Genomic DNA, 288,358 nt, shown 5'->3' on the forward strand with positions numbered 1-288,358 from the left:
AAAGAAGACAATCCTTTAAAAAGACATTATATCTTGATACATGGGTCTGGGGCACCTACACATGATCTTGATATTTTAAAACATTGTAATAAATAAAAAGATCAAATAATATGCATAAAAAATAGGAAAATGCAAATAATGAACAGAAATGACTTCTTACATCTTCATAAATGGTATTGAAAAGCATCAACATATTCCTAGGTGATAGAGATGCAGACATCCAATTATTGATAAAAAGGGCATAATATATGAGGAAAACACAAATACCTCAGAAGAAATATGGAAACAGCTGTTGCTGAATAGTCAAGGAATGTAAAATACTGAAAGTTAATTATATGCTTTTTATAGCAATTTAAAATGGACCCAGTGATCTGATGCCATAGTTTTAAAAACACTGATATATCTTTTTCCAGCTCTGCAGGGTTGGGCTGTTAGAATTTGACTAGGCCTGGGGTGAATCTGGCTTGTAACTCACTCACACATTTCACTTTACAGTTTGCAAATCATTTCCAAATACATGATTTTAATGCTTCATTCCAATCCTAAAGGTTATTCAAGGTAAATATGTTTGTTTCATTTTGGCAGATCAAGGACCGAAGTTTAGTTTGCTTAAATGACTAGCTCAAGAGCACATAGTTAGGAATTGTAGAGCTAGAACTCGAAAATATCCTGGCTCCTTGTCTAGTCTTTATTGCTCTAAATCAGGCTGTCTAACTACAATATTTCCTGTTTCATGGAGTCTGCAGAGAAGTCTGGTCTGCAGAAGCAGGCCGCCAGCATCCGAGGAACACATCCAATCATTCTTGCATTAAATCCCAATAGATTTCTCAAACACAATCTTCCTCTAATTGTGTCTTCTATGGGAGCAGTCATTTCTTTGGTGTGCAAGTGTGAGTGCGTATGTGTAATGACGTTATCTATATGCTATTAGGGCACCTGCACATTTGCATATTGGGAAAGAACTGAATAAAACATGAGGCGTTTTATTCCGATGGGATGCAAGATCCTCAAAGGATATTTACAAATGTACTCAAGTCCTTCAGAATCAATCAATGCCTGAATCAACAAATGTTTTTTGCTTCCCTGGTATCTGCCTAGCACTAGGATAGATGCTGTAGGGGACACAATGAAGCAAGGAGAGAAGAGCCCGCCGCACCCTCCACCTTGGAAATCTTCAGTTTAGATAAGATACAAGAATTAGATTTATGGCAGTCTCTAACCACTGTCTACAGAGCACACTTCACTGGGTTCCCTTCAAAGGGCTCCAGTTGGATGCAAAGAAGGAGCAGAAAAAGGTGCTGAAGTTCAGTTATCTACATCCTAGCAACCATTCATCAGAAGGATATTGGAGGAGGAGCTTTAGACTTCCCTTGTGTCTGATGAGATATGGAATATTGCCAGCATGGAGAGCTACAGTCATGTCTGTGGCTTTTGCCATGAATAATCCTAGTGCTTTTGCCCTGCTTCCTATCCTGCCTCTCTATAGTCTATTCCCTACCCAGCCAGCACAACATTTTAAAAAAGTAAATCAGAGTGTGTCATTCTTTCCCTTATAATCTTAAAATGACTGCCTCTCTTGTTCTCAGAATAAAATTCAAACTCTTTACCATGGCTGGCAAGATGGTTATCAGGCCCCAGATCCCTCACATACTCATCACCAACTCCTCTTCTCTCTCATGACCTCCAGACAATCTTCTTCCTGTCCCAAGCTCTTTCCCAGCTGTGGGCTTGCACACTTGCTATGCTTTCTCCCTGGAGTGTTTGGCCCTAGATCTTGCATTACTGGCTCTTTGTCATCATTCAGGTTTCATCTCAAATATTAACACTAACTGAGACTCTCCCTACCTAACCCACCTAAAGTAGCCGCCCCACCTCTTACCTTACTCTCTATATAGCAATGATGCGTTCTTTTCTTATAGTAGTTATCACTATGTGTAATTACCTTATACATTCATTTGCTTGTTCATTGTCTGTTTCTCCCAACTAGAATGCAAAAGCTTTATGAAAGCAGCAGCCTTGTCTGCCTTGTTTTTTGATGTTTATGCAGTTCCTAAGACAGTATGTAGCAAGAGTTTAACAAATATTTATTGAACGAATGAATGAGAAGCCTCAGAAATTGAGTGTTTATGGCTTTCACTATTATCTGCATCCCTTTATAGCCTGGTGACTATTTTGAGGTATTACCTAATAGTCTCCCCACCTCTTGCACCCTCCTCACCTTCACAAGGCACTCTGGGACCCTTCCTCTATTAAATCAGTGGCATTGTTTGCCCCAGGGAAGATTAGGATTATTAGAGCAGTAATACAAAGAGAAAAAATAATAGTGAGTTCTGGGCTTTTTGAGTTTCTCAATGGATTTTTAAAACCATAGCTGGTGCTTTGCAAGAGCCAGGCCCTTTTGAGTATCAGAGATAAAGCCCTGAAGGGGTCATGGCATAAAGTGCACGCCATAAGCAAGGGACTGGAAAAAGAAAAGAAGAGCCGTTTTATTCAATCATGAAGACGAGATAAAGATGGAAGTCGTGGGGGTTGGGGAGAGGAGGATGTAGGCAAGGATCAAGGGGGACATGACGAGATTTTAGATGTTAGTTGACAAGGGGCCCAGTGTTCTGCCAGCTCCCCGCTGGCCATGCCTTGAAAGACCTGGGGGTCTCAGACTAGAGAAGAGTTAGGCTTCATTACGCTGGTGAAGCCCAAGGAGTCAGAGGGAGAATTGCCACATGCCACATGGAGTAACAATAATAAAGGAGAAAATATGGTATGGCATGTCTAACAAAGTTGGATTTGAAATAGCCTAAGTTTCTTTAGAAGTAGCAAAATGGAGCATATAGAATTCTGAGCTCCCAGGAAAGGAGTAGAAATGCTCGAGAGATACCTGCTAGACTTAAATGGGCCCGACAGCCAGGACTAGGACACAGAGGTGCCCGTGAGTTCTGATAATGAGAGGTCACTGCAAGACCATGAACAACAGCGGTAGATGCACTGGGATCAAAGCCAAGGACCAAAGACCGAGTAGCATCATGTGCCAGCACAGGATGGCAGACAGGGAGTGGTCAATCTGATGTTTCTCCTTCATTCTTACCTCATTACCTTTTGGATGTTCATAACCCTGCCTCTCTTCCAAATACTAGATGGCATCTGAGTAGAAAGGGAGCTAGGGGATGAACTTTTAATATGACTGAGTTTATACTCAAAACATTTAATTCTTATTTTGTGACATCATACAAAAATGTCCAGATTGTGGTTTCTTTAATCAGAGAGAAATGGAACTTGATGTTCCATTTCAGTTCAAAGAAAGAAAGTTCCATTTTTTTCACACTTGAGTTTGTGATGTGATATTTTTATCCATTACGTATGTGGTACAACAAAAGATACAACGTCCTCACAGAGGTAACTGTGTTCACCTGACTGTAGGCCGAGGGTTCTGAGGCAGGTAGCAACACCACCTGAAAGCCAGGCTTCAGGTCTGGAGCCAGACAGACCTAGGCTCAAAGCTCTGCCTGTGAGTTTTATAAGATGGTAATTTGAGACAAGACATTTCAACTTTGGGGGCTTCAGTTACCTCATCTATGAAAATAATTCTGTCTTTTAAAAGCTATTTGGGAATTAAATAACATAATGTATATAATTATTTAGAACACTTGCTAATTGTTAATAGGAGCTCAAAATGGGAATTACTATTGTTCTCATAGGCTGGAATGAATTTTATTTTGACCGAACTTGATGTGTTCTTTTAACCATAAATATTTCATATATTGTTCATGAATTTCTGGTTGTATAAAGCAATATTTCTATTAAGTACAGCAATTCACTGAGGGGGAATTAACAACCAACACTGTAGACACATTGGTTCAGATTGTGAGTTAGCAGAATAGATAATAATTATCGTAAGCTATAAATTGTAGCATTTGTAGTCTCACACTTAATTTAACCTGCTCCTGGATGAAGAGCAAGTAGCAACTGTAAAGAAAAACTCATTCTCTGGTTCTGTTCTCCTCAGTAACCAATAGCATCCACTATGGGAGATTTTCCTAGGAATCCAGGGCATCCATTGCAGACGTGAAGTTCTAGAATTTGAAGAGAACTTGAAGAGACCCAAGAGATCATCTGGCTTAACTCTCACATTTTGCACAGGAGAAAACTGTGGCCTCAGGCAGAAGTGAGATTAGCTAGCTATTGATAGGGTTGGGATAAAGTCTGTATTAGTCAGTTTTGCTGTGTAACAAACCACTCCAAACCACTCCAATAGGAACTTATTTTTTACTTTCAGGCCTGTAGGTCAATTGTGGCTATGTTGATTTAGGCTGGGCTCTATTGGGCTTGCCTCTAAGCTTCTGGTTGGGTCCAGGTCTGCTCCACATTTTTCTCACCCTTAGATCAGCAGCTGCCAGGGGCATGTTCTTCTTATGATAGATCATAAGAGTGCAGAAGGGAAAACAGAAAAATGTGACGCTTCTTGAGACCTCAGCCCAGAACAGAAATACTCTTACTTCCTCTCACATTCCACTGGCTAAATCAAGTCACATGGGCTAAACTCTCAAAATTAGCGAGTCAGAGAAATATACTCCACCCATTCTAGTGGAAGTTACTTCCAAGTCATGTGGCCAAAGATGTGGATACGTAACTACAGTAAAGGGAGGGCATGATTGACTGCAGTGGCTCAATTTACCGTAGGGTCCCAGTCTTTAGATTCCCACATGAGCTTTACTTCCCCTCCATCATGTTCTAAGCAGGCTTCTAACCTAGTGAGAAACCTACCCAGTTGAAACTATTTAGTGCCAAACCACACAGGGCCAGCCTTCTCCATAAGTTACCAATACTACCTTTAGAGAAAACAACCATAAAATCTAGGAACAATTACATAGAGATGAAGGAATAAAAAAATAATTGTTCATCGACAGACAATATTTTCTACCTCCCTTCTACAAAACTGAAACTCTTAGTAAGTTTTCCCTTCAGCAAAAAGGGATTTATAGCTTCAGCCCTATCAATTGTTTTTTAATTAAAAATGTATTGAGGTCCTTATGACTGGAGCACCTAAACCAGACATGTCAATGCTTGGCACAGGCAGCCCAGTGTGTGTGTATAAATTATACTCAGGGTGACTTGGGTCTGGCTGGGAGACACTGCAGCAACTTTGAGTTACACTTTCTCTGAGTTAGAACTACCAAAACAGGCATGCCTAGAATATTTAAAACATCTATCATAGGCCTGCAAATGAATGACTTCTCCACCCCATCAGGGTTTGTTTCTTCAGCAGTTTCAGATGCTGACCTTACCTGCTATAAGGCGAGTTGACTCCCATCAACCTGGCAGGCACCAAGTTGGTCCAAGAAGAGATGACCTGGATGCCCTTCAGTATCTTCCACTAAAATCCAAATTAGCAGCCAAACCCTGGCTGCAAATGCCTTCATTGCCTTTGGTGATATTGAAGAGAGAGAGGCTAAGACCTGATACTGTGCTTCCAAGATGCACAGGTGGAGCCTAGTGACTTGTAATCCTCCATCATCCATTCATTGACATCAACAATTTTGATGTTGACTTTGTTATGTACAGCCAGTCACTGTGCAAGGAGCTGAAACTTGAGCCCAGCAAAGGAGTTGAGCTCCAGGCAAGGAAGGAGAGCAGAGAGCCCTGGCAGAGAGCTGAAGAGTGTGCAAGTCTGTTTTAAAAGCGCAAGGAAAAATTATGTCAATTTCTCCTTGTTCTTATTTGTAAAACATGATAAAGAAGTGAGGAATCTCTGCCCTTTGCCTGGGTCTAAATATAGGATTGATTTTGCTGAATCCTGGTGTACAAACTTTATAGACTATTATTTAAATGTTAAGGATTGTCAGTAGGTAAAGAGAGATTGCCTGTCGGGGTCCTCCAGAGGATGCTAGAGGTTGTTGGTTTCAATAAAGAAGAGAATAAAAGACCATCTTGAATGTGAGAGAGAAGCTCCAGGATACCGGATCAGAAAATGCGCTCCTATGGTAGAAAGTGCCCTCCATTGGGAGTCATAGCTACAAGACCTTAGGCAACTTTTATCCCCTTCCTGGGCATCTGCTTCCCAATCTGTAAAACGAGCGGGTTGGGTCTGATAACTGTAAGTTCTCTTCCAAATCTAATAAGCTATGGGTCCAATATTCTTCTTCACTGCCTACCAATACAGAGTGGTCTCTACATAAGAGCCTCATCCCAAGCTACATGGTATGATGGAAGGATCACAAAATCTGGAGAGAGGCCCTTTGAGTTTGAATCACAGCTTACATACGATCTTGGATAAAATATAATATCTCTGAAGCACACTTGGACTCAGAGGACTTAGATTTAAAAAGTGGAAGCTAAAGAAAATGTCTATCAGTTCACTTCACAGGTACTCAAGAACTGGTAAAGCAAAAACTAACCAGCTCACAGTTGTCATGCATTTGTAACACACTTGACTTTGTAGTGATCTTTGGGCACAGCATGGTTAACCACTTGAAGCAGGGAAATAGACCCAATGCCTTTTGGACATGAAACCTTGTCCCTCCTTGTTCCCCATAAGAGGTCTGAAGAACAAAAGACACGCACAGGGAACTGCAGTGGAAACGACATGAGTTTTGCCATCAGGTCCACCTGGTTTGAAACTTCAGCTCCAACACTACCTAAGAATGCACTTTGGCCAAGTTCATTCATTCATTCAGTCACCACTTACTGAGTGACTGCTATGTTCCAGACACTGCTAACTGGGCACTGGAGCTACAGTGGTAAATAACAATAGAGTTTCTGCCTTCTGTGGAATCCCCATTGAATGAAGAGGCAGGTACGTTCATAAGTACGTTACCATGTGATCAGTGCCAAGGCTGAAGTGACCCCAGGTGCTCTGAGACAATAGAGTGCTTTTCTCTTTGCTTAAAAACAATAACAACGAAACAAGAACTCCTTCGTTATGAAGTCATTCAGTAAATACTATATAGTTTTCTCTAGGATATTCAGCCATTAGAGGAAGAACTGGGATTTAAAGCCAGCTCGGTGTGGCTCCCATGTCATGGGTTACCTAATACCCATGACACAGATGTCACCAAAAGGCAGTTGTTCCCTTAAGAAAATAGGACCAAACCATGGGAAAAGGCAGTTTGGTTTGACTTCTTTGCCCAGATTATAGGCGAGGGAGGATCTGTAGGGAAAGAGGGTAAGGGGATTTGGCTGCAATTTAGTGAAGGTTTTAATGGCTGCATTTCCCACTCCAGGAGGCCCAAGTTCACATTTCTCAGTGATCTCCACTTTGCAAGACTGCTTCTCCATGTTACTGTGTCCAATGCACACATAGTTCTAGAGCAGCTGCATTTTATCCCTTTCCTTACACACAATCTCTAAAAAAATGAAACAGTATGTAGAGAAAGCCAAGTACAAAACATAACTCAGAAATGGTAATGTAACAAGGCCCACCACTGCTGCTGACTAGTTGCATTCGTAATGATTTTCTCCAAATAATGCAAACACTATTTTTTCCTGAGAAAATGAAATATGAGAGTGCCACGTTCTGCAGATGATGGGGGAGAACTCATAAAAGATTTTAATCTTTCCTTGTCAGACTTCAGAAATGCAAACGGCCCCGTCCTCATATTCTTTATGCCCTGGACTTCTAATTGAGGAAGCTGGCATCAATTATGTATGTGAGTACCACTGGGGAGGGAACTAGAATAAATATTTGGGGGGTATCGTTAGCCAGAACATCACTTCATCTTTGTGTCACCATAATTTCCCTTATTGTAGTGCTTTAGATTAGAACATATGGCAATAAGGTAGGTAATGAGAACAACAATTTTCTGAAACAACATTATAACTTTTTTCTCTTTATGGTCACATTTAGTTACAGTACATGCTGTCATTTAGGTATAGATCTTTATAAAAGCAAATCTCAGAGAGAAGGGAATTCAGAAGCAAGGGTCTAGGAAGTCTGAATGCCTGGGACCAGAGCCAGCCCTGCAGATGGGAATTTGAGGGTATGGATTAGTTGGCTTTTGCTGCAGTAAAAATCCCTGGTTTTGAAGGGGCTTAGAATAGCAACATTTCCTTCATTTTCATGTTACATGCAGACTGTCAGTTGCTATGAGTTGGCTGGGCTCATCTTCACCTATCTTCTTATTCAGAAGCCAGGCTGAAGGAGGCGCCACTGTCTGAGACACACTGCCACACTGTTGTTGTGGTGGAAGAGTACAAGACCAATTGCCCAATAGCATTTAATACTTCTGCTTAAGAGTACATATTTCATATCCACCCCCGGTCTACTATCCAAAGCATGGGATCGGATAGGCCAAGCCTGTCAATAAAGCAGGGAGGCATAGCAAAGATGGAGATGCATAATACACGGTCATGGAGAGAGAGCAGAAAGTGTGAACAATGATACAATCCACTACGGAGTGACCCCTGGGCTCTAACCCATCATCACTGGGAAAGCTGTTTTGGAGCAATTTAGTAAATCAGTAAACGGGAGCAGTGAAATCACCATCAATTGGCACTAAGGTGCATCTGAAGTTCGTATAAATACAAATTCAGCAAGCATCTCTCGAATACCAGTCTAAATGCCAGGTACGGTGCAACGCATTCTAGGGAAATAATGCTAAATAAGATGACCTCTGCCATTAGAAACTCTCAATTTTGTTCCGTTTGGTTTTTCATTTGTGATTCTTTATTTATGTTTGTCCTTGGAATCTCTGTATTTGGATAAAAGAAAAAGAAAAATGCCCAAGATTACCATAATTCTCCAAAATATAATGTGTGCAATCTGGAAGTATATTACTGCTACCAATCAAATCGGTTGCAGACTCAGAGTCTAGTCCCTCAGTTTGGAGATGGTTTTGAAGTGAGCCATCCATCAGATCTCAGATGTGACCCAGGCGCTGGCTCATGGGTCAAACCCTTCCATGTCCCGAGATGAACCAACCTGAATGATGCTGTGCCCAGTTTTTAGGTTGGACCTTGATCCTCGCTGATATCTGTACAGGAACTCTCAATTTTGAAGTGATGATAGGCAGGCCTAGTGTCAATCAAGCTAATGGCCAGAGTGAAAAGGTGCTGTAGAGGAACAGGAAAGGGGGAAAAAGGAAAGTTTAACTGCATTGTGTTAGGTAGGTTATCCATATTATCTCGTTTAATCTGTACAATATTCTGAGGCAGGAATAATGCAAATGAACATCATACAAGTTTAATGACCTGCCCACCTAAAAGCTAGTACGGGGTGAAACTAGGAGTCAAATAAAACAACACTAGTGGGAATGGAATGGTAGAACAAGTCATTCTGCCTAGGAGAACTCAGAAAAGGAAGCGTGCTGCAGAGGCAGCATTACAGACAGGTCTTGATAAATGAACAGCATTTCAATGGATGGAAGAAAAAAGACAAGCAGTACCTCGGCTCTAGGGAACAGCATGGGCAAAGCCTGGAGCTTCTGGTGAATGGCCAGGCAGTTCTTCTTTTTTTTTTTTTTTTTTTTTTTTTTATAATTTTATTTATTTATTTTCCCCCAAAGCCCCAGTAGATAGTTGTATGTCATAGCTGCATTTCCTTCTAGTTGCTGTATGTGGGACATGGCCTCAGCATGGCCGGAGAAGCGGTGCGTCGGTGCGCACCCGGGATCCGAACCCGGGCCGCCAGCAGCAGAGCGCGCGCACCCAACCGCTAAGCCACGGGGCCGGCCCTGGGCAGTTCTTCTGTGTGGTTGCAGCATAGGGTAGGATCAAGGAGCTGGTTATTCAAGGCATACAGTGTGTCATATTGAATATTTTGGACTCTACTCTGCAGGTAGTAGAACCATTAAAGATTTCTGAGAAAGAACTAACAGGATCTCACCTATGTCTTTAAAAAGATCATCCAGTAAAAAAGTTCTCCAGGGAACAGCTCAGGAACAGGCTGCCTGATCCTCTAGGATATTACACACTCCCCTAAATCTGTGTGCCTTTCTGTGAAATTTTTACCCCTTCAAGGCTTCAAGGAGGGACACAATTTAAAGAGAGAAAAGCTAGTGGGAAGAAGCTCCATGTGAAAACAAGCAGGATTCTAAGTTTTCTCCTTCTAATCCAGTCAACCACCCTCTTGCCAGGCCCTCAGGATCTTGTTCAGTACTTACTATCAGCACCCAGCCCAAAGGCAGACAAATCCTTTTCCCTTGACTCTCTTTAGTGGAAAGATGAGGCTGGCATTTAAAAGGTAATTATTTACAATTTAAGGAAAAAAAATGGGTGATGAAGCATAATCACTTTTCTAAGTCTGAGAATCGTATAAGATTCTGACTAGCTTTCCTCAGTCCTACACCCCTTATTCTAAGAAAAGTACCAAAACTCTTGATGGTGGACTCTAATCTTCCTTAGGTTCCTCCTCTCTGAGCTTCCTGACTTGTGACAGTGGGAGCCACCATTCTTCACCCCATAGGTATGGTCTCCTTCAACATCTTCCCTTTACCAGGACAAATGTCAAGAACCCTTGCTCGAATTTCTTGACCAGCTAGAGTCTTCTCACCTAGTTCCAATTTCAATATAGATGAATTTTCCTACTTCTCACTTGATAGTCAAAAAAGCAATTCTTTTTTTATTATTATTATTTTTTTTCATGAGGAGATCAGCCCTGTGCTAACATCTGCCAATGCTCCTCTTTTTTTTTGCTGTGGAAGACTGGCCTTGGGCTAACATCCCTGCCTATCTTCCTCCACTTTGTATGGGACGCCACCACAGCATGGCTTGCCAAGCCGTGCGTTGGTGCGCGCCTGGGATCAGAACCGGTGAACCCCTGGCCTCCGCAGCTAGCGCGCGCGCTTAACAGCTTGCGCCACTGGGCTGGCCCCAAAAAAGCAATTCTTGACACTCATTGGGCTTCAAAGAATGAGATAGGCCAGTGGTTCTCCAACTTTAGCCTACCTGGAAGACTTGATAAAATTGGCTCCACCCACTGGAGTTGCTGCTTCAGGTGGTCTGGGATGGGGCTCAAGAATTTGCATTTCTAGCAAGTCCCCAGGTGATGCTAATGGACTGGTCCCCCACATTTTGAGAACTATGAATGAGGCCAATGAGGCCCTGGTCCCCAGCCCCACTCTCTCCTGGGGTCTTCTATAAATCAATGTAGAATAAGGGTGGGGGGAGGGCAGGAGAGCCTCAATGCTTTTTTTTTCAGGATTCTGAATCCTGAGTCTTTTCCTAGTTAACCAAGTGATCTTGGACAAACTGCTTTACCTCACTGGGACTCAGTTTTCAGAGTTTAAAAATAGTAACCATAATATCATCTCAAGTTTTTTTGTGAAGACTAAAGAATATAGCAAATATCAAGTTCCTAGCACAGTACCTGATACATGATATACATTCAGTAAACGTTAGTTCTCTAATTCTCCTCCTGCTATGGGACCTCATACAGGTGAGAATCTTCCTACACTCTCACATGGGAGAGTAATTTTGTACTAGGTCTTCCACTAAGATGGGCAATAGAGCAGTGCAGTGACCCTAACATGTAAACAACATTGGTTTATGTGTTATGTTGACATGTTATCTTTGAATACAGCGTCTGCTAGTCTCCATTCTCTCACTCAGCCCAAAGGAAGGATATTTCCATATGGAAGTTGCAAGAAAGAAAGTCATAAACCATGCTAATGGAAGTCTAAATTCTACTTCAATGACGGCTCTATCTATCAACATTAAGTACAGAATGCCAAGGATGGATGGGTCTGTTTTAGAGAGCAGGGACGGGTTATTTCTTACTGGGTATGTCCTAGGTGAGTCGTGCACAGGGAGGGCTTGTGCAGGGCTGGGGCTCAGCATCGAGGATGAGGATAATCAATGGCTGCAGCACCAAAGGGGAAAAGCTGGAGTAAGATATGCAGGGCCATGAAATAAAAATCGGTAGCTTTTGGGAATTAAAGTGTCTCGGAAGCTGAAGTTTCTCAGGCTTATCTTTGGAGATAGAAGAGAATAAGAGAGATATGTTGGCAGTACATATCCAAGAGAGATATAAATATATACAGAGAAATGTATAATGAGAATTACAAAGAAATGTAAATACAGAGAAATGTATAAAATAACCAAGTGACTGTGAGTGGGGCATTTGATAGGAAGAATAAGTGTGAACCTCCTTGCATCTTCCCATTTTGGATGGGAGTTCTGGACTGAAGTCCTTAAAGAAGGGAGATAATGCGTGATTCATAGTGTTTTGTAAAGACTAATGAGACAACGCGTCAAATGTGCTCACCAAAATACCTGACGCTCAATAATCCCTCAATAAATGGTAAGTAGTAGTTGCTATTATCTTGAAAAGCATATTTGTATAATAACTAATTGTTTAATGAGCACCCCTCCACCCCAACAACTAGGTTGCAGGCTCTACAAAGGCAGGGACCAGATCTCCAGATCTATCTTTTTAATATTCTATGTCCAGTGCTACTACAGTGCCTGGTGCAAAGCAGAGTTGTGATCAATATTTTTTGATGGAAGAAAGGAAGGAAGGGAGAGCTCAAGAGGAGATGGAAGATTTGGGTATGGCTTCCACCATGGAGAACACAAAGAGAAGAATCGGAAAATATGAGGAACTGAGAATGGGAAAGGGGATAGACAACTTCCTTTGACTTGCGCATTAAAGAGCATTTCCTTTGTGACCAAGTCACTATTGCTGCTTGCCTCCTGTTTCCCGTCCATTACCCACTCTGAAATACCAAGTTGGGACCTTGATCCCTCTAGTCACTGGCAGTAGGTTTACCCTGAGGCTTCTCAACTGTCTGACACTCCATCAAGGCCACCATTAGCCTGTATCTTTGTACAAATTAGAAAAAGGTGCCCCATCTTCCAGGTGGACGTAGCCACAAGCTGGGAGGCTCTCCTTCGTGAGTGGCATGGAGGCTGGGTTTTAGCCTTCTCTCACTCTTTCCTCCTGTCACCCCCTCAGCCAGGTACAAGGTATAATCTAATATAATTTTACTCAGCAGGCCAGGGCTCCCTTGAACTTCAGCTGCAGCAGCACACACTTATTGAGTGTGTATTTACAATGTGTAGGCACTGGGGCGCATAAAACATGGCTCCCGTCTTCATGGAGCTTATTCTATAACTAAGGAAGTGGCAGCAGGCAAACTGGTTGAGCAAAAAACTTGGGAGTGAAGCACACGTCCTTTGAACACAGTGTCTGCCAGTCACCAGCTATGCTGCCTTGAGCAAGTGATTGGGCCTTTCAATGCCTCCATTTTCTCATCTTGAAAATGGAGATAATGACATTACCTTCCTCAGAGCCTTGATGTAAACATTAAATGAGATGCAGGTATGTGCTATGATCTGAATGTTTGTGTCCCCCTAAAATTCATATGTTGAAAACCTAATGCCTAATGTGATGGTCTCGGGAGGTGGGGCCTTTGGGAAGTGATTAGGTCATGAGGGTGGCACCCTCATGGATGGGATTAGTACTCTTATAAAAGAGACCCCACCGAGCTCTCTAGCCCCTTCCAGCATGTGAGGGCACAGAGAGAAGTCAGCAGTCTGCAACCTGAAAGAGGGCCTTTACCAGACACCAAATCTGCTAGCAGCATGGTCTTGGACTTCCCAGTATCCAGAACTGTGAGAAACAAATGTGTGTTGTTTATGAGCCACCCAGTTTATGGTACTTTGTTATCGCTGCCCAAACGGACTAAGACAGTATGTGTTTCATATATTTTAGCTATTATTATTATTCTATAGGTAATGAGTGAAATAATCATGAAGAAAATGGAGATATCCTTTTAAGCTAGGACACTCAAAAAAAGCATCACCAAAGCAGTGTAACTTAAGCAAGAATGGTGACATGAAATGCCTTCAGGGAAGAAGCAGGCACAAAAGTACTAAAACAAGGCAGATTTGAGGCAATAAGGGGGGGGTGCAGAATTTGGCAAACTAGAGAATACATTCAAAGCGTTCGACTTCAAGTGTTTGAAAACAAACAATATAGTCTGCAAGATAAATTCTGCCTCTGCGGGATGAGTAAAAGTATGCAAAAATTGAATAAGAAAATTACCAGTCCTCTCAGTAGGCTTGCTCTTTCTGACCCACTGTTGTCACTCTTTCTTCTTATTCTTCTAGGAGAGTTGGGGAGAGATCTTGGGCCCTTAAAATTCCTTATAACTATCTTCCTTGACAAGGGCACAGGCCCAAAGCTGCAAAAAGCAGAGGCACTCTGTCTTCAGACTCTAAACAGTGCCCCATGCCAAACTCCCAGAAATCCCAGGCCTTTCCTCCCTCTTTACTCCCGCCCCCTACTAAATCTCAGATGAATTGACTGCAGAGACTTCTCGCTCAGAGTACATTGTTTGAAAGTTTGTGTCATAAACGTATCGATCCTGCCCCGCGCTCCCAAACAGAATCTCGATGTTGAAGCACTCCTTTAATCAAAAGTAAATTATGTACAGGCCAGGGAGGTCAGCTCAGCCAGCCTCACAAAAAAGGCAATCCATCATTTATTCGTAAATGTCAGTGAAATCTGAGGATCAATATGTTCACCAATGTGGATTATGTTTATTATTTTTCTGTAAATATCAATGCCAAGGAATATTTCGAGGGAGGATGCAGGTGCCATGGGAAATCAGAACCTAACCTGGGGCAGGCAGTGGAGTGGTGGATTTGATCTGATTTTTGGAATTCCTTTGCAGGTGAGAGCTGGGCCATGCCTGGTCTCATGGGAAATAGACAGGAGAGAAACATTCTTATACAGGAGTCCCCCTTTATTTGTGTTTTTTTTTCCTGTGGTTTCACTTACCCATGGTCAATCATGGTCTGAAAATAATAAATGGAAAATTCCGGAAATAAACAATTCATAAGTTTTAAATTGTGTGCTGTTTTGAGTAGTGTGATGAAATCTTGTGCCATCCCGCTCCTTCCCACCCGGGACATGTACCATCTCTTTGTCCAGCGTATATGTGCTGTATATACTACCCACCTCTTAGTCACTTAGTAGCTGTCTCGGTTATCAGATCGAGTGTCACGGTATCGCAGTACTTGTGTTCAAGTAACACTTATTTTACTTAGTAATGGCCACAAAGCATAAGAGTAGTGATGCTGGTAATTTGGATATGCCAAAGAGAAGCCCTCAAGTGCTTCCTTTAGGTGAAAAGGTGAAAGTTCTCCACTTAAGAAGAAGAGAAAAAAAGTAGTATGCTGAGGTTGCTAAGATCTACAGCAATTTTTATTACAGTATATTGTTATAATCATTCTATTTTATTATTAGTTACTGTTGTTAATCTCCTATCGTGCCTAATTTATAAATTAAACTTTATCATAGGTATGTATGTATAAAAAAACATAGCATAGATAGGGTTCAGTACTATTCACAGTTTCAGGCCTCCTCTGAGGGTCTTGGAACGTACCCCCCATGGATAAGAGGGGACTACTGTAGTGGTCAACGTGTCTGAGAAAGTTCCAGAATTTATCTACCTTACAATGAGGTGGAAATGGCTTCTCCTGATACATTCTGAAGAGTGAGTTTGGGCATAGCAAATGAACATGATTCCCAAAGATCTCCTTCATCCCAGGATCCCTGGAGCCAGAAGACAAAGGAATCTACAGCCCTGTCCTATCCCTTTTCTTGGCTCATGCTGATTAGCACACTGTGCATGTGATGTCAGAGTCCTGGCAGTAGAAGCAGCAGCAAGCAGTTGTTTGAGAGGAAGAACCTTGTTTCGTTCTTCCTGTTATATTCTTCCATTAATTTCAGAGGCAAAAGAGAAGTTTTTGAATCACTAAAAACATGACCAAAGTGGTACCTAGGACACACACACAATAAACATTTAATAAACAATATTGGCAACATAAGAGATTGAAGGCAGAGAGGCTAATTGTGAGGCTCAGAGTGGATGGGTAGACATCCCTTTGTAGTGGAAAGATCACAAGCTTTGGAATCAGACACCAGGGCTTCAAGTTGAATCCTTGCTCTAATAACTACTAGATGCAAAAACTTGGGCAAATTATAACACCTTCCTGAGCCTCGGTGTCCTTCTTTGTAAAATAAGGTTAACAAGGGCACCTGTATCCGTCAGGATAGGCTAGGTTATGCTGCAGTAACAAAAAAAACCCTGAATCTCTGTTGCTTATAAAGGTTTCTTTTCCTTTCACGCTGCATACCCATCATGAGTCAAAGGGACAGGGGTGCTCTGTGAATCATGTGTTTACTCTTCTTCTCAAATCAGGCATGCTTTACTTCAAGGGGTTCAGGAAAGGACCATCTTACACAGTGTCCAGAAGGAGAAGAATGGGATATACTTGGCAAACAGCACTCACAGCTGCCGTACTGAACTTACATGGCTTGGGGGCAAATAGATGTAATGTAAATGTGAAGCACAGTGTCTGGTAATGACAAAAAGTCAGTAAACCGTGGCTACTGACATTGAGTCAGTCTTCTGATGTCAGATTCTAAAGGCTGGGTTTAATCTGAAAGACAACATAGTATCTTTATAGGTAAGAAGAAGGAGAATGACTAGATTGTGGGCTCTTGAAATTAATTTAGTCCAAGTATGGAGAGGCTGGATGCTCTGAGACCCTCCTGGTGGTAGTGCTAAAGGCCCTGGCATGTGGTAATGAAGACAGTGAATACCTACCGACGTATTTGGGGTCTCACAGTCCTGCTGGATGTGATGCAGAAACCTCTGGAAAGGGAGGCCATGAGCATACCAACTTTTCCTGGAGAGATCAATTTAAGCTGTAGCAAATCGTACAGTCAGCACCCTGCGTACTTGAGAACAGTGACACTGCTTTCTTTCCCTAAAGTTTCTTCCTGGTCTGTGCATCTCCACTGGGAGCCTTGCAATTGTGTCATCCTGGATTAGGTAATAGGAGAACTGAGATCTAGGCCTATTACTCAAATTGTCTCTGCGACCTTGATAAAGCAGTCCCACTCATTCTCTAGGCTTCGGTGGACACATTTGTAAAATAGAAAAGTTAAAATTCATCATCTCTAAGGTCTCTTTCAACATCAGGTTTACAGTTTTTTGACAAGTGTTGGCAATGAGCACATGATGACTCTCCTTGTGTGGAAGTTAACTAATAAAAGACAGTCTAAGAATATCTGATTTGGCTTGAGCATTTGTGCTTCTCGGGGTCTACTTTCTCCATCCTATGAAAGATTAGAAAAACAAAAAGGAAAAAGGTAAGATAAAATCAGGATGTATATAGTTTATGGGAGTTATTTTAATATACTGGAAATAATTAAAAGGGAGAACTTAATTCATGCTTTTTTGTTTTCAGGTTTGGGAAGATCCCTGCAAACCTTTGGTAGGACACCCTTGACCTTAGTTAGCAGGGCTGAGAGAAATGTGTGAGTTCGCTTGGAATCCATGGTGTCCCAGTAGCCCCCATGCTCCGTACAAAGGGCAGGGACATTGTCGTATTCACTGCTATATCCTCAGCACAGAGAACAGTGGATGACATAAGATAGGTGTTCAGCAAATATCTGTAGAACAAATACATGAATTGTAGAGAGAAAACTAATCACATCCAGGTCCACCCATTCATGGCCCATTTTCAATCCCTTTCTTGTTGGCCAAAGTTCTTTCTCTTATGTATGTTTCTAGTGTTACCCTCTCCATCCTTCAGCCAACATGTACAAAACACTTAATCCATGCTTAATCCTAGTACATGTCCTTGATGAGACATAAGCTAATCTGCTTTTCACCATCTAGTGTACAGACTTGCAAACTGACTCGTGCTGAGCCTTCCTTTCCAGAGAAATGGCAGTTTTGACCTCTTCACTATGTGGATTTGGGGGACCCAGGGGAGTATCTTTCCCTTCCCTTTTCTCTTGATTAAAAAAATCTATTAATAGATCATAAAAGAGCAGTATATATCCTTGCTTCCAATGACTTATCAAAGGAAATAATAAAGCGTTTTCAGAGAGTATTTAGCTTCACGTTTAAAGTAAATTTTGGAACCAGACAAGTTGGTATGAATCTGGTGCTGCCCATGCTAATTGTGAGAACTTGACAAGTTACTTATGCTTTCCTAGCTTCAGTTCTCCCATCCCTAATGTGGATGAAATAATAGTAACACCTCTCAAGACAATCTGTAAAATAAAGTCCATAGTAAGTATTCATTCATTTATTTATTAAACAAATATTTATAGAGTACTTTCTATGTCCCAAACATTATTCAATGCTCTGGGATATAGCAATTAGCAAGCAGACAAAAATCTCTGTCCTGTTTCGCTTACCTCCTAATGTTCAATAAATATTAGCTATTATTATTATTGTGATTGATGTTATGCTAAACATAATTATTTCAGAACTTTCATCTAAATGAAGTCTTTTTTTCCTAATTGATGTCAGTCAGTCAGTTGTATTTATTAGCTAACTACAGAGTACAGAGCCCTGAGTTGTGTCTATATGGATGCCAGGGGAGGATGGAGGATAGATGGAAGGCTTAGCCTTCAAGGAGTTTACAGGGCATGTGCAAAGACTAACAAGGATGAAAGGGCTCTTGTACTTAAGAAGCACACGCAACTTAAACACACAACCCATTCTTGCTTGTTTGTAATTACCTTTCAGTAATAATAAGAACTTGAGTGGATTTTCATCACTATCCATTGTAATCTGCCCAGAAAAAACACTGAACCATTGTAAGGGCTCCAGGAGGAGAAACCACCAACTGTATCTGAACTCCTTGGGAAAGAGCATGGTTTAGTAAACAAATGGATAATGTTTCTTAAATTAACAAGAGTCCTTGTTAAGTGCTCCGACAAGGCAACAAGCGGATGAATGTCAATGTCATGTATCTAACATGAAACCCACCCACATAACTATGTGATTTCAGAGAGTTTGGCCTCTGAAGGAGATATCAACAGTCCCCTTACTCAAATCCTTTCACTGATAGATAAGGACATAGATGCAAAGAGGCTAAGATTGTGCAGCTGCTGTGTGGACACCTGGACTCAACCCTCAGTGTCACCTTTCCCATCTCAGAGTTTCTCTAGCCCCTTGAAGTCTCCTTTTGTCTGACTTTGAGTGAAAACTCCTAGAGCCCAAAATGGCCTTTGTGCTAAATGGTTTGTTCTGGACTCAGGCTAGGGGCATGTTGTGAGGGAATCTGAGAAGGAGCTTCCTGACGCAGAGGGTGCTGGTGGGGAGATTAGACACATTTCCGGATAAAAGAAAGGAGGTCAGATAAAGCCACTGGTTTTTCCTCCCAGATCCCTCAGACTGGTTCAACAGGTTTTCTGGACAGATTACAATGGACGGGGATGAAAATCCACTCATGTTCTTCTTATTATTGAGAGGTAACTGGGAATAAGCAAGAAAGGGTGGCGTGCTTAATTTATGCATGTTTCTTCAATTGAAGGGTTCTTTTGAAGCCCTCAAAAAGGAATTCTGTCACCAGGGAAGGGACAGTACTCCAAACTCCTCCAGTGTTGACTAAATCCCTCTCTGATGTTTTCTGATTCCGAAAGAACCCAGATTCTACTGGGAAGGTGGGGAGAGATTTTAAGAGGAGGTGCCACCTAGTGGCCACAGTGATGATCAGCAGCCTATAGCCAAAAAGCTCAGTAGGAAAGCGGCAGCCGTTTTATCTCGACTCTGACCAAAGGGCTGGAAGAATCACAGAATGTTTATACTGGGAGCAACCTCCAGAGATTTTCTATCACGACATCTGCCTCCAGTCAGCACGAATAATATGTCTTACGCTTATAGTGTTGTATAGAACCCTTTTACAAATATCAGAATTAAAATTTCTCGCATCAGCCCTGTGGATTTTGATATAATCATTATCTCTATTTTAAAGACAAGGAGATGATCAGTCATAATTTAGGTTTCTTCAACAAAAGCACTCAACTAGTGAGAGATTAATGAGGAGCTTGAACCTAGGCTTTCCGCACATGCCTTCCCACTTGAAATCACCCGTCTACCAGCCCCAGAAAAATATATGGAAACCTAGAGAATTAAAAGAGACAGGGTCATCACCTGTCTTACACCCTAGCCCTTGCACAAGGATTGGGTCAGCATTTGGAGCTGGTTTTACACCAATATTTTTGATTTGGGAGAGAATTTCTTCCACCTCCGAAATCATCTCCAAATTCCTTCTCAACAAATAAACAAATTGAACAATCGAACAAGCAAGAATGAGGCAGGCTTGATGCGGACTGGTGGTGGCGGGGAGGAGGCTGCCGTGTCCGTGTGGCAGTGAACGATGGGGTCATCCTGAATACTACGGAAGAGGCTGCTGGTTGTGTCAGGAGAGGCCTTGTAAGAGGAAATTAAGCCGGAAATAACCCCACTATGAAATCTCTGGGCACAGCTCAGGCCCCTGGTTTAAATATTCAGTAGTCTTCAGGGAAAAAATGAATTAATGAATAGGGTCATCTGACAGTAGAATAAAAAAAAGTATTTGAAAAGTAAAAAAAGAGTTTTCTCCCATCTACTCGCTCAGGCCCGTAATCTCTACAGAGGAGACAATTTCTCACAGGTAGGGGAGTGTGTCTTGTCATTCCTACGCCCCCGCTACTCTTACCCTAGTCCGATCTGACTTCATCTCGCCCCCATGTCTCCTGTACTCAGACATTCAACGACAGCAGCCCTTAGCAGCTTGTGCATTCTCTGAAAGAGAAGCAATCTTGTGTGGTTTGGTTGTTTTAGAAAAGAGGCATTGTTAATGGAGGTCTTGACTTGTGGGCTGAAATAGCGAGCTAGGGATGCATTTGCTTTTTCTGGCTGTTACTTGTTAGAGAAAAAATATGTTTATGAGGGAAAAAGTCATCTCTGTGTTCCTCAGGGACAGGGCCAGACAGGAAGATTTCCAAGATTCAAGCCAGACAAGAGTGCCAACCTTTCAGCACCCACAGGGCCTCTCTCTGAGCACTGCGATGGATGTCCAGAGGTTCTCCACGGGAAGATTGGGAAGGAACATTCCTTCCCCTCCAGGAAGAGGCTGCCATTGTGTCGGATGAGTCCTTAAGAGGAAATTAAGCTGGATATAATCCCTGAAGGTACTGCCTTCTTTTCTGTTGTCAACTCCTAGCAAAAAACAAAAAAATCCAAACCACAGATGGAACCAGACTAGATCTGTCATGTTCGTTAGTATTAGGGTTATAAGGTAAACTGGCAGTAACGTGCAGCATATCCTCAACTGCGTTTTCCTATGCCTCAGCCTGCCTTGTAACCCATTAGGGCAGGCAGAGAACTTCCTCTGGAGCCCAATCACGAACCTAGAGCCTATGTGTCAAAGCTCACATGGGAAGTTCACCCCTCAGTCAATTCCCTGCACTTCTCAATTCTCAGTCTCTTCCTTTTCTTCTCAGAATGTGGGAAGTCTGGTGTAAATCTCCACTGTCTAGGCAAACAGACTGAGGTAGGATATACTAAGGGCTAACAAAAGACTAAAAGGTTTCTTCATCTCTTTCTTTGTACTGGTCTTACCGGCTCCTTAGTCTCAAAGACCCCACAGTAATAACAGGGCTGCTTCCTCTGCCGAATCTCTCCACTGCACTTCGGGGAGAGGTGTTCAGGGTTAGTTCACAGACAATGGTGTTGGTGGATAGACTAGACCCTCAGATTTTGAGATTCCCAGATCATGTGTCCCATGCTTTGCTAATGATAATAACAGCAAGGGCACCTCCAAAAACATCAACAATAATAATAATGTCCCACACTCATTCAATCCAAGATGTTTTAATAATTTTAAAGAATTTATTATGTGCCAGGCATCATTCTAGGTACTTGGAATTCATCAGGAAACAAAACGGGAAACATTTCTGCACTCATTATAGCTTTCATTATAGTTTACAAAGGCTTTTGCCCGCTTACCTTGTTGAAGCTTTGCAAGAACCTCTAAGAGTGCTGAGATCTGAACTTCATCTCTTTTTACAGATGAGGAAACTTATTTGTCCTGCTCCTTGTATCATTAAGCAGTTCTCCTCTCCACAAGTCAAATTTCTGTCTAACCGAACCTGTAATGTCTTTCTTGATCGTCTCTGCCAATATTTATGCCAACACATTGATTTTGTTTCCACCGTTGGCAGCTTGGTGTTGTTGGAAGAATAAAAGATCCAGCATGAACCTAAGCTCGAATCCATTCTCCTCCACGCACTAGCTGGGTAACCTTGGTCAAGTCTCTTTATTCCAATTTCCTCATAATACAATGGTACGATAAGAGTATAATAAGATGTCTATGACACCACACTTAGGGAAGTGCTATGTTGATGATATTGTGCTTTGTGCAAATGTGGCATTGAGAGCTTAGCAGCAAAAGCAATCCATGAGCTTAGCAGCAAAAACAATCTAGTAGAATTCTATCTGGGATATGAACTTATGAAAATAATAAATTATAAGCTCAGCTATTGAATAAAGTATATTTTTCTGCTCTGAATGGAAACAAGGTGGGAATGGTAGCCAATTCTCTCGTGGACAAGTGAAGGACAGCTTGATAAGTAAGCACATCAGTTTAGTCTTAGTGGAGAAAGAGAAAGTTCAGTGTCAGAGAAGTGATATCAGAACTTCCTTAGCAACTTTGAGAAACTCAGGTCTGGGAGAGAATTTGAGTGGCCATCTAATTCATCCTTCTGTCCCATGGCAGGATGGCGCGGGGTAGTGGCCAATGACAATTGGCATCACTGTTGGACTGTTCAGAGCACAAGGCAAAGAAGACACTAGAAACTTGGGTTTGACTTCTTCATTTCTTCAGTCAATGCCCTAGAATAGATGAAGATTAGGTACAACAGGTAACAGGCAACCTGCTCTTGGGAGGATATATTTAATCCAGAGCTTGGGGTTCCCTCATTTCAGAAATAGCCCAAGCCTGGGATCCCTTCTCAAGGAAGCCTGTTACACAAAAGCAGCCTCTGCCTTCTAACAAAGCTGCCCCTGTCAGGACGGGAGGCTGGAGAGCAGACGTCTCTTCCATAGAGGAGAAGAAAATGATATGAGAGCAGCTTGGATGGGAACAATATTTCAGGCATGGCTAGCTGTTAAAAATGAGCTAATTCAGAAGAGGCACATTTAAATAAATATAATGCAAAGGCATAATGGCACAAGATAATAGTTTTGAATGGGGAATTCTAATGACTTCAAGTGCATTTCACAGGGCAATTAATACACATGGCAATGCTGCAGCGTTCAGCAAAAGGGGAGGGGAGAAACAGGGTCGGGAGCAAAAAGGGGGAGATGGCGGCAACTGATAAAAATAGGATTTGATTTTCTTTGCAGAAGGAGTAATGCTTACAAATATAATAAAAGAGAAAAATAAGTGTGTCAGGTTTTATAATTCAGCTTGTAAAATTCAGAATGATTAGTTTTTGAAGAGGGCAATTAGTCCTCTTTTGCATATTCATGGTGCTTGAATGAAACGGGGCTGGGCTTCCTCCATTCTTCTCTGGTTACCCCCTTCATTACCCTTCCCCCACCACAAACTAAAAATATATCTGATTCCCATCAAACTGAGGCCTCATCCCCTTCAATTCATGGAGGAGCTTCTCTCTGCTGATTGGTACGTACAAATGCCCGGGATTACCTTTAAGAAATTACACATCTTTATTGCCTCTGCCGTAAGTTAACAGATGAGGTATGTGATTCTTTGGGGGCTGAAGAAGAGACTTTTGATGACAGCAAACTGGGAGATTACACAGGGCGTGAGGGTGGTCCCCTGGGACAGACAAAGGCCATCTTATTTGCTTGTTTCTTCCTTTTCATTATTGCTAGGATGTGTGTGTGTGTGTGTGTGTGTGTGTGTCTGTGTCTTTATGTGTAGGGAGAGAGAGAGAGAGAGATAAAGAAAGAGAGAGAGGAAGAAATAAAGAAAAAGAGAGAGAGAAAGAAAGAAAGAAGGGAGAGAGGGAGAAAGAAAAGAAAAAGATGGAGCCTGAAGAGATCAGAATTCTTTACCGTCTGGCTTGGTGGAGGCCTGGAGGATAATTTTCAGGCAGCCAGCAAGTATGGGATTTTTTTCCTTTTTGTTTATATTCTTTTCAAGTGTTGCCTAGAGCAAACAAAATGAGAAACCAATGGGCAAACAAACTGCAAAATACACATACACAGTCAAAAACCACCTCCCCTCTCCAAAGGGAGAGACCCTGATGGCCCATCTGGTTTGCTTCCATCTCCTCAGTGCACTGATTTCTGTTGTGTTTTGTTTTTGTATACCTGTGAGCATTTGTTTTCTTCCAAAAAACTCAGTCATTTTCCTAACGTTTTATACTAAGAATCTCTTTGGTCAGCTCCCAGATGTCTAGCTCAGGCATTCTCCTCATGCCCCATCCTGTTAAGGGATTCTGCTCTTCCTGACATTATATGGACTGTTTATGCCAGTCTTCTCCCTTTTCAAATGCTTTGTTTTTAAGTGCATCTCCTCCCACCCCCACCATCACTACCACACACACCAAAACTCACCTTGAATAGGGACAGAAGAAGATAAGTGACAATTTTGGTCCCTTCTACATAGAAAAATCTTTACAGATTTTGTCTGCAGAAGATTTTGCCCGTGAAGAAACCAAGGCTGGGAGAAGGTAATTATTCAAGGTCACAGTATTAAGAAGAAGTCGAGCCAGGGTCTGAGGTCAGGTCTGTCTGCCTCCAAATTCCACTCTCCTTCTAACATACTGACGGCTTCCCAGCTTGTTGGCCCTGAGTCCTTTTAAAGGAGAAGTTCCTAATCTTTTTCGAAGGAGAAACTGCTTTTGATTTCTTCTGAAATGGGAGGGAAATTGGAGAAAAGGACTGACTGTAGGAAGACAATACTTGCTCTCCATTCCTGATGTTCTTGTCCATTTAGAGTGACATTTATTAGCAAAACGTTCCTCAGCTGCCTTCTCCACCCCTTCTCTTTGGAATCTATCTGCCTGTAGAGTGTGCATTACAGGGGCCTGCCCTATGGGGAAGGCCAGTCTTTTTGCAGAGTAGTGTATGTCTGGAAGGAAAAGTGTGTTTAATTCTGGAGTTCAATCTTAGGAAGCCTAAGTAACATTTTCTAACACTTCTATAATAAAAATAAAGCTGATATTTTGGTCTCCATTTACCTGTCCCTACTCTATCCTTCAACTGGTTTAAAAATCAGGTGAAGAAAAAAGTATTACCCGTTGAACCCCCTCCACCTTCAATGCTAATCTTTATTGAGTGCCGCCTCTGACCCAGTCATGGTGCTAGATTTATATTTGCTAACTTTGTTTTGGGATATGTCATCTAGTGGCTACAAAAAAAAAAGGCACCGACCTTATCATTCAAGTACCTGTGGATACTGAATACACTCATGGGGATGACCCAGGAATCTGAACCTGGAATTTTCAAATCCTAGAATTGGGGTGTGGGCAAGTGGGCACGGGTAGTTAAATTTTGTGTGAATATGCACATATGTATTTTTCTAGGAAATGTCCACAGCTCTAATCAGATACTCAGAGGGTCTCTGATCCTCTAAAATAAGCACCTAGCAGAAAGTCATACTGACTGGTACCAGCTTGGAAATAAAAACTTCAAGATCAGCTGGTAGATTCTTACCCTAAGTGACTATTACTGCTTCCACATATTTTCAGTGTCTCCAAATTCTGGCCTGACAATCACAACTAGAGACTGGGACATTTACTCAGATTCAGGAAGAACAAATTCCTGTGGTTTGCAAATTACTGTTGAGAGTATATATTAAAGTGCAGAGTATAGGCAGAGTCAGCTCCCAGGCCTTGGATCCCTCTCCTCTCCTCTCCTCTCCTCTCCTCTCTATGTTTCCCTGTGCGTTGCCTACAACTGCTGTTTTCTCCTCTTGATACAAAAGCATACCTGCCTTAGAATGGAGAGTCATTTCTCTCTTTGGCTTCCCTCCTGCCTTTTTGGAAACCCATTAAGCAATCCCCTGTAGAGAACTTGCATTCTCCAAAGATGGCCCCCACGCTGTCCTTGAGAGGTAACTAGACTTCATAGAGCATGGCAGTTTAATTCATAAATAAATATTACATGTGCCACCAGATGGTTCATTAGCCAGTTGTTATGGCAATCAGCATTTCAGCCAATTAAAAACCTTTCCCAAGACTTTAAAATATGTTGATTGTGGAAACATGAAGTGCCTGAGACCTTGCAGATACACTTGAATGCAAGAGGCATCTCTGCTTTGGGATGAGAGGGAGCTGGCAGGGGAAAAGAAGGGAGAAAGGGGCAGGGCACCTCAGTGTGATATAGACACCAGAATGAAGATAAAGGATGTTGGGAAAAGAAGACATTTTCTTTAATCTCTACCCTGTATGAAGAGAACTCTTTCCATGCAGTCAGAAACTAAAGGAGCTATTCATCATATTTTCTTTGTAGATTCCTTGAAGGCAGTGACTGTGTCTTGTTGATTTTTGTGTTTTCACTGCCCATACACTGCTTGGCACATAGTAGATGGCAATCTATAGTAATAAAAAATATTTCAACAATTGTCATAATAATAAATTGTATTAAATAGTAAAAAAAAATAAAGTATTCTTGTTCTGTTATAGAAACCAGGGGCAAATCATGTTACTGGGTTAAGACAAGAGCCAGTGAAGGAGGCTGCTGCTGTGGTCCTGGGCAATTTGGCTGAGGAAGAGAATTTCGTTGGTTCTGATTCCATCTGTGACTAAGAGAAGGTGGTCGTGAACAAACCTGTGGCTGAGAGTGATGAAGCACAGGAATGAGCCCCACAGACTTCTGCCATGTGCTGTCCTGTCAGTTTTAATGATCTGTGCATGCATGTTGGGGCTCTGTCTCCCCACCTGAATCTATTCCCCTCTGGGGCTGATTTTCAAAGGCCCCACTCAAGAAGGCTAGGGCTGAGGCTGGCCTGGGGGGGCACTAACCAGGAGGCAGGCATCAGAGATTAGATTTGGAATAGCAAAATCTAAGATAACAAATTTTTACCCAAGGTGCTGGGAAGTAAGGAGAGCCAGAGGCGTGGGTCAAGACAAAGTTTACAGGGAAAGATATAGATCCACCAGGAGCATGTGAAGGACCCTAGATGGCAAGAGAGGCCTGGTTGCGGAGACAAGCGTTCCGAGTTAATAGAAACAGATGAGAGAGAAAGCAGTCAGATGTAGGAAAGGAGATAGAACCCACATTCCACTCACCTTTGTATCCTCATCACCTTATACACTGCCTGCCACATAGTGGGTGCGCTCAGCAAAAGTTGATTAAATGAACATTTAGGGCCGGCTCCGTGGCTTAGCGGTTAAGTGCGCGCGCTCTGATGCTGGCGGCCCGGGTTCGGATCCCGGGAGCGCCCCGAGGCACCACTTCTCCGTCCAACGTGAGGCCGAGTCCCACGTACAGCAACTGGAAGGATGTGAACCTATGACATACAACTATCTGCTGGGGCTTTGGGGGGAAAAAAAAAAACTGAATAAATAAAATCTTAAAAAAAAAAAAAAAAATGAACATTTAATGTTTTTATCACCTCATTGTGTGTTAAACCATGCCATGTATGGGTGACTGAGAGAATCAAAATTCTGAAATCTATTTTGGGCTTCTTCATTATTTCCCTGGAGAATTCTTTTCCAATTATAATACCCAGAATCAAGATTTCCGTTCATTTTTTATACTCTCTGTTCAAAGGAATTTCCCAGAGAAGTGGACTCGCTCAACACCAGGAATTGAATGCTTTTCAGGGACCCAGTCCAGGGGACAGTGGAGGGTCTGGGATTCCCACCTCACTGGCTGCCAAGAGGTCTGGCTCTGCTCCCAGCAATTTGCGAGCCCCTTCTTCCCTCCCCCATTTCTCCACAGAGCTGTCTGGACCCCTCCACACAGAAATCTGCTGCCTCTGAAATTGTACTGATACAGTGAAGGGAAAGGAAGCTCAAAAAATAACTTCCCTAGACAATCAGAGCAGATTATTTTAATGAGGCCTTGGAAATGGGAAACAAACGACACTAAATTAGCCTCGCTCCCATTCGTCAACGATGTTGGTGAAGGCACCAAGCCTCCAGCCTTTGCCTGAGTCAGCAGTAGGGGAGCAGACGGCTGTGTTTGGTTTCAGGAAGCTTCTCTTGCAGGAGCTCCCACTTGTCTTTCACAGAGCTGCTCTTTCCCACTTAGCTCAGTAGTCTCTATTCAAATTGTTTCAAGGCTGCCGGGGCCCATCATCACTAGTCCACGTCTGTTTTAAGTTTCCTCTGGGTAGAAATACAGATGACTCAAGGAAAAGAGGGTTCCAGAGCCTGCTTGTGACTCAGGAAAAGGTAAATGACAGAACCAAGCACCTCACATTGCCCAGATGCTGTCCCTAGACCACGGACTATCTGGGTAGGTCCTATTTAAACACGAGACAGTTTCTTGACTTCCCTCTCAGGCACATGTCTCTTTCCTCCATAGTGTCCAGTTTCGTCTCCTGGCAGCCCCTGGGTATTGTCAATGGGAGGTCATTGGCTGGGCTGGGATGAACTCTTTCTCCACAATTCACAAAGTAGAATAATACCGATAATAACACTTCCATGTGCGGCTGGGTGGGAGAGACAGAGCTCCTCTGACACTGGGCCTCGGGTCAGAGTGGTTAACAGAAAAGGATGACAATAGATTATTACATTAAGCAAAATGAAATTGTTTCCCCACTGGAAGGAAGGAAAGTCATTAACTCGGAGGGTCCAGTTATCAGAGAAAATGATATCACATCAGCAGTGTGTTTTGGATTGTAATTTAAGGGGAAAAATTGTAAGAGAATTTGATGTGAGGTGAAAGGTGTTGGATTGACAGCTTGAGGAATTGGAATATATTGTTTCTTTGCCGCCTCTTGGTCTCCATCTTTCTATCTCTTTGTCTCTGGGTCTCATCTTAGCTACTCTAACATTCCTTCCTCCCTCTCCAAAGGGACATTGTGGGGAAGACACTGCGTTGAATTCAATCTCTTTCTGTTTCTGAAAGCTTGGAGATTCTCAGTTCTCAAATCCATATCCATATTCTAGTTTGGCTCTTAGCTTACAGGGAAATTCCAGGGCTTCCTGCCTGCTGTTGCTACTTTTGGGGTCACCATGTAAAATAGTTTGGCTAGAACAGATGTGGGGTTAGCCCAGGAAGCAAGGGAGTCTTCGTAACAGAAGTAAATAACTTGGAGTTAATCATTCGATCAAAAATGTTTTGCTGAGCCCTTACCATGTGCAGAACACTGGATTCCGTGCCATGGAAGACAAATATGGACATAACCTAAATGCTTCCTTGAGAAATGCTTAATCTAGATGGGCAGATAACACACATTGCAGGGTAATCAAGAAATACCAGACGATGGTCAATGGTCACAGTCACTGAAGAAATTATCTTCTTTTTGCTATCTTTTCACACCCTCAGCCCAATCCCAATCCTTCCATATCCATCTAGGGATTGAATAATCAATTAGATGAATCAATTTTAGTTAGATATTTAGAGTATAAGAACCTACTGTGCAGAGGTGTGCTAGTTTGTAGCTCTGCTAATCACATCCCTTTAGTATAACTACATTGTCCAGTTTGATAGGTAAATTTAGAACGGAGTAAAGACTTCACTGACTTAATACCATGAGCTCAGTCCTTCCTAGCCCAGGACATTTGTTACTTGGTTCCTGAGAGGCACACTTTTCCATTCCAGTTGTACCTTGCTGCTTTAGTTATGTAATAGGATAACCTGCTCTAACCTTAAAATGCGTTGGATTTAATAAGGCAAAAATTAAGTGGGTGGTATAGGGTGGACAGGAAACTCTGCTCCATGAGTTCAGGCAGGGATCTAGGCTGGCTGCTCAGCACTTCTGTCCTCAACATGGAGCTTCTATGGTGGGGTCCAAGGTGGCTACTCCAGATGTCACCACATCCCAACAACAAGACAGGAGAAAGAGAGTGGAGGAAAAGTTGTTACATTATAAAGTCCTGGATCAGATGCTACACACATCACTTCCACTCACATTATATTGGCCAAAACTTAGTAACATGGGCATATCTATCAGCCAGGGAGGCAGGAAAATGTAGATTCTAACAGGAAATTCATATTTCTAAGTAAAACTTTGGGATTCTATTACTAAAAGGAAGAAAGGGAAAAGGAATATAGGATAAAATTAGCTCTTTCCTCCATGCCATTCCCTACCACACTCCCACTAACCAAAATCTTCCATCTCTATTACCCTGGATACTGAGGAATCAGTTACATTCTTTTTTCCTCTGGTTTTTCAGTCTCCTTAGTCCTTAACCAAGTAGAATGTCCGCTGACTTAATTTGAGTCTTTGAATCTTAAAACTATATTGGAACCCTCAAAACCCTCTATAACCTTCCACTCTTTAATAAACCACCTTTTCATTTGCCAAATTTGTATTGAGACTCATGAAGTGCTCTGTCTTGTGCTGACAAAAATAAAGAGAGAAATCTGGTTTCTGCCTTCAAGGATCTTCCATTCCCTCAATTATGCGCACTCCTTGCTAACTCCTTTGTTCTCACCCAGGTCCTATCTCAGTCTGCACTTGGTTCTTCCTGCTGGCCCATTTGTTTCCCAAAAACATCTGGGATTGTTCTGGTGTTGTCCTTGTGCCCTATTGTTTCCACCCAAAGAATCTCTTTATCACCACAAATGATCACTTAATATACACGTTTGCCCAATTATTCATTTGTCAAAAATCTAAAGTCTGTGTCTACTCTGTGCAGACTCTGTTCTAAGCGCTGGGTACGCAGTGGCCAACCACAGTCTTTGCTGTCACAGAGTTCAGTCTTGCCCGTGGAGACAGGCAGTAAACAAACAAACTCAAGTGCACTTATAATTATAAATCGTACAAAGTATCTTGAAAGAAAAGGCTGCCCCGAGAGAGAATAACAAGGAAGACCTCCTTAGGATGAGAGTTAGTCTGGGGACATAATGTGAAATCTAGAACCTAGAAGAAGAGCAGCGTTACCCAGGCAGCATATGGAGGACAGCATTTCAGATAGAGTACTGCGTACGGGAAGCCCTGAAGTAGAAAAGAAGTTGGGGTGTTTGGGGAACTGAAAGAAAGGCAATGAGGCAGAGACACAAATTGTATAGCCACAAGAGATGAAGATAGGAAATGGGGGGGTGGGAGAGTGTTGAGGTGACAGCAGAATACACAAGCTTTGTGAAATCGAAACCTATTAAAGCATTTTAACAGGGGAAGTGACATATTTTAACTAATGTTTTAAAGTTCCTTTTGCTGTAGGGAGAATGGATTAGAGGGTGGCAAGAACGAAAGAAGAAGGGGACTAATTAGAAAAGTACTGTCACATTCCCAAGGAATAAAGGTGGCCTGGACCTGGGTGGACACGGTGACAGAGAGGATCATAATGTCCTGCTAGACTAGAGCTTGGATAAAATTCACCCTCCAGGGGCCGGCCCGATGGCATAGTGGTTAAGTTTGCACACTCCGCTTCAGTGGCCCATGGTTCACTGGTTTGGATCCCAGGTGCAGACCTACACACCGCTCATTAAGCCATGCTGTGGCACCATCCCATGTACAAAATGGAGGAAGACTGGCACAGATGTTAGCTCAGTGACGATCTTCCTCAAGCAAAAAGAGGAGGATTGGCAACAGATGTTAGTTCAGGGCCAATCTTCCTCCCCTCCACCAAAAAAAACAAAAAAATTCACCATCCACCTATTTTTGTAAATAAAGGTTTATTGGACCACAGCTACTCGCATTCATTTCCATATTATCTATGGCTACCTTCTGTCTTCAATGGGAGAGATGAATAGTTGCAACAGAGACCTTATGGCCCTTGAAACCTAAATTATTTAATACTTTCTGGCCCTTTATAGGCTCTGCTGAGTCCTGTTCTAGATAGTAGCCTCAAAAGGTATACAATGTACAGTGGAAGCTAGTCAGCCTACCTACTCAATGACTTTTCTAGTTTTTTTTTTTAATCTTCTCTTTGATATACAGTGGAAATTTCTACCTTTCACCAGCTTGGGGCCAAATAAGGAAGCATTAAAGAAGAACATGCTATGAACCAAGAGAACGTTGAGGGAGTAGGAAGAAAACCCAGATAGCCACAGCCAGGCTTAATTTCTCCTAGTGTTTAAAGGAGCTACTGACTACGGAACGAAACCATGCCCACGGGTATTTTTCCATTGGAAATATCTGAAGTAACCCCCATACCTTCATATCTCCTTGTAGCTGCAATAGCTTGGGCCCTGCACACTGAACTAACTATCTGCCAAATCATTTCCTTGCTCAACAAACATCACTCACAGCCCTATTATGGCTGGAAAACTTCTTAATAAAACTGTCTATAAAGATTACGAAATAAACCTATGGAACAACCTCCTCATTACTTCCTTCTCTTTTCCAAGGTTTGTGAAGGCGCCTTGTTGGTGAAGGTTTGTGTTTCCAACCAGGTGCCTCTTCAGCAGCTCTCAGAGAACAGCTGAATGCAACAATCTCTGTCTACCTTCAACACAGCCGAACTTCAAGGAGCTGCTTTTCACGAGTGGTTTGACATTGAAGTACATGTGATTTTGGCTTCTTCCTCTAGTCAAGGCACCTGGTACTTTTCATTCAAGCTGGAAGTCAGGACTAATCTTAAGCCTTCTGCTTTAGTCTCTCCTGCAGACTGTATCCTCTGTATTAAGAGTAGAGGTAGCTTATCTATCTTTCAGGCAAATAACTATTGTTCCCACCCAAGGTGAAAGTCCATTTTTGTTCAGGAAAAATCACTTTAAATTGATTCAGAGGGAGATTGATGTGAGCAGTGAGGCAGAATTCTTTAGCTATGAGAGAGATTAACAAATCAAATGAGTGGAGACAAACAGCATGGTTCTGGCCAAAGGGAATGCTGGGAGCTCATGTGAGGGAGGGTAGTGAGCTGAGGGACTGGCCTAGAATCCAGAAAGCTGAATTCATGGGAGTATGGGCTCAATGTTTAAGGCATACAGATCTCCCAAGGGATCTTGTTAAATGCAGATTATGTTTCAATAGGTCTTGGGTGATGCCTAAGATTTTGCAATTCTAACAAGCTCCCAGGTGATGCCTATGCTACTGGTCCATGGACCACACATTGAGTACCAAGGGCATAAGTCTCTAACTTGGGTCCATATGTATGTGGGTTCAAGATTTTGAAGACAATGTAGATTATCTCTATCCATTTGGAGTCTAAATCATGCATCAGTGCTCACAGGGAATAATGACATGTGGGATTCCAGAGAGAGAGAGCAGACTCAGGAAAGGAGCTACAGAGAACTGAGCAAAAAGGTAGTAGGTTCCCTGTGAACATGCTAGGATTATCTGCTAAAAACTTGACAGGGGATCTCGGCCCCGAATACCCAGGTAGAGGGGCAGGTTAGCGAGATTGGCCACACCCAGGACTTGAGCCAGAAATGAGAGAGCACAAGGGGGCTCAACCCGGCACAGTGAGGGGCTAAGAGCCTGGACTCTACTATCAGGGAAACTGGACAGGAAATTTGGCTCCACCACCCTGAGACTTTTTTCTTGTCTGTAAGAAGTTACCTCATGGGTTTGTTGGGAGCATTAATTAAGGTAGTTCATATGTTTTAGATTCTGGTCCCTAGAAACAGACCCTAGATGATCATTTGTGTGAAAGTGATCTGTTACACAGTGCTCCGAGGCAAAACCCGTGAGGGAGGGGGCAAGAGGTCCTAGGAAGGGAAGGGAGCCAAGCAAAGCTGTGATGTTAAGTGAAGTTCCACTAGAGTAACTGTAGCTCAGTCCCACAACAGAGCACTGCAGATAGAGTAAGGTGCAAACCTAGAGTCCTCCCAAACCAGGAGCAGAGTAACTGAATTCTTTATATCCTCAAACCCTACTAGTCATTAAGGATTGCTGCCTGAGAGATGTAAATTCCCAAGCACTTCTGGTTGTCTACCCACATGAGAAAAGAAAGTTCTGGAGCCCGAGGGCAGTCCTTTGACAAAGAATCAGGGGCTAGTTGTTTTGAGTGGAAGCACACACAAAATTGTTTGTATAAAATTGGTAAAGGGCAAAGGGATCCAAGGGGATATGAGAGGCACTTTGCACTATCTGCTAAATCATGGGAAGACCTCAGCATGGTTTCTGGCAATCCTAAATCATCGGTAAAATCTCCCTTTATTGTATACAAAGTACAAATAAACGTTACCTGAGAAGACGAAAACAAAGAAGGATAACAGGGAGACGAGGTCCCACATTAGGCAGTGGGACCAAGGCAGACTCTGCAAATGCAACACGTCCTTAGAGAACCTGGAATGCAGTTAGTGAGTGACCTTACTGACCAGAAATCCTTAAGACTCACCTATTGATGTTGATGGAGAAGCAATCTCATGAACGTTCCTTTCATTCCACGGACTTACAGACTCAGATTCAGCATTGAAAGTGTGTTTCTAGAAGTGAGTGGCTGTACTTTATTGCTTGTGGCTTATAGAGAGGACGACCTCTCTGGTCTCTGTTTCTCATCTTTAAGGTAAAAGGTCCTGAGGCTCTAAAATTTTATGATTTGACATATCACTAAATACAAGATGAGCACCAAGTCACATTCTCCACAGTCACACATCCCCCATGTTCCTCACAATAACAGTGTCACAGATAGTAGTATCTTTGTTTCCTGTATCTGTCCTTTGCAGATATATATGGTACTGGCCCAGACTGGCTTCTTGTAGCTGTCCATGTCATATATTCCTCTTAACTGTGATTGAATAGTGTGTGTGTATGTGTGTGTGTTTCTCTCTCTCTCTCATTTTCTGTGCATTAAAAAACAACTGAAGTGCCTCCTTACTCTGATTTTGGAGATGATAGCTTTTAGGATGTATAGGTTAATGGGTGAGATGAGAGGTAAAAAAATGTACTCAGGCAGGATTCTGATGATACTAATTACTCACCAAGGCATGGATAAGACCATTTTTGTAAGCAAAAAATTGGCTCATTTAAAATTCCTCTGTTTTCGTTTTAGAAGAAAGAGGAAGAAAGAAGAAAGTCAAAAGGATGAAAGAACAAAAGAAGCTCCCCGTAGAAAGATAGACTCTTTTGCCAGCACATTTAAGAGACTACATGGTGCCAAGTGCCAAGCAGATAGAGGGGCTCTGCTTACTGCACAGTAAATAAAATAGAAGAGAGGAGGAAATATGAGTCAAACAATACTTTCTGAGCGAGGGACAGGTTTCATAGAATTCAAACCCTGACTTTCCTGCCTCATCTGGTAATACAGCCAGGCATAAAATGTTATCTAACTGAAATGGGGTGGAATAGACTGGAATCAGACCTACAACAAACCTCGTTCCCCCAACACAGGGGAGAGGGGTAGGCATTGTGATGATGGACCCTGCTGCAGCCAGGTGGGTGGCTGTTGGTGGCCAGAGGGCGTGATGTCAGGCAGCAGGTGGGAGTCCAGACTATCAGATGGTGCCGGTGAAGGGAACAAGAAGGTTTGACTACCTATTATGGAACATAACAGTGGGGTGTTCAGGGCAGGCATTATAATGAGATCCAGGCAGATGTGTCTTGTCAGCAGGGAAGACAGATGGTGAGGGGTGAGGGTTGGAGGGCCTTGGTCACATTGCTGGAGCAGTCACAGGGTGAGTTTGGGAATTAGCACTCCTGTCCTGGGTGCCTGCAGAGAGCAGAAGGGGAATTGATAAGAGAAATGTAGGTTGTTGAGCAGGTTACCATATTAGTTTCCTAGGGCTGCCGTAACAAAGTATCACAAACTGGGTGGCTTAAAGCAACTGAAATTTATTCTTTCACTGCTCTGGAGGCCAGAAGTCTGAAATCGAGGTATTAGTGAGCTTGGGTCCTTCTGCAGGCTTTGAGGGATAATCTGCCCCATGCTTCTCTCCTAACTTCTGGTGGTTGTTGGCAGTTCTTGGCATTCCTTGGCTTGTAGTTGCATCATTCCATTCTCTGCCTCCATCATCACATGGTGTTCTCTCTGTCTCTGTTTTCTCTTCTTTTTTTTTTTTTTCCTTCTGTGAGGAGGACCAGCCCCGAGCTAACATCCAATGCCAATCCTCCTCTTTTTTGCTGAGGAAGAATGGCCCTGGGCTAACATCCATGCCCATCTTCCTCTACTTTATATCCCATCTTCCTCTACTTTATATGGGACGCCGCCACAGCATGGCTTAACAAGCGGTGTGTTGGTGCGCGCATGGGACCTGAACCGCCCGGGACCCGAACCGGCGAACCCCAGGCCGCCGCAGCGGAGCGCGCGCACTTAACCGCTTGTGCCACCGGTCCGGCCCCCTGTTTTCTCTTCTTAAACAGACATAAGTCATTGGATTAGAGTCCACCCTAACCCTATATGACTTCATTTAATTTAACTTATTACATCTACAAAGACTGTATTTCCAAATAAGGTCCAAGGTTCTGGATAGACATGAACTTGGGAATGGGAATGGGAATTGGGGATGGGGGGTGAGGAGAGACACTATTCAACCCAGTACAGTTACCAAAAGATGTTGAGACTCTACAGAACAATACAGAAACATGTTATTAAACAAGGACACAAGTTTGTGCTCTGAGTTTTGGAACAAGTCTGAAGTCAAGTTATAACTATAAGATATAGCAAAATTATGGTTCCAGAGCTAATGATGGAAGCCATGGAATGGTGTCTTCAGTTCCATGTTTTAAGAAGTAACCCCAATGGTCAGTTCATGTGTTTGGCCTAGGCCCAGGTTGAACTCCCACTGAAGGATTCTATTCAAATTAGCACACCTGTCCTTTCTCCCCAAGATTTTGGTCCAACCCAAGAAAGGTATCAGCTTTTTCCCTTACCACTCGTCCTTTCTTTGTAAGAATCACTACCGTACTGAGTCATCTGGACTAATCTGAAAATGCCAGATTGCAGCAGAATTTGAAAGCTGCTGCTATCACGTAATCCCATCTTGGTATGTGAAGAAACTGGGGTTGGACATTCAGGGACTATTAGAAATTCTGATGATATACTTTCACACCAGCCTTGACTGGATTTTCTTAGATTAATTTATAAATGATAGGACACCTCTGAAACTCAGAAAGTTTGTACATTTGGAGAGAAATAAATAAAGACTCTCAGAGTCTGTCAAGGAAAGAAATGCAAGACTTTCCTGCTGAACAGCTCTGACAAGTTTAATGGTGTCAACACCACCAAATAAAGTCGAGAACAACCAAGAGGAAGGATTGATTTATTAGTGCAGGAGTAAATAGGTGAGATGAGGTTCTGGGGAGAAGCAGATACAACCGCTATGAGCAAAGAACTCTGAGAGACCAAACTCAGATTGTTCAGACAAATGCAGAAACTCAATTGGTTAAGTCCATTAACCAGTTAAGTCTAGTCCAAGCTAGAGCCAATAAAAGTCAGGGGTCGTAAGAGACACTCAAGAGTCCCTAAGAGGCTCAGACAAGGACAAACAGATCATTAGCGAAGAGGAGAGCACCTGAGGGCTTCATCCAGCAGAGTTTCCTTTTTCGTCCACTTGATGTAGACTTTCTAGTTAACCTACATGAACTCTGTGCAACTACTACTATGCAAAATCACAATTAAGAGAGTCTTCCCTTGTGATTTAATTTTCCTCTAGCAAGCTGGATAGGCTAATGTTAGAGGAAAAGAGTGAAAACAGAAAAGGTAATGAGACAAGAAAGAACAGGGACTTACTTTAGGATATTATGTGTAACCAGTGGATGAATGACATTAAAAATAAGAAAAAAGACTTCATCGTGTTATCATCAATTCACTCCCTTCCGTATAGACCTCTCCCCTTTTCTCATCAGTTTTAATCTGCCTTTCTCTGAAAGTTTTCAGCCCAGTTAGTAATAGTTATAGTGGAATGACAGAGCCTATTACAGTTTCTAAAACACACATATTTATGTCACTCGACCCTTTCAATAGCACTGTCATGTAAGAATTACTGTTAACCCATTTCATAGAGGGAGAAACAAGTTACAACTAGAACTAAGTTGAGCCAGTGCTGTATCTGGGACTAGTGATTCTAAATTTAGTGCTATTTCCACACATCATTCTTCACCAGAGGGGAAGAATCTTGAAAAACACTTCCTTCAGCTTTAGAGGCCGGTGAACCGGTGGTGATTACTTTTCACTCAGCCCCAAGGCAGAGCTCAGATATAGTCCTGAAATGGGGACTATATAGCCCTGAAGTGGGCTTTGATGACAAAGTTGTTGGGACCAGGAGGGCATGAACTCAAACTCTGCTTTCAAAGGCACCAGGGCAACTGAAGTCAGAAACAGCTCTGCTGTCTTCATCACTTAATTAGCTGAGTATCACACTCCATTTGCTGTTGTCTCCAAGACACTTGCAATTGTGTAGCTTTCTTGGCTTTTCATTCCATGAAAGGATCTTTCATACCAGCTTCTCCAGCCCCTCCGGGAGCTGGATAGGAAAGGAAGAAAGAGGTGTAATGGGGATTCTACGAACACGGCTCTGCATTGTCTTCCTCTGTGATCTCCCAGTTTCTGTTGCTTTCTCCCCTGGTGAGGTTCCTGGGGAGCTACCTGAATGGAACATACGAAGGACTTTTTAATCCTGTCATAATTCACCAAGGTACGGAAGCTGCAACTCTGACACCTCACTGCCTCACTCATTTACAATGCCTTTTGCGACGTATTTTTTTATTTAAGTGAAAGAAAAAAAGAAAAGGAAGAGAGAGAGAGAACAAACTCAGTAGATGAAGAAACAAAAGAGTGTCTCCGGGGCTAGAGAGCCTCCCAGACACTGACAAAGTGCGGCGGCAACACAAGTGCATCACACACAATCGCGGGGGAGCCAACAGGAGCCAAAGCTTCAAAAAACTTGCTCACAACTTCAGAGAAGCTCAATTCTCTTCTCAGAGGTGTCGAGAACTGGCTTCGGCTGCCTCCCAAGCTTTGGTAAGGGAAGCATGAAACGGCTGTCAGAGATGAAACGCCCATAAAAATTTGCTATGCTGGAAAGGGAGGAACTCACCTTTTTAGCTTTTACTCCATAGCATTGGACACAAAAATACATCTGGGTTGGGCCTTTGAGCAGGATAACATGGCAGTGAATTGGATCCAGGCTACCCAAGGATTGCGCTGACTTTCTAAACTATTGGGAAAAAAAGGGAAGTCAGCCACAGTGGCCTCCCATGCAGACATGTGGAATCACGGATGACAATGAACCCTGTGCTAGGGTGGAAATTCCTACCATGCCAGGCTCACTTGCCCTCACTGCTTCTCTGACTACCCCTCCCATATGCACTTCTCCCTCGCTCTCCCTGGCTGCAAGGGAGACACAAGAGCACTCAGTAGTACTCGAAGCCCTTACTTCAAATACCAATTATGATTCATTTCAACGATTCTAGACACTTGGGCCATCTTCTGATGTGGACAAGGACATAGGAGAAACAGGCTGAGAGGGAGGAAGAGAATTGAAACGTAGTTCATGTAAGGGACTCCTCCCAACCCCTCTCATTTTTTATTTAATTTCAACTGCCAAGAGGGAGAAAATGAATAGACTTCACTCCTTCAATTTTATCCTTCCCATCCAGCCAGTACATTTTCTCTCCCTCTCTTCACACCTTCCTCCCTCAGTCTCCATACTCCAGGAGTGACACTCGCATTAACATCTGCTGACCACGGAGTCTATTTTGGTACAAAAGGTCTTTTCAAATGTGGATACGCAACGGCTTAGCAAGGGTTCAAAGTTAAGGACTTTGAAGGAATTAATGGCTTTCTTTTTTAAAGCTCTGAGAATGTCTGTGCCTCTCCTGTGTCCTTGATTCTGGGAGAGAGAGAGGAGAAGGTAGAGGGAGTCATCTCCTTTCAATGGACCAACAGTAATAGCCAGCCTGTTTAAAAGTTCGTGAATAAGAGATTATATGATTATATATAACCTCTGTGCTATGAATTATGCACAGACTGTGGACAGAAAAGAGATAGGCAACTTCCCACCTGACTCAACTTTGCCGATTTCACCTTCACTTCCATCATCCCCGGGTGGCGGCATCTATCATATCTACTTCCATCTATTAAAAAGAAGTTGGTCCGGGATAAGAGGATTGCTAAGATCAAACATCCTTGACTTGGGTGAACTCATATAATTCTTAAAATTTCTTTCCCTTGAAACTAATTTCAAATCACCTAAACTAATTTCCACTTCAAAACTCCTGACAGGGACTTCAAATTGCAAATGCCAGTTGTTAACCAAGGGGAAACAAATATGAAAAATGGGAAAAGCAGCCAGTTAAGAAAAAATAGGCAGAGAAAGAGAGAGAAGTGGAAATATCTTATATGAGGACCAGTAAACATCTTTGATAAACATCTGGATTTGGAGTGAAATTCAGCTGCTACATCAAGAAGTAATATTAATAAATCGTTTGAATAAACAAGAGTGGTTATATCTCAGACATAACGCCACTTCTCTCTGAACCATATCTTCCACAAAATACTGTAATCTGGCCCCCTCTCCCACTTCAGCTCTGATATTAAGCTGAGTATCTCAGCAGCGGTTGGAAGTTGCATATAGTTCTGTATCTGCCCCCTCTTGCAGGAGCCTGATAAGTCCCAGACTGGGAAGCTGGTTCAGGCTAGTCACTACCACCACGACTCTGAACACGATTTATTCATATTCTCAGGGTCCTCGAGAAACCAGAGCTTCAGGTTATCATCTATGGGATTGAGCTTGTTATACTGTTTCCAGCAGATATGACTCGTTTCCTCTACTGCTTTTCTCTGTAGCCACTGTCAGAGTGGAGGCAGAAATGATGCCTGTTAATTTATTATAGCCTTATAATATTCCAGCACTAAAAATAATTTCAGGAATTTTATCCTCTGCTGCCTCTAAGTAGAGCTGCCCCTATATGATCTCAAACAAATAAGAGCTGTCTATATATTTTTTGTGTGTGTGTGAGGAAGATCAGCCCTGAGATAACATCTGTTGCCAATCCTCCTCTTTTTGCTGAGGAAGACTGGCCCTGGGCTAACATCAGTGCCCATCTTCCTCTACTTTATATGGGACACCGCCACAGCATGGCTTGACAAGTGTTGCGTCGGTGCGCGCCTGGGATCCGAACCTGCGAACCCCAGACCACCAAAACGGAGCACGCACACCTAACTGCTGGGCCACCTGGCTGTCCCCTGTCCATACTTTTTAAAAATAAGATAAGGGAAGAAGGATGCTAGAGGCTGAAGGTTTGTGTCCCCCCAAAATTCATATATTTAAACCTAGTCCACAATGTGATAGTATTTGGGGGTGAGGTTTTAGGAGGCAATTAGGTCATGAAGGTGGAGACCACATGGATGGGATCAGTGCCTCTATAAAGAGACTCCGGAGAACTTTTTCACCCTGTCTGCTGTGTGGGGACACAGCAAGAAGACAGCCAACTAGGAACTAGGAACCAAGATCTCACCAAGCACTGAATCTGCTGGTGCCATGATCTTGGCACTCACAGCCTCCAGAACTGTGAGAAATAAATCTCTGTTGCTTATAAGCCACCCAGGGTATGCCATTGTTGTTAAAGCAGACTGAACAGACTAAGACAAAGGACGTTAATATTTTTGAGCATCTAATATATGCCAAATACTATATAAAGTTTTCACCCTGACCAGTGAAATAAGAATGGTTGTAGAAGTGGAAACTGAATTTCTGGGAGCCAAATGATTTGCCCTGATCCCGCAGCTGAAAAGTCTCAGTGTTTGGAACCTGACTGGTCTCCTGTCAAAGTCCATGTGCTTTCTGAAATGCTGTGGCCTCTGCCCCAAGAGAGTTTGCAACCTTTCTTGGAAGCCTGTGCCAATGTGTGTCTTACCATCTAAAACCAAAACAGGGTGAGTACCGCCCACCTCTCTCTCTGCCCTGATTTATCTCCAATACATCTTTAAAAATTAAGTGGCATTTCAACCTTTCAGGAAAATACCATCTAATCCCTTTGGGACAATTGCTGCTATCATCTCCTCATTATAGGCATTGATTAGGGTTGCATGAGGGTTAGGACACTGATGTGTAAGGGCAAGGTTGAGAGGAGGAGGAACGCTGCCTCACTGCCAACAGTAGGATGCTTCCCAGCTGAAAATATCTTTTTTAAACTCAGGTACAATGAGCTATATTACCCATATCCCATGCTGTAATCCAATCCTATCTCCCAGTGGATCCCCTTTACACCTTGAATATTTTGGGGGTTCGCTTTAAAGCCTTTCATTATCAAATAGCGTTAGGGGAGCAAACATGTAATGAGGAAACTGGCAGGCATCCCAGAGTGATCTGAGGGGCTGAGATCCAGCATGCTAAGCCACCACTCAAAATGTAAGTAATTAAAATTAATTAGAAATCATTAGACAAACCTTCACTTTTGCAAATTCAAAACGCAACCCAAGTCACCAGAGCTCATAAAGGATGTGCATGCTCTCGTGTCTACATGAAGTATTTCCGTGATCTGAGCATGGACTGAGGGACTGAGCTGGAAGAAGCTGGATCAAGGTACCAGGGTGAGTCAAAACCTTTGTTTAAAAAAATTAATACCTAAATAAATCCATGCCCATGTGTGTGGATCCCAGACTGACGTGGCACTGCTTGATCCCTTCACTCTCTGATCATCGATCAGTAGTATTTATTCTGTTACTCTCCAGTGTTCAGCATTCCCTAAGGGCTTTGCTATGTCAGTAGTGTAGAGAGCATCAGACCTCACCTCAAGTTGCTTATGATCCAATTTGGAAGAAGGAGATAGACAGGAAGCCAAGAATAACACAAATGAAACAACGTAGAAGAAAGCATCACTCATTCATTCAACACACATTTTAGAGTACCTTCTTAGAGGTAAGCATTATGCTAAGGTATGTGGTTACAGAGTCCTTGCCTTCGATGCCTGCAACCTGCTAGATATAGTCAGGACTAATTGAGGGATACAGGGTGTTACACTCACGGATTTAAGAATGAGCATGAAGTGTTTCTGGGATAGGTTGACAAGAGTAGAGATGCATATTAGGGATCGTTGGAAAAGATTACTCCTAGCAACCCTATGATGGATGAGATGAGATAAGGATCAAATTAAAAAAGACCTTCATAACCAGGAAATACTTCCTTGCAATCACTTCTTAGACAATTAGGATTCAATATCATAGAACTTTTTAGGCAAGAAGTGACCTGAAGAGGTCATGCCCTCCATTTCAGAACTACAAGCAAATGAGAACATTAATTATATAATTTCTACACTACCTTCTTGTTAAAGTGTCATCACAATATTACATTGAAGACAAATGGTCCAGATGAACACGTTCGTTATACAAATCAGAATCTGAAGGATTGGGAAATCAAACTACAGTCCCACTTGAAGGAGTCAGGGAAACGTATTCTGAGGAAAAGAATAAGAGATTGGGAAATAGAAATAATGACTACTTTCAAACACTTGAAGAACCATTTTTTGAGCGGTCAAAGTAGTTCCTATATATTATTTTTTCTTTTCGATAGGAACCCCTAGCAAACAAAAAAATCTAACACTGAAGTATAAAGAAATGGGACAGGAAAAAGAGAGAGAGAGATGTGCAAATTGAATCAGGAAGGTTCCAGAAGAGAAGGCAAGCTCTCTCTTCCCCATTACAGATGTGAGAGACTCCTCAGAAACCCTAGAGCTGAATGGAACACTTTTGAAATATGTGTATTGGAAGCTAGAACTAGGATTAACCAAAAGGTTGCTGAAATCAGGGGTTAGAGTTTGGCTCAGCATAAGGAAGCATTTCCTAATAATTAAAGCTGATCTACAAGGAAATGGGATACTCTGTGAGGCAGTGATTTCTGTGTCTTTGAAGCGATCAAACAAGAGTTTAAAGACCACTGTGAGAAAGCAATAAAAGTACTTCCTGCACTGAGGAAGAAGAAAGATGACACTACCTCAAATTCCTTTTCAACTCTCAGATTCTATGAGTCTCTGGCATGCTCAAAGTTATATTTTGAGGTAGCAGAAGGCCCAAGAGTTGAACCCAAGTACTGCCCTCTAGATCTTGGAAATTTTGAGTGCAGGAGTGAGTTAGGAGTCAAGAAAAGTTTGAATGCAGAGTTTTTCCCAGAAGCAAAAGAATAAATGAAATGCCAGCACATCCCACTTTATGGTCCATTCTGGGGACACCTCACTATCATCAGATCCTTCCTATCATCACCCCAGGCACACCTCTCCTGCCTTGTGAGGAGGAGGCCCAGAAGATAGAACATCTGCTTCTTGATGCAAACATCATTAACATACATAAAGAGAGTTTTTCTTTCCATGTTTGCGGGTCCCCATGCCTTCTGGATCACCTCTCCTTCTCCTGACGGGGAATTCAACTTATTTTAACATGAGTGATTTTTATGGACTGAATTTTATCCCCCCTCTACAAAAGATATGTTGAAGTCCTAAGCCTTAATAAATCAAAATTGGCCTTATTAGGAAATGGGAACATTGCAGATGTAATTAGTTTAAGATGAGGTCATACTGGAGTGGTGTGGGCCCCCAACATAATACGACTGGTGTCCTTATAAGAAAACAGCCAGGTGAAGACAGAGACGCAGGGAGAACACTATGTGAAGACAGGGGATTGGAGTGATACATCTACAAGCCAAGGAACACCAAATATTGCAGGGAACACTAGAAGCTAGGAAGAGGCAAGCAAGGATTCCCCTACAGATTTCCAAGGGAACATGGTCTTGCTGACACTTTGATTTCAGACTTCTAGCCTGTAGAACTGTGAGACAACAAAATTCTATTGTTTTAAGCCACCCAGTTTATGATACTTTGTTACCACAGTCCTAGGAATCTAATACAGCGCCTCTCCCCACAATGGCCTCAATTACATAGAAACAGAATTGCTTCTTTTCCTTCCAGGTCATATCATAGGGCAATGATGGGCAGAAAGTTGGAAGGCATTTTCCTCTGCTTTGCATCTCACTTCCTGTATTATAGTAAGATTATCCTCCCAAATCTGGGGAATGTTGGCAACGAGAGACCAGGAATGAGTATCAGGGAAAGTCGGCACTGTCTTGAAGCTGGTCTTGATTTGATTGACCTAGGTGGCCCATCATTTTGGAATTTAGTCTAGCTATCTGCAAAATGGAGATAATACTCTTGCTACTCTCCAGCCCTCTTGTGGTCGCTTCTTACGGATAATGTGAGAACATAAAAAGATGACAAAAACTTTGAGCTTCTCAGACAGGAGTGCAGGGGCATCCAACACAGGCAACACTGATCTGTCACAGCAGGATTGCTGGGCTGCTCAGAAAGGGCCAGGAGCTGGAGCCAGGCCAGAAGAATGGACCTGGAGCATTACTGAGGTCAGAATCACTGAGGCAGTTAGTAAAGCAGAAAAGACACATGGGTACCATGAATCCAGGGAAGAAAGCCAACTTCAGACTTCGGCAGGTCAGGCCAGTCAAGAGGGAGCAGGCAAGATGTGGAATCCATGGCAATCAGTCCCGGTTAGTGGATAGGTAGCCAACTGGGCAAGGACATGGGCAAAAGCAGACAGACTGTACAAGCAGAAAAAATGGAACGTTCTGAGGCCTAAGGGGAGGGATTGGAGTATGGGGGGCATGGGGGTTCTGTAAGAGCAAACTGGGTTTAATCACTGCTCCTCAGATAGAACTTCTCACCTTCTACCCAGGTTTTAAGAAGCCTTCTCGGTCTGCATCGATAGGGGCCAGAACATCACGCAGATTTTGCTTCTAAAAGATGAAGTAGTTAAAGCCCTGCAATAGACAGGAACACAATAAAGACAGTTTTTGCAATTATAATTATTCTTCAGGGCAAGACAGGTTCTGTGGTTGCTGGTGGTTGGCACATGCATTCCACACCAGGGCTGGACCCTCCGGCTACTCTTATATTGAACTGCATTGTTTGTCTTAGAACGATAAACACACACCGCTTTCATAACTCGAAAAAAGCCAAAATCCACTGCAGTTTGAAAACAGCCTGAAATTCACTGTCTTTCTGTGTTATTTCCTCATTAGAGCTCTGATCTACTCATTTCTAACCTTGGAGCTTCAGGTTTTTCAATCTATAAAATAGAGGCATTGTGGTAAATACCAGCCCAATAAAGCCTGGGGTTAAAACATCTCAGGAGAAGTAAACACCTGCCATAAGCTACTTCTGTGTGTGGTTGGTACTGATGAAGAAGGGACTTAATAACTCAAAGTGAGTACCACACATGTGAAAGTGTGGTGTGATATCTCTCCAGAGAGTTCAGTAAGAAGCAACAAGCAAGCCAGAGAGAAGCTGTAGTATTATACTGCTAGTTGGTAGGAATGTTTTTCATTTCATCAAAAGAGGCAATAAAAGAGATTTTCAGGAATGGAGGCAGAGAAGCTGAATGCCCTCTCTAGCATCCTCCTCTGGGATGTGCACATCTTCTTTCCTTTATAGCTCACTTGTCAACATTTTGGATGAAGCAATTTATTTTTCCACTTCGTTAGTAAAAATTACATAAATTCTAGCCAATGTAATTGTTTTAGCAGTCACTCCCGCAACCTCTCTATCACCTAGATAGGTTTCAACAAGTAGTTTACCTTTGAGTAGTTTGCTGGTCTTGAGTAAGTAACGTGAGCTTTGCCTTATGTGTTTATCTGAAATCCATTCCCGGAACCCTGTAGTTACTTAAACAAAAATGGGCCTCGGGTGACTGCATTAGGTCGCCGATTGCCTCATAAGAGTTTACAAAGTAAAGAAGCTGTGCTGTTTCCCTTATGTGATAGAAACCCAGTCACTAACTGGGAGTATGAATCAGATGCAGGACAGAGAAATGCCCAGTAGGTAAGCTAATACGTGGTCCTGAGGTTGGAGGAGCCAGTGCAGCTGTTTCTCCTCCACTGGGGAGAAAAGAGATGTTTCTCTATCAGGCAGCTCCCTACTGCAACCACCTACCAAGGATACCATTTATTGAGTGCCACTGTATGCAAAGTACTCTCCATGTATTATCTCATATGATCATCCTAATAACCCTCTGGGTATAGATGTTAACATCTCCATTTCATTAGAAGAGGAATCTAAGCCTCCGTCTGGTTAAGTCACACACCCAAGGCCACATGTTTAATCAACAGTACAACTGGGATTGGAAACCAGGATGGTCACAGTTAAAAGAATAGATCTCTAATGGTGGAATTTGAGCCTAGTTATGAATGAATCGTGAAATAGTTTTGGACAGAAAGAGTTTCCAGTTGAGAAACAAGTCAGTGAGATGACAAGACGGAAGGAAGAGAAAAGATCCAACATACATTGTGTGTCCCCTCTGTGGGGAACTCTTGACATATCTTTCATTCCCGTAACATATCAGGCTTGTCTAGCACTCAACGTTGGCACTTTCTTTGCTACTTTACACTGCCTCTCAGCAAGAATTGCGTTCTCACTTGTCTTATTTTGACTTCTACCCTTTCATCCTCCTCTCCTTCCCTACATGCTCAACCGACTTCCCAGAAAGTTGGATCTAACAGCCAGAGCAGATAATAATTCGATGTAACATTTATTGTTCGCTTTCTAGGTGCCAGTCTATGTGTGGAGCTCTTTATGTGGATTTTCTCTTTTAATCTTCAAAAAACCCATGAAGAAGATGGTACTATCATCCCATCTTATGGATGAGAATATTGCCAACATATTTTTTTCTCTATCTTATTCCCCCCTTGCATTAAAGTATTTCCCCATGGATTCAGGGATCATGACCTGGGAAGGACCACAGTACTCCTAGAAGTAAACTGTGAATATAGACAACTCCCCTTTCCCTCAGCTGCCATCCGGTGCAAAGATGCTTCCTTTTGTCTGCAATTATCTTACCCATCATTCCTTCATTGAAGCCTCAGAGTCAGTGCTGAGATCATTTAGATTCTCTTAGCACAGCAGATAATGAGTAATGTAAGACCTGCCAGGGTACAGTGGGTACCACATTAGTGTCTTTATTAAGGTGAGCAGCCCCGCCTCAGCTCTGTCCTGTCCCACTTGGGTTTGTGTTTGAGAGGGGATCCTGACAGATCTACCTAAAGAAGATGAAAGAGGCAGCGGGGGCAGGGGACAATGGACAGGCTAATGTGCAGGAATAAACTTTACAGCTCCGGGGCAAGGCCACCATAAACCTCCTCCACACTGCGCAGCACAGGTTGTGATGGAGGCGATGCGCCTTGGATGGTGTTTTTGCTTGAGATCCTCAAGGGAACAATCATTTGCATACCTGTCTGTTCTCTGGTGTCTCCTCCCTGCCATGCAAGGGCCACAATTGCTGAGCTCTGCAGCAGCTGTAAACTTTGGGACAGGGAGGCAGAGACTGCAGATCTCAGGGGGAACCTCAGTGGACTCCAGCGGCCCAGGCAGCTCCATGAGGTTGGAACTTGAGCTCATGGAGGATGCCGCCTACAGATAAGACCAAGTGACGCATTTGAACAAATTTCAAACAACTTGTAAAGGTCATCTCATCCATACCCCATCTCTTCTTTGGGCCAATTCAAAACCATTTCAGACTGAAAACTTCTCCTGTTTTCAAAATGTCAACTGTTAAGACTATATGTGTGGCTTTATTTTAACAACTTAGATGACCCCAAAATAAGTTTCCTTAAGTCTAACCTTAATCACTCACGCTTCAGGAACACAGGTTATTTCCTCTTATTCTGCCTTCTAGAGTGGTGAAGTGTATTTCACTGACATCATGAATCATTTAGAGGGACTTAGGATTCAATTTAATACAACAAATATTTACTGAGTTCCTGTGTACCTGATACTGAAATGGGGCCAAGGGGGTCACAAAGTTGATAAGACTGGCTTTCTCCTACTCTTGAGAAGCTCTCAGTGTGGAGAACGGGAAGATTCTCACATCACTAATTGTTCAGAATGTGGTAAATGCCATAGTAAGGCCCCAAGAAGAGGGATGTGCAGCCATTGATTTTACCTGGAACCAGGTAATTCCATGGTGGAGACGTGGATAACCAGGAGAGCATCTGCATTCCATCAGGGCCCAACGGGACGGAAGCAAAAGCCTGGGCAAGCTGTGGCACAGATGTCTGCCAAGAGGAGGAAGCCAGCAGAAGAGGCCTCAGCTGGCTGTAGCTATAAATCTGGATTCTTGCCTCAGTGCTGGCACTAACTGAGTTCTCTCTGTACACCACGTTCTTCCTATGTAGGGTTCACCCCTCCCTTATTCCATTCATTTGTCTAATTAATCTTTATTAAACATATACCTACTGTGCTCCTGGCAGGCTATGAGTGGAAAATTCATCAGTGAACAAGACAGACAGACAGGAGGATCCCAACCTTTGTGGAAGGGGGCATAGCAATAAGAATAATTAATTAACAAATATACAAATATACATGGTACAAAATACTGCAGAGGGGAAGTGTTGGAAAAGGCCTTTGAGGACTGGCAACGTAGTGGAGGTAGTAACTGTGACCATCCGAAGTCATCTTAAAATGTTGCTCTACCCTGCTCCATCCCTTCACTATCTGTCACCATAGACTGCTTGAGCTTTCTTCATAGTACCTACACATACCTAACATTACATTACATTGTTTGTTGTCTGGATGGAAATACTATGAGAGTAGAGAGTTTGTCTTACTCAATGCTCTATTCTTAGTACCTAGAATCATGCCTGGCACATGATAGTCACTCAGATTTGTTCTATCTGTCTATGTGTCTATATACCCATCTATCTATCTATCTACCTACTTATCTATCATCTATCTATTTGTTTATTTATTTATGATAGCCTAGAAAAGCTAATGAATTCTCAGGGGCAGATAATTATTTCAAGACTTCAGAGAAAAAAGAAACCCATGAAAAGATGCTTAATTAACATCTTTAGTCATTACAAAACTGCAAATTAAAATCACAACGAGAAGGGGGCCGGCCTGGTGGCATAGTGGTTAAGTGGGCCCGGTGGCATAGTGGTTAAATTTGCGCATTTTGCTTCGGTAGCCCAGGGTTCACTGGTTCAGATCCTAGGTGCGGACCTACGCGCTGTTCATCAAGCCATGCTGAGGAGGTGTCCCACGTAAAGAGCTACCACTCTACAACTATCATATGCAACTATATACTAGGGCTTTGGGGAGAAAAAACAAAAAAAGAGGAAGATTGGCAACAGGTGTTAGTTCAGGGCCAATCTTCCTCAAAAAAAAAAAAATCACAATGAGAAATCATTACACACCTGTTCAAATGGCTAGACTGAAAAAGATTGACCATACCAAGTGCTGGAACAATTGGAACTCTCAAATCCTGCTTGTGGGAGTGTAAAATGATAGATCTACTTTGAGAAACAGTTTGGCAGTTACTTAAAAAGTTAACCATATACTAACCACAAGATCCAGCCATTCCACTTCTATATGTTTATCCAAGAGAAATGAAAGCGTATGTTCACACGAAGACTTGTATGAGAATGCTCATAGCAGGTCATCTTTAATAGTCAAAAACTAGAAACAACCTCAATGTCCAGCTACAGCTATGGATAAATAAACTATGGTATATTAATACAATGGAATACTACTCAGTAATTAAAAGGAATGGACTGTTGATACATACAACATCATGAATGAATCTCAAAATAATTGTGTTGAGTGAAAGAAGCCAGAACAATAAAACAACAACAGAAATACAAAATGTATGATTTCATTTATATAAAATTCCAGAAAATGCAAACCAATCTACAGTGGCTACCTGGGGACTAGGGTAGGGGGTGCAGGGAAGGGCAGGGTGGTGGCACCAAGGAACGTGAGAAAACTTTTGGAGATAGCGGATATGTTCATTGTCTTGATTGTGGCAGTGGTTTCATAAGTATAAACTTACATCAAAACTTAAATTAAAAAACAAAACAAATTATGAACTTTAAACATGTACAGTTTATTATGTATCAATTATACTTCAATTAAAAATGAGAAAAAAAATTAAAAGCTACATTTTTCAAAATTTCAAGAGTGGTCTATGAATATGCAACTCAGGCAAGACATTTCTGTGTATTGCAGATTGGACTACAGTCATACACCACATAACGGCATTGTGGTCAACAACGGACCACATATTTGATGGTGGTCACGTAAGATTAGTACCATATAGCCTGTTTGTGTAGTAGGCTATACCACCTAGATTTGTGTAAGTACAGTACGGGAGGAAGAAATTTTCCTCTACCCTTCTAGGTTCTTCTGGCTGGTCTAAGAATTAAATTGACATGAGAGAGATTTACAGGAGAAAAACAAATGTTTAATAACATGTTTACCTGAGAGAAACCAGGAAAACTGAGTAACTCACCAAAATAGCCAAAGCCCTCACCTTAAATACCATCCTCAGCTAAAGACAAAGGAAGATGTTGGAGGTGGGGAGAGTCAGGGACTTCAAAGGGAAGGAAGGCAATTCATAGGTAGGTGAAAAGGAGCAAATGTTTAGAAAACAAGTGTTTGGCCACACAGAAACAGAAGAACACAGAGGGGAGCCCAACAAACAGGCTTTTCTAGAGTCCTCTCTGTCTACCACTTAGTTCGTGTTGTGCTAAGGTGATAGCTCGCTTCCTGAAACAGGTTTTTTTATCTGAATTCTTTTAGGCAGTTAAGGGGGAGGTAACAGGAAAGACTTTCTGAGTCTTTTGTTTCTTAAAAATAATCAGCCTAAAGTAATCCTCATGTTAATAAAGAGAGACATTTTGGAGTAGCAAATTTTGTCCGTCTTTAGTATACTTTATGATGTTCTCACAACGACGAAATTGCCTAATGATTCATTTCTCAGAACCTATCCCCATTGCCAAGCAACACGTGACTATATAACAATGAGGCCTCTACCTCTACCTGGAAGAAATATGAAGAAAAATATTAGTTAACATGTATTGAGAACTTGTCATATGTCTGCAATCAGGCTCTGGGCATGCATCATCTCAGTTAAGACCCACAACAATTGTGAGGTCGATACTTTTATTATCCTCATTTTCAGTTAATAAAATTGAAGATCAGGAAATTTAATGATTTGCCAAATACCTCAGAACAGAACCAAAATTTGAAAACAGGCCCATTTGATTTTTGATTTTAAACTGTTAATCACTATGCTATCGTTAAAACATACCTTCTTGGGGCCAGCCCGGTTGCGCAAGCGGTTAAGTGCACACGCTCCGCTGTGGCGGCCAGGGGTTCGCCGGTTAGGATCCCGGGCGTGCACTGACGCACCGCTTGTTAAGCCATGCTGTGGTGGTGTCCCATATAAAGTGCAGGAAGATAGGCATGGATGTTAGCCCAGGGCCAGTCTTCCTCAGCAAAAAAAGAGGAGGATTGGCATCGGATGTTAGCTCAGGGCTGGTCTTCCTCACACACACACACACAAAATACCTTCTTTTTGGAATAATTGGGAATGGTTTTAGGGGGAATATTGATGAGATAGTTGAGTTTAATGCTAAGTATTCACGAATAGTAAACCACTTAGTTTGAATATGAATTTCCCAAATCAAAAGTATAAAGCAAGATGCTGGCCCCATGGCTTAGCACTCGGTTAAGTGCCTGTGCTCTGGTACTGGCGGCCCAGGTTCGGATCCCAGGCGCGCATCAACGCATTGCTTGTCCGGCCATGCTGAGGCGGCATCCCACATACAGCAACTAAAAAGGATGTGCAACTATGACATACAACTATCTACTGGGACTTTAGGGAGAAAAAGGGGGAATAAAAGGAGGAAGATTGGCAATAGATGTTAGCTTAGGGCCGGTCTTCCTCAGCAAAAAGAGGAGGATTAGCATGGATGTTAGCTCAGGGCTGATCTTCCTCACACACACACAAAAAAATGTATAAAGCAATAATAACTGTTGCAATTCTATACTTAGAAATCCTTAAAACCATCCTCTTAACCTCTCTCAAATGTGACATCCTCCACCTCTACCTTGACCCCATAGCCAATGCCACCATCATCTCAGCATCCTGGCTGCTTTACCTTGCTTTCCTGTTCCACATAGCAGCCTGAATGATCATCTTGAACTTGAAATAATATCTTGCCACTTTCTGAAAACCATCTAATGGTTTCCCAGGACACTTAAAATTCAAACTCCTAATCCTGATTTAATCTCATCTTTACCAGTGCCCCAGGCCCTTGCTCTTCATTCTCACCAACCTCCTTTCTGTTTCTCAAATGCATAACATAAATTCCTATCTAAGGGCCTTTGTACCTGTTGTCCCCTCTTCCTGGAATGTTGTTCCTGCAGGTTTCTATATGGTTCACCTTTTCTCATTCTGGTCTCAGCTCAAGTGTCAGGCCTTCCCTACCTACCCTAGGAAAAGAAGTCTCATACTTGACCCCACAGCTATTGTTACCATTGTATTACCAAGTTTTGCTATTTTCATAGCATTTACCACTATCTAAACTAACCTTACTCATTTATTTATTATCTTTCTGTCTTTCCTCAATAGGTTTCCTGTCCATTAGAATAGGAAATGTGTCAATCTTTATCTACTATGGTAACCCCAGTGCCTATAATAATGTTAGGGACATAACAGTTGCTTAATAAATATTGAATAAATATTGGCTACATGAAAGAATAAGTGGTCTGTGATGAGATACAATCCCAAACTTCCCCAGTAAGTGTTATAGTCCAACATCCGATAGTTGCAAAAAGGAATAGGCCAGCTCGGATGGTAGCTATGTCAGGTTCACACTAATAATTTATTTCCTAATTTTTTCAGTTTAAAATTTCATTTAGTGAGTGACACCAAATGGACAGTATCTAGTAATCTGATGCAACATCCAAATTATAAAATGTCCTCTGCTTTAATTGACCTAAACTCACCATCTAATGACACCCCTTTCTGCTCTCTTAGGGTTGTAGACTCAGCCTGGCCTCAGGGCTGGGGTAAACACTGTTTAGCAACACCCTTCCTTATTTCCCACTTTCTGTTCCTCTGAACCTTTCTTCTATGATGATTTGTTTGTGAAATAGCCTCAACCTAAACTCTAAACTAGTTGAATATTCACAACTGCTTCTGAGCATCACAAATCATTTGCTTCTTTGGTGCTATTCCGAGGATAGATCTACGTAGCACCTCTCTTTGGATTACTGAACCTGCCAACTCTCCCTTCTGGCTGCCAAGAATTAGCAACATCAATAAAAGCTCAGAAAACTCTGCTGTAAATAACCCAAGTTTCCACCCATTATAATCAATAAATAAATTATAGTGGTGCTGGGCAGCAGCCCACCTTATTAGGGGGTCTGTCTACGGTTTTACTAGAACCTAGGTTTTAGGTGGCTCTCCTTGGTGGTGGGTAAGATGCACTGGGAAGAAATCTAGACCATAAAGTTGATGGGCCAGAGATAAATGGACTGACCTCTCTCTGAATTATGTAGCATTTCTTTAAAAACCCTTCTTTGTGAGGACTGTTTCCTAGCTGCAGAGAACCAGACAGGAAACAAAAGAATCTCCCTTTTTTAAGAAAACTATTCCTTGTCTGTCTCTTTGTAGATGGGTGCTGTTGACAACACAGAGAGAAGAGAGAACCCAAACAATGAAGCAAGCCCCCTGCCCACGTGCTGTCAGATGTGTGAGAAAAGAACAAAACCAAAGCAAAGCCATTGAACAAACACAATGGCCTTGTCTTCTACTTTTCTTGAGGCACAAAGCAGGACTGGATAGCGCTGTTCTCCCCACTCCCACTCCACTCCTCCCTAGCGTTCCTGCTCCCTGGCTTCCCTTTCTCCCAAGGCACGGTGCTGACTAGCAGCTTGACAGTCCAGATTGTAGTTTTAATCCACCAACTAGTATTGTGGCCTCATAGAGCGGCTTTGAATTTATGAAACAGTTTGAGGAGGAAGTAAATTGCCCTTATTTGTAGATAATGAAAGCTAAAAGTGGTGCTCCCAGGGAGAGGTGAGGGGCGATGCTAGGGGTCCTTAGAAAGGCATTGGTACCACCCAGTCTCAGAGTCTCCTTTGAACTGATTTTAATCAGGGGTCTTGAAAGCCCTTCAAGCTACTTCCTGGTAGCCCTTGGCAGAGCACTCCTTGGGCAGTAACTTGGAAGGCTTTTATGACATTCAGTGTTCAGGGGCCTTGGCCATGACAGAGGCCTATGGGGGATGGAGAGAGAACATTGGCACACGTCTGGTTGCACACACAGATGTGTATGAGCGTATGTGGGTGTACACAATGACAACTGAAATGAGATCTTGAGCTCAACATAGATTTAAAAAATACCTGTTGAATGAATGAATAAATAAAGGAATACTTATGCTAGGTTGTGACCTATAGTTACCAATCGTAGTAGACTTCTTAGGATCACCAATCTCAAAGGAATACTAATACTTAGTCTAATAAATCCAATTACAATGTTTATCAGTCTCTCCTAAAGCTCACATTTCTCTATCACGGACATCATTTCCATACCATGGAAATTTCAGGACTCTGTAGGAGGCAAATATGGGCTTAAAGCCTGAATTCACCAGTCAATAACTAGGCAACCTTGGAAAAATATGTTAAATGCGCTGGGCTTCCATTTCCTCACCTCACAATGGAGATAGTATATACATCCTCACAAGGTGGGAGTGATGCCTCTCAGAGACAACCTGTGGGAAAGTGTTTTGCAAATTACAGAATGCTATGCAGATACTAGTTGCTTTTTTGTTCAGACAAGTAGGGCCAGATAAGTGCCCTCCTCTCCCATGCCATGGTGGCAGTGGTTATTCTTGGGTTTCTGGGCTCTGAACACTGGAGGGAGAGGAGAGGACTGTTTCAGAGGATGAAGGCAGAGGTAGGGCCCCTTCCAGAATGCACTGCGGAGCTGGGTCAGGAGGCATGGTGCAGGCTTAAGGCAACTCTCAGTTTTGAGTTGTGGGTTTACATCGGTACTTAAAACAAGCATAATGTGAATTGCTTGATGTTCGTGTGTGTGCGCTATATAAGACTTAAACAAACTATAGTCTTAAAACAGCACCGGATCACCAACTCAGAACATTATAAAACCAGACAGCATGCCTAATGAGAACTAGACTGAATCAAATGAGTGGCACTTGTTTTAGATTCATTTCCATGGAACTTGCGAGCCTGAGGGTTGAGAAAAAGAGAGGAGTGGAGTATGCTGGGGAGTAGGAAGGAGACGAGCTCGAGTGGGACCATGAAACAGGCATCCTCTGGACACAGCTACAAGGGCAAAAGTAGCAGACAGGGGGCGGTATTGGAGGGGCAGGAGCCAGTTTTCTAAACATGGTAAAAAAAATTTGCACCTTAAGGATTGTGAAACATTTTGATGTATGACTTCCATTTGACTCGTGGGCTTTCCAAATGGCTGCAAGTTGTCAGCACACAGTTAAGGCCACTCAGCATCGCTGAACTTGATACATGTGTATCAGATAAAACGTTTCTCTTTATAAAAAATCCATACTGCATTTCACCTCCGCCTGGGTCAAGGGGCAGTAGAGCCCTTCTCTGTGATCTGGAATATCTAGAGCCTGTGGGCTCCCCATGTGTCACCACGGGGCCAGACTCCGATGGAACACGCATGGCTGTGAGGACTTTAATGTTGCCTGCACTCATTCTTGCTTTGCAAGCCCAGCAGTGCATGGTCAGAAACCGTAGAAACACAAAGTGAAATATCTGGAGGGGATTTTAGAGATTATTCAGTCCAGTGCCTTCGCTTTACAGGTAAAGAAGATGAAGTCCAGGAGGAAGAAGAGGCGTGCTCAGCATAGGGCTACATACGAGCAGTTAGACTAGAACTTGACTGTCTTGGCTTCTAGTCCTGTGGTCTTTATAAAACGGGGATGGCTATCACATAATTCTCTATAGGAGAGCACAAAGTCATTATTTTCTATATGACACATTTTATTTAACAATCATTTCCTGTGGTCTTCCATCAGATCTATCTATGTGCATGTCCATCAGTCCAGCAAAGACACAGAAATATGCCATTAACAGCCAAACCCATCACGGAAAGAGCCAACATAAGTGATGAGTTCTGTGAGAGGCCAGATTTGAGTTTTCACCTGAGAAATGAACACCCCCAGCCCACTTCCACAATTCCAAGCTGGCGCTGACACAAGCTCATTCTCCAATTTCCTATAAGTGGATGCAGACAAAAATGGACTTGGCCACTAATCATCCATTTGAAGCCACTGCACCACTTCACAGATGTAGGACCCATACTTCTTAGGAAGGAACAGAGGATAAAAGGAGGAGAGAAAGAAGGAAAATGAAGGAGGAAATGGCAGAAGTAAAAAAAAGGAGGATGTAAATGAACTCTGCTCTACCCAGAATAAAAAAGATCCAATCCAGCCCACTACACAAAAGTTTCTCTGCACCAACACCCTGGTGCCTCTCTTACTTTTCAAGCCCTGGAAAAAGACGTTTTGCTTTCTCATTTCTCCACCCAAAATAAAACCCAAACCTCTCACTTCCTTGTCTTTTCACTTCCAGCTCAGATCTTAGAAGCAGCATCTTCCACACCTACCCTTGTGGTGTGTCTGGCCCACTCCCCTGCAGCCTTGAATGTCACAAGACGTTCTGAAATTTGCTCAGTTGCGAATATATCTTACCACTTACTTTGCAGCTCCCACACTTTCTTGGATTTCCAAAGCTACTCTAGCATCAACCAGGAGCTGTTCTGAGGTCCGGGCAGCTGTTGTGAGGTGGTGTCATATTGGCTCCCAAGCCCTGGCAATCTCACCTGTTAGGTACGTGTCACACTGACCATTCCTGATTTCAGAGTCAGACTCTCTTGCATATGTTACTAAGGTGCAAAAGCATTATTTGAGATGAGCCGTAAGTTTATACATACACATTTTTCTCAGTGCTTGTTATTTTTTAGCTTTGTGTCCTTTATCCTCAGCTGTGAACTCCCACCCAACATAGTGCTGTCAGCTTTAACCTGAGATGCCATGCAACATGGCTTTCCAAACTTGGCAATTGCCCACGCCTTGATGGCCCCAGTTCCAAGGCCTTATGCTTTCTCTGCCTAGCTGGGTCTCCCTTTAATTTCATATTTCACTAGGTCACAGCTTCTCCTTTGTTTCCGTCTCACTTCTCTCCAGACACCATTCCATCCCATTCAATTCATCAAGTGTTTATTGAGCACCCACTGAAGTCAGACACTGGGGAAGCACTTCAGGGTCTGCCTAGATGTGCAACACACAGTCTCAACCCTCAGAGAACATCCAATCTAGCACTAGGAATCAAATAAGCACAGAAATAATCGTGATGCAAGGAAGAACATTATCATTGCCTTCCAAAACGGGTATGAAGTCAGATAGGAGGGAGAATCATACTGGTTTGAGTGGAGAGAGATGACATTTGAGATAGTCTCATAGAGTGTGGGATTGCAACAGATGGAGTTGGTGGGAAGGCATCTAGGGTAGCAGGAAGTACAAGAGCTAAGGCAGTGAGGTAGGAGTAGGGGATGTATATATTCATTTCTCTCACCTGCTGCATCAAATAGGGCTTTATAGGTTGCAAGTAACAGAAAAACCAATTAAAGCTGTTTAATAATAAGGACTTTTATTATCTCTCATATCAAATAAGTGATTCCAGGGTTGGTATATTTAGCAGCTCAGTGATGTCAGGGCTCTGTCAGCTTCTCTACAATCTTCTTGGCCTCCCCTCTCATATCTGAAAGACAGCTATGGAAACTCTAAGCGTTACATCCTCACACAATAAAGTTCAAAAGCATAAAGGGGTGTATCTCTGTCTGCGATTCTTTTTACAGTGAGGAGAACATCCCCAGAAGCCCCAGCAGACTTCTCCTCCTTGGCCAGGACAGCATCACTTGTCCGTGCCTTGGCTGATCACAGGCAAAGGAGAAGGGAATTGACCTGAACACACCAACTTTCACCTCCGGGGCCTGGGGAGGGGTTCAGGAAGCAGGGGACTGCCAGATACTAGAATAAAATGGGCATTTTAAATAGCAAAGAACAGGGAGTCCCTGCCCCAATATGTTTGCTTTCTCACATCTTTGTAAGCCTTTGCACAGATAATTCCTTCTACCGAGGATGCCATCTAGACACTTTCACCTTCCTACCCGGAGGTTCCAAAGTGTTCTAAAAGTCCCTACCACACTGAAATATAGCAGTTATTTTATTGTTGGCCAGCTCCTCTCAACCATGAGCGTGTTGAGAGCAGGTACCATTTCTTATCACCTGTTTATGCCTACCACAGTGCCTGACTTGCATTAGATGTTCAACATACATTTGTTGAACATAATAAATGTTTGATGAATAAGTGAATGGGTGAGCAGGGAAATGAGGCTAGGTGATTTGGGTGGAGGGAGGTACCATTTGAGGTGGGTTGTGCAGAGTGTGTAGGTGGTTTTGCACCTCTTCCTTCACTTTTTTCTACGATGAACCATTGACCAAACTCCACAGCAGATTATGGTGGTGCCAGGCAGCTCAGTACCACCTTTAATAAGCTTATGTAACAGAGACAAGTAAGTGATTTCCAGACTGTAACTGGATAGAATGCGAGTAAGTGAAGCCAGGAGGGGGAGGTGAGGGAAAGAGAAGTCCTCCCTGGAGAAATTGGTGAAATGCTCTTGGCTATTTAGTGGAATCTCAAAAGTGCTATCCTGTATCTTTATCCTCATCCTCACTTTGATAATTTACAGTTTTTATTTCCAGGTGAAAGCTCATAATGAATTGATCACAACCACAGACCTGATGAGATTGAATATTTTTGTGTTGGTAAAAGCTTTTATTCTCATGATAAGCCATCACCAAGTATGTACAGCCAACGAAGCCACTTGAAGATGTAGGGGAGGAAAAGAAATCTTCTACCATCTCTAGGTCCTACTGGCTGAACTATGAATTAAATTGACATGAGACAGAATAACAAGATAAAATCAAACAAAGCTTTATAACATGTATACATGGGAGAAACCCAGGAAAACTGAGCAACTCGCCAGAATGGCCAAAGCTGCCACCTTAAATACCATCTTCAGCTAAAGACAAAGGAGGGTGTTGGGGGTAGTGGTTTGGGGCTTCAAAGGAGAGTAAGGCAATTCACGTGGAATTGGACAAGCAAATGTTTAGTAGATAAGAATGCGCTTAGCAAGAACTAGCACAGTCTACCAGTCTACTGATACCCAGAGTTATCTACGGTGATGTCCTGTCCTGGGGACAGGTCTTTTATCTTAAATTTCTTTAGGCAGTTAGGGGGAAAGTGAAAGTTTCTTTTACTGTCTTTTGTTCTTAAAGATAATCAAGCCAAAGAGACACATTTTGGGGTGGCCAATTCTGTTCTGCCACAAAGAGTTCATCAAAATCACATTTTTGTCTTAACTAGACAGACTGCAGACAGTGGGACTGTAACTATAACATGTCCCCCATTACCCCCCAAAAATAAATAAAACCCAAGCAGGAGGGATCCCTGGGTCTTTGGGGAAGGAGCATCAATATCTTCATCCTGAGCTGTGTGGTGTGCCCTCATCCCCATGTTAAATCATAATTCCCTCCTTCACTAATTCTGAGGAAAGCAAAGACATAAGTAGGCCGTAGGAACAGCTTCCTATCTGTCCTTTTCTGTGCCAGTATCCAGAGAATTGAGGAATATAATGTGAAATGAGATTTGAAAGCTGAGGTTGTGTCTGGACCATTAGTGTTACGTGTAGATAAGAACCCAGGCTCTGTAGCCAGAAGGACCTGAGTTCAAATCCTGACTCTGTCACTTATGAACTTATGACCTTGGGCAAGCTACTTCCTACACCTCTCTGCTGCATTTGTTTCTCTGTAATATAAGGATGACATTAGCACTTACCTCCTAGGGCTATTGTGATAAATAAAAACCATCACATATACAGGGCCAATTGGAAGATGCCTGTCACAGAGGTAGTATTCAATAAATATTATTTTTTACTTTTTTATTATTCTCATATTATTCTCTTTTTTATTATGAGAATAATAAAAAAAGAAGGTCTGGTTCTTTGGAAAGGAGTGGGGTGAAACAAGAGGCTTCTTGGAGAAAATGAGTGATCTTATTCTATACAGAGCTACATGAATTCAGTCCTCAAGAAATGTCTTCCCAGGAAAAGGGATGAAACAAAGGCGCCACCAGAGAGTGAGGCTGATTTGTTTTGAAAAGAATCTCATGATTGGAAAAGAAACCAAATCTGCTCCATGAAATTGAGCTACAGATAATAAAAGTGTCAACATGGGACAGTGGTCAGAAAGAAATTCATCATAGTTCAGAAAAATATATATTCAGACACCTTGTCAGCGCACATCTCGTCCCTCTCTGTGTCACCCTGGCAGCAGATCTGCTTCGTTTACTGATAACAAAAAAAAGAGAAGAAAAGAAAGTTTTTATTATCTCCAAGCTGAGCGCCTCGGGGCCAATATAGCAGTCCATGGAAGACTGCCCTAGCGCCCCGTTCCCAGCCTCATGCATCATCAGCTGAATCAACAGCTGCGTGCAAACTTCATTGCTCCTCTCAGCCCCTGGGATGAGGAGCAGAGTCAGGGAGAGGAGACTCTCCCTGTTCAGAGGCAGGGCTGGAGAGTCTCCCCAGAGCTTTCCTCTTCCCTGGGATTACAGTTGTCCCTGTGAGTCTGGTCACAGGAGAGCTGGCAGCCCTGGCAAAGGAGCAGGGCGGCATCTCAGCCACAGGGAAGCCAAGAGTCCACCTAGGCAACTATGGTTTAAAAAGTAGGCACATGGCCTCTTCTGTGAGTCACAGCCCTTGGGCAACTGCTGTCCGGCATGACATTACTCTGACAGCATGAGCCACTGGAGCCTGTACAGGGTGGGGGGTATACCTTATCTCCCCGACTCATCCCCACCTCAGACTATGGGTTCCTTGGAGGCAGGAGCAGGGTCTTATCTGCTTTGGTACCTACGTGACCTAGCACAGTGTCTAGCTTATAGTAAGTTCTTGATACTACACAATTAATGACCTAACTGGATAGAACTGAAGGACAGTACCAGAGGAAGAAAAGGGGCAGGGGGATGTTTCCTGTAACCCTTTTTGCGGTATAAACATTACTAATGGCACCTCTGCAGAAAGCAGTTCTCACTCTGATGCACATAAGCATCACCTGGGCAGCTTTTGAAAAGGCAAATGACTGATCTCCATGGGGGCTCGCAGAGACAGAATCTTTTGAGAGTGAGGTCTAGGCATCTGATATTTTTAAAGGGATCTCCAAATAAAAGTGTTGCATAGCCAGGATTGAGATCAACAGGAGTCGAATTGAACTGCACCCCAGCTACCGAAAGCTCGTTTCCTCCAGGGTGTCCAGTCAGAGAAGAGGTTGCATTTGGAGTTAGACAAAGATGGGGAAGATATATAGAGGGAAGCTGGTGGCCTTGTAATGACTATTTTCCATTTGAGTTTTGTTTCACTTATAAGAGCAAGTGGATCCTGAATATTTAACAGTTATCGGGAATGAATTAATCAATAGAGTCCTCTATCCAGACAAGCCACATTGCCATTGGCATATATAAGCCCCCTTGACAACCTGACCTAAAAGATGAGACATCTGATGCAACCACAGTCCCATGAATCAAACATCTTGAATTTTTTGTGGGGAAAAAATTGCATGTATCATGCGCATATCAACACTGCATTTCCAAAACCTATGTGCGGAAATCCCTGGGCTTATATCAATTCAAATCGCCAACTCTAGTCTGCAGTGAGATTCTCATTCCTAGTTTATTGCCCTCTGTGGGCTAGCCTAGCCTAGAAAACAAGCCTGTCAGGGTTCTTCCTCTATGACTTGGAGCTCAGTTAGCCCAGGGCTTGGCAAACTTCTTCCATACAAGGCCAGAGAGTAAATAATTTGGGCTTCATTGGCCATATCATCTCTGTTGCAACTGTTCCACTCTGCCAATAAAATCTGAATTTCATATAATTTTCATGTGTCATGAAATATTATTCTTCTTTTGGTTTTCATTCAACCATCTTAAAATGTAAAAACCATTCTTAGCTTGCCGGTCAGAGGAAAACAGGCGGCAGACCAGACTGGGCCCAAGGGCCACAGTTTGCCAACCCCGAAGTTAACCAAGGAGATATTGTCAAAGCTGGAGAAAAGCCCTGAGCCTGTGTCCTCAGATGCACAGGGACAGAAGGAATGCAAGGCAAACTTATCCCAGCTGATGACAGAGGCTAGCTCTGCTCAAAAAGGCTCTGAGGAAGGTTCTGGAGAGATTTCCAGAATCTGGATCCTGTGCTACGACTTATATTCCCATAGAAGAAAGGAGGCCTGCAGATGGGTGGGGGTGGAGGGGGATGAACCACAGCTTTAAATTTTTAACTGGTGCTCACAAGTGTGAGGTCTGTTACAAGCATCTGGCAAACCCCAGAAAAGGCTCCTGGTTGTGCTGCCTGAAACCTATTCACATGGTAATGCTTTTTTAGGGTATTAAAGAAGAGGCAGTATTCAGGAAGGAAAAATACTTGGAAGAAGAAAACAATTAGTTTCTATTCCTGCAGTAGAATCATCATTGAGAGAGAGAGGAGAAAGCATTCATTCTTCCGGTCTAAGTATAGATATACGTGTGTCTAGTATCTCTCTCAGATCCCCCAACAGATTTTTCCTGGCATTGTGATCATTGCCTGCCTCTGGAATTCCTCTCAATTGTTCAAGCCATTGGATGAAATAATTTTTCTGCCCACATCCTCCTCCCACACCCCTTTCAAGTCCTCGTGGCTGGGAACTGAGACATAAAAGAAGCACGTAACCTCAAAGAAAGGGAGAGTGTGACACGCAGACCCGGGGGTGTGCACTATTATCTGTGGGTGAGAGTGCAGCCTGACTCCATCTGTGATGAAGGTTGGAGGGATGTTATAGCTGTCTTTCTGAATATACGGCATCAGGAACCTCAGAGAAGGCTGGAGGTGCCAGCCCACAGGGAAAGATAAGTCTATGCTGATCAGGACATATATCTGGGAAGCAGAAATCATTTCTTTCCCTTGGCATCTCTTCCTTGTCTGTGGCTTCAGCTCCTCTAGTCTAAGAGCCCTATATTCCTAATTAACCAACATTTGTTTAGCTGAGCCCGGAGCCAGCAAAATCCTATAGACTCTGCAAAGAAAGTCCTACAAAAGTAAAGGGTCCGTCCTCCTCCACTTACAGCCTTGTGCCTTAAGGTATTCCACTCTGTTTCCTTGCTTCCTTGGTCACCAGGGCCTCTGCTTATGGCTGTATAGCTTGTGCCTTCCCCCAATGCACCCAGCTGAAGTGGGGAGAGATGGCTGAAATCCAGCCTGCATTCTGCTTATCAAGCTGTGTACCATCAGGGCTGTGTCTGATTCTCCCACCCCACCTTCACTACCATGAAGGGCCACTCTTTTCTTTGCACAAATGTTCTATCTGGTCGTCAAGCAGTAAGGAAAAGCAACTACACCCACCCAGAGGGGAGTCTTTTTCTGAATCACCCAAAGATACTCTATAGGCTTGCATTGCCTTGGGAGTCCTCATCAGGGCTACCAGCCAAGGGCAGTCATCATCCTCATTATTTACCTATCCTTCTTACTCATCTCAGGCTAATGAGAGCAAGATACAGAACTTTTCCAGGAACAAGAGAGATATAATGGAAGGCCTGAATCCAATGGGAAGACAAATGTAGTCAGGTGCTCATCACCAGCCAGAGGTTCCTAATGTCTTAAGAGAACAAAGGACTAAAACCATCTGTAGGCTGAAGGAGACCCTTCACTTCTCTTTCTGGTTCTGGCGTGCAGTAGAGTCTGAAGCACGTCCATTTAAGACCCCATCCTAGCAGATTTTGCCTTCAGTAATTCAAGTCAGACATCCAGCTCGCTGAGTCCAGGCACCAAAGGCACCGAGAGCACTCTCGCACCTTGAGAGCACAGTTACCCGAGTCTGGAGCCCCTAGAGAGTGTGGTTTCTGCTTGGCTTTCTTTCCCTTGAGGTCTTGGGTTTCCTTCATTTTAATCCAATTAAAGAAAAGAAAAATCAGTAAGTTTTTAGCACTAGTGGAAAAGGGCTCAATTGACAGCAGCTTAATCATTGTGCTAAGTGAGGTTAATTTCCACCTTGGTCTTTAATGGGCCTGGTACTGGATATGAATTTTTCAGGTGATGCAGCACTCTGGTCACCGGGCTGCCCATTTTAATCAGAAGGCTTCCCCAGTTCTAATTTATATGTTTCTAACCCCTCACCCAGCCTTCTTCTCTGGAGACTGACATCACGTGAATTGCAAGACAGATTCCTCCTGTGATGAGTTATCATGAGGAGATCCAGCCTGCTCTCAGCCTTCTCCTCCCTCTCCCTAACTGGTAACACACATAGCTTTTCCTCTTCCCAGACTCTGCCATCCAGTTGTAGAAGATTGTGTTTGAGTGTGAAGATATAGGCAGGCATCCTTTCTTCCCCCAGATCACCTGGGACCAGTGCTTCACTGCAGCCTCCTCTAACCTGAAGATGCTGGAAGATTGAGAAGCAGTGGGGGAGATCAATACAAATTAAAAGCAAATTAAAAACTATACCACAGGCCGAAGCTCGTAGACGAAAATCCATTAACTGGTGATTTATGGTTTGGTCATCCGTGATTGTTTGCTGGGTGATAGAAATGAGCACGAAATCTGTTAGCTTCTAGGTACGTTTGGAGAAGCCTACGCAGCTCTGAAAAGTATCTCATCTCTGTTAAATTAAGTAAAATCTCTCTGAAGCCTTTTCTGGACTGAAGAATATTCTGCAAAGCTTCTCCAAGACAGGTAGCGCCATTAACGGTGGAGCTAATGTAAACTGACACCGTGAAGTCATCAAGAGCCACTTCTGGGTGACATCCCTAGGCATGGTAGGAACATTGACCACATGTCAGGCCCAGATTTACTCTCGTGTATTCCTCAGGCAGGATTAAAGAACCAGGGTTCAGTTAGAGGCTGAGAATTGAGCACCGTGATGGGTCAGAAAGACTTACACTGTTAATCTCTCTGGGCTCGCTGCCTCCTCGGAGCTGCCACTACCAGAAATTCCTGGATTGGCCAAAACTAGAGGTCACAGTTCATCAATTCAAGCTAGATAGAGAACTAGGGGAAATAATCTGGCCCAGAAGCCAGAAGGAGCTTTGTGCTCTTCTGCTCTCCTGACTTTCTCCCTTTTAGTTATTTCAAAGTGGAGTAGGCTGTGGACCCAACTCAATCTCTAGGCTGGCAGGCAGGTATACAGATATTTCCACTGCCTTATCTGCATATGGGGCAGCCATCTTCTAGACTCTGCATCAAGTTTCTCACCTGGACCAAAGAAGAGATTAACCTTCATAGTGAGGGTGTCAGAGCAAATTAGGCCATGTCTGGAGAGCCACAAGGCCCTTGGCAGTGTTGTGCTCTAGTCTTCTATTTCCTAGTAACAGGAATATCTGCGGGCTGCCTTCTGCCAACTCAAACTTTCTCCCAAGCTATCCTAACCTGTCCCTCATCTTCTGCATGGCTGCTCAGGTTCTCTTTTTGGCACATGCCACCTCCTCCTCCTCCCCACCATAGGCAGAATGGACAGTTCTTGACTCTCCTCAGCTGATGTTTTCATTTGTACTTCTAGCTCTTGCTTATGTCATACACCCTCTAATTACACATTTTTTGTAAGCAGAGCTCATCCTAAGAGCCCTGTGAAGGCAAGGACTGCCTCTGACAGATCCTCATACCTTTACAGAGCCTAGTCCATGGCTTGATCATAGGAAGAGTCAAAAAAAGCAAGTTGGATTGAAATTAATAAACTGGATTGAATCCACTTAACTCTCTCAAATACCTTTGTGGTAGAAGGAGCTATTGTTGCCTTCAATCAAACAATGGGCATTTATTAAGCCTCTCCTTGCTAGACTCTGTAGGAACTACAAAGAAGGGCTCCACTAATATAGTCTTTCTGGTGTTTGGCTCTTTGCATATTTATTGTTTTTTTAAAACTATTTGGTGGTAACTTTCTAAAGAGCAAGGAATTACTTTTTTCTGAACACCCATTAGGTACTCGTCACAGGGATTATCTATATATCATTTGAACGAAACTCATCACAATTCTGCAAGATTGATGGTTTTAACCCATTTTACAGCTGAAAACATCAAGTTTGGAGTGTGTTAAATATTTTGTCTGTGGTCACAGCAGACAAACAGCAGAAATAGCTAGAAAACAGCAGCTCTAGGATTCAAGGCTACTTTTCTCTGGCTCTGAGAGCTGAGCCCTTCTCACTATACTGTTCTGTCCCTCAATGACCACACCTTATTTATCTTTGTGTATCAAGACCCTAGCACGCTGCCTTACACAAGCTGGGTACCAACTAAATGACAGATGAAAAAATGAAAATACAGTCCCTCAACCCAAAGAACTTATTTACAATCTAGTTGCAGAGTCAATACATAAATGGGCCAAAAAATAAATAGCAATTCAAAAGATATATCGCAGTTCAGTACAACAATACAAAAACTGTCATAAGACTGTATAAGATTAATTGCCAAATGAATGATACAGATAATAAGTGCTGTAGGGTTGGCATGATCTGGCAAAGCTTCATGGAGGACGAGGGATGTTTTTAAGTACAAATTTAATATTTATGAAGTGCATACACTGGGCAAAGCCTTATATGCAAAGATCGACAAAACTCAGTCCCTGCTCTCCAAGTGCTTTGAGTTGGAGGGGGGATGACAAGTAGGGAGGCAAATACGAAATGAGGTTTAAACAGAGAGGGCTGCAGATACACAGGGGATAAGAGGAGATGGCCGTCTAACCACTTTCGTGGGTTTTTCTTTGCCTGTGCCCTCCCAAACACTTTATTAGAGCCTTGCTGCTCAAAGTGTGATCCAATGACATGTAACAGCGGCCTCATTTGGAAAGTTGCTAGAAATACAAAATCTTGGGACCCACCCAGATCTACTGAACTAGAATCTGCATTTTAATAAGATCCAGAGGTGATTCATGTGTACATCAAAGTTTGAGAAGTGCTGATCTAGGATGCAGAGTATTTAAGCAGCTGCGACGACCATCACTCTCCCCATCTGCGCCACCTGGCCCACCCAAAAGCTGTACAATCCTCCTGGAGGCAGTTTAGTGTGGTCTTTAAGGAAGCTGGTGCAGGAGTCTTGCTCTCTGTCCTTCCACCACTGTTGGTGAATAACTTCTTCTTCTTTACCTGCGCTATATTCCATCCCCCAAATCCCTGACTCATCCTCACCCTGCAGTTCACTTGCTGCTCCCAATCTCTTCTGTTCCAATAGCCAGATAAATAAGAGTTACTCTCGCTACTCAGTCTCCTCAAATGTCAAATTCTCTCTGGAGCTGCTGGACATGTCAAGGAGAAGGAATTATCTTTGTGGTTAAATATAGACTCTGACTCTCTCTCACCCACGCCTACTCCCATCCCCTTGAGTCAGAATCAGCAGCAAGGGGAACAGAACAGAGAGAATGTTTTGCTTCTTCAGATGGGAAGGTATTGATCAGGCAGAGAAGAGAAACAAAACAAAAAAATAAAAACAGGAGAGAAAGCAAAGTCATTCAAGTCTCAGATGTATCCATCCTGGATACAAAAGAGCTGTTTTACTAGGCATGGATTTTACCTTCAAGTACAAAATGTGAGAGAGAAGATCTGAGAAACTGAAGCAAGCATTGAATACATAGCATTTGCAATAGGAGATATATTAGCTGTGATGACTAAAAGTCAACCTAATGGTTTTCCAAGACAATTTTAATACAAGGGGAAAATGTTCTAGCCAGGTTACAAGTTAGACCTCCTCACCATGGATGGTCTGGTGAAAAAATGAGACCGCCAGATAAAGAGAAAGGGGCATGAATGGGAAAGGGTGATGGCTTCCCTCCTCAGTGTATTATGTATTCTGCAGAGACTTTACATAAATTATTTCATTTCATCCTCACAATAACACTATAAGGAGGTATTTTTAATCTTATTTCATAGTTAGGGCTAACGAGATTAGAGAACTTGCCCAATATCAATATATATACACACATACATACATGTACAGTTGACCCTTATTATTCATGGATTCTGTATTTGTGAATTCGCCTATTAGCTAAGATTTATTTGTATCCCCAAAATCAGTACTCATGGTGCTTTTACAGTCATTCGAGGACATGTGCAGAGCAATGAAAAATTTGAGTCACCCAAGGTACACATTCTCAGACAAGGTTCAGTGAGGCAACCCTTTGCTGTCTTGTTTTAGATCTCCATAACGTAAACAAGTTTGCTTTTCATGGTCCATTTAGTGCCATATTCTTTTTCTTTGTGTTGATGATTTCACTGTTTAAAATGGCACCAAGCACAGTGCTGAAGTGCTGTATACTGTTCACAAGGAGGCTGTGATGTGCCTTATGGAGAAAACACGTGTGAGATGAGCTTTATTCAGGCACCAGTTATAGTGCTGTCGACTGTGAGTTCAGTGTTAATGAATCAACAATATATAGTAAACAAGGTGCCTTTAAACAGAAATGCATATAATAAATGTTATATATTGACCATTTGATGTAAATGTCATGACCAGAGGCTCACAGGAACCTAACCCTGTATTTTCCCTAGGAGCACTGGCTTAGTATTCACTAATTCAGGGTTCATGGCAGCTCTTTATAGAACATTACTATAAAAAATGAGAATCAATTGTGTTTTTTTCACTCTCATAAAATTATATATATACTCAAAGACACACACATGCATACATATAAGTATTTATCCTCAGGAAGACTACTGGAACAGAAGACTGTGAAAACTCATTTGAGATAGGAGGTAAGACCTTTAAGGAACCTGATATCCTGCCTTTTAAGAAGAGAAAGTCAGTAAATGTCAATCTCTGTGTTACTGGATGAGGCATGCAAGTGTGGGGTCAGAGTTGAGCCACGGCCTCTAGCAGTCCTTCTTCTTTGCCCTCCCTTTCATCAGCTTCTCCCCTAAATGAGTGTTGAACACCTGTTTTTTGAATATTAGATTGAAGAGGGGCTCAGTCATGAGTCTGCCATGGGTGCCCATAAGTCAGTCTCTGGCCAACACATGGCTATGGTTGGAAACTCAAGTCTCTAATACAATGCTCTTTTCCCTACATCTCTTCATATCTGCAATGTCTAGGAACTTTCTATTTCTTAAATTCTAGGACTTCAGGGAATAAGAAGAAAAACCCCGTATCTTTCTGTTGAGCACAATTCACTCTTCTCCCACTGCCATCAGCATTTTCTTCTCGCCAGCTCATTCTAAAATAAGAACTGAAACACTCAGGAATTCCATTTTCCATTCAAGACTAGTGGATATTTTCCTAGGAACAGAAAAGTATCTTACAAGCTGAATAGCATATGACCACTTCAATTGCTTTTACGTATCTTATAATGAGGTATGTTTCATATTTTTATTGCTTCTCTTTTCCCTAATTTTACCAGACTCATCTTAACTCTGGCTACTGTTTTGTGTCTTTTTCTCCTTTACAATCTGTTTCCACTTACTTTCAATTCATTCCTCAATTCAGCAACCATCCCATTCATCAAGTGCCAAAATCAGTGGACAACTTTTATTCTTCATTTGATCCTATCTATCTTTAGCCTTTGACATTATTGACTATGTCCTCATTTTTTGAGGCCTTGTGAAATGAGTAAATGAAATTTATGGTCATAGAATGTTGAAGAAAAGAGGACCCTAGAGACCATCAGACCAAATCACTCAGTTTGGGGGATGAGGGAGAATGACTTGCCAAAAATCCTGGCTCCAGCCAGTGGAGCAGTTCTGGTGCTGATTCCCTTATAGCATCTGGTCTCTCAGCCTCCAGCTCCTGCTTTTCCAAGCTGGTCTCCCATCCAAACATTATACAGGTCTGACCCTGGTCAACTCCATGATTGGCTAAGCTGGAGTATGTTCAAGGTGATAGATCTATCTTTTCTGTCACTTCTTCCTCCTCTGCCTCCTAGGGACCTCTACCCCTCAGGCTGGCCTTTTGCTGACCATGACACGAGAGAATCAATACTAAGATGAGAAGAAGATTGAAAGTGCCACGCAGAATCCTTGAAAATGCCATGCTGCATTGATAAAGGTAAACTGATCAGAATTTTACTGCCCGGAATTAAAGATCTTTGGACTTTTACTCTTCAGAGTAGAACAGTTGCTAAGCTGTAAAAGGATACGCATTTGGGGGTATCTTCTACTTAAGCCTGTGCATTAACATCTAAATAGCATCTGAATCAACTTCCTATGTCTGCTTCTAAGAGTATCACGGGTCCTTGTGCTTGGAATGGCCCACTCTATATACAGTACAGGTAAAAAGAAAAGACCTTTGGGAGAAAATAGGGAGGAAGAGGGGGATGGGTCAATTTCAGTAATCCCCCAAAATGGCTGCTTTTGTTGAGTTAGGGCATTCAATATAGAGAAAACTCCCTCTCCTTATAAGCAACACCAAGGAGTCCTGGATTCTAGCTTCTACTTGTGGAGACCCCTCTTTGTTCTTGAGCTTTGGGGAGAACTCTTCATGCTGATGGAAAACTGGGTGGAATCCATCATGTTGCATACTCTGGACCATTAGATCTAATCCATCTGATGAGCACCCAAAGTTCTGATGAGGCACAGAATCAAAGGACTTCAAAGTTGTGCCTTTGTTTCTGCCAACGTGCAAAGTGCCCTCAGGATTTGGAAGGAGCAACCACACTGAAGGGTTTTCCTTCTTTTTCTAACTCATCAATCTTTTACCAACGAACTTTAAACAACAGCCTAATCTCTGTTGTGCTTAAGCTTTTTATTTCTTTTTTTAATTTAATTTTTATAGGGCAGCCAAGGGCTAGATAGTCTTTATTAAACTGAAGAAGATAATGCATGTGGAAAATGTTCTGCAAATTGTAAAACACCATACAAATGTTAGTCATTATTATCGTCATTTATTAACTAACACTGATTCCCGTTAGGAAGAGCTTGGCGAACTTGTCTCCCACTTAGCCACCCTCAGTATCGTGTGCTGTTATTTTATGATGTGGAGTAAGTCGGGAAGAGAAAAAAAGGAATAAACCTTCCATATACTATATGCTATCAGAAAAAAGAAGGACCTCTCTTTAAAGATTCATTCATTTATTCAATAATGAATGAATAACTTATTTGTGGAGGCAATACAATAGTCTCTGCTCTCAAAGGCCATAGTGTATTGTAGGAAAAAGGACGTTTTTGAAAAATTAAAGAAATAAATTTATGATGACAAATTGTGTTAAGTACTGTGAAGAAAAAAGAACAAGGTGCAAGAAGAGAATGTACTAGGAGGCCTTAATTACATAGCAAGGGGAGTTCAAAGCTTAGTATAGCACCTAGCACTAGAGTATATGCTAGATTTATATTTATTGAATGAATGAATAAGTAGTAAATGAATGAATGAAGGGTCTCTCTACATAAGTGATATTTAAGCTGAGAACTGAAGAATGAATAGGAGTTAGCCAAGAAAAGAGCTTGAGGCATTTACAGAACTGAGAAAGGCCAGTAAACATGGCAAGCAAGGAATAAGGTGACATGAAGGACAGAGGCAGGCAGGCGATGGATCTCTGCAGGCCACTGGAGGGAGTTTGTTCTAGCTGGGATGGCTGGCCTGTGAAGCTTGAGCCCAGGAGTAATTTAATCTGATTTAATCTCTAAAAGGATCATTCTGACTGTTGCTTAAAGAATGAAGCAGCGGGTAGGAACACAGGGACGGAAGTGGGGAGACCACTTACCGAGCTGCTGTAGGAACCTAGATTAGTGATAACAGTGGCTTGGACTAGGGTGGAGGCAGTGCGAATGGAAGTGAGCAGACACACTCATGAGATACCTTGGATTGAGAATTAAGAGGCTTTTGATGATTGATTGGGTGGCAATGGAGATGACAAAGATCACCTTGAGGTTTCTGGCTTGGGCAACTGAGTGGATGAACTTGGGAACACTGAAGGAGTTTGGGATAGGTGGCGATCATAATTTTAATTTGAGAAGAAAAAGTATCTTAGAGGAGAGCATTGTGTCAGGTCTGGAAAGTGTGAGATGGTTAAGACACAGCACTACAACACCAAACTCTTTTTTCTCTGTGATTGGTATTTATTAATACGTCTTTCAAAAGTAGCTTGCATAGAATATGGTTCTATCAGCTCTCAATAGACAGTACAACGTGGCACAGAGCTCTTCTCCAGGATCAAGGAGACTGGAGAGGAAGAAGAATCCTTTTCATTCGTAGGGGTATGGTTTCAAGATTCCCCAAATAGGCAGCACTGTCATATTAACTAAGGTATGATCAGTTGTTTACATTTCTTACCATCCCTGCAAGGCATTCCCCTTTTCATTACTCTTTCACTTCTGATAACGTTTTGGAGACCACCTTAGTTATGTGAAAATATTCTTTGTAAAAATTGTGTTTACACACAGCATAAAATTTATCATTTTAACCATTTTTAAAGAGTACAGTTCAGTGGCATTAAATACATTCATTGTTGTACAACCATCATCACCATCATTCTCCAGTTCTGTTCCAAAGAGAACTCTTCATCGTGCAAAATGGAAACTCTGTACGCATTAATCAATAACACCCCATTTCCCCCTTTCCATGCTAATAGTGTTTTTAATTTAGATTTAACATCTTTAATTCCCTTATAAAGAAAGAGTTTCTTCCTTGGGCTGGGGCAAATTAGGCAGTAGGCAGCGGAGGGGAGAACCAGCCAGGACTCTGTCCTGAGTAAGCATCAGCTTTCCCTGGGGATCTGTCATCATAATGGCAGGTGGAAGAGAGTGACAGAACCCCGAATGGAAACTGAAACCTGAGGGTCAGAGCCCAGCTTCTTGTACAGTTCTCTCTCACCATCAAGAGACTACTTATTGTGCCTTCCCAGATAAAACCTTGGCATTTCTGTGTTTTTTGTTTTGTTTTCTTTTAATAGCTTTATTGAGATATAATTCACATAAAATACAATTCACCAAATTAAATTGTACAATTCGACTGTTTTAGTATAATTATAGAGTTTGCAGCCATCACCCCAATCAATTTTAGAACATTTTCTTCACCCCAGAAAGAAACCCTATACCCGTTAGCAGTGACTTCCCATCCTCTCCCACACCTCACTCCACTCCCTGCCCACCCCTAGGGAACCAGTAATCTACTTTCTTTCTTTATGGATTTGCCTATTCTGGACATTTCATATAAATGGAATCACACAATATGTGGTCCTATGTGACAAAATATTTTGTCTTAACAGAGGAATACATTGCTCTTATAAAGCGGTGAAAGAAAACAGCACTGACCCTGAATCACAGCCAGGTAAGCTGGGTGAACTGCAGTGTCAGGGAGGCTGCCAGAAATCCCCGCTGGCCTCAGGCTCCCCTGGAGCAAGGGGATCAGGATTTCAGAGTTCCCTACCTCATTACTTTCTAAATGCATAAATGCCATTCCTTCTAGCCCCGGGGGATTCCCTGGGGCTCAATGCTCCAGGTGATGGGAAAGCCTCAGGCCTACAAGCATTCAGGTCACAATTCTCCACCCTTTAAGATAGAGGGAGGTAATAACAGAGGGAGAGGGCCTCAGGTTGACCCTGAGAACCAGGGCCAAGGGACTGACAGGCTCCCAAATGTCTCATGTAGGAGCCACCAGGAAGATTTTCCCCTAAAAATATCCCCGTGCTGGCACAGGAATTCCTCAGATAGCAATTCTTTCCTTTGGGTGAATCACCAACTCTCCCCCCATGTGTTTAGTGCTTTAGTTTCCCAAGCACTCGGGCACATATTGCCTTTGCAATATCTTTCATTCTATTAGGTTTGATAGAGCACTATCCGTTTCCCTGTAACGAGGTTGTTAAGGATGAGGTGCTTTGCCTCATTGGTGCTCCCAGAACACTTTACACTTACCTCTATTAAAGTCTCAGGACTTTATTATCGCTATTTGTTTATACAGTCGATTTGCCCCTTTAGACTGAGCTACTTCAGAGCAGAAGCTTCTGGACCTAGCACACTGCAGGACACATAGTAGGCAGACAGTAAAAGATGCCAATGTTCAAAACCCCATTTTACAGGAAGTGCTCACAATCCCATTTACAGGAAGTGCTCACTACCCCATTTACAGGAATTGCACCACCTCATTTTACAGGAAGTGGTCACTACTCCATTTTAAAGGAAGAAAGCAAGGCTTAAGCCTGTAAAGACATAAAGTGATTGACTGAAGGACATTATTCAATAAGGCCCTTGAACTCAAGTCTGTAACTCCAGACCCAGGGTTTTTCACTTTGCACAGATGCTCATAGATATCTGTATAGTTATTTGCAGTTTACAAAGGGCATTCACACGTATTGTCTTAAGTGACCTCCATAATAGCCTTGTAAGGTAGGTACACCATCTGAGAACTTAATAAATGAGGAAACAGACTCAGAGATGTCAGGCAGCTTACTGGGCAAACTAGCCTAAAACAAGGGTTTTGCGAATGGAAGTGAGCAGACGTACTCGTAAGATACCTTGGATTGAGAATTAAGAGGCTTTTGATGATTGATTGGGTGGCAAGGGAAATGTCAAAGATCACCTTGAGGTTTCTGGCTTGGACAACTGGGTTGATGAACTTCAGAACACTGAAGGAGTTTGGGATGGGTGGTGGTCATAATTTTAATTTGAGAAGAAAAAGTATCTTAGAGGGTAGCATTGTGTCAGGTCTCGAAAGTGTGAGATGGTTAAGACACAGCACTACAACACCAATCTCCTTTTCCTCTGTGATTGGTATTTATTAATATGTCTTTCAAAAGTAGCTTGCATAGAATATGGTTCCATCAGCTCTCAATAAACAGTACAACATGGCACAGAGCTCAGAACTGTATTTAAATGCTTGTCCTGTCCCTTCTTGCTAGTAATATAACTGAGCCACAGTTACTTCATCTCTAAAATGAAAATTGTAACCCCTGCCTTGCAGAAGTTTCTGAGACTTATAGATAGTGTAAATATGTTGCTTGGCTCATAGTAAGTGCTGAATGGAAGATAACTATTATTATTGCCAGCTTGAAGTTCCAAGTTAAATCTGCATTTTCTAAAGAAACCCTCTGCTCTTGTATTACCTTCTTTTAAAATATAAATGCCTAAGGAGGGACAATACTTTAAGACTGGAACATTTCAGGGCAAACGGCATTAGAGTTGAGTATTGAGGAGATACTAAAATAGAGAGGATTACTGAAACTTGGGGGCTGGCGGTGACAAAGGTAAATTTTACTGACTTAACCATTGTTTTTGATGTGGTCTTAGAGGGTGCAGGGAATGGGGAGATGGGGCATAGAGTGCCTTGATGCTTTACTGTGCAGCCCACCACCCACTTTAGTTCTCCAGGGGAGTGAAGTAGAACCTTGACCCAAGGAACCCATGGCCACTGCACTCTGTGCCCCAGCGCCTTACTTTCTCTGTTCCCTCTTTCACTGTGTTCCTTGGTGGAGTACATTTAGCAAGCTCACATACTTCCTTGAGGCTGGGAGAGTGGGTTTCCAAAATGGTTATAAATCAGGGAAGCATATGCATTTGTTGGACTTTGATGTGTCAACACTCGTCTGCATATGTCTCCTTTTGCCATGTTCGGAAAGCGTGGGCCTGGAAGATGAAGTGTTACCTCTTGCCTTGGCCACACTTGGAATGAATAGCTCAGTCACTCTGAATTCATTTGGTGTTTATGGGAATATCGTGTGTAGTTCTGTCGACATTCCCTAACCATTATAATGCAGTTACCGCAGATAATGCTCTCCTAACACAATATGTTATCACCATTTTAACAACCTGACATACGATCGGCTCATATTATCACTTAAATGAATCCATTAAGCAGCTAGAGGCTTCCAGGAGTCGGATGCGAGAGCATCAAATGGGCAAACCTGTGCCACTTCCAACACGGCTGACCTCATCAGCTGAAGCGAATACTCAGTTCTGCCTGAGAGTCATCCAATCAGCTTGCCCAAGGACTTGTGAAACTGTTCCCTTCAGAAGCTAAGTTAGATCCCAGGCCGCAAGCTAGAAAGAAACTCCCACCTTATTACATCCTTCTTTAATATAGAAAAGATATGTTGGTATCTAAGAGCAAAGCAATGAGATGTAATCAAATTCACAACTCTGGCTACAGAGCTGAGTAGTTTAGGTCTGAGGGAAGCAGCCAACTACACAGAGACCTGAAATTATCACTTCCTGTGGGGTTTGATTTGAAGAATAATAATAGTGTCAACTAACATTTGTAAAATGCATAAGGTTTATAAACTCTTATCACATATACTATATTTTATTTGATCCTCAAAAGTACCCAGTAAGTACCCAATAATAATACTATTATTATTGCCATTTTACAGATGAGGGAAGGGAGATTTTCATCAAGTCATCTTCAGGAATTATAGAGGGAATAAACAAAATAATGCACGTGAAAAGCCTAGCATTTAGGAAACACTCTCCATATATTACTATTACACTGAGATATTCCTCAATGGGAAAGATCCTCTGTCCAAAATTATCTCTCCATCCTAATCCCTAAATCACCATCAAATCAGCAGTCTGATTGGTATCATATCCATGAGATGGGTACAGTGTAAGAGTCTGGACCCTTGAGTCCATTTTCATACACTGACCAGAGATGAGAGGAACCAATAACTTGGGGGTCAAAAGAATTAGATCTAATTACATAATTAAATTTTATGATTAGTGGAGTTTCACTTATTACAAACCAGCAAATGAATTTTACGGGAGGCGCCCCTTAGACCAGAAGACAGGGAGAAGCCCAGAACTCGGAGAGGTTTGGATTCAGGAGAGAGTTTGAATTTTAAAATTAAACAACGGAAAGTTTGTCCTCAGTTGGGACAGCATAGACTTTTTTTTTAAGACTTTATTTTTTTAGAGCAGTTTTAGGTTCACAGCAAAATGGAGAGGAGGGTACAGAGGTTTCCCTAAACTCCCTGCCCTGCACATGACATGGACTTTAAGAACCAGCTTCTAGGCCTCAGGAGGTAAGACAGAGCATGCAGAGCACATGGCTAAGAGGAAAAGAAGGAACCCGAAGACACGGAGCGGGTGCTGGCCTGCCAGGGCTGAGAGCAGGTCATCCTAAGCCAGGGGAGCTGCAGAGCCTGGAGGACACAGGGCTCGCATGGGAGCAGAAACCCACTCTCTGTAAACTGACAGAGTAACCCCAGTGCCAGCTGGGTCTTCAGGCTCCTCAAATCTTTGGATGAGTATGTCTTGAATCCTCCAGTTCTGAGGGTGAATTCCTTATGGCTGTCTGCATTCTGGGTAGCCATTCTTGGTTTTATCTCCTGCTTGGAGCTGCTTCACATTTATTTATTTATTTATTTTTTTACTGTCTGAAGATTTGTGGGCTTATAGGGGGAGTGGAGGTGGGGTCACACTTCAAAGTGGTTCCTACTGTGCTTCCTCTCTTTCTCTCACTGCTGACCCCTCACACCCTTGGCCCTACTTCCTTCAGAAATCCGCGGAATCAATATCTGACCCTTCCCATGGCACATGGACCCGTCTGCTTTCCTCCTGGGAGCACTCCTGTCAAGACAGTTTACCTTTCATAGCACCAAACTGTCTGCAACCTTGGTCACCCCTGTCTTGGGGAATCCCATAGATTTACATTCTCCATCTCATTTCAACCATTCTTATATGCCTTTTAATTTTCCTTCTGTATCTCCATATTTCTTACAGGGCCAGAGGGGAGAAAAGAGGATGACCAGAGGAAGTTAAAGGGCACTGCAGCAAACTGTATCTCCTTTACCATCGTGGCCTGGCACTAATAAGCTGTAAATGGCATTCACCTGCAGACAAATAACCTGGCAGAGCTAGACTAAAGAAGCTGACTTAGCATCCAGCAGGAGTGAGATGCAAATTACTTAAGAACCAGCACGGCAGAAAAGAGCTTGCCAACCGTAGGATCCTGGAGGTCTTGGGGTACAAGTTTCTCCCTCCAGACATTTCCAACCTATGTTCATTTTATAGTGGTCTGAACAAAGGAGTACAAGGCAGTATGACATGGGGAAAACAAATTCAGTGCTCAGCTCTGGATTCGGTGGAGACAGGAGGCGCTTTGGTGAGCCTCACCAAAGGAGGACCTTCCATGAAAGGGGAACAGTCCCTGTCCACCAGAGCAGATGTGCCGTAAAGAAGCCAGAAAAGGATGTTGCCCCCTCTGTGGTTAATGGGGTAAAAAAGGGCACTTCCTCAGCTCTGCAGCCTGGACCATCACATAAATTGAAACAGACAGAATTACCATTGATACAAATTAAAAACAAATAAAAAGGGTACACAGAGCTGATTCTGAGAGTTCAAACTCCATTACCAGCTGATTTACTGAGCAGTGACCTGTGATTGTTGGGGGGAGGGCAGGAGGAGCGAGAAGTCTCTGCGAATCCCATCAACCCCATTGCCATGTGGCACACCAGTCAATAAGCTATTTAATTTAATGGGAAACGGTATTGACGAGCCAGAGAATGCAAGTCACAAAAGATGCAGCTGCAAGGAGCAGATAAAGTCTTCAACCTGGCCTCACTCTCTGGGTATCCACCCCTCGGCATCTCCTCTGTCAGAATTAGAAGAGGGATCCATGGGATTTGGGGGTGTTGTTATCCCAAGGGGATGGTGCTTAGGAGGGATTACCAACACCAAGAGATGGAGTCAGTGTGAGGTGGATTGGGGGGGGGGATTGGTAAGAAAATGGGAAACAGATCTTCTGAACTGAGGACGATGCTATAAATAACCTTTCAGGGTGAAGGTAGCCAGAAAGGAGGAGGGCGGTAATTCCAGAGGAAAACCCGTCAGCCACATCCCAGGAGGAGAACAATCTATCTGTTTGTTTCACCCTTTTATGGGGTCAGATCAGGAGTGAAATGCTCCCAGAACCAGAAGTACTCCTTGCCCACCACAAAATTAAAGCTGAGAAAACCAAACAGGTCGCACGCACCATCAGGGCTTCAGTGGGGAAATCAGGGGAGGTTTTTAGAAAGGGCTCAGACGTGGAGAAAATAAGAACTGGAAAGGGCCTAGGAAAGAATCTAGTTCAATGTCCCCCCAATATCCCCCGCCATACACATTTGGGGAAAATGAGACCTAGAGAAGGGAAGCGACAAATATATGGTTACAAAGGCAGGTATGATGGAGCCAGACCAATCCACTCCAAATTCACTGCAATTCCCACTGCTCTAAAGAGTGTAACAGATACACGTGAATGTACACAAGTGGATGTATAGGACCTGGACCATTCCCAGCCTTAGCACACACCGAGTTTTAAAACATGAGTTTTAAGGAATAAATATAAAAGAGTTAGTTGGTAGAGTTGTCCCATAGACTATTAATTATTTATTAAACAAACATGGAGAGAGTGTATATTTGTGCACTAGGTATTGTACTAAGTGTTTTATAAACATCAGTTCGTTGAATCTTCAAAACAACCCTGTAAGAGAGGTACTATTTTTATCCCCATTTTTACAGATAAGGAAATTCAAGAATGGAGAAGTTAAGGAACTTTCCCAAGGCTCATTCAGCTGGTAAATAGAAGAGCTGGGATTTGAACACAGGCCCATGGAGTCCATACAAGGTGCTCTGCTACCTCCAATAATAATAATAACGTTAACTACCATGGGTTGAGAGCTTACCAAGTGCCAGGTATGCTGCAAAGCAGTGTGTTATTTAAATATCAAAACAATTCCGTGGGGTAGATGTTATTATCCCAACCTTACAAATGAGAACACTGAGGCTCCGAGAGGTGGAGAAAATTATGTAAGTCTCAGAAGTGAGAGAAGTGCCAGAGCCAGGACTTGAACTCCAAAGCCCGTTCTCTTAACTACTATTTGAGAGTGCCCTCCCCAGCCCCAATCAGAACTGGGTTCTAACCTCAGCTTTCACACTGATCTATGATGTGACCTCAGATGTCAGCTTCTCATTACCGAGTAAATTATTAACCTCTAGTGCCTCAATATCCTCACTTGTTAAATGGAGGAAACCTACCTAAGATTGTTATAAAGATTAAATGATATAAATGTACTCATTTATTAACAAGTATTTATTGAGCAACTAGTATGTACTAGGCACTGTTCTAGGCATTGGGGATATAGCAGCAGGGTCATGGGTACACGAACTGTGCAGTTGCACAGAGTCCTGTGTTCAGAAAGGCCTCGCACATGGGGTTTAATGCTCTGGGGTTGCTGACTTGAAATTCTCAATAATTGTGTCTTTGAATTTGTATTCTGTAGGAAAAATCTGATGAGACAATGAAGCATGCATGGGGGCTTAGAGCCTCAGCCTCATGTGTGGTCCTGCCTCCCTGAAAGAGGTGATGACCACCTGCTCCCCTGCTCCCTGGGGCTCTGACGGCACCTGGCCTCCCCCTCCCAGCCCGCACATCCAGTAACCAGTGCTGCCCTCTGTTCCCAGCAGGGGTCTGGGTGCAGACCTGGAGAGAGTTAGTTATACCTGCCCTGCAGCATCTTGGCTCAGAACATGACAGTGGCTGTTCCTGCTCTGGGCTGGCAGTGCCACCATGTGACTTGGCAGGTGGCCTGTCACCCACCCCCAATCCAGGTAACTAGAGCATCCTAGCACAAAGGTTGCAGTACACTTGGGGGTTGCCCATCCACCATGGATTGCGGGTAGTGGGCCCATGGGAAGGGGAGATATCTGGCTTGACTTCTCCGACCCCTGTGTGGCACAGTGCACTAGTCCAGCAGCTGGAACCCAGCAGTCCGTGGACCTCAAGTGCCCTGAATCATGGAGTGGGCACATGGGCACCTGTGAGGGTCTGCACTGGCCCAGCACCTATGCCTGTGCCCAATGGAGTGCAATGTTAAACAGCACATAAAACCCACCACGACAGGCCAAGGGAGACTGTGGAAGAAAGGAAACAGCTTTACATTTCAGTACCTCAAATGGCACCTTTTTCTGCTTCTTGAATAAGGGGCCTGCATTTCATTTTGTACCGGGCCCCTGTATTAATTTTTTAGGGCTGTCATAACAAAATACCGCAAACTGGTAGCTTAAATAACAAAAATTTATTTCTCACAGTTCTGGAGGCCAGCAGTCTAAGATCAAGATGTTGGCAGGTTTAATTTCCTCTGAGGCCTCTCTCCCTGATTTGCAGATGGCCACCTTCTCGCTGTGTCCTCACATGGACACATTTCTCTGTGTGTGCATGTCCCTGGTGTCCTTGTGTGTCTAAATATCCTCTTCTTAAAGGACACCAGTCAGATTGGATTAGGGCCCACCCTAATGGCCTCATTTTTTTTTTTTTTTATAATTTTATTTATTTTCCCTCAAAGCCCCAGTAGATAGTTGTATGTCATAGTCGCACATCCTTCTAGTTGCTGTATGTGGGACGCGGCCTCAGCATGGCCAGAGAAGCGGTGCGTCGGTGTGCACCCGGGATCGGAACCCCGGCCGCCAGCAGCGGAGCGCGCGCACTTAACCGCTAAGCCACAGGGCCGGCCTAATGGCCTCATTTTAACTTAATCACTTCTTTAAAGGCCCTATCTCCAAATGCAGCCACATTCTGAGGTACTGAGGGTTAGGGCTTCAGCGTATGATCTTTGAGGGGGACACAATGCAGCCCCTAATAGGCCCTCAAACTATATAGCTGGTGTTGGATAGAAATGGAAAAAAGATACAATTCTTACAGAGTTTACTTACATGATCAAGGAGATAGGTAATTAAAAAGTAAATGTGCAATGTGTCAGATGGTGGGAGGTGACACGGAGGACAAGAACACAGGCTAAAAGGAGTGAGAGGGAGAGGGAGGTCCTTGCCGTCTTATGTAATATGACCAGGGAGTAGGTGACATTTAAACAGAGACCTGGGGGAAGGCAGGAAATGAGCCAGAAGTCTATCTAGATGGAAAAAAAAAAAAAGCACAAGGTTATTAGAATAGTATCTGGCATGTAGTAAGTCTCATACAAATATTTGTCATCACCATCATCATCATCACCATAGTTTTTTTATTACTCTCCCTAAGTCTATTCTGCTGCAGGTAATGGAGACTTGCCTGCACTCCTCAGTCTTTGAATCATTCTGACCAAGACTGACCAAGTTCAAGAGTTCTCTATCCTGCCAGCAGGTGAAGTCTGGAATTAACCCTGTTGCTGTGGGCTCAGTACATAGCTACTGAGCCCTGCAAGCCCTACGTGTTAGCTGTGCCCCAAGCTAGTGTCCCCTGAATCCCTACTGAATGGATTATACTTATACAACTAAACTGCAAGTGCCCCAGGCTCCTCTTTGACGTTCCATTTCCCAGTCATGACTGGAGTGCAGCCCTCAAACCCAGGCTATTGCTTAGGACCTCGCTCTGGTCAGTTCCTTTCAACATCCCTGAAGTTCTTTTCTCTAGAGCAGTGGTTCTCAACTGAGGGGGAGGTCAGGGGGGAGGTGAGGAGGAGGAGGTAATTTTTCCCCCAGGGAACATTTGGCAATGTCTGGAGGAATTTTTTGGTTGACACAACTTTGGGGTGCTACTGGCATCTAGTGGGTAGAGTCCAGGGACGCTGCTAAACATCCTATGATGCAGAGGACAGCTCCTCCAACAAAGAATGACCCAGCCCAAAACATCAATAGTGCTGAAGTTGAGAAACTCTGCTCTAGAGGTTAAGTAATACAGAATGAAAATAATGCACCAAGTGCCAAGAACAAGGCAGAGCATGAGGAAGCAGGAAGGGAAACGTAAGGTGAAGTGTTTCCTTAGTGTGGAGTCTGTCTACCTTCCCTAATCACCCCAATCCCTTTCCCAATGACCCCCAGACAGTGCCTGGAGGGCTCCTGTTAACAGATGAACCTCCAAGAACTGCAACCCAGACCTTGGCTCTTGCTCACTGCCTCCAGTCCCACTGCCACTTCACTGGACACCCTTCAGACTAGCATGGCTCCAAATGGGCATGAATTCACAGACCCCTTTGGAGACTGATTTTGCAGTACTTGCTTCTTCCCACGGGGTGGACTGATAGCTGGGAATCTCGCCACCTGACATCAGGCTCAGATCCAGCTCCCTCTCCTTCCCCAAGATGGCTTCTTGCTGAATCCACCCCAGGGATGATGCTGAGGTTGCTACCAAGGTCAGCCATATCTTTCACATCATAGATCTGAGTTCCACCTCAGAAAGAGTGTAACTTCATACAGCAATTCCCACAGACTATCCTCACAACAAGTTCTGTTACATAAACTCCCCTTCCACTCCCCCAATGACTGAGAATCATCCTCCAGCACCCTAAATAATAGAGCACTAACAAATGTTCTTTGAGTCAACTCTCTCCTTACACATGTAGCGTCTGTCCCTCACCCTGCCTGTGAGCAGTGGCCCTCTGTGGGTGGTGGGCAGAGTGGTGGAGCATTTCCCCATTCATGGGTCAGGGGATAATGGTGCAGGGACTAGCCAGCCCCAACAGTGCCTGAGAGCTTTTGTGATCCCCACAAGGCATGTTCCAGCAACCCGAAGGCTCCCTTCATACAAATTTCTATTGCAACAGACAGCATCCGAGAGATGAAAGGTGTGTCTGAAGGTCACTAGCATCTCAGGAACTCATAAAGTAGAGTCTCTTAAATATGTGGGGTGAGTTTGAAGCCAGATTGTGTATAAAGCCTGTAGAGTTTCTCCCAAAAGAGCAGAGGTAAAGAAGAGGGGGAGAGCACAGCAACCACTACATACAGAACAAGAAGTGGAGGAGAGGAGGAGACAGGCAGCATGAGGCAGGGGGTTCTGGGTGTGGGGTGGCTCCCTACTCTCTGCTTTGTCCTTCTTCTCACCCTTTCCAGAAATGGATGTATTGCTTCTCAGAAAAGGCTAAAGAATTGCCTTGAATTCAATTGTGGTAGCAAAGAAAGAGAGAGGGAGAGGTTATGTAACATTCTTCCAACCTTGAGAAACATAGTGTCACGGAAACTTAATGCCAGGACTTAGAATCAAGAGGCATAGATGCAAGTTCTATCATTGTCTGTTTTGGCCACCTGATCCTGGCCAATGATGGGACCTCCATAAACCGTGGTTTCGCCACAATAAAACCATAATAACCATTCTGTCTCCACCAGAGCCTGTTTTGAGAATTAAATGAGATAATAACTGTGAATACGTTTTGTAAATGGTAAAACATTAAACTAGCATTTCCCATAATGTTCTCCGTAGAACATTAATTCCATGGGATGTTAGCGAGATTCTCAAGTCAAAAAGACAACAATAAAGTTGAGGGTTGTTGTTGTTTTTTTAATTGTAGGATTTGTGAGTATCTTTCCAGGACTAAATTGACTGTGGAATCTTTTATTGCAGGCTATCTTGCATGATTGAAGTTGCAGAGCACACTTTGGGAAATGTTTCCCTATAGAAATATAAGAAATTGTTCATACTGTTCTTGGCTGTTGTATGAAAAATAGTAACGCGTAGGAGAGAAAAGGATCAGACTGCCCCAGCAACAAGACAATAGGTTCCAAGAACCTGTGGTTCCTCTGGTGAGTCCAAGGCATGTCAAAGTTTGAGAACCCCTCACTTTCTTGGAAAGTGAAGACCACATGTTGTGGGCTGAATTGTGTCCCCCAAAAAAGATATGTTGAATCCCTAACTTCCAGTACTCAAATGGGACCTTGTTTGGAAATAGGGGCCTTTGCAGAGGTAATCAAGTTAAAATGAGGTCATTAGAATGGGCCCTAATCCAAAATGACTGGCATCCTTATAAAAGGGGAAATTTGAACACAGAGACAGACATGGGAAGAGACAGGAACTTGGTAACATGTCATGGGAAGATGGAGGCAGAGATCAGGGTGATGCATCTACAAGGCGAAAATTGCCAGCAAACCACCAGAAACTAGGGAAGAGGCATTGAACAGATTTTCCCTCACAGCCTGCAGAAGGAACCAACCCTGCTCACTCCTTAATCTATGACTTCTAGCCTCCAGAACTGTGAGACAATAAATCCTGTTATTTAAGCCACCCAGCTTGTGGTACTTTGTTATAGCATCCTCTGGAAACTAACATACTACACCTCCTGCAAAGAACCTGGCAGTCCCATACATCAGCTTTTGCAGGGGCCTCGTATGCAGCTGGAATTCATAAACAGATGATGTCAAAACTGGGCTCTATTTAATAAGGTCATAATAAAATTTGCTAAGATTCCTGATGCTTTTATTTGTTCTCTTGAGCTCAAAGCAAATCATGTTTTATAAACTAAGCATCTCCAAAAATGAGCTGCCTTCATTGAGGGAAACACTCATCCCTATCCTGAGGAGATAAAGGAGATGGCATACATTTGCAATAGTTGAAGTATTCAAATCTGTTCAACAAGTATACCCAACCAAGCCATGGTGGAGATATGGGCCAAGTGTTTCCTCAGCAGCAACACTATGCTGGGTGTGGACTTCAATTGTGACTATGGCGTCCACATTTGGCACAGAAGGGATGTCTGAAAAAGGAGAGGAGAATGCAGTAGTTAGACCTGAATGGCATCTCATTGGGTTCCAGATAAAACTCCAATTAGCTTGAACCAATCCATCTTCTGAGAATCACAAGGGTTATTCCAAGGGCTATTTGACAAGGCATTTTTTAAGAAATTGCTTTTTATCTAAGATAGCCAATCCTCACAAAGAAACAACATATTGATATGCTTCTCTACGACTTCTGACGGGGTCAAATATTTATTTGTCCTCTAATGGGAAATGTTTTCAGTGCCAGAAGTGTGAATGCAGAGTTCTTAAATTGTATTTCCCAGCGTTTTATTTCATGGAGTATCATTAGCACTCTGTGTTTCTCCAAATTTTCTGATATATTATATGGAGCAAACTTTTTCCATAAACTCTGACAAATGGAAACATAATGTGGATAGAATAACGGCTCCCATTTTGCTCAGACTTCCAGGAAGCTCCAAGCTAAATGAAATGTTCAACTTCAATAATTACTAGAAATTTTGCTTCCTCTGTTTTTTGTGAGTGTATGATTTTGTTTTCTACTTCTATGTTTAAAGCCTTATTTTATCATTAGCTCTCTGAAGTATGTCTTAGATATCTTTCCTGAGCTCCAAATTCCAAATATCCAGCTCTCTACTACATATCTCTGCCTGGATATCACACAGAAACTCAAGTTCAAGGCTATATTCAAAATCATGCTTTTACTTTTCCTTCTAAAACAGATCATCCTGTGTTTCTGTCTTGGTGACTGTCACCACCATTCACTCACTTTCCCAAGACATATTCAGGAGAACTTCAAACACTTCCTTATTTTTAGCCACCTACACTCAATCCATTACCATTCTGTTGACCTTGACTTGACTGTTTCTCAAATAAGTTTCCCACTATCTATGTGTTGCATCTATCTTTATTCAATTCTTCCTGGATCACTGCAATGCCTCATAATAAGTTTCCCTTCCTCTAATCTTTTCTTTCAAAAAAAATTAACCCAATGATGTTACTTGCTTTTTAAAATCCTTCCCAGGCTCATTCCTGTCGTGAGGATGGATTCAGGCCCCCTTAGCATGGTACACACGGTCACCTCTCCAGCTTTCAGCCCCTTAGTGTGGTACTCAAGCTAACCTGCTCAGACTCAGGACCCTCCGTGTGGGTCATATGCTCACCTCCACAGCATCAGGCCTCTTAGCAGAGGACACATGCTCACCTTTCCAGCTTCAGGCTCCAGCAAGGCACATGCATGCCTCTACAGGTGCAGTTTTCACTCTGCTTTTGATTGTAACTTATGTTCCAGACATTTTGAATTACACAATGAGAATCCGTCTTAAATATATACAATCTCTGACCCTCTTTCTTCTGGGTCAGTAGCAAGACTATTAAATATCTCAGCAGCTCTGACTCAAAAATAACAGAAATAACAATTGTCTCCCCAAAATAAATTGTCAGAGGAAAAATAAATGGCAAGCCTTTGAACGTGCTGTTTCTTTTCCTTGAATGGCATTTTCAAACCCAATTCACCTGGATAATTCCTCATCATTCTTTAAGAATTAGCTCAAGCATCACTTTTTCCTCTGGAAAGGTTTCGCTGTTTCTTGCCTCCCCTTAAGACTTACGTAGCTGTCTTGCTTGTGTGCTTCCAATGTATCTTATACACAGTTCTACCATATCTTACCACACCGTATTGTAATTATATGTTACTTTGTCTATACTCACCTCTACCAGAACCACTAAATCTTAAGTTCTTTGCAAGCAAAAACTGTTTTGTACCACTTCTATTCCCAGAATCTAGAACAGCGACTATCATATAATGTGAATTCAACAGAAAGTTTGTCCAGGAAATGAACAAATGAGAGACTTCCCGGAATTATATGAATTATAGTAGGTAAATAAAAAATAATAGCCTTTAAAATATAAGGCCATACCAAGTACAGCTGGTCACAATTAGCCCTGATTTACTTTATTGCAAAGTAGTTTCTGTCTATGAATATGCCTCCTACCAGTGTTATGATGTTCCCTGTGTAAATCACATGTAATTAACAGAACTTTACATTTTTACTTTCCGTAAAGCAAAGCCTTGGGATAAATCATGGGCTACAAAGACATGGTCTCTGCCTCTAAGAAGCTTATATCTAGATACAAGATGAGACTCTGTTTTACAGATAATAAAACTAAGGCCCTGAGAAAATAAATAACTTACACAAGGTCACTCAGGGAATAAGCGACAGGATCAAGATTCAAATTTGGGCACTCTGCCCTCAGACTCAGACTACTTTCCATTTCCACTGACTGTGAGATGTTAAAGGAAATCTAAAAAATAACATCCTTTTTAGCTCAAAATTTCGTTGTATGAAAGCTCCAGGATGTCAGAGAAATAGATGGAAAAGACGTCATGTAGGAGCTAGGATTTGAGCTGGTCTGAAAGAAAGGGCTGTCCACAAATAACAAAGAAAAAAGAAAAGCATTTCCAGAGAGGAAAATAGCACAAACTAAGGGTCATTGTTAGACAAGTCATGGAAAACATAAACAGAGTAGAAGGAAGAAAAGTATTAATTATTCAGAGACAATAATTGTTAAAATAGTCAGTCTATTTTTCTCCCTGGGTGTTTTTTTTTTCTTTCTAAATACATAGTTTTTTATTTGTTTTTCAAAATTGAGATCATATTGTATGCACAATTTTGAGTCCCATTTTTTTAACTTGTATACTAACATAAGCACTTTCTTGTTGTTATAAATTATTTGTAAACATTATTTTTAAAGGCTCCCTAATCATTAAACAGATGTGTGATAGTTTAATTAAACATTTCCCTATTGTTGAACACTTAAAGCTATGTACAATTTTTTTTAATTAGAAATAATGCTTCTAAGAACATTATTGTCCATGAAACTTTTACATATTCACTCTTAATTCCTTGAGATAAAACTACAAAAGTGGAATTCCTAGGTCTAAAGTTATTAATTTTTCTACTGTTTTTTCCCCCAGATAATTCAACTAATACTTGCTGGAACTAGGGCCTCAGTGGTAAATAAGTTAAAGTCTCTGTCCTCAGGAGTTTACTTTCTAGACAAAAAATAAATAAATAAGCATAAACAAATAAACGAAATACAGTAGGGAAACGTTTTTGTTTCTTTTTTCCAATCCTCCTCTTTTTGCTGAGGAAGATCGGCCCTGGGCTAACATTTGTGCCTGTCTTCCTCTACTTTATAAGGGATGCCGCCACATCATGGCTTGACAAACAGTGTGTAGGTCTGCGCCTGGGATCCGAACCCGTGAACCCCGGGTCCCCTGAAGTGGAGACCATGAACTTAACCACTATGCCACTGGGCTGGCCCCCTGGAAATATTTTAATTGAAAGGAGTCTGAGCAAAACCTGTGGGACTACAGTGAAGTAAATGACCATCTCAGAGAGTAAGGGACAATGTCTAAGAAGAAGTGACTTCTGAAATATGTTTTTGTCAGTTGAATTTGACACTTTACTTTGGGGAGACAGCTGTTATCTCTGATGGAGTCAGAGCTGTTGAGATATTTAAAGCTAGTGCCACTGACCCGGAAGAAGGAGGCTAGAGGTTATATATTTTTAAGATACATTTGCCTGTGCTCTTAGCTAATTTGGTCATCATTATTAACTCGTACAACTAAATGACTAAATACAAAACACTGAGTTACCTAACTCCAATTTGAGGAAGCTCTGTGCCTCTCTGGGCTCGCTCAGCTTTGTACCACTTTGGGCAAAGTTAGAGAAACTGGAAAGAAACTATTTCTATTTTGGAAGATTCTGGCAACAGAACCTTGTCATAAACTACAGAGAAAAGAGGAGAGAAAGCCTAGGACTCTCTCCTTCACACTCACCCTCTAGGCCAGAGGTTTCCAGACTTTCTCAGTTTGTGGTACACTTAGTGTCTCAATAATTGTTTTCGTGGTGTCCTTAAGCCAGAGGAGATACCTGACTGTTCCATTTACTAAATAGTTAGGTTAAATACATACCTAAGTAAAGTTAGGTTAAATACATAGTGATATTTATGTCCTAACAACAGAGTAGCCTTTTCAAAAATCATACACATTAATTGAAAGAAAAAAATTATTTGTATTTGATTCTTAAATAACTACAATTACTTACAAATGGGACATGTGCAGAACTCTCAAACCTTGGAATCAGATTAAATGCTGCCACTCTTATTTCCTGTTCCACATAGATTTTAATGTAATACTTTTTATCATAGTAATTACCGTAAACACTACTTCACAACGATACAACAGTGCATTGCTGGTGGGAATGTAAAATGACACAGCCACTGCAGAAACCAATATGGTGGTTTCTCAAAAAAATTAAACATAGAATTACCATATGATCCAGTAATTCCACTTCTGGGTATATACTCAAAAGAATTGAAAGCAGGGATTTGAGCAGATATTTGTACACCAAAGTTCATAGAAGCATTATGCACGCAAGCCGAAAGGTGGAAACAACCCAGGTGTCAGAGGAGTAAATAAACAAAAGGCGGTGTATACATATAATGGAATATTATTCACCCTTAAAAAGGAAAAGAATTCTGACACATGCTACAACATGGATAAACCTTGAAGATGTTATGCTAAGTGCAATAAACCAGACACAACAAGACAACTATTGCGTGAGTCCACTTACAGGAGGTACCTACAGTAGTCAAATTCGTAGAGACAGAAAGTGGAATGGTGGTGGCCAGGGGTTGAAGGGAGGGGAGAATGGGGAGTTACTATATAATGGGTACAGAGTTTCAGTCTGGGATGACGAGAATGTTCTTGAGATGAATAGTGATAACATTTGCACAAAAACCTGAATATACTTAATTCCACTGAACTGTACACTTAAAAATAGTTAAAATAGTAAATTTGTTATGTATATTTTACCATAATACAAAAAAAAGATACAATGACATTGAAAGCAATGTAGGACAATCTAAGGTTGAAGCATAAGCTACCTCAGCTGGTAGTTTGCCCGGTGTCTGTCAGATGTTGAGATCACTACATTCCCCTAAAAAATTTAAACTATCCAGTGGCACCCTGTGAGTTTGCTGTTGTACTCTGGGGTGCCTTGGCGGACAGTTTGGGAACCACAGCTAGAGGTCATGTTCTCTACCTTGAAGCTTACTCCTTCCCCTCCTGGATAGATATAGACAAAGGGGCTTGGAAGGAAGCTACACAGCCAAGTTCTGCTGCAACCAGCTCTGTGATCTTAGAAACTAACTTTACCTCCTTCACCCACAGCTCCCTCTTTCTGCCAAAGATAGTATATTCCAAAACTCTTTACAAACTCTAAAGCACCAAATAAAAGCTATGTTTTATATACCGCTCAAAGGACTCAGAAAAAGTAGGGGTTTCCCGCTGCTCTTGGGTTAAAATCCTCAAAATGGCAAGCTAGATCTTGCTCAACTGAATCAGGGTGACCTCCCCAGCACTGCTCACTGCCCTCCTCTCCCTCATTCTCTACTCCAGCTGTCCTTACCTTCTCTCTATTCCCAACCCATCCCCAACTGCCCATTTCAAGGCCTTTCTGCATGCTGCACCTTTTACCCAGAAAACTTTTCCCCATTGCACTCCCTTTACCTAAGAACTCCCTGCATACCCTTCAATCCCCAGCCTATCCCTGCACCTGTGAAACCCTCGCTGTTGTCCCAGTCTAACCAGCTGGGATCACTTCTTTGTGGCCATTGTACAATAAGCCTTCCTGTCTAGCCTGTAAGCTCTTTGAGGGCAGCAACTACACCTGTCCTTCCCACCCCTGTGTCCCCACTGCCTGACCCAGTTCCTGGAACATGATGACTGCTCAATAAATATCAGGAGCTCCTCATTCAGAGGACATGGGGACATTGGTCCCACTGAAGCTGAGAGGAAGGAAAGAGACTGCGTTGCTGTGAGCCCACTCCATCCCTCCTTCAGCTCAATTGTTGTTTTTTCTCTCCTTTCCTCTTTCTTAATATCTCCTTCTCTCTCCTTAGGGCACTTAGTGCTCTCATACTAGGGCCTGATAAGAAAGTGCTGTTCTGTTCTGGTGATCTGAAGGGGGCAAGGGAAGAGTTTTTCTAACTTTTTTCAGGTACAAAGAGATGAAAATTTGTATAATCAAAAAGTATAAAATGGACAAGTAAAAAATTCAGCCCTCACTCCCCTCTTAACCCAAAGTATAAACAAGCCTCTGCTTCCTCTCTGTGTTAATATCCAGGTAAAAAGATCTTCAGCAGCATTTGGAAGGGGAGGGTGGAGGCTCCTCTTAGATCTCCACCGATGATCATGGGCTGCCTAGGCAAATTCCTTTGCCCCCCATCCCTTATTATTGAGAGCCTCAGATGGGCAAGGATTGGAGAAATCACTTTACTCATATGATGTCTACTTCTTAACAAGAGTCCTGCAACAGAGATATCATCATCCCCATTTTACAGATAAGGAAATTGACTCTCAGAGTGGTTAAGTGATGTTCCTAAGGCTACACAGCTAACTTTGTCTTCAATGTAGCAGGACATCCCTTCTGGTTCTCCTTCTTCCCTGGTCCCACCCCATGCCCACTCTGTTTCAGCTTCTGGAAAAAGAAACACTGCAAGGATTTCCCCTTAGGAGCCCACTCATTTTCTTGGGTGCTGGGGCTTACGTAGAGCTGAGAGTGTCTATGATTTTGTCTGCCACTTAACCAAGATTAGCTGGAAGCAATCTGCTTAAAGTTTAAGCATCAACTTATCACTTTGTTAACTGTGCATTCATTTTCAAGGGGATGGTTAACTTTAATGGGAATGGGGGATTGAATCATGCTGCAACAGGTTCTGTGACATGTGGGAGCCAGAAGGGAAGTGAGAGGCCTTCTCTGTCAGATGTTGTACGGAGGGGGATCTGATGTAAAGATCTGGATTAATTTTCTGCCTGCAATTTCCCGCAGGGGACAGACAGGAAGACTCCCATTCTGTCACCCTGTGATTGACATCACGAGTTTACTCTGCTTACAAGGCATAATGGTGCCTGAAAGAATGAGTTAAGGGAGGAGATGGGGTCAGAATTTCTCACAGCCACAAGAAACACAGAGCAGGCACAGGCCATCAAAACTTGCCCCCTGGAAGAGACCTTCGTGCTCATTCAATCCCACCACTTCACTTTACAGAGGTGGAAACTGAGGCCCAGAGAGGGGCAGTAGCTTATCCTACAATACACAGCAGGTCAGAGCTCAACCAGAATACAGCAGACTTGTTTCCCCATCGCTCACCTTCCAAGAGTCTCTGGACTTCTCAGTGGCAATGAAGTACAGCTTGCTTAATTCCATTAACCAAAAGCCAGCTTTTCTGGGCTTTTAATAAAAACCATTCTTTGATTTCATGCCCATGTGGTTTCATGTTTTCTCCAAAAGAAGCAAAACTTGCCTTTGAGAAAATTTACAATCTCACAACTTTTGAATTCCCATGATTTTTTCTCCCAGCCATCTTTAAGCACTATAATGTACAACCTCCTTTTTGTCCTATGTCCTTATTAGATAGGGAAGGCGCAGGAGTTTTAACTTAGATAACAATGGATGAAGCAACCAGGGGGGAAAGGTAGTTATGAGAAGCCTTACAAATCCAGAGAAGCAGGCCTGACTGAGAATCTGGTAGCTTCAGTCTTCATCTTGATAGCTGGATTAGGAATGTTTCCTTGCTTGGCATTTTAGAGGTGCCGCACTCTGACACTACTTCAACTTCAACCAGCCAACCTTCTCTTACTGAGTGTCCATTCCAAGTCAGGCAAGCTTCTTTACCGGCACCTCCAGTTTCTCATGCCATTCATAAAATACATATTGAGCATCTACTATGCATATGACATTGTCCAATCTTCTGGAAATAAAAGAAAAAAAGGATGAATCCTATTGAATAGCTTGCAAAGGGTCTAGTATAAAGTAGTATCTTTCATTCAGCAGATAGTGATCCATTTGTAGGTCATGAGATAAATTTAGTAGGTCATGATCAGCATTTTCTTTTAATGAAATTATGGTAGATTGCTGCAGTCATGGCCCTCAATTTTTTCTTGCTTCCTTGTGACTCACTGGCCAAAGGAACAATAGCAAGCATCGTATAAGCAAGGACTTCAAAAATGCTTGGGCATTGGAACTTGTCCTCTCTTGCTGCTGCTGGGAACTCTGAGACCATCACCATGTGAAGGAACCTGGACCAGTCTGTGGAAAAAGAAAGACATGTATTTCTGTCATCTGTACCCTAGACTGCAAACCAACCACCTGATGTGCGAGTGAAACCCATCCAGAACAAACCAGCCTCTCCTACTCCCACAGCCAACCTACCAACTGACCACAGATGCATGAGTGAGCCCCACTGAGGTCAGATGAGCCTAGTCCAGTTCAGAATAGGGTTTTTCAACCTTGGTATTATTGACATTTGGGACTGGATAATTCTTTGTTTGGGGACTGTTCAATGCATTATAAGATGCTTAGTAGCATGCCTGGCCTCTATCCACTAGATGCCAGTAGCACCACTACCCCATTATAAAAAGCAAAAATATCTTCAGACATGGCCACACGTCCCCTAAGGGGCAAAATCACCCCAGTTGAGAACCACTGGTCTAGAAAAACCACCCAAGAAATCATGAGCAAAATAAATAGTAGTTGTTTTAAGCCATTAAGTTTTTGGGTGGTCTGTCATACAACCAAAACTATCTGATATAGAAATAGATTAGAATAGAATAAATCAGGAAACATGTCACTCAGTAAGGGTAAGTACTGTTTTATGAGACAATATCATGTGTGTACTGGGTCATGATGTAAAAAGTATTTCTTGCTCTGAGTTGTAGTCAAAAAGGCTTGCAAGTCCTCTGGATTGTAAAGGAAAAGATTTGGAGCTGGGTTCTTGCCCCAGCTCTGATACCTATTAACTGAGTAATATTAGGTATTTTTCTAAACTTTCTGAGCCTTAGACTTCCCTTCTAATCAAACAGCCTATCTCAAATTTAGTTATGAGGGCTAAATATGTAAAAGTGCATCATAAACTATGAAGAGCCATAGAAATATTTATTAATGTCATCATTGAGTTGGCTTCTGTTCATCTTCATCTTTGTCTTTCCCTCCCCTAAAAGCTCTCCGCCTCCCTGCTTCTAGTTTAACTTTATCCGTGATTCAAGGTGCACAGCTCAAAATCCATCTTGCCCAGGATGCGTTCCTTCCTTCATCATTCATTGAATCCTTTTGGCACTTATTAAATGTGCCAAATGTCTACTTATCAAATGTCACTTTGACACTTATTACTAATTCAATTTAGCACTCAGTTTCATTCTATTTTGTTTACACTGTTTTAGTTTGTAAACTAAACATGAAACTAAACATGTTTTAGTTTCTCTCTCTACCCACTCTTCAAGCTCCCTGGGAGCAAGGGCCATGTTACATCCTTATTTGCATTCCCCATAGTGTGTAGCATATTTTCCTGGACACATGATTGGTCTTCAGAAGGACTTAACTTACTGATTCTCATTCAAAAGACTTGGTGTTCACTTTTTTCCCACTGTATGGACTTTACCTCCAGAAGACCGCTATAAAATTAGTCTGCACCCTATTGGAACCCTGCAAGTCCCTTCTAGGTTGGAGCCATCACCCAGCTCCACATGCGTGATTAATATTGGAGACCAGGAGCAGAATAACAGCACCACGCTGACTGTTTGGGGTATCACCAGATAAACCATTTCCTAAGAGGAATATCACCCACCGGGAAAGCAGCAGCTGCCTGCGATAACTGTGCTTTTCAGCAAAAGAAGGCCTGGGGCACCTGACCTCCTCCTTGGCCACAAGCCCTGAGTCAGGCAATTACAGTGCGGCAGCTTTGCACCTAGCAGAGCTGGGATGGAGCTGCCCCTCCTCACCTAGGTAATTCATGCTCTTCCCACAGAAAGCACACCAGGCTGGAAGAGCGCCTTTGATGAGGAGGCATCCTTCTTGCTGCTGGGTTCTCTGAGGCTGTGCCTGACTTCCTTCTCAGGAACAATACTCACCGCTTCCCCATTTCCCCCCAGGAAACTAACTCTGCTGGGTGAGCACAGAGAGTCTAGGCTGAGAGGAGGATTTACTGTTTGTTGTCAGACTATTAACAAGCACAGTCTGTTAATGCTCTGTGATTGATTTCTGGATGCTGTTTTTCCTTCTGGACTGTTGGAACTCAGCTGCAGAGGCTGGTGTGAGGAGACAAAATGTTTACTTGGTTCCTCATCCCAAGGGCAGCTAGAAAAAGGCATAGCAATTTATTAGATGAGTGCCCAGGTAGGAAATGCAAAGCCAACTCTACCTTCTTTGGCAATCACATTCTCAAGGAGCAGCATGGTTGCAAAGAAAGCATACTTGTCTTGGGGCCTGAATTTCTGAGTTTGAAGCCTACCTCTTTCCAATAACTGGTTCTGTCTCCAGTTGCCAAGGTTCTGAGAACTTAGCCAACTCAAAGCCCTCTGCGTCTGCTTTCTCCCCCAGTAAATAAAGACAATACAGTCATGTGTCACTTAATGATGAGGATGTGTTCTGAGAAATGAATCATCAGGAAATTTTGTCGTTGTGAGAACGACTACACCATAGAGTGTACGTATACAAACCTAGATGGTATAGCCTACTACCCACCTAGTACTAATCTTATGGGACCACCGTCATATATGCAGTCTGTTGTTGATGGAAACATTGTTATGTGGTGCATGAGTGTAATAATCCCTCTCTCAGGGCTGTGAGAAGTTCACATAAAATACTCCCTGGAAAATTCTAAGTAAATGGGATCATTTGGTAATACACAAAGGGCATTAGATCATTTTCATGATTGGTAATTCTGGGACACAATGGAAAATGGGACATATTGTGTCTAACTGGTAATTAGACACAATGGAACTAGAACTTTTCTATCATTGGTAATTCTGAGAATGTTAGGAAAAATATGGCTCCTTTCTCCCTCTGTCTGTACTGAGGGGCATACTACCAAATATACCAACTCTCGTAAGAAAATGGAAGTGTGCTTTTGTTTTCTTTGAAGAAGGTGGCTAAAAGCCACTCTTGGTTGCCCTCAAGAAATAAGAAACCTAATTTGCAGTGAAAGATTTTAAGTTAAAGGAGAATAATTTTCAACAAAGAGGACTTGAAAATGGAGACTAATACATTAATAATAATATACCTCTATATGGCACTTTACAGTTTACAAAGGTAGGTTCTTTTTCTCTGGAGGCACCTAAGAGTAGAGTTGGCAGTGACAGCTCTAGAATTCATTCACTCAACAAATCTTTACTGTGCTCCCACCATGTGCAAATCACTGTTGAGACCCTCAGGATATAATATAGAACAAGGCAAGCAAACGTTGTCTTTATGGAACTTACATACTCCTAAGAGATAGCTCAGAAAGAACTAAAAAACAAAAACAGAATGGAATGTCAGGTGCTCTGAGGAAAATAAAACGAGATAATAGTATAGACATTATACTTTAGAGAGTCACTGTGGGGTGTCATTTTAGAAAGGATGATTAGGGAAGGACTTTCTGAGGCATTGACATTTGAACAGTGTTTAGTGAAGGAAGGGAGAAACATACATAGATTTCTAAGAAGAATGTTCCAAATAAGTGCAAAGACCCAGAGGCAAGAATACGCTTGGTATGTGCAAAGAACACCAAGACAATTCACACCCACCCCAGTTAAGAATAAATGCTTTCTCAAAATCCTTTCCAGCATTTTTTTGTCTTCCTCAAAGAGTTTTAGTCTTTTAATTATTATTTATTTACTCTTTATGGGTAATATAGTAGCAACATAAACTTTGCATTCAAGTGGAATGGAATTTCTAGTCAAAACTGGCTGAGTTCAGCATGTCAGCTGTTTCCAATAAGGCCCTTGAACTCAGAAAGAGCATTTGGGACTGTTTATCTCAGTTAGACCTCTTGAGGCCTCAACGCTCCCTGTTTATCTTCAGAGTTAAGTGAGAAGGCGTGGTTGGTCCTGTAAATGCTGTGGTGATAGGGGCCACAGAAGGCCTCATGACCACACTGCAGGACTCCTGAACAACTACCAGCAGAGAAAGCGTTGGCTGTAGAACTGAAAGAGTTGGAAGGGAACAAAATGGATAGGCTTTGCAGGATTAAGGGGAAAGCACATATACTTGCTTTATAGTTGTTTTCATAGGCAGACTCCAATCCAAACCAGACCATGGAAATCCACTTGCACAGCTCATTCCTCTCCGCATATGTGGGTAAGAGCTTCATAAACAGCCAACTTTGCTTCTCAGAGCAAATGTACATGAAGCTTGAGCTCTCCTTGCTTTTCCCTGCCACCCAAGTCACCAGCTCAGTGCCACTAGGCACCAGAGGAACTAAAACAGGCAGTTTCCTTGTGACTGTTTCAGTCTGAAACTAGTGAATGGGGACCCTCCTATTGTCTTCATGTTCCATTTTAGAGGGAAAGACCGTCGTGTGTGGGATTCTATTTAGTTTTCCTCTTGGGAACCCAGAAGGCAACTATCTGAATGTGCTTACTCAGGATCCCTGGGTTTGCCATGATTCCAACTGGTAGCGGGAAGGGGAAAACAGATCACAGTGATTCTGTCAGGGATACAGTCTCGCCTCTTGGCTGGCTTCTGTTGAATTGCTCTGGTTCTGTACTTACCCCTTTTCATCACTCCTAGCCAATCAGCCCAATTACCCAGATTTCCACATAGGAACATTTGAAAAGCAGACCAGCTTGTAATTTTCTTTACGTTATAATCTGTCCATCGTCGCGTTTCTGTCAATTACAGCAGTATGCTATGTGTATGTACACCTTCCGCTTCTTGGGCTCTGCCTTTTTCTTACAAACCCCTCTTGACTCTTCCTTTTAGTTACTCCTTTTACCATGGTCTCTGTCTATCTAGAGGTCAGAGTCATGGGTAGGCTGGACACACTCTTGAAACACACTGAATTCCCACTGCCAGGCCACTTGGAGAAGCTTTCAGAAACTCGGGCCCCAAATGCTCTTTCTTCCACCCAGTAAGTATGAAAGATACAGATTCTTCCTCCAGAGTGATGACCGTATGAATTTTCCCCTGGAAAGTACCTTCATCCACCATCACCAGTCAATTATCCATTATCTGCTAGATGTAGTAGCTGTTCTGGGAAAAAGGGAAATTTGGGCTCCGATCCTGCCTCTCCACACTTAAGTCCTGTCTTCCTCTGGGGTCTCATTTGCCTCATTTGTAAAATAAGGGCATTTGGAGCAAATCATGCTCCTCAGGGCCACGAGACTCTGCTGGGGAGCTCTTGGCCTTCTGCTTTCCTTTCGATCGTTTCAGAGCTGTGTATCACTCTTAATGTTCAACCTCCACATGGGATTTCATATGTAAGGAGTTTCATCAAAAGAGTTTGAAAACCACTGAGCTAGATGAACTCTAAGCTGAAAAATTGGGGGATGCCTAACACCTGAGAGCACACTGAGGGCATACTGGTTTCCTGAACAGTTGCTATCTTTGCTCAGGTGTGGGTGATAGTGATGTTCTCAAAGTGCGATCCCTGAACCAGCAGCATCACCATCACCTAAGAACTTGTTAGAAATGCAAATTCCTAAGCCCCACCCCAGATTTCCTGACGCAGAAACCCTGGAGGTGGGCCCCATCAATCTGTGTTTTCACAAGTCCTCCAGGTGATTCTGATAGATGCTAAAGTTTGAAGACTACTGCTGCAGAAGAATGGACTGACCTAGTTTTGCCAGATCCCTTACAACTCCTCTTCCCAACACTTTACCCTTGTGTTTTCCAGGCCACAAAAGACACACACTTCCAACTCCTGGGAGCATGCCAACTGGGCTTCCAAAGGTGAAGAGCTACCACCCGGAACACTCAACCTATAAGATAATAAGGCTGGGGGAAGGACTTTATAATTGCCTCAAAGCAAAGGGCTGGTTCCTTTCTGCAGCAGCCTCCAGGACACAAGAGCTCTCCCAAAGGAGGTGCCTCACTTATTAACATCATAACTCAAGCAAGTTGCTTGGAGTCGCCACACATGGAAAATTGCATTCTGCAAAGTGTTGAAGCTGCAGTCACCAGCTGAGTCGATAGACTTTTATTTTAACGATGTTTGTGATCAATATTTAAACAGGATTGACCGAGCCTGCTGCTAGTGCATCTCTCTCCTTCCAGCTGCTTGTGAAAGATAAAATATTTACTTGGGGTGGGGATGTTAGAATGATTTGAGGCCAAGTAGGGGCTTGGGGGTGTGGGACGGGGCAAGGGTACCATAGCATACATTAGCCTCAAGCCCTAATGGGCCTGGAGTCTCTTAGGACTAGGAGGGCTTTTGTTCAGACATTCTGGGCAGATTATGAGAGAATGAGGAGAGAATTTATGGAAAGATTTGGTCACTAGTAGTATAAATTTTAGAGTACTAAGAGATTTTCTTGAAAATAGTCACAGCATATTTAATCTCATTTTTATTGAAATGCAACAACAGTTAGTAGCTAAGAGCATGGTTCTGGATTTAGACAGCTGAAGTGTAACCCTACCTACCATGTTAGCACAAGCATGTTATTTCATATCTCTGAATCACATTTTCCTCTCTATAAAATGATCCCTCATGAATTTGTTAAGTATAAGTGAGACACAATGTAAAGCAGTTGCAATATTGGCTCCTCATAGTAAGTGCTTACTAAGTGTTAGGAAATTATTGGTAGACCTGGAACTCAAAACCCAGATCTATTTGTCTCTAGCACCATCATTTCAAAGACATGATCTAGGTACAAAATGAAATAACATTTTAGGATACAGTATGATTAAGTGCTAGAGTATATAATGCAGTCTTTATTAAACGAAGTCTGAGTAAAGAGAAACCAGAAATGGCTTGAGAAATCAGGTGAAGCTAGATGGAGAAGATCACACTCCAGCTAGACCTGAAAAGATAAAGAAGACAATTGAGAAAGGCCTTGAGAGAACAACATATGTGAAAATATCACATATAGATGTGACCCTGTGAGGGAACTGTTGAATCTGAGGTCCTTCTGCACATGTCGGTACAGAGGGAGAGTTAAACACCCAATGAGCAAGATACACCCAAAAACATGTTGTCAAAGGAGAGGAGCCTAGAACTCTGCTTCCAAAGGATGGGTAGCAGAGAGGATCCCATACTGGGGGCTGGGGAGACAAGATTAGTCGGATGTGATAGGGTGACCAACCTGTTCCAGTTTGTCTGGCACTTTCTCGTCTTAGCACTGAAAGCCCCAAGTGCCAGAAACCCCTCAGTCCTGGGCACACCAGGACAGCTGATCACTCTATAAAGAAGAGGACCGGCAGTGCGTGCTTTCCTAAAGCCAAGGAAGCCAAGTTTCACAGAGGAGAGAGTGATCGACAGCATCAAATGCAAGAGAGAGAAGACCTGAGAAGTGCCTATTGGATTTGGCAATTAGGAGGTCACTGGGGACAGATTAAGGAAAGTCGTGATGTCATGATGTAGGTTCTGGATTTGACTGTACGTGCGGTGGGAAGTCATTGCAGTCACTCTCTTCAGCAGGGCAATGATGAGAGGAAAGTCATCTCTTAAGAACCTGATTTGCTTTACGATGTTTTTAGAGCAGAAGAAAAATGACCTGATCCAAAACCAAGCACACACCCTGAAGGGCAGTTTGTGGAGCCTATTTATTCAGCATTCGTTACCTCTGGTGCAAACAGAGGAGTTCGATATGCTGGTCTCTGGCGTTTGGTTCATAATGATTCTGCTGTTGTGTGGATGGCCAAACGACTGACTCTCCCATTGATCGTGGGAGCCTGAGATGTGAATGATGGATTGGGCCACCCGAGCGGCTGCCTGTGGGAAGTCTGATTTTGTTCAGATGAGCTCCTCCAGACAACCTCTCCGCCCCCTTCCTCCAGGACCGTCTGTTTCAGGCTGTTTCTCTCTGTCTCTCTCATGAAATCCCTTACCTTCTCCTTGACTTCCTGCTTTCCCTCCTTCCTTCCTTCCTTCTCTTCCGGCCCTTTTTCTTTCCATCCCTCAGTTCTCTCTCTCTTCCTATTGTTCTCCTTTTTTTCCCTTGTCTCCCTTATCTCTTCCTCTTTTTCTTCTTCTGGCTTATTTCTTAAGATCTCTTTTTATTTCGTTGGGTCTTGGGAGGAATGGGGCACAAAAAGCATTAAGATTCTTTTAAAGCATGGGCTGGAATCCAAAAGCCCTCTTAGCATATCCCAGGGTCTCAGAATCATATCTACTCTGGTTTTGGCACAGGGAATTACCTAAATCAGTGAAAAGCAATGTGTCCCTTTAACTGGCCTCTTTGAGACAGGGCTTCTGGGACAGGCCACACTGGAGGAGGCAGGGAACTCAACCACTTTCTAACTGGATAATTTTTTCTGAGGTGCAGGGAACTGTATCTCATAGCTTTAACTTCACAGACTGTTCCATTGTAGGAGAATGAAGGACTGTATTTCAGGGATGCAAAACAGATGTATCTAGAAGATGGGCTGACTGTAGTTACTATATGAAGAGTTGAACTGAAGCCAGCATGGATTATTTTAAAAGCAAAGATATATTTTTAAAGTCAAATCAGTCTGGATCTTATTAAACTTGACTCTCTTTACGTGTGTATGAGTAGACAGTGGATGTGGATGTGTGTCTAGATGTTTTTATCCTTAAATTCTGTGAAGTCATCCCTCAACTAATATATAAGATCCACTTCTATGCTTTAGATCTCCCACCTTAGAAAGCGCAGGGCTAACTTTGAGGGTCTAAGCTCAGACACACTCTGCTTCTCCTTAGAAGTCTCAGTAGATGTCTTGGGGTGTGTTTGAGTGGGGAATCGCAGGTTTCTCAGTGTGTTTCTTGTAAGATCAGAGATAAGAAAGCTGACACAAAAATTTGATTTGGTTTGCAACACACATTGTGCTGCCAATGGCAACGAGCCACACGTGCTGTCATTTATGCAGAGTAATTCTGTCTGGATTGCTTTTATAGCATCGCTTTCCCTCCATTCACCACAGGGACCATTCAGACACCCTCCTAATGCATTTATGTCTGTGTGTCTATACATGTCTACAACCTATAAAATTATAAGTGTGTGTGTCTACATATATATGAGCTTATTGGGGGAAATGTATTTTAAGTGCAGTGCTCTGTACAATCAAACTGATTTTGGTTTCTTTTTTTGCCCATGTAAATTCCTTACTGCATAATGAGTGGCCCTTTTCCCAAGGAATAGCATTTTTCACGGTAAGTTAATCCCATCTCACAGATTTTACTCGCCCCCTTTCTCTCACGTGCATACATCCCTTTGGTGCACAATTACACTTTAGTCTCCTCTATCCTGACACAACCTTCACTGCAACTTTTAGAAATACTACAATACTTAATCTTCCTTCCTTGAGACACAAAGCTGGTCACCATTTCCTCTTTCTTCTTCTCAATCCTGCCTGTGTGTACCCCTGAGATTCAAGGCTTACTCTAGTTCCTTACTGCCTATAATCATTTACTTAGAGAACCTTCCCTTCTGAGGACTTTCCAAGGCACCATGACAGTGACGCTGAGGTTTCCATTTTGACTTTAACCCCAACCCTTCGCCTATGGTTTACTTCCCTGTTTCCAGCTACATGGTTTCATTGTCATATGGTTTCATTGTCAGAAGAAAGGAGAATTTCTTAACTGAAATTTGCCTCCAAATTACTAAAATCAAGCCTAATATGTTTTCCTTTCAAACTGATGTTTCATTCTTTACTTCTCACATCCCAAATTCATTAAAACCATGACATCACTATTTTATTCTTCGCTTCCAGCATTTCTCCTCAGTCTCAGAGGACTGCCAGTCTCACTCTAAAGCCTCACATTTTGCCTTGCTCACCAATCTCTCAGTCAACATGTCCTTATCAATACCTCCTCAGATTTGTGCAACAGGTTCTTTGTTTTTAACTCTGCCCAGTTGTCTCCCATCTTCAACTCTAATTTCTACATTACTGACAAAAAGCTCTGCAAAATATCATTTCAGAATCTGAATTCTTGTTTAAGAGCCTACAGCATCCTCATCACCAACTGGGTCACATCCAAATTCAAAACTCTCTCTTTTTTAGACCCAACTTTATCTCTCCAGTCATATTCATCTCCATATAATACGTTAGCCACTCACCACATCTTTCCACTTCTCAGGTATTGGCCAATGCTCTTTCTCTCACTTAAATGATCTTCTCTTACTTCCCACCGGTCCAAATTCCATATTTCCTTATGGGTCTAATTCAAACCCCATGACTCGAATGAAGCTTGCCCAGACCACTTCTACACTTCAATGTTCTTTGAGTTGGAGTTCTCTCAGCACATTTATTGGGACACAGACTCATATGTTTATGCATATTTTTCCATATATATTCCGGTTGTCTCACATCTTATTTCCCTAAATGCATATTAAACAATTTAATAAGCCAGACCTTGTTAAAATCCCCAAATGGTCAAGTATAATACCTTGAAAACAAAATATACAAAAATGAATGCTTGTTGAATGGATTAACCATATTTTGGAAGAAGGTGCTGTATTAATATCTGCAATGACAAAACTCAACTCAAACTGTTTTAGGTAAAAAGTGACTTTACTGACTAACGCTTCAGGAAGGTCCAGAGGTAAAACTGATCCATGACATAGTTGGACGAGGAGCTCATCAGAGCTAAGATTCCCACCTTCACCCTTGACTCTGCTTTCCTTCATGTTGGCTTTACTCTCAGGCAGGACCCCTCTGTGAATGGCCCCCAGCAGCTCCAGGCTTATGACTTTTCAGCTCCAAACCTATCAGAGAAATTCTCTTTCAAATGATTAGCCTGGAATTGATTTTTATTGAACTAACCTAGTTGTGTGCCCATCCTTAAACTATTCATCATGACATACAAAATGGGGATTGTGCTGACTGGTTGGGGTTGGTTCACACAGCCATCCTTGAGTCCATCAATAAGGTGAGGGCATTTGATGCTCTGTCCAAGCAGGCCTGGGTCTTTTGCCTATTCCTGATGCCATGACTCAAATACAGGAACTAAGGATGAGGAAGAGGTTTACCTCAAGTAAATTATGGTTTCATTGTCAGAAGAAAGGAGAATGGATGCTGGACAGGTAAAAGCAACAAATGCCCATTATAGCAGGTAATTCCCCATGTATTACTATCTGATAAAGCTGAGGACGCTGGAAAGAGGGAAGTGGGTCCAAGAATGGATAATTGAAGATGAAACATTGGTCAGTAAGTGGTTTTGCCTAGTCTCATATGCTGAAAGATAATACTGGGTCTGGGCAGAATTCCATTCTCTGCACGCACTCTGCTTCGCTATCAGATCTACCTTCATTTGTTGTCCATGGTAAAAAAAACAAAAAACAAAAAACAATTCAGTTAGATATTAAAATGTAGTCAAATTTTGTTGTAACCTCAGAATTAGAAAGAAAACACAAAATAAATTGAAAGCCAAGTCATACTACAGGATTTCTTATAAAAGAAAAATGGTCCTTTCTTTGCAGATTTAAAAAAGACTCAGGCGAATTAGATCTGTAAGATGAAATGGGACCAGCCTTAACAGGTAATTAATATTTATTAAGTTTTTAATACAACAGACATTGTTGAGGTGAAAGGCTGATTATTGGTTCAGATTTCCTTACATAAAACTTGACCTTTCCCTGCTGGCACACTTTCCACCTTTCTGGACAAAAGATAGTGTACATAATTCTCATGCCTATGAGGTGGAGGAATTGGTTTTGAAAGAAAGAAATAAAAACTGCACTTTTTTCTTTTTCTCCTTAATAGAGTGAACAAACACATTGATCTATTCTTTTCACCAAGCCCTGTAAGTCTCTTCTCGGTCTGTTTCTGCATCATACAAATTCAAGAGCGCTTAGCAGGAGGCAAAATGTCTGGGTTCCGAATTGGGTCACCAAATTGGCCCATTAACCACATTTCAGTTTCCTTTTCTCCAGTTGTCGGCGGCCTTCGCTCTCTAAGTGAAAACTAATATCGTTCCTTCACATCCTCCTTAATGACACTGGGAAGCAGAGTGGTGACTGCTCATATTAGAGCAATTTGTTCAAAGCCAGGAGGACCTCTGCAGCATCTCCATCAGGCCACGTCCTCCTTCCCCAGCCAAACAGGATAGGTGATGAGACTTGGACTAGCTGCCCAAGTTAGCCGTGTAGTTAGTCTATCTTCAAAACACTGACGATTAAAAAGTCATAAGGAAATAACTTTCCAAGAGGCCCAGTGGGAGGGAAATCATGGACAAACACATGTAAAATGAGAGAAGAGTTTATCCCTGATTTTGACAACTTATCCCAAAATGACATAGAAGAGCCTGTAGCCATGTAGCACTGGTTCTCCAGTAAAGAGAAACAGAATTAGTTCTCTATTCTGAGCAATAATTCCAGCTCAAACAAGCGGGGTTCCCCACCCTCCTTGCACTGACAACCACCAGATTTGAGAAAAATGTACTCCTCTGTTAGGTTTTGTTTTTCACCCCTGAGCTAACTAGAGACTTATATAGGCCCAGAATCACCTCAAGTAAGGCCTGGAACATTTGATTCCACAGACTGCGTTCTGTTGACACGCACTTCATTCAGTGCAGTGGTTAGACTCATGAGTGATGATGCATCATCCGCCTCTGGGACTGGTTCTCAGTGTGGGTGCCCATAGTGTTCTCCCAGGGCTCCACCTGCTCGCTGCTGGGCTTCATCCACTGCTGTGTTGGACTGTCCCACACTGAACGTCTCCACTGCAGAGATGGGAGCTGAAAGTCTTGGCCATGGCTTCTGGATTTGATGTTCCTTTTCTTACTCCATTTTTGGTTCTTTTTGGTGCTTTCACTCTTGGGTACCATCCTCAGTTCCTCCTCAACTCCAACCCTCAGCAATCCTTACCCTATGCCTATTTCCTTTTTTTTTTTTTTTTTTTTTTTTTGTGAGGAGATCAGCCCTGTGCTAACAGCTGCCAATCCTCCTCTTTTTTTGCTGAGGAAGACTGGCCCTGGGCTAACATCCATGCCCATCTTCCTCCACTTTATATGGGACATGGCCACAGCATGGCTTGCCAAGCAGTGCATCGGTGCACGCCCAGGATCCCAATCAGTGAACCCTGGGCCGCCACAGTGGAGTGCGCACATAACTGCTTTCGCCACCAGGCCGGCCCCTCCCTATGCCTATTTCCTGCCATCTCACCTGTAATTAGAGCCATGGGCCCCTTCTGGACTCAAGAGACGTATATGAACAAAAGTGAGCTCTAGGGCCTCTGTGCTTCATAATGCCAGAATATCAACATTTCCTCTCTGGTAAACTCTCCACCTCATAGGATTGGTATGAGGATTAAGGGAATAAAAACATGTAAAGTGCTTAGAACAGTGCGTGGCAAATAGTGAACACCCAATAAATCTTAAATGTTTTTGTTATTGTCACCTCATTATCCCAACCTGAGCTCTCCTGGATGTTCCTCTCTATTAGCTGTTAGAGACAAACTAATTCTTAAAAAAAAAAAAAAATTAAAAGACAAACTTCATCACTTCTGGGAAGGTACCACAACAGGCCAACTGGCAAACAAACTAGTGGATTTTTCTCAGCCAAAAAAAGTCCCTATCACATTCTGCCATGGCTGTGGACATAGGTTGTTTTTTTCAATGAAAATAAGTTAATTTTTATCCCTAAAGTACATCCACCATCTTCCTTTCTTCTCCCTTCCAATAATTCAATCCCAACCAAAACAGGAGAATAAAAGGCTCTGTTTGGCAAGTGTCTCTCTGGAGCAACCCTTGAGAAAAGGAGGCAGAAGGAAGTGGCTGCCATCTTTTAATTAGCAGTGTGCGCGCGGTCCAGCTGCTGGTCACTGCAGCGAAGGCAGGAAAGCAACAGGCTTCTCTTTCTCTACCCTCTTTGATTTTCTCTCAACTACCCCTCCCTCTCCACCGCATCCTTCTACAGCCTAACACCCAACCAAATGTGATTAGTTGCGTGAAATCAATACCATGATTCACACACAAAAGCCCAGAAAAACCTGCTATGCAATTGTGTGAGTAATTTTTTATGAACCAGACTCCTAAGTGCTTGCCAACAAGCTAAATTATCCTCTTGTTAAGTGTTATATATTTTTTCTTCTCTCTTTCTTCTTTTCCATGTACTTCTTAATATTGATAAGCTTCTCTTAGTTGAAGGGAACATTTGCATTTTTCTTTAGTTCTCTGTGTAGCAAGCACATCAAAGGACCTAACTCCCCTGCCTTTTTATTTTTCCTTCACAGTACCTGAACTGTCTTTAGCCCAAACTCTGATGGAAAAGATGGTACTATTTTAGAGGGGAGAAGGGAAAGCTGATGTTTAAGGATCTGGATTTTAGATCTAATACCAAAGTCACATCAAAGCTAGGTTTAATTTCTTATTATTCAATCAATTAATTAACCACTAAGCAGTGGGCACCATCTGGGTTTCCAGTCCTATGCTAAGTACTGTGGTAACTATAAGACTGAAAAGAATTAAAAAAAAAAAGAACAGTCTTTTAGCACAGATAAACTGAAAGTGATTTGTGAACACTAATATAACTATAAAATTGTATGGTGTGGGCGGCGGTAGGGCTACAGATAAGAGCAGGGACTGGAGTCACGTAGGCTAGACAAAGTACGAGCAGGTTCACAGAGGAGGAGTGGGGAGATATGCATCTGGAAATTGGGTAGAATTTGGATGGCAGTAGGTAAGGAAAATCATTCCAAGCAAAGAGAAGATCCGTTATTTATTAATGACGATTGTGATCATTCGACAGTGAGGACTTGGTTTCAAATGGCCTGGCTCTATCTTGGATGAACCATCTGCATTGCGACACTCTTACATATGCAGAGGCTTCACATCCTCTCAGTCAGTCATTCAAGTAAGTCAGGCTTGGTGGCCAGGGAGGTAACCTGTTAGAGATGGTCAGAGAAGGAACCCAGCTGAGAGTGGATTTCCTCTCAGCTAAGTAGAAGATGAGGCAGGAGACATTGCAAGATAAAGAGAAATGATATTTCTTGGGCTCAATCATTGTGTAATATAAAAGCAAACCAACTACACAAACACACACATGCACCGTAATAATTGGAATCATGATGTACATACAGTTTTCTAGTTTTATTCCCTTAATAAATCATGAGCTTTGGGCTATGCTGATAATTAAATATTATTTTAAAATATAATTTAATGGATGAATAATCTATCATATTGTTTGGCCACAATATATTTAAACACTCTCCTATTATTGCCTGTTTATATTATTTCCAATTTTTCTCCATTACAAACAGTACTGTAATAAATACCCTTTAATATTAATCTTTGATATCATTTCTAATGATTTTTTGATATATTCCTAGAAGTAGTAGTATTGAATCACCAAATATAAACAGTTTAAAACTTTTTATAAATAGTTCTAAATTGCTTTCCAGAAACACTGTACCCATTCTTACTGCCAGAAGCAGTGTAAAAAAAAAAAAAAGTATTGGTTTCACTAAAACCATTTCAGACGAGGAATGCTGCATGCACTTTTTTCCATTTAAAATTTTAAACTATTTTATTCATACAAAAGAATATCTTATTCTCCACAGGAATCAAATATGCATACAATTTTAAAATAATTTATGAAAGTTTTAAAGCATGAAGAAATGCTAACACCTGCCACACAGGTTAAGAAAGAGAGTATAATCAAGAGTTTTGAAGCTCCCTATATGCTTCTTCCCAACATACCCCATAGCTTCCTTACCTCTACAAAGTCAATGCAACGTTGAATTTTTTTGGAAGCCATTTATTTCCTTTATAGTTTTACCATATGTGTATATAACCTAAACAATCTGCAACTTAATTTAGCTTGGTTTTGAACTTTATAAATTTGATACTGGATATGTTTTTCAGCAACTTGCTTCATTTACTCATTTATTTCACTGCTGTATACTATTTCACTGTGCGAATGTATCAAGGTTTATCCTCTCTCCTGTTGATGAATATTTGGGTAGTTTCTAGTTTGGGTCTATTTATGGACAATGCTGCTGTAAGTTTCTTCTCTGTATCTCCTGGTATCATCCTTGGGTGAGAGTTTTCTCCTGAGCGATGATTTACAACCTGGAGTATTTGTGGCCCTGGGGAGACATGAGGCTTTCCAAAGGCACATGGGCATAGACAGCTTTCAGGGAATCCATTCACAAATCATCAATTTCTTTTTTTTTCTTTTCCTTTATTTTGCTGAGGAAGATTCACCCTGAGCTAATATCTGTGCCAGTCTTCCTCTATTCTGTATGTAGGTCACCGCCACAGCATGGCATGATGAGTGGTATAGGTCTGCGCCCAGGAACCAAACCCCGGGTTGCCAAAGCAGAGCACACCGAACTTAACCACTAGGCCACAGGGCCAGCCCCACAAATCATCAATTTCTGTTCATACATTTTCCTTCAACCAATCTTTTCTAACCACTCATATTTAATAGCTCTTTTCCCTCTTTACAAAAGAAAAGCATACCTCTCGCTCATCCAGATTCTTATTATGCTGCATTAAACTAGAGTATAAAAACCTCCAGGATGACAAACAAAGGGACATTTTAAAATTTTATGATGATGTTGAGAAAGCAAATGACTTTAATGAGTGGATAAGAAATTATTTCGCAAGTCAGATGCATTCCAATTCATTGTTGTCCTCAAAACCGAGCTTTCAGCTTCTAGATTATTAAAAATAATTTCCAATGATAAAATCATCAGTCATAAATCACTAGGTGATATTTGGCATATATTTGGGAATGAAATCAAAGAACTGAGTGATGCTGCTAAACAAAACTCCTTCTATTCCTCTGTTTACAAGAACAAAAATTCCTAGCACTTGTATCTAAAACAACAATGAATAGGAATAAATTGATGCTGTATTCTGTCTTATTCAAGCTGTAAATAATAGTTATCCTTAGAGATATGAAACCAATTGAGGAAACTTCATCCATTTCAATAAAATATACATTTCCAATAAAATTTTAGTTTCATAATTAGTAACTAACAAAATTTATAATTTATTCATATTATTTTAATCAATTGTGTATTACTCAAAACTATAATGATAACTCAAACTAGAAGAAATTCTTGATGCTTAGAACCTACAGTCATACAGCAAATCTTTGAAAAATTCAATATAGACACATATTTTTGCTCAAAGATGTATGGTTGGGTAATCAATTAGTCTTCCGATCATAAAACTATATTAAATTTGGATAAAATTATTTAGGGAGACATGAAATAAAAATACAGGTCTAAGGAGAAAAAGAAGTGATTAAAATCTTAAACCATTAAGAACTTGATCATGTATTTTTTTCTTTAATTTAAAGTCAGCACACAGGAAATTATATCTGTTGCCAGGGAAAAGTTTAGATGACAATTTAAAATTGTGCAAGCAGTGCATAGGTTTTCAGAATTCGTTTAGGGATCTGAAAACATTTGACAACTGCTAGTTGAAGGTATATACCCAGGAGTGGAATTGTTGTATCAAATGATGTGCACATCTTCAATACTTCTAGGTAATGTCACCATGTTTTTCAAGTTGTCCAACCCTACCAGAATTACAGAGTTCCTAATTACTGAACATCCTCCCAAACACTGGGATTGCTTGAGTTTTCCATTTTTGCCAAGCTAGTGGGTGTAAAATGGCATTTCATTGTGATTTTAATTTGCATTTTCCCTATTTAATGAGGTTGAGCATATTTTCATGTTTATTGGCGTTCCTGTTACTATTATTTATTTTTTAGCTTTGCTAATTTGATTTACAAAAAGTGATGCCTCATTTGCATTTCTTTGATAACTAACAGGGTTAATACTTTTTCATATGCTTATTAGCCATTTTTATTTTTTCTGTGAATTGTCCATTCATATCCTGCCCATTTTTCTATTGAGATTTTAGGAGCTTTCTTGTGAATTCAAATGAGTTCTATTAAGGCTTAAGCCCTTTCCTTGTATTTATTGTGTTGCAATCTTGGGATAAACTGTACTTTTTTATATGATACCAGCCGTTCTTTTAATATACTGATGACTGTGACTTGCTGATCTTTTGTTTTTGATTTCTTTGTCAATATTTATAACTCAGATTGCCCTGCCAGTGTTCTGCTCTGTTTTGTTTTGTGGGGGTGGTACTCTGTCAGGTTTGAGTATCACAGTAATACTTGCTTCTTAAAATGAATTCAGAAGATTTCTATTTTTTTCTAGGCAGACTAATCAGTTATACACTATGGAAACTGTTGCTTGAAAAACTGACAGAAGACAACTGTAAAATAATCAACAACTGATTTTTTGGGAAGAGGAGTAATTCTTAAGGTGAGTTATTAGGTTTTCTTTCTTTTCTTTTTTTTAAACCAGATTTAGTGTATATACTTTCTTCAGCATATCATCAGTTTCATTAAGAACTTCAAATTTATTACCATTGATAAGTATAGTTTGGCTTATGGATTTTAAAATGTCCTTTACACTGATCTTAATCCCACTTCTCATTGAAAATCTTGTATAATTGTACTTTTTATTTCTTATTTTGAAATGTCAAAAGATATTTAAATTTATTTTTCTCAAAGAACTATCTCTTAAATATATTTATAAATTTACTGTTTATTTTATTTTTTGATTATTTCTCCTTTTATCTTTCATTTTTCCTTTTAATTAAGTTTTTTTCTAATCTGTTGAGTTGACTGCTTAATTCATTTATTCTGTTTTGTTGACTTTCTATTTAATAATGAAAACATTTAAGGCTATTTCTTGATCTTATTATAACTTTAGTCAAGGAGCAATTTTCAATAGTCAACTAGTTACTGTCTATATCTTCCTCTTGTAGTTAATCCCCCAAAAATGCAACTTGCAGCCTTCCTCTCCTTAAAATACCTTAAATGGTTCCCCACCAGGTACTGAAATAAGTTTCAAGTTCTTACCTTCCATTCAAAGTCTTCCATACTCTGGCCATAATATACACTTCTAAAATCAACACCTGGTACTTTCTATATCTATATCCTATTCTAGAGACAAACTAACTGGACACTAATTTTTCCAAATGTTCTAACTACGTGCATTTGCCTATGTTCTTCCTCCAACTGGGCATTTCCTTTTCCCCACCCCTCGCCCCCGGAAGCATTACCATCTTTTGAGATCGCATCTAGCCCTTCAGGTGGCTATGGCTTTCTGGGTCACTGGTCACGAAGAGTTGGAGCCATCAAGTTATCTTCTGTTGGCCACTTGGCTTCACCTTGCCACAAGTGCTGCATACAGGCTTGACAGGGCCATGTGCACTCAGCAGCACCCTTTCTTGCTGATGTACCAAGCCTTCCCAGGCATATCCCATGACCACAGCACCAGCTAAATCAGTGGTAACAACATATCACCAAATCTGGACACCACTTGTTTTACTGAAAGGAGTCATTCTTAACAATTATACCAGGGCTACAGGTATAAACCAGGCCTATCTTGGGCAACCTAGGACATATGGTCTTCACCCAACTAGATCTCATGATCTCTGTCTATACACACTTAATATGTCTATGCTTTTCTTATTTCTCTGTAGAGAGGGGAGCGAGGGTATATAACAGTACTTTGTATAAAAGTACAGAAACCAAGAGTGTGTTGACACAGATATCCCCACCTAGGATTCTTCAATGTGCCTCCTATTTGGGTTTTGTAGATAATCTACATAGATTTTTTGCCATTACCAATAACAGCTTATCAGAATCCCTTGCCCTGACTATGGCCTCTTAGGGTCCAAGCTAACTAATGGGAGGCAGAGACCCATTTGGCTCAAATAATCCTAGGATATTATATTGACCTCATAATGTCTGAGACATGTCATGGAAGAGAGCGATGTGAAGTCCCAGGCTAATCACAAGATACACACTGTCACATAGATTTTATAGCTCCCCGTGTTACAATATTTTCTCAAGTCTTCTCCCAATTCCACTTGCTCTCCCATCACCATGACAACACACATTTCATTAATAATGGAGACCTGAGGGAAAACCTCTGGTGTTAGTCCCCTCTCAGGACTCACCTTCTGCTTTGGCATTACATGAAACCATTCTGATTCTAGACATTGTGTTTTGAAGATTCCAAGTTATGTCAATTTTGCATATCAGAGAGGAATCTGGTTAAATACTATAAATGCCAAAAATGCAGGATTTTGCCAAGATTTCCTAAAGCAATTAGCTGGTACAACAAATGGAACCAAAAATAAAAAACCATTATAAAAATATTAAGCCATTTAGATTTGGAGATCAGTGTCTGATTCCTGGTTCTGATACAGAGAAAAGGGGAGAGACAGATTCTAAAGTTTTCAGCCTGTTTTCATAGTGCCTCTCAATTCCAGGACTTACAAGTGGGACAGCAGAGAATAGCATTTGTGAGATGAACTGATCACAGATGCTTAGCTGAGTTAACAACATCCCGGTAATCCCTGTACTTTTTCCTATATAGACTTGGTCAACCTTAAACCTGTGATGTAATTAAAAAAAAAAAAAAAAAGCTGAGTGTCTGTTATCAGACAGATTTACCATTGAATCCCAGCTCTAACTCCTACCAGTTGTGTGACCTTGGATGAATATACATCACTTCCTTGAATCACTGTTTCCTTTCAGTAAAATGGAGAGAGTGATACTAACATGGAAGATGAAAATTAATGCATATAAGAGTCTGGAATGTAAACCATTCTCTGTAAAAGTTAGGAATAATAATACTAAAATTATCATCATCATCATTATTGTCATCATCATCATCAATGGGCTTTGGGAGGAAGAACAGGTTTGAGCTCTTGGGAGTGCTGCAGTCACATAAATTCTCCCTCGGCACAGTCCTGGTTCAGGAGTACCAGACGTGTTGTCTAGCAATGGGAGAAATTAGAAGTGATTCCAAGGCCCAGTAGACCCAAAAAAGTTAAGGTCGGAACATGAGCAGTCAGAGTCAACAAAAAAAATTGAGTTTCGACTTTCTGTGCTAAGAGCAGACAGGCAAGTGAGAATCGGAACGTGTGTGTCTAAGGATTTTAAATATCTGGCTGTCCCTGAGAGGGTCTGTTTTACCAGCACCTAACAGTGGCCTGCACAGCCATTCCATCTTCTCCCTCCCAGGGTCATGGAGCCTGCGAGATGTAGGGAAATCCAAACAGCAGAAAAGAGAGGCAAAGGAATGAGTCCTCTCGTCTCCTCCAACCAGCTCGGCTCTGTCCCATAGGCTCAACCCAATGGAACCTGTTTTAAGTTTCTTCCTTTCATTTCTCATTACCTAATGGGTCCTCTGCACATTGAGCCTTCTATTCTGCTAAAATGTTTTTCTTGCCTTCCCTTTCTATTTTAGTTCCACTGCCACCATTCTACATCCAACCCTTGTCAGCTCGTGCCTGATTTAATTCAGCACCTTCCACGCAGATGTCCCTGTCTCCAGGTTCTGCCGAATCCAATACATCCAGCCCAGCTGTCAGGATAATCTTCCTTAGGCAATGCTTTTGTCACATCATTGCCCATCTCAAGGGCCTACAGTGTGGTGGCTCTGGTTCCCTCCTGCCTCCCAACTCACCAGTCCCACTCCTCCTTATTCCTCCTGTCTCTGCTGTAGCCAAGTTTGTTAGTTTCTCAAGCCCTGCATACATTTTTTTTCACAAACCTTTACATATCATGTCCCGGTCTTAAATGTTCTACCTCTTCCTCTCTGCTAATCCATGTCCCTGATTGTCCTTCAAAGTTTAGCTTAAATCTACACCTTCCTATACATATATATTGTAGCAGTAAATGACACCTCAGCTTTTGCCAAACTTGGACATTTGTGGGATAAACGTGATCCCTGAAATCCTTCCTAGATGCCCAAGAGTTAGCCACTAATTTTGATCCTTCCCCAGGTGCCAGCTTTATAATATGGCTCCACAGCGCAGTAATTCTCACTTGATGATATGTTAGTTTATAAATGTTGTGACTTCATTTCAATCTCTCTCCTGAACTGGAAGAAAATTCCCCAAAGGCAGTGATTCTGCTTTCCATTTGCACCCCCTCTGATCGCATATGCATAACTATGTGCACGGAACCGGCTGCAGAGATGTTTGTGGCTGCCTGAAGTAGAACTCTCAGATGGCCCTGGGAAAAATGACCTTTCTGTAAGAAAAATAAATTGGAAATAACCTCAATACTCAACCTGATAAATACATTACGGGATATCCTTGTGATGTAATTTTATTCATATCTTAAAAACATTTTTGAAGCAATTTTTAATGACATGAGAAAACCTCACTATATAAAATTGCTTTATATATATGATTTTTATATAAATATAATATGTAATTTTAATGCAATAATATAAAAATAGAAAGATGATGAGAAAAAAGGAAGGAAGAAATGAAGGAAGGAAGGAAAGGACAGATGGATTAATGGGAAAAAAATGCAGCAACATGTAAATGGTGATCTTTAAATAGTTCTGAGTACTTTTTAAAATTATTTATTTTCTTCTATAGCATCTTGTTTCTTCAAGTTTTCTAAAATAATCCTGCATTGCTTAGAATATAAACAGAAAACATAAAACCCTACTAAAATCACAATTACTTATCAAAATGTCATATTTCCAAACAGAGTTTTTAAAAATATAACATCATAGAGGAAAAGAGTAGGCAAGTGATAGGGTGGAGAAACTGATAACAGGGAGAATAAAACTTCGATATTCAGGAAATTCTCAGCTGATATAGAAAGGACAGCTATTTTTATTGGGTAATATCCGATTCCTCAGACCAGGTAGAAGAAGATTTTTGGTACTTCCATTTTGAACATGTTGCCAATCCTATTTCTTGAATGACAAAATTACCATGTCTATCTTCATCACTACCTCCACCTCCACCACCACTATTAACTCCATCGCTTCCACTAACATCACCCCCACCACCATCACCTCCACCTCCACAACAACCAACAGCATCTCTACCACCACTTACAACACCTCCACCTCTACCACCACCACTTCCACCTCCACTTCCACCACCATCAACTCCACCACTTCCACCACCATCACCTCTACCACCATCTCCAACACCTCCACCTCCACCACCACTTCCACCTCCACTTCCACCACCATCAACTCCACCACTTCCACCACCATCACCTCTACCACCATCTCCAACACCTCCACCTCCACCACCATCACCTCCACCTCCACAACAACCAACAGCATCTCTACCACCACTTACAATACCTCCACCTCTACCACCACCACTTCCACCTCCACTTCCATCACCATCAACTCCACCACTTCCACCACCATCACCTCTACCACCATCTCCAACACCTCCACCTCCACCTCCACTTCCACCACCATCAACTCCACCACTTCCACCACCATCACCTCTACCATCATCTCCAACACCTCCATCTCTACCACCACCACTTCCACCTCCACTTCCACCACCATCAACTCCACCACTTCCACCACCATCACCTCTACCACCATCTCCAACACCTCCACCTCCACCACCACTTCCACCTCCACGTCCACCACCATCAACTCCACCATTTCCACCACCATCACCTCTACCACCATCTCCAACTCCTCCATCTCTACCACCACCACTTCCACCTCCACTTCCACCACCATCAACTCCACCACTTCCACCACCATCACCTCTACCACCATCTGCAACACCTCCACCACCATCACCACTTCCACCTCCACTTCCACCACCATCAACTCCACCACTTCCACCACCATCACCTCTACCACCATCTGCAACACTTCCACCACCATCACCACTTCCACCTCCACTTCCACCACCATCAACTCCACCACTTCCACCACCATCACCTCTACCACCATCTCCAACACCTCTACCACCATCACCTCCACAATAACCAACAGCATCTCTACCACCACCTATAACACCTCCACCTCTACCACCACTACTTCTACCTCCACTTCCACCATCATCAACTCCACCATTTCCACCACCATCACTTCTACCACCATTTCCAGCACCTCTACACTCATCACCATCACCTCCACCTCTACCACCACCAGCAGCCCACCACCACCTCCACTTCCATCTTCACCTCCACTACCACCTCCATCACCACCCCTACCTCATACCACATCTACCACTATCAATCGAAGAGTAAACAAGACTTCTATGGCAAATTAGATGGAGGAGAGTATAGAAATATAGGAAATTAGAACACACTCCCCAGGGAACTATACTTTAGATGCTAAAAATAAGCATAACTTTCTTGTTGAGTCCCCACATCCCTGGCTCAGATGAGATAGTATTTGGGCATAGCTGGCCAATAGGATGGGGAGGAAGCCCCCTCTGTTAGTTCTTCTGGGCTGCTATAAAAAGATACCACAGACTGGGTAGCTTATAAACAACAGAAATTTATTTCTCACAGTCTGGAGGCCGAGAAGTCCAAGATCAAGGCACCAGCACGGTTAGGCGAGGGTCCTTGTCCTGCTTCACAGCCATCACCTTTTTGCTGTATCCTCACATGGTAGGAGGGGCTAGGGATCTCTCTGGAACCTCTTTTATAAGGATACTAATGCCATTCATGAGGGTTCCACCCTCATGACCTAATCACTTCCCAAATGTGCCACGTCCGAATACAGTCATCTTTGGGGGGTAGGATTTCAACATATGACTTTTGGAGGGACACAAATATTCAGACAATAGCACCCTCTCAGCACCTGAGCTGAAAAGGGAAGACAGACATCAGTATGAATGCTGCCCCAGGTAGTGAGGAGTTCATATCAATTTTCTAAGAACCAGACCACCCCATGGATCCAGTGTCATATCACCCAACATCTCATGGAATAGTTTGCTTAAAAAAATATTGTATACTGACAGCAATAGAGGACAAGGGGAAAATGGTAGGTAAGGATGAGGGCAGTTGAAGTTGAGGACAGCTGAGTAGGTGTGTGTGTGTGTGTTTTCGTTTGGGCATGTGTGACCATGTGCAAGTGTACTGATATTCATATATTCACTAGAACGTACCTGTGAGAATCACTGAGCTCCAGGACGCCTGTAGCACCATTTGGTTCTGCTTAGGTTATTACATATTTTCATATACAAATTGAATAATAGCCACTTTTGCCCAGCAGCATGAAGGGATGTACTGTTTCATATTAACCTTGTCTCTAAAGGAAAACTTGTACACGTGATGCAGCAAGATGGAGAGTGGCTTCTATCTGTGGCACCTGTTATAATTCAACCAAACCTGCTGAAAAGCACTGTGGGTCTGTAGGAGCACAGGAAGGCAGGGGAGCGGAGGAAGTCTGGTTAGGGCAGGCTCTGGTGTGGGCGGTGGAGGATGAGTGCCTGTGGAGCTGGCCTCCTAGGGGCAAGAGACCATAGTCATTTGTCCACACGTTCATATCCAAAGGAGGATGAGGTGGTATGAGTACTTATTCATTCATTCATTTATTCATTCATGTAACAAACATTTGTTGGGCACTTACTATGCACCAGACATTGTTCTAAGGCATTAGACATGGAGCAGTGAACAAAACAGACAAAGTTCTTTTCTTTTTAGATCTTATATTCTAAAAGAAGATATAGGTAAGAAACAAATAAGTCACGTGTAATATAATGTCAGGAATAGCTCATGGTATGGGGAGCGTTGTAAAGAGACAGTGTAACCACAGCCTTAGGGGTGCTATTTTAGATGGGGAGGTCAGGGAAGGTCTCTCTCAGTGGGTGATACTTGAACAGAGCCTTGAATGAAGGGAAGGGGAAGCCATGAAAATATCTGAGGAAAGAATGTTAGAATAATAGAAAGAGGCAGAGGCAGTAGAAAGTGCAAAGGCCCTGAGGCTGAAACTAGCTCAGAGTGTTTTTAGTTTTAGAATGTGGCCAGTGGCATGTGGTCCAGCCTGCAGGGCGTAGCTGGAGAGGAATGAGGCAAGAGGATAGTGTAGGAAATGACGTCCGTGGGGTAGCCCAGGTTCAGGTCATGTGGCAACTTGATGGCCTCAGTCAAGGACTTTGAATATTCTTCTAATCTGATGTAAAGCAATGGACAGGTTTTGAGGAAGAAAGTGTTTATTATGTGGCTGAGGGAGTTTAACCTTTTATAAACATATTTCCTTATGTTTATAAACATATAACATTTATAACATATAACATTTATAAACATATAACGCGAAGTTACACCTCTGGGACAGAGGTGTGAGTATAGGGGGCATCTCCAGGCTCTACGTCTTACTCCAGCCACTTCTGCAGGGCCAGTGCCACCACGGCCTCCCCGGCTTTGCTCAGGCACAGCCTGACAGCACCGCATCTTAGCCTCACCATGCACCTCTCTCTTCTCGCCCTAGATCTTCTCTGATTCCCAGCTTGGCATTCACCAGTCTGATCCGGAAGTGCCAGCAGTTAACACCCAGAGGGGCTCGCCCTTGACCAAAGGGTAACAGAAAATGATGGACAAATGCTTCTCCTTTTGTCCACCGGGACGGCCAGTTCTGATTTGGATTTCGTAATGCTCCTTTGAAATTCCAGCGGGGTTGAGCGCCAGTCTTGCTCAGTATCCAGCTCTGTCGCTCCTCCTTGTACTGCCTCTCCTGCCCCTCTACCCTGCTTCACTCCCTGTGTCTGTGTGCCTTCTGCCCGGGATCACATTCCTAAATGAACTTCCTGTATGTTTAGCAGGCACTGCATTTAGGAGGATACATGATGAGGCAATATGCCCATCCCCATTTTACAGATGAGGAAGTAAGAGGTTGAATACATTGTCCAAGGTCACACTGGAGTCAGAAATGGCACTGGGGTTTATCTGATTCCAGCCACCACGGCCCTCACCGCTCTATTATGCTGCTTCATACTCAGAATTTGGCAGGTGGGAATGTATCATGTCTGGATGGTCCTTCCTGTTGGGAGCAAAGAAAACCCCAGGCCATCAATGAAGCAGCCCACTGGCAGGGATGAGAAGGGTTTCAAGGGAAGCCCATGTGATGAGGATTCAGAGAGGGTCCAGGTGCTAAAAAAAGGATCAGAGCTAATCTGGGACTGAAGAAGAAGCTTGAAACTGTGGCTTGGGAAACATGGGATAGGTACAGGCATGTTGCTCTCAGGGGACAATTGATACCGAGTCCTTACCCCGACTATCCCAGATATCAGGCCCACGGCAGCAGAGCAAATTTCAGAACCCACCCTGCAAGAGGCAAGCAAAGAGTCTGCTTGTTACGCACACAAGTAAGTGTAGGGGAATTAACATCAGCTATTGTTGTGTGTGTGTGTGTGTGTGTGTGTGTGTGTGTGTGTGTGTGAGGAAAATTAGCCCTGAGCTAACACCTGTTGCCAATCCTCCTCTTTTTGCTGAGGAAGATTGGCCCTGGGCTAACATCTGTGCCCATCTCCCTCTACTTTATATGTGGGACGCCTGCCACAGCATGGCTTGATAAGCGGTGTGAAGGTCTGTGCCCAGGATCCGAACCTGCAAACCCTAGGCCACTGAAGTGGAGCACGCAAACTTAACCCACTACACCACCGGGCTGGCCCCAACATCAGCTATTTTTTTAAACATAGATGTAGTCAGATTGATAAGAAACAAAAAAATCATACTTGCTCATAATAATAGTGCCCTTATTCAGCACTTATTTGTGCCAGGCATTGTGCTAAGTGTTTTGCAACTACTATCTTTTCAGCCACACTGTAATGTACATAAAATTATTATCCATATTTTAGCGATCAGGTTAGAGTGGTTAACTCAGCAAATGTCACACAGTTGATAACTGATAGAACCAGGGGTCAAACTACATCTGTGTGACACCAAAGCCCTTTCTTCTTTACCACTTCTCTAGAATACCTCAGTGAAGACTCTTTTTTTAGGAGATAATGAAAAACTATTGGAGACATTGGAGCAGGACGCAGTAGGTAAAATTATTCTGATGCCAGTGCATATGTTGAAATCATTCTAAAAGGAAACAATTAGGAGAATATTGTAATGGTCCAGAAGAAGGTGGTATGGGATGAAATTAAGGGGGTGTCCTGTGAGTAAGAAAGACAAGACAGCATCTGACTCAAGTGAGATTGTGAAGAAAGAATACGTGAGGCCACAGTACCAATTACACCAGAGCACAGGGGAAAGAATGGAGTCTTGGAAGATTCTAGAAATTTGATTCTGATTGAATAACGATGGTGCCATTAATAGCTATTGGGCCATTAGGAGGAGCAGGCTGGAAATAGTGGGGTCTAAGTGACAGAATTTGAGGCCTTTTATGAAAAACTATCCCAAACATTGAATGAAATGGATTTGGGACTCAGAAATGAGACAAGGTCTGGAGACACAGATTTAGGATTCATCCCTTAGACTGTCCCAGTCTTGCGGGCTTAGATGAGGTCAGCTGGAGAAAGGTTCACCTCAGCCCACTTGTGGAGGAGGGCCTGGATTCTCTCACTTCTCTTACCTACCTGCTGTCTGCTCCTCACCACACCTACCTGATTTTTGACCCTGCTCTGTCATTTCCAACAAGAGATTCATGCCTGACCTGTCTTGCCCAATTTGGATTTCAAGCTCTTTAATGGTAAGGACCATATCTTCAACTTGTTTTTCTCTTATACCAAATAGTATTCTAGTAGATTGTTATCACAATACCCTATTGGGCTTTTAATTTTTATGAGAACAAATTCTGAAAAGCAATGTAAATCATCACTCTCCTTTGGGTTGGGGCCATTTGAAGCAGAAAAGTATAAATCTAAAGCACTCACCTAAAGTGCCTCCATCCACATCATTTTAACTTCAGTCCTTGGCAGGCCTTCCTACACCCTCAACCCTCAGTTCCTGCTTATAATCGACGTTTAAGTCTCCCAGTCTTCCCTCTCTGATTTCTAGCCTCAGGCAGTTGAGACAGAGGAGCTTTGCAATTAAATTCTCCCCTCTGGCCAAACTGACCCCAAACTGTACTTCTGAAATTGCTCAAGTTTATTTTTTGTGTTATTTTTGTTTCTGTGTTTTCTGGGGACACACAGAGCCCTCCTCACAGGCAAGGCTGCTTTGCTGTGCTCTGAAAGGTGGTCTCCTTGAGGGCACTGATGCCGTGTCAGCTTAGCCTTTCCTCTCACTGGATCCGCAGGCCACTATGACCACTGCCCCCAATCTATCACTGCCCATGGGCAGGTCAGGCCCTCAGCAATGAGGTGAAACAAGCAAGGCAAATCTATAAAACCCCCCCACCCACTCACCCCATCAGCACCATCTCTGCTGACCAGTGCCTTCTTTGCTTTGGCCAAATCCTCAGAACAGCACCCCACCAGCTCTGTCTTCCTCAACCATCCAGCTCAACATGAATGGATGGAGTGGCTATTTGTGGGGTAGCCCTTGGGTTTTGTGCAGGATTCCACAATGAATAAAGCACAATTCTTTCTTCTCAGGAAGCACCTCGCTTAGTGAGAGAGGCAGGTATATAAACAGGTAACTACAGTACAGTGTGGCAAATGCAATATTATAGGGAAGTTTACGGGAACAACAGAGAAAGGCTGCCTAACCACCTAAGGAGATGCAGAGCCGACTTATCCATTCAGCCCAGGAGGCTCATACCCAGAGCTCACAATATTTCTATGAGCTCATGAAAATTTTCTGATTTTAAGTTCTTTTAAAATCAGAAGAAAAGATGAATGTTATTATAATGAATATATAACAATGAATTCAGCCTTTATACCATTGCAGTTGTAAAATATATATATATATATATATATATATATATATATTTTTTTTTTTTTGGAAGAGGGCCCACAGAGACAATATTACTTAGGGCCGACGAAAGTCATAAGGTAGCCCTGCCTCAATGAGGTAACTTCAGGGTGGAGTAGAAGATACCTAGGAAATATAGGAAGAGTAGAGGGGGCTTTCTAGTAGAGAGATCAGCATATGCATGTGTCAGGAACACCAGCAGCCCAGTCTTGCTAGAGAATAGCTAGGAGGCAGGGAGTAGTGCGACATTAGGTAAAGACGAAGGCAGAGACCTGGTAGAGAGAGGCTTATCCATTATATTAACAACCTGGAATTAGTCCTATGGCTTGATCCCTTCCATGCTCTCACTTAACGCACCGCACTAAATCCAAACTTGCCAATCCTGCGCCCCACTCTCTCCCAGCTAATGTTTTCCTTAGAACATAATCTGGGTAACAAACATGCCACAAAATGTTACTGCCCATGAGCAGTTGGGTACGCCACCTCTTCTGTAGAGATAGCAACGCTTTGGGTAAGGGCATATGCTCCCAGTGGCAGGTGAGGGATGAAATTTGGGAGCAGGAAGGCTCTGTGCTGTCCACCATACCCTTCTCTTTGCGTCAGGGCATCAGGTTGAGCGTCTCTGAAAGGCTATTGATGGGCCATCGGCTGCCTTTTTTCTTCTGTTTACAAAGTGCCCGGAGGTCTGCTCACTCAGCGACCATTTTTGAAGCATGAAGTGAAAGCAGAATGAACAAACAGGAAAAAATGTTCATTATGCAGGAATACAAGAGCTCCCACCACCACCTCCTAATGCGTGTGTCATTTAAATACGCTTGTGAGAAGTGTTCATTATTTCCCCCATTATTTAGAAATGTGCTTCAAAGACCCCTCAAACAGCAGTGTGCTGTCAAGTTGTTTAAACATATGATTTGTTAAATCACTACCCTCAGAGCCCTGAAGCTCTGGAGTTATATTGTCTCGGAGCAGACACAACTCAGGGGTCATCCTGCTGCTAAGGGTTATCTCAGCTACTCCCCACCCCTTCCTGATAGTTAATAAGGATCAGCTTTTGAAAGGCAAGGTCAGAAGAAGAACTAAGTGACTCCTGACACTGGCTGATGGTGTGTGAGTTCATTGTTCCTGCGGCTGGTCAGCTCCCCGTGAGGAGAGAGCCCATTGTTGTCAAGAAGCCGTAGAGACAAAGACTAGCCAGCCGTCCACGTGAGCCTGGGGCTGTCTGCGGGCTTCTTGAAGGATCGGGTCCTGGACTTTAGGAATAGCTCTCTTCAGGAAGACTTGTTTACATGAAAATGGGAACCTGCAAAAACATGCAGTGTTGATCGTGTGCATTATCAAAGAACACCTTCAAGCACCCGTTCCCCTGGGTGCACTAAAGCGTTTATTTACAGGTCTTTAAATTGTAGGATATAAATGCTATGGCAAGCCACTGATTACAGAAAATCAAACTGAGATGCATTCATTGATTTGAGAGGAAAATAAGATAATGGGGAGAAAGGTTTCAAACTTAAAAAAAATCAATGTATATAAATTTGTCAAGAAGATGTCTCCTCCATAAAGAGAAGTATATCTTTCCTCTCTCTTGTTTTTGGCATAGTGGCTGTCAGCCCTCATCTTCTCACCGCATTTTTTTGCCCTACACACCAGTCTGCATACCTTGTCTCTGCATGGCTACTTTACAAAAAATGTAAAATTCCTTCGGAAATCAAAGGTGAACCCACAGAAAAATATATAAAGACCCTGAGGCAGCAAATCAGTTAATACTCGCCTCCCTGTGTTGGTGGGAGGGCGTGCCAATCTACTAGGGTGGCTATTGTGTTGTTGGAAGGGGGGGTTTCTGTCGCCGCTGAGAGCAGAGGCAGACCTCAAATGATGCCCTTCTCAAAATTCCTTTATTCGGTTAATGGCACTACAGATCTACAGTCAAGCAGGCTCAAACTTTTGGAGATAGTATCAATTACTCCCTTTCCTTAATCCCCTAGATGTTGTCTGTTACTGAATCCAACCTATTCTCCCCTGGTAACCATCCATCACATTCAGTCCTGCCCAACCCAGGCCTTCCTCACCTAAGGCCTGAAAATCTGCAACAGCCTCTTATCTCTTTTACCTGCTACCTTTCATTCTCAATCTTGCTTACAATTTACTTTGTTCAATTTCCTGTCACACTACGGCGGGCAAACCACAAAACAGTGCAGGCTGAGCATTCTGATTCCTAATCATTTCCTTTGGATGGTTTTTGGTCCAGCATGGGGTGAAGATTATGCCTGCAGCTCCTTCCTGATGTCTCCTAGGCCTGAGCTCTCCTTTTCCTGTGAGTATCACTTCAAACAAGAACATAGGAATCTACAGAAGGACAAGCAATGGTTTGTGGGCACAGTTCAGTCTAAATTCATACTTAGAAAAGAAACATTCCTTCAAAGGAAAGTCTGAGGAGCTGCAGCTCTACGTACCACCCAGACAAACTTCTACTAAGTCACAGACAACCATTTAGCTCCTTCGAGCAAACACTTCTTGATCATCTCCATGGCAGATTAGCGCTTAAGTTTCACATTTCCACATCACATAGTGGATTTCTGGAACACTGAATCAAAGGTGTATGCAAGTCTCCACTTCTCGCAGGATGGGAAAAGGAAATGTCCAGATCTTGGGCCAGCTTTCAAGTGAGGTTTTCAAGCTTTTCTCCTTGTATCAAGGTTTCAAAGGCTTTAGGACCAAATTTCACACAGGAACGAAACTCAAGGGAAAATCGTTTTTTTCTCTTTCTCATCAGACCATTTGAAGAGAGAGGCAAAGTGAATTTTTTACTGAAAGTATTAGATTGTCCAGGAGATAACCAATGTCCTTTCCTAATGTGAGATTATTAAAACATGCTGGGCATAAAGGAAAATTCTAGGCCTTCATATAAAATTTTACAAAGAAGCCACCCTCACTCCCTTACCTCTAGAAAAAAAATCCTCATTGTACAACCTGGGGTCTTTGTCTTTTCCTGAAAAAACATTGAACTAGACCTGAGTTCAATTCCCAGTTTGTCCACTAACTAGTCATTGGCTGGCCATTTCTCATTTCTGGCCAATGTTTGTGTTCCTCTGCCAATTAAAAGAAATTGAAATGTAAGATCCCTGTGGCTCTTTCATTCTTATAGGGCCGTGACCTTGCGGGAGCTACTAGAACTCTCTTTACCAAGTACATTCTGTGGCCATCAGGATCTCTGTGACTGGACAAAGAAGTCCATCTCCAGAAGGTTCCTGCATTAACCAACTGCAATTGCACCAAGTTGGGCTAGCAAATTTTTGACTTCTGATTATAGTTCTCACAAGAGAATTGGAGAAAAATGGTATTTTCTCCCTCAATAAAAGAAGAAAGGTTTTATTCCCTAGTTCATCATTGACGCTAGCATGTTTTATATAAATGCCCCTAGAAATCGCACAATCTCACTCCTTGCCAAAACTGGCTGAGATCCTGGCTCAGGCTGGGAAACAGAGGAAGAATTACGAGTGTGGTTGAGCACACTGGCATGTGCGAGGCTGAAACAGCTCTGTGTATCAGTAACGTGTAATGACAGCCTCCCATCTGTTCTCTGGAACTCTTCATCTGAGCCTTCATCAAGCTGGAAATCTGGAAGGAGATGAACGCAAGGAGGCTGATCAAAATCCACACATGAACTCAGAAGGACCTGCAAAAAGGGATCCACCTTGAGTTGGCAGTAGGGAGGCTGGCCAACCGCAGAGCTCAGGGAAGGAGGCAGGGGTCTTTGAGGTCAAAAGGAAGGTCAGGGAGGGGAAGTGCATTCTCCAATCCCAACTTCTGTGCAGTTAGAAGAGTCTTTTTTCTTTTTTTTTTTTAAAGATTTTATTTATTTATTTTTTCCCCCCAAAGCCCCAGTAGATAGTTGTGTGTCATAGCTGCATATCCTTCTAGTTGCTGCACGTGGGACGCGGCCTCAGCATGGCCGGAGAAGTAGCGCGTCGGTGCGAGCCCGGGATCCGAACCCGGGTCGCCAGCAGTGGAGCACGCTCACTTAACCACCAAGCCACGGGGCCGGCCCCAGAAGAGTCTTGAATGTTTCTTGCAATGAAGTGTCAGCCCAGGAAGGAGCAACCGTTCCCCAAACCCCTTCACTATAATGAGACCCCGCATTTTCCCAGTGTCCCTTGCTGCACAGACCCCTTGGCCAAAACTGGAACTGAAAGTCTGACAAATGTGCAGAATGTCCAATCTTCCTGCAGATGCCCCTGCCTCTGCTCTTGGGGAAAGAAGAGATGAGCAGTGGGGAAAGGAGGAGGGTCTAAGACAGCCTAGACCCCAAACTGATATAGTCTGAAAATAAAATAAAATAGAATAAGGTCTGGGTCTCTTTCATGGGTACAGAGCTAGAGCTGCCTCAGCCCCCAGGAGTCCTGGAGAAACACTGCCCCAGGAAAGCAAGCACACAAATGCAATTTGCCCGGTGCATTCTGAGCGCTGGCTCTGCTGTGAGCAGCTCCGTGGCCAGCATCTATCACCCGCTATCTGGGAGCCCAGGGCTGCGAGCATTTGCCTCAGGCGGCTGATTAGCCAGCAAGAAAGCTTATTAGCTCCCCAATTTCCCCCTATGAAGCTTCCCCTCAGGGGACGGGAGGGGGACGTTTTTCATGGATTTGATAAACGCTATGGGGAATCTGAGATCACAGGCTTGGAATAAAAGGGGAATGTGAGCAGGAGATTATGGAATTTGTTGAGGCTGAACTATGACCTGTGAGAAGCCAAGGGGAGAGCAGGCTGCGGCTCTGGTCTGCGCCAAGAAACACAACCTGGCTGCAGGTCTCAGACTTTTCATCCTCCCTATTAACTAGGTAAATTCACCAGCCTCCTTAGCTGCTCTTTGTGGCCCCTGAAGTTTCTCCAGCCAGCCCTTTCCGCTTCCTTTCTCCAAAATTTAAGCCACTGGGAAAGATCTCTGCAACAGGAAGCAGATTAAAAATGTTTACCTAACACTTGAAATGATTGCTAAACATCTCTCTGAGGGAGTCTCAGTAGAAATAGAAGTTTTGAAAGAGGTCTCACTTCATTCATTAATTCATTTATTAAACATTTTGGAGTTCATTGTAGATTCCAGGTGATGTATTAGGCCTGAGGATAGAAGAATAAGGAACTCATGCTGTCTCGTTGGAGAGGGGGAACTTATGGATATGAGGCCATCATATGAACAAATTTAAGGCAATTTTAAGCAGGGACAGATGGTGAGAGATAAAAAGCAATGTGTTGCTATGCAGAGAGATGCTTGGGGGCTTAACCTGGTCAGAAAGGGCTTGCAGGAAGGGAGTCTCAGGCAAGCCTCACAGGGTCTTGAGGCTTTGAATGGAGCAGAATGGCAAAGGTGTCCTACAAAATTAGCAGAGCAAAGCCTTTGCTTCTTCTCAGACCCGATCCCTCTCCTTCCTCCCCACCCTCCCAGAATTAACAGGAGGTAGCACCAGTCAAGACCACTGTAAACCGCAACCACTTATGTACTACAAATGCAGGCCTGAAACCTACAGACAATACGTTCCTGGGAGCCCTGGTCAATGTGATCCCCGGATCTGCAGTGCCAACAGCATCTGCCAGCTTGTTAGAAATGCAGAACTTCAGGCCCCACTCCAGAGCCACTGGATCAGAATCTGCATTTAACAGAGCCAGGAGATTCAAGTGCATATTAAAGTTGGAACATAGAACAGGCTCCCAGATTCCCTCTTCCAGGTTCCAGGCCTATCTTCCCCCGCCCCCCGCACTGAACCCCCCGAAGGGTGGAGAGAGCTGTCCTGACCAGAGCCTTCAGAGGAGTCCCCAGTGCCAATCAGGAAATCTCAGCACACTAGGGCTCCTGGTCCTGCATCTCCCCAGCTGGCCTCTGTCATGACTGCCTCCTTCTCACCCATCCTCACTAGCATGGCAAGTGAGGTTCCATTCTGGAAGTGGTGCCTCCTGGGACTGCACATCTCCTCCGCCAGGACTAGCCTCTCACCACACAACCTGCCTCTAGGATAAAAGACTGTGGGAGAAGATGGCTGTGGAGAAGAGAGACAGCCTCATGGAGGGGAATTAGCCCTGGACTTGAAGTGAAAAGACCTAGGTTAACCATTATCTCTCTGCCATTTATTCAATGCTGTGTGACCTTGGACAAGCCACCATTTCTCTAAGTCACAGTTTTCCTAATTGTAAAGACACCTGTGCTGGGATGTGAATGATATAATAATATAATATATCAGAGTGGTTAAAAGCATAGGCTGTAGAGCCAGATCCCTGAGATAGAGTCCCTGCTTAATTGCTGAGTGACTTTGGGCAAGTGTCTGCACCTCTCTGCACCTCCGTTTCTTTATCTGTACAATGGAAATAATAGTAGTAATTCTTCAAGCATTGTAAAGAGGATTGAATTAATATTTGAAAAGTATTTAGAATAGTTTGGGGAATATTGTAAATGCTATATAAGCGTTTGCTAAATGAATAAAATAGTGCACCTAGTAGATTGACTGGTCTAAAGCAAGAGCTCAGTAAACGTGTGTTGTTTTTGAATTTGAAAGTCACTAAGATAAAAGCAAAGAAAGAGAGAGAGACAGAGAGAGAGAATATGCACGAGCTCCAGGGAAAAGAGACACACACCCACTTCTACCTTGGTGGCCCATGTACGAAACAGGGTTGGATGGGCTGGGCTGCAGCCTCACGAATGGGGTGGGGGAGCAAGATAGAAAGGGTATGGGGAGGGGGAGAGGGGGCAGGCCATGACAAGATAGGCAGACATGCATGTCCTTTCATCCCTGTCAGTCACTCCCCAAGCTGATGATGTGCTGATGTGAGACAGGGCCAATCTGTGCTGGATCTTAATGCACCAGCCCCCGGGGAACTGGGGCTCTCACCGTATCAGAGTCACAGAAGAGGAGGCACGCTTCCCCAAGGCCACGTAGCCAGGCGCAGCTGCAGCATAATTGCCTGGCCTTCTGGGGGCAGGGAGGTGAGTCTTTCCAGGCCCTTGGCCCCTCCTGCCTCCACTTTAGAAACACAAGTGCACAGGTTGGGCTGGATCCTACGGCCTCAACCTATAGCATCGAGCCCCCAGAGAGAGAGCAAAGAGTGTGCAAGGGAAGGAGATGCTTTTATAGTCATGTGCCTGGGTTCCAGACTTGACCTTTCCCTCTCTCCCTGCTAATCCATCCTGCCGCTCCTCCCAGACACGTCTATCCACAGCTACTGTGTGGCTCCCTCAGTTAAGACTTTCCAGTCACCCCTACTTCCTACGATTTCAAGTTGCAGACACTCTCCCTGCCCTTGCAGCCCTTGGTGGCACAGAGCAGCCAGCTTCTAGTCAGTGCTTACCCTGTGGTAGGGCTTTGTATACCTGTCTCACTCTGTCCTGTCTTCACAGCAATCCATAGGATAGCTCAATGAGATGAGGTGATTTGACCATTGTCACCAGCCAATAGGTGCCACATTGGGAACAGAGCCGATCCGATCTCAAAGCCCAAGACACTGGCTTCTGTGCTTGTGTTTCCCAGTGTGTGAGTCATAGAACATTAGCTCCAAGGTTTGGTAATAAATATTTTTTAAAAAATCTGCAGAGACATATGTTTGAAAAATTCGAGATTCAATGAAGCAAAAGGATTTTCTTGTTGTAGGACTTCTCAGAGCCCTAAAAATGCAGATATGAATTGTGAATCTCGGAAAGGAGGTTAAAGCTTATTTAAATGTGCCATGCCTTTTCCCCCTCACCATGCAACTTGCCTGGCTGGGGATCTCGGAGAGCACTTAGGAAACACTTGTCAATGCCATATTACCCCTCAATTTTTTTCCCACAATATATAATCCCCAACTACTCCCACCCACTTCAGGCAGCCTGGTCTTCCCGTCTCATGAATTCTCCCTACCATTCCTGCCTCCAGGCCTTAGCACATGTTGCTCCTTTCCTGGGAGGTGTTTTCTTGTCTTTCTACATTCTATCCACCTTTTAAGGCCCAAATCAAGCCCCACCCCCTCTGTGAGCCTTTCGTGCACACCCCAGCCTTCTTCCTTGTCTGCTCCTCTCGGCTTCTACCACATTTGTAATCTTATATAGAGACTCTTCGGTATGCTGATATTGCTACTAGCCAGAAAATTCCCTTAAGAAGTATACCTTGCACTTCCCTATTACTCACAGGATCCTTAACACAGAATGGAAACTACTTGCTCAGGACTTGCAGATGCAATATGCATTATTTAAAATAGAAATTGAGGTCTCCCACCTGTGTGCCAGCCAGGTCTAAGAACACCAGCTGGGGTGAGGGCAGTCCTATTCCATCCTCACCCAGCTCCACCTGCTGCATTCATCCTGGGGGAGCGGTTCCAGGAGCTGCCCTCAGGTGCACCAGCCTTCAGGATCCTTTTTGACGGCTCCAGCGATCCTACTGGTTAAAAAAGAAGGTGAGCCTTGCTAGGGGACCCTGGTCCAGCTATAATGAGCCACACTTCCCACCTCCATCCTTTAGGGAGGTGGGAGAGGCAGTGGGGTATTAGATTGCAAACTCCCTGTAACAAGTTAAAAGGAAAAAAAAAAAGAGGAGTTTCTGCAGCCTCTGGGATCGTTTCCCATTTGTACTCTTTTTTCTCTCTCTGAATTTCAATCTCCGTCTGTGTCTTGTGTGTCTGTCTCTGCCTGTCTGTCAGTTTGCCTCCCTTTTCAAAAAACCTGAATAAAATGCAGAGCAAACTGTCTCCCTTTCCTATCTGAGAGCAGAGAATAAAGCAGTCACATGTCAGGGGCACATTTTCAGGTTTTATTTTCGTCAGCAATAGTCTCCCCCCGTAATTGCTATAGAAACACCAAATCTCCTTCCATCCCTTTGTACATGCTGACAGACTTCACTTTAGTGTACCCTCGGATGAACCTCGCCTGGGCTCGGTGCTGGCTACAGCACACGTCAGAGCCCAGGGATGCGTCATCGTCAGTTGAAAAACACCTGTCCAGTTAACGCTGAATGCTCTCTCCCTTCCCCAAATCCGACTCTTTCTCATCTAACTTAAGATGCAGCACAGAACGTCAGAGCCAGACATGATGCCGCCTGCGTGGCAGCATCAACAACAGAGGCAGGTCTTTGGGAAGAGAGAAGCTCAGCCAGGAAAGGAGGGGCGAGGTGCTCTCTGGTGGGCTTCGAGATGTGCAACATGCCTGCGCACCTGGAGATTGGCCTCACAAAAAGGTCCAACTCTGCTTCCGAGGTCCTGGAGCTCTGTACAGCCCAAAGGAGAGAGCAAAGCTCTGTCGTTGAGGCTGGAACCTAGTCTCCTCACGCACTTGCCCATCTGGCTGCATGGAGGCTGTCTGCAGGTGGAGTAAAACAGGAACTGACCCCTCCAGGTCCAGCTTCTCCATTTCCGGCACAAATGACTTCAGCTCCAGGAAGCAAGCAGGGCCAAAGGAGGCTGCGCGTGTCTTACATGAGCGAAGGGCCTGCTGAGACTCTTTGTCAGAGACTCTGGCATCCAGGAAAAAGCTTTGGGAGAATTCAGGGATAAGGAAGGTTGTTTTGGTTGTTCCCAGATACAGTGAGAGAACATGGAGGTTCATAATGCAAAGGGGCCAAAGCCTTTCCTAAATGGCTTTGCCAGGGGATTTGATTAAACAGAGACCGGCTGGACGTGTAATAACCCTGACTCAATACGCCCCTGGAAGGATTTAACTCCAGACAGTGCAGGCTGCCCAGACACACAGAGTGTGAGTTATGCATTCTACAAAATTATCCCATAAATCCTTAAATGGGTTTTTAAAAAAAGCAAAAACAAAGCAAATCAAGATGAATAAATATTAATGAATCTCCTCCTCTCTGTGGCAAGACAAACGTGAAGCAGAGCTAATGACTCTGTCAGCAGATAACATCGACTCTGAATATTTCAGGGAGCAGTGGAGGAGGACCTCAGCGATGGGGTCACTCACCCACGTGTGCAGTGGGCAGCACTTAGAGACCTACGAAAGCCGCAAGAGAGGGACACTTCTTTGAGCAGAAGGCTAGATGTCAGCCAACTTTCAGGAGTGCATTGGCACTGGCATATGGCATACACAATAACAGCACTGCATTTACTGAGCAATGTCTCTCTGCAGATACTTTTTACATCTTATCTTTACCAAGTAGCTATAACTATGCCCACTTCCCAGTTGAGAGGACTGAGGCTTAGAGAAAATAATGTGCCCTACCTTATATGTCAGGTAAGTGGCAAAGCTGGGATTCAAACCCAGGACTCTCTTGACTCTACAGTCCAACCCTCTCATACACTGCTGCTCAAAACATTTCTCTCTCTTCCTTCCTTCCTTCCTACATATTTTCTAGGCTTTGAGCCATGTCTCCATGGCTGGGCGTGAGCCCTCCATTGACTTAACATGGGCGACAGCCTCTCACATAGTGGGTGCTCAATAAATCAATAAATGTTTGTTGAATTGGATTGAATTTCCTACCACAAGAAGAAAATGACTTTGCCCTCTTCTCACAGATAGGTGGGAATTCACGAAATAAATCCTTCCCCCAGGGGTAGACAACTCGTGCAGCCTGACCTCCTCAGAGGCAGACACAAGTGATATCACCCTCCCAATCATTGTTATTATTATTATATGGTTGCCAAGGGCTTGAACAGGTGATGAAGAAATGAAAGACCTGGAAGACAATAAGTGGTTCTTAAGAGGCAGCCCCCACTTCAGCACCATCTCTTTCAAGGGGGACCCCCCAGGGGCTGTCAATCACACCCCTTTCCCCAAGCACCAAATTCACTTAAAACATTTTTTTCAAATTAACAAATGGAAGAACAGGAGCAGACTTTCTGCAGCCTCTCTGTCGTATCCCCACCCAGCGACAGCTAAAGCGTTTCACTTGTCAGTCAGCAGTAAATACCAGGTCTAAGCTTTATACTGTACAACCCCAGAATAGACATCGCTAATGGCCTTGATGACAGTGCCTGATTTCTGAAGCATATGTGAGAAATTGAGAGAAGGGGGGAGGCCAGTGTCAGGGCGGGAAGGCAGGAGCAGGCTGCAGGCAGATGTGGGTGGTGTTGCATATCTTTCTTTTAGGTAGCCGCATTCTCTCTCTAATTTCTTTTCCACTTGTTAGCTATTTTCCCCTGAGAGCTTTTTCAAGTGTCCACAACATTCTGAGTGCTGAGCAGTTCTAGACCCGAGGGTCGAAAGGAAAAGGGCAGAGAGAGAGATCTCTTCTACTGACAGCTTGATTTGGATGAGGGAGGACTGTCTTCAGCCCTTCTCATGGACCCCAGGGAGGCCACAATGCTCTGGGACATCCTCACTCTCCCCTCTGATGCAAGCAGGTGCCACCCAGTCAAAGCAAGAACCTTCTTTCCTGGGACTGGGGTATTCATGCTCAAGCTGTGGGGAGGGGAGGAGGGACCAGGCCTACAGATCATGCCCAGTAGTGATGCTCAGACAGTCTACTTGTCTAAACTGATGGTCATTCATCAGGCAATGGCTGGGGCTGGCTCCTCCTTCCAATGAAAAGGGAAGGGGAATAAAGCCAGGGAGTGATGGGCAACTAGGCAGTTTCATTCATACAACCAAAAGTCATTGATATCATGCTATGTCCCAGTCACTGGTTAGATGGATAAGACCTAGCCTCTCTCCTCAAGGAGTCCACGGTCCTTACTTGCCCTTGTCAGGTCCATTGACCAGATGCTCCAACTCAACTAGGGGAGACTTGAGCGTTAATTACACAACACCGAATAAGGGAAAATAAGTAAAAGTTTCCCAACTTTCTCTGAAATGAATCCCTGCTCACAGACACCTACGACCCCACTCCACCTCCCCATAAAAATACACCCCCCACCCGCACCACCTTTTCCTAGTCCCTAAATCGAAATAGTCCACAGCTCTCCTCCTGGATCATGTCTCTTTAACCTGTCTAACATTTATCAAAGTTTACCATGTGTCACTTGCTGTCCTAAGGGCTTTATTGGCCTTACCTATGACATAGGCACTACAAATATCCCATTTCATATAGATGAGAAAACCGAGGCTCATCATTGTTAAGTAACTCATCCCTGTTGATCATGAACCCAGGCTATCTAGCTGCAGAGTCCACTTGCTTGCTTTCCTGTCTCACTGGACCTGCATTGGTTCTGGTTCTCTTCTTTCCATGAGGGAAAATAATATCAGCTTCCTGGCTCCTGTGTGCTGCTGATCACAGACTAAAGATTATAGGTGTGGAGACACTTAGCTTTCTCCTTTCTGTTCTTGAGGGTAACTACAACTGATTGCATCTGAAACACTCAGCCTGAAAGAAGACACCACAAGGCTCAGGGGACAACTGAACCATACCATGTTCTATGGCACTTGTTGACTCATTTGTATGTTTTTTCTTGACCTCTATCATGAGCATAGTGGTAGTGACTTCAGACACCTTAGGAAGGGATGACAGGTTTCCCAACAATCCTGTAACTCGTGGTACAGCATCTCTGCAGACAAATTGAGATTCCACAGGCAGCCAACTCATGAAGGGTTTATTTTTAACGGTAAAGTTAAAACCTCTGTTTCCAAGGCCTTCATCACTAGCCCTGATTTGACTTTATATTCTCAGGAGGCCTTCACCTCCATTCTCTCCAGAACATCAACTTTAATTTAAAGGCTTGTCAAAGATCTTTGAAGGCCTAAATCTTTCCCTTCCAGTTGGTCAGAGATATTGGCATATTAATCTATTTAGTAATTATGCGAACAAGCTCTGACCATGTGTTATTGAAAATTAAACTATCAAAATGTGTCCAATCAAATCACTCAATATCTCAATCCCATCGCGTCATTAGATTCAACACCAAGATTAATTACGAAGCAATGGGCCAGGTTCGCCAGATGTTGTGCTGACTCCAGTCAAGGTACATCTGTTTCTCCACCTACTATCGCTGCAGACTCGGCTGCTGATTCCACAGTCGCTGGTCTGGTTCAGGGTTGTGTTAGCTTAAACATGCCCGGTATTGACTTAGTCAAATGCTCTTGAGTCTCCCGCTCCTTGCAACTGCTGTCCAAGGCCACTGTTGGCCGATGACCCGAGAGAGTCACAAGGGAGTGAGACCTGCCAGCCAGCTTTGAGATAAAGGAAAGAAGCTGCTGGTTTGAGGGGAATTAAAATTATAGAAATAGGGAAGCCACAGAGATGGGCTCTAGCCCAGAACCTATGATCTTTTCCCTTGTGGCACAATTTCTTGGTAAACTGCTTTCCCTCCTGGCTAGGCAGTGTCACCGCCTGTTATGTAAAGACCACCCAGCAGAGTGCCCAGAGTACCGTGGAAAGAGCAGAACCTCAGGAGCTACACATAATCGGTCTCATCCTGGCTCCCTGCCACTTACTGGATGCGTGACCAAGGGAAAATCAGTTTTTACTGTCTGAGTTTTCCCTGTTGTAAAATGAGGAGGTAAAAATACCCACCTTATAAGGTTGTGAGAATTGTGAAAGAGTATACAAAAAGTGTTTGGCATTTTGTGTAGTGATGAAGCACTTAGGTTCTTGAGTCAGACCAGCCAGAGTTCAATTCCTGCTCTACATTCTACTAATTACTAGCTAGATGATTTTGAGCAAGTAACCTAAGCTTTCCAAGCCTCAGATTCCTCATCTATGAAATGGGATGAAAGGGACCGGCCCTGTGGCACAGCAGTTAAGTGCACGCGCTCTGCTGCGGCGGCCCGGGTTCAGATCCCCGGCACGCACCCATGCACCGCTTGTCAGGTCATGCTGTGGCAGCGTCCCATATAAAGTAGAGAAAGATGGGCACAGATGTTAGCCCAGGGCCAGTCTTCCTCAGCAAAAAGAGGAGGATTGGCATGGATGTTAGCTCAGGGCTGCTCTTCCTCACACAAAATAAATAAATAAATAAAATAAATAAAATGGAATGATAATAGGATCTATCTCATAGGTAGGATTAAACTACATAATTCAGATAAATGCTAAGTAGAGTACCTAGAAAATAACAAACATTAAATAAATATTCAGAAATGTTACTATTATTATTATCATGGAACATGTAGTAAGTATGCAAAAAGTATTAGTTTCCTTCTCAACTCTCTTCTTTCCTTGCCCTACCTCTATGTTTCTCTATGGCCCTCAGAGCTGAAGGAGTCTTAGGAGTCATATAATACCATATGCCATATAATAAGTCACATAATGCCAATCCCTTATGCCATACAGACATCTATTCCTTTTATAAAACAAGATGATTTTGCAATTATAAACCCAACTGCTTCCTTAAGAGGATAGATCCTGTTATATGGAATATATTTTATTTTATTGAATACTTTAGAATGCAAGTATAGGAATGTGAGCTATGATTAATTGTTCAGCACAATAGAGAAAGAAAATAAGCGCACCTCAACAATGAGGTCAGGAGGGAAGGAGTGAAGAAGAGAGAGAGGTGAGAAGGAGAATGGAGAAGGAAAGATGGTAGAAGGACATAGTTCTGTAAAATGATCCTATTCCCAATGACCACCTAAAATATTAGTGAAATCCTACTAAAAGTTTGATATGAGTTGATTTCTTATGGAAGCCAGTAAAAGAATTGATTTTTGTTGATGCAACGTAGAGGAGAAATTAAATTTGTGGATAAAGGAGTTAGAGGTACAGATGACCAAAAAAGTGTAAACCTCCAATGAGTCTGTCAATGAAACTTCAATGAATCTAGATAGTCTAGGTAATTCTGTGGTTTAAAAAAATTCAAAGTTTAAGACAACAAAGATTGACTTCAACTTTCATATGAGATATACAAAATCACAAGAAAACGTCGCTGTCACTCTAACCATGAGAACAAACTGGATAACCTATAAAATTACAATTTTTAAGCCAATCAAAGAGCCAAAGATGGACACAAAAAAACCAATAAGCTAAAATTCAGAAAATCTCATAATGCTCCTACGAGAGAAAAGACCCATGATGGTTTTCATCATTGTAGAATAGAGGGGGAAGGAGGAAGCCACCATAGACATATGTGAGAAGGAAACTGCTAAAATTTCAATGAATTGGTAAGGGTCTAAATTGTATGCGAATGATGGTTTAGAATCTGTGCAAGTCCTAGCAAAGAAGAGTCTGAATCCACTCACTAACTCTTTTCCATTGGCTTTTATTAAGTACTCATGCAGAATATTGGGAGTAAGGGCAAGAGAGCTGTGAAAGTCTTCTTGAAATGCACACATGTGGAATCTGTTGAAACCTAAAGAGCAGGAGAATTGAGACAAACCCTCCAGGAACTCATATCCCAAGTCCTGCAAAAGTGAAGGTTCTAATCCTACCCTCAAATCATTTGAAGCCTGTGATAAACTGAATCTAACGAAAGCAACAACCAAGCTCTGATTCAGTTCAGCTACAAACCAGATTGACTCAACTCCACAAACCAGAAGCCTGACAGAAAAAGAGGGTGTCCTATTCCTGAAGTAAATATTATTTACTTAAGTTTCTACTGTATTTTTATCCACAATGTCTGACATTCAATCAAAAACCATGAGATAAAATGTCAAGGATGTGAAAACAAGAGAAGACTTAGGAACTTTCACAGATTGGAAGAGACTAGGAGAAATGACAACTAAATGCAGTGTGGTATCCTGTATTGGATCCTGGGACAAAAAAGGATATTAGTAGAAAAACTAGGGAAATCTGAGTAAGGGCTATAGTTTAATGAATAGTGTTGTACCGATGTTAATTTCTTAGTTTTGATCATTGTACTGTATGGCTACTTAAGATGTTAACATTAGAGGAATCTGAGTGAAGGGTACACTGAAACTCTCTATACTATCATTGCAACTCTTCTGTAAGTTCTAAATTATTTCAAGATTTTTAAAAAACTCTATGAGATGCACAGAAAGCAAGATGATATGACCTATGATCAAGAGAGTAAAGAATCAATAGAAACAGTGACAGAGGTGGTCTAGATGTCGAAATTATCAGAGGGAAACTTTAAAATATCTATGACCAATACGTTACAGAACTTTATGGAAAATGTGGACAACACGAAGGCACAGAGGGGGAAATTCCGCAGGGGCATTTCTACTTTCTATGACAAAAAGGCCAAATGGAAATGCTAGGAATAAAAACATAATGAAAGAAATAACGAATTCTCTCAATGGGTTATCAACAGATAAGACCAGAGAAAAGAATCAGTGAACTTGATGACAGGTCAATAGAAATTATCCAAAGTGAAACATAAAGAGAAAAAAAAAAGAGTGGAGGAAAAAAAACAAAAATAACAGAGGATCTGAGCTCTGTGGCACATTGTTAAATGAACTAACATTTGTGTAATTGGAGCCCCAGAGGAAAAGAGAGAAAGACGAGGCGGAAGAAATGTTTGAAGAGACTGAAAAATTTCCAAAATGGATGAAAGACAAAAACCCACAGTTATAAGAAGCTTAGTGAACCTAAGTAGAATAAATACAAAGAAAACCACATTTAAACACATTTTGAAAGCAGACAGAAAATAAAAAGATACGTTACTTACAGGGAAAAAAATAAGAATGACAGCTGCCCTCTCATCTGAAATAATGCAGGCCAGAGGATGAGAGAATAACACTTTAGAGCACTGGAAGAAAAAATAAAACAAAATTATCTACCTAAAATTCTATGTCCACAGAAAATATCCTTCAAAAAATATACTTAAAATAAAGACAAGTTCCAACAGACAAACACTTAGATAAGTCGCCTTCAGCAAATGTGCATAATGAGAAAGGATTTAAAAAATACTTCAAGCTGAAGGGAAATGACATCCAATTAAAACCTGGCTCTGTAAGAAGAAATGAAGAACACTAGTAATGGTAAATATACCAGTAAATCAGATGGTTGGTTGGTTAAAGTAAAAATTATAACAATGTATTATGGGATTTTCATCATGTAAAAGTGAAATATATGACAAAGGGAGCACAAATGGCAGAGAGATGCTAACTGGAAATATATTGTTTTAAGGTTTTTACATTGTTTATGAAGTAGTAGAATAGTTTTTAAAGATAGACTCTGGTACATTAAAAAGACATATTGTAATATCTTATGCAATCATACATACATATGCACAGATAATACAAAGAGGCATAATGAAAAAGTTAACAGAGGAGATAAAATGGAATATTAAAAAAATCACTTTATTTACCAAAAATAAGGTGGGAAATGGAGAACTGCATAACAAAAAATACATGAGACGAATTTTAAAAACACACAAGGTAATAGGCTTAGATACAAACATATCAATAATTATATTAAATTTAAATGGACTAAACACTCCAATGAAAAGGTAGAGATTGCTAGACTGGATAATAAAGCAAAAGTAAACCATATGCTGTTTATAAGTAGTACACTTTAAATATAAAGACACAAGTTAAAAGTAAAAAGACAGAAAAATATACACCATTTGTGATGGACAGATTCTAAGATGGCACCCATGGTCCCTAATCCTGATATTTACACTCCTGTGTAATCCCCTCCCCTTGATTGCTGGAAGAACTAGTGACCTGCTTCTAACCAACAGATTATGACAATGGTGATGGGATGTCACTTCCACGATTGCTTTGCATAATATTGTAACACTTACCTTGCTAGGATACTCGCTCATTTGCTTGCTCCGATGAAGCGTCAGTCAAGCTTTGAGATGAGAACTCAGCCCTGGCCAATAATAGTCATTGTAACCTTGCAGAGAACTCATCCAAGTCATGCCCAGATTCTTGGCCCACAGAAACTGTGAATAATCATTGTGCTTTGCTTTAAGTCACTAAGTATGTGATAATATTGTTATGCAGCAACAGAAGGCTAATACACCATGCAAACACTAAGCATATGAAAGCTGGTGTGGCTATATTAATATCAGATGAAGTAGGTTTCAAGTCACAGGGAATGACTAGAGATGGGGAAAAATATTTCCTAAAGATAAAAGGGTCAATTTACAGGGTCTATTTTTTTTCAAATTTTTCCAGTTTTATTGAGATATAATTGACAAACAGCACTATATAAGTTTAAGGTGTACAGCATCATAAGCATAATGACTTGACACACTTGTGAAATATTTGTATTGTGAAATAATTACCACAGTAAGTTTAGTTAACATCCATCACCTCATATAGCTACAAAAAAATTTTTTGTCCATGTGATGAGAACTCTTAGGATCTACTCTCTCAGAAACTTGCGAATATATACAGAGTCTATAAGACACAGCAATCTTAAATTTGTGTGCACCTAATAACAAATTTTGCAAATATGTGAAGCAAAAATTGGACAGAATTAAATAGAAATGGACAAATCCATAATCACAATTATAAATTTTAACATTTTCAGTAATTAATTGAACAAGTAACCAAAATAATCAATGAAGAATTCTGTACCAAGCAAAAAACATCTTCAAGACAGGAATGCAAAACACATTTTTAAGGCAAACAAAGAGAGAGAATGCATTGAAAACAGAACTACACTATAAGAAATATTACAGGAAGTTCTTCCACAGAAGGATCATGATATCAAATGGAAAATTTGTATCTGCACAAATAAATGAAGAGTGTCAGAAATGGTAAAAATAAAAATAAAGATAAAAGACTGTATTTTTCTTATTTAAATCACTTTAAAAGAAAATTGATGGTCTAAAGCAAAAATAGTGTATTTTTGTGGGTTATAACATATATTGAAGTAAACTGTATGCAAACAATAGGACAAAGGATTGGAGAGAGAAAATGGAAAACTGTTGAAAAGTTAACTGTACATGAAGTCTCACAATATTAAGATAGATAGTGACAAGCTAAAGATACATTGCCAACTCTTAGGCAAGTGCTATTTTTTTTAAAAACAAGTAAAGCTAAAAAGCCAAGAGTAGAAATAAAATGGAGTTATAATAAATACTCAATTCAAAATTAGAAAAAGAGAGGGAAAAGTAAAAAGTAACAGGGGTACAAATAGAAAACAACTAGCAAGGTTGCACATTTAAATATAATCATTTCAATTTATCATTTCACGTTCAATTTATTATTTCAATTTATCATTTCACGTTCATTTACATTGAACGTGAAAGGTCTAAACCCTCCACTGAAAGGCAGAAATTGTCATATTGGATACAAAGAAAAGATCCAAATACATGCTACTTACAAGAAACCCACATCAAATATAAAGATATAAACAGGTTAAAAGTAAAAGAATGGTTACAGATACACAATGAAAACACTAATCAAAACCAAGTTGAAGCAGAAGTCTTGACATAGGTGAGCACTCAATAAATGTTAGCCGCTAGTAGTAGTAATTGTAATGAGATTTGCAGCCGTCTCAGGTAACTGGGAAAATTGCTCACAATTGTTATAAGGCAAGGAGGACAGCCCAACCGCTAGGTGGACCCTGGTCCTGTCAGCAGCTCCCCATGAATTTGGGAATGGGTGTCATTTGTTAGCAAAGCCCTAGAAATGCTGCCCGTCTTGCCACTTAGGCAGCAGTAACATTTCTTGCTCACTGCTAACCTGACTGTCTGATGCTTAACAAATTATTTGTTTTGCTTTCTCACAACCTTATATACACGCCTATGTATATTAGTTTTTTTGTTTGTTTGTTTGTTTTTGCTATGGTCGGAATTCTCAAGGGCCAAAGAGAAATCTGGAAAAGTAGAAGGTGCCTGAAGCTAGACTATGTTCAAATCCCAGCTCAACTGTTATTGCATTATATGATCCTCCACAGATTACTTAACTCCCTCCCCAAACTCATTTCCTCCTCTGTAAAATGAGTTAATAATCCTTATTTCACACGGTTGTTGAGATGATTAAATGAGCTAATTTATGTGAAGCACATAATATAATATCTGGCATAAAGTATGTGCTTAGTACGGGCCCTGTTCTCCTAACTCCTTATGAGATATGAGGATATTTTAGGCATATCCAGGAATATGGTGGAAGCCCAATCTGTCCCTGGGTGTGGGGAGGTTCCTATGGACATCTTTTCACAATTAGAAGCAATGTGGCCTAGATGGCTCATGTAACTGAATGGGTAAGACCGCCTTCCCCACCTCAAGTTGGTGGTAGGAAAGTCAAAACCCTGGCGAACTTTCATCTTTGTCTCTTCTGGGACGACAATGGAAAGCCCATGCCCAGTGTATTTCAAATTCTCGGCTTGATAAATCAACAGTAGTTACTGAAGATGTTAGAAACAGCAATAACCTTAACGGTTCCATAGAGGTAAGGAAGTCAGCAGCAAATGTCTGCAATTCTTTAAGAGAAGCAAAGTAGAGTTGGCCTTGGGAGAAAATTTAAGTCAGACTTGCAAATAAAAGTAAAAACCACAAGCCTGTATTTTCAAAACCTTTGTTCATTCATTCATTCATTCATTCATCTTTCCTGTCCATTTATTTAACAAATCTTTATCAAGGATCAACTAAGTGCCAGGTATTAGATCACAAAATCAACGAAGCTGACATCCTTTTTTATTTCCTGGTAACAAATTATTATTTATGGCAGCAAGTGAATAAGCAGTTCTTTATAGGTGGTCGACCAAATTCCTCGTCCTCTGTCCTCTATAATCTAAGTTCTTCATTTCTGACCTAGACTGGCCACAAACCTGCAAGCCTTGGTTGGGGGTGCAACCAAGGCTGAGGTTAAACCCCCTGCCTTCAGAAGATGGAACACAGCTGAGGAATGAATCAGTCTTGGCAATGTTTTCAGCAGGTGATCTGCTTGACTCATTAGGGGAACTACCTGGTTCATTAGCTGATATACCTGGTTCAGTGGATAATACATCTGATTAAACAGGTGAAGCAATATTTCTTTTAAAAATGGACCCCTTTTCACCCCCCACCCTCACCTCCTACAGTAGTGGGAGATATAACTGCTCAGAGCAACTTTGTTTACTTCTGTTCTCTTTCCCCCCTTGACACCCTTCAGTGTACCCTGAGGGACCGGGTGCAGGTGTGTGATGCCTCCTGTGCTGATACAGGCAGAAATCTGGGTTTAGCTATTTCACTAAATCACTGTCATCTAGAGTGGTTCTGAATCCTGTCAAAAAAAAAAAAAAAAAAAGACCTCAATTTGCTATATAGACTGAACGGTGCTGTTTTTAGCCTGCTGAGATTCACAGCTATGAAATCTTTGTTTGCAAATCAGGCCTCTTTTCAACAATGCTGGGTGTGAAGACCAAAATAGCAATTCTACAGTCACTTCTCACCCTCAGTCTCCTCCCTCTACACAGAATGGGGGGATGGGATTCCTGGAGGAGGAATGGTTGTTCCCTTGCTCATCCTCTTGTCACAACCAGGGACAACCAATCCTTAAAGGCATCCAAGCTCAGGCTCATGAAATGTGCACAAACCTAAATTTTGGATGTCTTTAGGATCAGGGAGGGAAAACTAGAAGGGACAAGAATCCCCTGCAGGGCCTTTTAAAACATGGATTTCTGGGTCAAATGGTATCCTGGTAAATGTTTTACAACCAGGTCCCCTTGGAAGAAAAGATGTGATTTGTATTTGCCAATTTCTGTGATGTCAATACTCCCATAATAGTCAGTTTCAAGCTACCGTGAAACTGAGAAGAGATATACCACCTGCTCTCAAGAGCTTATAGTAGCCAAAGCAACCCTGAGAAAAAAGAACAAAGCTTGAAATATCACACTGCTTGATTTCAAAATATACCACAAAGCTATAGCAATCAAAGCTGCATGGTACTGGCAGAAAAACAGACACACAGATCAATGGAACAGAACTGAGAGCCCAGAAATAAACCCACAAGTCCATGGACAGCTAATTTTTAACAAAGGAGCCAAGAACATACAATGGAGAAAGGGAAATCTGCTCAATAAATGGTGCTGGGAAAACTGCACAGCCACATGCAAAAGAAAGAAAGTAGACCATTATCTTACACCACACACAAAAATTAACTCAAAATGGATTAAAGACTTGAATGTACGACCTGAAACCATAAAACTCCTAGAAGAGAACACAGGCAGCACAATCTTCGATATTGGTCTTAGCAGTATCTTTTTTGAATACCACGTCTACTCAGACAAGGGAAACAGAAGAAAAAATAAACAAATGGGACTACCTCAAACTAGAAAGGTTCTGCATGGCAAAGGAGACCATCAACAAAATGAACAGACAACCCACCAACTGAGAGAAAATATTTGCAAATCATATATGCAATAAGGAGTTAATATCCAAAATATATAAAGAACTCATACAACTCAACAACAAAAAAATAAAAAACCTAAATAGAAAATGGGCAGACGATCTGAACATTTTCCCAAAGAAGATAGACAGATGGCCAACAGGCACATGAAAAGATGTTTGACATCACTAATTATTAGGGAAATGCAAATCAAAACCACAATGAGATATCACCTCACACCCATCAGAATGGCTATTATTAAAAAGACAAGAAATAACAAGTGTTGGAGAGGATGTAGAGAAAAGGGAACCCTCATACGCTGCCCATGGGAATATAAATTGGTACAGCCTCTATGGAAAACAGTATGGAAATTCCTCAAAAAATTAAAATTAGAACTACCATAAGATCCAGCTATTCCACTTCTGGGTATTTATCCCAAGAACACAAAAACACTAATTCAAAAGGATATATGTACCCCTATGTTCATTGCAGCATTATTCACAATAGCCAAGACTTAGAAATGACCTAAGTGTCCATCAACAGATGAATGGATAAAGATGTGGATAAAGATATGGATAAAGAATGGATAAAGATAAAGATTCCATACACAATGGAATACTATATATATATACAATGGAATACTACTCAGCCATAAAAATGATGAAATCTTGCCATTTGTGACAACACAAATGGACCTTGAAGATATTATGCTAAGCAAAATAAGTCAGATAGAGAACGACAATTACTGTATGACTTCACTCATATGTGGAAGATAAAAAAACAACAACGACAAACACACACATAGATACAGAGAACAGGTTGGTGATTAACAGATGGGAAGGAGGGAGGGGGAAGGGCGAAAGGGGTAAAAAAGCACACATGCATGGTGACAGGTGGCAACTAGACTTTTGGTGGTGAAAACAATGCAGTCTATACAGAAGTGGAAATATAATGATGTACACCTGAATTTTATATACTGTTACAAACCAATGCTACCTCAATAAAGAAAATCAATTAAAAAATATATAGCACAATAAAATAAACAAAGAAAAGAGCTTATGCTACCAGGTCCAGTGCTACTAGCTGGTCCCCACCCCCTCAGTTTCTGACTTGGCAGGTCCACGGTAGGGCCTGAGATTTTGCGCTTCCAGCAAGTTCCCAGGTGGTACAGATGCTGCTGGGCCAGGATTATTAGGTGCCAGATATCATGGGATTTTCCTTGGGCTTTGGATGCTTTGCCACCCTCCAAATACCCTCTGTTAGGACCTCATCTTTCTTTTCCCCTTGTATCTTGAAGGGGCCCAATGCAGGCCATTGGAAAGAACTCTGAACCACGGGGACATGGCTCTGTGCTGTAACCTTTGAGAAAGTGAAATATACCAATTTTCCAAAAGGAAGCCACATACACTGCTGTCTTTGCTTGCCTCTCCTTTTTCTCAGCATGACTGTAAGGAACCAGGTCTTATTCATCTTTCTGTTCCTTGCCTAGCACAGTGCCAGAAAAATCCGCTAAACTGAAATGAGCATGGTATACTGGCCCGAAATCATGAATTACAAATCTCATAGTTTCTATCACTCGTTTGATCTTTAAACTACCCACCTATTCCTCTATCTATTAGTTCATTCATTTATGCAATGGATGTTTGAATCCCTACTAATGTGCCAGTCACCGGGTACTGGGAATAGAGTGGTGAGTGAAATAGGCACAATATCTGACCCATGGAGCTTATAATATAGTAGGGAAGACAAATATTAAATATCAATTAGATGAGTGCTTCAAAGACGAAGCCCATGATGCTATGTGGGCATCCAATAGGGAGGGGAGGCAAGAAAGGACTCTCTGCGTAAGGGAGGTTAAATTGAGACCTAAAGGATGGGTGCGGGTTTCCTAATGAGAGGAGATGGGGGATGTGGATGTGTGGCAAGAAATAAGTATTCCAGGAAGCAGGAGCAGAGAGAAGGGGAGTATAGCAGAAGCTGAGGCTGGAGAGAGAGGTGGGTTCTGGGCTTTATCCTAAGAGCAGGGGGAACCAGGGAAGGACCACAAGCAAAGGAGTGCCAAATCATATCTGGCCTAAGCAAATGCTGCCTCTGGATGTGGTGCAGCCCACACATTTGTGCATTGTTTCTGAATCACAAACACAGACAAATACCCCCTTATGCAAGACTATGGCTGTGCTTTGCTGATTCTCTTTGGCTCAGCCATACCACTCTAAATTATCCTCTAGTTGTTACTCTTGTCATCCAATGAAATTGTAAACTATTCAAGGTCAAGTGTGCTGTCCTCGTTCCTTCTGTTGTCCCGTTGTTCCTATGGTGTTGCTGGGTGCCTGCTGGGTCACTGGTAAATAGCCATGGGGTACTGAAATGAGCACTTGACCTCATGAAAGGAGACCAGGCTTCCAGTCCATAACCTGTCCCTTACCAGCTGAGAGACCTCTGAGGTTAGGCATGTAACCGCTCTGAGTTTCTTATATATAAAAAAGGAAAATCATAGGCATTTTACAAAGTTTTTGTGAAAGGATTGAATAAGATATCACAGGCAGAAATTCGAGAATGCTGTGCACATGTGAGATGGCATAATTAATGCTAGAGTGGGTAGCGATAATGAACCCAGTCTTCACCCAGCACAGCCCTCCTACATACCTTCCTGTTCAGAATTACCCAACCACTAAGCTGCCATTTTAGACTTCTCTCACCTTTTGAAGGCTGCCAGGGGTGACAGTTTGGGGCTGGACCTGGGAGCTCAGGAGACCAGAAATTCCTTGACAGTTCCTCTCGCAACTTGCATTTTGTTGTCTCTGATCTTGAGGTGCCGTCTTGTCAACACCATCCCTAATATGTGCATGTCACTTCATGGTTTCCTGGAGTGGAAGAGGAGCACTATGGCTTAGGGAATTATTTTTCAAACTGAAGTTAATGAACCACCTACATCAAAACTACCCAGGCGCTTATTAAACCTGAAAATGTGTGGACCCTACCACAGCAGAATCTTCTGAACACTTAAGGCTCCCAACTCTGCCATGGTAGATAGAAGCCCGTGCTTTTGTGTGTGTGTGTGTGTGTGTGTGTGTGTGTGTGTGTGTGTGAGGAAGATCAGCCCTGAGCTAACATCCATGCTAATCCTCCTCTTTTTGCTGAGGAAGACCAGCTCTGAGCTAACAACTATTGCCAATCCTCCTCCTTTTTTTTTGTCCCCCCCAAAGCCCCAGTAGATAGTTGTATGTCATAGTTGCACATCCTTGTAGTTGCTGTATGTGGGATGCCGCCTCAGCATGGCCGGAGAAGCAGTGCGTCGGTACACGCCCAGGATACAAACCTGGGCCGCCAGTAGCGGAGCGCGCGCACTTAACCAGTAAGCCACTGGGCCGGCCCTAGAAGCCCGTGCTTTGAACTCACCCACAGAGAGATGAGCACACGAGCTCCACCAGCTTGACCTCAGTCTCCTCATCTATACTTTTGAGTATAGATTATATTAATCTCTACCTCAGTTAGGGGCTGTGAGGGTTAAATGAGATAAAGCATGTGTGGTGCTTAGAACAGCTCTTGGCACTTAGAAAGCACTTGATAAATGGTCGCATTTATTATGTCATCCTGGCCTCTCAGCAGCCCTGTGCGTGGGCAGACTGGGAGTTGATGTCTAGAAAAGCAAAATGAGTTACCAGAGATCACTCAGCTAATTAGCAGCCGGGCAGGACTAACACCCAGAATGCCTAACTCCTAATCCAGCACTATTTCCGCCACATCAGTCTGCCTCCTTTAAGCTCTGAACTTCCCTAAATGCTTCTCTTCCGCGTACCCGTCTCTAGGTGGCCAAGGAGAGCTCTACATAGCTCCCTTTCGTTAGCAATTTATCTGGATGTTACTTTGTATCTTGCAAACAGATGACCAGCCTGAGCTCAGTTGACCTCTAGAATCCCTTCAGATACAATTGAGTTTGCATTATCTGACAGGGAGCCCATCTTATAACATTTAGGTAAATTGCAGAGCCTCCTCACCTGACCTGGACAACCTGCCCCAGGGCTCTGAATCCTTTGCCTTTCTTGCCATGCACCCCCCTCACCTCCCCTTTTTCAGACCCTGACACTTCTTTTCAGGAATGCACTACGGATGTTGATGCTGACTTCATGCTAAGCACGCAAGAATACAAAGCCCAAACCACTCCCCTCACAGATCCCAGCCCTGCCTTTTTGAGACTGGGGGAGATTTAATTTAGATAGAGATGATTTCTTGCGATATGGATGTCCCAGCCTACCCTTGAGGAACAAACAAGGCAAGAGCCTCTTGGAGCCAGACGATGGAACACAGCAACATAGTCTCCGTATGCCAGAATCCTGCTGCTGCCTTTCTCTGTCTCTTGTGAAGAATTAAGGAGTGTCTGTGTTAAGACACCCTTAAAACTCCCCCTAGCTATTCTGTACCTACTGCCCAACCACTCAACTGGCGGAAGGGAGGGAGCAGGTGTTTGGTTTTCATGGGTCAATGTAACCTTTTCTTGTTGAGTCAGCTGTTTGCTTCCTTAGAGATTGTACCTCTCCACTACTGCTCCCTTCACACACATCTGCTCTTCCCTACTCCCCCCACCCCACTGAAACCCAGACACAAAAAGAATATGATTGGGCAAGTCATCTCAAGGTCTCAGGTTGCCTACTTATAAAATGAAGGTGCTAACCTTGACAATTTTAAAGACCTCTTTCACCTCAAACATACTGTGTTTCTCTAGCTTACTCTTGCTTAGCTGTTCCCAGGCATTGGGCCAGGTACAGCTACCAGCCAATATGTGCTGCAGCATCTTCAGGATATGTAATAGCAGAGGTTCCCAAACTTTTTCCATTCATGGCACCCCAAAAGTCTTAGTAAGTTTTTTCACAGTACCCATAGGCCAAAAGAAATCCCTAACAGATCTATTTATTAAGTATATAGTTACTAAATGTGAACTAAATGAACTAAAAATGTTGGAACTGTGGACTACCTCCAGCTATCATTTTGTGATGTCTGATAGATGTTGAGTACCACTATATTTGCCTAGAAATTCAGAAATATCCTGCGGCATCTCTGTGAGTTTAGGGCAGCACCCAAGGCTACCTTGGCACAGAGTTTGGGAATTGGGGTTCTTTGGTCTTATTTCCTAAACTCATATCTATACCTTGTGCTCCCTGCAGCCTCCAGGAGAATCTCAGTGGGCACCTCATTGTATTACTGTACCACCCTGACTTCTCAGAAGACTTAGAGGAGCTAGTCACTTTTGCATTTAGAAAAGTTTCTTGGGACAATCTGGTTTGAGAAACTAGAAGAACTTTCCACATCTTCTTTCATTGCTCAGGCTCAGAAACATCAAACCAGAAGGCAGCTTATACTGTGGCAATTCAGACACTGATTGTGTTTCCCAATGTGTGCATAGAGAGGTTAAACCCTAAAAATGCTGATGACAGGGAAAAAGAAAAGGAGGCTGTGACATAGTTAATCAGGTCAGCTGCAGACAAGATCTGGACTCCCTGGGTGATTTTTCAGTCTTCTATTTCATGTGCAGTAATAGACATGGTCAAGAGAAAATTAGGTTTTAAAAATATTTTACATGGCTGTTGAGCCTGGCCATGTGCCTGGGACTGTGCTAAGATTTTTATACTCATAAATTCTATCCCCATGACAGCTCTGAAATGGACATACTATTGTATCCTCATTGAACAGTGAAGCAACCAGGGCTCAGAGCAGTTACGCAGTGTGGAAGCAGTGAGGCCTATCTTATCTTATCTTTCTGACTGCAGAGATCCAACTTTTAGCTACTTATGCTGCCTCTTTGAAAGTGTGATACCCCCCTTAGTAGGATGACAAATGACCTAATTGGCAGGAACATCCAGGAATTTTACCTCGGAGTACCTTAACAAACCCATGGTCCTCAGGCCATGTTACTATAGACCTGAGACCACTTTCTTCTCAAGCTCCAAAGGAAATGCACATTTTTCATTTCCCATACACTGCATCCCTCGGTTTTCTGTGAGCCTGCACCCTTTCCAGTGGCTGCAAAGATGTTTCTGCATCTCGTTCACCTCACCCAACAGCAATGCTGAGAATCATCCCCTTTCTTGGTCCCCTCCTCACATGGTAACTGGGAAGGACAGAATACCAAGTGTCTTTTAAACAGAAAACTCAAAAGCTATAAAAGAAAAAAAAATGGCATTTGCGTAGCATAGAGGATGGATCATCTAGAGGCCGTTGCTTTAAGTTATAGGGAATCTATTAGGCCAGGCTCACGGACATTTATTTCTCCCTCTTACCAGTGCAGGTCCTAGAAACCCCAGTTGTATTTATAAAGCAAATGTCAGGGAGGCTGGAGCTCTCCGCTCCATGACCAGCCATTAGTGCTGAGAGTGAAGTACTAATGCCTTGAATTAGTTGTTGGCTTCTGTCTGCATTTTCTCCGAAATTCCCTTTATTGACAACCTAAATGTGTTAAGACTTTGGGGGTGAGACAAAATAAAATCCTGGTGAGAGTGAGGAGCCTGCTTCGTACAGGGTGGGAATGCTGGGTTGGCCACCACCCGGATTGTCTCCAAATCTACCTGTAAAAATTGTCTTGTTCTGCTCAGAGCCCTGCTTGGTTTTACACTCCTGCCTCTGCTGCTGCTGCTGCTGCTGCTGTTGCTGCTCCTCTGCCTTCTTTGTTTTCTCTTCTTGAGGTATAATTCACTTTGTGGTGTACTGTTCAATACCTTGACAGTTGTGTCACCACCACCACAATCAAGATAATGAACGTTTCCATAACAACAAAAAAGTCCCCCATGGCCCTTTGTCATCAAACCATCCTCCCACCTCAGGCCCACCAACCACTGATCTGCTTTCTGTCCCTATAGGTTTGCCTTTTCCAGAGTGTCAAATAATTAGAATTATACGGTACGTAGCTTTTAAATTTTGACTTCTTTCTCTTATCATAATGCCTTTGAGATTCACTCACGTTGTTGCGTGGGTCAGTAGTTTATGCCTTTCTTTGCTGAATAGTAGACCATTGTATGGATGTACCATAGTTTGTTTATTCACCAGTTGAAGGAGCCAAACAAGTTTGGCTTGTTTCAAATTTGAGAGAATTATGAACAACGCTGCTATAGACATTCACATACAGGTTTTTGCGTTAACATAAGTTTTCACTTTTCCTGGGTAAATACATAAGAGTGGAAGTGCTGGGTCATATAAGTGTATGTTTACTTTTATAAGAAGCTGCAAAATTGTTTTCCATGATAGCTGTATCAGTTTGCATTCCCACCAGCAATGTATGTGAGTTCCGGTTGCTCAGCTCCTCACTAGGACTTGAAATTATCAGGCTTTTCCTCCTTTTTATATTTCAATTAATCTATAGTTGTGTAGTGATATTTCATTTGTGGTTTTCACTTGCATTGTCCCTAATGACTAATGATGTTAAGCATCTTATTTGTCATCTGCATAGCTTTCTGGTGAAGTGTCTTTTTAAAATCTTTTACCCATTTTTTTATTGGGTAGTTTGTTTTCTTATTAGTGAGTTTGGAAAGCTTTTATATATTCTGGATTCAAAGCCTTTATATTTTGCAAATATTTTCTCCTATTCTGAGGCTTATCTTTTCATTCTTTTCACAGTGTCCCTTGAAGAACAGAAGTTTTCAATTTTTATGAGGTCCAATTTATCAATGTTTTCTTTCACAGATCATGCTTTTGATGCCAAATCTAAGGAATCTTTGCTTAAACAAGGTCACAAAGATCTTCTCCTATGTTTCCTCTAGAAGTTTTATAGTTTTAAATTATATATTTAAGTATATGGTTCATTGTGAGTTTAATCCTTTTTTTTTCATTGAGGTAACATTGGTTTATGACAGATAAATTTCAGGTGTACATCATTAAATTTTGATTTCTGTATTGACTGCATCGTGTTCACCACCAAAAGTCTAGTTGCCATCCATCACCATACACATGTGCCCCTTTACCCCTTTTGCCCTTTCCTCACTCTCTTCCCCTCTGGTAACCACTAATCTGTTCTCTGTATCTATGTGTTTGTTTATCTTCCACATATGAGTGAAATCATACTTATTTTTTTTTAATGAGTTGTCTTTTAAGGACAGAGAGACCGAAGGCAGGAAGACAGATTTGACTTAACCCCTGTAAGGAGTTGGTCTTAGGACAGTCAGCCCATCACTACATAGGAAGCCACCACTATGATGCAGTGGTTAAACCTTAGGCTCTGACATCAGATGCCTTGAGTTTGAATCAGTTTTCCATATCCTAAGTGGTAACATAGTGTGATTACTTATATTTTCTGATCCTAAATTAAATGAGTTATTAATCGACAAACCTAAAATTAGAACCAGGACTACAGCATTGAGCTCTACCACAAAGACTGGTTCTGAGGGAGGAAGACAAGAACTCTCAGTTGTGGAACCCATTCTAAACAGGTCAGGAAAGGGGGCCAGAGTAGTTTACACTAAATATGAGAAAAACCAATGAGGTTATAAGATCAAGCCCCTCAGATCCCCCATACTGCCTGTGGCCGACTTTTCGCCTGAGCTCTCTCTGCTTTCCCTGGATCTGAATTAATCTGCACCATTGCTCCCTTGGGTTCTTCTTCTTGCCACTTGAACACACTCACTCACTTAGATGTGATATTGTTTTATCTGCTCTCCACTTTCTCGGCTCTCCATCTCTCCACCTTTTGTTTTCAAGTAGTACCTATCAGCTTTTGCCTGGACACTTTCTTCCAACAAAGACACCCACACCATAATCCAGAAGGAGAGATTTACAAATTCACAGCAGAGATGATCAAAAAGGTTTATCTTGCATGTCCCCAGCCTCCAGGCAGGCCTATCCTAAAATCCTCTGGGAAACAGATATCCAACTACTTAGATGAGAGGCAATGTGGCATGGCAGGTGGGCGTGGGAGCACACCGGTTTTGGACTGGGACTTGGGTTCAGATCATAATTCTGGCACTTATTGTGCTGCACTTGCAAAGCACTTAACCTCAGTTTCCCAATCTCAAAGTTAAGAGTATTAAAAATTTTACTTGGTTTTGTGAGCCTTAAATGATATACTAACTGTATGTGAAATATCTGGTACATTGTTCAACTTTCATGATTATGATGATGAAGTTCACTCAGCCTTCTTTAAGCACTGTTTCCAGAATTCACAACCCTCATTTGAGGAACTTCCTTCTCCTTTCTAATCAAAATGCCCCCCACTGCTGGCCCAGCTCATTTCTCATGATCACATCCAGTCAATCGCCCTCAGACTATCAGACAGGAGTTGAGAATATACTGATGGCTTTTGAATTCTTTGCAAAGTACATGTGCATGTGTAGTGCCATCCACTTGTGAAGAACTTGTAGCAGATCAATTACTGTAAATGCCCTAAACAGCTTCAATTGATTGCCACGTGTGATCTGAAGTTCTGACTAACAGAGGCTTTGTTTAAAAAAGAAAGCATTTCTAGGAAAGAGAAGGAAAACATCACTGTGTATTCTTGCCAATATCCTGAATTATGAGGCTGTAAAATGGTCTTCACTGACAATTCCCTGTGTCTAGCTACCTGCTGCTTCCAGAATAGGTCTCTACTTGGGTGAATACGTCTCCTATTTGTTGGGATACTTGGAGAAAGTCAGCCGGGATCATCTTGTTCCAGCATAAATTTTCCCCACGTTGCCTAGGCTGAAAGTGCTATTTTGTATTCCTGGGTGAGGGGCTATCTCATGTATCTTAATCCTCTGCAGCCTTGGTGACTCACCACATCTCTTTGGGGCTTAGCTTTGAGTTCCCTTGACTTTGAGGTTACAAACATCAATCCTTCCTTCACGTTGCTTTACCTTCATTTCTGGAGTGCTCCTGTGTATATCTAACCCCTGCGTGCACATGAGTATTCATTTGCCTGGAAGTCTTAAAAATGCTAATAGGAAATTGGGTTAGAATTCTACAGGCCAGACTCTGACCTCAAATATTAATCACACCTGTGTAGCTGAGGGGAGCCTTGGCCACTGTAGGAGAAGGTGTATGCTCGCCCCAAAACACTGCAAAGCAAACAAATCGAAATCAAACCCCCAGTGTAAAACGTTTCACTCACCAGGAGGCTGCTCATTTTTCTCAGGTGTACGTCTTGTTTTCAATTAGACAGAAGCAGTGATCTGATCAACTTTTCGACGGAACAAGAAACAAAACAAGACATGGCCAATTCACATCATGTTTCTCAAATGATTTTTGTTAGAAATTTACTTCTCTGAATTCCATTCTTGTTTATTCAACATGATCTCAAAGATGCTTTTCCTGTCTTACCCTTCTTCACCTTTACCTCTCTTCCTCTACCAACTTCTTTCCCCCTGTAACGCTTTCTTATGTGCTGACGAATTATTTAAAGATTGGATCTGAAGTTCAACACTCCAGAGAGTTTCCTCTTATTGACTCTGGATGGTCCCTGGCCAGAGGTCTCAAAGGAGTCTCTCTGGAGTGCACCTTCCCTGCCAAGGCATCCACGTGAGTGCTTTGCGCTAGCCCAGCATCAGCCAGCCCCTGGCTTGGGAGCAACAGTCATAGTGTGGTCGGTCACTCTGCCCAGGCAGCCTGTGCAGACACAGCTCCCCGTCTCCTTGACGACCCGGCTCTTGCCTATTCATTAGGTCCCTTCATTACATCAAGTCCTGTGCTAGGTACTTTCATTTGTGACAGTGCATTTGATTCTTACAATCATCGTGTGTTGATTTTTACAACCATCATGTGACTTAGGTAATAAGACTGTCCCCATTTTAGGCATAAAGATGACCCAGCTAGGAAGAAGTAGAGTCAGAATTTGAATCCAGGTCTTATGACTCCAAAGCTTACCTTTTTTCCTCTGCATATCACTGCCTTTAAATTACCATCAAATTTTCTTCCAGGAAAATAAGGCTTCATACATAGGGTAAGCTTCCCTGCACTGGGAAGAGAGATGACCTTACAAGCCAATTGCTATAGAATCTTAAATTAACAAATGAAAAAATTGAAGCCCAGAGGGTCTATGTGACTTGCCTGAGGTCACACAGTTATTGAGTGTTAGCATCTTGCTGATTCTAAGTACTGCACTATATTGCATACACCATACTGGATCCCATGCCCAGTCAAGGGGCTCAAAAGACACAGGTTCAAAGTCAAAGGAATAAAGCCAAACCCATGCCACGCCCCCCTGGAGGAAGCTGCTGCTTCAGTACAGATACAAACATTGCCAGGTCCTAATACATCTCATGCCCATAATATGGTCTCTCCACCACTTCTTAAACTCTTTATGGTTTATTTTGTCTCTTTACTGCCTAATTTGAGATTCTTTTGTCAGGAATATGGAGACGAAAACAAAACAAAGTACCCACAACTGCAATGCAAAATATGAACAACTCTGAGCTTTTCTTTACCGTTTTCTTAGATTTCTATTAAATATGCCTCCTGCAATTTGTAGAACAGGCTTTTCTATTTTACCTGGAGTGAGTTGGTCTAGCTGTCTCAAAACAAGATTGAGGTAATTCAGAAACACAGCATTCTAGGCCCAAGCCATGTCTACCATTATTTGAGGATAAGAAGGAGAGAAAGTAGAGTGAACTATATTGGAGGGAGATATTTCCATCTCTTCAACAATATTTTTTTAAGAACAAATTCCCTATTAATGCAATGAACTACAGATGAGTAAATGAGATAAGATTTGAGTTTGGAACTTTCTCATTGGTGTCCCCATAGCCATCTAACGATTGTCTCTTCCCAGAGTCTCCCCTCCAAGGGTACCTACACATCAAAAGACCTCAAAGAAAAGCATTTTTGGAATTAAACCAAGTTTTCATTCTGGAGAAATATCTCCAGGAAGGACAATGACCAGCATATAGGTGTTGGCCTAGTCCCCTGGACTTGCCTCTATGCCATTCTCACCTAACTTTGATAGGAAATGGACTGAGTCCACGCCACAAATATATTGAATTATATTGGCAAGGACTTTGTAATTGTCAGCTCCAACCCTTGCTCCACTAGTAGGTCAGCCTCCACCCCAGTTGAGCTATGGGACATCTCCAGTCAGTGCAATATATGTTCATTATTCATTTAACAAATGCCAAGCACTGTCCCATTAGGTGTTGGGATACAACAGTAAACAAAATTGACAAAAAAATCCCTGCCCACTTTGTTAGATAAATAAGGAGACAAAAATAACAGGTCAGATGATGAAGAGCACCATGATGAAATAAAATGGTGAAGGAAGATCCAATGAAGTTAATGGAGGAAGAAGATACCCATCCAGTGGGACCCAGTCCAAGGTCTGTCTACTTGTTTGTGCTCCTCCTCATTGATTGCCAAATTTTCCAGAATGCTCTTTGCCTTGGCCAGCTACATCTCAGCCCAGAGATCTCCATCTCTCAGGGGATTTCATTGAACTCAGCTGCGTCCACACTCCTGGAGCCAGGTGTCCAACTGTTCCCCCACTTCCTTCCTTCTTCCTAGTGTCCATTTCCATGCCCTTGCTTCCAACATCTCTCACCTGCTCCAGCCCTTCAGCTCTCCTACATGGTCCTACACATAAGTCTTTCTGGTTTCTGATTGTCCTGGCTTTGTCTTCTATTTCCTGCTCCAAACTTACCTCTTGAACTTGATGGTCCCCACACTCCTCTGGGAAGGGTTTTCCTTTACTCTGTTTTTGCCACACCCCAGTCGTAGAACTCCAGCAGAAGTCTGTGACTGGTGCTCACAAAAGCTTGCTCTGGCATCTGTCTCCAGTATCTAATGGAAAGGATTATTTCCAAATATCTTAAAGCAAAGAAATAATCATTTCCTATTCATACACACACAGGTAGTGTTTTTATTAAGTCCTCATGTGGAAAACTATGAGCCTGCGTTGGACATAGCCTCCACAATGCTTTGTTGCCCCACAAATTGAAATTCATCCACAAAGCAATATTCACGGCTGCCCTGTTTTTTTCAGCCATATGCCTAATGTGCTCTGAGTTTCTTTAAGTCCTTCCCCTCAAAAATATCTTGCTGCAGCCAGGGTCCTTGGGTTAATTATACCTTCCCACATTTAAAATAATTTCCTTTCTTAATCCACTTAAAATATGTGTCCTTTAGAATCAGAGTGCTAGTCTCCCCATCTGGAGATGTCATATAACTAGATGCCTAATGGCTTTTCAGATGAACTAATTACTTCACAGCTATCTCTGCCAGAGCAGCCTCATTCATTCTCTCATCAGAGCCGCGGCTGTTGTTGCTCACTGACACCACTGCCCTGAAGACCCAGCCATGCCTGTCCCTTTTGGCTACGGTACTGCCCTTCTCAGACAAGCCATCTACCTAACTCCTGATATCTATAGACTTTTGAGGCATCAGCTTTGAATCACTTCCAATGAACTATTAATATGCACCCCAGTTCTCTAGGTGAGGTAACCTACCTTGTGACAGTTATTGTTGAAATTTAATAATATAATATGTAAACTTCAAATTAGCACATTTTTATTCCTTGTCTTTTAATAAACATTATATTTCACATGAAAGTTAAATTGAAGAACTGCCAGTTATACAGTCGGTCCTGAATACACATGGATTCAGCTAGCAACCTTTGTTTCAAGAGTAAGTTTCCAATGGCCTGAATGTTTGCTCTGGCTTCTGCACAAACCATATCTCCACCCCTCGTGGCACTACATAGTCTCATGTTTAAACAGTAGATTTGAAATAAACAAGGATAGCACAGTGACTGAAAAAGCAAAGAAAGAGAATTTGAGTAATTTTAGTTTGGGTATTCTATGTGACCACTTGGAGTATTTGTTTATGTTTAATATTTAAAACAATGAAATAGTGTAAACTGTGAGATCTAATATTTTTTCTGGTAAGTGCAAATTTTAGTTCATACTTGAAATATCTTACTGAATTTGAACGATATCTTTAAAATGGAAATTTATTCATTTTAACTGTAACTGCTTTAAAACTAAAATATGAATTAAGAAAAAAATTAGGTTGTATTAAAATTAATTTATTAGGCAGTTCTGTGTATTTAAATATTATTATATCAGACTATTATCAAAGGATCAAAGTTCAAACTATTAGGTAGATATAACAAGTGTAGAATAAATAATTGTGCTTTTCTTGTCCGGCGGGAACATGGAAGAACTAGAAGTAATGACAGTATTCATTCATAATTATTCTGAATTTTGTAAAGAAATTAAGTGGAGAGTCCACATAAAATGATCTTGACCTAGTGAAGCTCAACAAAGAACAATTTAAAAACCCAAAGAAGGGACAGTGAATCAACATCTATATCTATTTTGAAATGTGTAATGCCTTCAACATCGCATATAGCTTCTTTGCATGATTGTCCCTGAGAATGATTTTATTGTATAGAGGAGGGGGTTTTAAAAAATTATATGTTCCAGATGTCAGGTATGCTAGATACACCACAGATTCACTGCTGCTCTAATTTGCATTTCCCTAACTAACATAAAACTAAGCATATTTTCATGTCTATTGGTCATTCAAGTTTCTTCTTTTATAAAATGCCTGCTAAATACTGTGCCTATTTTCCTATATCATTTTAATATCAATTTATACAATTCTTTGTATATTCTTAATATTAATATTTTCATCCTCAAATTTCGTCTCTATCCCCAAATCCCCAGATCATGTACTGATATTTTGGGGGATTCTATAAGGCTATTTTTTTTGTTAATAATTTTTAAATTTACTGTATTGTAGAACTTGCACTCTATGACAGCAATTCCTTGATATTCTGAATTTCATATTTCTTGGTAAATTGCTTCTTTAATTTTTATGTAATGAGCTTACTTATTCTAAAGAATGCTTTTTTTAGAGACCATTTTTTATTTTTTTAATATTAACATACCAGGACTTCTACTTCCAACCAAGATGGAGTAACAATGATTGGATTTACCTTCCTTCCTGAAAAAAACAATGAAGCAATAATTTTCAAACCACTAGACAGCAGATAGTGAAGAATAGTGATACTTGATAGATAGGAAACAAATGAAGTAAGGAATTGGCCCTGCTTACTGACTTGAGAGTTTCCAGGTTGTGGTGCAGGAAGGAGGAACCCAGGCAGAGTTTTGCAGACTCTCTGAGTACAAGAAACAGAGCCACAAGTCAAGATGTTCTCGAGAACAAGGTGGGTAGACTTTGCAAGATAGAACACTGAAAGGAGGAAAATGCACAAAAAGAGAACTCCACAGATCTTAGAGGGTTCCTCTCAAGTATTCAGCTGGATACTGATAAGTGCAGGCATAGCAGAAAAATACCTGAGGCTGGGGAAAGGTCCACCCAGAAAGGATTAGAAGGAACAGTGACCAAAACTCACTAGAACAGGGAATAGTTCCTTTTCCCACCAACCAGACTAGAAAATTTCATAATTCATGGATTTTTGGGTAAAGTACTGCAAAGGATCTTTCCTCAGTGGTGGAGAATAATTAGTGCTAGGCCAAGCATTGCTCTGGTCCCTCCTAACAAGGATTAAAAGTAAGACCCAAAAGAACTAAACTGTTTCAAGGTAACTTTAACTATATTTGAGAATAAAGCTCAGGACTATTTCAGGAGTGCAAAAATATCCAGACCTACGGTAAAATTTATAGTACCCGGCACCCAAGAAAAACGAAATCACAAGGCATGAGAAGCAGGAAAATGCAACCCAAAATGAGGAGAAGACTTAGTCAATGAAAACCAACTGAGAACATGACACAATGTTAGAATTAGCAGACAAGACATTAAAACAATTATAACTGTGTTCTGTATGTTCAAAAAGTTAAGTAGAATCATAGAGAATGTAAAAAAAAAAGATATACATTGATCCTACAGATAAAAACTACAATCTGTGAAATGAAAAATACATTGTATAAGATTAATGGCAGATTAGAAATTGCAGAAATTGGGCCGGCTCCGTGGCTTAGCGGTTAAGTGCACGCGCTTGGTTGCTGGCGGCCCGGGTTCGGGTCCTGGGCGCGCACCGAGGCACCGCTTCTCTGGCCATGCTGAGGCCGCGTCCCACATACAGCAGCTAGAAGGATGTGCAGCTACGACATAGAACTATCTACCAGGGCTTTGGGGGGAAAAAAAAAAAAAAGAAATTGCAGAAATAATTAGTGAATTTGAAAACATAGTAATAGAGACTATCCAAAATAAAAGAGAGAGAAAAGAGAATAAAATAAAACAATGAACAGATCATCAGAGAACTAATATGAGCACTAGCTGCCTTAAATATATGTAATTGGAGTCCCTAAAGGAGAAGAGAGAGATGAGAGGACACAGTTCTTCAAATAATATTTAAAGAAATAATAGCCAAAAAATTTCCAAATTTGATGAAAATTATAAACCAAACTACACCATCATACATCAAAATCAAAATTCTCTAAACCGGAAATAATGAGAACAATCCAAAAGTAGCCACAGAAAGAAGACACATCATGTATGGAGGAAAAAAGATAAAGATGACAGCAGATTTCTTATCATTAGCAATGCAAGCAAGGAGACAGTGGAGCAACACCTGTAAAGTACTGAAAAAAAAACCCCACCAATCCAGAATTCTATGCTCAGAAAAAAATATCCTTTAAGAATAAAGGTGAAATAAAGACTTTCACAGACAACAAAACTGAAAGAATTCATCACCAGCAAACCCACAGTATAAGAAATACTAGAGGAAGTCATTCAGGCAAAAAGAAAATAATATCAGATAGAAATATGGACCTATACAAAGAAATGAAGAGCACCAGAATGATAACTAAATGGATAAATATATAAGATCATTTCTTATTCTTTAAGCCTCTTTAAAAGATAATTGACTATTTAAACAAAATAAAACAATGTGTGTGAAGTTTTTTCCATATGTAAAAGTAATATGTATGACATATTACAGTCAAAGGTAGACTGTGATAAGTTAAAGATGTATATTATAAACCCCATAGCAAAATAACAAATCAAAGAGTTTTATTTAAGAAACCACCAAAGGAGATAAAATAGAATAATAAAAAAAAATACTAAATTAGTCAAAAAATGCAGAGAAGGAGAGACTAAAAATACAAATGGGACAAATTTTTAAAAGAAAATGCAATAGTAGGTTTAGATCTAATTATATCAATAATTACATTAAATGTAAATGGTGTAAACACCCCAATTTAAAGGCAGAAATTGCCAGATTGAATTAAAAAATAGAACCAATTATAACTTGCCTACAGAAATGCACTTTTAAAATGAAGATATATGGCTGGCCCGGTGGCTTAGCGGTTAAGTGCGCGTGCTCCGCTGCTGGCGGCCCGGGTTCCGACCCCGGGCACGCACCGACGCACCACTTCTCCGGCCATGCTGAGGCCGCGTCCCACATACAGCAACTAGAAGGATGTGCAACTATGACATACAACTATCTACCGGGGCTTTGGGGGGAAAATAAATAAATAAAATCTTTAAAATGAAGATATAATAAGTACAGAGTAAAAGAATGGAAAAAGATGTACCATGCCAACACTAGTCAAAAGAAGGCTGCTATATTAACATAAGACAAAGTAGATTCCAGAGCAAAGAATATTAACCAGGATAAAGAAGTTCATTTCATAATCATTCACAATTCGTCAAGAGACCGTAACAGTTCTCTTAACAGAGATTTAAACCACATAAAGCAAAAAGCCAATAGAACTACAAAGAGAAATAGACAAATTCACAAATATAGTAAGAGATGTCAATAACTCTCTTTCAATAACTGATAGAAAAAGTAGACCAAAAATCAATAAGGATATATGAGATTTGAACAGCATTATCAACCAATGTGACCTAATTGACATTTATGGAATGTGCCACTACACAACAGAAGAATACATATTTTTTTTCCATTTGTTCTTTGTTTTTAGTCTCTCTTTTTCTGCCTTCTTTTGGATTAATTTAGTATTGTTTTTATTATTCTATTTTATCTCCTTTAGTGATTTCTTAAATAAAACTCTGTTTTGTTATTTTGCTATAGGGTTTACAATATACATTTTTAACTTATCACAATCTACTTTCGAGTAATTTTACCACTTCACATATAAAATAAGAATGTTATGATAATTTACTTCCATTTCTCTCTTCCTGACTTTTGTGCTATTGTTGTACGTACAAGAACATTTACCAAGATAAATTATGATCTGGGCCATAAAACATATCTCAATAAAATTAAAGGGATACAAATCATACGAAGTATGTTTTCTAACTAAAATGGAATTAAATTAGAAATCAATAACAGAAAGCTTTCTGGATAATTCTCAAATACTTGGAATTCATATAACACACATCTGAATTACCTATGGGTCAAGAAGAAATCAAAAGGGAAAAATATTTTGAACTGAATGAAAATGAAAACACAATATATCAAAATTTATGGCATGTCAATAAAAAATACATAAGGGAAAATTTCTAACACTAAATATTTACGTGAGAAAATAAGAAAGGTCTCAAATGACTTCAGCCTCCAATTTATAAACTATAAAAAGAAGAGCAAATTAAATCCAAAGTAAGCTGAAGAAAGTGAATAATAAAGATCAGAACAGGAATAGACAAAATAAAAATTAGAAAAACAATAGAAAAGATATCATTGAAACCAAAAGCTGGTTCTTTGAGATCAATAAAAATGATAAGATTCTAGCCAGACTGATAAAGAAAAAAGAAATAAGAAATAAATTTCCAATGTTAAAAATAACAGAGGTAACACCACTGCAGATTCTTCAGGTGTTAAGATGATTATTAGGGAATATTATGAATACCTCAATGCCAGTAAATTCAAGGACCTAGATTACATGTACAAATTCCTTGAAAGATACAAATTACTGAAGCTCACCAAGAAAAAATAGATAATCTGAATAACCCTGTATCTATGAAAGAAATTGAGCTTGTTATTAAAACTATCCCATGGGAAGGAAGGAAGGAAAGGAAAGAGGAAAGGAGGAAGAGAGAAAGAAAAAAAGAAAGAGAAAGAGGAAGGAAAGAAGGGAGGGAGGGAGGAAGGGAGGAAGGGAGGAAGGAAGGAAGGAAGTGAGAGAGAAAGAAAGAAGACTTCAGGCCTAGATGGCTTCACTGGTAAATTCTATTAAATATTTAAGGAAGAAATAGTATGAATTCTAGAAAAAACCTTGAAGAACAATGAAGTGAGAATGCTTTCCAATACATTCTATGAGGGCAGCCTTGTTATGATACCAAAATGAGACAAACATATCACAAGGAAATGAAAATACAGTCATGCATCACAGAATGACATTTTGGTCAACATCGGACCACTTGTATGATGATAGTCCCATACGATTAATACCATATAGCCTAGATGTGTAGTAGGCTACACCATACGGGTTTGAATAAGTACACTCTATGATCACACAAGGACGAAATAGCCTAATGACGCATTTCTGAGAATATATCCCTGTCATTAAGCAACACATGACTGTACAGACCAATACCCCTCACAAATATAGAGGCAAAAATTCTAAACAACTTTTTAGCGAATCAAATCCAACAATACATTAAAAAGAAAGATAATAGATCATGACCAATTGGAATTTATCCCAGGAATGTAAGGTGAGTTTAACATTTGAAAATCAATCAGCGTACTTCATCATATTAAGAAACTAAACAACAAAAATCATATGATCATCACAATAGATAGAGAAAAAACCTTTGATAAAATCCAACTGCCATTCCAAAACAAAAAACAAAAACCTCTCATCAAATTAGAAATAGAAGGGACTTCCTCAACCTGAGAAAGAGCATCTACAAAAATCCAATAGCTAACAATATGTATAGAGGAAAAGACTGAATGCCTTCCCCCTATGATGTGGAATAAAGCAAGGATGTCAGCTTTCAGCACCTCTATTCAACATCATACTTAAGGTTCTAGCCAGTGTAATCAGGCAAAAAAAGACACACACACACACACACACACACACACACACATCCAAATTACAAAGAAGGGAGGGATTATTCACAGATATGAACATCTATGTGGAAAAATTGGATGGAATCTGCATAAAAGCTACTAGAACTACTAATTTATCAAAGTTGCAAGATATGCAATCAACATAAAAAAGTAAATTATATTTATATATACAAATAACAAATTGTATTTGTATAGCAACAAATGATCAGAAATTGAAATTTAAAAGACAATACCATTTATAATAACATCACAGAATATGAAATACTTAGTGATTAATCTGACAAAAGATGTGAAAGACTTGAACACTGAAAACTACAAAGCATAGCTGAGATAAATTGAAGACCTAAATAAATGGAGAGACATTCTTGTTCAAGGGTTGAAAGACTCAATCTTATTAAGTTGTCAATTCTGTCCAAATTGATCTACAGATTCAATGCAATCCCAATCAAAATTCCAGCAGGCCTTTTGAAGAAATTGACAAGCTGTTTCTAAAATTCATAGGGAAATATAAAAGACTTAAAAAAGCTAAAAGACTTTGAGAAAGAACCAAGTTGGAGGAATAATGCTACCTGTATTAGTTTCCTCTTGGAGCTGTAACAAATTACCATAAACTTTGTGACATAAAATAATAAAATCTTATTATCTTTACAGTTCTGGAAGTCAGAAGTATGAATTAAGTCATATGGGGCTAAAATCAAAGTGTAGGCAGTGCTGTGTTCCTCCTGGAGGCTCCAGGGGAAAATCCATTCCCTTGTCTTTTCCATCTTCTAGAGGCTGCCTGCATTTCTTGGCTTATGACTCTTTTGTCCATCACTTCAATCTCTGCTTCCATTGTCCTTCTTCTGATTTTTGACCCTTTTGCCTCCTTCTTATAAGTACCCTTGTGATTACATTGGGCCCACCCAGATAATCCCCTCATCTTGAAATCCTTAACTCAATCACATCTACAGAGTTCTTTTTACAATGTAAGGTAACATATTCATAAGTTCCAAGGATCAGGATGTAAACTTCTTTAGGAGGCCATTACTCAGCCTGCCATACTACCTGATTTCTAAACTTATTTATTTTCACACTATAACGTGGTTTTCTGTCAAGATAGATAAATAGATCAATGGAACAGAATAGAGTCCAGACATAGAGCCACACATAAGTAAACAACCGATTTTCAACAAAGGTGCAAAAGCAATTCAGTGGTCAGAGTATAGTCTTTTCAAGGAACAGTGTTGGAACAATTGGATATCAAATGCAAAACAATAACAAAAAACTTTGATCCATACCTTGCACTAGGTACAAAAACTAGACCTAAATGTAAAATCCAAAACTATAAAACTCTGGAAGAAAATATAGAGAAAAAAATTGAGTTAGGCAAAGATGCACTATATATGACACCAAAAGCATGATCCATAAAAGAAAAGAAAATTGATAAATTGGTCTTCATCAAATATTTAAAAATTTGCTCTGAAAAAGACACTGTGAAGAGAATGAAAAGATAAGCCACAGACTGGGAGAAAATATTTGCACAACATGAAGGACTTGTATCCAAAATTTATAAGAGCTCTCAAAACTCAATAACAATTAGAAAAATTCAATTTGAAAAATACAGCAAAAGAGTTGAACACTTCACCAAAGAAAATATATAGATTGCAAATAAGCACACAAAAATATGCTCAACATAATTAGTCCTTAGGAAAATGCAAATTAAACCACAATAGGATATCACTACCCACTTATTAGAATGACTAAAATTAACTAAACTGCCATACCAAGTGTTGGCAAGGATATGGAAGAACCTGAACTTTCACACACTGCTATTGGGAACTTAAATGGTGCGAGCATTTTAGAAAATAGTTTTTCCATTTCTTAAAATGTTAAACATTCACCTACCTATGTTCCAGCCATTCCATTCCTAGGCAATTTACCCAAAATAACTGAGAGTACATGTCCATACAAAAACTTGTAATAAATATTCTTAGCAGCTTTATTTGTAATAGCCCAAAACTGGAAACAACCCAAATATCCATTCACTAGTGAATGACTAGAGAAATTGTGCTATATCTTACATTGGAATACTATTCAGCAATAAAAATGGATAAATTCTTAATGTCAACAATAGAGGATGAATCTCAAAAATAATTATGCTGAGTGAAAGAAACCAAAAAAAAAGAGCGCATATTATATACTTACATTTTATAGAAAATTCTAGAAAAATACAGACTAATCTAAAGTGACAAAAGGTAGATCAGTGGTGGCCAGGGGGTGGAGGGGCTGAGGACATTACAATGGGGCACAAGGAAATTTTGGGGGGGTTCACTAACTTGATTATGGTGATGGTTTAAAGGGTATATACATATGTCAAGATTTATTAAATTATGTACTTTAAATATGTGCAGTTTATTGTATGTTAATAACATCTCAATAAAGCTGTTTAAAAAATTGTTCACCAACTTTCGTTTGATAAGCACTTTGCCTAATGACTTTTTTTCCCCTTTACTTTCAATTTCTGCCCCATGAGTCTTAGGTGTGTCTCTTGTAAATAGTGCATACCTGGATTTCTTTTTATTTCTAAAAAATCTGTCTTTAGCCAGGAGCATTTGATCTATTTACGTGTGTTATTCTTACTGATGTGTATATTTCTATTATCTTATCTTGAGCTTTCAAATTACCATGCTTTTTCATTTGTTCTTTTACATTCCTTTCCTGTTTTTTATAAAAAAGTGTTCTTTAGTCTTTTGTTTAATAGTTATAAATTCTGTTCCTCTTTGTATAGTTGTTACCGTTATTAGAAGGAAAAAAAAGCCCAATGCAGAGAGTTGAGTTAATAGTATATCTTGTTTTTATGACATCATATCATCATTAGTTCATTCAAGGCCCCTTTACTCTTTTATGTATAGATGTATGATGCATACCTGTGTGTATTCATCATCTCCATTCTCATTTCCTTCTCCACTCTGACTGTCCTACTTAACGTGTATTATTTTATGAGTTCTTGTAAAAGGTGAATAATTATTGTGCATGTGTTTACAGCTTACATAAGTGATATTGTGCTAGACTTCATTCTGCTGTCTACATTTTTCCCCAGGAATATGTTTTAAGGTCTGTCCATTATGGCTATGTGTGCCTTTGGTTTATTTCTTCTCAATTCCCTGTTAACACTTAGAATTATCCACTTTTTAATATTTGCCCATCTGATGTATGTAAAGTGATATATTATTGTATTAATTCTCATTTATTTGATTAGTAATGACTATGTCTTCTGTAAGTTCTCTGTTTACATCTGTTATCCAATCTCTTGGGTTTCGAAACTTTTCTAGTAGGTTTATAGGCATTTCTTATATATTTTAGATATTAATACCTTGACATTTTTTTAGTAATCAATCATCTATCTATTAACTTTGCACATGGTGTCCTTCTTAAACAGAAATTCTTAAAATCTGTATAATCAAATCCATCAATTTTGGCTTCATAAATTTTACCTTTAAAAGTTTGTTTTTAACAACCCCTAGGACACAAAGATAATTGTAATTAAATTAATTGTTTTACCTTTCGCTTGTAAATCTTTAATTGATCTGGAAATCCTCATTGTATATGTTTTTAGATAGGGGTGAGTTTTACTTTTCTTCATGCGGGAGCCAGGTTTGCCAACAAATTTACCCTCACGGCCTCCATTATTGTCTATCAAGTTTCCATGTGTACTTGGGTCTATTCTGTTCTATTGTTCGATTTGGCTTTTCTTGCAGTAGTGTCATACTGATTTTATTGATGTGGCTTTGTAGGGTGCTTGCAAGATATTTTGTAAGGAAAATCTCTTCTCACTGTTTGTCAAAGTTGGCTTAGCTATTTGTGAAACTTATTCACATAAATTTCCAAATAAATTCATCTAATTCCTTAAAAAATGCAGCAGGAATTTTTACTGAAATTGAATTTAATTTATAAATTAAGTTAGAATCAATATCCTTATAATATTTTAATCACATTTTATTTGAGCATGAAACATTTCTGCATTTTTTCAGATCTTTCTCTATGTCCTTTAATATAGCTCTATTTTCTTCATCAAAATCTTGTGTACTCATTGTTAATTCCTTGATATTTTATTGTTTTTGTCACTCTTGTGAATGGTATTTTATTTTTAACATTTTCTAGACATACTTTTATGAGCTGATCTTTTATGAGCAATCTTGCTTGATATTCACCTTAATTACAAAATTTTGTCCATTAATTTGGTGCATTTTCTATATAGATAATCATCTTGTCTGTGAATAATGACAATTTTACTGCTTACTTTCTAATTCTTTAAGTTTTATTTCTTTTCTTTCTGTATAGCATCAGCCAGGACCATTAGTAATAGCAGTCATCTATGAATCCCAGATCTCAAAGGAAAAGTGTTATCTAAAAATTCTCCATTAAATATAATGTTTGCCTGTTACTCTTTTGAAATTAGGAAGTTTTCTTTTATTCCTAGTTTGCTAGAGTTTTTATTATACATGTGGCTGATTTTCTGTATCAGATAAAATAATCAGCATTTTGAAGACACTATTTCCTTGTCTTCAAGCATCTTTTGTTGTTGATAGGATATTGCCATCAATATCATTATCATTTCTTTGTAGGTAATCTGATATTCTTTTTTTTTTTTTTCGTGAGGAAGATTGGCCCTGAGCTAACATCTGTGCCAATCTTCCTCTCTTCTGTATGTGGAACGCCACCACAGCCCGGCTTGATGAGTGGTGTAGGTCTCCGCACAGGATCCAAACTCATGAACCCCGGCCAATGAAGCAGAACACACCGGACTCAACCACTATGCCACTGGGCCAGCCCCAGTAATCTGATATTCTTTCTACCTAGTTTTAAGAGTTTTTCCTTTCGTTCTGAAATTCCCCTGCGATGTACCTAGATATAGGATGTTTAATTTATCCACTTTGTTTTTTGAATTCTTCGTCAATCTGCAGACTCCCATATTTAGTCAGGTCTGGAAATTTCTCCCTGGGGATTATTACATCTCCACCATTCTTTTCTTCTGAATTCCTGTTACACAGATTTTATACTATCTCAATTATTCCCCCTTATATCTCTCATTCATATTTTTCATCTCTTTATCTCTCTGTGAATCACTGTGCCACTTTCTTTAGCTGTATGTTCAAGCTTATTAATTCAACACTGTTCTAATGCAAGATTAATTTCTATGACCAACTTATGTACTCATCACTGAAAGTTCCTTGTGAGTGCCCATGTTTGATTTCCTGTACCCAGAAACAGGAGACTGTGGAAAGTTGACTCATCTGTGCACAGCCACGGGGGACTTGCTAAATCTAGAAAATGCTTCAGGGGAAATTGAGAATCAATTGAAGGAGCAACACAATGAGAGAGAGCTTTAAGTAAAACAAATGTCAAGTTTCCTCTGATTTGTGACAAGTAGGACAAAAATGACCCCATTAAAATATACTTGGAGGACAATTTAGCCCTCAGAATTTGTACACCTGCTTTAAAAATTCATCCAAAAATATTCCTCTTAGAAAAGATTTTTTTTTTTTCTTTCTTATCTCAACTCAGACTCAACAGGTCCCATGTCTTTGCAGAGCCCTATGATTTATACGTTTATTCTAGGTCCTTCTGACTGAAATCCACAAATGGGCCAGCACACGTGAACTGCAGTCTGTTTCTGTTTCTAAAGTCACTCCAGGTCCCCACACAACATGTGGCAAAGTGGACGCCTGGTACCATGAGCTGGGATGAGAAGGAGCACCTGGACAAAATTATACTCCTCCCCCAAAATCATAGCAAAACAAGGAAGGGTGGGTTCTTTACCAGCTGCTTATCAGTAACAAAGAGTTATGTAGAATCAGTTTGTGCAAATTTGGTGAATATTTATTGAGGAAAAAAAACTTCGAAAGATAAGATCCTTCAGAAATCTGCTAATATCCCTCTTACATCTAAAAATAAAATCAGTGTAAAAAGCTACTCAAGGATTCAAAATAATTTTGCCATTCACAAAATTATGTAAATATGACGCATACTTATCAAAATATGAAATTAAATTCAAAATGCCTTTTTGGAAAATTGATTTAAATTACCTCAAAGACTACTGTATGTGGCAGAAATATTTTTATAAAATGAGATCTTTGAGGAGATATAAAGAGGCTTTTTAAAAGAGTTGAATTCTAGGCAAACTAGCCAATTTGAGTATCAAGAGAACTGGTTTTAGCCAAATTGCTTTTAGGTAAACTGATCATCAGCCCATTTCAACAAGGAGAAAGTAATATCTTTTTAAGCTACAAATATTGCGCTTTAGTTTTTTTAATGTGTGATGGAGGTCAATATATGATGTATATGAGTAGTATATAGAGAGGTAGGTGGTTAAACCACTAGCCCAGAGAGAGGAAAGGTCCTTCAACTGAGCTAGATAAGGGCAGAATTGGGAAGATTTAAAATTTTTCATTGATCAAAGTGAGGATATAAAGGGAAAAAGTAAAGTTCAGGACAAAGTATCAGAACTCAGGATGAATGTCTAATGGGGTACCGAGAAAGCTAAAAGGATCTAAGATAGAAAATCCCAAGTGTAGAGGCAGAGCCCATCAGAATACTCTGGATCAGAGACAGGAGATAGAGGTGGGAAAGGAAACATTATTGATGAGAGATGCAAAGCACAGATACTAGAGAGCAGAGGCAGAGCAAGCACAGAGGTCCTAGAGCTAAAACCAGCTACCTTGAGCTATTTGGTAGGAAATACGCCTGCAAATTTAGAATGACTTTGACCAGATGTCAAAAATGGTGGTCCGTAGCTCATAGAGAAAACGTTCTCCTCTTTCCCTAAGACCAGAAGAGTATGTTAAATGAGATTATCCAATGATGATGGTTATGCGATGAGTAGGCTGGCTCTGAATGGGCAGATAAGATGCCCTAAATACCTTAAAAGGAGACTTTTGAGCTAATGGATAGTGGTAAAGGAGAGCACCTGGAGAAAACTGTAATAATCATTTGATTATTGAAATCATCCATAATAATAAAATTATTTTGATTATTTTGATTTGTTGGTGAAGCAGAGTTCTGTGTAGTAGGGACAAGGAGGAGGGAGAAGTTTCTATTCCAGAAGCAGGTGGCCATCGGCATTGTCTGAGTTGGAGAAACCTCACCATTTGTACTCTGGATGCTAGCTGCAGTGATTCAGGAAGCAAGCCCCTAGATGCTGTGTAAACAGTGTGTAATCTGTGCTCCTCACAGGAGTTTTTCCTGTCTCCATCCTCTTGATCTCTCCCCTGCCCCACTCTCACCCTAGCCTGGCTTTGGTGGCCTTCCTCTGAGCGTCCATAGCACCCTGCCCTTGTCTATATTAGAGCACCTGTTCGAGTAGTGATCACTTTATTTCTTTTTTCCTTTACTACACTCTAAGCTTCTGGAGGGCAGGGACCCCTGTCTTTCAACTTTGTATCCCTGGGACCTAGACCAGTGCCCGTCATACAGAAGACAACGATGAATGAGTGAAGAGATATGAATAGCTGGATGGATAAACTAATGGATAGAGGATTAGCTCACACACATACACACACACATACACAAACAGCCAGGCTCACAGACTCACAGACTCCCTCTGTGCTCCTCTGATGCATATCCCTGGGCCAGACCTCTCTTGCGCTGTTGAACATAATCCTAGGAGAGGTTGCCTTCAGCTGTCAACAGTTCCAGCTCATCATCTCAGTAACTGTCGTATTTAATATCAGCCATGTGAATTTGGAGTGTTGTCTGAGATTCCATCCCCATCTCTGGCATCTGTCTGCATCCTTCCAGTCTCTCCCACTTGGTTGCTGTTCAGCGTTTTCTCTCAGTTAAGAGGAGGGTGGCAGCAATTTGCTCTCTTGCCGTGTTGACTTCGTGTCTTTGCCCAATATCTCTTTGTCATTTTTATTGCATTTCTTCTCTCTCTGCATTCATCTTTGGATGAGGCCTTGTGCTTAGTATCTGCTTTCAGAAAAGAGAACAGGATGCCCCGTGGAGCTAGGAATTTATGCCACTGGTTCCTCGTGAACCCAGCTATATGGGAAGTAGAATATTCACGCCCCATCAGGGACTGTAGAAACTTAAAACTTGACAGTGAGTTTACATTCTTCAAAGCATTTTCAAAAGCATTATTTCATTTGAGTCTCACAGGATAACTTAGGGCAAGTTTCATCCTCTGAAAATACATCAAGATTTTGAAAAGAGCAGTTGGGTCTTATTTGTCTTTGAGGTCTTCCTATGTGCTCCTGCGATGATGACCAGGTCACTTATTACCCCAAGCCTCTTTTTTCCCAGTTCTTACATAATGATAAATAATACCTACCACTTTCCTATCTTTTAAGTTAGAACAAGTATATATAGTAGTATATGCCTAACTACCCCACACAGCTTTGATAAGGCTCAAATAGTATAGTAGATAAATGAAAGAGTTTTTGAAGTCATGAGGCACTATAAAATCCAAAGGGATCAGGACTGTCATTACTGAAGTATTACTATTATCTATAATATATTGCCAAATTCTAGGGATGGAGACAATTGTTGATGACCAGAACTCAAGTCTCCTAACTCCATTCCAGGGCTTTATCCTCCCCATCATGCTGCCTATACTAGTACTGATAGAATGCCCTAAGGCACCCTTCATGTCAGGGCACAGATGGTAAAACTTAATCCCCCACCCCCCCAGGCTTCCTGTTTCTGGGTGGAGGAGGGGGGCTTCCTCCACAAAGGAGAGCACCAAGCCAAGTTTCTCTGCATCCTGGTGACTCATGGAAGAGGTGTTTGGGTTGAGGCAGAGAGAAGAAAGCAGCAGACCTCTCTGAACACCTGTGACCTCTCCAACTAGTTGCTGTACAGCCAGCCCCAGGATCTGTTAAAGGGGCAGTAAGAAAATTCACATTTGCTTCTCTTGTTTTCTTTTTGGTTTTCCATGGACTCTCAATCATGGCTCCAAGACCTGGGCAATTTTCTGATTCATTAAGTGATTCAATTCTCTTAAAAGCGCTTCAGCTTACCAACAGATTTCCTTTCTGTCAAATACTTCAGGGATTGCCATCTGGGAGCTTTCTCTTATCCTGCATTTGTAATTTTTTCACTGGGGCTAAGATTTTTTTAAATGCGTTTGCGTATTAGGCCACGATTGGCCTGAGATCCAGTGAGAAGCAAGCTGTGGCCATGTAAATGGATTGCAAGAAGAGAGCGACCTCAGAGAGTAGCAGTGAGGTTAAAGACACTCCTGAACAAACAAAATGAAATTATCTTTTCTTGATTCTAAAGTAAGTTGACGGAAACATCTTAGCCTCAAATCTAGTTGCTTTCACCAGGATAGTGATGAAGCTGGCTCTGCTGATAAAAGCCAGCACATCTCCCCTCCCTAATTGCATCAGCTTGACCCTCTCTTCTGATTAAGTGCTTATAATTTTTCTCCCAGCATGTAATTTTTTAATTATAATATGTTTGAAAATTATCAAAATTATTTGGCTGTTTGCAAGGTGATTGTTGACAACAGATTCAATTCCTTTCTTCTCTGATGTGCCGAGGACACAGTGGGTACCTGAGAAATAATAATTGATGATAGTACCGGGGATGTCCCTGTGGATGGGTGATGGGCGCACAGGCAGTTACGTGTGGGGAGGAGAAGGCTCTGGATCACTGGGTCCTGAATCCCTGCCTCCCCTTGCATTTGGGATGGTATAAAAGAGAGAGACGAAACACTGGCTTGTGGACCCATGCTCTCGTTTACTGCAGAGAAATTTCTGCTCAAAACCTCCAATTACTTCCGTTGGTTTTCCCTGGGTTTGGGGATGGAATGCAGCAATCTTTTAAGAGAGAGATTCTTTGCAGGAAATATTTACTTGTCATAGTTAAAATAATCTTAAACCAAGTAAAATATATTATTTTTGGACAAAACAAACAAACAAACGAAAAACCAGCCAGATTTCTGGAATGAGGGATGGGAAGAAGAGAAGAGAAAAGATAGATTTAGGAAAAAAAGAGTCTCTACAAGGGATACAAAAGGAGATCAGACTTCCATTTCCAAATTTCAGGATAAGTGATTGGCCTCAAAAACTCTGTTCTCAAATTCTGCTTCACCACTTACCAGCTGGGTAACCCTAAGTAATATACTTATCCTCTCTAAACCTTACTTTCCTCATCTGTGATAGCAATAACAATGCATCTACCCTGTGCGTAGTGATGTTTACGTGAAGTCATATCTGTAATAGAGCATAGCACATGACTCCATGCATTGGAAGTGCTTGGTATTGGTTGACAATAGTAATTATATCAAGAAGTTTCTGAATCAGCATCAAGGGGCAGCCCTCTTCCTGTGAAAACTGTAAACACAGTTTAAATTCACAGCTGTTTGGACCTCTCTGAGTCTGTCCTTTCTGGAAGCAGGTGGCTGGACAAGCTGGCCTCTGGGGACTCCATCTGAAAGAGCTATTGGTCTGTCCCTCTGAAGGCATGGTCCTCTGGCTCCATTACCTGCTTGTCTGATCTGTGTGTTTTTTTGTGTGTGTTTTTTGTTTTTCCTGGAGTCAGCCGCGTGACCCTCAGACCTGAAAAGGATACTGAATTGCCAATTCAATTTACCTAAAACTGGTGGAGCCTGAAAGCCTGGCCTACATTGACATACAGCTAATCTAATACAAATTGATTTTGGTTTTAAGTCCCAGAAAGTCAAGAAATTGCTGTGGATTTTTCCAAAACACAAAGGACCCTGCTTTGCTGCTACTGCAAAGCCTCTGACTTAGGCTTCCTGGGTCCGAGTCATTGAAGTCCTACTTGTGGTCCCCATAGTGGGGGCTACTATTGCCATTCCCTCATCCCCCACCCCTACCACTGACAAATGCTGACTTTAGTAGAATTTAAGGCGCTCCAGCTGCTCATGCTGCAGCTCCCCACTTGGTTGTCCTTGGTGCCAGTTTGGCTCTATCCTTGAACCCAAAGTCTAATCACTCTGACTTATTTCTGAATTTCCATAACCATGCACTGCTGTCCTGGTAGCTCCATCCCTGGGTGTGAATCTTTATCTTGAGTAATTTGTGACATTTGTGACTCACTCTGTTCCTCTGGAACTGAGAATCTGCACTGTTTTGGGCCTCCATTTCCATCAGCAAGGGTTGACTTCCTGAATTCTGGGGCAGGGCTCAGATCCCTACAGCTCAGATCCCTATTGCCAACTGCCTGCCTGCTGATCTGCTTGCTTGGGTTTCCTCCACATCCTGATGTGGGACACCTCACTGTCCATAACTCATTCCAGATTTTACAGACACCAGCCTCTGGCCCAGACCAGCACTGGTTATCTATCTACCAAGAACTCTCCAAAAGCTCTTTTACTGAGGTAGCCACAAATCAATTTTAAGCTGGATTTCTGGATATGAAGGAATGGATGGGATTCAGATGTGACCATTTGGGGCACATGGCAAGAAAGATCACCGTATCACATGCTTGCAGCAAATTAGAAGTCATATGCTAATTCTTCTGAGGATATGTCCAAACGTAGCAAAATAATAGTACCTACTTAGTGATAATGATACATAATAGTCACTTAACACATGTTGTCTGTAATATTATGTTTTTTAAAAGTGCTAAATCAGCAGAACGGAAAATGGACCAACTGAACAGGGTCAGAACCCAGGAGAACCAGCTAACTGAGGTGGAACCAGCCCCAGGAGGAAGGACATATCCAGCTACCTCAATAAGAAGTCCAGTCCAGCAGACGGCACTGTTTACCTGGAAACTATGGCAACAGCCAGCCAGCATCAGGCTGCATATGGAGATCCAAACAAGCAGACAGGTAGACAGGAAGTCAGCAAGGGTATGATTGAAAGGTCTTAGGTCTGAGAAAGGAATAAGGATTTCAGTTTCTAATTGTACGAGATAGTCGTTCTTAAATTCTAATGTGTGTAAGAGTTACATGGAGTGCTAATTTAAAATGGAGATTCTCTGTCATCATCTACAGAGTTTTTGAATCATTAAGTCTGGGACACGACATTTCTAACAAGTTCTTTAGATGATTCTGATGTGGATGGCTTGAAGACCACTCTTGAGGAAACTTGAAGGTAGAGAGACAGACAAGAGCAAAGCAGTCCCTAGGACTGGAGGAACCAAGTCACTCAGAAAGGTAATCAGAGGAAGACTCATGTCCAAGGATTCAGTTAGCACAACTGCAGCCTCAGGAAACAAGGCAATCCACCCACCCTCTTGACTATCAGAGGAATCAAGCCACTCTGGAGGGGGTAGCGTAGGTTTCAGAAAAAGAATGAATCAAATGTACATGAAAAAAATTTTTTTTCTGAACTAGAAGGACTTACAACTAGAATATACAACTATGTACTGGGGCTTTGGGGAGGAAAAAAAGAGAGAGAGGAAGATTGGCAACAGATGTTAGCTCAGGGCTAATCTTTCCCAGCAAAAAACAAAAAACACAATCAGATAGGAAAGAAAATTTTTTTAATGATTATTTTGCCCAAGAATCTGATGTCATTTACCTCTTGGTCTCATGCGTTCATTCAGATGGACATTCATTCATTCATTTATGTATTGAGTGCATCATAATTTGTGCTTTTATTGCTCCAACTATGATCTCGCTCCTGAATCTAAGAACTACACCTAAAAGTCCTTTTAAGAACTTGATATATACAAAGTCTAATTTGTCATCTTTATTTCATCTCCAAATTAACTTTCCCTCCTAAATTCCTATTCATCAAAGGATCAAGGACAAAAAAATGAGAATCCCTTTTTTTATCTGTATGCCATGGACTAGAATACCAAAAAGTTTACCTATATTTTCTCCCAGAAGTGGTAGGGGAGCAAGGGTTTTCTAGCCATTTCACACACCTTGAAACAGAGGCTCGAAGAGGGCATGCGGTCAGCATGGAGAGGTGGGGGTCTGAGGCCTGCTGTCCTATTCCAGGTTAGGGTTTTCTGTTTGGTCCCCTACTGGTGAACTGAGTATGCAAGATGTGGTTTGCAAATAGGAATTGGAAAGTTAGCTACAAGGGCCAATCTATCTAGAGGATAATTTGATTCAAGAAACATAAGGAAAGGCTCCATTCCTCAAAGTCATCTCCAACAACAGCTTGATGTAGTGCCTCAAATTCCACCATTAGCAATTCACTCTTCAGAAAGCTTATTTTTAAATGTAAACAAATACCATTGCCAAAGTAAATAATTACAGCAAAGGTTTTCACACTGAGTTCCCAGGACACTTTGCAGTTGCCCTGAACATTTTCCCGGGCCCACCAGAGGGGGCCAGACTCACCAACCCCTCTAGTCCACCCAACCCACCAGTTTTAATCAGAGAAGCTTTGATTCCTCTGAAAAGTTTAGGAGCTTTCGTGCAAGAGCCTTTACAGAAGACGTGCTTTACTTCAGAATGTTAAAAATCATTCGTAAGAGTGGAAAAACACGGAAACAGCCTAAATGTCCATCATCCTAAATTATACTGCTTCCACACAATGAAATGACAAGGAAGCTGTTAAAAAGATGAGATAGACCCATATGTTCTGATGTGGAAACACATCCGGGTACATCATTAAATTGCAAAGTCAGGAGAGAACTTATAGGGTAGTTCTAAATGTGTTTAAAATGTACATTTATATGCTTGTTGTGCATAAATACTTGGGGAAAGGTTCATAACTGGAAACTTGGATTTGGAATTTGGGGTGTACATTTAACATTTCACTGTATTCTCTTCTGTACTATCCCTCTCCCTTTTTTTCCAGTATGAGCATATTTTGATCTTTGAATAAAAATTTGTTTTAAAATTTGGGGAAGTTACTGCATTAAGGTAGCACTAGTCATTATTAACATCTTTGCAAATATTAGTTACCATGTTTTTTCCACAGTGACAATTATCTCAGAGGAAAGGAACCCCTGAACAGGAAATTTTTTGTGTGTGTGTGAGGATGATCAGCACTGAGCTAACATCTGAAGCCAATCCTCCACTTTTTGCTGAGGAAGACTGGCCCTTAGCTAACATCCATGCCCATCTTCCTCCACTTTATATGGGACACCGCCACAGCATGGCTCTACAAGCAGTGTGTCGGTGCGCACCCGGGATCCGAACCGGTGAACCCTGGGCCGCCGCAGCAGAGCGCGTGCACTTAACTGCCTGTGCCACCGGGCCGCCCCCGGAAAATTTTGATATGAATGTGGTATGAGGAAGCTAGGGCCCGCCTATGGGGTGTTGTCTGGCAAAGAGCTGGGAAGATGTGGAGAGTCCCTGACCTGTATGGGGCCCTGACATTTGACAGGGAAATACCTCCTGGTTGGGAGAAAGAATGAATGACTAAGAGAAAAGACTCCTTTTCCATGTTTTTGCTTGGTCCTCTGATAATGAATATAATCTAAACGATTCCCAGCAGAGAAACTAGGGGCAGAGGCCAGGGGAGTGACAGTCAGCTATTACAGGAAAATAATTTTCTTTGAGGGATTGCAAGGCTGTTATTTGGGTTGGACAATGATTCTGAAGAAATTAACCAGATTGTTGCTCAACTCTCCACTTCCTGAGTCTGGGTAGGAGGCAGAGTACTTGTAGTCTGAGGGCACTGGAGTCAGAAAGCCTGGGTTTGTGTTCTAGCTCCGTCAGTCAATAACTGTGACCTCTGTGCTGTGAAGGAATCAGACTAGGTTTTCTCTAAGTTCCCTTCGAAATCCAAGCTCTGTTATAATTCACACACAGGCATAGCAACTTCCAAGGGCTTCCCACTCTCTCCTCTACTTGATTCCCCTCCCCCAAATGGGCTCCAAAATAAAACATCTGCCCCCTTTCTGTGGACCATCTCCTCCCTGGCTTCTGTGGGCTTGCGTCAGTGCACGTGCGCCTGCATGCCAGGTTGAGCCCGTGACCCTGGGCTCCCTTGTGAAAGATGAAACCTCAGCTCCTTCACCAGGGCCCCGTGGAGCTGTGCTGTCCAGGCAGTCAGTCATGCTCTCTCAAATGGAGACCAATTTGAACGTCACAGTTAATTAATCTGCATCCTCAAGTGGCCTCTCAGTGTCCACTTGGGAATGCAATTTAGGTGGCCCTGGTCAGGTCGTCGGTTGATGTACAACATCACTCTCACTCTCTGCTGTTCCTGTAAAGGGGTACCCCCACTCTCCTCCCTCCCCCCTCCTGCACCGTGGTGTGAGGGGAAAGGGCAGTGGTGGCTAGGAGACGATGTTGGAGTGGAGCTGGGGCACAGGTCAAATGCAGGCGGCACCTTAGATCAAGCCCAGGGCACAGCTAGACTGTAAACAAGCTGCTGCCTGGGGATTCTGCGTCCTGTTAACCCAGCCTCCCTCTGTTGCTTGCTTGGTTCTCCCGTGGGTGGTCTTGCTGAAACCCGTGGTTTGGAGAGTGTCAAAAAGCTCTTATGTATAAACACGGCATTCCGGCCAGCAGAGGCAGTGCACACAAGAGAGGGGCCAGGAGTTCCTGGCTCGTATTTCTTTCCCTGCTAACTCAGGCCACTCTCTCTCCATGAAAAGGACAGTTCATCCTCCATACCTCAGGTTATGGGAGCCCCGACTTCTGAAGCATCTGAGCGTTGTCCTTGACTTCTCTTCTCCCTCACTCCCTATCCAATCAGCCACTGAGTCCTGTCAATTCAATTTCCTAAAGTTTTCTCAAATCTGCCCACTTTTACCCACCCCCTCTACCTCTCAGCCCTCATCACCCCTTTCTGAAGGATTGGCACAACCTCTCAACTGGACTTCCTATGCCAAGCTTGGTCTTAAAAAGCCATTCTTGGCTTTGCTGCCCGAGTATTTAAATAAGCAAATGTGGTCATGAAGCCCATGGAAAAACATGCAAGGACCCTCAGTTGTCTCCACACACACTAGAGAAGGGCCAGTCTCCATGTGGCCTACGGGGCCTTTGGCATCCTGGCTATATGTCTGCCCCAGAACAACAACAATAGGAGCAGCTACTGGGGATTAAGTAACTAGTATGTCCCAGATAACACACTGGACATTTTGCACAGGCAAAATACTTTTAAAAGTCAGATGCATCTAACTTCTTGCTATTCTCCAACATGTCCTGCTCCCTTAAACCTCATCACTCTCTATATGCCATTCCTTCTGCAGAAAATGCTCTTCTTGTCAATCTTATCCTCTGTCATTCAAGATCCAGCCCAGTGGCATCCTCCTCTGAGTCACAGCTCCCCTACACGTGGCTATTTGCTCCCTCCCTTGAGTCCCCATGGAATCTTGTAGCATCACAGTGCTTATTGCGCTGCAACTACGTACACGCCTGTTTTCCTCACTCAGTGGGAGCCCTTCGGGAGGCGGGGATTATTTGCCATTCATCCCTGTGCTGTCTTCCACTGTGCTTGGGGCTTACTTAACTTGGTTTTCAATAATTGAGGGAAAGAAGAGCACCACGTGATTGGAAGGCAAGAGGTCAAGCAGCAAAACATCCATCTGAGAGGGCAGGTTAGGGCGCTCTACTGGGATCTCAGGTTAACCCAGAAAAGGGGGCTTTCCTTCTCTTCCTCCAACAGCCCCCAATCATAAGATGGATCTGCGTGTGGAGCAGAAGGCAAGAGCCTCCGCAAATGGGGGAGCTGAAAACAAACCTCACTCGTACAGAGCTGAGGAGTTTGCTGTTTTAAGCCACACCTCTGCAATTTGGAACTTTTCCTCTTCTCTCAGCTCTGGATGATGGTTGACTATAAAGTAGACTCAGTCAGGCGGGATGCAAAAACTATTTTATCACAACGTGATGAAAATCCGGTACGTATTTTACACGAGTAGGTAAGTCTGAGGCAAACAGCCTTTATTTGATAAAAGCTTGATGCACCTCCACTCATTTATCAGGATCTTTCACTCATCTGCAGTTATATTTCCCTGCCTCTCCTCCGTGTCTGTCTCCATTCCTGTGTGCAGGGGATGAGCAGCTCTCACTGGTCCCCTCTGGTGAGGGTCCACATTACAGCTCCAAGGAAAAATTATCCCCACAGATCGTCGAATACCAGTTATAGGGTTCTTTAACCTCCCCTCCTTTTCTACCCACCACCCTACCCAGATTTCCTCTCAGGAAATCCTGGCTGTATGCACTGGGCCAAGTCTAACAACCACTCTGAGCCTCATTGCCTTGTCTGCACAGTGGGAATAATAATAATATTCCCCACCTCAGAGAGTTATTGTGAGGATTGCAAAGGTTAATCAAATCCTTAACACAGATAAATATGAAGTAATAATAGTAACCAGAAATTTCTTCCATGGCGCAGGGATGCCTTAGACACTATTTGAATTTTAATCATTTGAATTTGTGTCTCTTTCCAACCCATACAACCAGATTCCATGAGTTGCTGTCCTCAGGAGCAGCTACTTTCTTCTAGCCACCTTCCTAAGTCCCTTCACCTAGAACAAATCATTCTGTTGTCTGACCTGTTTCTCCACTGCTTCCCTTTCCTCTCTGTACCTGACTCACTTCCTGGAAGAGGCACAGAGAAGCCCTGCCCTTCCACGTCTCTGTCCTGACTGTACATGTCCCAAGTGCACAAAGGAGTCCAGGACGTCATATACAACTCTCTTGGGAAAACAGATGGTAGGAATTCTGCAGTGAGTGAAACGGGGACATTTACCCCGGAGGGTCATCTGGTTTTTTCTCTCAATTGAAATTGAGAAAAATTCTCCCCCAAGAATCACTGGATATGCTGCATCTCCCAAAGCAAAGACTGAGGGAGAAAACCAAACTCAACATGACCTTGGAGGGTAGCCCTGCCTGTCCAAGGAAATGGGTGGGAACATCTGAAAGTGCCCCCACCTGGTGCCTACATACACTGCCTGATTTAGAGACCTAGTCCTCCAGCACCACAGGCGATTAGGGAGAAGCAGAGCCGAAGAAATCCAGGGAGTCTTTGAACGGTCATCCTCTCTTCTGCTGGCCCATGTTACAGAGATAGTCCTTTGTCAGCTGTGGTACCCATCTCTTCCCTCTGGAATCCGCTCTGGCATTCCTCTGAGGATGCTGTCCTCATGTAGCATCCTTCTGCTCCGCCCATTGCCAATAATAGAGCCATGCTTCTCCACATGTGGCCCTCAGACCCCTATGGAAGATTATCCCATGATTATTATCAACAATGCAGCTGCTCGGCCTTTCTCTCTGCCACTGAATCACAATTTCCTAGGGAGCAGCCAGGAGCTCTTCATTTCTAGAAAGCACTGTAGGTGATTCAAAGTGTGAGAACATTTGTGATAGAAGGGTCAGCATCCGTGGCCTGTTCAAGACCCTTCATAAAAAATCTGTGCTCTACTCCTTATCTCCAACTTTATCTCCCACAGCTCCATGAGTAACACCTCCAGCCACCCCAACATGTGTGCTCACAACTCCCCAGGCATACCGTGCAGGCTCTTACCTCAAGGTCCTGCTCACGCTATGCCCCCTCCCCGGAACACTGTGCCTCCACCCAAGTCCTACTCTTCCTTGGAAGCTGACGTCTGTTAAAACTTTCATGTGTATTAATTCTTGAGCCGGGTATTGAGCGCACTCTGAGGCAAGGCTCTGTGCCCTCAGGTTTACCATAAAGTGCAACACATGCTTCCTGCCCTCCAGGGGCTTTAAGGCTGAGTAAGGAGAGAAGACGGTATACTTCAGCAACCACAAAAAGAGGTAAAACCTAAAAGCAGCAAAAGTGTTCAAGAATGAAGGGGTATGAGGCAGTCAGAGAAGATGTCATGGGAACCAGTGTTTTCTTCAGAGCCTTTCAGCGAGGATGGGACTGGAGACGTGGGGCAGTGAAGACTGGCCAAAAGGAGGAGCTTGAGCAATGGCACAGACATGGGGAAGCGAAGAGAATACACAGAGAATGAGAAGTAGCACAGCTTGGCTCTGCCTATGGTAGAGTTCATGAAGAAATGTAAGACATTTGGCTGAAAAATAGGTAAGCGTGTCCTTAGTTCTTGCCCTCCTCTGAACTCCATTAATTTTTATGATCTGAACCAACTCAGCTAGACCACTTAGCACATAAGCCTATGCATTTCTGTGAAATGTTATGAATACATTTCCAAAAGCAAAGATTTTTATCATTATAAGACATTTTCATTGGAGAAAATTTGAAAAATACAGAAAAGCAGGAAAATTTAAAAGTTACCCATAAGTCTACCATGTGGGAATAATAGCATTTTGGTTGATCTTTAAATCCTTTTCTCCCTTTCCCTACCTACATATATATTTTTCCACTATACAACTGAAATAAGACTGCATATAATTTTGCCTCCTATTTTTGTCACTTAGCAGGATATAATGAGCACAAGCCCACATCACTGAATATTCCTTGAAAACATTGTTGTTAATGCCTGCATAATATTCCAACATACAGATTTTCAAGTCTTAATTTTACCTAGTATTTCCCAAGTGTAATTCTATGGGATATTAATAAAAGATTTGTTAACAGGTTAAATCAAGTTAGAATAATTTCTTTTCTTCTGGATTCTGCAAGTCTTTGAAGAGACACAACGTGGATTTTGACTCTTCAAGAAAGGTGTATAGCAAGTAGTGATTTCCAAATGTGCTAACAACAGATTCTTTTTTAAAACAAGCATCTCATGGGACTCATTTTCTACAAAGTTTGGGAAATACTGGTTTAACCTTTATCCCATTGTAGGACATTTAGATTGTTCCCAGTTTTTCACTATTATAAATAATGCTTAGATAATGATCTTTGTACAGAAAATTCAGGCTGCAGTTCTCAATGTTTCTTTAGGATAAATTCCTGGAAGTAGAATTGTAGGGTCAAAGCGTATGGCTTTTTAATTTTGTTTTTAAATGTAATAGTGTTCTCTCGCTCTCTCTCTCTCTCTCTCTCTCTCTCTCTGTCTTGACTATAGGCCTCCTCCTGAGCTCCATGATCATGCTATGTATTTTTTGCATCTCTCTGTTGTATACCCTGTGTCCTTTATTTAGAAAGTCCTCAGCAAGTGTTTGATGATGGTGATGATGATGGTAAGGGAGGAGAATTATCAGAGAGAGGGTAGGTTCAGAACAAGGAGGAATTGCCTCTTTCAGTAAAAAGTGTCAGTATACAATAGTCCTTGAATGAAAGTTGTTTTATATCAGCCAACCTGAGTTCAGTTGTTCCACTCATTCTGTGTGACTTTGGCCAAATTACAGTGATAATAATACCTAACTCATAGGTTGGTAGCAAGAATTAGAAAAGAAAATATGTGTAAGGCTTATCGCACATCCCTGAACGCATATAAGCACTGAACAAATATGTCTGTTATTATTATTATTATCATTATTATTATTGTTAGCTTATGTCTGAAGCCCAACAGAAAGGTGACCATTTCTTTTAGAAGTTGAAAGTGTATGAGAGTTATACAGGATCAGAGCCAAAAGCAGCTGATTTGAGCAAAACTTGCAGCAGAAAAGACACCCAGGAGCAATGGCTGGGGAATGGGTCAGCTCTGTAGAAATGGCTAGAGTGGCAGCAAAAGGGAGCCAATAGGGAAAGACAGAAGTTGGCCAAGGCACCCAGGGACAGCATTAGAATAAAAAATCAAATCTGTTTTGGCATGGTAGAGACTAACATTTTCATTCTGAACTCCTCTCCCATCGGAAAACTTCATTCTGATCCCATTTCTCATTCCAGAGATAATCAACCATCTCCCCCTGGACACAATGTGGCAGCTACCAGCCCGGCTCTTACCTGTCAGTTCCCTGTCACTGTCTAAGTGACAGTAGGCCCTCCAAGCTGGCAGCCCCGAAGGAGACACTGACAGAGCAGCCCTGATGCCTGGCAGCTCCCTGGACCCTCTTGTTTATTTCTCTATTTCAAAGAAAAATTCATCTCTGTGTTTTTGAGGCCACTACTACCTTGTTCTGGATTTCCTGGGTGCATCCAACCCAGAATCAAAAGCTTGACTGTCTGGCTGCATCTCTGATGAAGTGAGCCCAGAGCAGCGGGGGTTGATGGCACCCGGCTGGGTCCCACCCCTCCTTCAGAGCCTCCTTCTCTCCTCCCTACTCTTCCCCATCACTCGCAAAGCTGCTGAGAGTTAACAAGTGTTAAAAGCCCTTAGATCTATTTAGAGGGAAGGCCAATTTACTGTGATTAAATGCAAGGTAGCGTTCAATTAGCAGAAGATAAACACAACATATCAACCCACTATGATAATTTTTAAATCAAAAGTTAGAGCACACATAGGCTGCTGCAATAATAATTTACTAATTTAATGATGGTGGAGCTTTTTAAGATCTTGCCATTCTCTAAGACTGTGTGTGAAGGACACCTAATGTTAATTAGAGCTTGCTTCATTAACAACTTAACCAAAAGGCCACACTTTGTGAAATTATTTGGGAGCCTATGAGGAATGAGAGTTGATGGAAGGAAATTACCATGAGTATCTTTCCCATCAGTTAACGAAGGGTCTGATGTATAAATCATTAGCAGGGACCATATGGTGACAGTCAGTAGAAGAAAGGAGAATTTGGAGTTTATAGATGGGAGTGGAGCAGATGGCTGTGAAGGATGTGTGAAGGCACAAGCCTCTTCATATATGTGCCCCTCATGGCAGCAAAGACCCACTCTGCCGTGCAAACTGTGGGGCGGTTTTGTTTGGTAGACAGCTGTTGCTTACACCTCTGGGCTCTGCCTGGCAGAGTTAGAGTCACCTCCAGCAGAGTGCTAAAGCTTTGACAGGCAGTAAGTGCCTGGGAACTTCTGATGAATTCATCAGTCTGCACTCCAATTGGGGGGACGCCTCTGAGATTCAGCGCGGTCCTTTCTGTCTGTCGTGGCCAGCTTCTTTGAAGATGCATGCACTGGTCACAACCATCCAAACTATCTTGAGGTTCTAGGGGCTCCTGACAGCCTGGGGCAGTGGTTCCCAAAGTTAGATGCACCTTGAAGTCAACTGGGGATCTTTTAAAAATACTAATTTCTAGCTCCCACCTCCAGGCATTTAATCTATATGGGTATGCTATGGACTGAATGTGTGTATCCCCCCAAAACTCATAGGTTGAAACCCTAATCTCCAAAATGATGGTATTTGGAGATGGGGGCCTTTGGGAGATAATTAGGTCACAAGGTTGGAGCCCTTATAAGAAGAGACATGAGAGAGTTGCTTGCTCTCTGCTTTCCGCCATCCAAGGATACAATGAGAAGACATCTGTAGGATGACAATCACCAAACACCGAATCTGCTGGTGCCTTGATCTTGGACTTGCCTGCATCCAGACCTAAGAGAAATAAGTTTATGTTGTTTAAGCCCCCCAGTCTATGATATTTTTGTTGTAGCAGCCCAAACAGACTAAGATAGGGTATGAGCTGAGCACTGAGAATTTTTTGCGCTCTCCCTGACTGGGTGATTCTAATGTGCAGCAAAATTTGGGAATCACTGGTCTATGACCCAAGCCCAAGGTCTAAGGTAGAAGGCAGGCTCCGGACTCTTTGGCAAACGATGGACTCTGGGCAGAGCATGTTCCTGGCAAGGCTGCTGAACACTGAAGGGTGGAGTCTTTAGAAGAAGCAAGGTCTTGAGAATTAACAGACCTGAATTTGAATCCCAGAACCACTGCTACTTTGGGTAATTACCCTCTCTGAGTTTTCTGCTCTGTAAAATGGAGGGAATATGCTTTCCTCAGAAGTTGTGTGAGCATTAAATGAAATAATATATGTAGAGATCTTAGCCTGAAATATAATAAGTAGAAGAATGGTTTATCTAACCAATCAGAATTAACTTGCAAAAAAGAAATAGTATCATGGGCCAATCGGTATCTAGTACTTGTTTGAAGTTGCTAAAGGAACTGTAAGTGTTTTGTTCAAGTGCCTGCAATACACCCAGGATGCTATGGTAATAACCGTACTTTGCTGTGTGTCAGCTAGGAACGAGGCACTGTTGTAGGCATTTTATAAACACTTCTTAGGTTGTTGACTGGTAGATATGTCAGTAAGGATTTTCTGGTGAGGGGCAGGCCAGCAAATAGCTGTTCATAAGAAATTCCACTAATCCAAAGCACATGCTATAGGCCATGGATGTTGAGAGAATACCTGTTAATTTCCCAAGTGGACAAGACATGATCTGGTGGAAAGAAAACCGGACTTAGCAAAGACCTGGTTACAAGTCCCACTCCCAAGCTGACCAGCTATGGATACGTTTCTTCACCATTCTGAATCTCAGTTTGCTCGTTATCGTAAGGCATAGATAAAGACAGCTGCCTCATGGAGTGTAAAACATGAAACAAGAGAATATATGTAGAAGTGCAGACCATGGTGCCAGGTTCACAGCAAGAACTCAGTACACAGTGTGCTGAATTACACATTCTAAGTGGCAGAGGGAGGAAATGTGGTGTGGGATGTTTATGGGAGGAGCTGGGGAGCAGGACTCCTGGATTCTAAAAGGATACAGCAACTTCCATGCAATGCACTACCCCATTTCCCAGCCAACTCCAGGCCTAATGAGCTCTTGAAATTGTCCTCTTCTCGCTCGCAGACATATTCGTACACCTGTGGGCACTTTGTTCCAAGCAAGCCCCTCAGCTGGAGCTGAGAAAACCAAAAAGGCTTGGCAGCAGCCTGTGCCATCCCACAGGCATGATGGTGTGGCACCTCAATTAGACTGTGGTCTGAGAAAAGCCGGGCCTAAACCCCCACTCAGCACCGATCTTTTCTGCAAAAAACAGCCAACCTCCCTAACTAGGAAAATCAATGAATTTTTCTCCCCACCGATATCTAAATAGCTATTTGAATGTGTTTTATAACAGGAGCTGTTGAACAAAAGGTCAGGGCTGATTTGAAGTTGGTTTTTATATCAGCCATTGCTTTTAAAGACACAATTCTCCCAACTCTGTGAGCCCCTGAAGATAAAAAATTATATAAATGTACAAATGACTTTATGACTTTGATTATACAACTTCTGAGAAAATATCCATATGAACTGGTAAGGAAGACTAAAGATATTGTGATAAAGAAGACTCTTTAAAATTCTGCTTTAAAAAAAATCTATGTCATGAGATATGAATGTAGCCAAAGCCTTGATAAAAGTCGTGTCATCCTTTTGCCATAGAAGCAGCAGAGGCATGAAAGGGACCACGGGCCTGGAGATCTTTGCTGCCTTTAAAGTCTGGCTTATTAACATGCATTAGAGTCTTCCTGAAGATGGGTCTGGCCAAAGGTTATCAATGGAAACTTAATTTAATGAGCCCAGAACACAGGGAGAGGAACCCTGCAAAGCCAACACTGAGAGGAATTTGGGGCAAGGGCATTTCATTTTCCGAAGAGGAGAAACAAAGATAAACTCATTAAAGTGGAAGGTACTACATTGTTGGTTTTTATCCTCAGAGTACTACTCTCCCAGTGTGGGGTGCCACTCATTCTCATTTTGGAGACTAAAACTCCACCCAGAAGAGGAGCCAATGACGATAGAGACTTTGAGGGCTGAGAAGAGCTACAGGGAAGACTGACTGTTCTATAGACTAGCAGCAGTGCTGAGATGTGACAGCTAATGTGCATTGGAGTCCAACGGGCTTCTCAGGGGCTGAGGCTGTGCTTTCTGAAATTTAGTTAGCTGTGGATCTAGGCCAGTTATTTCCATCATGGCTGTACAAACACAGGTAAGAATTCTGGAAATCCTCAGGACAGAGAAAGATGCTCAAAGAAATGTTGAAAATGCTCCCCAGTCATGAGAAGGCTAAAATGGTGAGGCTACCTTTTGGGGTAAGTCATACAGGAATCACAGATTGACACGCCTATAGGAGACAGGCAGGTAGCATAGGGTACTAAATCAGGACAGCAGTGAGGTAAGAGGGCATGTTGGGATGAGAGCGAGGCCTCTTCTTAATGGAACAGCAGAACCTCACTTCTGCTGGATGATTGCCCCCCTGGAAGGGTGACATGTTACCAGATCTGATTGTTCTAGTGAAGTTGGAAACTGGAATTTTTACATAAAGTCTCCTAATTTTAAAGTATTGGTAACTAATTTATTGTTTTTTAAACATTTTGTAGGCCAAGCAAAACAGGTCTATGAAATGGATATAGCCGAAAGCCTGTCAATTTTGGATCTGACAATAACATCAGGTGATATTAAATAGCACTCTGATATTAGATAGGGTTAGTACTGAAAGTCAGAGGGAAAACTACCTGTTTTAAGGCTGAATGAGTTATAACGTTTACATTTATTTTTCGAAGAAAATATCATCTAACTAGGATTGTCATGAATGGCCATGCCTGTTGTATATTGCACAACTCCAGTGGGTACCATTTATAACAAAGACTATATAAATGGCACCTCTTGAGGTTGCAGAGTACACAACCTGCACAACCCTATCCAGCAGCCCTGGTTGTGACACGTGCCTAGTCCTTCATTTCAATGGGTTCCTGAGAGACAGAGAGCAAACCCATTCAAGTCCTAACCCATTGATTCAGATGGGCCAGCACACCCATTCTTGATCCTCAAATGGACTTTCATCAAAATCAATTACAGATAGCTCCTCAGCATTGTAAACAATACCCAGAAAGAATTGAATTTTTTTTTCTCGTCTTGCTGACCACAAAAGAGGATGATCCCAAAGGTTTCATCAGCATAGACCCAGTAGACTGTACTTTGGTAGTGACTCAGCCTAACCCTAACCCTAACCCTAAGTCCACTTAAGTATGGAATTAAAAAAAAAAAGAAATGGAAAAATATGTCATATAAGTTCCAGTGGCTTTGTTTGTGTTAGGTTTATAAAAATTGCCATATAAGATTGATTGTTGGGCTGTATATTCTGTATTAGATTAAGTAATAATAAAATACAATTTACATCCTCGCAGGGTGTAGAGTTATGTCTCCAATGACCCAGAGGTTTCAAAGGCAATGACAACACTGGCTGGCCTCTGGAGCAGTAAGTCACCTGCACAACTGACCTCATGGTAAAGGACAGAAAGGGAGCACCAGAAATTGCGAGAAGGAGGCTTCCTAAAATGTTGAATCAAGAAATGGTTATTATCCTTGGAAGCTCAACGGCAACTGAAATATGTGGCTGCAGTTAAGTATCTTCAAGGAAGAGAAATACAGAAATGTGTTAGTGAATGTGATGAGCTGTATTTCAGTGGCTCAGAAAATATGTAACCAGTAATTCCCATAAATATTTAATAATAAGCCAGATATATAAAGACAAAGGGGGATACAAACACATTTGTTACACAGCATTAAAAATGTATCATAAACATTTGTTGACTAAACGATATTTCAATTTACATAATCCCCTAAAGACAGAGTTTCATTCCTGATGACAAACAGTGACGTTACTTAAGGATGGGGATGAAAAAGAAGGTTGCATCTCTCAGCTGCCCCTGCTGTTGCTGGTCTTGGTGGCAGTGGCAGGGCATGACAGACCTCTGGTCTGCTGGGTTACTAATAAGGACCTTAATTCTCACTCGTCTGCATAGAGGCTGTCCTAAGACATAGTTAGTTTCCAGAATACAAGAAAAAAAATCAATAAGACACGCATCTCCTAGGTTAAGACTGGGTCAGTCTGCAAGTAAAATCAAGTGTTCAAAGTAAGAATGGCTATATCCGATTTGCTCAATGCTTTACACAAGGAAAAAAAAAATGAACTGCCATAAAGAAACATTAGACCAGAACAGTGCAGGAGCTTAATAAACATCTTCATGAAAAGTTAAAGTGGCTGCCTCATTTGTCTGCAGCACGAGTCAGGCACCACTGCGAGGGTGCTTCTCACTTCCCTTCCAAATCAGGGGCAATTTGCTGTCTTCAAAATAAAGAAAGGAAAAGAGAGGGGGCCCTGTCTGGTCAATGATTTATTCATGGAGCCAAGGAAACTCTCCCCTCTAAACTGATATTTTTCCTGGGTTCTAACCCTTCAATCTTCCTCCAGCCTGGGAGTATATGTTTCTTTCCTCCATGTATTTTTCAGTGGGTTCCATTATTACGTGACACACCATTCACCTCAATCTACTGTGCCGAGATCTCAGCAGGCTTGCCCTTGCTCCGAGAATTTTGCCGCTCCAAAACTCAATATTGATGCTTTGTCTTACCTGAAGAGCTGAGCAGTTTCTCCTCTAGAGTGAGGCCTTCCCCACCCCCAGAAAAGGCTGTGAGCAGAGCAATGGGAAGCAGTCGCATCTGTAGTTGGTAATGTCTACAGTTTGTACACAAATGACTTTTTAAAAGCAAGCAGAGAGATGGGTTGGTGATCAAGTGGCCCAACAGATAGACTGTTTCTAGGCAGAGAAAAATCTTAGCCTGGTCCTTGGAGGGCTCCAAGTTGCTGCCGACTTCAGAATTATTATCATAGGCATGTGCAGGTCTGGGAAATGGGGATAGATAAGAGACTCCAAGCTATGATCCCTGGGTAGGGGTTAACCTGCATGTCAGAGAACTCCGTGTGAACCAAGTGTCGATGTCTTAATAGAAAAACAGGCAGCAAAGTGTGAATGAGTTTTCAGCGCTACAGAAACAACAAAACAGGATCTGCCCCAGCTCAGAGTCCAGGGTCTGCGGGTAAATATCAGTTTGGGATTGAGAGATGCAGTCATCCACTTTCTCTGGTGATTCTGAGGGAGAAACAAACAGGGGGATAGTGTTTATTTGCAGAATAATTTCTTTAGGTAGATGCTCAATGATATCTCATTTCTTGCCCACAAATCTGCTTAGAGAACTGGTCATATGTCAGAATTCAACTCAGATATCATCAACTTGTATGATTGCATTTGTCACACTGCATTGCAGCTCCTGGATGAATGGATATTTCTCCTATTAGAATGTGAGTCCTTGCAGGCAGGATGAAGGCTTATTCAGCTCTGCATCTTCAGCACGTGGTACGGTGCCTGACACATAGCATGTAATCAATAAATATTTGCTAATTCTATTTAAGTAGAATTTCCTGATTTCCAATTTCCTCCTCTTGAGACTACTGTTTCTGGCCCTCGCCATTCCCCCTTTTAGGCACATTTCTCTATTCCTTCCTCCATTCTTATCGTTTGTCACTTTATCTCCCTTCTCCCCTTGCCTCCGTCTCCAGCCTTGGCCTTCCGTCTGCCAGTGACTCCCATGGATATTTCCTAACAAAGAATCCCCAGAATTTTCTTGAAGAAAGGCTATTTTTCAGTTCTTTGACATCCCTTGGAATCACCAGAGAGAGGAGAGAGTATGGAGCAGTGAAATCTCTCAATGTGGTAGGAGGGAGGAGAAAGATATCAGTTATACTCTCGATGGGATAGAGAGCTGGATAGGGAATGGGGGACCCTATAGTAACAACCAGCTTTGAGCTTTACTAGAAAATACCCCAGCATCCATAAAGAGATCTGTGCCCACTAGTTAGGGATTCCCTAACTTAGCACAATGGGTAGATATAGGTGGCCAGCTCTACTTTAGGGAGTCGCTCCTGTTTTTCCCCTGCTCGGTAGAGCCCAACCAAAACCCACACATTTTTCTTTCTTAGAAAAGGATACTCTGACTGAATCTGGAAGTCAGGAAATGAATAGAATCACCCAATGGCAGACTCCATTAGTAACATCTCAATGCTCTCTAAACATAGTCCTCCCAGAGATGCCAGATTCAGCAATTCTGAGATGTGCCCATAGAGCCTGTGATATTAATCAAATTCATGAGGAGAGGCTGAGGCCGGAATGCTTAAGGCCAATGCATCCTAACATGCTCTTCCCCCATTACGGGGAGAAAGCAAGCCTCAATGTAACGTGACATCATCCATCTAAGCAGGCAAGTGGAATAGATTTCCCGATTACCAGGTTAAGCGATGCATCAAACAGGAGCGAGCCTGGTCATTAATAATCATTTAAATTTAGGAAGACCGAGCTCAGTGACATTATCAGGCTCACATTAAAGAGTGACTTCTCTCTGCTATCAGGAATGCATTGGTGTCCCCTCCAGGATTTATTACTCTGGGAAGCTGCAGGATGGGCTGAGGCAGCAACTATCTATGACACCAGCACCCCATCCATCACCCCCCCAACTCCAATTCTAGTTGGCCTTGGGGCTGGCACCTCTGATCTCTCCTCTTTGCTGGGGCCCTTCAGTGGTCAAGTCTACAGGCAGACTAAAGAGCAAGTATCTGGAAATGAGTTCAATTAGAACACTCTTTGTTACATCATCATTAAATCTGCAACTAGCTTATTTCCCTCTGATTTTCATTTTGGGAAAACACAACGTTTTCTCATATTCCAGAATACAACAGCCATCTGAACCGGAAGATGGTTTTTGCCCAGGATATACATGCTTCAAATCCATCCTCAGAGATTCTATTTCACCTCTTCTTCAGTGGGCACCAGGTATGTAAATCTAGAATAAAATCCACAAGTGATTCAGAATCATACACATCATTAAGAATCACTGATTTAGAAGGTCCCCTTTGGGGAAAACTAGGGAGTAGAGCAGATAGTAGGGGACCACCCACCAAAAGGATCACTTAAACAAAGAATTGCAAACTAGACTTGAGAACCAGAGTAAAGACATGGGGCAGGCACAGGGCCTTGGGTATTATCATCTATATCAGTGCTTCTCAAACTTTAGTGTACAAGTGAATCGCCTGGGAAGCTTGTTAATATGCAAACTCTGATCGAGTAGGTCCGGAGTGAGTCTGAGATTCTGCTTTTCTTACAAACTCCTAAGTGATGCTAGTGCTGCTGATCCATAAGCCACACTGAGTAGCAAGGATCCATAAAAATAGTTCTCAACTTGACCTCACATTAGAATCACCTGGCAAGCTTTTAAAAATCCCAATGCCTGGCTCCAATAGAATTAGAATTTTTAGAGGTGGGACCCAGGTATCAATATTTTTTAAAGCTCCCCAGGTGATTTCTTTGCATGATCAAGGTTGAGAATCATTGATCTATACTCATGAACAGCTCTGCTCCTGTAGCTGAATTCAGTAAATACTGAGTCTTCTATGTTGGATATTTTGTTGGACAGTTAGTCCAGAAATTGGCCTTCACCTCAAACACACAGGCCAAACGCTTCCAGGGAAGCTGACCTCACTTCCAGCTCCAGGTATGGATCTGAGCTGTCCAAAGGTTGTTTGACTCCCACCCCATTGCCAGTGGTTGTTGAGGATAATATGCATGTCACCTAATACGAGTCAATGGGATGCCAGGAGAGATCCCTGAAATTAGGCTCAACTATAGATACGTGAGCCAATGAATTTCTTATTGCTTAAGTCAATTTGACTTGGATGAAGATGTCTTAACTCATATTGTCACTTGGCTTATGTAGAACAAGGGATTGGATAATGCAGTAAAATGCTCCTAATTGTGCAAAAATGGGAGCAGGCTTATCAAATTTGACTAAAACCTCTCCCATTTCCCTTAACTTTCTCTTCCCTCCATTTCTCCTGCCACCCTCCTCTCTCTATGAAGAAGGCAGGGTAGAAGGTGAAGGGCATGGCCCTAGGACTATAATCCTGTTTCCACCCTCTCACAAAAAGAATGAACTTGGAAAATTCTCCAGCTTTATCTAAGCCATGATTTGCTGATATTTACCAGGATAAGAGTAATAGCCATGTCATAAGGCTTTTGTGAGCATCAAATGAGATAATGGATGTGCAAGCATCGTGCAAATGGTAAATTGCTATAAAAATGTCATCTCTGGTTTTTGTGGTTGTTGCTTGCTATTAGGAAAAATAAGCAGTGATCCCAAAGGTGGAAGTTTATTCACGGTGCTGACCATTGTGTATCCATGCCCTGTCTCATTGGGAATCCAGGCAAGGCTGGGTGTGCTGCTGGTTCTGGCAGAGTTCCATCTGAGAAGATGTCCCTGAGCTATCTAAAGCAATCAATGTGGAGGAAGAGACATAAATCGCACTGTTCCTTGCAAGCAGAGGGGGAGTGGGGTGGAGGGAGAGAGAGAGAGGTTGCAACCTAAATGATTTTTAATTATTTTCTGATTCACTACATCATTAGGGAGACAGGGAAAACTCTTAAGACTTAAGACACAGTGATCTAATGTCATTGATTTTCACATATATTTTATGAGTGATGAAATATGACGAAGCTGGGAGAGAAAAGCTTTTCAAATATGATAAGACCAGAGAATTACCAAGCCCATTTATTAAAAGAAGTCAAGTTATAGGCTCAGGCTGAGTTTGCAAAAGTCAGGCTTCAAGATGACTCCATGTGGGTTGGGCCTAAATGCTCGCTGGCTTCCCAAACCTACTCTGAGTGTGCATTGACTGCCCCCTCTCAATTATAAATTTAAGAATTATTTAGTCTGTGTCTACTAAAATGTAAATTTCCCCATATCACTCACCATCACATCCCCAGCCTCTAGAATGGAGCATGGCATATAACAGGCCCTTAATATATTTCAAATAAATGAAACTCAAGTGTCTAGTACTGCACTGGGTCCTTCAGGGATAAAGGCGTATGACTCTCTTACTGTCTTCATTGAGCTTATAATTATCAGGAGGCCTCTATGCAAAAATAATGTATCAAGAAACAAATAGAAAATGGAGCAAATTATGCAATTAAGTATCAACAAACAGTGAGGTACTAGCAGTAACTAAGCAAAAGAAAAATGACTATTGGCTAGAATTACATAGCATGACATTACAGATGAAGTATGATGTATACTTAAACCTCTAGTGCTTACCATGCTGTCTTGAGCAATTATGAAGTCTTTAAATATTCAATCAAGTGGCTTTATTTCCAGTCAATAATCTCTCCATTTTTTTCCAAAGACTAAAGTAAGGAAACTTCAATCAACCCAGCTAAAGTACAAATTATTAGTCATGTTAAAATACCTGTAGTGAGGTTCACCATGCAAGGGCATATCTTGTATTCCAGCTCTGGACTTAGAATAAACTAGGCATGGCTGGAAAGATAGTAGAGTAAGAGAGACCAAATATCCCCATGAGAACAACACCGCCTGTCTGAGTTGGCAGCTCCCTCTCTAGAATGAGTCCAGACATAAGCTGGGAGCAGACATAAAGAGGAGAATTCGGAAGGAAAGGGCAACTTCGCCATCACAAGGTTCATGTCATTCACATTGTTTTGACATTCTTGTCCTCCCCAACCATACCAATATCAAAAACTTAGGAAGAAATATCTATGAAACAATAATGTCAACAGCAACACTGTCATTTATTTGAGTACCTTCTACTCCAAACAATCAAGGATTTATTTTTAGTTCTTGTATTCTGACAACAACTCTAAGGGGCAATCAGTAAATTGCCCCTAATTTACTGATAGAGAATCTTAGGAACGCAAAGCTTGAGAATCTTGCCCAGAGTCATATAATCAGTAAGTGATAGAACCAGGATTAGAACTCAGATCTCACTGCAGAGACAATGCTCTTAACAGGATGCTACACCATTTTTCTCTCCTGCTGTGTTATTAAACTAGAGGTTTTGTAAAAAGAGAATAAGGCATCACTTCTTTAAGGCCTACTTGGAAACAGAGTGCAGCCCAGGTAGGGAATGGAAGCCATTTCCTCTTCTTCTTTAGGGCCAAGAGACTCTCTCCAGTGACCAGGGATCCTGTGGTCCACAAGGCAACCATAGGTGAACTAGGTTTCAGAAGATAACTGGAGTTTACATGAGCAGTGAATTAAGCTTGGAGCCCTGGAGTCCTTGATATGGTGATGCAAAGGCAAAAAGGATAGTCACTTAAGAGGATGATTTCACAAAGCCAAGAGAATGATTGGCTACCTCAAATGAAAGAAAAAGAATTCAGAGTTCACTAAATGTCTGTGTTTGTGGCAGAGTGTGGAGGAGAGAACCAGAGAATTATAACTCCTTTCACAGAATTGGGGAATTCACATAAAAGCTTCTGCTATGATTGGAGACACATAATGTGTGCATTACTTCCAGGCAATAAAGGTTAGAAGAGGTCAAAAAGTTTTGAAAATATGATCAGTTGAAAAGACTATTTTAAGAAAATGAATTTATTAGCGAAGTACAAGATAAACTAAAGAAAGAAGAGGCTGGAGTGAATGCCTTGGGTTTTCAGCAAACTTTAGCTAAGTAACAATCCATGAAAAAGTTGTTATAATGCAAGAAATGTTAAAAATGATGATTGATAAAAACCTTTGGAGTGGATATAGAGTAGAATAGAAAGGTTTACCATGAGGTGTATAGCCTAGATTACTTAGAGAAGACTGGCATCCCCAATTTTAAAAAACAGAAAAATAAAGACAGATATCCAGTTAGGAGAAAAATTCACAACAATAATGGCTACCATTTATTGAAATATCACCATGTGTCAGCCATGATATCACTCTATAGAGTGATATCCAATAATCTATAGACCCTTTCTAACTTAGTCTTCACAAAAATCCTGCACTTTAAACATCATTATTCTCTATTACAAGCAAGGAAACCGAAGCTTAGGTTAAATCATTTGCCTGAAGTCACATAGGTGGTAAGTGACAGTGCCAGAATAATGAGGTCTGTTTTAGGTACGTCGAGACGGTGATAGAACATCATAAAGGACATTTTTAAAGACAATTTGGAAAATGAGGGAGAAAGAAAATCAACTGGAGTTATCACTGCAGTGATCTTGTCGTCTGAAGGTCACAGGCCGACAAAGACACCACCAAGAGTTGATACTTAACAGGGTACCAAGGTGAGGATGGGAGGCTGGAAAGGCAAATTAGGGAGCATTTTTGTGGACCTGAACCAACAAAGATGATTTCTCTAAGAAATACCAAAAAATGGTAGAGGAGAAGGCCACATGATAGGATTTTGTGAATTCCCATAAATCAAAGAGTAGTTGGCCATTAGGATGGCCATTACCAAAAAAAAACAGAAAATAACAAGTATTGGTGACTATGTGGAGAAATTGGAATGCTTGTGTATTGCTGGTGGGAATGTAAAACGCCACTGTGGAAAATGTATAGCAGGTCCTCAAATAATTAAACAGAATTACCATATGATCCATGAATTCCACTTCTAGGTACGTACCCAAAAGAATTGAAAGCAGGGACTCAGACAGATATTTGTACACCAGTGTTCATAGCAGCATTATTCACAATAGCCAAAAAGTGGAAACAACTTAAATATTCATCGATAGATGAAAAAATAACCAAAATGTGGTACATACATACAATGGAATATTATTCAGCCATAAAAAGAATGAAATTCTGTTACATGCTACAACATGGATGAACCTTGAAGATGTTATGCTAAATGAAATAAGCCAGACCCAAAATAACAAATATTGTACGAGTCCACTTATATGAGGTACCTAGAGTAGTCAAATTCACAGAGACAGAAAATAAAATGGTGGTTGCCAGGGACTGGGGGAGGGGAGAATGGGTAGTTAGTGTTTAATGGGTACAGAGTTTCAGTTTGGGGAAATGAAAAAGTTCTGGAGATGGATGGTGCTGATGGTTGCACAACAATGTGAATATGCTTAGTGCTACTGAACTGTACCCTTAAAAATGGTTAAAATGGTGAATTTTATGTTATGAATATTTTACCACAATTTAAAAAAAAAAAGTAGTTGGCCAAGCATAAAGTTGGAAGTTGAATGCAGGTTCTCCCACTCTGTGTTGATTGTGTTGTGAAGAGGTGGGAGAGATCCAGCCATACTCACCCAAAGGACGATCTAACTAATCATCTTAAAGAGGCCAGTATTAGGAAAACAAGTTACAGCAGTGTGGTTGCTGATTTCTATGCTATGACCCAACTTATTAAAACAAAGAGACTGGGATTAACAAAATGATTTCAAGAATTTGATAGCAAATTCATTAATTTATACCCCCAAGAAATGTCACCTTCAGTACAGCACATAACCAGCTCTGGTCCCAGCATGACATCAGAGGAAAAGGCACCTATAATTGGGATTAAGGAATTAAATAGCAAGACTAAAAATAAGGCCAAATTTCTTCACGGTGAGATTCTTCATCCTGGCACTGAGTGCTTCGGAGAGTATGCAATCTTGTTTACTGGAAGTATTTAGGCACAGGATAGGATCAAATCTTCTAGGGTAAGATAAAAAGCAAGGAACGGATGTGATCACTCTGCAGCCTCCTCTCTGCTTTATGATCCTGTAGGTCATTTAGCTACATTTTGTTTTCTGTTAAGTGTCTCATACAGACTGGAGATTCCTCAAACCCTCTTAGCTTGAGCAAAAAGACCACACAGTGCTCCAACGCTATGCAAACACTTAGATGGGGGCTGTGGGAGAGGGCTTGGCATTTAGTGGAGACAAATCTCAAAAACATTTCTCCTCTCAGAGATGTTACAACTCCTGACGGCTTCAATCTTTCATTTTAGAGATTTCTATTGATTGGGGGAGAATCACACACATTTTTGTCCACTGCACAGAGATATCAAAGCAAACTTTTCCCCTAGTGCCAATTCCCCAGGGGATGAGAATGATTGATTTTTGTTGGTTCAGCTTCTAGGATACTCACATCTCAATCCAGCCAATTTTCTTTGGAGAAAGCCCACTCCAGTCCACTTAATTGTATTTTCTAACCAAAGAGTTGAGAGAGATTTGTCATCTTTACAGTCCAGAGGAGATGAATCTCCAGACTCCTCTTCCAATTGTGTGAGCTTGTTTCTGAAGTTGGTAATCGAAGAAGGGAGCCAGGGCTTAGAGGAAAAAAAAAAAAAAACCACATAAAAATGTAAAGCTGAAAATACAGTGACTGAGATGCAGGCAAAAAAAAGTAATCAGGGAATGAAGGAATTGAAAGGTCTGAGGAGAAACAATGTGCTCCATGCTTTCCTAACTTTTATTGGACAGCAATTACTGTAAGTAGTCTTTCATCGGGATCTAAACAAAGAAGCGCCAGGCATTGGCCCGCAATTCTGTGATCACATCTTTCTTCCTGTTTGCTTTTTCTCACGGGTCACTCTGTACTGCTAGGAACCTCTCATCACCCCCACCTTCACTTTAAGCTTCATTTAATCTCAAATCAAATTTCCCATGTCTCACCTGTCTCAGCCATAGCTTTCTCTGGAATGTGGAAATGAAGATCCAGAGCAAATTAGGAATGCTAACCTATCTTGAGACTTTGGAAAAATCAATGCCTATGGTAAAAGGGAAGGTCTCTTCCATTCTCTTGGCAAATGGAAAAGGTGCCCAACCTGGCTTTCTTTTGTACGCTGCCACTTTCCAGCCCCTGACTATGCATTTTTCCCTATTAAATATACAACTAGCCTTGATAATTTGTTCACATTGAACCTCCCTAAACCTATATATTGTACACTACGTATTTCTACTTTGTGCATGGATTTATTTTCATCTTCTGTATTATTCTGTAGACCGTAATATTCCTGCAGACCCAGTAATGCTGTTTGCTTCTTCCACAGCACCTAGCAAACACAATATGGGCAAGACGTTGGAAATGTTATGAGATAGTACTATAAAGTGGTAACATCACTTATGTTCTTTTTTTGGAAAACCACACCAGAAATTGTACAAACCAAGTAGTACTAAACTTCAAAGAAATCACCAAAGAGTTGCTCAATTTTTCCATCAATCCTGTAATTTCCTTTTTTTTTTTTTTTTTGTAACCTTCACAGCCAGTTTGTAAACCCAGAAGACAAGTTGTCTTGGTTTATGGTCAATCATAATTTTTGACATATTGTTATTAGTTTATTTTTGACCTATATTTTTATATTACTCAAGTTCGTCTACTGTTTTATTTACCCCACTGTCTCAAAATTATTATTTTGATGACTTCAAAAATTACTACTGGTGATCTCCTCCAAGCAGAAGAATTTACCTTTACCAAAGTCAAAACGATGTAACTGCGGGTCTGAAAGTCATCCCCAAACAGGAATACAAAAGATTCTGAACACTGATAACATTTTTAGAGTAAGTATGTGGCTGCTGAAGCTGGCCTGTTGGAAGAAGTTATTGGGAGACAACTCTCCATGAATATTTTCACCTTTCTGCATGGTCCAGGCTGTCCGAGCAAAAGTACTACAACCTGTGTTAAAAAGATGATTGAATGGTAAACAATAAATTAGAGATAATGTATTGCTCCAGAGACTTATCTTTCCCAGAGCTATTTTCTGACATTCTAAGTGCAGTGAAGTAGAGAGTTCCCTCTCTCTCTCTCTTTCTCTCTCTCTGAATGTTAGGGTGGGAGCAGATGTGCCAGATATCCTGTATAAGCTCCAAGTTGCATAATTTTGGGGTCTGTCTTCCGTGGTACTAAGGGTTCTGTACTCAATTCTACCATGAATGGGAGGTTTCCCCATACCAACCAATTATCTGTGAGACCAGCTGGATGTCCTACAATTCAACTCAATTCTGACACTATCTACCTGGAGATAGCATCAGATGCCACAGCTTAAGGGCTCAGTCCTCTAAGACTGCCCCTCCCCCACTTTAGATGCCAGTCACAAGTCCAGATTGACACCTGGCCTTCTAGCCAACTGGCTATAGACTGGAGGTTCCAATGAACCCCCTCCTCAGGTTGGATTAATTTCCTAGAGGTGTTCACAGAACTCAGAGAAACATTTTACTTACTAGATTACTGGTTTATTATGAAAGGATATAACTCAGGAACATCCAGATGGAAGAGATACATAGGGTAAGGTATGGAGAAATGGCATGGAGCTTCCATGCCCTCTCCAGGCGCACCACTTTCCCCACATTTCCATGTGTTCACCAACCTGGAAGCTCTCTGAACCCCCTCCTTTTGGGTTTTTATGGAGGTTTCATTACATAGGCATGATTGATTAAATCCCTGACCACTGGGGATTGATTCCATCTCCAGCCTGCTCCCCTCCCCAGAGGTCCAGGGAGTGAGACTGAAAGTTCCAACCCTCTAATCACTCAACTCCTTCTCCAGGCAACCAGCTCCCATTGTTAGGTGAGTTCCAAAAGTCAGCTCATTAACATAACAAGAGACGCATTTAAAGCTCTCATGGCTTAGGAAATTCCAAGGGTTTTAGCAGCTCTGTGCCAGAAATGGGGACCAAGACCAAATATCTATTTCTTATTATAATTCACAGTATCACAGGTATAAACCTTCCTGCATGCTGAGGTAACATCAGGCCCTTAACACATCATCTCGTGGGTGATAGGGACATAGGGAACAAGCGCTAAGATGCTCTATGAGTAATAAATGATATATTCTCTAATACAGAGGTCTGGTGTTTCTGTTAGTGTGTGTATATATACACTGTTAGTGTGTATGTGTGTTTATACCTACACACACAAATTATATGTATACTCACACACACCCGTACATGGCAGGTTGACTTGTTAGCTTGCAAGTAGGGTAACATTTCAGGCCCATCACGATTTGGACTTAACAGAGGACAATAATCATTGTCACATCCTTAAGTATTAAATAAACTACATAAACAAGAGCTTAATGATGATGTAATTATTTGGGAGCCTTCTTTGGGGATATCAAAACCTCTGCCCTGGGTCCTTTATTCTTTCCTGATAAATGGTTTCCCACTAGGTGCAAGGTTGTATCATTGCCTTTGGGGCTACAACTTGAAATGCAACACCTTCTCAGTCCTCAAGGAGTTTATTGTCTATAGGTGAAGATAAGATATTTACCCAAATATCTTTAAAACAAAAGAAAAATTGTTTCTGTGAGAGGAATATATTTAGTACCAGGAGAGATAAAAGAAAGAGGCAGTTGTTATTTTTAGCTGTGTCCATTGTGGGTAGGAAGGGGATAACTGAAGTGTTCTCATGAAGGGAAATTTTTAATATCTATATCCATCCTCTAGGTAAAGCCACAGAAGCCAAGTTTCTTGACTTTGTGGATAACATAAAGCAGGGCGTGATAGCCAGTAGACTGGTTAGCAAAATCAAGATTCTGAAATGTTTCTACAAACCAGAATGACAGGAAAAGTTAACAAAATGAAACTGTACAGTTATAAATGTGGTGTAATAGGTGGGTTAACAGCAATGCTTATGGGGAAAAACAAAGAGTTGTAGCAGACTACATAAGCTCAATAGCAGTAAAAGTAAACCCAAACATTCCTCTTGGTGCTATTCCAAACCCCTTCATGTACCTGTTTACCTTGGAGGCTCACACAAACCCTATTAGGGCCACATCAGATAATTTTCACTGTTCCTACTGAATTGAAGGGGAGACATGGTGTCAGAACATAAGTGACTTGACCAACGTTGTGTAGCAATCAAAAAAGTGAGAACCATCTTTGGTCACATTAATTGAAGAATGACATCATGATCAAGAAGTCTCAGCAATAATCAGAATTCTGTGGTCAGTTTTAGGTTATGAAGGATTGTTACTGCACCAGGTCCGTTTTTGCCCGCCACCCAGAAGCCAATCACCGAGACAACGAGATTGCAGACAGAGAGGGTTTATTAATCACAAGGCAGCCAAGTGTGGAAACGGGAGAATGAATCTCAAATCCACTTCCCCAAAAATAGGGTCTCAGGGATATTTATAGGGAAGGGGGCAAGGTGGTCTGAAATGATAGGAGGTGAGGAGAGATGAGGTAATTGATGATCTGCGCAAGCGTAGTCCGGCTTCATGCCTCTTCTTAGGACTCATGGTCACAGAACGACGGCATTAGCATGCCCTGAGAGTGGAGTTCCAACCTCTTGCCATCAAAAGGTAGCTTATCGGACACTTGTCTGTATGTGCCCAGTAGATGGGTTGGTGGTCTCAATGTGGCCTGAAGTGGACAAGGGGTTCAGTTCCTGAAAAAATAGCTCAAACACCCATTACCATGGTGACCCTGGCTCCAGGAGGATGTTACCTATAGGAACCTAGTGGGAGTAAGATAGCATATTACCTAAACAACACAATTAACAATGGGTAAGTTTATCATGCAGATTTAAGTCCTCATCTTCTGTTCTGATAAATTTCTAGGTAAGGCCATCCCCCCCTTCTTCCTGGTACAGCGAAGAAGATACCTTTACAAATGGAGATTTTCTGTACAAATGTAAATGTCTCTCATAAAGGGTAACCAGAACTAAGAATGGGCTTAGCAGGACCCACCCAGGTACCCAGAGATGTCTATGGTAATGGCCTTTTCTGGGGGCAGGCCTCCCATCCCAAACTCCTTTGGTCAGTTAGTGGGGGTGGGGGTCAAATTGTCATTCAGGCAGAGACGTATTTTGAGTTGGCAAATTCCAATCCCCCATAGTTACTAGCTGCTTAATCATCAATGGCTGTTTGCTGGTTTCAGGATGTTGCCAGTAAGGCTACACTCCATCCAGTAGAGGCAGTCAGGATGACAAAGGGACTGGACATGGTGGCATGTGAGAAATGTTTGGAGGAACTTGACCAGGAACAGAAAAGAGAGAAGAACTACTCTCTGCAAATATCTGAGGAGCTGTCATATGGAAAGAAATTAGATTTGTTTTATGGAGGTTCATGGGGCAGAACCAACACCATTGTATGAAAGTTGCAGAAGGAAGACTTCAGATTACTGTAAAGAAGAACATTCTATTATTTAGAAGGGGGAAAGATGAGCTTGCAAGAGAGTGAACCCACCATCACGGGGCCGATTATAGCACAGGCTGCACCGGTCACAAATTGCAGTTGCTGTAGGAGGAATTCCTGCCTAAAAATAAAAAGTCCATGGCTTCTCAGATCTCTTCCAACTCTAAGATTTTGTTACTTAAATAAAAATCTACAATATCAGGAAATTCACGTCCCAACAATAGATCCTCAAAATATGCTTGGACATTAAGGGTCCTGCTGACACGGTGAGTTAGCACCATATTCATCTGAGTTCTAAAAACATCATAAATAGTCATAAGGCCACTCACATATCATGACTTTTGGTTTTTGCTACTCTTCATATCCCTCCGTGAATGAGAAAAGGGCTTGAATCATTATCCCAGAGAAGGTAAGTGATGAGTTTAAGGTGATATGGCAAGTTAGTAGTGAAATCAGAGCCAGAAAGCCAGTCTCCCCTTAGATTCATTGAGATCACAGCAATAACATCAGTAATAAAATGACTAATAATTATATAGATAGGATTTATTGTGGGAAATGCACTGCTTTAAGCCCGTTACATCTATTAGCTCACGTGACCCTCACACAAAAACTCTATCAGATGAGACCTATTATATCCCCATTTTATAGGTTAGGAAACTAAGAGGCAGAGAGGTTAAGTAACTTGCCTAAGATAATAGATACTACATGGCAGAGCTAGATTTCCAGCCTTGGCCATATGACTCCAAAACCTGTACCCTCAACCACAGGGCTATGATTTCCCTAGATCCATTTTATTTATGAGAGAGAAAGGGACAGTCCCTGTATTTTTTCTTCACAGCTTCTGTGGAATATGTTGCCAAAGGAATCCAATAATCAAGATTGGAACTATGAGAGCTGGAAAAAACTCTGCCTTAGGAGATATCTCCCTGACTCGCTCAGCTCATCCCTCCAAATATGAAGCATGGCTGCAGAAGCCTCTTCTCACCAATGGGATGGCAGAAATTAACCAAGCAAGCTGCAAACTTGAGACTCAGCGGTTCTGATAATCAGACTGGACTGAAATGTGGCCAAGATTCAGCCAAACATGATGGGGGAGGGGTGCGCAACTTAAGAGTAGATAGCAGAATCCACATTTGACCCTTAACTGGAGTTTGAGAAAGACAAAACTGAAATAATAGGTACCCACAGATAACCGTTTATTCCCTGCCAGCACAACAGGCAAATAAACTGCCATTGGTGCCTCGAAACTTCATATAGGGTAATATTCCTTTAATGGAATGCTTTTAGAGAAGAGTCATAAAAATAAATTGAAAAGTGCTTTCTGCTGGCTACAGCTGGCATAAGCAGCATCTGAGCAAACAGGATAACACAAGGCTTAACTTAGCTTCGCCATTTTTATTACTCACCCGCGACAGGTCCTATGATAGTATAAATTCACTTAAAAAACGGACTCCTCCCTCTATCGTCTCCCCTCCTTCTCTCCACCACCACACACCCAATAGCCTTCTGTGTTAATTCTGAACAGCATAATTACAGGTCTTTTTATGATTTAGCTTTGAGACCAATTAGCTGATACTGCAAGCTTTTCAAATGCCAGCTTCCCTCTCTTGGCACTCCTTGTTCTGCTGGGATTTATCTGTGTGCTTATAAAAGGCAAATGTTTTGTGAGGAGTGGAGAAATCGGGTCTGTTTGGGGATGGGTTCCCCTCCTCCCCCTCCTCTCCCTTTCTCATCGGCCTGTGCATCTTTGGTGCACCTGGTCTCTAAAATTGTCACAGTGTGAAATACACACTGAATATTCACGCTGGGTGCCCACGCTGCTTCTGATAACAGGTAGTTGCATCATAGAGCCGCCAGTCACGTCCTCCATGAATTGCCTTTCCTACCGGTGGAGCTGCAGACCCATGCTGGGCAGTGTGCTGCCACCATTTTGGAAGGTGTTAGCCACTGGCAGGAGGGGCAACAGTTCAGAAACTCAAAAAGGCACTGCCTGACAGCCCTGCCTCCTCCACTACATCTGCCCCTAACATCCTCTGCCCCACATTCATCATATAATAAAGCTACAAGATGGGCCTTGACGTCAGATATTTAGCAAAAATCTACATAATCAACCAACAAGCATGAATCGTGAAAAGCCCTCTGTATCACTGGAGGATCCAGAGGTGAATAAAATAAGTTTCCTGCCCTCAGTGTGCTTTCGATTGAATGTAAGAAGACTCAACTTATTCACATAAAAAGATAACTAGAATACAAGGAAGGATGTGGTAAGTGCTGTATGGAGCAGGAAATAAACTCAGAAAGATTTTGCCACGGGGTCCTGAGTCATCAGAGTCTCCAGGCATCTACTCTGTAGCAAACACCTTACGAGTGTTGTGTTTAATCCTTACACAACACTTCAAGATACATAGAACATATAACTATATATGTTACACCTATAACATTTTCCAGATGAAGAAGTCAAGGCTTACAAAATTAGGTAACTTGCCAAGTCACAGGATCCCAAAACTAGTAAGTGACAAAAACAGGTAATTTGATTTCTGTCCTGACACCAAAGCCGTTAGCACCATTTCCTCCCTAGCTCAGCAGAAATGAAGTGTAGTGGGCATTCCAATGGGGGGGGGTGTCATTGTAGGGGGATGTGGAAGAATATTTGAAAAAGGAAAAGTAGACTAATTTAGATAGAATAGAGGGATTAAAGAAGACCATAACATACTAAAATATTAAGCCAGAAAGGGATATAATGAGCTAATCCCAGATATATCATTAAATTAACAATTCAACAATATATTGGGATATTATGCAGCTATTAAAATAACTGTGAAGACCAGGTAGAACTGTGAGAAATGCTAATGCTATAATGTTAAGTAAAAATAATAATAAGATAAAGCAGGATACAAATTACTCTCCTGTTGCAACTATGTGAAAATAAGTATTGATAGCATTTTCACATAAAACTTAGTTAAAATTGTTTAAAAGGAAAAAAATAAGTCCATCCCCTGGGCATAAGCATGACTATATTTACACTGTTCCAGCCAGATTGTTTTCTCTCCTCTTCTAACAGATCTCCACAGAGGGAAATCTAACGCCCTCCCTCTGTTATTTTAGTGCCCTGTAATCCCATTCCCTCAAGTCTAGCCTCCATCCCCCTACTGATACAATTTCACCCCACAGTTGGTTTCTGTCTCGGAGAACAAACTGCTGGTTTAAAACTTTTAACATGCTTTGGGTTCCAGAGACAGAGAAAAGAGATCGGCATTCTCTCCACCCTCTTGCATTCTGCGTACCTGCTCTTGATACTTTTGATGTGATGGAGGGGGTGGAAGAAGGGGAAGTGATGACTGAGAAAAAAAAATTAAGCATTATAATTCACCAAACCTATTATTTTCCTATCATATGGTTTTTCACGCTACTCACAATGATTCCACTTAATCTCCCAATATCATTTGTCTCTAGTAATTTTTAAAAGCTCCCATGCTCTAGAATCTCCACCTCTCCTCTGCTGTTGGTCAGTGGTAATGTCATATACCTTGCTGTTCAGATGTAGTTGCTATTATCGCCTCATCTCCTCCCACCTATCCTCATCCTAGAATAACATGACCCTTGATGAAGTTAAATAAACCACATCCCATTTCCTTTTATGAGTATATTTCTATAGGTCCTATCAAGAGAGGTCTTTGCCAGAGCTATCTGGTTCTCTGTTTCCAGAATGGCACCCAGCACTGTCACACCTGGTCAGTGCTTAGCTGGGCAAATGAAAACATGACCTTGACTGTGAAAGGATACAAGAGAGGATATGAGTAGATCAGTAGAAAGGAAGGAGGGAAGGAAGGAGGAAAGGAAGGAGGGAAGGGAGGGAGGAAGGAAGGAGGAAGGGAGGAAGGAAGGAGGGAGGGAGGGAGGGAGGGAGGGAAGGAAGGAAGGAAGGAAGGAAGGAAGGAAGGAAGGAAGGAAGGAAGGAAGGAAGGAAGGAAGAAAAAAAAAAGAAAGAAAGGAATCAAAGCCTGGGTTCACCCGAGTAGAAACAGGGAGGCTATCAGGCAAAGCCAATAACAAAACCCATTGGTGAGTCCCCATATCTGTGGCAGCCAACTGGGAAAGGCAAAGTCAGGAGAGAAATCCAAGCTCAGAACCAGCTGTAAAATTTTCAAAGGAGAAAAAATCAGAAGCTTACTAAGGAGTGGCTGAATTATTCGGAAAAACTAAATTTTGCTGCTGCCCCTGTGGAAGGTCCACAGTCTCTCCCTGCCCTTGTCTTACCAGGAGGCACGCTGAACCTGATTTCTGACTTTCACCCAGGGGGAGCTCTGATACTGCCAGCCCCCAATCCACATTTCCAGGATGTCTCTTTACTCCCTTTGCCCCTACTCACACCTTCTGCCTGCTTATACAATACCGCTTGTCATTCCTCCATGCTTGAGAGCTGCCTCAGCCTGGAGTTCAGTGCCCCACCTTCTCTATCCCAGTCATTCACAAGGCTCATTCTTTGTCACACTGTCTCCAGTACCCCTCAGCAATTTGTAACTCCATCTTCGAGGCTCCCATAGCATTTTGTAGAGACTTCTGTTGGAGAGCTTATCAGCGTGTTATAATTGCTTGTCTACATGTCTCTCACCCCAACTATACACAGAGGTACTTAAAGACTGACTGTACTTTTCTTATTCATCTTTGGATCTTAGCACGCTGCTTGGCACACCGTAGGTACTCAATATATGTTTCTTAGACGAATGAATCAAACATAATTTATTCCATTTTCACCTATTGGCTCCATTCTCCTCTAGAATCTTGCAAATCAAGAGAAGTAATTCTCCTAAAACAAATAGTATGACACCTAGTAGATGGATTTATCACAGTTAACAGGCAGCCAATGGCCTCAGTGAGGAAAAATAATTAGCATGCCCAGATACTGTGTTTCTGTTTAGCCCTTTATTTCCAGAGCTACTTGTCTAGGTAAGGACTCTGTCTCTGGGAGCACATGCAAATTCATTTTCTGAAACTAGTTCTGTAGAGTACAGTGCAAGATTGTGAAATTCAAAACACACCTGGGAAATTCAGACACGATCTCAATAATAAGAGCTGTAATCAAGGAAGGAGCCCTTACTTAAGCAAATAATTTGCCTTGGGAGTAAAAGGCTGAACACGATGTTCTTCACACACAGGGACTTTAGCTGGCATTCCGTCTTCATTCTGCATAGACCTCGCTGAACGAATCACAAAAATAAGATATTTACACTATGCCCACCATCCATAGAAATGACCTTCCAATCAGAGAAGCAGGCAGTGGGGTGGGAATGAAATGTTTGAATCCAAAGAAAATGAAAAAAAAAAAAAGAGAGAGAGAGGACAAATTTAAAATTAAAAGGAAGTGTCATCCAAAGGCAAAGCAATTTGACCTGCATTCTCCCCAAGTGAGGGTAACATGGATGGTAATGAGTTCTGTCTTATCTCTGTGGTTATGGGGATAATTTGCAGACATCAGATTTTGTGATGTTACAGACTCGATCCCCAACTTGGAAGAGAGGGGGGAAAAGTTGACGCAGAATAATATACTTGCACTGGATAAACAATAGCCAGACAATTGTATATCACAGGAAGATATAATGTCAGGTGTAGAATCAGATAAATTGCAAATAACAATGGAGAGACAACTGAACCTTGAGGACTATCAGCAGATAAACCAGATGAAGTGGATAAAGACTCACTGGGTGGAGATAGGGGGGCAGGGTGGGGGTAGGGGGTAGGAAAGTGGGAGGAAGTAGATGGAGGAAGTAGCGGACTGGTGATGGAGCATGGAGCGTGAGCAGCTAGATAAAACGCTACCCTCAACTTCCCAAAAGTCAGAGAAAATAATAGCAAGAAATAATAAAGTAGAATGGTAGTAGTGTCGACTGTGATAAGCAGATAATTTGTTGCTCTGTACAGCCTGGGGCCGCCTTCCAGAGGCAGGAAGAAGTCCAAGTTCCTGGACTTATCAGCCTGTGCAATCAAGACCAGAAGATGTAATGCAAAAAAAAAAAAAAAAACCACCCAGCAGGAATCATGGAGTGTTTGCACTGAAAGGGACCTTAGGAACTATTTAGAGCAACTTCCCTTTCCATGACTCCACACTCCTTTGGTTTTCTTCCCACCTCACTGGCCATTTCTTCTCAACGCCTTTTCTGGTTTCTCTTTCTCTATCCCTCTTCTAAATGTTGGAATGACAGCCCTGGGTCCCTTTCTCTATTAACACCCATTCCCTAAGTGATCCCATCCAGTTCTATAGATTTAGATATCTCAGTGCTGATGACTTCCACATCTGTATTGTTAGCCTTGACATCTCTCCCAACTGAGCTCCAAACTTGTATACTTGGTACCTCCACTTCAATGGCTTACAGAAATCTCCATTGTAAAATGTCTAGAACAGAGGTCTTGATTCTGCTTTTTCCACCCAAAGCTGTTCCTCCCTGGTCTCCTCCATCTAAATCAATGATACCTCCATCTACCCATTTGCTCAAGCCAAAAACATAGGCACCATCTCTGGTTACTTTTTTTTTTTTTCTTTCTTTCTCTCTTCCACAAACCATATCCCATCTATTGGCAAGTGGTGCTAATCGATTTGTTAGTGATAAATAAATGTCTCCATTCTATATCCACTGTGCCTACCCTAACTCAAGTCATCATCAGAGTTCATCTAAAGTAGCCTCCCAGCTGGCCCTTGCTTCTACTCCTGTTCCTTAAAGACCATTCCTTACACAGTGGCCATGTGATTTTTTAAAAACATTTTTTAAATAGTACAAATTGGATAAATATTTGTTAAATAATAAGTGAGACAGAAAAATTGGGTGGGCGGAACTTCAGTGGAGTGATAACCATGAGTGAATGTAATTTCACTCCAGCAAAATGTTTCAATTGCGTAGTTGCCCAATGAACACCCAGTATCTCCGCTGGCCCTGCCATGTTCTCTAACATCACACCACTATTAGGGGCTACTTTGAGTCTACATCTGTCTGCTCAATTAAAAAAAAAATAGTAAACATTCTTTCCATTGGTCTCTCCTCCCTTACTTCTGGAACATCATGTCTAAATTTTCATATGAATGTTGCCAAAAGTCCGAACTTTTAGAAACCTCTGGATGGTTAACAATCTTGCTCACTTTTGTTTCGGATACTGAATAAAGCACAGTCATAGCTACAGAGTCTCTTGGCTTAAAAGAAAGCAGAGCAATTCAGGATTTTAGGGACTGTCTCATTCCCATTAACCCCTCTTCCAAATTGGAGCGGATAGGTCAGTGGTTATGTCCATAGTTGCATTAAACCCATTAAGCTAGGGATGAGGAGGGGCGGGAGAGAGAGTTGTGTGTTTGCTTGCTTACGATGAGTGCTAGAACAAGGGGTCTAAATGCCCTGGAGGCTCTGGATTCTGAATAATATAATGAATGTGCCAGCACATTCATTATGTCATTATTCAGCCCAATAATGCTATCGCTGTAGATACTAAAATCTCTATTTTACAAAAGAGGAAACTGAGGCTCTGAGGGTAAAGTAGCATGCTAAACGTTACAGAGCCATGCTCTTTTATGACAAATCCTGAGTACATTTTAAAATGAGTGGATGGTGAAAACACCTCGCATCTGTCCCCTGAATGAGGTTATGGAGAGGTCCTTTAGCAAGTTTACCCATTGTTACTTATTGGAAACCAAGGAACGCCCCTCCCTACCAAGGAAGTCCCTTGGCTGGCACTCTTTCACCTAGCTTCTGTGAGCAACAAAAGGGTCCCGGGTCATTGCATCACCAGAGTGTCTGTTTTCTGGTGCGAGATTTCCCAGCAGATCTGCAAATTGTCTTTTTGCCTCCTCATCTCACCAGGGCTGTTTCTGTGGGCCTGCCGACTAGGTGTCCTTGCTGCAGGGATAACTTCACATTCACACTCCCCGACCCACCCCGGGGAATGGCTGCTGATTAGACTGTGGGCTCTTCCCACCCGCAATCCAGTCAGAGGCCGGAGGCATTGTCAGACGGCACCTCCATCATCTTCGGCTCTCTCTGCTGTGTGTTACCGTGCAGACAGAGGAAAATGACAGTTTTCCTCATTTCCTGTTAAATGATTCAGTGCTGATTCAGCCAGTTTCAACTCCACAGCAATGCAATGAAGGAAAAGACAAAAAAAAGACCCAGAATAGAAGAGCAAATGTTTATCAACCATTCTGAAGTATTGTTACTGGTGGGCCCTTTCTTCTCCTTCTCTCAGAAAAGTCCTTGTCACCCTCTCCAAGGGCGTGTGGCTGCACTGGGGAGGCGCCTCCTCAGGTCTGTACCTTTACTTACCCCGTGTATGTCCGTTTCAGGGGTTCTTTCTTGGAAGGAATCCATTGTTTCTAACGCCCCAGCAATGGGAACCTCATGCTGGAGTAAGAGTCAGCAGACCAGGAATGTACTGGCTCTGCCACAGAATGAAGCCATGACCTTGGGTCACTCATTTGCCATTTCTGATCTCAAGTGTTCTCTATAGAACAAAGATAACCAAACCCTCTTCAAATGTATGTGAAATACTTTGCAAGCTATAAAGTATTGGAAGAAAGCAAAATACAAGGGGGTTTCTCTCCTCAAATCTCGAATTTACTTGTCCTGTAGGGTCTCCCTGAGTAACGGCATGAGGGCAAGCTGGCCAAACAAGGGTTTCCATGCCTGAAAGACACCAGAGGAGAGTAATGCTCTGGACAGGCCCTGGAGGGAGGAAAACTTGTCTTGGCCTCTTCTCACTGGCTGAGGGCAGAAAGGAGGGATCCTCACATCTCTTTTGCCTTTTAGGACCTTGCCTCCTCCGAATACTGCTTACCATACCCCAGATGGCTCATCCTATTCTCCTCTAGCCACTCCCCAAAACTCCACTGCTGTACGAACTCAAACTCTGCCTTCAAGAGATAATCCTATTTCTTTAATCCCTTCCAGCTCACTCTAATCCACACCAAAATGTATATATTCCTTCTCTGTCCTCCCCTACCTCAACTTTTAATTTGATATAGCTGATTAAGTTGTTCAAATAAGTTCATAAGTTTCTCCCTGAGTACCCCAATTTACTTTGTCCAGACATCAAAGCTAAAGAGTAATTCCACAGGTGGGATTTGCCCTTTCTTTCCTCAACATTTTCATACGTGCTGTTATTCTTGCATGGGATAGCCTTCTCTCTTTCTTTTTCTCCCAACCTCTCCTCCTCCCTATCCCTAGTTAACTTGTATTCATATTTTAGGTCAATCTTAAAATCGTCTCCTCTGCACAGTCTGCCCCCACCCTACCAGACGATATTCCTACGATACATCCACAGTACCCGCACTAATTCATAATGACCAGCACACCTGTAACTATTTCTCACTCTCTGTCTGCCCCACTGGGCAGGAAGGTCCATGGGAGCAGGGTTTATGCCTATTTGTTGACTCCCATGTCTCCAAGGCTTAGTACTTTGGCTAGCACATAGTAGGGGCTTAATAAGGAAATGCTGAATGAATAAATTACAGTGGCATAGAAGATATTTTTATACAAACTTGGAATTGGAAGGACCTCAGAGGTCATCCAGACAAGTGTCTCCACTCAAGCCTGGCATCCCCGCACTGCATCCCTAACAGAGAGACGCGACCGGCTTCCACATGTACAGGAGCAGATATGGAGACATTACTCCTTCACAAGACCATTAATTCTCTCCTTTGGCAGTTCTAACTATTAGCAAGTTCTTCTTCATCCAAACTGGCTCAATGCACTAACTATTCCCTTCCTACCTTCAGGAGAGGTTACAGATATTCTGTAATAAGCCCTGCAGTTGTGTCTGGCACTGACGGGAATAGTACCACTTGGGATCTCTTGATTTCCTTCTGAAGTCACTTGCTTAGTCCTGCTGCCTCCTCTTTCTATGCCACTGCCTGGTGTTATTTTTCCATCTTTCTCCCCCCTTCTTTCAGATGCAGGCTTCCTTAGGACTGTCTGACTTTTATTTCCAGATTCACCCCTAGACACTGTCTTTGACATCTCCATTGCCTCCATCCTCCCCATTTTATACACAGACACAAGCCCTGAACCTCTAATAGAATGTAGCACCCTGGATGCTCTCTTCCCTGAAAGGTGATTTGGGACATTGCTTAGAGTGAGAGTATTTTCTCTTGTGAAATGTAGACGTTGATCCTGGTGTGCCTTCTGGAGCCACATGTCCTCTCCATAGGGGACAAACTCCTACAATGACCTTCTTCTCCTCACACTTCCCCATCTGAGATTGTCTCTCTTCTCCAAGTCAAACAGCCTCAGGTCCTTACGTTATTTCTCATATGGCACACTTTCCAAACCTTCCACAGCTTTGACCATCCTTTGCAGATGCTTATTAATTGGCACCTTCCCCCAGAATCACAAACCTCCAATCCTGACCCCAGCCACATCCAGCTGAGTCCCTGCAGTAACAAATAGGGCTGTGAACACTACTGGGCAGGTCTCAGGTTTTCATTTATATTCACAGAACACTAAGAAGGGTCCCATCACTATCAGATAATTATTCTTTCTCACAGTGGAATATGTTGTGTTCAGCAAGGCAGAAGTTGCCCTGGGGGAGGACTAGGATATATACAATCTGCTCTATATTTAAAAAATGAAAAAGAAAGTGGAAAAAAAAATCCACAACTTCTCCCTTTCTGCGCTGTTAAGATAAACATCCTTTCCCCCAGTTACATAGCTTGAGCTGATGGTGAATGCTTTTCTCCCTACAGAAATCACTTCTGAAAAGCAGACATTTAACATTTCCAATCTGTCTCTGAAGCTGAGATTAAATTACATTCTGTTTTGAAGGAATCGAAAACACACTTGTTAATATAATAAATGCCTTCCGTTAGTTCTAGAATTTGTCTTTGTTAGGCACATAATTCAAGAATTATCTATTATGGTAAAAAAAAAAATTGAGCCATCTGGGTCTGTGCTAATATCTGTAAGCAATAAATCTTCGATTTCCTTCATACTTCATTACTGGCGATACGTGGAGAGCAATCATTCCAAAATCAGGGCTTGCTTTCTGTTGTCAGACTATTGTTCATTAGGATTTATGGAGCAACAAAAAGGCATTTTCTTGATTTTCATAAGTTAAGCTAACAGTCCGGTGATGACAACCCCATTAAAACTCAGCAAGTTGGATGTTGAAGCTATGCAGTTTTATACTGTATCTATCATTTTTACAAAGCTGCTTTCTTTCCTCTTTCAACTTTCTGTAGAATCTTTTATCGATAGAAAGGACAGGAAAAATGTTTATTTACCATATATTTGTTAAGTCAAATACATTTACGGTGTATCTTACCTGACAATGTAAAGGATATAAAGCATTATCAAACTGACCGATTTTGATGCTATAGACGGAAGAGATGGTGGGCAAATAGCATTCTCTTCCAAATGGACTCTGTAGCACTGGCTTTCTAATGCATTTCTCCCAGAGAAGGAGAATGGAGACCAGGGAAAGGGAAGCTCACTGTTAGCTGGCGTCAGCAACACACTTTCCTCTAGAAATAGCAGCCCTGCTCATCTCCAGGTTACCAGGTATACAGTCTACAACTTCACAACCTGTAGACTGCATATTGTGAGAGTTTGCTTGTGACTTAGACTGCTGGAAACATTCAGTGCCAGCTGAGACTTTGGGAAGAATGTGGGAAAGGAATCTCCAACTGGCAAGAAAAAGAGATTTCTTGGCTTTAAAGTCTTTCATTTAGAGAGCTCCCATTTGTGATAAGGGAATCCTGTTAGGTATTGAGAGCATAGTTTATGCTCTGTGACTCATTTCTTCCTCAGCGCTGTCTGTTGGATTTACCAGCAAAAGAATTACCCAGGGCAAAAAGTATTTTTTTAGGAAGGGAGTTCTTGTCATCTAAGAGTCAAATAGAAGGCTCTCAGGTCAGTGCCATCTTAAGTCAGCCTACAGCTTGCTGGTGGCCATGAGCTTGGTAGCAGGAACCTGAGAGACACATGTGGATGATGCTAGAAACAGAGAAAGGAGCTAGAAGAAATTTCATTGTAAGAAGAGGTGAGCTTCCCAAGCTGTGTGAATTAATTGTCAACTTGTATAGAGTCAGAGAAATGGGCTGAGTTCCAGAGATCCCAGCAAAGTCTTGTGTCTAGGCATCTTCCATTATCTTGCCATTCTCGAGACACAGTGGGAAAAGGAAAGGAAAATGGAGACTAACATTTGTTGTACCCATTGTATTCTACACACTGTACGAGGCACGTTTATATTCGTGATCTGCTGTTTTCCCAAACATAGCCTCCATGAACCCAATGCTACAAATTCTAGCTGTGATGGTGAGACATGAGAAAAATGTGTACCCAATTGTGCTTGATGTTCTGCCCCCGGGAGGTGACGGATATGGAGCCGGCAAAAGCACAATCACTTTGATAGATGACTGGCTCCTGGAGGCTTGTTTCTAAGAAATTCAAAGTCTTCCTGTGGGATTGCCCAAGATTCCAGAAAGCCTGAGCTTTGTTTCTTTCTGCTATCATTGTGGCTGAGGTCAAATGCCATCTTCTGTGTGACTAACTCCATTTCCTGAAATGAAAACCAGTAGAAACAGTTACCCAACACAATTGGCATGGGCCAACTGGTAGTTTAATTCCCCTATATACCAATGTGTGCCTCTCGCTCTCTCAGCCTAGTGGGTTAATGCCATAAAGTTAATTCCCATTAGTTCTGTATTAGCTTCCCTTGGGGCACCCAGTGGAATATTGGAACACAGACTTTATTTTTGTTTTTTAGGAAACTGCCCTGTAATAAAATAATTTTAAAATGATAGATTATATCTTAAAATATATGAACAGCTTATGTATCGCTTGCCTGAGAGGCTTCACCCCCTCCTGTTGGTTCTGACTCTGTTTCTGATTAAGGAAAAAAAAATTGCTGTTGTGAGCGTTTGGCTTCTGATTTTCCATAATTCTTATTTGTAAGCACTTTTGTGCTGGTACCTCCTTATAATTTACTAAGTGCTTTGCTCTTAAAGAGCACTTAGCAGAAAGAGGTGCAGGGAAATTACATCTGGCAATTATGCCAGTAAATTTAACTCCAGGACCGCGGCAGTATAGGTCATTCCTTGCTTCAAGTTTCCTATCCCTGCCACCCGCAACAGGTTGCCTACGGGCTGCTCCTGACCACAGTGAAGGAGACATGGGGTGATTGCCTGCTGTTAAGCTTTCATTTAGGGCTCTGATGGCCCTTGGAATGCATTAGCGAGACTCACTCAAGAACCAGAACAAAGATAATACAGCCAAGACAAAACTCAAGAAGCCTGCATTCCAAGAAGTCATGTGGTCTTAGTTTTTTGTGGCACCAACTAACTCAGCCCTCAAAAAAAAGAATGTAGCCAAAAATTTTTTCTCTGCCCTAAAGAATGTGTCAGTAACCTAGCCTATGACCTGTGCCTCCCCCTTGCCTAACCACTTCCCATGCCTTATGCATAGAACAACCGTATAATATATCTCCAAACTTGAGCACTTTTGACAGTGAAAGAGGGAGCTACTGATGGTTACAAAGAAAATGAGTGCAGGGGCCGGCCCAGTGGCGCAGGCAGTTAAGTGCGTGCGCTCCGCTGCGGCAGCCCAGGGTTCACCGGTTCGGATCCCGGGCATGTACTGACGCACTGCTTGGCAAGCCATGCTGTGGCGGCATCCCATATAAAGTGGAGGAAGATGGGCACAGATGTTAGCCCAGGGCCAGTCTTCCTCAGCAAAAAAAGAGGAGGACTGGCAGATGTTAGCACAGGGCTGATCTCCTCACAAAAAAAAAAAAAAGAAGAGTGCAAATAAGACCGCTGGGCAAACTGGAGGTCTGTGGACACTGTCTCCCGTGCCTCCCACTTCTAGAGTTAACAAGAAATAGGGATATAAAACAAGATCGAAGAAAGAGTGGTTTGAGTCATCAGCTCTGACTCCATTTCTCCATGCTGCCTTTCTCAATGAGCTGGTGGTTTCAGCCTTCTTGCTGCCAAGGAGAGGGAAGACATTTGATACCATGTGTACTTCATCTTCTGAAGCGTTAGCATGGCGAAGCATCAAACTTTGTGGTCTCTGAAGCCAGACGGTCTGAGTTTAAATCCTAGCTCCCCACTTACTAGCTGGGTGACCTTGAGCAAGTTACTTAACCTTCAATTGCTGAACCAGTGAAGAACAGAAAAGCCAGGAGGGTTACACCGATGGAAACCCATCTACCTGGAAACAAGAGGCAAGAGGAAAGGAGGTGGTCTCCTAGCAAGGGTTACCATAGATTAAATACCCACCAGCATCAGACCCTACATGATAACTTTAACCTTAACAACAGCTCTGCAAGGTACATATTTTCATCACCTTCATAATCATCATCATCGTTTTTTTGTCTATTTCACAGATGTGAAAATGGAAGCACTGGGACAGTAAGTATCTTCTTGCCCAAGGCCATACAGCTATCAAGAATTAGAATCCCAAGCAACCTATCTCTGACTCTAAAGCCCGCAATGCTTCTAGAATGCAATGTCTCTCAACTGGAGTAACATGTATACAACAGGGCTTTTCTGCTTCAGTGAGACCCCTAGTCAAACTTAGCTCTACTCGCCACCAGCACACACTTCCTAGAGAAGTTAGGCTTAACCTGGAATCTCTGCTTGTTGAAGTATTTCTTCCTCCTCAGGACTTCAGTGACATTCCTGTGTGACCTAGGATAAATTACTTAATCTCTCCTTGCTTTGGTTTCCTCCTCTATAAAATGGAGCTTATATTCACATCTACCTCATGGGAGTTTTGTGAGCATTGAATAAGCTAACATATCCAAAACCCTTAGAACGATACCTGGTACATAGTAAGTGCTCAATATCTATTAGTTGTCAATATCATGCTCCCAGCTAGTTGGGGGGAATCAGAGAACTGAAGAGACAGTAACCTCCTGATTGGTTTGGGAAGAATGTGGGGAACTTCAGGATTCCTATGCCAAACGAGAAAGAAGTGGGCAGGACAAATAAAAAGATTCTCCTTTCCTGCCCTCATAAAGAACCCCCTCAAGGGTATGGCTCACAGGCAGCATTCTCCCCTTCGCTTACATGGTAGCAAGCCATTTGTACACATTCAGCGTCATTGAAACCCAGGTCTGCAATTTCTGCTCTTGCTGACACTCTCCTACTTCCATGTTGCCCACGTATTAGTGACATTAGCAGGCACAAGAACCCCACAGCCTTGCTGCTCCGCGTCTACTTAGAAAGAGCCAGAGAAAGCAGAATAGCCAAGCCTGAAAGACACACACACCTGGAGAAAGGTTCCTCATTTGTGACATGAAGAGGTTGGACTCCTTGATGATCTCTAAGGCCCTCTCCGCTCCAACATTCTATGGGTCTGTAATTCGGAGGCACCCCTGGATTACCAGGGCTGAGCCAGCTGCATGTCTCATGCATAATGGGCTAGAGAGAAGCAATTGGTGGGAATTAAAGTCTCAAGTCCTGAGTGCTGCAGTTTGTCCTTGCTGCTTATTGGGAAGCCGAAGGTCATGCTTTGCCCGAGTCTTAAATATCAGTCTCATCCATAAACCTCATTCAGGCTGCCTGGAGAGTCCAAGTCTCTTATTCAAGAAGAGAGAAAGGTGGGGAGAGGACAGAGTGCAATGGAATATTTTAATACAGGCACTCAGCTTTCAGAGTCAAATCGCCTTGTTCAGCTTTCCTTTACAACTGTGCTGTTTGATCCCCTTGCCATTGGGCTGAAAATTGTAAAAATATTTAACCTGAAAAATTACATGGTGGATGTGGTTTTCCATCCACCAGCTTTTAGGAGGCATTAAATGTACTGGAGCACTATGATAACCAGAGACTATAGGCTGAAATCATCAAGGGTAATAGATCCTAGAAACAGGGATGAAGGTCGCAGGCTTTGTATTGTCCAGACTGGAAAGTGCAAATTTGACAATGAGTGGGGCTAGGCGGGGTGCGTGCGTGTGCTGATTCTCTGTAGGGCAAAGTGCTGGTTTCCTGGATGTCACATTCAGCATGGAACTGGGCCAAGGGAGAGAGAGGTTTCTCCTAGTCCCCAAAGACCTAATTCAATTCCACCTGCTGTTGGGATTCCACTTACCCTCAAGCAAGTCGCGTCTCCACCATATAACAGTGGCATATTCAACAGTCTAAGGAGAGACGTTTGCCATGACTCCTCCTGCCAGCTGGTTAGGGAATTGCTTGATTCTGTCTATTCCTAATGTGTCTGATTCACATCTTATAATTTGGCTCTGAAAACACACCAGCAAGGTTCACTCATGATTTCAGGAGGTCAGCGATCCAGACACACGTGACCACAGCACTGAGAGGCAGTGTGAGGTTGCTAAGCACTGAGACCCACACCCAGACCGTCTGGGTTCAAACCTCAATTCTGTCACACCTTGACAAGTTACTTAACTTTTTTGACTCAGTCTCTGCATGTGTAGAATCCCCAGAGAATCAAATATAATTTACTTCAGCAGGTTGTGGAAAGGATTATATGAGTACATATGTATATATCACCTGGTTTTCTTCCTTCATTCTCATCAAGTGTGGGCTAGGCATATTGTGTCAGACACTCCTGGGAAACTCTTACAGAGGACTATAATGACTCTTAAAATCCTCCTTCACCACCTGAGGGATTTATCCCCTCAGCATCTGAAGTTTAATTCCAGTCTTTGCTGCTGCAGAAGAGAGAGGTTACTTACCTAGCGATTACCAGCGATTATCTCACTATCTTGGTGAGAGCAAACTCTGTCTTGGTTTGAAAGGAAAAGGGAAGAAAACAGGAAGGTACTAAGTGCTGTGAAGTAAGGGGTGGGGAAACTGGCCACAGGAAGAGGAGAAGGGGCCAGAACAGACTTGCCTGGGGATCTGCAAAACACTTCGTTGATTTCACGGACTTGCTTCTCTGGTCCCACTGACCGTACTCCCCTTCCATCTGTCATCAGAAACTCCCATGTCTATCCTTGCCTTATGCTCCTCGCCTCCCCTCGCCAGCTCCATCATGCCTTGTCTCCCCAGAGGCCCCTCAGAGCGGAGGGGAAGAAGGAGGTGGGATGAAACGGGATTTCATATGACTTCGTGGCCACCATCCACAGCACCAAGCCCTGCTGGTGATTACTAGACATTCAGAAATAAGCCTGGGAACACACTTTAAAATAGTGCTCAGACTCACACTTGAGCTGCATTCTCACAGCTGTGCAGTGAAGATTGGCAGGGAGGATGAAACCTGCCAGCTAGAAGCTTCTAAAGAAGGGGGCTCCCACCTCCAGTGGAAAAGGAGAGGGTGTCCCCTCCCATTGTGTCATTTGATTTCTTCCTCTTTGCAGCTCCAAGCATATAGAGTTCTGCCAATGGCACACTTTATTGACTAGGAGATAGCACTTTCTCTGAAAAGTTTCAGATACCCAGGTGGGCAGGCAATGGATCCCCCATATTTCATCCCCTGTGTTGGGTTCCTTCTCCTCTTCTAGCTCTTATTTCTTTCCTCCTCCTCCAGAAAAAGGCCCTGGTTGTGCAGGGGACTTGAATTTTTGGAGGCGGAATAGATTTACAAAAGTAATACATCTTCATTGGGGAAAAAAATCAAATGGAGAATTTGTGAAGAAAAAAGCAGATCATTCCCCTAATGGCCCAACCCAACAAGTCCCCTCCTCAGGAGCAGTCTTGTTAAACAGTCTAGCAGATATTTTTCCAGGCTTCCAGAAGCTTTTTATGTACACATATGTTCATGAGAATAAATATAGCAACTTTTTTCAATAAAATAAATTTACATTATACTTATTGGTCTGCAACTCCACATTTGGCTGCATAATAGATCATGGGTATAATTGTTTCCTAGAGTTGCTGTAACAAAGTACTAAAAACTGGGTGGTTTAAACAATGGAAGTGTATTCTCTCACAGTTCTGGAGGTTAGAAGTCTAAAATCAAGATGTCTGCAGGGCCATGTGCCCTCTGATGGCCCCAGGGGAGAATCCTTCCTTGCATCTTTTAGCTTCTGGTGTTTTCCAACAATCCTTGGTGTTCCTTGGGTTGTGTAGACACATCACTCCAGTTACATGGCTGTCTTCTCCCTGTGTATCTTCACATCCTCTTCCCTCTGTGCCTGTCTCTGTGTCTAAATTTCTCCTTCTTATAAGGACACCAGTCATATGGGATTAGGGCCCACCCTAATGACCTCACTTTAACTTCATTGCCTTTGTAAAGACTCTAGTTCCAAATAAGACCACATTATGAGGTACCAGGGATTAGGACTTCAACATATCTTTTTGCGGGGGACACAATTCAACCCAACACAATGGGCATCCTTTTGAATCTACTTCATTTTCTTAATGGCTACCTAATATTCCAGAGTTTTCTGTGGTATAGTTTCCCATTCCCCAAATGATGGACATAAATTCATTTTTAATTTTCTGATATGCCAAACAGGACTGTAATAAAAATCATTATATCATAGCCCACATATTCTTATACACTTACTTTAGCATTTGTCTTAGAATGGGTTCATAGAAGTAGAATTTCTGGGTCAAAGGATATGACATTTTAAATTTTGATGGATATTGTCCTGCATAAAACTATATCCATTTGTACACGCACCAATAGTGGCTCCCTTCCCTCCACATTTCCATTAACACAGGATAGCATCAATCCTTTATATTTCTGCCAATCTGATGGGTAAAAAGAAAATTGTATCTTGTTTAATAGGCATTTTGCTGATCTCCAGCGAAACTTCACATAATATGTTTATAATCCATTTTATTTCTTTTATTTAGTGAACTGGGTTTTGTAATATTTTACCCATTATTCCATGAAGTTGTTTATTCATCCAACAAATATTTCTAGAACATAATGTGCCAGTTAGAGTGCTGGATTGCTTCTATGTGTTTTTTTCTTATTGGTTTATAAATTTTTAGAAAGTATCTTCATAATGGAGAAATTAGTCCCATTTCTACAATATTCTTAAATTCTTTTCTTAGGTTTTTGGTTTTTATTTTGTTTCTGGTGTCTTTTGTCCTGTACAAATTATAAAAATTCACTTAAATTAATCCCATCTATTTTTTTCTTACTTATTCTGAATCTCTGTTTAGAAGGTTTTCAGTAGTCCAAGATTATAAAAAGTATTCTGATATTTTCTTCTATTATTTTGTAATTTTGGTGGGTTTTCTTTGGATTTAAATTTTTAATCCATATGGAATTTGTATATGTTTGATGTAAATTCATTTTTTTCCAAAATGGTTTGCTGATATTTAAATAGTACTTATCAATTATTCTGTCCTTTCTTTTACTAGTTAGCAATAAAGACATTAGCTTACATTTTATTATATACTTTCTGTTTTAGCCTCGGTTCCCTGAACACAAAACCTGAGAAGAAAGCTTGTGTGCATTTGGAAATGTGATCCCAGGAAATAGGAATTCATAAGTGGGGACTGAGACCAGGCAGGAGGGCAAGTTAACACTTGAATGCAATTTCAAGTCAGCCATCCCTACGGGCAACTGTTGCCTAATTCCCCTGAATCTTCTGAGAAACTTTACCAAATATTCTGGGAATATTACTAAATACTCTTGGAATGTAGGGGAGAAGCATTTATCCCTTGACTCCCATTCCTCATTGGCTAAAGTTGGCCCAATGAACATTAACTCTCTTACAATTCCAGGTTGGGCATGTATGAGTGCAGAATGCTTTCTCACCTACATTCCACATGATATCTGACAGCAGAAAATGAGAGTTAAGTGGTGGGGACCAGAGACAAGAGCTGTCTGATTGCACCTACATGAAGCTGGTCAAAGCTTGCAATGCTTGCAACTTGTTTTTGCAGAAAGCTCTTGAACAGTGCTGTCTAATAGCACTTTCTGCAGTGATAACAATGGTCTATATCTGCACGGTCCAGTGTGGTAGCCACTAGCCCCATATGGCTGTTGACTCTTAACATGTGGCTATTGAAACTGATGAACTGAACTGTTAAATTTTTGTCAATTTTAATTAATTTAAATTTAAATGTACATAGCCACATGTGGCTAGTGGCTACCTACAGGACAGCATGTATCTGGAATAAGAGATGGAGGAAGAAGATTTTGAAATGGTGTATGAGTGGTGCCCATACACATTTTATGATGTACCAAGCACCATCAAAATTTAGCATCTTCTATGATGTACTAAGATCCTTACACGTATTATCTTATTTAACCCTCACAACAACATTATGCCGTAAGTATATTATTATTCATGCTTTATAGATGAGGTGAATAAAGCTTAGAAAATTTAAGTAACTTTCCTGTGTTTGCAGAGCTAATAACTGGCTGGGGCCAGGATTCAAAACCAGGCAGTGTAATTCCAGAGGGTGTACTTCTAATCGTTATACTGTGAGCTTCCTTTTGCACCAAATTCCCTTATACACATGAATTCACATCAGATTTTTTATGTGTCTATTATGCACCAGTACCACACCATTGAGATACTACAGCTCTAGAGTATGTTTTGATTCCTGGCAGTTTTTTAGCACTCTATCATGCAACATTTTAAAATATTTTGGCCATAACTGTCTTCCCCGTGTAGGCCAGAAGTAATTGGAAAGGCAGAGGTCAATTAAGATGCTTTGGGGGGCTGGCCCGGTGGCGCAAGCGGTTAAGTGCACGTGCTCTGCTGCGGCGGCCTGGGGTTCGCTGGTTCGGATCCCGGGCGCGCACTGACGCACTGCTTGGCAAGCCATGCTGTGGCAGCATCCCATATAAAGTGGAGGAAGATGGGCACAGATGTTAGCCCAGGGCCGTCTTCCTCAGCAAAAAAAAAAAGAGGAGGATTGGCGGATGTTAGCACAGGGCTGATCTCCTCACCAAAAAAAAAAAAAAAAAAAGATGCTTTGGGCTTCAAGTAATAGAAAACTCATCTAAAAATAGATGCTCGTAATCCCACATATTAAAAAGTCTATAGGCAAGCATTTCTAGAATTAGTTAATACAGCTGCTCAGTGGCTTAAGGTTCCAGATTCATTTCTTTTTCTACTTTTGCAGATTATTGGCATTTGCCCTGAAGTTTGTCCATCGTCAAAGATGAATACAGCACATCCAACATTACCTCCTCACACAGCCAAGACCAGAAGATGTGGATTTGAGTAGGCAACTTATAGTGTCTGCTATAATGACAAAGGAGATCATGATTCAATTCAGAGACTATATAGATTTAATATTCAACAGAACTGAAAATATTCCAAGTTTGTTTTCTATTGACATGTGATCTATAAGTCAAAAACAAAATAGGGGGAGAGTATAGGAGTTGGTTCAGGAAATCAAAGTAATTCAATTAAAGAACTTGATTCTTCTACATGTAAAAGGAAATCGTGTCTGAGGTCAAAAATGCACTGTAACTATGTCTTTCTTAGAAAAATTCTATTTTGCCACAACATCTTATTAATGCAAAGAGTTTACTTTCAACCCACTCAGCAGCAGCTCTCAGTTCAGATTTAAACCATAGCATCCTAAAATTTTAGATCTGGAGAAATCTGGAAAATCATATGGTCCCAATTGTTCAAGTTACAAATGAGGAAACTCAAGCCCACTCAGAGTCATAATGAGGACTAGAACCCTGTTCCCTAAGGACCCTACCATGCCCTCTACCCCTTGGACACTTTTCCCAAGTGGAGAGAAAATGAACCCTAATAATTTATGATTACGTCTTTTCTGTGACTAAAACCCCTTAAACCACTTTTGACCCCCTCCTAAAACGAGCACTTGCTAACAGAGTCTTCAGAACCCTACTACTGCTGTTATTCAGAGGATCTGAATATTTTCTAAATAATTTAGATTGTGTCTAACTCTTACAGACATTCTATGAGATTATTTGGGCATTCGATGGACGTTGTAATTTTAAAACCTGAAAAGACAAGTGAAAAGTTTGTCGTATATTTTTATTTAAAAAGGTCATGTGTACAGACTGTAGAGAACTTGGATATTTTAAAATAAAAAAAAACTCAAAGAAACAAGAAGCACCCATTATCTACCATCCATAACCACTGTTAACATCATGGCTTATATCTTTCCATACTTTTGTAGTGTATTTTTATAAGTGCATTTCAAAATAAAGAGTTATCATATTTCACCTTTTTGCAGCCTCCTTTTTTAAAAATATGTCAAGATAGATCAGGATCATTTTCCAATCTCAATAAATAGTATACAGTTTGATTTTTTTTAAATGCAAAGTATCATATATAAATAAACCACACTTAACCTAATCAATTCTCAATGATTTAATATATAGGTTTAGTACTAATATTTTAATAATTTAGACACAAAATTCCATTCCAAAGGTAGAAATATGTATTTCCAAAGATATACACCTTGTTAAGGTCATTAACACATTTTGCCAAACTGCCCTCCGGAAAGCTTATATCAATTTACACAGCCCCTAGCTGTGTGTGAGGGTGCCTGTCTCCCCACTCCCTTAGCCACACTCGGGGTTTGCATTCATTGTAACTTCAGCCAAGGGCAGGTTTGTAAAAGCCAGGCTTACCTTTGTGACTGCATTTTACTCGTCCCCCTTTGCAGCTTTCATGAATCCTTGTCTTGGCCAAAGCCAGGTGAAGGGTTTCTATCCTCCCTCAGCTGCACTGACATTCATTCAGCTAACAGTTTTGCCAAAAGGGCAAAGCTACCAGGTGTGTTCACTAGCGAGACCTGTTAGCAGTGGATCATGAAGAGGGTTTGAGGGGGAAACAGCAGCTTCTCCAGAAGCGCCTCTGACAGTCTGGAGAGAGGCAATCCTTCTTTAACTGCTTTCACCTTCCTCTCCTGCAGGTGATTTCCCTCCTGGCCTCAGATTTCCCTAGGTAGAGGCTCATTTGCATTTCCTTTTGTGCTTCTTGCTGGTGGACACACAGAGGTGAAACTGGGAGCAAATTTAACAAACTGGCAGGGGAATCTATTCCAGACTGTTCTGGAAAAGCTTGGTAGAGTAAAATATTTTATTCCCTGCTAAATCAATGCAAACAACAGGGTGCTTTATTTCTTTCTATGCAAGCTTTAATAACCCAACCCAGTCATAATGAATTCTGGGGCAGAATTAATGTAAAAGAGTAATGGTGATTAGGTAATTATCAAGTACGGAGAGTATTTAACCTTCCCAGTGACAGGACTGCCTAAGACTACCTGATATCATGGATGCTGTCTGGAAATAATTAATAATTTAAAAATTATCCAATCTCTACTATTAATCAAGAAATAAGGATCCAGGAGCAGCATCAATCATGCCGAGTTTTTCCTCCGTTTAACGTCTGCCAATGGTCTCCTTCTCTCTAGTGTCTTTGAATGTTTTGGCTTCTTTGATTTTTATTTCAGGCTGGCCAGATGTAAGCTGTTGCAAGTCTCTCAGAATATCTCAACAAGTGGAGACACATCACCCTCTAAAATTATCCACCCCGAGTGAAATGCCAGGGAGTGACCTCTGGCCTCTGCCTTTTTTAATTGCAACTCAAGCCATTTTTAAGCCACAGGCTGTGACAGTTCCATGTTCTGCTCTCCTTCACCCACCCTCCACTCCCCCTACCCTTCTTGGGCGGTCTACTCAAAAGAGGATGTGTGTGCGTGTGTGTGTACTTGTGTGTGTGTGTGTGTGTGTGTGTGTGTATTATGCACCATATTATGTCCTGATAAAAAAAAATAGATGTGCCTTCTCCCTGCAATATAATTTAATTCCACAACAAAGGCAACTATACGTAGATGGGCCTTACCAACCCATACATGCATGCGTGCCTCTGTGTACCCACAATTACATGCACACACACATATTACATGGAGAGTAGAACAATTCATTATGCTAAGTGACAAAGTATGTGCTACAGGAAAATTCCAAGTACAATAACTAGAAGGGAGTTTAAAGGTCATTTTCTCCAACCCCCCTACAGAAAATAACCAGAAGACACTGAGAAAAGAAGCAACTTTTCCAGGGTCATACAACTAACTAAAAAGAGAAAAATAATTAAAATACAGTTTCCTAACTCGTGATCTCAGAACTCTTTTCCCTAAATGCAAGAGGGTCCAAGACCAGGATATTCAAATAATATAGGGAATCTAATTACCAAAATATTTGCTTCTACTCATGCTGCGTCCTCCACCTAGAATGCCCATCCAGCTTCCTTCTTTGAGTGGCTGACTCCTTGAGACACAGATCAAGGAGCACCTCCTCCAGGAGACCTTCCCTAATAAAACCAGGGTTAAGTTGAGGCCCCTTCCGTGAGCTCCCATTGCGTTCTACGCTTAAAGTAACGCTTTTTGCATTGTTTGGCCAGTGTCGGTTTTCTGCTCTTTCATTTCTCCCTAGATTCTAATCTAAGGAGGATGCATATCATATTGTTCCGTGTTGTATCCCCAGCTTCTAGCCCAGAGCACAGTGCTCTATCAGATATCATCAAATTTTGCAAAATCTCATGGATCCAGGACGCCATGACATGGGCAAGGGGGTGTATTCTCAGAAGAGTTTAAGCCAGATAATTCGTCAACAATCTGGGACAGGTAGACAAACAGGAAAGTAAATGGAGGTCACCACCCAAAGGTGTTCCTAAGAGGCAAACACAGCACTACCTCAGACAGTCTTACTCCTTCATGAAGCAAAAATGCTCATCAGAGTGAAGTCCACTATGGGCCATGGTAGGACAAGAAAGTGACTCCACTGAATAGAAAAGCAGAAAGGGAGCAGAAGGCAGCAGGGGAACATAGACGCCAATGGAGAGAAGTCGGGATGCCTACTTGGGACCTACAGCTTGTTTCTCTGGAGAGGACTATTTTAGGGGAAGGAGAAGGATCTAAATTTCTGCCTGTTGAATCACCTGACTATCTGCTTACTATAGATCCAGGAGCCATGTGGCTAGTCATGGGATGTAGATGGGGGGTGGGGGGATGAGAGTCTATGAAGTATACTCAGTCCCTAACCCAGTGCTGGGCTCTCAGAAAACAGACGATTACATGGCTTTTCCCATGTGTCCCTCTCTTCCCAGGCCTGAGTCATTAATCCTGCATCCTGGAGGTCCTTTACTCTTTGCAAATATCTGCTGAGGACCACTGGTGCCAGACATTGGGATGGGCACTTGATCCCATAGATCAGTGTTTCCTCAACTTCTGTGATCATAAGAATCATTGAAGTACTTTTTTTTTTTTACTATTAATTACGGCTTCCTGGACAACCATTCTATATCTACTGATTTAAACTCTAGGGAAGGGGCCTGAAAAAATTTTGAACTCCTTGGGGAGTTCATACCATCAGACAAGTTTGGGAAACACTGACAGAGATAAATAATATCAATAATAACAATGATATAAATAATAAAATAAAGATATTGGCTCCTTCCTCCAGTGAGTACACAATCAGGGGAAAGAATGTTCCTTAAAATAATCATTCCTGACTCACAGGACACTCACCTTGCTTTCTATGAAAACAACTAGATTCTATTTGTTTAACTCCATGCTATTCATTTGTGTGATTCCCATGCCAGCATTTCTTGTGGGGGCCAACTTGGAAATCCCCAAATGGGGACAGGTAACCAAGGAGAGGACTCCAGACTAGCTCTTGAGAATGTTGGCCCAACTGGAGGATCCTTTGCAAAGCAGACCTCAGGAAACAAAATGTAAACCTTTATATATAGAAAAGAGCTTCTTTGGGTTCTGGGGAACACTTGCAGGTAGTTTGGAGAATGAGGAAGAGTAAAAGTCAGTCACCCCAGTGTAAAAATCAGTAAGAGTAAAAATCAGCTGACCCCAGTCAGCTTATGATAGATGAGACACTTAGTACACATTATGGAGATGAAAAAATCACCCAGCTTCAGCCAGTAATGCAGAACTTGGAGCAGCTGGGCAAATATTTGTCAGAAATTACTGGACAATCAAAATCCTATTTGGCTATAAAATGCGCATTGGCACCACGCTGGTTGCCCAGTGTCCTCCCTCTCCTCCCTCTCTGCCTCAGCTTCTCTGCCTCCTTATCCACCATTATCCCCTCCCTCTAGTGAACTCCTCCGCTTTCCACCCACTGGGCTTGGCTCCCTTTCAAGTGCTCTCGCTTATCATCAGTCCATGAGGCATTAAGACATGGACACAATGAAGTTATTTCTACACGATGCCAGGATAATCAGAGCACTTGTTAAGGGGAACAGAATCAGTCTGAATGACAGTTGGTAGATACAAAGACTAAATGATGGACTGCATTTATCACTTTTCATCTAGTATATTTTGGTGTTAAAAATTATTAAATGTTGGGGATTACATGGTCCAGGACTTTTGTTTCAAATTTGTTTGTTTGCTTGTTTGTTTTGCCTTGTTTGGCAATGAGATCTATTTTTCCAGTGAAATATTATGGAGAAGCCTAACATACAAAGTATGTAAGTCGAGCTGCTCTGGATAGATGAGGGGAAGGGATCAGATTCCTGCTACTTCCTGCCCTTGTTCTCACTCAGTGTTCCCTAAACCACCCCACAGGTTCCTAAGACTCTGAAACATCCTGTCTATAGTCCTCCATGCCCCTTGTCTTACAAATAAGGAACTCGACACCCAGAGATTGGAATTGCCTAGCAGAATTCTTGCTAATGACAGCGGAACTGGAGGCAGAACTCAGGTCTCTTGAATTCCAACTCATTGTCCTTGCCTCCATGCCAAGAAGTCAGCCTTAGCCAATAAGCCAAGGTTCCTCCATAGGTTCTCACGACCCCAGGATGGTGAGGCAGAGAGGCAAGAGGAGGAAGCGGATGTTTCTTAGGCCAGCCATCTAGTGCACACTGCATCTATTCACTGCTTTCTGTATAAGGAATCTCATTTCTTTGAGGTTCTGAGCTGGATTAAGGTCAAAAATGATGAGCAAACCCCTTCTAAACTAGACAGATATCCTGAAAGAAAATAAAATGGAAAGTTGCAGTTTTCATCCCCAGCCCACCATCAATTTCTGTGGACTCCAGACCCACCTATCAAAGAGGCAAGTGTTCACATAGCTCTGTGCCTTCCTTTTTTCATCCTCCTACCTCCTTCTCAATTACTGACCCAGTCCACATCTCTGCATTTGTTTCTGTCACTATTCCCTTCCCCATCAAATATTCTTAGCTTCTGTTCAGATTCTCTGCCTCAGAGAGCCTCTCCTTTTATTATCTGCCAATAAGGTATTAATACATTAGTTGCCTCAAAGTGCACTCTTTAATGAGGGCCATGGACATTCATTTAGCTGAATTTGATAGTGACAACACATTGACATTGGTAAGGTTAATGATCCAATGCTTTATTTCATTGAACAAGTTGAACAACACTTAGCACATTGATCCACAATGTCCTACAATTCGTCTTTGCTATTACTTTAATGGTTCCATGGCATCGATGCCCTTTAAGTAATTGGCACCGTGAAAAGATGGACTTGGCCTTGTCACGTAGGATTAGAGTTATCCTGAATTGTGAAAGATTTTTGTCTTTTCTTTATTCTCTCTTTCCTCTCATTTTATGTTCTCCTGATTGAAGAGGCAAGAGAGGGCTCATAGAGGCCAGGAGGGCGAGTCTGGCTGGATAGTGAAGCGATAGAATTGGGCATGCAGAGATACAATGATCAATGTTTTCTAAGCCCTCATATCCTTTCCAGATCATCAGGCCTGCATGACTTTGGGCAGCCTCCTTAGACCTCAGGGTCTTCGTCTAAAAAAATGGGGATAATTAATGAAATCTGCTTGTTCCTACCTGCCTACAAATGATAGGTGCTAGTTTCAAGACGTGATGTTCTACCCCTGGTGCAAGGAGATGACAGAAGAAAGAGAAACAAGTAGGCTGGGATCTCACCTGAACCCTGCCCACGAGGACAGGCAGATATCAGTTTGGGGACACCATGTACCGAAGCTAACTCTAAGGTGACACCTGGGAAAGCTAGAAATAGAGTCTAAGATCTTGGTGAGCTCATGAGTCTGCCAGGGCAGGACAATGAGGTCCTGACCAGGTAGGCAGAACACACTAGTCAAGATTACAGATGAAGTCAGGCAGGCCATCATTACTGGGGAATATGTCCTTGAGACACAGTTGTTGAGCAGGGCTGAATTCAAGACAGGCCTTCTGACCTGAAGGTGGGCCTTGGATGGGTGAAATTTTGAAAGAGAGGCCCTGGCTGATGGGAAGATGGGCTCCAGCTGGGAGACCACACAGAGCTCAGGGTCTCTCTGAGTAGAGATATCTAATTATATTTTGGTAAGTGGGATTCTAATGGTAACTGGGCCATTGAACCTGGTTAAGTCTTAAACCTATAAACTCACTAGATTAAAAATTAAGTCTATTCAATGTCTTGCCTTAGTCAGGACTGGCTAAGTGTTTGGGAGAGGATGCAGAAACGGGTGAGCTCTGAGCTAGCGAGGGAGAAGCCTCATGGCCCGTGAGGGCTAAGGAGGCCCACACACAGAACCTGGCTTTACCACTTGCTTGCTGGCTGACTTGATTAATAAACAGGCTACTAAAGAGCCCTGAGTTTCATTTTCCTCCTGTGTAAAAGAGAGAGTAACTCTATCCCACAGGGTTGTTGTGAAATTGGTTGGTATTAAGTGTGGGGTGGAGCCTGGCTGGGAGGAGAAAGAACCAGCAACATCAAATTTTTGTTTGAAAGGAATGAAATGAGGCAGAAGAAAAAGACATGAAATATGTCTAACATCATTCCTTTCACAGACCTGCTATGTACCAGACACCAACCACGGAGTTGAGAAAACAAAGATAGACCATATGGTGTTCCTGCCCCCAAGATGCCCACAATCTAGGAGGAGACAGACTGTATATTTTGATATCAACTCTGAAATATTTAGTCCCCAAGAAAGGAAAAAATTACCAATCTACAGGAAGAAAAAGTGTGGGGTCTCTTTCTTTCTATCGTCTCACTCACCCCACCCCAACCCCAGCATATTTCTGATTCTGCCTAAGACTGGATGGGTGAGTTTAACTCTGGAGGAAATTATTAGGGAGCCACACTTGGCTGCAGACCTAAGCCATGGTCTCTAGTAAATTTTACCAATAAAGTTTATATTTCTATTTCCATCTGTTTGACAACTGTGTCTTATTTCTCTATTGATTCTGAATTCAATAGGGGAATAAAGGGGGTGTTGTTTATTGGTTTTCACAAAATCCAACATGATACAGGTTATTTTACTGCAGAAGTACATACAGAGTATGGAAATAATCATGCAGCATGGAGTGATTTATTCTACATGGGGTGTGGGTGTGTGTGAGCGTGCATGCATGCACATGGAGAAAGGATAAGTCAGGAAAGACTTACAGAAGCAGGGCTGGGCTGCTAACCAAAGGATGATTGGAAAAGAGAAAGAAGTGACCCAGACCAAAAGGACTGCATGCACAGAGAACTGAATGTGAGAAAGGGCACATGTAAAGAAACTTCAGAGAGGGTAAAATGATGTGCAAATTTTCAGTAGGAGTGTTAGCATCATTTTGTCAACATTATACTAAAGGATCCATATCTCACAAGGTAACATTTCTCAAAGTTAACAATGCCCTACTTAGCCAAGGAGATACCCCATCAGAGCTGGCTCTGTGCAAACTGGAACGACACTGAGGTATCCTTTTGGGCATTGTTTTGCCTCAATGACTCTGAATCTTGGATTTGGGTCTCAACATGCCATTATCAGGGCAAACTTTGTAAAACTACAGTTTCTCCAGGTGGAAAAGGAACAGTATGACATAATCTCTAAGACTTCCTCTAGCCTTGACATTCCACGGAGCGCTTATCCTTTCACACTTTCTTTTTCCAATGAATTCTTCCTTGACCTTTCCAACTCTCAACAGAGCTCTCCAATCTCAAGATCTATATAGATTAATTATCAATATTTCAGATCGTACTTTGCCAGCTCTTGGGAGCATATCTCTGTAAAGCATCACTTGGCACTCATTTCATCCCTTTTTTATTATCCACACAGAGGGGTATGGTCAATTTTGTAGAGAGGAAGCAAATATTCGGCGGAGCCAGTGTTTGGTTTTGAAATCAAATACAATTCTTGAAGCCTTTCTCTTTCCTTTAAGAACTCCATTACTCAGTAGTCATACTTATAGATCCATAAAAAAGATTAATGCCAAGATTGTCTCTATCCTGAAAATAGGGCAAGTACGGAAATGTTTATTCTTCTATGGTAGAGTTTCTCAACGTTGGCACTAATGACATTTGAGGCTGGATAATTCTTTGTTGTGGGGGCTGTCCTGTGCATTGTAAGTTGTTTAGTAGCATCACCTGTCTTGACCAACTGGATGCCAGTAGCACTCCCTCTGCAGCTGTGACAACCAAAAATGTCTCCAGACATTGTCCAATGTCCGCTGGGGGTCAAGATTGCTCTCTTTGAGAACCACTGCTCTTGGAGGTTACATTCCCTCCACTAAAGTGATTGAATTGATCGTAAGCATATGTGCATGTCCTCAGGGAGAAGCTAAATAATGTTCTTCTTTTTGATACTATCCATTTCTTTGTTCATTCAACTAATGGAGTTCTTACTGGTTGTTTGCTACACTTCTTGGTTATTTAAATTCTCATTTCTGGATGCCTGACTCTATCCATTTAAGCCTGACAATGCTGATTTTCACCTACGTATCCTCAGTTGTTTCTTACAACAGGGCCAAAACAGCCACTGCTATTGTTCGTCACCCTGAGGCTCACTCAGTTCCAGCTCTGTGCTTCCACACCTGTCACTCATCCACAGGAAATCGTATGCAACTGTGAAAACAGCAAGGGCCTGAAGGTAAGGCCTTGAATTCTAGTTCTGGTGCTGCCACTTCCTAGCTGTGTGACCTTAGAAAACTGTGAGCATCCCTGAGTGTCACATCCTGGTCTGCAAAATGGGAATGATGATGGCGCATTCCCGCCTACCCACCCTGTTGTTTTGAGGGAAAAGAACACGGCAGAGGAAGTGTTCTGAAAACTATGAAGCGCTGTACAAGAGATAAAGATTGTTATTATCATGATCATTATCTGTAACACAAAAGCTTCGGAAAGGAATGAGTATGAGCACAAGCTGCTTATCAAGCAGAGAGAAAACCAGCTGAGGGAGCAAAACAATAACCACCTAGATTGGAGGCAGGATAAGAATTAGAGGAGAAAGACACAGTCCCTTTGCTGATTTGGGGGCAACTAAACTCATTTTCTCAGGGAGTGTGAGCCTAAAGAGGCCCCAGTGTGGCTGTGAGACGGGGCTCTACTAGGCCCCTAGAGCCGAGCTGCTTGAGGGAGCCTGGGGCTCAGGCTTCCAAGTGCAGCACTTCCATAGAAAGGAATAATCATGAAGTTAGTCTGTTAACATATATCAGGTGCTTACTATGTGCCAGGCACTAAGCAAGGAGTGTTCCTGAGGATGATTTTATAAGCATTGCATCTAGAAAGAATGGTAGAGTCTATGCTCCTCTCATGGCCCAAGTGGTCCTGTCTATGCTAAAAGTCCAGTCTATACCACCCTGGTTGTCCAATGGAACATTTCTATACTCCATAAGGAGAAAATTGTGAGCTTTAGAAACACTAGAACATGAAACAGTATAGTCCATGAAACCGCTGATGTAAATTATGAAGTGCGTGTCATGGTTCTGTTACTTTTCTTTTTTTTTGGTAAGGAGGATTGACCTTGAGCTAACTTCCATGCCCATCTTCCACTATTTTGTATATGGGATGCCACCACAGCATGGCTTGATGAGCACTGCATAGGTCCGCGCTCGGGATCCAGGCCTCCAAACCCCGGGCCACTGAAGCAAAGCGCAGGAACTTAACCACTACGCCAGCAGGCGGGCCCCCCATGGTTCTATTTTTTATGTTATAATGATGATTTTGATGATAGCAAGCATGTGTGTAATGCTTAGTATATGCCAGGTACTAACCTGGACACTTTAAAGTTCACCCATTAATTAACACAAACTAAAAGTGAAAATAGATATGAGCACCATTGCACAGAAAGGCCTGCAACCCTCCCTCCCTACTTCCTAACCATTTCCATGGTTCTACGCCTCTGGATTTTCAATGAAAGGAGAAGAAAATATGTCCAAAGTGGGCAACTGTCCAGGCAGTATGAAGTGAGGGCACTTCCAGCAGTAGTGAAAATGACCACATCACATTCAATAGACCAGCGAGAGGACAGTGATGGCGGGTGAGGCTGGAAGGTGCGTCATGCAGGGACAGAACCAGGGAGTAGCCACCTCGGGAAGAGGGACGAGACTAACTCATCAGCAAATCTGGAGTTAGAAACTCCACAGGAAGCTGGAGAAGATGTCAGTTTACAAGATACCACAGGAACTTCCCCTGTTCCACTCAGGTTGACATTTTAGGGGACAGAATCTTGCAAGATTCTTTGAGTGGGAAGAGAATAATTTAATACCTGTTGTTTGCTTGTGTGCAAAGGAGCATGACCTACTAACAGGAACATCAGGGTCCCGTAAAGAGACATTTTCTTGACACTGAAGGAAAATGTTCTACCTCCCGACAAGAGCAGCATGGTGTTCCAGTGACATTTACTTTATGCCCCCCCCTCAACTCCTGACTAAAGAGACCATGGTACCCAGAGATCTCAGTGTTTGTAGAGAATTGGTGAACACAAGTCATTCTGTGCACCTGGAATTTGTGATTTTTTTATTTTGCCTAAGGTCAAGCCCTTCTTTCTGAGCCACCAAACATTTCATTTTCACTAAGACGAAATAGGAAGGAGGGGCAGCATTCATTGATGCACTGTCAGGAGGCATTGGTTTAAATCTGGAAGGATGGTCCCATTCATTGTGGGCGTGGCCATTGCTTTGGTCATTTACCACCCTGACTTGACGGTCAGACTTAGGTCCAAGGAGATATCTTTGGCAGCTGAAGATTCCTTTTTAATGAAATCTCATTCCTCTCATATTTAAAACCACCTAAAAATTTATCTTTTTGTATGTGTGTGTACTCCCCAGTTCATCACTTTACATATCATTCCACTTAATCCTTAAAACAGCCCTGAGAAGCCAGGCATTATCATTAGTATCCCTATTTTACGACTGTTAAAATGAGGCTGTGAGCAAGCAAATAACATTCCCAAGATCAAGAAGCGGTGGAGCAGAATCTCCCTCTGAGCGATCTTCAGAGTTCTCGGACTCTGAAGACCTTGATCTTCACACCTTGCCGCACTGCATTCATTCCTTGGCTATAGGTTTGGCAACTTCTTTGAAGGCCTAGTCTGCTCTTCTACTAACCATGTGATCCCTTCCATGGCCCAGCTGAGTTTGGCGGCATCTATACTCCCATAACTCACACCTCTTATGGCTGCTGCTTTCATACTTTTCTGTCAAACTATCAGAATGGTGCCTGTGGCTTCTGGTGCAGTTGCTTGAGACATAAAAAGCACCCAGGAGCCTCAGGATGGGGACAGCAGTGGCACAAAACCTCCTGATGTCAGATATGGGGCCTGTCCTTTTCTCACCTTCTCTTTTCCTTCTAAATTACCCTTGATTATGCGGCATCTGCTTCCTTCTGAGATGCATATGCTTCTCCCCCTAAATCTGAATGCCTGTTGAGTAGCCCATACAGAGAGCTGCATACAAATACACAGCTGAAAGTTGTCTTTAGAAGCCTTCCATAAATCAGATCTACAAGCTCAGCTAGTACATCTCTGGAAGTGGCAGATAGCAGTACAGATAGAAAATACCAGACCTCCACAAGTCATCTGATAGCTCAAAAGCTTGTCATTGTTCTAGGCACAGTCAGCGAGCAAGGCAGTCAGCAAGAAAACTCTTTCCCTGCTTCCATTGGATGGATCTGCAACCTTCCCGGCAGTGGAAGAAATAGGGAATCTGGGGTGTCAGGATGAGCCCACAAAACTCAAAGTGGGAGGATCAGATGATGCTCTCGTCTCAGTAAACCCCCATGTCAGTTTATCTGCGGATCCCCCTATGCCAAGCTCATTCTGCCTCTCAATAAGTCACTAATGTTTCCGCATCAGCCCCCAAACCCTTCTAGGTTGTGAGGTCCTTTTGGACACAGGCTCTTTCTCACACATCTTTGCCACGTCTTACATATACTCAGTATTGAAAAAAAATATTGGTAGAATGAATTTGAGTTAGACGATTTGACTGTGTTGGTGGCCATGAGAAAATTCACAACAAGATAAACAATAAAGGAATAATTATTGAAGCCAAGACTACCAAGAGGGCCTAGTGTGAGCAAAGAAACATTATGGACTGAAGAAGTTAGCCTTTCTTGGAGAGCACAGAGAGAGGTCATTGCTGATCTCTTTCCTCTAATAAATGTCTTCTGGGAGCAGCCTGGGCAGCCCTGAGAGCCAGAGCTGGCTTCCAGGGGCCTATCCAAGCCAGGGTGGGAGGGTTCTCCTGCCTGTAATTTCAGTGTGTGGAGCCAAGGGGCAATTAGAGAAAACAGACTCTTACCGCAAGCCAGGAACTTTAAGCAGATTACCTTTGTTTTTACAGCTTTATTGAGGTATAATTGACATACAATAAACCACACATATTTAAAGTACACAATTTGATAAGGGTGACCTATGTATATACCAATAAAATTATCACCACAATCAATATGGTGAACATACCCACAACTCCCCAAAATATCTTTTTTTTTTGGTGAGGAAGATCAGCCCTGAGCTAACGTCTATTGCCAATCCTCCTCCTTTTTTTTTTCCCCCTTTTTTTCCCCAAAGCACCAGTAGATAGTTGTATGTCATAGTTGCACATCCTTCTAGTTGCTGTATGTGGGACACCGCCTCAGCATGGTCAGACAAGTGGTGCCTCGGTGCGTGCCCGGGATCCGAACCCGGGCCGCCAGTAGCGGAGCACGTGAACTTAACCGCTAAGCCACGGGGCCGGCCCCCCCACAAAATTTCTTTATGCCTACCCCCATGCCCCTCCTTAACCCCTCCCTGGGCAACCACTGATCCGTTTTCTGTTGCTATATATTTGTTTGCATTTGCTAATGTTTTTTTGTTTTGCTTTGTTTTTGCTAATAAGGAAGATTTGCCCTGAGCTAAAATCTGTTGCCAACCTTCCTTTTTTTCTTTTCCTTGAGGAAGATTAGCCTTGAGCTAACATCTGTGCCAATCTTGGTCTATTTTGTATGTGGGTCACCAGCACAGCATGGCTGACGAGTGGCGTAGGTCCTCACCCAGGATCCAAACCTGCAAACCCGGGCCACCAAAGCAGAGCGTGCCGAACTTAAACACTACACCACGGGGCTGGCCCCACTAATGTTTTTAAATAGATGGAATCATACAGTATGTACTCAATAGTTCATTCCATTATATTGCTGAGTAGTATGTACCACAATTGGTTTATCCCTCCACCTGTTGATGGGCATTTGGATTGTCTCCAGTTTTGCACTATTACAAGTAAAACTGTAATTTTACAAGTAAAAATTACAAGTGAATATTTACGTACAAGTCTTTGTATGGACATGTGTTTTCATTTCTGTTGGATAAATACCTAGGAGTGGAATAGCTCGATCACGTGGTAGATGTATCTTGAACATTTAAGAAACTGTCAAGCATTTTGTAAAGTGTTTGTACCATGTTACATTAGCACCAGCAGTGTATGGGAGTTCCAGTTCCAACACATCCTTGCCAACACTTAGTCAATCATTTTAATTTTAGTTATTCTAACAGGTAGTGGTATATCATTGTGGCTTTAACTTGCATTTTCCTAATGACTAATGACGTTGAATATATTTTCATATGCTTTTTTGCCATCTGTATATCTTCTTTGGTGAGTGTCTGTTCAAATTTTTTGCCTGTTTTTTAATTAGGTTGTTTTCTCCCTATTATTGAGATTTTAAAAAATCAACTTGATTGAGAATTACTTTACATACATTTCAATGAGGTTTGAAAAACTTATACATCCTAGTACCTACCACCACAATCAAGATATAGAACATTCCCACCACCCTAAAAAGTCCTGCCTCCTTTTTGAGGGTCCATCCCTCTCCCTCTACTTTTACTCCTTTTTAAATGACGGCTTTATTGAGATATAATACAAATATCTCAAACATCAAATAATTCACCTATTTCAAGTGTACAAGTCAGTGGTTTTTAGCATATTCACAAATTTTGAAATCATCACCTTAATCAATTTTACAGCATTTTCATTACTTCAACCAGAAACTTCATACCCATTACCAGTCATTCCCCATTCCCCACCCCCAAACACTAATCTACTTTCTGTCTCTATAGATTTGCCTATTCTGGACATTTCATATAAATTAAATCATGTAATAAGTAATCTTTTGTGACTAGTTTCTTTCATGTAGCGTAATGTTTTCAAGGTTGTAGCATATATCAGTACTTTATTTCTTTTTATTGCCAAATAATATTCTATTGTATGGATATACCACATTTTATTTATCCATTTATCAGTTAATGGACATTTGGGTTTTCATTTTTTGGCTACTATGTATAATGGTGCTATGAATACTAAATACAAGTTTTTGCGTGGATTATTGTGAGATAATCGAAAATATATATATTGGTCTCAGCCCACAGTTCCTGGCACAAGGATCCTAAAACCCTTGTAATTTCCTAAGGGATACAAGCACAAGGAACATCTTTTGTTCTATTGAGGCAACTCTGGGTGGGCTCCTGGATGGCTCCTGGATGGGAGTGGTCACCAGAATGACCAAGCCATGATTAGAAGCTTGGAATTTTCAGCCCCACACCTTGCTTCTCCAGAGAGGGGAGAGGGGCTGGAAATGGAGTCAATAATTGGTCATGCCTACATGAGGAAGCCTCCATAAGATCCCAATACTAGGGGGTTCAGAGAGCTTCCAGGTTGGTGAACACATCCACACTGGGAGGGTGACACACCCCAAGTCCACGGGGGCAGAAGCTCCTGCACTCAGTACCCTTCCAGACCTCGCCCTATGTATATCTTCATCTGGCTGCTCCTCTATATCCTTCATCATATCCCTTAATAAACTAGTATATGCAAGTAAGCAGTGTTTCCCTGAGTTCTGTGAGCTGCTCTAGCAAACTAATCAAATCCAAAGAGAACCTCCGGTTTGTATCCAAGTCAGAAAGAAGTTGTGGGTAACCTAGGGACTGACTACTTGCAATTGGCATCTGCAGTAAGGGGTAGTTTCAGCCCTTAACCTGTGGGATCTGAGGCTATCTCCAGGTAAATAGTGTCAGAATTGGGTTAAATTGTAGGACACCCAGCTGGTATCATGGAAAATTGCTTGGTGTGGGGAAAACTCCCCACACATTTGGCGACCAGAAGTGTCAGAAGTGAAGTGTTCTGTGTAAAAGTAAAGGAGACAGAGGAGGAAAGATAGTACAATTACGTTTTATTTTTCTTATGTACATACCTAGGAGAGGAATTACTAGGCCGTATGGTGATTCTACATTTAACCTTCTTTAGAAATTGACAGACTGTTTTCCAAAGATCTGTATCATTTTACATTCCAACCAGCAGTGTGTGAGGGTTCTGATGTCCCCACATCCTTAAAGACACTTAATATTATCTGTCTTTTTTATTATAGCCATCTTAGTGGATATTAAGTGGCAACTCATGGCTTTGATTTGCATTTCTCTGATGGCTAACGATGTTGAGCATATTTTCATGTGCTTATTGGCCATTTGTATATCTTCTCTGGAGAAATGTCTATCAAATCCTTTTCCTATTTTTGAATTGAGTTTTTTTTTTATTATTGAGTTGCAAGTGTTCTGTATATATTCTGGATATAAGTCCTTTATCAAATATACAATTTGCAAAAATTTTCTCCCATTTTGTGGGTTGTATTTTCACTTTCATGATGGTATATTTTGAAGAACAAAAGTTTGAATTTTGTTGGTGTCTTACTGAGATTTAAGAGTTCTCTGCATATTCTAGACATACTCATATTCAACATATATATCCTTTATCAGATAAATGCTTTGTAAGTATTTGCTCTCAATGTGTTTTTTCTTTTCATTCTCTTAACAGTATCTTTTGAAAAACAGAAGTTTTAATTTCCGTGAAGTCCAATTGATCAATATGTTCTTTTATAGATTATGCCTTTGGTATATTATCTCTGAAAATTTTGCCTAATCCAAGATCACAAATATTTCATACTATGGTTTCTTTTAGAAGTTTTATAGTTTAGATTTTACATTTTGGTCGATAATCCATTTGAGCTAACTTTTCTATATCATGCAAGGTATAGATTAAAGTTTCTTTTCTTTTTAAATATGAATATTCAATTGTTCAGCACCATCTGTTGAAAAGACTATCCTTTCTTCACTGAATTTCCTTTGTACCTTTGTCAAATTTGTTGTCCAGATATATGTGGGTCTATCTATGGACTCTCTCTTATTTTCCATTGATATGTTTGCCTGTCTTTATATCAATATCACCTTGTCTTGATTACTTTAGCTTTATTAGCCTTGAAATCAAGTAGTGTTAGCCCTCCAATTTTGTTCTTTTTAAAAGTTGCTTCAGCTATTCTAGATTCTTTGCATTTCCAGTGAATTTTAGAATCAGTTTATCAACTTCTACAAAAAAAGCCTGCTGGGACTTTGATTGGGATTGCACTAAATCTATAAATCAGTTTAGGAACATTGACATGAGTCTTTTGACCCATGATAAAGTATATCTCTCTGTTTAGCTCTTTAACTTCTCTCAACAATATTTTATGGTTTTATTGTACGGATGTTTCACATCTTTTGTCAGATTTGTCACTAAGTATTTCATATTTTTGATGCAACTGTAAATGGTACTGTAACTTAACTTCAGTTTCTATCTATTCATTGCTACTATATAAAATTATAATTTATTTTTTATATTGATCTTATATCCCACAATCTTGCTAAACTCGTTTACTAGTTTTAGTAGCTTTTTTGTAGATTCCCTCAGATTTCTGCATCAGTGGTTCTCAACTAGGAGTGGATTTTACCTCCCGGGGGCGGTGGGTCATATGGTAATGTCCAAAGACATTTTTGGTTGTGTCACCTTGGGGTAGGGGGGTAGGTAGGCAGTGATACTGGCATCTAGTGGGTAGAGGCCAGGGTTGCTGCTAAACATCCTAGAACACATAGGACAATCCCCCATGACAAAGAGTTATTGGACCCAGAATATCCAGCAGAGGTTGAAAAAAATCTATTCTACATAAATAAGCATGTCATCAGCAAGTAAAGACAGTTTTACTTCCTCTTTTCCAATCTGCATGATTTTTACTTCTTTTTTTGCCTGGTTGTACTAGTCAAACAGGAGGAGAAAGTAGACATATTTGTCTTGTTCTTGATTTTAGGGGAAAAGTATTTAGTCTTTCACTATTAAGCATGATATTAGCTGTAGGTTTTTTGTAGATGGCCTTTATCAGGTTGAAAAATTTCCCTTTAGCTCCTAGTTTGCAGAGTTTTTTCAGGAATCAATGTTCCATTTTGTCACGTGATATTTTTGCATTTATTGAGATGATCCTATAGTTTTTCTTTATTAGTTTGATAATATGGTGAATTACATTGATTGATTTTCAAATGTTAAACCATCCTTGCTTCCCTAGGATAAATCCCACTTGTTTAAGATATGGTCTTCTTTTTTTATATTGTTGAATTGGATCTGATAAAAGTTTGTTTAGAAGTTTTGCATCTATGTTCACGAAAGATATTGGTCTGTAGCTTTTTTTACCTGTCATGTTTTTGTCTCGTTTTGGTGTCGAGGTAATATTAGCCTCAAAGAATGAGTTGAGAAGGATTTCCTCCTCTTCGGTTTTCCGGAGTGGCTTACGTAGAACTGGTATTGTTTCTTCCCTAAATGTTCGGGAGAATTCAGCAGTGAAGCCATCAGAGCCTACAGTTTTCTTTGTACAAATTTGTACCTACAAATTCAATGTCTTCATATGATAGATGGCTGTTCAGTTTATCTATTTCTTCTTAAATGAGCATCGGTAGTTCGTTCTTTTCAAGGAATTTGTCAATTTCATCTAAGATCTTAAACTTATAGGAATAAATTTGTTTACAATATTCCCTCAACGTCTTTTTACTATCTGTACATCTATAGTGATGTCACCTTTCATTTCTGACACTGGTAATTTGTGTCCTCTCTTTATTTCCTGATCATGTGGCTGGTTCTTAGAGATAATAAAATTGAAAAACCTTTAGCCAGACTGCTTTCTATTTTGGTGATTCCTGCTTTGATCTTTACTATTTTCTTTCTTTTTACTTTATATTCAGTTGCCCTTCTTTACCTAGTTTTTTAACATGGAGGTGAGATCATGTGATTTGAGACTGTTCTTTCCTAATATTGATGTTTAATGCTATAATTTTTCTCCTACATACTGCTATAGAGCATCCCACAAATTCTAATATATTGTGTTTTCATATTCATTCAATTCAAAATACTTCTGATTTCTTCTTTGACCAATGGGTTATTTAGAAGGGCATTATTTAGTTTCTAAATCTTTGAGGATTTTCCAGGTATCTTTCTGTTATTGATTTCTAATTTGATTCCATTGTGGTCAGAGAACATATATTGTAGGACTTGAACCCTTTTAAATTTATTGAGACTTGTTTTATGATCCAGAACATGGTCTATCTTAATGATCTGCAACAGAAAGCAGGTCCCTAGCCACAGGACAGGCATTCAAGGGCAAGCTTCCATCTCTGAGAAAAACTTGATAATTTTCTATATACATGTAAAAAATATATATTCTGCTGTTATTGGGTGGAGTTGTTCTATAAATGTAAATCAAGCGGGTTGGTTGATAACATTGTTCAAGTCTACCTGTTCTTGCTGCTTGTCTATCTGAGATCTGTGACTTTGTAGTTTTCATCAACTTTAGAAAAAAATTTCTCCATTATTTCTCCAAATATGTTTTTTGACTCCACTTCCCCTTTCTTCAAGGACTCCAATCACATGTATATCAGGCTGCTTGAAGCGGTTCCACAGCTCTTTCCATTTTTTAAATTCCCCTTTTTTCTGTGTGTTTTATTTTGGGTAGTTTCTATTGCTATGTCTTCATATTTAAAAATCTTTTCTTCTGCCATATCTTATCTGCCATTAATCCCATCAATGTATTTTTCATATCAGACATTGTAGTTTTTGTATCTGGAAGTTCATTTTGGGAGCTTTGTATATCTTCCATGTTTCTGCTTAACTTTTTAAACATGCACTACAGTTATGATAACTGTTTTATTGTCCTTGTCTAAATCTATCATCTATGTCATTCTTGATCATTTTCAACTGATTATTTTCCTCACTATAGGTCATATTTTCCTGTTTCTTTGCAAGCCTGATCATCTTTTATTGGATTCCAAGCATTGTGAATTTACTTTGTTGAGTGCTAGAGACTTTTGTCTTCCTAGAAATATCCCTGAGTTTTGTTCTCAGTCATAGTTGAATTACTTGAAAACAGTTTGATCTTTCTGTGTCTTGCTTTTAAGATTTGTTAGGTGAGACCAGATCAGTGCTCAGTCTAGGGCTAATTATTCTCCACAACAGAGGCAAGACCTTTCTGAGTCTGCACCCTTTGCTATGCCTCGTTAATTATGAGTTTTTCCAGTCTGCGGGGTGGGAACAGGCACTATTTGCAGCACTGTGTGAGCCCCCAACACTATTCTCGCTAATACATTTAGATGTTTATTTTCCGGCCTCAGGAATTTTCCAGACACACATATGTTGATTAGTACTCTGCTAAATACTTAAGAGGAGCCCTCTGCGGATCTCTGGAGCTCTCTATCTGTGTAGCTCTCTCATCTTCAGTTCTCTGCCTTGAAAAGGCTAACTGTGGACTCCTTGGACTCTCCACCTATTTCCTCAACTGAGCAAGTTTGTTAAGCTCTGCCTGGATTTCCCTGCCTGCGTCACAGACTAGAAACTCCTCAAGGCAGTAAGCTGGTGTAATTGGAGGGCTCACCTCATTTGTTTCCCATCTCTCAGGGATCACGGTCCTTTGTTGCCTGATGTCCAATTTCTTGACACGATTGTTTCACATATCTCGTCTGTTTTTTCTTTGATTGCTTCAGACAGGATGGTAAAACCAGTCCATGTTGCACCATCTTGTTCAGAAGCAGAAGTCTCTAACTACATTACTTTTAGACCTCACAACCACTTTATAAGTACTAAATCTGTATCGAAATTCTGCTTCTTTTACAGAAAGATAATTTGAAGGACGGAGAGGTTAAACGTGCTCAAGTGTGCAGAGCTCCTAAGAGAGGGATTTAGGATTCACACCTAGATCCATGTGACTCCAGGCTCTGTGCTCAGAGGCATCATAATACTTGTCTTTCTAGACTTGTGACGTCATATTTGTGGACTTCCCTGTCCCCTGACCAACCTCAAGTCATCTTCATTTGAGGTCTATTTCTAACCACACTCAAACACCCTGTTACTTCTTTAATTCTGGTCCATTCAAGCAATGAGAAGTAAGGGAGGAGGGGATATGAATAAGTAGCCTCAGATCCCAGCAAGTAAGTGAAAGTTGGAAAAGGAGCTCTAGATAAGTGATACCTAGTGGTCCCATCTGGCCTTCAGCAATAGAAAGCCACAGGACAGCCATTCAAGGGCAGGCTTCCCATACATGATAAAAACTCAGTCAAATTAAAAGCAAGGCTAGAGAGAAACTTGGCTGAAGACCAAAACAGAATTGTTGTTTTATAATATGGTTCGCAAAATTGTAATTGGACACAAGATAAAGGCAAGAGCTTGTTCTCAGAGCAGGTGTGCCATGGGTTAGGGGGTGGATGGAAGAGGAAAATGAAGGGCCAGAGTTAGTACTGGACATCATATCCTCAGCCAGAATAACAGGGAAATTGACTCAATGCTAAACCTACCATAAGACCGTGTGAGATGGTTTAAGTCCTTCTTGCTCTAGGTCAGGATCTCAGAGCTAGGCAGACCTGAGCTAAGATGAAGAGAGGAAGAGATGGGAGACCAACTGTGGAGAAGTGGAAATGAAGGTTTTGAAGACTTCTTTGCCCCCAGACACTGTGCCATGGTCACTTTGAGTATCTCAGTGGAGACACTTGCATCATTAAAGAGCTTGGGGAAAAAATAGAGTCAAGGATATGCAGGAAGAGACTGAGAATAGTTCAATCCATGAGGCTGTGGTGACAAGTTCACACCTACAGGGTTGGTGAGGATTTGAGGAGGCAATTTTCATACAGAAGATACATACAGCTGAAGGAGGACTGCAAAGTCTATGCTCCTACCAGAGTTTTCTGACTTGGGCTGGGGACGTGAAGGCTTTGAGGGAGAAGGAACCCTTAGAGCTGCTTCAGTTCACAGAGACCTGAAGTTCTCTTCACAGAGAACTCACAGACACCAGCGAAGGTTCCTAAGTCAGGCTGGTTCCCAGGTAATATTTCTTCCGGGAAGTGGCAAGGAGGGATGCAAGAGGGACCATGACCCCAGAGGTGGTCACTAGGAAGGACATACCTTGGGGGATGTGGTTTATACTCCTGGCATAAGAAAATTAGGAGGTATCCTTGTAGATTTGAGAGTGTTTGACAAATGATAGTGGCATTTCTGAAGGTCATTTCATGGCTGAATCATTCTCATCCTTCAGGTCTCAGCTCAAATGTCTTCCTCTGAGAGGCCTTTCCTTACTACCTATTCTGAAGGCCTTCACTAGTCACTCTCAGACTCCTCATCCTGTGTACATCAACAGTTAAAAGCATGGCTCTCAAGCCAAGTTGCCTGTATTTAAATCCAGATTCTGTCACAAACTTGCTTTGTGAATTCGGGCAACTTATTTAATCTTACTTAGCTCCACTTCCTAAGAGTAAATGGTCATAGTAGTACCTACCATCTATGGTTGTTGTGAAGATTAACTGATGTAATATTAGATTGAAACTATGAAATTTCCATTTTGAAGGGATCAATAGTGGCCAAATATCAATAATTTCATAGGGTTCAGCCTAAAATATATGTTAAGGCCGTAGAAGAAGGCTAGTAAGCTCTACATAGAAGTGTTACCTATTGTAATTCAATCTGTAATTATTTTGTTTATGCATTGACTTATTGCTTATATCCCGCATTAGAATGTAAACTCCTAAATTAAACTTGGCCATCTTCCTTGCCATTGTATCCTGAGCACTTGGTGTAGTCCCAGGTGTATGACCATTGTCCAATAAATATTTATTAAACAAATGAATGAGCTATTTGTCCCTACCCCTGTAATGAAGGAGGGGCACAAGGATTCTGGGTGGGAGTCATATACTTAGAACCAAAAGGAATTCCTTAACTGATATGTCTCCATGGAGATGTAAGGACAAAAGTAAGGACTGCAGTGTTGTGGGCCCTCACCTCCCACCCTCTTTGCTTGCACTCTCAGCCCCCGCTGGCATGGACAGGGCTTGAAAAAGCTGGTTGGTGTTCCCTGTGGCCTTCGGCACAGTCATGTGCTACTGGGCTGAGGACAACAATCTTCACTTTCCCAGAAGAAGCAGAATTGCAAAACGAATAAATAAAAAATATGCACTGTGTCTGCATGTTTGTTTGATGATCTGGGTTTGTGTATTTCATGGCCATAATGACAGGGGTGAGCTAGGCTTTGGAGCCAAGTTCCCATCTTTATCTGGATCGCCTGGGAGACAGCCTGGTGGGACAATTAGTGAGCAGAACCACAGTGGGTATGAGTCCCCCTTATTAAATACGTGGCCCAGGATCTAGTGGTTCACGTTTTCCTGACATAAAAGCGGCCTTAGTGCAGGCTAATCTGTGCCAGCAGGTAGCTCTGCAGTAAAACATCAGTGTTTTCCTTGACTGCTTTCTCAAGGCCTGGCCACAGAGCTTGCCAAGGGGTGGGCCTGGGCTCCCTGCAGAGCCTCTGACCACAGAGCCCAGTTTGCCCTCCCTATGCACTGGGTCCTCTTCTTTGCTTTGAAGAGTAGAGTTTAAAAAACAAAATACCACTCTGGTTTGTCTACCCACAGACACTTCTTGGAGGCAAGATGGGGGCTGGGTTTGTCCCTTTATGGGCAGGCTTTGTGGTGTCGTTACCCTAACATCTGTGCTGAGTCCCAGCGGCCCTGTAACCATGAGTCTCAGCCACAGCTCCCAGGCCCAGAAAGGCAGTTAAGGGAAGGCAGACTGTGTATGTCTATTACACCTTGTAACGGTTCTTTCGAGAATTTTGCTCCTCTCTCCCCATTGATATCTATGTCTCTGTGTTTCTCCTGTTTTCCCTTTTTCAGTTGGATTGTTAATTCCCCACACTTTTCCTCTCTCCTCTCAGATCTTTAGCGTTTCCCCTCCTTTGCCATCACTGTACTTCGACATCTGGACCAGCAACTCTACACAGGCCAGGTTTAATTTTCTGCCACTCACTCTTGCCCTCCCTGCACTGGGCCCTTCAGGCCAGGTAAGCGTTTATCCCTTTCCCAAACACTCCACATCCCTGTTATTTATTTTTGTGTGTGTGTGACGAAGATCAGCCCTGAGCTAACATCCGATGCCAATCCTCCTCTTTTTTGCTTGAGGAAGACTGTCCCTGGGCTAACATCCATGCCCATCTTCCTCTACTTTACATGGGATGCCGCCACAGGACGGCTTGACGAGCACTGCATCAGTATGCGCCTGGGATCTGAACCCGCAAACCCCGGCCGCCGAAGTGAAGCACGCGCACTTAACCGCTGAGCCACCAGGCTGGCCCCCTCCATGTCCCTGTTATATCTCAGTTCCTTTCTTTATCCCACTCTCTCTGCCTGAAAATTCTTTCTTTACCTTATATACTTGTCAAACCCCAACACACCTTTTAAGTGTGAGCCCAAACGGTCACTTCCCTGACTCTTCTTAACACATTATCCCTTCCTGTTTCAACACTTTACTATTATAGGGGAATTTCTTAGAATTCTCCTACTAGAATGTGTGTTTCTCCAAGATAGGGACCATGTTTCATTTATTTCTGTACCTTTGTTTTAGGTGTGGTGCCTAGCTACCAGTAGGTACTCAATTAATGAAAAAGTAAGTGAATGACTGAATGAATGAATGAATCTGAGGTCTGTGGAGTGTAAAAGCTCAATGCTCCTAGATTCTCAACAATACCCTTCTCTCACCTAATGTATCATCTTGAAGAAAAAGACCTCACTTAAAGACATTCTTGGGCCTGTATTTTTCACTTTATTGCATCCAATATCACTCTTTTGTGTAGAATACAAATCAGAAGAGACTATAAGGGGGTGTCCCCCAAATGGAGAGCCCCCATCCATTACTGAAAGTCATCTACCAGAAATCCTCTGCACTCTTAGCTCTTCAACCTCACACGTGGCATGTTAGAATGCTTCTATGTGTCGTAGATTGCCCATTCCTGACAGATGTCAAGTGTGAGGAACTTTGCCTTTCAGATAGATGAAAGGATTTCCATAGGGGAAGGGAGGCAGTTGCTGGCCTTCAAAAGGAGCAAACAACCTACTGCCCTGGATCACTCCAAGTCCACATGGCTCACATCCTCCAAGCACAACTCTTGTTAGCTCTTGTTTTCTTTTAACTCTGCATTAACCATGGAAGACCTTAGTTTTCTCATCTGCCACATTAGGTTTCTGCATTTTTCATTACATTATTCCTGTATGTAGCATGGCCATGCTCCTGACTCCATTCCAATGGAAAGGCTAGGTTCTATTATATGACTGTTCTTCTCCTGGCATTTTGACACTTAGCCCATCCCCAGGCTCGCTATTCATCTCAGATTGTCTGGGGCAGTCCCAATTTACACACATTGTCCCAGTGTAATTATTAATAGCACCCCCCTTTCATTCTCATAAGTGTCGCAGTGTGGGTGATAAATTATATGGTCACCCTACTCATCTCTGGGTTTTCCTACTTCTGCCTCTGAACTGACAGCTCACTCACTTGTCACACCCACCTTGTAATATGCTGAGATAGGACAATTCCCATCCTGACCTACTTCTGTCTATGCCACAGCTTTTGGGTTGCTGGGCAGAGAGTCAGTGAATATGTTAGAATGAAATTCCGGCTTTCTGTCCATGCTCCATAGACAAGTATGTCTGCACTCAACACACACACAGACACACATTCACAGTTGAAACAACATTAGCATCCTGTTTTTAACAAAGGGACCTCCACATAGTAAAAAGAGAGGGAGGAAATTGTCTGGCAGCATTATAATGATAGATGTCAAACAGTGACATAGAAAAGAGTTATAAAGGACAAAAAAGATACAGCCAACGGTGATCAGACCCTTTTCCTCCAATGGGAGGCCATTTTCCTTTCAAACCCCACACCATAAAGGGAAGAGATATTTTTGCACAGACAGTGGCACAAATAACGCTCACAAGGTCTTCTCAGCAGATGCTCATTACCTAAGCCAGCCACCAAAGAGTTCTCACCTAAGTCAAACCCTGTGAGCTGCTCACTTCACGGCAAAAGGGAATATTTGTCTGTTAACAGTGTTTCATCAGTGTGGCTTTCCATTCTGCCTCTTCTGAACCTTGCAGAAGCCTAGAGGCATTTGATCTGTTAAGCATTTTAGGCTGAAAATATCTCTTATTTAAAACGGCGTCATTATACCTCCAAAATGGCTCCAAACAGCACTCCAGGGTTACAAGCTGGTCTATGAATTATAACGTGGTGTGGGTATCCATTCCCACTCTCTAAACATTGCTGAAAACCTAATTCTTCCAAGAAGCCTTCCCTGATCAAGTGGGCTCAGGGTGAGGTGACTTTTTTCCTCTTAACAATCACTTCTAACCAATACTCCTTTCTAAGTATTCAAATCAGCACAGATAAATATGGACATAGTTCTGACCCCAAATCCAACCAGTCTGAAAGAGAAACTAATGTCCATCTCAATGCTCTTCTCTGAATGCCAGGGCTTCCCAACCAATACATCGTGACTGAGTCAATGATGTGCCAGGGTACTGATCCTCAACTCCTCAGGTGGCCAGGCTGGGTCCTGAAGCAGCCAGAACACATTGGCTATGGTCTCAGGGATTGAGCAGCCTCAGCAGTTTGACTCCACTAAACTATCCAATATTAACATTTCTAAGTGTGCCACAGCACAAAAACATTAGGAAGCACTGCCATGGATCAACACATGGCCCTAGGACGAAATATGAACCTTCAAGGGAATTAAAAGAAACAAATTTGTCATTAGTGTTATGATTAACAAGTCAAAAATAATAACAGCAGGTAGAGAAATGGAGGAATAATGTAAAAATATATCAGTTCTAAACAGAGTAATGAATACCTTGGGTGTTAACACTGAAAATAAATCATAGGCTGTCCACTTTGTCATTGATTCTCATAGTGTCTCATGTTCATTGTTGGTCAGGCTTGCATGACATTACCTCCTGATATCATACTGCCTCCTGATGCCATCCAAGGAATGTAACAGAAAGGCAATCTGATGTGGAGGAAAGAGTACTGGCCTGGAAATCAACCTGTCTCTGCTAATAGTGGTAAGATCCTGGTCAACTTACAACCTCTCTAGGTCTGTTCTTTCATCCATTCAATTAGGGAGTTGATGCAGTCCTTCTATCACTGAAATCTTTTTACCACTGAAATGGACTCTTTGACCATATGTGAACATCACTTTGACCATTTGTGGAAATAAAATGAAATGGTAAGTATATCGGGTTTATTTAAATTTCAAAAACCACTATCACTCCATTCAGGTCTACTTTCTTAAGCCAACCAATAGTAGAGACATAATACAACAGTAATAGAGTCTTCTAGGGTTCACCTATAACCAATTCTCCTCTCCTTCTAGGCACACAAGAGGATTCCACTCCCTTGGCCCCTTGCACTTAGGAAGACCATGTGACTGGTTCTGGCCAATAAACTGTGAGTGGTAGGGATGTATTTCACTTCTGAGTCAAAGAATTTCAATGCCAGTGGGAGACCCTCCAGCATACTCTTCTTCTGCCAGAATTATTGACAAGTCCGTGTGTTCTAGACGATAAAGCAACAAAATTGTGCTCCATCCGGCTGGGTCCCTGAGGAACCATGTGAAGCAGACTCCTCCACAGACTTTCACGAGTAATACACTTTGGTTTTGAGACGTTTGGGGGTTGTTCATTTCTGCAGCATAACCTAGCCTATTATGACTAATACATTAACTCCATCCAACCACCCACTACATTCATTTTCTGTTGTTGTTCTTGCTGTTTGTTTCTTCTGAGAACAAGCCCCTGGGTAAAGTAGAAGAAAAGGAAGGCACATCATGTCCTTTTATTATTTATTTGCTTTGGCCATGTTGAGCTGTGCAGTGATTGTAGAGTGAAATTGAGGCTACCACTCACGATATGAGCTGATGATTCTAATAACAATAGGAAACTCACTAATGGAGCTAAGATTATCAGAAGGAAAAATATAAAAGACTAGAGAAAAGCAACCATATTTTTTATTATTGCAAAACACTCATCTTTGGTCCCCATCACCCAGTGTCATACTAAGACCCCTTCCTTAGTGAAGACCTGGAGTGGCCCTGATACATTTGTCTTTTGCTTCCCTGCACTTCCATTATGATGTGGAATTCCAATGCCAGAGCCCCCATCAGCACCTCTCCTGAGTGGTTCGAAGTGGGTTGAATTGTAGCCGGCAGCAGGGGGTGATAAATGTAGCGTGGTGAGCTGCCTTTCCCTCAGCAAACTGCAAATTGCCTGAGCAGTACAGCCCACAAAAGGTTCCTGTGGAGTGAATTTATCTTGCATTGTCTAGTGGAGAGGGAAAGAGGAGAGACCAGCCATTCTATTTTTGCAAAGTCACATTCGATCTTGTTCAACGTGCAGTCCACACATCTTTTAAAGGGGGCTCCAATGGAAAAGAGTACCAGCCCAGGAATGTAGAACAGATAAAGGGATTTATTTTTAACGCTGTTGGAGTTCACGACCGTGTAAGCATTTCAATTTCAAGTCACTCGCTCCTGAATAATAACAATGTGTTCTGCTGGAGTGCATGTTATGTCACCCAATAATTCAGGATGGAGAAGACCATGCCATGGACCAGAGGGCACAATCATCAAAGAGAAAGCTCCTCTTTCTATAACACCTATTCATTCAGGAGAGGAAAGCTATGCTCCTCTCAGTGACCTGAGTTCTCCTTGATCCTTGCTTCTGAGTTGGTATGCCTAAGTAGATTATTCCCTTCCAGATAAAATTCCATTAATACTTCATAGGACTGTCAGAGCAGCTGCCATTTTGGAATCCTCCCAAGTGTTGAAAAGTAATAAGAACCCTGGTATCTGACTAGCTTCATTATACCAAGCTTTCGAACTAGGTCTTTTGGGTAAATCTTTCAGGTATAGATCTTTCCCTGTCTCCTAGAATACTGATAATATTAACAGCTTTTCTTGAGAAAGCAAGGCTTGTCATAGGATTTCATAATACTACTCTAACCCCAGGTCAGAAGATATGCTGTTCCCTGATCGTCTTGTATTTTTCATGTTTTCAGATAAGTCCAGGGATTTTATTTAATTTTCCTTACTATCTGGAAAGCATTCTCTTCTCCAAAAGGCAGGACAAAATCCTCTCCCATTTTCTAGATCCACCTACTCAATGACTTCCCTTACAATTCCAGCCCACGGAGATATCCCTTCCACCTAAGACTGAGTACTTAGGGTCTGAAGCATAAGTCTTAACCCTCCTTATAAACACATGCTATCCCCCTTGTACCCTTCTTGGCACTTTATACATAGTAAGTGATCAAAACTTGAACTCTCTCAGCTGGGGAGGCAGTTAATATAGTGGTTAATAGCTTGGGCTCAGGAATCACACAAAATGAGATTCAACCCCAGCCACTTGGGGAAATTAGTGATCCTCTTCAAATTTCAATTTCTTCATTGTAAAGCAGAAATAATGATCATAATATCTACCTCATAGGGTGATTGAGAAGACTAAATGAGATAATGTATTTAAAGGTTTAGCACAATGTTCAAAAATATTTGTAACACTTAGTAAGTGTTAGTTGTTACTATTGTTCTTAATCATAATTTATATAAACGCCTTTTGTTGCGCTGTGGCCTGCCATCCATAACCCTTTTAGCTGGAGCCTTCTGAGGCATATCTGTGACGCCACTCCAGAACTTATTGTACCTAGGGTTGGATTTATGGAAAATAAAGGCAGAAACTTCTTGTTACCATATTCTGGGATATTTGGTTAGAAGAATACCTCTGGAAAATATGAGAAAAATGATGCTATAAAGAAAACCTCCAAGACAGAGTAGTCAGACAAATATCTGACCAGAGCAGAAATTATCAAGTGATCGGGACAGGAATCTTGAATTCAAGTTGTTGCCCCAATGAATTGGAAAAGCCATCACATAGATTATAAGGCCCACTCCCATAGATACTGGACACATATTAATAGCTGAGACAACTCACCAGCCCAGCACGCTGCTCATAGGTAGAAGTCTTCAGGGGAATCCTGAGACAGGCCTTACTACAGATGCCTTCCTTTGTTTAGGTGAAAACAGACTGACCTTTTCCCAGTTCACTGTGGCATTTGGGGAAGATATGGGAAAAAATCCACCACTCCATGGTGCATGGTTATTACGTATATCTATTTTTTATAGATGTGTCCATCTATCAATGGATGCCGATATTTTTTCCCAGATACCATAGCCTGGGAGGGAAACTCTTCTTGTACACCATGGATTTAGAAAGCAGGAATAGTCAAAACAATGCTCTTTTTTTACTTCAAGTCAGAGGCTTTTCCATGAAGACCATTCAAACCCCAAGTGGATTGTTGTGCTGTCTATACCTGATAAGGGGAGAGCCTCCTCATCAATTACCCAGAATCAGCTAAAACTCCTGCTCCAAATGCCAATTGGTCTAGCAGGGCTCTCTTCAGGCTTGAACATAACAGATCTTTTTTCTTCTGGCCTTTTCAAACCGCAGAACCTGACTCCACATCCCAGCAGATCACATCCTGCCATCTGCTCCAGCATCATCCAATCTCACCTGCACGGCCCAGCCTCTAGGGAATTTGCCTCTCACGCATGTGGTTATTTTTAATTAAAGATTTCCAAAGCAATAAACATTAACTCTGAAAACTTTACAAAAAAGAATGCTGAACAACAATAAGAATACACTGCCCCTTAGGTATGTCAAAAACCACACAGAGACTATAGCCCATTTGCAACTTTTCAAAAATAATATTTCAACCATCTTTATAATGAACAAGGTTAAAAAATAAGAAATGAAGAATAACAATCCAATTGAGTTAAAAATTGAGACTGTTTCACTATTTTAATGGTGTTTGAATTCACCAATTTCCAGTCAGTAAGATGCTTTACTAAATTAAATTCCTTTCGTTTTTAAGTTATGAAATATGTTTTCTTTACATATAAGAAAGTTCCATTTGTCAATTTGCAGATGGACTGGCCCATTTATAATGGTCCTTACCCTACACAAAAATGACCTGTGTGGCTCACCCATGCCTTGTTTTTCTGGAGGTCGAGATGGAATCAGACTCTCACCTCTCCGGTACTCTCCTTTTTGAGACCAATCAATGGTGAGGCCATAGACTGGTTTCCCCTGAGCTACATATTGAGGGGAACTGTCATACACCAGACCAGAACCAAATCCACAGCCCTAATGACAGTGATATTCTCTAAGCAGTGGGATTAGCCATCAACAGAGAATCAACAAAACTAGAGCTAGATGGGGTATAACTATACAGTGAGGGTGCTTGTGAGACACACCATGTGTAACAAGAACTATTATTTGTCAGTGACTCTTCCATGGGCAGAATCATCCTACACAGTTCACAGCATGTAAACAAGTTTAAATACTAGACATATTGAGGGACTTAAGTTTTAATATTTGTGGGGATGGAATAGGCCACAAAACACTAGAAAATATTATTCATTAAAGATAGAATAGACAAGTCACAAAAAAGGAAAGGAAATCTGGACAGCTAATAAGTATATGAAGTTATGATCTACCTCATAATGAAAAAGATGCAAATTAAAACAAAAAATGCTGGGGCCGGCCTGGTGGCCTAGCAGTTAAGTTCGCACGCTCCGCTTTGGTGGCTCAGGGTTCGTGAGTTCGTTTCCCCACATGGACCTACGCACCACTTATTAAGCCATGCTGTAGCACCATCCCACATAAAGTAGAGGAAGATGGGCAAGGATTTTAGCCCAGGGCCAGTCTTCCTCAGCAAAAAAGAGGAGGATTGACAACAGATGTTAGCTCAGGGCTAATCTTCCTCAAAAAAAAAAATTGAAAACGTTCTAAAAAAGTGCTGTTTATGTCTATTATATTGGAAACATTTGAAAATAAAATAATAGAATAATAATAATAGCACCTACTGTGAGTCAGGACCTGCTCTGAGAAGAACATATTGACTCATTTAATCCTCACAATACCTTTTGAAGAAGAGGCTAGTATCACTCCATTTTACAGTAAAGGAAAGAAAGAGAAAGAGATGTTAAGTGTCTTAACCAAAGTTTACATAGCAAGAAAGTGGCAGAGGCAAGATTTAACACCAAGCACTGTCAAGGAAGTGGGGAAATGGAACATTCACGTACAGCTAATGGGAAATCAAACTGGTGTAGCCATTCTAGGCTGCAATCTGGAAACCCTTAGGGGCATTAGATATGCTTCACCCTATTACCTAGCAATCCCATCCTGGATGTATATCCCAGAGAAACTTTTGCACGAGTCCATAATGAGATATAGACACAGATATTCATTGCAGCTCTGTTTGTAGTTATTCATAGCTAGGTAAATGGATAAATAAAATATAATTTATTTAATATATCTATTAATATATCTATATCTACATATTGCTACATATTGGCCAGCAATAATGAACAGAATAGATTTCAAAATATGATTTTAAGCAAGGAAAATAAGATTTATAACACAAAGCTATTTCTGTAATTTTTTTAGTACACACAACACAATTTTTAAAGGCTATTCCTGTAAATAAGCAAATGAAAGTTGGGCCACAACGCTTGGCAAAGCTATGAACCCCGAGAAGATTCCACATCCTAATCCTCAGAACTGTCAATATGTTAACTTATATGGCAAAAGTCCCTTTATAGTTGTAATTAAAGTTACTAACCATTTGATCTTAAAATAGGGAGATTATCCTGTATTGCTGAGGTGAGTCAATGACCCCTAAAAAGCAAAGAAGAAAGCAGAAGAGGAAGTGGGAGAGATTCTAATAGGAGAAATTCTAAGCACAGGAAAGATTCAATGCACCATTGCTAGCTTTGAAGATGGACAAGGCTACACGCCAAGGAATGCGGGTAGCTTCTAGATGCAGAGAATGACTCCCACCAACAGCCAGCAAGGAACTCTATGCAACTGACAAGCTGAAGGAGCTAAGAAGCAGATTTCCCTCCAGAGCCAAGGCCTGCTGAAACCCTTGATTTCGACCTTGTGAGACCCTTAGCAGATAACCCAGCCAGTCTGCTGGACTCCTGACCTAGAGAAACTGTGAGATAATAAATTTGTTTTGTTTAAAGCTTCTATGTTTGTGGTCATTTGTTAAGGCAGTAATACTAATAGAGTCATCAAGAATATATATGACACACACAAGTGTTGGTGCCTACGGAGGGAGGGGTAGAGACATGAAGAGAGGGAATGGAGCAGCAAATGATGGAATAAAATAACAGATGTTGATATTAATATTGTGTCATGAATGGAGGATGCGGATTAACTCAATTCTGTGCTAAGATCAAAAAATATTATGCAGGAAAAAAAAATGGCAACTCTTTGTCCAGAAAATTTCAAGAGCACTTTCTGGTCTAGGCAAGGTGCAATTCTTCGTGGAAGAAGAAAGTTATACTCGTTGTTTCTGGACAGGCCTGACATTCTCAGCCTACAGGACTTGGAGGGTTTGCTTCTGCTAGAAGTGGTCTTTCCCAACAGTACTGATGGGAAAGCTCAACAGGCTGACCTAAGGTCTCAGGCCCATGGAGAGTTTCCCTCATTAACCTCTGTCTATCCATCTTTTCTTCTTCCCCAGTTTCATTCTGGATCCTTCTCTCTGCACTGTGATATTTCTTATCAGCCTAGCTCATTAATTCTATGGACAATTTCATTCCTCTTTCTAACATTACCCCCAATCACACACAATTTCAAAAACCTCCTTCTTGGTCTTCCAAACAAGCATTGCATCTCTGCTCACAAATAAATATGGATAATTAGAGCGGGGTTTGAGTGATTTTGAGTCAAGGCCTCTGTGTGTCATGGCTTATAAAATTTAATCCACCAGAAGCTTCTGGCCAGATATCAATCAGTGTCTCTAAAGTGAGAGACGGGCCTGATGTTTCCACTGAGCAATGGCTATGCATGTGAACACACATGCACACACACTCATACACACCCAGACCTACCATGGCTGTCCAAAAGACCAAGGGCAGGGAAAAGTCTATCTTGGGTTTCCAGAATCCCCAGGGGAAATCTCTGTCCCTGTCACTCATGAGTTCACTTTCCTCTGTCAAATCCAGGAAAATCCTATAAGCTCTGAGCTGTTAGTTGATCTGTGCCCCAATCCCAGATGGAGAAAGCAACCCAGAGCACCCGTCTGATTGCATTTGTGACAGTAATTATTCAGGAATCGGACACCAAGTCATCACCAGTGAATGAATTATTACTAGAAACAGTTAATGTCCAATAATGAAGTTAATGGGAGGTAATATGATAGTCATTAGACTGACACAGCTCTCTTCATTGTTGAAGAAAAAGGAACAGACATCAAAGGCTGGCAACAGGCAGGCAGAATTAATCTATGCCAGGCAGTGTTTATGACACATCGCCTGGATTCTGTTCTTGTGGTCTCAGGAATGGGCCGAGCTATGATTAGAAGGTTCGTATTTCCTGTTGGAAGTCAGCATCAGCTGGTCAGAGGAGAGCTCCCTAGGCTTCAACAATGCAGACAGTCTTCAGTTCTCTGACCACAGGATGACCTTACACAAGGCTATGTTTTTGCAAAAGCTGTTCCCTCTGCCCATGTCTTTTTTCTTTTCATATATAAAATTCTTATACTTCCTTCTATCCTTAACTCAAATATTACTTCTAGAGAAAATTTTCTATAAATCTTCCATGAGGATTTAGCCTTCCCCTTCAGGATGTCCCACAGTGCCTTGTTTAAACATGTATGGTTACTTCCTGACGCTGCATTGTACTGATGTGCTAACACGGCTGTGTTTCCTGCTACACTAAGGATGCCTCAGAGGCAGGAGCTGTGTGTTCCTCATCCCTGTGTCACCAGCACCTAGGAAAGTACCTCTAGATTCCCTGCAAACCTCTGATGAAGGTGGAAAGGGAGGAAGCTGGAAGGATGGAAGGAAGGGAGGAAGGATAGAAGAAGAAGAAGAGAGGAAGGAACCAAGTTTTTAATTCAGACTCTGCAACGTGTGACTGACAACAAATCATTTAATCCACCTAGTCCTAAATTTATTCATATTCTACATGAAGGGGATCATCCTTACTGCTTCTGACTGCGTGGGCTGGGGGGTAGATAAAAGGGATAAAGTAGACATAGGATAGCACTCTAGGCTAAGACAAAAGAATTTATAAATACAAAGGATTTTTATCTCTATGTTACACTGGATAGAAACCACATTTTCTTGATATTGCATAAGAGTATCCTTCAGTGTGATTCCACACTTCCTCGTGTGTCCCTATGTATGCTCACTGATGGGGCTGAGAACAAACAAATCCAGCTTGACTGAGCAGAAAGAGCCAGAGCTGTATGAGTAACCATGATACTCTTGCACCTGGAGAGTTTTCTTTCCCTTTAACTTCATTCACTGCGGTTGGTACAAAGTGAAAATCTTCAACGGAAAATTTCTAGTTAATGGCAAAACCTTTTGATAAGATAGAGAAGAAGAGAAAAAATGAAAGGCAATAATTATTCTCCTTTATTGGTGCTGGTCTATGGTGGTTTCCTGTAACACCACAAAATAAGACCTTGTTTTCCAGATGACCTACTGTGCCCTGGGAAGTGAAATCATAGACTTTTTCTGTAGGATCCTGAAGTGAGGAGGCTCAAAAGACTTGGAGGTGGCCTGAAGGGGAGAAGGAGCCAGAGAATGGGGGACTTCCTGTCATCTTTACCTCCACCCCCATTTCCTACAACCAGAGCTTTCTGACTGCCAGGCAAGGCAGAGGATGAAAAGAGACATGTCCTGAACTCTTTAGAACTGAAAACACACCACATCATGAAATTTGAAAAGTAGAGACTAATTTCTTCTTCTTGAATATCAACTGGGCTTACATATTAATCAGGATTCTCCAGAGAAATAGGACCAATAAAATGTGTGTGTGTGTGTGTGTGTGTGTGTGTGTGTGTGTGGAGAGAGAGAGAGAGAACAGCGAGAACGGCGAGGAGAGAGATTTATTATAAGGAATTGGCTCACACAATTATGGAGGCTGAGAAGTCCCAACATCTGCAGTCAGCAAGCTGGAGACCCAGGAGAGCCGATGGTATAAGTTCCAGTCCAAAAGCCAGCAAGTTCAAGACCCAAGAAGAGGCAATGTTTCAGTTCAAGTCTGAATGCTGGAATAGACCAATGTGCCAGCTCAAAAATCAGACAGGCAGCCCGTTCCATCTTACTCAGCCTTTTTGTTCTATTAAGGTCTTCAATTGATAGGATAAATCCCACCCACATTATGGAGGGCAATCTGCTTTACTCGGTCTACCAATTCAAATGTTAATCTTATCCAGAAACACTGTTACAAACACACCCAGAATACTGTCTGGCCAAATGTCTGGGCACTCAGTGTTCAATCAAGTTGATGCATAAAATTAACCATCACAGCTTAGAACTCCCTTCTGTCAACCCAGAACCCCTACTGTGGCAGCACCAACAACCACGGGTGGGGATCCCAAGGCCTGGAGGCATGAGGATTTCCTAGTTACAGTGCACATAGCATCTCCTCTAGAACATTGCTCAGGGTACAAAGCCTACTGCCTCAGCAAACCTTTGCTGCTGCTGTGACGCTATATGGAAGCTCATTTCAACATGTAAGCTCCTTGCAAATAGGGACCATGTCCATCTCATCTTTATATGCTCCCATTTCTCTTTATGTTATTCATAGCATCAAGAAAGAGCCTGGCAGGGGCCAGCCTGGTGGTGTAGTGGTTAAGCGCACGTGCTCCGCTTAGGCGGCCCGGGGTTCACAGGTTTGGATCTCGGGCACAGACCTATGCACCACTTATCAAGCCATGCTGTGGCAGGCGTCCCACATATGAAGTAGAGGAAGATGGGCACAGGTGTTAGCCCAGGGGCAATCTTCCCCAGCAAAAAGAGGAGGATTGGCAACAGATGTTAGCTCAGGGCTAATCTTTCTCACCAAAAAAAATAAATAAATAAAATAAAAATGAAAAATAAGAAAGACCCTGGCAACCAATAGGATCTGTTTCTAAAACTGGTTTCACTTCTCCTTTTCATGCACCCAACACTACAGCCCAGTTAGCCACTAGCTATTCCTTGGGTAGTTCTCTTGCTTTTATACTTCCTTGCTTTTGTACAAGTTGTCCCCTGAGCCTGGAACATCCTCAGCTTTACGTATTTCACAGCCCAGCTTAAATACCACCTGGTGACTATAATGACATCTACTATTTGTAGGTTCATCCAATGAGTTACCAGCCTGGTGGTTGTGATGATTAATTTTATGGGTCAACTTGACTAGGCTATAGGATGCCCAGATAGCTGGTAAAATATTATTTCTGGGTATCTGTGAAGATTTTCCTGGATGAGATTAGTATTTGAATAGGTAATCTCATCACCCTCATCAATGGGGGTGGGCATCATTCAATCTGTTGAGGAAGCAAATAGAACAGAAAAGCAGAGGAAGGGTGAATACTCTCTCTGCTCAAGCTGGGACATCCATCCTTTCCTACTCATGAACATTGGCACTCCCGCTTCTCCAGCCTTCAGACTTAGATTGGGACTTCCCATCAGGTGCCCTGGTTCTCAGCCTTCAGTCTTGGACTGTAACTATATCACCAGCTTTCTTGAGCCTTGAGCTTGCAGAAGGCAGATAGAGGAATTTCTCAGCCTCCATAATCACATGAGCCAATCCCTTGTAATAAACTCTTTCTATATATCTCGATATATCCTATTAGCTCTGTTTCTCTGGAGAACTCTGACTAACACAGTGGTACAACAGGATCTCATCCTAGCTAGAAGCTTCAGTGTTGAGTATTGAGTGTGCCCTGGGCCAGATTTAGTCTCTCACGCTGGGTTGTGTGAACTAGGCTGCCACCCTGAAAATTTTGTATTCTTCTCTTCCTGGTTAGTCTATTTTTCCTGTGTTCTAAGTATAAATATTCCAGGGGCTAGAGCCTCCCCTGAACTCCAGCTTCTACCAATCTATGTGGGTATAGACCAAGTAAGACCAGGGAGCAGAGCAGGAAGCAGGAATCTACTCCCCTGACACTGACACAAAGCCTCTCAAATAAAGAAAACACTCTGTTCTCACCCAGTTCAGCTCTAGGCAGGAGGATCTCAAATTACATCACTCTAAGGTGCTACCAGGTTGGTTAAGTCAAGGCCAGAGACAGCCCTGCAGCTTCAATTTTCACAGGGCTAAGACAATTCTACAAAGTCGTTGCATGGACCTGGTCCAGACTTGGCAACAGACACTGCTTATGTGTTTGGGTGATTAGTTGGTGGTATTAACTTCCCAGAGGCCAAGGAACTCCAGGATATAGATATATGAGCTATTGCAGTGAAAGTGCATATTCTTGGACTAGTGCTAAGGGCCCTAAGGTGTATAGTATCTTGTTAAATCCTCATCTATGCAAAATTGCAAAAGATACCTTAAGTAACTGCCGTTTATACCAAACCACTCACCAACATGACTTTATTAGCAGCCACAGACATGACTCTGTGCAATAGCTTCTTCCTCTAGGGTGACTGTGGTACCTGTGACCCCAGCTCCAACTACACTGCCTGCTCGGGCCATTGAATACGGAATTGGAGTTGGCCTGAGACAACTCATTTGTAATGACTAGAGCATTAATTATAAGTAATTTGGAAAATGTCTTGGTGACTGTGCATGCATTGAGTGGAACCAATTAGACTGGTGAAGCCAGGCACTTAGGAGGCCAGGCTTCGCAGAGGGCTCAGGTGAGATGGGAGCAGGGAGCTACCCAGCCACTGCCTGGCAGTCCTGCATTAGCAAGAAGTGTCCTCTCACCACGGCTGCCTTGAGCCAAGCTAGTGATATTAAATAGAAGGGAATGAAGCATAGGACAGAGTCTGAGAGGAGAAGAAAGTCCCCATTATTTTGCAAAATTAAACACACTTCTAAGAGTATGAAGGCTATTACCTGCTATTATCTGACATTAATATACACGAGCTGATAATGGAAATGGGTTGATGATCTCTCACACTAAATTGGCATATACTTTAGCAAGACACTTAAAATAAAGGCAAAGCAATTAGCAAATGAGGTCAAGTGCAGATACATCCAATCTCACCCATGATGGAATTTGCCAGCCTCGCTTGTGATCTACTAGGTTCCCTCGTGGGGAAAGCAGGTATTCAATAGGTACCTCTTCCACTGAGGCTGTTACCAGTACTAGAGCAACTTCACTAATTTCACTCCTGACATCCCCAAATTTCCAAACTTCTAGAAAGTTATATTGCAACTAAATTCCTATTTCCTTTCCATTTTATGACATTTTTGATATAAATAAATTTGCATCATGTTTTGACATCTTTTAGTATCAAATCTACTTCATCCCCACATTTCATATATCTTTGGTTGTCTTTCCAGTATTTGTTTCCCAATACAAGGGTTGGCAAACATTTTCTTAAAAGGGCCAGTTAGTAAATATTTTAGGCTTTGTGGATGATATGGTTTCTGTTGCAGCTACTCAACTCTGCCACTATAGCTCAAAAGCAGCCATAGACAATCCATCCACAAAATAAGCATGGCTGTGTTCCAATTAACCTTCATCTACAAAAACAGGCAGGCGCAGATTTGGTCTGTAGGCAATCGCTTGCAACCTTTGTCCTACAGAAACTGAGTAAGAGAGAAGATTTTCCTGACAATTCAGCCTGTCTAACCTCTGTGGACTTCCACGTGAAGGAACACGTTCCCCACGACTATGAGATTCAAGCAGAGGGAGTTGGACCACTCTGGCTCTAACCCTAATAACAATGCTGACCCAGAGCCGTTCTGTTAAAACTGAAGTCAGGTCGAATCACTCTTCTGCTCGCAGACTCCATTGGCTCCCCATCTCACTTAGCATAAAAGATAAACCCTCAACATTGTCTGCACACCCCCCATTACTCTCTGACCTCATTCCCTTCTACTCTCCCCTCTTACTGTTCCAGTCACTGGCGTCCTTGAAGTCCTCCAGGAAGCCAGGAAGACTCTCCTTGGGATCCTTGAACATCTCTCTGCCTGGAATATTCTTTCTCCAAAAATATACATGGCTCATTCTCTCACTTCCTTCAGGTCTTTACTCAAAAGACCTTCTCAGTGAGGCCTTCCCTGGTCACCCTATCTAGCATTTTACCTGGCAATGCATATCCCCTTTTCTGCTTCATTTTTGCACTTAGCACTACTTAGCAAAAATATATATATTCACTTACCTTGTGTTTATTTCTGTGTCCCCTCACTCCACTTGAATATAGGCTTCTCAAGAGCAAATTGTTTACTGCAATATCCCCATTACCTGGAACAGTGTTCAGAAGATAATCAATAAATATTTGTTAAATGAATGCATCCTGGCCCATAATCCTTAGAGAATCCTCATTAAACTGAGGGATTTTAAATTAAATGAGGCTTCTCTTTTGTCTCAGTATCCATTCCTATTCCACCCTAGGCGTCTGCCTGCCTGGGAAAGATTAGAAATTGCTATAGAATGAACATAAAGAAAAAAACTGAGGTAATATTCAATTTTGAAAGTCAAAATCTAGATCGTTGCAGCTTGACAATAACAGGCAAGCCAGGCTATTGTCTTGAGAAAGGATTGTCCAGATCTCTTTATCTCCTTATTTAGCACATCAGCATCTGGTCTCAATCAACACCTGGACTCAATTTTAGGCTTTTTTCTACTGTGTGAAGGCCTATTCTGTGAGGAGAAGCTATTGCAGAGGGAGGAGAAAGAATAGCCCACCCCATGTTGGATCCTGGGGATGGTGGAAAGGAAAGGGATGAGGCACAGAGAATGGCACAGTCACCCAGCTTCCCCTCTCTGGACTTAGGCACAGAGAAGGAGGAAGTAAATTAGATAAGCTGACAGGAGCACTAATGGGAGGAGCCATCTATCCAGTTACTTTTGGGAACTCTAGGAAGAATCCTGCTAACAGGCAGCCTCTCCCCGTCCTAGGGCTTAGCAAGAGATAATTACTGTAACGTGCTCAAGCAGAGGGCAGCCCTGGGTTTATGTTGACTGAACCACCAGGAGTTCCTGGGAGGTATGGCTGCTGAGTTGAGATTCACTGGACCCCTCATGGCAATGCAAGACGACCCCGCAGTAGGACCTAGGAGCGGACCTTCTGGCCAGCAGGCTGACCAGAGATGTAGCACGAGGTTCAGTAGCAAGATGCCAGTGGGAGCCAAGGTGAGGCCAAGTCAGCAGGAAGCTCCACTGAAGGTGCTGAGTGGCACCACCACCCACTTCTGCATCAGAAGCAGACAAGGCACGTTAACCCAGTGACTAGGCAGACAAGGGAGCTGGCAGCTAGCACTAGCGGGAGGAACCAGCAGGAGGGCTGAGGAGCAGTTCCTCACTGTAGCAGATCTTGACTAGATCCCACTAATCTTGGTTCCCCTTGAGCACACAGGAGACTACATTTACTAGCCTCTATTGCGGTTAGGCTGAGACCTTGTGACCACGTTCTGGTGAATGGAACGTGAGCAGTATCAATGTCCACCATGCACAATTCCTTTATGCATTCTCTCTCCCAGAAAAGCACTAAGGTCATGTAGTGGAGGGAGAGGGATTTTGAAGGAAAAAAAAAAAATGAAAGGAGCCCGGATCATTAACCACTTTGAGCAAAGCCGCCCTTCCCACATCAAACTGTGACATGAAGGAGAAATAAACCTTCTTTGTGTTAAGACATTGCGATTTGGGGAAAGGTTGTTTGTTGTAGAAGCTAGCGTTACTTGTCCTGACTAACATATCTGCCCAGTACCAAGCCACACACTCCTCCTCCGTACGCCCAAAAGCCAAGAAGAGAGAGAAGCTCCATGAGATATTAGACTTTGTTTTTGCCTAGAGAGAGATTGCACATTACCTTAAGGCATTACTTAACTTTTTAACTTTTAAAATTGGACTACAGTTATATCAGACTGAACATTTAATTAATTTATTTTCCCACTAAGCGGAAGTTCAGGAGAAAGATAAGTTATTTACAGAAAAAAGTAAAATTTCATATTTTATTGTTTTGTATATCTGTGTTAGGCTGAAAGTTAAATTTGTGATCCCATTACACATAATTTGGTAGAAAGGTTTGAACAATAATCCTGAGATTCTAATTCTAGCTTCTGAGATTCTAATATGTGAAAGGGAGGCTTGGGTACAGGAAAGTATAGAAATAAGGAGATGTGCATAGGGGCTATACACAGGACTTTCAAATCAGTCAAAACATAGTTTTGCTCAGCCTCATATGAATCTGTGACCTTGAGAAAGTCATTTAATGAATTTGAGCCTCCTTTTCCTCACCTTAAATGGGCATAATATTATCTCTGTTGCAAGGATTAGGTGTTACATTGTATACACATCTCTTAGCCCAATGCCTGACACGGCATACTTGCACAATGATTTCCAGCTAAAACAATTATAAAAATCAACAAAAAGGAAAGGCTGAGAGAATTCCAGAAGTACGGAGTTGAAACTTTTATACTCTAGGTCTTGACTCCTGAAGGAATGCTATATTTTTCAACACTTAAGAAATTTCTCTCTTCTCTAGTCTGTGTCTCTCTGTCTTTCTGTCTCTTCTCTGTCTCGATCTCTGTCTCTGTCCCTGTCTCTCTCTCTCTCATACACACACACACACACACACACACACACACACATTCCGCATATAACAATTTTATTTGTATTCAAATATGCAATTGAAACCTTCTGCAGAAATGATCAGATCCTGACTTGGAACCTCACGAACTTTCAATTCGATATCATAACCTTGCCTCCTTCCAAACAGTCGTTTGGGACAAGTTTCAACACCCTGTTGAGACTCCATTTCCAATAAAAAACAGGTCTATTTTCTCATAAGTGCAACGTGACCCCACTTCACCACTGAAGGGACCGATATGACTAAAGATGTATATGCAGAGAATGGATAACCACCTATGTAGGCTGTTGGGAGAGGGAAAATGATACACATTTTCTGACTGCCTTTGATCTGCCCAGCTGTGAGGAATAAATTCTTGCTTCCTGCAGACTAAGCGCCATTAATTTCTGAAATGGAGAACCCACTCCCCGAATAAATGGTGTCAACTGTAAGTAAACTTTGCTGCCAAGGACCCCCTGGGCACTGGACCACAGCCTTCTTACTGCCCCCACTATGGGCAGACAGCATCTAAGTGCCCTTCTGCCTGGTCCTTGGTTCTTCCTGCCGTTTCCAACACCCCTTGGAAGCTCAAACCCTAGCCCAACTGGCGAAACTCTGCCCCTCAGTTTACCTCTTTCCCCAGAGATAGGCCCAGCTTTACAGCCTCAACATGAACTTGAATTGCTCTCTTCAAAAACAATATCTCCAAAGAGAGGAATTATTGTCTAGAAGCCACTCTACAACTTCGTGTCCCTATGGTCTTGGTCCAGATCCACCCAAAGTTCTGATTCTTCCACCGCCTGGCCAGTGGTCTTGGCTCATGTCCCATCCCCAAAAAGAGCCAGCAGCACGCTCCACCACTGCAAGAAGGAGGCAAAATGGTGGTCGAGCAGCTGAATATGCACGACATTGTGCTACACACTTTCATCAGTGAGTATATTTCTCACTCTTTTTGAGTATATTGCACCCTTTTTAATATAAAAAAAGTTTACCTCCACGTGATAGTATTTTGAGTATTTGCTGATTGAAAAATACATAACGACGAGCAGTTACTATGGATTTAATTATTTCTTTAAATGATTTTTTATTTTATTAATCCCAAGAGCATACGTATATGTATATGAATATGTATAGACATGTATATACATATTCATACATATCCCAATAGTGCATGCACACGCACAGACACACACATATATATACACACACACATATATTTTAAAATAAGTTGTACAAATAAGAGCAAGACACACTTTTTACTCCTTCTGCAAACCAATGCTTAGCATACTGCATCGAGATAAATCTTTGGCTCTCCCAGGTGACCACAGCTCACAGGTCGATTCTTTACCACTAAGGCATGGAAACAGGTAAGTGGTAAGGGCCTTAATTTGTTTTTTCCACCACTTTACAGTTGACATCTGACATTTCCCTGCATTTACCTAGGTTGTGCACAATTCCCTCCTCACCAATTAACTTTACCCCTTTTTCCCACCTCAAGAAACCACGTAAAAAGGCAAGCAACAGTGGCATTAACACAGAGATAACCTTTATTATACTTGAATCTATAGAAAATAAAAGACTTGTCATTTACAAATGTTATTATTTTCATTATTATTTTAAAGGAATTATATAGTTCACAAGTGATTGTGGCACACCAGGATATCAAGACAATAGACCTGAAGCCACTGGATAGATGGTTTCCATCCAAATGGTTCTGAAACACCATTTATCAGGTGTTATTTTTGCCAGGAAGTTCATGGACACTGTCTCACTTGATCCTCACAGTAACACTATAATGAGTTTATTAGAGAGGAAACCGAGACTGAGCGAGGTTAACTATCTAGTCCCAAATACTAGGGTAAGTAAGTGGTTTCAAATTCAGTTCTGTTACCAAAACCCTTGAGGTTAACCATTATTCTTGACTACTTGTTTTTCTAGAGTAGTCTTAAAGGGAAGTGAATTTTGACCACCGCTAAATTATTTTGAGTTTTTGCCATTACCCTATTATTGATATAAAAGTCTCAATGAGGTCAACTGTTAAGATTCTCCCACTGATCAAAATTTTTAAAAAGCAGATCTGGGTTCCAACTGGGCCACTCAGGAGGTCCATATGTTTCTCTTCTTGTTTATTTCAATACCTTCAATGCAGTATGTTTAGTGATTAAGATCTCAGACTCTAGAGCCAGACTGCTGGATTCAAGTCCCAACATCACCTCTAACTAACTGAGAAGACCTGAGCCAGTTACCTAACAACTCCATGACTCCTCATCTATTAAATGGTAAGAATAATGTACCTCTGTTATGAATTAATATAGGTAAGCACTTAGTACATTGCCTGACACGTGATAGGAACTATATGTTTTGCTATTATTATTTCCAGTTATCAAGAAATACTGTGCATTGAATATATGTCAGTCTGCCGTCTTGAAACAAAAAGAGAGCTAATTAAAAAGACAGTGAGATAAAGACAGCTAACATCTAACAGCTACTATCCATCTGACAGGGATTGTACAGCCTCTAAACAATCAGTGAGGTGGGTTTTACAATATGTGAACCCATGTGCATATCAAGCATTAGTTGTACCCATGGCAGCATGAGTAAATGGTGGAGCAAGGATGTAAACCCCGTTAATCGAACTCGAAAGCCTTACTTCTACTCACAATAACATGCTAGAGATCTTCTGTAATTTTAACCAAATTCAGTGACATTTGGGCAGAGACTCAAGAGAAAAATCCCATGAGGACAAACATGGCTTTTGCCATTTCAAAACACCTAAATGTGCACATTACCCTTCGCATTTACATTGGATTTAAACTATGCCTTTATATTGGATAACATGTGACATGAATTACAAATGAGGACTTACAAAATGCTGGACTCAATGTTGGCCATGGAGTGGGCATGAACGATCCCTATCTCAAGTAACTTAGAGTGTAGTAAAGGAGATAAGACAGACACAAAAATAACTATTCAATTCATCTTGAGTTTAATGTTTGGTATGATGAATATGGGAAGGATTATCCCAGATAGAGAAAAGAATTTGAGCAAAGACACTGAAAGAGAAAAGAAAAGAGCAGGGTCAGTTTGGAGGGTAGTGAATGATTCTCTTCACAAAGTTAGTTAGAATTTCTGAAGTCCTGGTAGGAAATCGGGTGGGAAGGCAGAGGTAGGGAAGATTTGGCTCCACATCAGACTACAGATACCAACACACAAAAAGGTCAAGTGATTTGCTGAATCTTTCAATAAATTAGCACATCCAAGAACTGCAGGTCCCTCAAACCAGAGGCTTCAGGACCTCAGTCATTTCTCCAGGGGCATCACCCAGGGTACACCAGGAATCAGGATCTCCATCCGTGAAGAGGTTGGCTCATTCGTCATCTACAGCGATTAGAAGTCAGCTGCATTAGTTTCCTGTGGCTGCTGTAACAAAGTACTACAAAATGCATAGATTAAAACAACAGAAATTTATTCTTTCATAGTTCTGGAGGTTAGACGTCTGAAATCAATGTGTTGGCAGGGCCATGCTCCTCCTAAGGCTCTAAAAAAGAATCCTTCCTTGTTTTTTCTGGCTTCTGGTGGCTCCAGGTATTTCTTGGCTGGTGGCAGCATCACTCCAATCTCTCCTCCATCTTCATTTGGCCGTCTGCCCTCTGTCTCTGTGCATGCTCCTCTTCTAGTAAGAGGAGTCATTGGACTCAAGGACCACCCAAAACCCAAGAAGAATTCATCTCGAGATCCTTAACTAATACATCTACAAGACCCTATTTCCAAATAAGATCACATTCTAAGTTTCCAGGTGGACACGACTGTTTGGGGGACACTATTCAACCCACTACAGTAGCCATGAGAACAAACGTGCAAGAACCAAACACCAGGTTCTGAGGAGCCAGCTCAGCAGCCACCTTGGCTACCACTTCCTTGATGCCAGGCATAACCAATGACAGCCCTCAAGTGCCCACTCTGGGGCCCCACAGGATCCCTTTATCCTTATCTCATTTCTGCCAGCTTTGCCTCTCTCCACAGATCGGGGAGGCACATTCCAAAGGTCACAATCTTGAAGGGAGAATGAAATATTTTGAACACATGCTCCATTGAGCAGGAGCCTGAGGAGACAGCTCACGCTTCCCTCTTCCCAGAGGGCTGTCCTCGACTTGTGGGAAAACGCTCAGAGGAAAGTGCGAGCTAGGGAACCGTGACCTCCCATTAGATGCGGTGGCTGGAAAACATGACACACAGAGATAAGGAGCAGAGGACCGAGGGGAACAAGCCTCTGGGGCACCATGCTCGCTCTCTCATCAGCCCAAATGACACAGAGAGCAGGGCCAGGAAATGGATCTTTTCTACTGGTATCTAAGTGACAGTCTTGACCTAGAAACAGGTGGGCGGCAGCCGAGAACACATCCCTCCAGAGTGAGGCCAGGCTCAGGAGACATCTGATTCTTCAATCAATACCACACGCTCAAGCATTTCGTTTTTCCCTAATTGTTTAAAACAGTACTTTTTAAACTGAGCCTGTGTTTAGACTTCTGGGAGAGTACAAGTCCCCTGAAAATGAATGCTAACTGTTGTGTGTATTCACTAGGCATTTTTCAGAGCATGGGATCTAAGGTGTTTTTCAATACTCAAAGGGGTCTCTCACCCCCAAAAAGTTAAGAACCACTGGGGTTCCCTTCTCCTCTATGAGAATTTAAAATTCCTTGAAGGGGTTTTTGTTTTACGTCCTAAATATAACACTAGAGGTTAGGGAAGTGGTGTCGAATAAACTCTTAATTTGTTGATTGATTTAGATTTAAGACCAATCAAAGGTCTTAACCCCCTCCTCCCTGCTTCATCACAGATCTTTTTTGGGGAGAGCCCTGACGTAAATTACTGAGATCAGAATGGGGAAGTTAAGATGTTTGCTCCCTACTGTGCCTGACATTCTGTAAAATAGAACTGTTCACAGAGCAGATAATTGACATCTTGGGTCTGGCTGGTCAGCATTTAATGGAACCCTTGTAGGCTGCTGCAAGGGAGGCTGGGACTGTCGATCTGTTTGCTGTGGAATTCATTGCTTGATCTTTATCTAACAAGAATTACTAAAACATTAGTTAATTCCATGTATTCTTTCAATGATCTAATGGAAAAACTGTCCTGACTTGGTAAGCTCACATGTAAAAAAGGCAAACTCGACAGAGGACGAAGCAATTTGGCTTGTTTTTGCATGGCCCGTGAGCTAAAAATGGTTTTTACATTTTTAAAAGATCGTAAAAAGAAAAACAAAAACAAGATACCTCTACCCTTCAACAAAAATAATAATCTGCAACAGCAAAGCATAAAATATTTACCATCTAGTCCTTTACAGAGAAAGTTTGCTACCCTAAGCCTATATTATAATAAAATGAAACTTGGCTCCCCAACCACAGTTTCAAACATTGAGATAATATAGAGTACGAGTTAAATCACAGGTTAATCATAGTGGAAGTGACTGTGTTTGAATCCTGTCTCCACCACCTACTAGCTAGTGACCCTGGGCCTCACTCTCTTTATCTGCAAAATGGGGATAATGAAAATACCTCCTCAGTGCGTTGTTGTGAGGATAACATGACAATTACCCTGTTAAGGCACTCAATAGACCAGCACACAATAGAACTAGCACTCAATAAATGCCAATATTATTGAAAATGCATTTCATAAAAACACTTTCAGGCAGGGAGAGGAATCTGAACTAACACATCCTAAAAAATAAACACTGTTCAGTGTTTAAACACTTTTAGTGAACAACACACTAGAAATGTCCTAAATCTTAGAGAGGCCTCAAAATACTATCTAACTCATCTCTCAATCTTGAAGCTGATACAAATCCAAATTTTATTGATGAGAAAACGGACCTCAAAGAGGTTGATTAACTTATCAAAAATCACAGTCTCCTGCTTCCTACATCAGAGCGCCTACTGTAATGTGGAGAAATGATGTCTTGTCTACTCATTCAAGATGTGTTCATTCATTCATCCATAAATGTTTAAAGAGCAGCTGCCACACGCCAAGCACTGCACAAGGCACTGGGGACATGGGGCGGGGGCTCTGCCCCCGTGAGTGGGACAAAAGGAGGCAGACAAAAAAATAAGTGCAAAAGATTAAGCGCAACAGGTGCTAAAAGAGAAGCCCATTTAGGGGAAAGGGAGAAGACTGGACTCTGAGCTGGGGAGGTGCTCACCAGACAGAGGGAACAGCATGAGCAAAGGCCCAGGGATACAGAAGGACCCAGCATGTTCTGGGAACTTCAGGGAGTTTGGGGTGAGGGGCCGTGGTAAGGGTAGGTAGGAGCCAGAGTGTAAAAGGCCATGTATGATATGCTGAGGAGTTTGAACCTCCTTCTGAGGGAGCTATCTTTGGAGTCTTGAGCAAGAGAACATGGTTTACACTTCAGAAAAATCACCCTGGAAGCAGAAGGGTGTGTGATGGGTGGGAGGGGAACATACCGGATGCAGGGAGATCAATTAGAGGTCTACTGTAAAAGACCAGATGAGAAAGAAAAGCAGCCTGAACTGGGGCAAGAGCTCCCTAGAATGTCAGAGAGAAGAGAGGGAGAGATAAGTGAGGCTAAAGGTGGAGTCTACAGAATTTCATATTTATTTAGATGGTAGCATGACAAAGGAGAAGAAAGAGTATAGGATGAGTCCTAGATTTCAAGCTGAATGAGTAGATAGTGGAGCGATTTACTCAAAAGGGAAATAAAAGGAAACAATGCCGTTTAGGAGGAAAGATCACTTGGTCTGTTTGGGATGTGATGGATCTGAGGGACCTGTGAGCTTCCAGGTGGTGATGTCTGGTGTCCAGGACTGAGGCTCAAGCTGAAGATCCAGGCTGGAGACACAGATGTGTAAGAATTACAGACACAGGAAACCAGTGGAAACCTGGAAATTGATGCAATTTTCATGTCAAGTGAGAACCTAAGGAACACCAGCATTTGAGGAGTAGATGAAGGAAGAGACCACAAAAGATGAACATACAATTGCAATTGAGAAGAAAATGTCAAGATGGTGAAGCAAATCCAACCAAAATGCCATCTCCAAAGCCAGGCGAGGTCAGGGATTCAGAAAGAAGGGAGTGGAGACAACGTCGCCTGCCGCACAAAGGTCTGAGCAGTTGAGAAGTGAAGAGTCTATGGGGTTTGGAAATGGGAAGGTCTCTGGTGAGATTTGTGGGAGTGAAATGGGGGTGTAGCCTGGTCCCAGGACTCTTTTGGAGTGTAGGAGGTGGCGACCAAGTGGATGAGCAGGTGGAGTGATCCTCGTTGGAACTTGGCTGGAGGGAAGCTTGGGAAAAGAGTATAATGAGACATACAGGACGAGCTGCTGTTGCTTCTGCCTTTTATTTCTTTTACCATTTTCATTTGCTTTTAAGATCAAAGACACAGAAGAATTTTCATAGGCTTTGGGAACTGTACCAGCAGAGAAGAATGTTTTGGAAATATATAAGGGGGAGGAGAAAAGCAATAGAGCAAGGATTACAAAAAGGTGAGAGAGGATAGGTCAAGGGTGCAGGCAGAGGTAGACGTGCTTTCTCTTTCTACTCTTCTATCACCCCCTTTCATCCATTCCAGTGTCCACTGAAACATCACCTCCTTCAGGCAATCCTCTCAATATTTATTTCTTACAGTGCTTTGATTAATAGTCCTCGCTCTGAAACCACATTTCTTGAAGTCATATCCTGGCTTCACCACTCACTAGCTATAGAGCTTTGAACACGTTACTTTACCTCTCTGTGCTTCGGTTTACTGATCTACTGAACAGGGATAACAATAGGACCTCCTTTAAAGGACTACAGGTGAAATTTAATAAGCTAAAGTACATAAACTACACTGAACAGTCCTAAGCATTCCATAGATAATAAATGAATTGAGATTGTACTCATTTTTTTAACTATATTTTTTCATGGTAGCATTTATCACTATTTTAATTTAACAAATAATCACACAATTATTTACTTAACTCCTGACACCTTCAGTTGAATATAAGATCCCCGAGGGCCTGGGGCAGTCTTTTTCCTTTCTCATTGCATTTTGAGGGACCAGCAGGAACTAAGCCATCAAGGAGTATTTGTGGAGTCAGTTGAATTTCTTTGACCAAGAATACTGAGGGGGTGGAAAGAGGGCGATAGACAAGATGCACCAGGAGGACTAGACTAAAGAGGAAGTGAGGGTTGAAGGGGCTTGGTGACTTCGGAAAACAGTCTAATGAAAGCAAAGGAGGAAGCAAGTTCAAATAATAAGAAGATTTTATGGGAGACTGACTAGTATTTGAAGTTTAGTGCCCATTCAAAGTAAAGAGAGAAAAAAGTTATTTGTGCTAATGTTACGATGGTGAGATAGGTTGATAAGACATGTTCCTATTAACACATCCATGTGCAATGGCAAGGAGCATAGTGTCTCAAGTCAGCCGGAAGGGGTTGTATTCAGACTCCTCCCTACTTCTCTAAGTGTGAAAAAGTGCCACCATTACTTCAATTCTAAAATGGGGAAGATAATACCTTCTGCCAAGTTTTGCTGAATAAATGAAAAAATATATATAAAGTATGTGATACCTGGTAGGTATTCAATAAGGGGTAGCTGCTCTTACAATAATAGTTATCATGCAGACTTGTTGTATTCCTGAGCAACTGTATGCAAATCAGTCGATACTTGAAATGCACTGCTGTGTTTGTTCCATAAAAGAATCTCACGTTGAAGCCTTTTGTAAAGCATAAAATTACTCCGTGCAGTAATGACCCCCCTCCCCATTATTTAATTTGTGTAGCTCTTTTACGAATGCTGGAGTATGGTAATACATAATAATGGGACTACACTATTGGCACCTATGGGTAAAATTATACTCCTGTCTCAAGGGTCCAGGTCCCGCCTGGGACAATTACCTGGAGAAGAGTCCTGTTGCTCAGTCTAGAGACTAGAAGTGAGGAGAGAGTCCGATAAGACAAAAGAACAATCTTTTCTCAGATTTGACCATGAAGGGGTTATGGCGTTTAAGAGAGAAGTCTCGGGTAGTGCCTTATAAAACCTGGATTCACATCTTGACTCCACCACTTACTAACTCGTGAGGCCTTGAACGAGTTAATTAATCTGTCTGAGCCTTAGTTTCTTCACCTGTAAAACGGGCTAACCCCTCACATAGGGTTATTGGGAAAAGGAAATGAAATAATGCATATAAACCACCTCACAGAGGCCTGGCACATATTAGAGGTTAATGAAGGGCAGGCGTTTCGTTCTCCTTCCTCAGCAAACCCCCCATGCAGACTAAGATGTAAGAAATAAGAATCCCAGGCAAAGGGCCATCTGAGGTTCACAAGGCCTTGGTGGTAGAGGGTGGAAGCCGCAGCCCCTGCAGCAGGCGGGATGTAGTAGCATCAGAAATCCATACAGGAGGGGACCCAGGAAATTTAAAATATGGCTTATATTTCCCAGGCTTCTTTCACTCTTGTTCTCTTAGTGTTTAGTAAAGCCTTTCCAAAGGTCCATCTTGCCTGTATGGAGGCAGGGGGCCCAGGGAAGGCGTTTGGGCCTATCTCGGGCCAGAGAAGAAAGAGAGAGCAAGCCAGCCGAGTGGGCCGACATCCTGGGAGATCCCAAAGCCAGAGGACCCCAAGCATGGCCATGTGGGCAGCACTTGGCCTGTGGCCCCTCCCACAAGCTAATCTGCAGGGGTTGAAGTTTGAATTCATAAGGGAGGTTTTTCCACTTACATCTCTCCAGTTACCTTCTAAGTAAATTTAACTGTTTTGTAGTCATGGTTTTACTTAAGACACACTTGAATCTGCCCAGGGCTTCTTATTATCTCACCTAATGGTCAGATGAAAAAAAGAGGAGAAAGAAGGCGCAGGGCCATTATCTACAGATGGGCAGGACAGGTGATAAATGTCTGCCTGAAGCCCCTCAGCTCCCCCTCTCCCTCTCAGTTCCTGTAAGTTCAGCTGCTAATCTTCAAAATGCAGCCCCGATGGCCAGCCCCCACAGCCCTGGGAGCTGTGGGCTTTTTCCCTGCTCATCAGCCAGTCCTTTCCTGGGGCTGCCTTTCCAAAGGCCCATTGGCCCCAGCAGCCTCTTAGTTGCTGGAAGACAGCCCAGCCAGGGCCTCAGGCAACACATTCTTGCTCCGGCCCCAAGCTCCCCTGCCCTACTCCCCAGGTTTAATTTCATTTTCATCAGAAGTATAGAGAAGGACATTTTCAACAGATCAAAGGGACATAGTGAGCATGAAAGAAACACAGTCGCAGGGCAGGAGCAGGTGATGTGATACCCACACAGAGAGACTAGCTGCTTTCAGGGACGCTCAGGGGGCTGGGAAACAGTGTGGCCTGGAGCCGTCTCAGGGAGACTGCAGAAATCTGCAAACAGACTCAGTGCAGTCTGCAGCTTGGGGCAATGTTGCCCTGACTGAGTCTGTTCTTCAGAAAAGAGCCAATTCTGGGAGCACTGAGTTCATCAGCCCCAGAACCTTCCTACCCCTCTCATGCCCCCTGCCCCTACCACTGTGCAGCATGCTTCCCAGAATTAAGAGAAGCCTAAGGCATTGTTCCATTATCTGCATACCCCAGGGGTATACAGTAGAGTTAAAAAGATAAGACAATTAGTGGCACAGTGGTTAAGTCCGGCGCATGGACCTACACCACTCATCAAGCCACGCTGTGGCAGTGACCCACATACAAAATAGAGGAAGATTGGCACAGATGTTAGCTCAGGGTGAATCTTTCTCAAGCCAAAAAGGAGGAAGATTGGCAACGGATGTTGGCTCAGAGCAACTCTTCCTCACCAAAAAAAAAAAAAAAAAAAAAGATGAGACTATTAAAATCAGTCAATAATATTAACTTACTTATTCAGAAGTGCAACCATCCAGAACACAGGCATAAGCAAAGAACTCTGAATCACAATATTGTCAAAAAATCCCTGCCCAAAACAGGATTCTGGGCTGCTGGCAGTTATCCATATTTTGATCTAAGTGGTAGTTGCATGGATACTTACCTTGTAAAAATTCGTGGAGCTATGCATCTATGATTTGTGCACTGGGCTCTATGTTATATCTCAATTTCTTAAAAAGTTCACAAAATTCCTGCCCTAGAATTACAAAATTTTATATATGGGAAAACTCCCTTTGTCCTCCCTCAAGCTGTTTACTCTTGTTCCAGATAAAATTCACACAAAGTGAATGACATAATTTCTTTCTCATCAACAGTTGCCATAGAATAGAAGCTATTGGATGCAGGGAGGGAGCAGCAGTAGATTCCATTAGTCTCAGGTATGTGGACAATGTGAAAAATCTGGCATAAAAAAGGAGCTGGAGAGAATAGAGAGGAAAAAAACAAAACATAAAAATCAGACCCAAGAAGACACAAAATAAAGCTATATCAGCCTTCTTAGCCTAGAAGTAGATGGTTCTATAAAACAACAAAGCCCTGAGAAAGGATTAAAATCCAGCCTCTCTCCCTAGCAGTGTGACCTTGGGCAAGTCATTTAACCTCTCTGATCCTAGCATCCCCATTTCTGAAATGGAATTAATAGTAATGCCTATCTTGACAGGTTGTTTGAAGATTAAATGATGTGTCCACATGCAATACACAGTCACAGATTATTAGTTTCTAGTATTATTATTTGGGTACATTATAATAGTGGAATAAAATTTCAACCAACCATCCAACATACTGTGGTAGACTCTTAGGGAGACATCAGGAAGAAAATACGTTCCTTGCCTTCAAATGGCTTATAATCAAATGGGAACAGCACATAAAGATAAAAAGCTCAAATTCAAGTCAGAACATGACAAACATTTTGAGAAGAGTACTCCACAAAAAGGAAAGAAATGCACATGGTGCTAACTATATACCAAACATTGTATTGAGTATTTTACATATATCGATATATTGAACCTAAATGAAAACCCAATGAAAGAGAGAGTATTGTTATCCCCATATTTAACAGATGAGAAAGCTAAGGCTTAGGGCGTTAAGTAATTTTCCCAGAATCATTAAGTAGCAGAGCCCTCAAATCCAGGCAGTCTGCTTGAGTGCATGCTACTAGCCATTTATCTTATCTGGGCTATGAAATTATGTAATATACATTTCCTGGTTTATCTAAAGTAAAGTAAATCGCGTCTCAGTGAGGGCCTAAAGGGTTCTCTATAGGTAAATGCCAGAAATCAAGTCCAACAATATTCTTTTTACTTAATAATCAATTTTATTGAGGCATAATTTACATGCAATAAAACAGATCCATTTTAAGTGTATGGTTCAGTGAGCTTTGACAAATGTATACCCTCATGTAACTACCATCCCAAAAAAGACAGAGTAATTCCATCAGCCCAGAATATTCCCTCCTGTCCCTTTGAAATTAGTTCCAGCCACTCCCAGACCCGGGTAACCACAGATCTGTTTCTCTCATCATACATTAGTTGTGACTATTCTAGAATTTTATGTAAATGGAATCATACCATATGTATCTTTTATATCTGATTTCTTTCACTGAGCATAGTATTTTTAAGATTCATCCATGTTATTGTATAGATCCATAGTGTATTCCTTTTTAATACTTAGTAGAATGCCATTATTTGAATATATTACAATTGGTTTATCTATTCACCATTTGATGGACATTTGACTTGTTTCTGGTTTGGGGCTATTATAAACAAAGCTGCTATGAATATTCAGATACAAGTTTCAGAAAGGACATATGTTTTCATTTCTTTTGTGTAAAACACCTCAGAGTGGAATTATTGGGTCATATATTAAGTATATGTTTAACTTAATGAGAAACTGTCAAACTATTTTCCAGAGTTATTGTACCATTTTACATTCCCACTAGCAATGCCTGAAATTTCAAGTTGCCCCACAGCCTTGTCAGCACTTGTGGTTGTCAGTCTTCATTTTAACTATTCTATTCAGTATATAGTATACATTATGCTGCAGTTTTAATGATGTTGAGCATATTTTTAGGTGTTTTTGGCCATTTGTACTTTTTTTGTGAATGGAACTTTAGCCATTTTTTAATTGGGATGCTTACTTTCTTATTGAATTGTAAGAGTTCTTCTGGATACAAACAAGTCTTTTGTCAAATATACGTAGTCTGAATACTTTCTCCCAGTCTGTGGCTTATGGGACAACAACTGTTTGATACTCTCCTTTCTCCTTAAAAAAATATCCAAATTGTATTTTGAAAGAAGGGAAGAATGTAGACAAATGGGGAAAAAAAGTGAGAATAAACATAAAGATAAACAAACATAAAAAACAAATGTTTCAAGCCCAAGGCAGGTTCAAAGTCAGAGGTGTATAGAGATGGAGATAGAGAGGCAAGTCAGAGCCAGGTCACAGAGGCGATCGACTCAGAAATCTGGAATTTATTTTATCTGCAGTGGGAAGGTTTTCCAATAGGCAACTGATTCAATCAAAGCTCTGCTTTAGGAAAAGTACTCTAAAAGCAATAGATAAAAGTAATTTTGAAGGCCAGATAATAAAGGTAGGGAATCCAGTTAGGAGACAATTTCAACAATCCAAGTGAGAGAAAATTAGATCCTGAACCAGGGTAATAAAAATAAGCTATAATTTGTAGGACTCAATCAACAGATCTTAAAGACTCCTGGAGGTTAGAGATGAAGGAGCAGGTTTAGATGATGAGGACCCTGAGGTTCTGAACTGGGTGACTGACAGACTGATAATGTCATGCCACAGCCAGAAAGGTAAGAGCAGGAGCTGTTTTGAAGAAACATACGAGTCAGGATTTGGACTTGGCTTTGTGTGGCTTCTGGGACCTCTGAGAAGCCATGCCTGCCCTGTAAGAAGCTGACATGTTTTATTCTTCATGGAGAAATGGGCTTGGAAATATGAAATCAGGGGTCATCTGCCATCTGCAAGGAGAAGATCATTGAGACCGTTGGAAAACAATCATTCTGAAAAAGAATGATGAAATCAAACGAAGAATTTCAGCGACATTGAGGAGTAGGAGGAAGAACGAGAATAGGTTATGGAAACTGAGAAGAAAATGGTGCAAAAAGTAGAAAGAAAACTGAACAATTCAGTGTTGTGAATGCCTAGGAAAGTTGCAAAGAGTGGGATGTCAGTGTTGTCAAATGCTTCAAAGAGCTGAGAATTTGGAACCATTGAGAAAAGTGTGCATTATGTTCAACATACTCTCTGCTCAACATACCCTAAGAAAGAGAAGTGTGTCATATTTTTTTAATTTTCTTTTTATATGCTATATATTTTTGTAACATTATCAAGTTAAAGTAGTAAGCTTGAGTTAACTTGTAAAATCATTTATGTGAGGAATTCTCTGATGGCAAATGAACCAGTGAAGTTGTTTTCAAACTTTTTCTTTTTTCAGCTAGATAACCCTTCCTTCAAACTAAACTTTACTAAGAAGCCCGATTTCTAAAACAAATAGAAGTTGCACTGATTAAAGATAACGGAATGGGAGAAGAGCCTCCACTACCCTATATAGATTGATCAATAGATGATAGACAGATTGATAGGCAGATAAAGACAGATAGAGAAATAGATATAGATGATAGATGATGATGATAGATAGATAGATAGATAGATAGATAGATAGATAGATAGATAGATAGATGATAGATAGATAGAGATAAATGATAGATAGGTAGATTTTAACCCCTTCATATTCCTGATACAATGTAGTCTCCATGAGAGCAGGGACATTATCTGTTTGGCTCACCGTCTTGTTATTAGAGCCTACAACAGTGCCTGAACTTGTTAGCACTAAACAAACACTAGTGAATAAATGAATCTGAGCCTCCCAACAGTGGTAGAATAGAGAAGAAAGAAAACTGACATTTATTGACTGTCTACTATATACAGAAATCTGGGCTATTTGAAATTATGTGAATTTACCATATGTAACACCAACCCTGTAAGTACATATTATTATCCACATTGTATATGTAAGGAAATATCAGCTTGAAGAGCTTTCCAAAAGACACATAAGTTGGCAGCCCTAGCAATCCAACCGGAAAGCATTTAGTGCCAATATGCATGACCTTTCTTTCCTGCACCAAACCCATCACACCAGTCTTCCCATCCACTTGTGGATAATAACCTGGCCTCTGATGGCTGCTGTGGTACAACTCAAATCAGCTGTCTGACTCCCAGTTGAGAAGCTCATTATGACAGTGGGCACAATTGGGAAAGGAGAGAGAACAGTAGAGCAGCAGTAATAACTTGGTTCTTCTTGTTGATGGTGTAGGTGTTTGGGATGAGAAGATTGGTGGGGCTAACTCAATAAAGAGTAAACTCTGCTCTAATAAAAGGGAAATGCTGTGAATTCTGTGGGCCAACTCAACGTGCATGCGTTTGCAGCAGGATGTCTGGGGGGTCTTTAGCCATTGTATCAGTTATCTATCGCTGTGAGAAAAACCACTCTGAAACTTAGGGAGTTAAAAGAACAGCCACCAGTTTATATCACAGTTCTGTGGATGGGTAACTTGGGCTGGGATCAGTTGGATGGTTCTGCTAACCTGAGCCAGTCTTGGCTGATGATGGCGAAACTTGTAAGTATATGTATCTACGGTTAGCCGCTAGGCTGGTATATTAGTTCACTAGGGCTGCCCTAACAAAGTACCCCAGACTGGGTGACTTAAACAACAGAAATGTATTTTCTTAAAATTCTGGAGGCTAGAAGTTCAATATCAGAGTGTTGATATTGAAGGGTTGATTTATTCTGAGGCCTTTCCATCTTGGCTTGTAGATGGCCATCTCTACTCCCTGTATCTTCACATAATCTTTCTTCCGTGCACATACACGTCTATGTCCAAATTTCGTCTTCATATAAAAACATGAGTCATATTGGATTAGGGCCCAACCTAAAGATGTCATTTTAACTTAATTACACCTTTGAAGACCTATCTCCAAATATAGTTACATTCTGAGATTCTGGGGGTCAGGACGTCAACATATAAATTTGGGGGGAAACATAATTCAACCCATAACAGTCAGCAGTCGGCCAGATGATATGAGTTTGAACTGGCAGGGCTCGACTTTGCTCCACATGGTCTCTCATTCTCCAGAAGGCTATCCCGGGTTAGTTCACATGACAGTAGTTATAGGTGCCCCAAGAAAGAAGGAAAAAGAATTCAGGGCCTCTCCAGGCTCGAGCTCAAAAACCAGTATGACATCACTTCTGCCACATTCTACCGGCCAAAGCAAGTCGAAAAACCAGATCCAAGGGATGGACACCTGGGGCCATTTTTGCAATCTGTTATAGCCATTCTCCTTCCTTCCCACTCCCACACCCCAGGGAAACCCATATAACACAGTTTTCACTATTAGGCTCAGACCCTTGAAAAACTATGATTCAGTGAAATTTGTTCTTCAACACCATCCCCACACCAACTTCTTTTCAGTGCTTCTCCTCTCTCTCCAACTTTCTGGTATACCCTGCCTTCCCCTTCTTTATCTGAAGAGAAACTGGGCAAATCATTCAACTTGAAGGTAAATGAATAGGTTAAAGGTGATGCCCCTTTCTGGGGAAATGCATTTTGGTAGATACCTAATTCTTAAGCTAAGGAATGGAGCACTATGGCAGAATTTCTGCCAACGCCAAGGAGTAAGAGAAACTTCCTTAAACCCATGAAAATTGCTTCTCCAGGTGGAGCAAGAAAAGTCTTTTTTTTGCTTGCTTGTTACTTTCGACATGCTGAGCACATAGCCCCACATCCAGCAGCCACTCAATAAACACTAGTGAGTGTTGTAGGGCCTAAGTGAGAGCGAAGGTTCCAGGGTCTTTTCTAAGGTGTGAGTGATCATGGAAGAATAGCATGGACTAGGAATCAGAAGATCTGGGTCCCAGGTTATTCTTAGCTACCATTTGATGGCTGAATCTTACACAAGCTATTTTTAGCTTATCTGAATCTCAGTTGTTTTCTCATTTGCAACATGAGAGATTTAGTGAGACAATCTCTGGGATTGCTTTTGGTTCTAATTTCCTATGAATTCTAATAAAGTCTTCACGGGAAGAGAGCTATGGTCCAACCTCTCTCTCCCTAGCCAACCATCCATCATTGTGTTTACTCAGCATATGCAATCCCTACTCAGCATATGCAATCCCATGCCTGGCTGGCACTGAGTCTGGGGCTCTGAAGTAAGTGAACGTTACAATATGACCAGTCAGGAACGAGTCAAAAACTGTGCTAGGTTGTCTAGATTCTTGTAAGTGGCTCTGGGGAGATAATAAAACTATTAAGTTTAGGCAGAATTGTTGGCAGGTTTCTATGCTTCAAGTATTTTCTGCCTCTCTGAATAGTAATTAGGGCTCTAAAAGGTTGGAGTCCTTCATTCTCCCACTCTCAGACTGTTCCTCCAAGCAACAACCATGGCTAATGTGTATTTCTCAGTGTATACATTGAAATGCAGCCCATTGTATACATTTTCTCTACATATACAAGACATCTGTCTGCCCTGGATATACACAGCCTTCTTCCAACTTTAAACACTGGTCTGTATATACAATGTGGGTGGGTTGGGTTCGGACCTGACCACGACAAGGCCATGCACCCACATATATTTAATGGCCCTGTCTTGACAATCTGCCATTACAACAAATGTGAAAAAAAATAAACAGAGACAGGACTCTTTTTTTTCAAACTCAGCGTCAGAAGTTATTGAGTGATCTTGCTGTGCAATAGCCAGAGGTAGTGTGAACAAAAGGAGACACTCAAAGCTCTACTTACTGCATGGAAAGTAGTTCATATGCTTTATCATCTCTTAGGACTCGTCAAACTCAGTTAGTGGGGTGACACGGATTGCCTCAAACAACGTTTGCTATGCATTTGTTTTCCAAACACACTACACCTTCTTTGGAAGGTTAATCTCAAGAGAGAAAATGTTTGGAGGTTGATTGGGGCTTACCAAGTCTCTCCCCTTTAAAGCCCAGGCTCCAAAGGAAAAACAGGAACTGAGTTCAAAGGTGGATCGCCTATCAGAGCATATCTAAGCTTTAGCTCAGCTTCTGCTAGACATTAACTGAAAGCAAATAAGACTTTTTTTTTAAGCAGAGAATTTATTCCTGTTCACAAATAAGACTGTTTCTCCAGTTACCTTGAGGCTCCCCAATTCAGTATCTCTGATCTACAGGACTGTACTGATTGCCTCCACAGAGATAGCATGTGGCGTGGAATTCCAGTGGGTTGTCCTGAGGCCTTTGAGCGTTCTTTCATTGCAAGGTCATTGTTCTGAGTATTATTAGCACAGCAATAAAGAACGTATGCATAGCAGAGTTCAAGACAAGATGAAAAAGGAAAAAAATGTCAGCACCTTTTTAACTTCTAGTCTCTCCAGCAATGAATAGGGGTACAAGTAGATACAAAAAAAGAAAGGAAGGCATCCTCCTGGTTCTGGAAGTTGAAGAGACTAGTCCTGCAACAGCTCAAGTGTAATATGAGGCAGGATACAACTGAGTGTTTACATGGACTGAATGGTAACAGACAACACAGGAACTTGAAGAATTTTAAAAAGGTGAACAATTTTTTTTATAGGGTAGCAAGGGAAGATGTGTAGGCAGAATCCTAAGATGGCTTCCAAGATTCCCACCCGCTGGTGTGCATGCCCTGTAAAATCCATTCTGCTTGAGTCTGGGTGGGCCTGACCTAATCAAGTGAGCCTTTTCAAACTGGCTCTAGAGGTCAGCAACAGAAGAAGTCAAAGAAATTCCAAGTTACAGCAGATGCTCTCTTGTTTGCCTTGAAGAAGCAAACAGATATGTTGTAGTGATGGCCACGTGCAGGAAATGGGGGACAGCCTTTAGTAGCTGAGAGAGGCTCCCGACTGATG

The sequence above is a fragment of the Ceratotherium simum genome, chromosome 2, assembly GCF_057802395.1.
Source record: "Ceratotherium simum simum isolate JZ-2026a chromosome 2, ASM5780239v1, whole genome shotgun sequence".
In the NCBI taxonomy this organism is placed as follows: domain Eukaryota; kingdom Metazoa; phylum Chordata; class Mammalia; order Perissodactyla; family Rhinocerotidae; genus Ceratotherium; species Ceratotherium simum.